At 39.4% G+C, this 209,206-nt stretch overlaps 2 protein-coding genes across 4 annotated transcripts; both read left to right on the top strand.

Moving 5' to 3' along the window:
* The first annotated feature begins 2,074 nt into the window (after positions 1-2,074).
* On the top strand, positions 2,075-188,245 carry LOC131968442 (membrane-associated guanylate kinase, WW and PDZ domain-containing protein 3). Its single transcript, XM_059329324.1, has 21 exons — positions 2,075-2,956; positions 122,633-122,749; positions 141,344-141,463; positions 146,656-146,862; positions 150,231-150,399; positions 152,995-153,074; positions 153,872-153,929; positions 155,971-156,077; positions 162,107-162,298; positions 164,298-164,939; positions 166,770-166,801; positions 168,023-168,188; positions 168,300-168,394; positions 169,258-169,465; positions 171,186-171,368; positions 175,548-175,733; positions 176,209-176,305; positions 178,306-178,411; positions 179,706-179,843; positions 182,619-182,757; positions 184,323-188,245. Exons 1-21 carry the CDS (start codon positions 2,650-2,652, stop codon positions 185,414-185,416), a joined length of 4,443 nt encoding a protein of 1,480 aa, XP_059185307.1. The 5' UTR covers positions 2,075-2,649; the 3' UTR covers positions 185,417-188,245.
* Positions 188,246-194,170: 5,925 nt separating this feature from the next.
* On the top strand, positions 194,171-205,825 carry im:7151449 (complement decay-accelerating factor). 3 transcript variants are annotated; one of them, XM_059327842.1, is made up of 13 exons: positions 194,171-194,424; positions 196,976-197,161; positions 197,271-197,370; positions 197,894-197,964; positions 198,187-198,369; positions 201,724-201,789; positions 201,889-201,987; positions 202,161-202,232; positions 203,773-203,811; positions 203,897-203,938; positions 204,037-204,088; positions 205,207-205,283; positions 205,501-205,825. In XM_059327842.1, exons 1-12 carry the CDS (start codon positions 194,343-194,345, stop codon positions 205,262-205,264), a joined length of 1,050 nt encoding a protein of 349 aa, XP_059183825.1. In that variant the 5' UTR covers positions 194,171-194,342; the 3' UTR covers positions 205,265-205,283; positions 205,501-205,825. The 3 variants fall into 3 exon arrangements, with proteins under 3 accessions (XP_059183825.1, XP_059183844.1, XP_059183834.1); XM_059327861.1 differs by lacking the exon at positions 201,724-201,789; XM_059327851.1 differs by lacking the exon at positions 205,207-205,283.
* The last annotated feature ends 3,381 nt before the right edge of the window (positions 205,826-209,206 follow it).

The raw sequence follows: 209,206 nt of genomic DNA, 5'->3' as shown, positions 1-209,206 counted from the left end.
GAATTAAATAATCATGATCAAAACATGCAAAGTTAATATGAACTGCTGGTTAAATAAAATGCATTGAGTGCTAGATGGGATAAAGGCTTTGAAAGTCTACAATAATTTGCTTTCAGTTGTGGCTCAAAAGTGCATGATTTTTTTTGATTAAAAAGCTGTATGAGCCCTGTATTGAATTTCCAATGTTCTCTAAAAGAGAAAAGCAGAAATTAGTCACATTTTTGAAGAGCTGAAAGAAGCAAATGTTTGGAATTTTTCCTTGTAAATTTGCCAAAATGTTTGATCAAAAACAGTTCATTCTCTGACTGTAATTAATTAAGTAATTTGTTTCAGGTTTCTGTGATGGTGTGTGTTTTTTTTACTGACGGTAGAAGGAATCAAAGGAAAATGAGAGAAAATGTCCTTGCAGGATTTTATTTAGGTTACATGTAATTCCAGGCACAGGGGTCTAAACCACAACATGATTTCTGGGCACAACATGGAACGATTTAAAAGGCCAAGCCATCTATAATCTGGATTTAGTCACGTCAGGCCAACACAAAGTCAGCTAATATGGTCCTTAAAAAACTGTTAGTCCATCATCGGTCTTGACGTTAAGAAAAAGACCTCATTTTTAAAAGTCCCTCCTACATAAATCCTGCAGAATCCCAGGAAACACTGAGTTGAATGTGACTGCATCAGCCTTTTAAAGGCCACAGTTTGTTTGGATCCCTGCTCCACTCCCCAGTCCCCATCAAAGACATGATAGCATTGTTAATCATCCTCTACAAGGCGATGAATTATTCAGCGCAACATCCAGGGTGGCAACTCTGTATTTAAACACAGACTTCTAATGCATCACACCCGGAGAACAGAAACTACTGCTGCTTCATAAATACTACAGAAGGTGTGTTCCCTGCTTCCAGTTATAAAGTTAATTAACTCGACTACATGACGCTGACATACGACCATCCAGTGAGTCAACACGCCCAAATTGTCAGAATCCATCCTGCTACATTGGGAGGTTTAGGGTTGGGCAAACACAAACTGTGCATCATTTATAACATGCTGTGAAACACCACTAGTAATCTCCAGAGATGAAGTGACATTTACAAAGTTTAATTAACTTCCAAAGCGACACTTAAAAACCACTTTGGTTTTTGCATCATCTTGCATTTTTCATCAAGCTTCCAGTAACATTTATTATAAAAACAGCATTACGTAAAGACAAGGGAGCTGTTATATTTCATAAATAGTTTGATACCAACATAAGTTTATGTAAATGTATGAAAAAAACTCAACCTGTGCTCTCAGGCCATGAAATGTGTAGGCTTTGCATGTAGGTGGGCTCCCCTTGAATAAAAGGTCATATTTTTCCGCACTAGGCCTACATAAATAATGATAATATATTCATGAACACACTACTAGCTGCATTTTCTGTATAAACAGTTTGAAAACAAAGGCAGAGATACAGCTCAAGAGATAATTAACGATTAAGTCAATTCAATCACTGTCTTATAGGTCATGCATGGAGAAATGCAGTTGTATGCAACCATGCATAATGATATGGAGGTATGTAAATCAAAGAGCTCAGGGAGGGATGAACTGGAGCAGTAAATTGTTTTGATCTCTGTTTGTGTCAGCAGGTGGCGCTGTGGAGACACTTATTAAAATCAAGCAGAATCCTCCCTGAGAACACTTACCTCACTCTGTACACATTAAGAGTCTTAATTAGGTGTAATTTGCTCTGCACGCTTAATATTAAGATTACATGCTCCATGTATTTTTAGTTAGTCTTTCGTTACACTTATTTGGCCTGATATCCAAGATATTGAATCTTTAAAAAATGCACACAAACAATACATATATATTTTAAACAGCGGCTAACATGACATTAAATTAAAGTGAGCATTACTGGACTCATATAGTGTGTTTTCCCCGTTTAGTACCACAGCACACCGGAGGATGGAGCCAGCATGAGCGTCTACAAAACACTTCTGCCGCTGAGCGTAAAAAGGGGCGTTTCTGAGCTTGGCAGCGTCTCTGTTGGCGGTGCCAGGTGTGTTCAAACCTGTAGCAGACCAAACGCTCGCAGATGTCTCACAGCTCAATCACAATGGGCTGGACCTCAACCGCATGAACCGCCAAACCGGCGCTCGCTGCCGCCCGTCTATTTTCAGCCTGCCCACAGGTATGAGGGATTTCTCGTTGACGCACTATATTTCAGCGACAGACACTCCACAATCCGCCGCCGAGTGAGTAACATACTCTCTGTTTACATTTTGTTTGTGACTACTTGGCGTCGAGAGGCTCCCCCGGAGACGAAGCAAAGCGCGGATATGGTTCAGGAGACGCCTTGGAGAGCATGAAACCAGAATTGTTCCCCTTTTAACCATCTTGCCGCTATCAACTCCTGTTTTACGCACACGGAGCGCTTGGATTTATTGCAACCCAGGCAACTGTGCGCACACCGGAGCACAAACCCAGTGGGATGACAAACCTCAGCGGCATATTCACGGGGTGAACATCAGCCTCCTAGATGTCAGGGAGATGAAATCCCCAGCAGCAGGTCTGGATATTAACTCAGGAGGGTTTATTAGGCCGCTCGTTTAACAACAGCAAACCGAGGCGACTGTGTTAGATCGTTACTTGTTCGATAAGGGAGTAACCATGTCCAGAACACTGAAGAAGAAGAAACACTGGTCCAGTAAGGTGGTGGAGTGCGCGGTGTCATGGGGGAACCTGGGGGACTTTGGCTCCGTGGTGGAGGTCCTCGGAGGAGCAGAGCTGGGACAGTTCCCCTACCTGGGCCAGATGAAGCTGGACGTGCTGGTGTGTCACGTCGGGAAGCTGCCCTACTACGGGGACGTTTTGCTGGAGGTGAACGGGACGCCAGTCAGTGGACTTACAAACCGTGACACCCTGGCTGTCATACGCCACTTTCGGGAGCCGATTCGCCTGAAGACGGTCAAACCAGGTGAGTCCTCTTTCCAAGCTTTCCCTTTCCAACCACCGCTGCTTCTGTTTCTGCTGTTGCTGTGTTACCTGAGCTCTGTTTGTAAGATGAGCGTTTTGATATATGTGGCATCCACCCAACACAACCACCCTCATGATTGTACACACCCAGTGATGTAGAGAGACAGTGGCACCCATCACTGCCAGACTGTGGCCATCTCTAATAATATTCATCCTTACAGACTCCCCCCTCATAAAACTTGCAACATATGTCTCCTTGTAAACATATCAGCTAAAGTTGACTACACCATTACATAATAGCAGGGCTGCCCCCTATTAGTGAATAGTGGTTCTCAACCAGGGGTCTGGGGATCCCCAAGGGTACCCAGAAAAATGGGGAATAGTGTGTTGTAACTGTTTAATTCACTATAGAAGTGATGTCAATGTGAATAAGATCCGAAGGAGTGACTATTCTGATCGTAGGATTAATTTCCTCCACAGTTCCCCCCTCAGCTGTAGAAGTTTGGTGCCAATCATATCTAACAACAAAAATCATTTTCAGATTGAAGTCCCTGAAGTGAAATTTTATCCATTGGGGATCAGTGGCCTAATTTAGGGGTCCTTGACATTAAAAGGGTGCAAAACTACTGGAGAAGTCAACTAATTGGTCATTTTAGCCGTCTCGACTAAGATTTCTTTAGCAGATAAGTCATTTTTAATGCTTTTTCATGTGGATTACATATTCCCAAGGAACCTATGAGCACATTGTTGGTATACACAAGATTTTAAGTGGTGCTTTTGCTAATTCTTTATGGAGAAACTTAGTTTTACAGGTCAACCAAACAATTAGTCGACAACTTGTCTGGGTGTGAGTCGACTAATTTCGTCTTCAGCCCTACAAAATGGAACAAAAAGGTGAATAAAGAGAGTTGAGCTGTGTCTATCCACCACTACATCCCTGCACACATCCCAAAGGACACTCCGGACTTCTACTGTAAACCTACTGTCCCATAACATCTAATCGTCCAATTCTCTCACCACTTTCTCAGGGAGATCGAATAGTGATAATGGTAATAATGGCATGTAGCCCAGATGGAGCCTTCTAGGCTAAGTGCACTTACATGCATAGAAATAAGGCCTAATTACATCCTCCATTATTCAGGCTCCTCTGCTGCCCATTGGCCACAGAAAGCCCTGAGTGGTTAGCTGTGTTGTACCCCGTTCTGCTATCATTCAACATCCAGCTCTCCAAGGATGCTGGCTGCAACATCCAAACACTCTGATAATGAGGTCTAATAGCTGGGATGGCTCGGTGACGCTGCTGCTGCACCGCGCCGGTTCTGACCTAAGCTGAGCTCCTCCGGTAGAAGGGTTTACTGGCTCAGGAGATACAGTTGTGTGTTTACCGGTGAGGGTGACGGCCTTACTTTATGTATGCTGAAGCTGGAATGTCTAAACAACTGAGACTGTTCAAAAGGTTACATCAGCAGCAGCAGCAGCAGCAGCTGAGTCCCAGGACCTCGGGCCAGGATCTCTAAAGATCAGCTGTATGTGTGCACATGACTACTTATGGTGCGTGTGAAGTCATTCCAATGAGTTTTCCTGTGTTTTTATTAATTTTTTATATCTTTTATAAGCAAACAAGAGATGAAAGGGAATGTGTGTGTGTGTGTGTGTGTGTGTGTGTGTGTGTGTGTGTGTGTGTGTGTGTGTGTGTGTGTGTGTGTGTGTGTGTGGTGTGTGTGTTCCGTGGCTCTACACTCCCCAGAGCTTCTAACACCACGCTCTCTGCCCCACTAACCAAGGATGATTAATAAAGGGCATGGAAGAACGAGGGAGAAAGACACACAAAGAAACAGAGGGAGAGAGAGAGAGACATAAAGAGAGATGGGGAGAAAATCGGCTCTGCCTTTGGCTCCAGGCTTAACTCCCACGCGAGGCCTTTTTTTCCCCTTCTTTAAAGCTCACAGGGAAGTAATAGTTGGCAAAAATGCCCGAATTCCTCATCACCTATTTCTTCACTGTCACTCTTACCAGTCTGGCCTCCGTAGTCATATGTGATGTAACAACCAGCATGGATCAGCTCTTGGATGTTCTGTTAAAAAAGGCCTCACAGATCCCCCCCCGGCGTCAGCATACAGATGGGCTTGTTACATTGTATGATTACATATTGTGCAAGTGTGTACGTCTGCACTGTGTGTATACATTCCTGTGTGGTAGCCTCATGTTTAATTCACACCTCTTGCATAATTGAGTTAGTGAGTGGATTTTCTCCACGCTGATGGAGGCGGCGGGCCTAGAGGATCAGCTGTCACCGGGAAGCCCGGGAATCTGCGATGACATGACGGCGGCCGGCAGCGACGGCTCTTTGGGGTCTACCAGATGTTCCCCCCTGTGCTCTGCCCGAGATCTCCTCGCTCCCTGGCTGCCCGTGCCCTCTGGAACTGGTGTGCTTCCTGTGCTGCGCCAGCTCCCGACATCTGGGGCGGAGCTACGAGGGAAGAGATGTGCAGAGATGCAAAAGCAGAAATGAGGATCTGAGGCGTGGATGTAGAGAGAGACAGGATGGGAGATGCAAGTCTCCATGGAGGCTATTATCTATCTCAACCATTGATCGAGAGCTATGTGAGAGTTGCACACAGCACTTCACTTACTTTTCTGCTGCTTCTGGCGCATCATATATATTCTCCAGGGACCGCCAAGAAGCTTCTCTCACATGCATACATCCTCACATATATACATTTTTTACTGTTTGAAATGAAGAAGTTAACACCAAGCCTACGCCGAGACTTGTACCGCGAGGTGAATGTGCTCATTTCCCTGGTATCTTTGATTAAGCTGGAGACGCCTCTATTAAAAGCTCTGTAGCTCTGCGCTCGGTGCAGGAATCTATTTCTGCCGGTACCCCCAGCTAAGGATCGGAAAAAGATGCCTGATGAAAAGGTTCATGAATGGTATCCCAGATTTCCTTTTTCCGCCGCTCGGTTATTTTCTGCTGCGCTTCCTATACGTTTGCAGCTTCAATCACTGAGCAATCAAAACATAGATACAACCTGTAGCCATTTATATGCAGCTGAATGGATGATGACTGACATCAAATGAATAGTCTCTGCGGTGGAGCTGGTGAGGCAAGCTTTCTTTGGTCTTTCTGACAATTAATATAAGCTATTGAATGTATGAAACACATGTAAACAAGTCCTCTCTGTAAAAGTGCTGCACCCTGCTTCTGCAGCTCTTTGATTTTCAGTCAGACAGCCAGAATTGGCTCCATGATATTTAATACAGTCATGAAATCTTAACAGCAGTCATCAGATTGCAGGTAAGCTCAAATAAAATGGTAATTAATGGAAATACTCAAACACCTTTGGGGCGTGAGGAACAACAGCGTTTTTATTGAGAGATGATAGTCATTTTATCTTTATTGATTTTAATGGTTGATAATTGTTGGTGTGATAATGAGACCATATTAAGTCTGCAGAATGGCATAATGCATCTGCTTCTGTAAGCTCCAGAGTTTCAGAAGTGAATTCTGTTCTTAATTACCTCTGAATTAGGAAGTCAAATTGAATAACAGAGTTTGTTTAAAGCGGCAAAGGATTCTGAAATTGATAACGATTTGTTGCCGACTCTAAATTATATTTTGAGTCGCCCGTTTCTGCTCACACGTCATTATATTTTTCTATTACCTGCTGATCATGCCAATAGAGAAGAATACAGAGTGACATGAGCCCCTAAGCCCCTGTATCAAACGGCAATAGTGTGTGTGGGTTAATCACATTAATGCACCTCTCATATCAGGAAGTGGCTCTCAATGGAATCATCCTCTTGACAGGCGATGCTTTGTCACTGCAAAGAGATTTGTAGTCGGCTGCACACAAAAAAAAAAAATGGGGGGATTGAGCGAGAGTGAGAGTGGGAATACAGCAGCCCAGAGAGCCTGGTCAGATAACTAGAGACAGCTGTTCCCGCCTCAGAGATGTTTCTGACGATCAGCTGAATGGAAGCAGGAGAGCTCAGAACTCATCACAAACTAATTTAAGCGGAATTATTTGAGTTAAAGTGATTACGAGTGTTTTTTATGCAGATTTAATAACACAGTGGCTATGTTTTGTTTTGCTAAATCTGTTTAGGCTCGGGCACTCACCCTGCTGCTCTGCTATTGGATTATTCACTGTTTGGAGCTACTTTTGCGCCTCTTTGTGATTTTAATTGCACCGTTGCCTCGTATGCATGTTGCTGTATGTCGTCTACAACTGTCTTGACAATGCTTTCTAGGCCAGGCGTCCCTTGGAAGAAAATTATTATTATAATGTCATCGGTGCCAACTGGCAAGCAAAAGGCTGAATGAAGAAATCGACACGTAGATAAAATTATTACTGTACACACAACAAATGGTAGGAAGTGAATTCTCGTGTGCCTCATTAATAATTTACAACGTAGGTAACACTGAGTATAAAAATGAAACTTGGCAAACCTCTACAGGACATTTATATGAAATATAAGCAAAATATTGCATCAGGCAGCTCTCCTCTGCTGCTGTATTTGTTGAAACGCCTCAGCTCTGATGTGCCTCTACAGCTTAAAGGACCATACTGCTGTTTTTGCATGTTTCAGCCCATTAACTGCACATATGTATATTACTTTTGAACATTTTCTAAAGCATGCTGTAGTGTTTTTAGATTGCTCAGTGTGTTTTCCTACCTTCCAGGCTTCTACTGTTTTCAGCTCATTTCACTGCAATAATGAAAATCAGTGAGTGAGGCAGATGTCAAATCTGCTTTTGTTGTTGTCATAGATATGATTGTGTGGCAATAAAGTATTGATTTTTGCACTCGCAGCTGCACTCCCACACAATGACAACGTCACTTTGATGAAAAAATAAAAGCAGACGTGATATTCAATCTGATGGATCAGTTAAAAGTGCAGTATGCGATTCTGGAGGAAGACAGTCGATTGTGGTGTCTCATTCACACGTTTGATTGGCAGAAGTGATGGCAGACCACTTAAAGCGTCAATATTTGATGTCTTTGGACTCAGAAGTCAACTATCTTCCTCCAGAATTGCAGCCTGCACCTTTTAACTCAAGTCTCTGCAAGATGATTTCTTATTAGAGACCTACTCATATGTTTTTTTTTTTTGCATTTGATACAGATTCTAGGGGGAAAATTCAATACTTTGATCACCGATTCACTGATATGGAAGCTGATATAGTACATTTTTGAACTGGAATGAAAATAGATGTCTTCTGTGGTCATTGTGCATCGATATGACTCTGCAAAGCAATAAGACAACTCAAAGTGCTCTACATAAAACATCAGTGCATCACAACATACAGGGTATGAAACTCAACCAATTCTAGAAATTAAAACTGAGAAATAAAGTGAGTAAAAATAAAATAAATTGCTAACATTTCTAAATCATCCCAATTATTGTTTTCTTCATTTTATATTTTGTAAAAAACATTTTCATATCAGCACATATTGGGCAACACATGCTGAGATAGATAAATGGATAGATACTCTATTCATCCCCATGGAAAAATTCAGATATCCAACAGCATCAGCTAACAGTACAGTGCAGACAGGCAACACAATTAACAGGAAATAAATAAAATATACAACAATAAAAAGTCAGTGCTGAATAATAAAAGTCATCAAAATTGATATTAGGGATGTCCTGATCTGATCATGTGATCGGAAATCGGGCCTGATCATGTGGTTTCAGACTCGATCGGAATCGGACATTATGTCCCGATCAGGGATCGGATATATGTATATTCAGCATGATATCATTTTACTGCAGGCTGCAAGTCAATAAGCAAAGCAGAAGTTCACACACTCCAACCTAGGTGGCGTTAATGCACCTTGAAGTTGGTGCCGCCGCCATTACAAGAAGAAGAAGAAGAAGAAGAAGAAAAAAAAACCAACAACACGGCAGCAGTTTAAACCGACGCGCGAGTATGTCTGCAGCCTGGAAGTATTTTAAAGTGAACGAAAATAACACTGCGATTGCAAACTGTGAGGTATGTAAACTGGGAATTTCAAGAGGTGGCAAGGAAAAGGCTGCATTGATTGTTCAAGCTACCTCAAAAAAGTGCTCAAAGTATGTGTGTTAAATGATAGAATAAAAAAGGCACATCCTGGATCTGTTTCTTCGCTCTTCTTCATTTTTTTAATGTATTATAGAAGTATCGGATCGGGACTCGGTATCGGCAGATACTCAAAATCAAATGACTTGGACTTGGACTCGGGGGCAAAAATCCTGATCGGGACATCCCTAATTGATATACCAACATATGAATAGATAAACCAATATTGGTTGACCAACAGATCCTTCAGTCTTATCCTGAAGGACTACCTGGAAACATAAGAGTAAAAGGTTAGATCTACCACATTCCTGTTCCTGATCCTCACCCCTTCTACTGTTTGACTTGAGATCAACAGCAGCGAGCTCTTGATCACACCCCCCATGTGTTTTGTTAACACCACCCGGCCACTGGCATGTCACCACGCTCATCAGCCAGCGTGGGTTTGTTTGTGCTGCACAGGGACACTTGAGCAAGACTGTCAAACTGCAAATGCAAGACGGTTGCCACAGCACCGGAGCATGACAATTAGCTGAAGTGTCTTTCTGTTACTGGATGTTCTCAGCCTGCTAACCTCGCCTCATTAATGTCTTACTAACTTTCATAGCTGTCTCTCTGCACGCTGCCTCCTCTGTTATCGTTGATAATAATGCTATGATGGTGATTAAGTTCTCCTATTGAATATTGTCACTTATGAAGACTGTGATGCATTTTGATTACATATTTATTGTACAGGAAAGTGTGAGACCCTTGGATCAAACCCAATTAAAAAACAATTGTCAGTAAAAACCTGGGCTACACAGTTTTTAAATACTTGTAATAAATTCTAATATGCAGAAAAGAGGATTTGTCTATTTTTCCGTCCTTTTTACTTGAGTCTTTGTAACCACGCTGTGCTTTATGTATCTGTTTGGCCTTTCGCTATATCATCCTACAAAGCATTTTGTTGATGTACAGCTTGTTTGTCCTCTGTGACTCCCATCAAGCATCTCCTGTGTGTGCCTGAGGCAGCTGTCAGGCTTGCACTGAAGTGCTGCTGCCTTACCACACACACACACACACACACACACACACACACACACACACACACACATCTGAAAGTACACTGTGCAAAATGTCCATCTTGACACATAATTTAAATGAAAAATGAAGCCTAAAAGAAGTTCCTAGAAGAAAAGTGTGACTACTAACTAGGGGCTGGGTGGGTCACTATTCTCAAAATCCACAATTTGGTTAGACTTTTGCTTTAAAGGTCAAAATTCAATTCTTTTTTTATTTGAAATGTTAGTTCAGCACTGAAGGCTATGTTACTTTTTGACTTTTGGATTTTTTGGTGGATTGATTTTATGCCCTGCAACTGTCATTTATATTTACATTTACATTTACGGGGCGGCTGTGGCTCAGTTGGTAGAGCGGGTTGCCAACCGATCGGAGGGTTGGTGGTTTGATCCCTGACCATGTCAGCCTACATGTCGAAGTATCCTTGAGTAAGATACTGAACCCCAAATTGCTCCCTATGCTGCGTTCATTGGTGTGAGAATGAATTCCCAATGGTGGCAGGTGGCACCGTTAGGGTCTCCTCTGCCACCAGTGTGAATGTGTGTGTGAATGGGTGAATGAGCGCAGTCTGTAGTGTAAAGCGCTTTGAGTGGTCGCAAAGCGACTAGAAAAGCGCTATATAAGTGCAGGTCCATTTACCATTTACGATTTACATACAATTCTTCTTTTAAAAGATATGGCAACATGGTTGCGATACCATGAGACCACACGAGAATTGTGGGATTACCTATCATGGAAATCCATCTAGTCAGGCTTAAAGTTTTGTGTCCGCACAACTAGTTGTTCGACCAATCAGCGCCCTGCGGACAGCTTCTGGCAGCTACAGAGAGGTGACTGTTCGTTCAGGGTCAAAGCAGCAGCGGCAGCTCCTTAAGAAGTAAGATGCTGCAAAAAGTCCTTAACTTCAAAACTGTAGAGTCATTACAGGGACAGAAAAGAACAGCACTGATTCATTAGCTCTTCTCCCGAGTGGTTTCAGCACCAACACGTCTTTGACGGTGTCCGACAGATGGTTCATCCAATCACCTGCCAGGTCTTTTTTGAAAGTGTCTGCCCTTTTCAAAACAGTTTCCATTTCCAATGACTGCTTCTCAGATGGTTCTTTGCAACAAACCATCTGGCAGCGTCAGACAACACTGAGGCCATATTGGTCAGATTTTCTGATTTGCATATCCAGCTTCTGATCTCAATAACTGAATGCTCCTTTTTTAGCATATAATTGAAATTGTGTCATTCCTACTGCTGCTGACTACGCCCCAAAAATTCCCACAACATTTCCTAGACAGGTAGGGTGAAAAAACTGATGACATTCTGGTGTTAGCAGAGTGATCTTCAATATAAATTGATTAGTAAAGGTGAAGGAGTCGATTTCATTGATTGAATTTCATCACGTAGTATATGCTGATCCTCATCAGAGGAAGATATCAAGACTCCATACCAGCATTAATTACTTTCTTTTTTTTCTGCGGTGCAATACTGCACCAGCTACCCATAATGCAATTGCAAAACAGAGCTGCCAACCTCCCGTAGCATCCTATGAGAGCCCGATCCCTCATGCCTTGCAGTGTGTTTATGGGAACAGGGGAGGAGGGGGAGTCGGTGGGAGGAGGCATAATGTAACTACAAAACAAACGAGCGTAAAGTTGCTCCCAACCCTACTCCAGGTCCTCAATAATTCATCTATACTAGAGCTGGATACTCTGATGGGATTGTGTTCTTTGCGTGATAACTGGTTATATTAGGAGTAAAGCAGTAGGCTACAGTCAAAAAGCATAACATGACTTCTGGTCCCCGGCACACTCATTATTCCCACTTTATCAAATTGGCGCCGCTCTCCATGCGCACTCCAGCAGCACCTGCGACGGGCGCAAGATAAACAGCATGCTTGATGAGATGGTTTCGAGTTGGAACCCCATATTTTGAAGTTGATTGTAAGTGTGTTTCATGATGATTGCCTTGTAGATGTGAAAATGTATGTGCCAGTTTTGCTTCACGGATGTCGGTTAGGCTTATATTCAGCGATGTAGAGGTGGGTAGAACCGCTGGCACACCATGCTTTCTAGTTGGTGTTTAGCACGTTCCAAAAGAACCATCTGAAGACACTATGAATTGCTTTTTCTGATAAGCATTAGCTTCTTTTTGTCATACATCGTGTCTTTCTGTAATCATGTCAGTTTGTGGCTGTTGAATGCTGCGAACAAACAGGAAAAAAGGGTGGTGAAAAACTGAGCGTAAATGGGTTTATCCTCCATACCCCTGTTTATATTCGCTGAACTGGAAAGAAATCCTTCATGTCATTTGTCCCGAGGCCACCTATAGGAAGAAGTGTTTTTTAGAATATAAAAATAAAAGAAAAAATGTGGAGCTTCTGCAACAGTATGAGGACTGAAGGTTGGGAGGCCTCTGGTCAGGACGTATTACGGTGATCACACACACAGGGAGCTGAGAGTGGTGGACACGGGTCATGGTGGCAGTGTTTAATGAGGTGTGTGTGTGTGTGTGAGAGAGGGGCACAGGGGGGAATGGTTAGGGGATGGAGGAATTCACACCAGCACAAGCAAACAACATAATCTCTCCAACTCAAATCCAGGCTACATGCCCCATTATGTTAAGTTAACATGGGAGAGTCTCTAATTGCATCGTCTATAGTGGCTTACAGTAGCATTGGTCATAAATCTGCAGAGCATACAAATAGCATTTGGGTGGTTACAGTATGTTGAATTTCCTCTGAGATATGTACTTTTTTTTTAATCAGTGGGAGGTTCTGGGGGATTTCAGCTACTCGATTGTCTTCAGTCGCTGTTCCAATTAAAGGCGGCGTTGTTGTCTTAAATGCCTGTTAGCGCTCATATCGCAATATAATGACTAATTCTAATCCTGTCCCAGTAAATATGTATTTATTAGGGGGTCATAAAATCTTTTTCTTTTCATTTAGAGTTGCAAATAGGGCTCTAGCAGTGGAGGCAAATTTGAGGTTGGGGGTGGGTTTCACTGCTGAAGAGTAATGGCTATAGAAAGTGGTTATTTTTGCTTTGACCTGCATCCTGTTTGCCCTCATTACCCACTGTTCTTTCTGCCTGCTTTGTGCAGATCTCTACCTTTTCTCTGCTCCTATCTGCCTGTAACTGTGTCCGTGAGATATCTGCCAAATTTTCTACCCCCTGGTACAAATTTGTCATTCATCACTCTTTTCTAAACGTGTTACATATCTACAATGCAGCAGTGTATCCGTAAAGTAGTTGTCCAGATACTGGGCGTACAACCCCTGTAGCTGGTAGAATCATAAAAATGGATTTAGCCTTATCACTTTATCCCCTGGAAACCACAGCAACCCCCTAAATATGTAATCGTGAAAAAAGGATCATAACAGGAGCTCAGAAATCCCCAAAAGATGTCTATATGTGATATCTGAACATGTTTACCCCAAATGTGATTTTTTGCTCTTTTCCTGCTGCTTCGCTTCAGAGTGCATCAGTCACATCCTGTAAATGTGAAACTGAATTGGGGAGAGGGTGTGAGTGTGTGTGGGGGTTTTGTGGGTCGTTTTTTTGGTCGAGCATTGTCTCTGTCAGTGTCTGAGCGGAGATTGGAGGGGACGGCTGGTGCGGAGTCACTCCTCAGTCTGAAAGCCTTGTTTATTTTACCACAGGCACAGCAGCCATACGGCGGCTGACTGACCCAGCGCTGTCATGAAGGACGTTATCTTTATGCAATGAGGATTGCTACACGCCAACATCCCCCCTACCCTCCTCCTCCTCAGCTGCGTTCAGTGATTGCACACTTGGCTGACGTGTCACTCCCCACTTTCCTATTATCCAGATGTGCATTATCCTCCAACTGGTGTTTATCACTGCAAGATAGGGGCTCAGGTCACCTCTAGACAGCTCACAGGTAATGGGCCTTGACATCTGAATTAGTCTGCTCTTTCAAAGGGTGATTAGCAAGCAGCTTAGGATTCTGGGGGGATGTTGATAGGCAGACATAAACAGGCAGGGGCGATGGGCAGGCGGGGGTGCTGCCTCTCTGTGGTTCATGATGGGAGGCTTGCCAGTAATACAGCTCATCATGAAGTGGTCACGGTGTGGTTTTGCAAATGACAGAGGGTGGGATGGAGGGGGTAACCGGGGCCAGTGCGATTATGCGTTTGCACTGATGATTTAGCCACTTGAAGTATATAATTTTCATTAGCTGATATTGCAGTATGCACAGTGAATCAAAGTGCAGCTCTCATAAACGTTATGAATAGCAGAGCTTTCAAATTTTACACCAAAATCTTTTTCCTGTGTCTGTGCGACTGGATGGCCCAGCTGTTCTGCTCATCCCTTCCCCAGCTCTTTTATTATTCCTTGGCTGTGTGATTCTCTGTGTGCTTGTGGCGGCAGGGGAACGGCTGGCTTTGTAGAATCTTAATAGCGGTGAGCTAGCGCCAAGCTTTCCATTCGCTGCTTGCTGCAGGCGTGTAACTGAATGCCAATGAGACATTAGGGGTTGAGGCAGGATGGATCGGGCCGGGGCTGTGGCAGGCGGGATCCGAGTGGCTGTAGAGCCCTTTACCAGGTGAGGAGCATGCACGTCTGCTCCCAGAGGCTGCACAGCGAGAGGCGCTCTGTGTCTCGGGGTTATCTCAGCGCACCTAATCGCCAGGATGCGCCCTCTCTTGTGCTTCTCTGTCAAGAGGCAGATAATCTAAGTGCATTCTGCACGACTTTGCGCCACTTCCCCTGTAACATACTGCCCCAGAATGTCAGGCTGTGAGATTAGACCTGTTAGATTCTGATTCAGTAATGACACAATGATATATGAGACTGAAGCAGCGGGAAATACAGATGTATTCTAGATGACCATATTTCTCTTCTCTTCTCTTCTCTTCTCTTCTCTTCTCTTCTCTTCTCTTCTCTTCTCTTCTCTTCTCTTCTCTTCTCTTCTCTTCTCTTCTCTTCTCTTCTCTTCTCTTCTCTTCTCTTCTCTTCTCTTCTCTTCTCTTCTCTTCTCTTCTCTTCTCTTCCCTTTGTACTCTTCCCTGCTAGGTCATGGTGGGTAATAAAACATGATATTTGTCATAATTTCCCCGTGTATAACAGCATCTAATAATAGTTGCCTTTTTGTATTGCAAATGCACGCTTCTGATGTTTTATTTAATTCTTCTTTCTCATAAAAAGCTGACACTGCAGCTTTTATTCAAAGGTAATCTCCTGTCATTTGGTCACCACCACAAATTATTTATTATTTCCTGTGTATAATTTGTATGACGACGGAATAAACACTTCATCAAAGAAAATGGTATTATGAAACCTAATAACCTTTTCATACCTTGTATCCAATATCGCCATGGTTTCCTGTTGCAGTGCAGTACCTTGTATCACCTGTATCAGGAGGTTAATGACTGTGTGTGTGTGTGTGTGTGTGTGTCATGTCACATCTTGAACATGCCGTCTCCTTAATTATTAAGGTGACACAGACAACACAGGCTGTTCACAACAACACAGGACCTATTGGTGTACTATAAATGGAGACACGCACACACACTGTCAGACACTAACACAAACACACACTCTCTCACACACACACACACACACGCACACACACACACACACATCAGCACATTAATCTGTCTCGCTCACCACATGCACATGGTTCTCCACATGACGCAGATGTTGCTAACAGTGGGATGGAGTGATGGGTGGATGCAGAAGCCCCAGTCACCCAGTCACTGCATAATCTGATTACAGACGGCTTCACACAGTCGTCCCGACTGATGAAGGGAGGGCATCAGGGAGCGGACAGATGGACGAGCCATGGTTCTTAACAGCTGTGGTTAACTGTTGTGTAATATACAGTTGTGGTGTTCAGGAAGAGGAAGGCATGTGACGGCATTCTGCTGATTATATTGAAACCAATTCCACTCCGAAACAGTCAGAGCTCATATCCTGGTGATATTTTTATGCCAACAGTTTGGAAGTATATACAACATATGCATATGCATCTGCGTGTCTGAGTGTGTTACATCCAAATATTTTATGACGTCTCAATTTTGCAGTAGTTCTCATGTATTATCAAACCTTTCTCTTAAAGGGACAGTTCACCACTAAATCATATTTTTCCTCCTTCCTTCCATTTATCAATCTAGATTTTTTTCGTGTGAGATTTTTGCCCTCTTTCTGACATAATAATGGAGCTTGATGGCACTTGACTGGTGGTACTCAAAGTGCCAAAAAAGAAAAGGGTAAAGTCTCCTTTGAGGACTCATGACCTGGTTGCTCAAGATAATCCATAGACCTTGTTGTCAGCAGTTTTTATGTAGGAACTATTTTCTTTCTATCTAATCACACCTGCAAACTGTATCCCTACTGCTAGCTTACCGTGCAACACTGAGCTAGCTCTAAAATAGATATCATCACATGCTGTCACAAGCTCGGGCTTCTTGTCAGATGGATAGATGGATTCAAATTCAAGCATCCAGTGGCAGCATTTAAACATACATTGACCATACACTATACATACATTAAAATTAAACTTAACCTTTAAATAATTAACTTATGATAAATCTGAATTCAAATTACAATATTGGATAAAATAGTAGATGCATGCTTCCTTTTTACGCAGTGATTTGGTTGGCAGGTTAGTTTGGTAGAGAGAAAATAGTTCCTACGATGAGACGGCTCACACCAATGTCAGTGGATTATTTCTAATAACAGGGTCATGATTTCTGGAAAGGAACATTGCTGTTAAGTTATGTATATATTGGTGCCATATACTCCCATTACATTCAAAAGTAAACAGACATTTCAAAGGCAGATTACTCAAACACTCTCACCAAAACAATCTAGATTGATAAATGGGACTGAAGGTGAGAGGAAAAACATGTTTTTTGATTTGGCTGTGAACTATCCCTTTTAATACTTCAAACTTGGCATTACTGAACCATATTTCCCATGATTCACCCATGCAGCATCAGGGTTTAGCCATCATTTGTGTTTCCAGTGGGAGATTGGCAATAGTTGATATAAACCATAATGATAACTTATAGTACAGACCGTGAAGTAGAGTGTTAATATCAGATTGCATATAGCACATGTTTCACCACTGATTAATTAAACTAAACAGAATCAAGAAGCGAAGTGGCTCACGCTGATTAACAGCACGTCCATTTTGAATCTTAGCCACCAAAATATGACTTCACAGCAGTGGGAACCAGAGCTGAGTGGTCACAGCTGCTGCTGGAGCAGCTCACTGTCAGAATGAAACTAGAATGGCATGAGAGCGAGGAACTCCGCCAGGGCCGGTGGTGCGTTCACATGCTCCTCAGATGGTGAAGTCGTTCTTCTGTATTCAATGTGTTCATGAACTTTAAGCTGTGGTGTGGAAACAACACAGACGCTACAAAAAAGTTGTGTGCTCAAACAACATGTTGAAAGCTGTTTCCAATATTTGGATGATAATGTAGAGCAAAGGAAAGGGATCAGGTGAGCCATGAAATGTGATTGGGAACTAATTTTTTCAATTTATAGTTTAACTACATGGATGCAGCACAAATGTCCTAACCTCTAACTAGTGGTCGACCGATACGGGTTTTTTAAGGCCGATACCGATACCGATTATTTTGACATCAGTCTTAACCGATCCCCGATATGTGCTGCCGATTTTTGGGGGCCGATTCTTGAAGCCAATCTTGCCTTTTCACCCTCCATTTACATGATAAAAATGACACAATGATAACAAATGTTATACAAGTCTCAATTTAAACAAAAAAAGAAACATTTATTAACATAACATAAGTTTGATAACAAACACAGTTTGATAGCAAACAATGCGTATGTTGTTCTAGGCCTCGAGATGGTGGCGCCTCAGATGATCCATATATTTTATGTTTTATGTGTTTTTCTTTTTTCCGGTATCAGCAGCAGCTCACCAGCGTATGGCAGATGTTGCACCGAGCCTTGCCTGGTGTTGGCTCAGTGAAATGGGCTAATTGATCGGCGAACGCACGCACGTATCGCCCGATGCCGACACAAGTAAAAAAAAAACCCAAATATCGGCCCGATGTATATTGGCCGGCCGATATATCGGTCTATCTCTACCTCAGACCTCACAATAGTGAAAAAAAGAAGTGAAGAATCATTTGTGTTTTGGTCCCATGATTCGGATCCACAGCAACATTTAAATTGTTCTTCCTTGGCCTGTGCTCCACCAAGTTACATGAAAATTGAGCCAGAAGTTTTTCATAATTCTGCCAACAGTCAGACAAATGGAACCAAATGCATAACTTATTTGGTGGAGGTAAAAACCAGCCACAAGCTGGTCCCAGGCCAGCGCAACCGCCCTGAAGCCCCTTTTCTCCATTTATAAGAAATCTCTAGAAATTCTGGACAAGAAGCCACAGCACGACTTACACTTATGTATAAATATACATACCAAATTCAATTGGTTCAGCCTGGAAAATTTCACATTTTTCCCTGATGTATATATGTCAGCTAGGGCAACAGTGTCATCAAAAATACAACTCCCTTTTGATCAAAACTTTCCGGGATTTGTATTCTTTTTTTATTGTGCTAAAAAGGTGTTTGAAGGAGAATGCAATCATCAATTTTCACTTTATGGAATGCTTTTAACTAAAAAACCTGCATCTTCTGACTGTATTCTGAGTTTTATTCTACAATGCTTGTACAATGTAAGAATGTTACAATTTCATTGAGCAGATATTTTATCCAGAACGACATACAACACAAGCAAAGATTTAGTCAGAAGACAAGGTTTCGGTTTGAGACCAATAGGAAGCTTCCTGTAGCTGCAACATATATCCAGCACAACCTTTTGCAATAAAACAGTATTTAAAAGCTATCGATGCTCTGCCTGCTGTAATCTGCTCCCTCTGTAACACCTGCTGCTACTGTTGCTGCTCCTGTAGTATTTCATGAGCAAACTCAACCTGCCAGCAGTCAAATCATCATGTTTTCAGGATTACTTTTTCTGATCAAATAAACCTGTTTGGCCCCAAAACTTGCACTTAAATCTGCAATCGGGAGCCTCCTGTACTGCTGCTGGCAGCTCAGAACCGCAGCGTCTCTCCCCAGAGGGTTCATTCCCCCGAGAGTACAGATGCCGGGAATTACTGCTTCACTTTATCAAATTAAAAAGATTCGCTGCGCGTGCTGATATCCATAATGTGAGTCGATGTGTTGGATTTGTTCCGTCATTGTTTGTGTGCTTGGCGATATCAGTTCGCTAACGTTGCGAGGTTGGTAGCTGGCTGTTTTATTGCTTTCTGGCAGATCATTGTGGGCGATGTCATTACTTCTTCATCTGCTAATTTCTGATATTTGCTGCTGCTAGCGATTGATATTAATTATGAATTAATTTCTTGTGATGGATTAGCTCAATTTTCATTTTTTACGTGATGTGCATTACGATGCTTTCGTGCTATTGGTTTATAGTGATGAGAGTTTAGGAGTGGAATTAGTTGGAAAATGTTTCTTTCCAGGTTGTTCTTCTTGTTTTAAGGATTTTTAATTCCCTTACTGAAAACTCCGCCACTAAAAAAGTGAATTAATACAACCCTGCTGTATTAAAACTGATTTCCATCTCTTTGATTTGCGAGTTTTCAATGTTGAGGTCAAATCCCTGCAGTCTATTTAAAATGCAGTGTTAAACTGTGATTCATTTCTTATGTATTAAGCATTCATTCTTTATTAGTTCATTATAACGGTGAGCTTTCTTTATTACATTTGTACTCTGTTGGGTGATTTTAAAATAAAGATTCCTCTGTGAAGTTCTTCAGTGACACTCATTTCTCAAATAAAAATGTTAAACAATAAATACAGAGAGGAAGTTACAGATGTGATATGACTGTTAGAAGCAAACAATCTCTAATTCTTATCTTCATTAGATGTGACAGTCGTGACCATTTCTCCGGGGATCATGAAAGCTTTCTTCCTGTGTTTAAGCTTTAAAGACGGGCAGCAACAATGAATCCGGGGACTCAGACTATCTTGAGCTCCACATTTCTGACTAATTCAGACTCATAAATATGAAGGATGCTTTCCCAAAGTGGCCTTTATAAATAATGATATAGCAGTGACTAAGCCTGCGCATGTCCGGAGATGCAGACCGGCCTGGGCATGCACGGTACAATGATGAGTCAGGTATTTACGATTTTCAAAAACATTGTCCCTCAAAGCGCCGAGATAAACAACGGCTGACATGTACAGAATCTGAGCCGATGCAAATTCTCAATCAAGTAAAGCACGTTTGACAAAAATGCAGTATTTATTTGCTTCTAGACTCAACATGAAAGCAAGCAACATAAAAGTTTGTTCCTGAGGTAAAACCCTACAATAAGCCTTTGAAAAAGTTTCCATAGTGTGGATTAGAAGAGAGACAGTCATCAATTAAAATCCAGTTTGACACCAGACTGCTGCTGCTGCTGCTTTGCTTTTGTGTGCTTACAATATGTGAGAGCTTTGAAGGTTTGTTTCTCACTCTGGAATACGACTTCTTTGATTCATCTGCATTTCAAATAAACTTTAGATCGCTGCTATAAATATAAAAATGTCATATATATGACATCAAATGTGTGCATTCAGTGTGAGTGCGGACAATACATGTCAGTATCACTAAATTAAAACGTATCATGTGCTCGCACACGCAGGCTTTTATCCTGTCAGACAGCAAAGTGGCCAATAAAACTCCACAATCAAACGCTCCCCTCTGTCAACTTTTCTTCCATTGTTCAAGGACTTGCTGTCCTCTGCTCTGTTGCACTTTGGTCCATGTCTGCAATTTCATACGCACCGCCAGTGATGCGTTCACAATGTGTGGTTTTACCTCTGAAATTTTGATACAGATCCGTTGACTCCGTCTGTGTTTCTTTTCTTTTGTCTGACCTCACGTCGTCTGTACAAGTTGAGGCCTGTTTTGTTGCAGAGGAATTTACTCAGGAGTTAAGTTGGTTCACATAACTCCTGTATTCATTTTGAGATCTGAACTCAGTTTTAGAGGCAACAAAGAACCTTATTGTGTAAACTGATGTACAGAACTTGGTGCCTACATGTTTTTCAGGGCTGCAATCAGCTGTTGTTTTCTTGATCGACAAATATGAGGACTTTTATATTGATTTAGTCATTGTAAAGTAGAAAAGGCTTAAAATTCCCCTAATTTACTAAAATGCAACCTTTCATCTTCAAATTGGTTATTTTTTCAATTGGCAAAAATCCAAAAGAGAAATAAGTCAGGTGACTTAGTATAAAGAGAGACGAAGTCCATGTAGGGAGGAGATAGATAGATGGATGGATGGATAGGTCTAACAAACAGAGGACTTTACCCCCTGAGAATGCTGTTTGTGTCCCATGTGAAACCAAACCATAATGCACTCAACTGATATTAAATATGTAAATGTACTTAACTTAGATAATAACTTAAGATACTTAACAAATGTACTTATTTTACCCCAAACCCGTTATGTCTTCTTAAATCTAACTAAATGGCTTTGGTGCATAAACCTAACCAAACTGCGACCGTGTTCTCCCCCCAAAAGAACAATCCCATATAGGTTGTTTGATTACAAGCAGCGTTTATTGCTAAGGTGACTTCTCGTGGCCATGGTAATTATGAAGGTAGTAAAAGAAGAAAGTTGTAGTATAAAGAGAGACAAAGTCTGTGTAGAGAGGAGGGTCTGGGTGGATGGATGGCTCAAACAGAGGACTCTGACACAAGAGATCGCTGTTTCTGCCCCCTTGCATCTGTTAGTTAACTTTTTATAACTCAATTAACTTACATCGAGAACATATGTACCTAACTAAGTACCTTAAGTTACTTAACAAGTGTACTTATTTTTTCCCCAAACCATGATCCTTTCCTAAGTCTAACCAAGTAGTTTAGGTTCATAAACAAAATTTTGACCGTTTCTTTCGGAATTTAAGAAACTTAAGAGACTGTCATCCCCCCCAAAATGATCTCATAAGTTATTCAAACAAGCAGCGTTTATTGGTAAGTGGCCTGTAGTGGACATTAAAAATTTTGACAGGAGTAAAAGAAGGAAGTTCAATGACGTAGTATAAACTGAGACAAAATCCACGTAGGGAGGAGGTTGGGGTGGATGGATGGGTCAAACGGGACTTTGACACAAGAGAGCACTGCTTTTGCCCCCTTATGTATGTTAGTTATCAACTTATCCAATGTACTTAACATTAATTAATGTTCCTAACATCGGTAAGTAACTTAACTTATTTAACAAATTCCCAAACCATGATCTTTTCCTAAATCTAACCAAATAGCTCTGGTGCTGTTTCTTTATGAACGTTATGAAAACTATAACATGGTTATCTACCATCTAATCAGATTTGTTAGTTTTCATACTGGGGCTTGGGGCTGTGTTTTGGCGCTTCAGGCCTGATGATGCGGCGTGGCATCATGATCTCGCCTCTGACTCATTACAGACTCAGACAGTTTATGTTTTGACGTGGCTGACTCTGACCCCGAGCCCCGGTCTGTCTGCATGACTGTTTTTATACCTGGCTGAGCAGCCCTGCCATTGGCATTCACCCACACATCAACATAACCCACAAACGGATCCAAAAAGACACACTCCGATGTGCACACACAGACACACAGGCACATACACAAAGCTGAGGTGAAGGTAGAAGTCGGTAAAAGGCGGTCCAGCTGTCCATCAAGCTGAGGTTTATTTCCAGGTAATTTGTGTAGGATGATAGGTGTTTTCACTTTGAAATTAGCATCAAAGTCTGACATTAGCAATATTAATTCTGTTATGATGGATGTGATTGTGGCTGTCTGCAGGTTGACATTTGAACAGTTAATAAAACAGTAAAGGCTAACTGTGAGTAGACTAATGCAGGGGCCAGCAGCGGCAGCGCTTCTGAAAGTTAATTTAAAATGTGGAATGAAAAATATGATGAAAATGACATTTTTAGCTCCCTCCAATATTATGCAATGGATGCTCATACCCATCCTTTTCTTGTTTGGTGCTGTCATTTTCAATAATGCATTGAATCACTTATGAGGATACATTTTTGCACGTTATTAAATTAAGCGAAATGTAATCTTGCATGCTAGTGAATCACGAATTACAGACTCTCCTCTCTATTGTATTTTACACTTCATATGATATCCAATTAACAAAAAAGAATGAGTTGGAAAGCTTATATTGTTTGCCGCTCTTCACAACACGGCAGCAGCCTTGCTTGAGGAGTCCCGCTCCCTATTGTCTTGACATTGTCGTTCTCATAAATGTACTTAAAATTACATCATTGTTGTCCGCGTCCCTGCAGACAAAATTAATTATGAAAGCTCTAAGTCACTTAACAAATGCAATTTGTATGTTGAATGTGTGAGGAGATGCAAATGTCCACTACAAGCCTAAAAAATCTGTGTTGTATTTTTTAAGCATATTATTTATATTTTTTGTTACTTTGAATATTTGAAGTACCAAAACTCCTCCACAAAACAAAACATTTTGCTTGCAGAGACATTTGTGAGGTGGAAAAACTAATTTTTATGTTGATAAAAATCCAATTTTCGGTCCGGCGTTGCAGATAGATATTCCTATTTTTGTGAGTGAGGTGCCCTGGAAAGACCTTTGCTGTTTGAATTTTTTTGATTGTATTAACAGAAAAAGGATGCCAGATTGAAAAAAAACAATACAGCCCAGGAAAATAGTCTGTTTGGCAAGCTTTCGCACACAATGTCCCAGGCTCACAGCCACGTACCAAACCAATTTTGTTACTCATGCACACAGAAATAAAAATTGATCTTTGTGAATAGACTGGATTGGAGGGGCGTAAGAGTGGAACACAGACAAATATATCCACTTATCCATCCATCCATCCGTCCATCTATCCATCTGTCCGTTCCCCCATCCAGCCAGATGTCGCTCTACCTGGCAGGGATGTTGCTCACCGTGACAGGCCTATTGACAGGCCAGAGAGGAGAGCGAGATTATGGGACTAGAGGACGACACAAGTGCTTGTCAGGCTGATGTGGAGAGTAAGGCTTCCACTCTGTCAGAGGGCTGAACACACCTCTGTGGCATGCATGGAATCCATGTGGCTACACCTCAACAGAGCGAGAGCTTTTTGACGGAAACCAGTCAAACCAGTAGCCGCTTTGGACATGCACAGCAGCTGCTCGCTTTTATTTATTTATTTATTTATCTATCTGTCTCGACCAGGACAGGGATAGATGTGTGTGAGTTGGTTTAATTGCATTGCTGACCTTTAAAAGGGAAAGAAAGCTATTAAATTAATTCATTTCATGGTCTAGCTGGTAAGCTACTGAGTTAAAAAAAGCTCCTTTGTACATAAAGTATCTGTTGTATATTCAGCCACAAAGCCTCATCAATAAAGATCTGCTTAAAATAACAACAAAAGAGCATTTTTTTTTCAGTATAAATTGAAGGAACGGAGATCAGAAGTTGTACAGTCGCTGTAGACCATTTCACAGTTTGAAACATAAAGGGGCATATTTTCTTTCCTTATGCGGTTATAGGATTTTAAGGAGGATAAGAAGGGATAAAGTACTGAAGGATAGACTCCTGACTGACAGTTCTTAGACAAACTCAAGATAAACTTCCCCATATTTTAGTTTTTTTGTTGTTTCCACCAAAGTTTTGGTATAACGTTTTTTCCTTGCAAGACACAACTTCATGTATCTACTTTCCTTCTCTTTTGTAATCTTAGCTGCAATTAGAGATGTTAATAATCAACAGTTCATTTACTGACTAACTGAATTGGTCAAGATTCATATTGTCACTGTCATGAAAAACAGAGGAATTAAAAAAGTTTGTTGCATATTTAAAGAAAGCTTGTGGGAAAAAACGTAAATCTCTAGCATGCAGTGATCAAGAATATTGTTCAATGGTAGTTGGAAAAGCTGCGCTTCAGCCAAACGGTACACAATTTATTTCCAGATAATGTTTAAGCAGACATAATTTATTTTTCCCTTGCCCTTTTAACCACAGCACCCATTCATGCAAGGCACTAATCTTGTCAGTTAACGGTTAATGATCGGTTAACAAGGTCTAAATGAAAATTGGGAAAGCAATTTAATACTATTTGCAGTGCTGCAGCTACCAATGATTTTCATTAGCAATTAAGCTGCAGATAATTTTCTGCATCAGGCGAAGATCATTTGCTTGATAAAATGTCAGAAAATTGAGAAACTGGGATGGATATTTTTCACACAGTCCAAGGTGATGTCTTTTAAATGTCCTGTTTTGTCAGTTCACGGACTAAAATGGGCTTCAAGGGCTAAAAAACTGAATTTTTAACAGCAAATGTACCTTAAGAATTATAAGGTAAAACAAAATTGTTTCCTAGTTGCAATATTTGCTCACAACTACTTTGAGGCCAACTCGAACCCAAGCTGTATTGCAATTATAATGAAATGTTCTGAATATACATGTGCAATATTTACTGTGCATATACTTTTTTAACTCCAGCAACAAGTTTTGTATCACATAGTCGGATTTCTGCACATATTCACAAAAATATGTCAGCTCTGACAAACATACCTTTTTATGAACTCAGACATTTTCTGCACGTTGTTGTCCAAAACATGGTTGAGTGGTCACATTACTTTTCATCTGCCCTGCAGGACATGAGCTCCAACCTGACACTACATATGACTTGCAACATTGAGGACAGAGTTAGCCCTCGGTTATTTGTCAATTCTCATATTCATATCTGCGAGGACACTTCTGCACATTCGTATGTAAGCGGGCAGCCGACAGGAACACGGCTGATGTCTGTCCATGCCTTCGGTGTTTTTCACACGATTTATGTCTTAATTCATGCTGCTAATTTGTGTAATTCTTGGGGAAACATTCTTTTTAAATGGGCAAGACGGAGCCGCAGGTGTGTGTAAATAGACTGCATTTGTTTGTGGACCGTTTATCATGATAGGTGAATTCCACTACGTGTCTGAACTACAGGTGTGGAGAGGAACAAGCTGTCTCTGCAAGGCCCTGCCTGCCTTTGTGCACAGACTGGCTTGAATCATCCTGTTTTGTAAAGCCAGTGATTAAGGCATTGGTATTCAGATCCACCCAGCCACACCAGTGATGTTCTCCAGCTTCATATTTGAACTGCACCCTCCCACAACAGCTTTAAATCCCTCCCGAATCATCTTCCCCTCAAACATAAACATGCTAAAAGCTCCTGAACAACAAAGTATCCCAAAACAACATCATTTTGATATATTTTGAGGGCCATTCAGGCGGATGTGCATACGTAAAGCTAATTCTACAGCCATATTATGGTCGTGGATTTCACACTGTGAGGCTTCCACTTTATGTCTGAAAAGCAATTGTAGCTTTGATAGAGCTGGATTTCATTTTCCAGCGGCAGCCAATGCCCTCTTATCACTCCTTTCACTTTGACGCCTATTATAATAGCTTTACACAGACATGGGAAGAATCCCAGCAGCCTATTACCCCTACCTGCATTACATTTACGTCAGCACTGCCTGAAACGCTAACCTCACCCTGCCTCACACTACTTGTTTTATCAGATGAAAGTGGGGATAAGTAGAAAAAAATTTAAAAAACAGGATGGAGTGTACACACACGAACGTATAAATTATATTCTGATATCTTAGACGGGACATTTAAAAGCTGCACATGGCACTTCTTGGAATATATAAATGTCCAATATTTCCAATTCCAAAGCCTTGGAGAGATTACAGTTTGAGACAATGAACGTGGGAAGAGCCACATTGCCTGCAGTACCTGTATTTTGACATTTTCAGGTTAAAACTGCACGTCATCGTCAGTATTTTGTTCATGCTGGAGATGAAAGCCAAAGAGAAGCTGTCCAAACCTCCCTGCCACAACATCCTCTTCACAGATAATACACACAATACTATACTAGTATCATAAATTATATTAAAGGGAACCAACCAGCCTGTGATGCAAGTTATCTTTTCTTAAAATAGTCTTAAAGTTGGGTAACATTAGGATATATTTTCCATCATAAGCTACTGATCATACCAGGGAAAGTTGTGCCAAAAAGGAAAAAAGCCTCAGTGCTTTGAATTGATCAAGCAATATTGTATTTCTAAGAAGACAATTGTGTTAGTTTTTCTTTGAAAAGACAGATTCTCGCTTCAAACCTTTTAAATTAGTTTTTCTTGGTGGAAATACACCAAGCATTTTAAGTCAGTGGAGAAGAGGACTGCTAGCAAGGACACATGGATGTAAACAAAACTGGTTTAAATATTTATTTTACAAATGTTTACTAAATGCACTCAACATGTTTGTTTGCCCCCCAAGCATACTCACAATGCAAACACTGACTTTTTTCAAGTTATTCTTGTACTTAGAGCTTCAATGATTAATCGTCTTATTGGTAAGTCAGAAATATTACAACAACTGTTTTAATAACTGATGTGGCAGATTTTTAATATGTTCCAGCAACTAAAGACAAACTTCTCTGTTTTCAGTGTATTGTAATCAGTTGCATGCTTGTAAAATGTTTCACCACTGCAAAGGTATTAATGCCTGGACATAAAGGCCATGTGGGCAGGATGTGTGCATGACACGATCCATAACATAACTAACTAACTGATTCTCAAATATACACTATAGTGATATATAGAGGGCCCTCGGAGAGCACTGACCTCCGTCAGTGAATATGTGAATATTTTGGATATTAGTAGTTAGAATGATTTTATTTCAGTAATACAGACAAGTAATAATCTGCTTCATGATACAATAAATCTTAGAGCAGACCTGGGCATTAGGGGGCCCAGGGGCCACATCCGGCCCTTTGACTGTTCCTGCCCGGCCCGTGTGAAGTTACCTAGAAATTAGGAAGCAATACAACCGCAGTGCTTTTACTTTGAAGGCGATTTACGTATGTCTGCGCATGCATCAGCACCTGCACAGAAATGCACATTTATCTTGTGAAAAACAGCTATTGCTTTTTGCATAAAGTTAATAAATTGCTGGTTTACTGCATAACATATGCCCTATATTGTTTTTTGGTTTGGATGTATGTTGTGTTTAAAATAAATGTGAGATAACGATTGGAGGTTTTACTATTTTTTTTTTACTGCTATATTTGACTTACTTTACATAAACATAGTTTTATCATAACATGTATTCTTACCAGTAGCAGCTTAAAACCATATAATCTACTAAATATTTTAAAACAATGAAATTAATATTGAGCAGAATTTAATTCAGAGTATTGGTCCGGCCCTCTACAACCTTCTCAGTATCTCATGTGGCCCCTCGGGAAATTAATTGCCCACCCCTGCCTTAGAGGGACAATATCCCCTTTACACCACTTGGTGTTAGGCCCTAATAATTAACTCTTAAATGGAATGAGTGATGTCCTTCTGAGGCCAGTGCTAACATGTTTGAAAACAGGCGTGCTGCAAACGTAGAAGAGGATGAGTAGCCCCACCCCCGAACAAAGTCACATACACACCCGTGTGTAGGACTGAACTGAACGGTCAACCGAAAACCTGAATGTATCCGCCCTGTGATTTGGAGCCACTCCAAAGTTCCAGGGTTCTTCTTTGTCCCATGCAGCTCCCTAACACCCTAACAAGTTTTAATGAAACTTGGGTCAGTAGTTTCTCAGTATTTCTTGCTGACAAACACACAAATAAACCGAAAAAATATAACCTATGAACGACCAGCACCCCGTGCCCAGCCTGTATATGTGATCAGATAAAAAATGAATACCATGACACACTGGAATTACTTTACTGAGATTTATTGAGCGCGGACAACGTGTTTCGCCTGAAGCTTCATTAGGATCAAAATTTCATAAGCATTCAAAGGTAGATCAATACATCACATGACCAAGTAACACATACATTTTGTACACATCATATTATCAAACATCACATATACTATACTATACTAAGTGTGCATACCAAAATACACTTTTCAAAATTCATTATCAAAATCCCTTACTAAACCAGCATGGCATAACAATGAAAGTTGAGCTATTTACATGACAAAGCATGAAAAGTAACTTCAGAGCTAAATCATTTTCTAAAGATTCTTTATCTTCAACAAAAAACATAACAAAATAAATATTAAATTGCATGTGGTGTGCATGGACATTCAGTATGAAAGGACTTGGGTCATTGGGTGCCTGAGCCCTTTGACTGTAAATTAAGAATTATTTGAAATAAATCAATTCATTATAGAATAATGAATAAATAGATGAATGGTCAAAGACATTTTGTTAATGTGACCTTTTCAGATTTTCTTATTTAAGAAACAATTTGTTTATGACCCTCGGCACTTGCATCCTATTTAGAAACAAAGCAGAAGCACAGTAAAAGAAATGGGGTAAATAGGTAAAATTAGTCATCTTGGATAAAAAAGTCCAGGCTCGAGTTTCCATGGTAACAGTATTGAAGCATGCTCTGTGAAAAGTTAACCAGTATACAAGATAAATCAGGCTCCATGCAGGTTTTTACTTTGTGTCTGTAGCAGCAAAGTGAGATGGGTAGCTGTCGTGGAGACGGCTGACCCCTGGCTTCCCCCGCCAGCCTTACGCATCAGCTCGCACGCACGAGCTCCTCCCCCTTCATCCGGGCGTTTATGCCCGAGCATTTCTATTACTGGGCTCTCCTGCATTCATCTGTCAGTGGATGCTCCGTGATACGAGGTGGCAGGCCGCAGAGGCACTGAAGCATTTCCGCTCCAAGTGCCCTCTCTCCCCATTTCACCTCTTCTTCTTCTCTTTTCTCTACTATCATCCTTTTGTATTTGGCTCTGTGTACTCTTCTGCCCATCTGGCCCATCCATAGACAAGTGCATGTACACACACATACTGTACACGAATGTATTGTCTCACACACACACATGCATTGCCATGGGGAGCTGTGCTAAGGCATGTGTCTGTGTCGAACCACTTGCCCTGGAGTCAAGGAGGAGATCACTCAAGCATTTCCTGTAAAAAGGAAAAGAGTATTTCTTTTTTCCACTCTTGGCTCTTAATGCATGCTTACATTGTGCTTACATAGATGGAATCAGGAGCTGTGCACATGTGTATGTGTGTGGGTGAGTGAACATGCCCACATGTGTCCTGGGAGCTGACAGAAAAAGAGGGTATAGAGATAAATGGTCCATTGTCTGCTGCAGAGCCGGATGGGAGTGCACTGCTCTTGTCGAAGGAATAGAAAGCCGAGGTGGATAACTGGATGTGCCTGCCCGACTGTTGATTTAGAGGGAGGCAGGGAGCCACCTCTGGCTACTTTCTGCTTCTCTCCGAGCCTGTATTTCCAGATCCGAGGTGTGTCATTTCCCAGAACATGTGAGCACACATGTGTTGTATTTGTTTACTTGGGAGCAGAGGGGGAAGAAGTATTCGGAGGTTTTTCTGTGTTTTTCAGCCTATTATTCGATGTTTTTGTGTCTAAGTGGCTGAAGGGAACAACACATTTTGAAATTGCTCCAGTATTGAGCGAGAGCATTGTAACTGGCAGCCAAGAATTAAGCTGCAAGGGCAACGGCAAGGCGTCAGCGGGTTCACGGAAAGTGCTTGTTTTTGTCACTAAGGGCTTGGATTGTTTTAATAAGTTTATTATTACAAACTCTTTCCAGCACTTTTCTTCCAACTTCCAACTTGCCCATCAGCGGCAAAAACAAGCACTTGAAGTGGATGTACATTGATTGTGCACAATTGCTCCGTATGATTACATTGCAGCCATTTTTGCAGCTGCAGAACTCACAATACTAGACACGTTTTAAAATTGTTATTTAACCTGGGCCCTACTTTCCGATGTTTTTTTTCGCTAAGTACCCTTTAAGTTAAAGTAGTAACTGACATATAAAAGTTTAAATAAAAACAATTAAAAGTCAGCAAGTATTTTCAGCAAAATACACAAAAATTGTTTTTGATCCAGTCAATTCCTTTCAAAATGTCCTAATATTTTGTGTGTTCTCTACAGGGTTGCAAAGGGGGTGGAAAATATCCGGTGAAATTCCAGAAACTTTCCATGGGAAGTTAATCTGGGAAATTTTGGAAGTAGTCCAAATTGGAAACTTTCCATGGGAATTGTGGGAATTAACTGGAAATTGGCGGTAATTTAAATGAACTGTATCCTATCCAAACATAAATCTAAACATTTTGTTTTATCATAAGCAGACATCCATGCAAAACAATACAATAATAATACACTTAAAAAATATTACATATCAAGATGTATTTGTTATTATTAATTCTTTGCATGAATGTTGAGTTAAATATTGCTTATGCCCCTCTGACCCATCCCATTCAAAAATTAAGTAAAATGTATATTTTAGAGGCTGATCATACGTTTTGTATGTAAAATCTTAATCTGCAATATAGCTATGTGTCAAAATGTACTTGAGTAAAAATCTACCATACTATAATTATTTTTTATAATATACTAGTGCAGTGCACGTAAGTATTTATTCGTTAGCATGCTAATCGTGAGATAGCACATTACGCAGTATGCTACACTAAAAGTAAATTAACATGAACCCAATTAGCTGATATACTATATTGCATGTAAGTATCTCATATCAAATGATTATGGGCATTACACTAAGCAACATGAATGTCATCCCTGAATTACATAGTAATGCAACATAAGAAGTGAATAAAGCTAAATCTCCGCTTAGCATGCTAATGGCAAATAACAGAATTTGCACATTACATGCAGACCACTACAACGTCTGCAACTCCATAAAACACTTTTTTTGGGGTGCCCCGGTAGCACACCTGGTAGAGCGCGTACCATAGAGGCTTTGACCTTGCAAGCGGGCGGCCCGGGTTCGAGTTCGACTCGGAGCCCTTTCCCGCATGTCTTCCCCTCTGTCTCCCCCTTTCACTCTCTCTCACACTATCAAATAAAGCTGAAAAATGGCCAAAAAATATCTTTAAAAAAAACCAAAAACACTTACTTTTCATAAGTTACGCTCACCATCCAGCACATACACATTGAACATTGATATTGGCTGGAAACTATTTGAATATTATTGTAAAATCGAATCTGGTAGTGCACTTTAAAACTCAGAATGACAGAGGCTAAATAGACTTACAGATGAGATGAGTCAGGTGTGGAAATCCAGAGTGAATTGTGTTACTGACCAGGTGTAGGCCCATCGCACAATGGGGCAAATAATAATAATAATTTTGAAAAATGAATTAAAAAATCTTCCAAATCGAGGATGCACACCTTAGTGTCACGGGCAAGCCACATACGAAATCTGAGGTCAGTCTGACAAACAGTCAGAGAGATATGCCCTAGACACACACACACACACACACACACACACACACACACACACACAGAAGCTTTTCCTAAATATTCTGTCCAGAAAAAAAGTAGCATACAATGGAAGTGCTTAAATCCCTTAAGGTTGTATTAGAGTACTAGAGTGGACCGATTGTCCTCACTGGGGTCAAGACATTTCTTGGAGCAGTATGCAGGTCAGGATTAGAATCACGTTACAATAAAGGATGAATGGATGTAGTCGGTTATATAACGCCGTGCGTATGTATGCATATTTAGATGTGTGTGTTGCCGCTGGCAGAGTGAGCTCTACCATCTGAAAGCTTTACGTGTTTCCTGATGGATGACAGAGAGGGAGACGACTCCATCACGTACTGTTCAGGTCAGTAGTCAGAGGTTGGGCCGCGCTTCTCTGAGCTTTTACATTAAATAATCAAAAACAGCTCAGTTGTTCAGGAATCCACGTTAACTAATGAGGCCTGAGTGAAATTGTGTTTGAAAATGCATGTAGCGTTTTATTTTTAGACTACTTTGTTGCTGGACTGAAGGTTTCCTATTATGAGGGAAAAATGTACAGAAGTGCATTTTCACTGTGCAGCAGAAAATGATCCAAGCACAATTTTAAACTGGTGTGATGTGAGAGATTGTGGCATTTTATCAAATCTGGATCCAGTGTCAAGTCAGATTATCTGAACCCTTTTAAATCTACTATCACTTTTTCAGATTAAGCTGTTTTTAAATGCCAAGTTTAATTCTAAAAGCTCACTTTTTTGACATTCAAAAAAGTTGAAAAGGAGAGAAATGAGATAAAAGATTTGTTAGAATTTTTTTTTTTAGCTTAATGAATCTGGGAATTTTACCAACTTGGAAATGGATCCAAGATTGAATCGACTATTTGAAGGAAACCCTGGAGATATTATTGTCAAACACCAACAGTGAGATGATGATATTTCTGGCATTGCAAAATTCCCCAACATAGTCACAGATTATATGCTCATTTAAAATTATAGTATTTTACAGTCTGAATTGTTCTGTGCTTGTATTCGAAATAAAACTGCTAAGAAACATTGAAAACATATGACCCATTTTTGACTCATGTATGAAATGCTATCTCAAATGTCAGCCTCAGCAGAGGTTTTTTTTTTATTTTTTACAGTGAATATATTTCTCACAAAGTTTGTTCGTTATCAGATATATCCTTCAGTGATGAAAAATCTCATTTCCATCTGCTCTGTCAGGCTGCTAAGATCCTGCTGTAGATTTCACGTCACGTACAATCAGCATGCTTTGAGCCACCGGCTTACATTCAGTCTTTGAAGTAGTCTGCTTTTCCCTTCCCTGGTCCCTTCTCCCCAGCCAATACTTTACCTCCCTCAAAGCTGTGTTCCCATCAGTTCCTGCCTATAACTGGGGCATGGCTGCAATTGTTGTGCAGCATTTTCTACTGAATAATGCTGAGTTTTGTAATAAATGCATACATAAGGATTTCCTCTTATGTGTGCAGTTTTGAATCCTGCCATGATGTGTCTGTGTGCAGCGAGGCCAAAGAGAGAACTTTACAAACACTGATGCACACACTGCTCTTACCAAAAAAGCCTTTGCATAACATTGGGCTGTGCTTGACAGACTCTCTGTGTCGGCGGTGAACATGTGAGATGGATCTTGAGAGGGGCTTCTCCTGTGAGGTGCTTCGACGCAGAATCGATCTGTTTACTTCGCCCTCAAATACAGAACTGGTTCAAGTGATGCTTGAGCTGATGGGAGATCTTGGAGTCAACTGCACTAAAATGAAAATCATTAACCAGCAGCTTCTCACTCTCTACGGATGATTGGATGAGCTCCGATGAAACTGATTTTAATGCTAAATAATTTCCCCTTCAGATCATTAAGAATTATATTGTATTTGCACTAGAGATAGACCGATATATCGGCCAGCCGATATATATCCGCCGATATTTGCGTTTTTTACTTGTATCTGCATTGGCCGATTCGTCAATTAGCCCATTTCACTGAGCCAAGGCAAGGCTCGGTGCAACATCTGCCATTTTTTGGTGAGCTGCTGCTGATACCCGAAAAAAGAAAAACGCATCAAATATGTGGATCATCTGAGGCGCCACCACCTCCCAGCCTAGAACAACATACACATTTTTTGCTATCCAACTGTTAATATGTTTTGTTTGTTTTGTTAATAAATGTTTCTTTTTTTGTTTAAATTGAGACTTCTGTAGCATTTGTTATCATTGTGTCATTTTTATAATGTAAATGGAGGGAGAAAAGGCAATATCGGCTTCAAGAATCGGCCCAAAAAAATCAGCAGCACATCAGGGATCGGTTAAGACTGATGTCAAAATAATCGATATCGGCATCGGCCTTAAAAATCCTGTATCGGTCGACCACAAATTTTCACCCAATCTGGACATTGATTGGGTGTTTATCAGCGCTTATCATCCCAATCATATCAATCCATTCAGTGGTCACTCGCAGTATTGCCATATTCAGCTACAAAACTTCTCTAAGGTTAGGGGAAAAGTTCCTTGTTCGGGGTTATAAAGTAAAATGAATACACGTAAGTGCCAAAAGTTAGGTAATTACGAGGACAATATTAATACTGGAAGTTCTGTGATGTTACTTAAAATAGCACTGTTCACTTTTGTCTCCTGGATGAAAGTCTTGGATTTCTGTGACCCACCTCTTTGAACAGTAACTTTTAGTGCTGCATACTTTGTTCCTTTAGTTTCCCCTTTTTTTTTCACACGGCATATCATCACTTCTGCCTTCATAATTGCTTTGGCAACTAGAGGGCGCTGCCAACAGTACACATTATTATAGCACCCCCATTAAATGAGCTAATAACAACCTGCTGTACCTACGAGAAGATTGAGAAGGCCCCTACTCGCCCATATTTATGGGATGATAGCTGCTGATGAATGTCCAATCATAGTCTGATCACAATTAAATCTGCTGGTTTTTGTTATTTTTTAAAAGCAGGAACATTTATTGAGCAGAAATGATTCGGGCTGTTCCCTCTCAGTCGACACATTGGTTGTCGTAGATTTGTTAGATTTTGTCAATTAGTCATTTTTAATGCTTTTTTTTTTCTTGTTGAATGACTTATCTCCAAAAGTCTGCTTAACACAAGATTTAAAGTGGTGCTTTTGCATGATTCTTTGTGGAGATATTCAGTTTTGCTGTTTTTCTAGTTGTGGAAGGCCCCTAAAAAAAATCATTTATTTCCTGCATCCAGCCACTGAAATGTGAGGATTGTCTGCTTTTCTGTTTTATATAAATGAGAATGAAAGTAAATTACCCTTTAGATTTAGAGTTTATAATTGGCATTTTTCAATATAAGAAATGCAATAGACAAAATCATAACTCAATTAATTAAAACAAAATAATAAACAGAACAATCAATAATGGAATTAATCTTTTAGTCGCAGCTCTAACTATTTCATTTGAAGGTAAATGAACATGCCTCCAGTCCATTGATTAGTCCAGCAGTAGATATAAATCTTTCTCCAATATGAGAGTAACACATTGACTGCATTTGGTAACACACAAAAGCCCAGCCTTAATCAGACCAGATTTAAGGTTTAAACTATTTTAATCCTGCCATCTAATCACAGCTGCCCCTGTATAGAACTGCTCATCTGTCCTGGCGGAGACTCTGCTTATTGACTTGTGAGACTCAGTACATGACTAGCATAGCATACGTGTCTAATAGATTTGCAAGGAATCATTTCCAGCTCCGGCCGAAATAATTAAGTTGACATTCTCTCCCCAATGCAATTAACAATGAGCGCTGTCCAATCTGTGACCTGTGAGATGTTTGATTTCATGGACTGCGTCTTACATTACAAGCCCGAGACGCAGAGCACTTTCTAACAGGAGGCAGCATGTGAGACTCATCAGGGATACATGGTGTTAAGAGGACACTGCCTGTGAGGCATATCTGGTTCACTTAGCTAATTTTCTTGAGGTGTTGTGAGCTCTGCTTGCTTGTGTACAAATTACTGTCACGTTGCTGCTGTGCTGTTGGTGTAACTAAGCAGGCTCGCACGACAGATTGTGCTTTTGAACGTGTTCGGGACGTGACTTGGAGTGAATGTCAACTTTTCTAATTATTGTCTGTAAATTATTGTAAAAATGTCAATGTATGAATGTTGCGTCTTTGTTGTTTTTGATCAGTGTGCATGTCTCTTTGTGCAGCTGTGACATTTTCCGTGCGTTTGCCTGTGTGTGCACCTTGATGTACAGTAGATCAAGCAGCTCCTCAGATCAGATTGAGCGGACTGAGAGCAGGATGCTGTGAAATTCAGATGCACCATGTGCTGGAAGGGAGGCAGCCTCTGATGTATTTTTAGAAGGGCTAAATAATGAATGCCTGAAAAGACTGCTAGGACCCCAGCTGCCAAACCTTCCCCCTTTCCTGTGTGCTCACCTGTTCTTCTCGTACGCGTCTTGAGAAGGAGGCAAGGAGAGAGGGCTCTCCACCTCCGCCAAAGCAACCTGCTGCCTCTGTCACCGGCTGTCACTGGAAATGGCAAAGATCACTTACATGTCTCATCTGGATTCAGTTTTCCACTATTACTGCTTAAAGCTGGGGTATGCACTTTTCTTTAAGATGCAAAAACAAAAAATACAGCCCCCTCCTGCAGCTCTCCCCTCTCTCTCTCTCTCTCTCTCTTCTCTCTCTCTCTCTCTCTCCTCTCCTCATCTCTCATCTTCTCTCTCTCTCTCTCTCGTCTCTCCTCTCTCTCTCTCTCTCTCTCTCCTCTCTCTCTCTCTCTCTCCTCTCTCTCTCTCTCTCTCTCTCTCTCTCTCTCTCTCTCTCTCTCTTAAATCCTCCTACCATACAGTAACCTGCACCAGACATTTCTGTTAATGATCAGGATTGTGATTGTGATCCTGATGCTGTTATATAGCAGCAGGTTTATGAAAATCATTGTTTTGATTTTTTGATTGATTGATTGATAATTTATTTGAACACGAAATAAAAGATGAACAATTAAAAACAAATGAACAACAATAAATACAACACAACAACACAAAATGAAACAACAACAAGACAACACTTATTTGTGTTCAAAAGGATTGGGAAGAAGCCAAAGCTTATTAAATCCCACCCCTTCTCCCTATGTTAATTTACTATATTCAGTTATATAACAACAATAATGTTTATATATATGTATGTATAACACATAGTGCTGTAGTATAATTATTATGTTATTATTACCATTATTAACATACATAACTTGTTATTACATACATAACTTCTAAGTTCTGTTTTCTTTGCAAACTTGTGGTCCTTTTAAAGCCCTTGAGGTGAAATACTGTGATCTGATGTTCTAGCTAGCTACAAACATGCCAAAAATAGTGACAAATTTCAGAGATGGAGAATAAACATTGGCTAGCTCTGCTGCAGCCACAAGCCTTTGGCTATTGTTAACAGAAGGCTCACCTATTCAAGCAATGGAGAGAGAATGTTGCTGAGAGTTTAGCCCTCTGCTAACCAAAGCCAAAGGCTCACAGCTACTGCTTCTTCTACATCTCTGAAATGCATAGCAGATACAAAATTAGCACCATCCAACAGCCAAAAGCTGAAATATGGTAATCTATTGAGTGGCTGGTGAAATTTGAAGTTTCACCAATTTTTTGGCCAGTGGACAAACAGTTACTTTTGCACCCTGGTCTTTGACACGTTATTGTGTTTACAATCTTTCTTTTCCTGGCTTCCTTTGCTGTGTAGGCAGTTGTTGCCAATACTGGAATAGCAACTTTTCCTGCAGGATCTTTCGTCATTAACTCAGTATTTCACCATCTGAAGCAACATGAAGGTGCATGTCCATTTGTAAAACTGCCAATAGGAACGCCCTCTCTCTGATATGACCTGTGATTGGCTAAAGTCTCCTGTGACTGGCTGGAAAAAACCCAAGAGGAGGTGCAAAGTTTAGTTTGAGGTTATGTTGTGTTGTCTGCTTTCAATGCATCTTTAACTCTTTTAGTTTTTTAATATATTGGGAATGTTTAATATTCGGCAAAAAAGGCAATTCAACCATCTTCTTAATCTTACTCCACCTAGATTCCTCATTTAAGTTCATTTTGTTTGGTAACAAGTGAAGTTGTCACCCAAACTTTAAAAAGGGGAAACACAAGATGAAAACATTTTAAGATGATAAGATTTACCTGCAAGATATAAAATATTATGATGATGATATCTGAGGGCATCTTGTTTAAAATTGGTGCCGAAGTTATTAGATGATGAACTGATAAATTAATTAACAAAAACATTGTTTTGTTTGACTATTTTGATAAATGAATCACAAAGATGCCAAACTTTGGTGGATTCCAGCTTCTCAAATGTGAAAATGTTCAGCTCCTCTCAGTTTTATTTATATCCTTGTAAAGGGAACATATATGTCTTTGGGCTATGAGATATTTTGATGGGTGCTTCTGTTGTTTTTTGACATTTTATACACTGAATGATTAATCAGTTAAGCAAAATATATTAAGGTCCATCAAAATGAAATCTAAGGGTTGCCCTATTTAAATTCATCCGACTGCAGTAAACTGCTCTCTGCATTTGTTATTGCACCATTTCTACCGTTCTGTTTTTCCAGCCTCCACTTGCAGCCCTGGAAGGGACATGCTTTTATTACTGAGTAATTGAGATGTTTTTTTTCTCCCTGACATGGATGTGACTCGTTTGTCTGTATCAGCGAAGCTATTTTTAATATTAAGTTAAGTAATTCCAATCAATCAAACTGCACCACGCCCTCGCTTATGGACCAGCCACGAGTGATGGAGGATCAGATTATAAAGATGGCGTCGGCCTCAGGGCATGGCGAGGGAAGATCCATGACAAGGGATGATTAAGGAAGAATGAATGGAAGAATGGGAGATACAATACAGATTGAATATGTGTGTGTGTGTGTGTGATGGAAAGTGGAAAAACTGGGCCCATAAAGAGGAACCCAGCTGAGCTTCTTCTAAATGTCTTAAATTCCACTCCATAAATGCTTTGGGCAGATTAAAGGGATGATTACACAGCGGCAGGACACTCATTAAAAAATACCACAGATAACAATGGAAGTGTCACCATCTATATTCAAACAGCTACATCACCACCACTTTACAGTTAAATATAGAACATGTGAACCTGCTGGCGTGTGAAAAATATCCTTAGCTGATATTATCTTTTTTATTTCTTCCATGACATCACCAGAAGACACTTTTCCTTTATTGGCCTCCTCATTAATGTGTGTATGGATGTTAAAAGCCTGGTTGGGGGGGCTCAACTCTGATTTCTCAGCTGCAGAAGACATTTGGTAAATCTCTCATCATGAGCTCATTAGTCAATGTTGGAGACGAAAGATCAGAGATAGTTGTACTGGCTCTGTGGGAGCCCTGGAGGTGTCTGTGTGTGTGTGTGTGTGTGTGTGTGGGTCGCTCCGCTGTCAATCATAGCAACTTCTCTTGTGCTGCTGTTCTGTGCTTAGTGTTTTGTGTCTCTGTTTTCTTCTGAAAGTATCAGAGCGTGATTTGATGGATTTGTCTTTGTTGCCCTGGTGCCAAGTGACCAAACGAGGTCAGTCAGGCAGGTTTGGTCTCTCCACACCTTCATGATTTAAGAGATGGGGGACAAAATCCACAGTCGTCATTCGCAAAACGCTCCATAAAGTTTGAGCAAAGCTGATACTGGGCTTCAAGAGTCGGACTTTTTACTCCCAAGGGGAAGTCTTTTTCGAGGGAGGGACAGTACAACACTGATTCCCAAAAAGTTGGGACAGCATCTTAAAAGAACAGGATATGGTAATTTGCTCATCCTTTTTGACATGTTTTCATTTAAAAGCTGTGCATGTCTTATGTTGTACCTAGGATTGCAAAAAGCCTAAATATAGTTGGGGAAAATACATTTTAGCATAATCTTGACTAAAACGTGCTTACTGCATGGCTGTTGAGGCCACGCCCCTACTGAGACCACGCCCCCCAGATCCATAGTCCATTCCTCCCTCACATGTTCAATTCAACATTTACATTTTTTTTGGAGGGAGAGGGGCTCTTTAATTTTTTCTCATTTTACTTAATTTTTGAATGGGTGGGGGCAGGGGGTGAGTAATATTTAACCCAACATTCATGTTTTTGTTGTTCAATGAAATAATTGATTGTTCAATAAAACATTTAAAACTTGATAAAGTTCTACTCTTGAAATGTCATGTTTTTTTATGTTGAATATTTCCAAAATTCCCCAGCATAATTTTCCATGGAAAGTTCCTGGAAATTTACTGGAAATGTTCCACCCCTTTGCAACCCTAGTTGTACCTCATTAACATTTTGGTTAATATACTCTGTTTTAGATACATTTTACACATTGTCCCAACTTTTTTGGACCCCGGGTTCTAACTAGATCTTTAATTCCCTACACAAACCGGATTGTTTCTGACCCAGCCTGCTGGGTTCGGGCAGGGCCAGACTGTAATTTCTCAAAATTTCTACAAATATCCCAGTATTTTTATGTATTTATTTATGTTTTATTTTATATTCAGTGTAATATCATAAATAATCTATGGCCTGTTTACTGCTGCATGTGACTGCAATCTTTTGGATATCTGGTCAACACATGAAATCAATGCATGTTGTTTTTGCTTTTTTAACTGAAAATTCGGGCCTGATTTTCTTTTGGTTCTGATCATACCTCAAGCAGTAACACACAGGGGAAATGTAGATGCAAAAACCACAGTACATTTGAAAGATACTCTGTTAATTTGCCGATGCATATATAAACATGTTTTTGGCCCCTCTTGCCTTGTCTATTGTGGACTATTTTTTTAAATTTAAGAATCTATTTAGAACCGAGATGTCACATTTTTCTTTCCCTCTGTTAATTATGACTGATGTGTAAAAAGTGCCTCTAATTAACGATTATCCTCCAAACTAATATCACCAGTGCAAAAACTCAACTCACACTTGTGTGCCTTTTCATCTCATGATGTAAATCGCTTAATTTCTTGCATTTATTTGAAAAACTTTAGTTAATTACTCCCCCAGTTTTTCCATGTCTTCCAAACACTGTTTTGAAATGTTTTTGAATATGTAACACCTGCCAAGGACTTCTTTTTATTCTGCAACCCTGAGGTCTGAAGTATCTATTTTTCACAATAAACAAGAAAACAAAAGTTGCATTAGTATAACAAATAAATATGATTATTCATATTTAATCATAGCATTTTCACACAACTCCCACACTGTTATTATATCCAAACGTAATGAAATAATTAGAGTATTACTCGAATAACGGATAAATAAATAGCCAGATGTTGCAGTGGTCGATCACTAGTTCAAACACAGGAAATTATAAAAACTAATATATAATATTGTGTAATTAGTCAGTCCATGCAAAGTACCTTCAAAGGCAACAATAGGTAGATTGTGTTGTTGTTGAGAAATGCTGCACATATTAACGCCGCAGCGTCTCTGAATCAATAGGTGCAGCTATTGTCATGTTTCTCTACTTCTAGCAAACCGAATCATCAGCTGCGGTTTCCTTGTTCCACTTTTATCAATATGACTCCTTTGATCTTTGTGTTTTTTGCAGATCCATATCTCTGAGGTCAGCCTTTCTCCTTATTATCTCTGCGTCAGCACTTCTCTTGATGCAGTCGAGGAGGCCCGTGTGTGTCCTGAGGGCTCTGTCCAACTTTCCAGCCTCACTAGTCAAAGCTAAACACCTGTCACTTCGACACTCCCTTTCCGTCCCCTTGTCACCGACAGAGCGGCGGGGGTTTAGATGGGCCTTGTCCCGCCTATTTAGTGTCAAAGTGTATGAAAAAGTAAAGACTTTCCCTTTAATACGAGAACACACAATAAGGCAGGCAATCTGGCTGTTTTTTTTTTCTTCCAGTGTCGAGTTGAATCACTTCAGAATCTGTTCAGTCAGGATGTCTGTGCTTCTCTAACTGATTTAAAGATTTTTCTTGTTGCATGATTTGTTTAATGGCGTAATCAGGAAACCTCGCTCTTTGCTAATAATCTTAAAGAAATTAGCTGTAAGTGAGCAGAATTTCTCCTCATCAGACCGCTGAGAGCTCTACAGCTGTGCCGCCGCAGTGATTGGTCTGATGACAGTTTTCCGCTGCAAGAAATTTCATCGTGGAAATAACCACCTTGTACGGTGCATGCTTTAAATGCACATAAGGATATTTGAGGCTATAATCTGCTTATCCCATGATAACATCCCAGAGCTGGCTACTAAGTTAACGTCTTAATACCATAAGAGGAGATTTGCTGGGCTTGGTTACTGTGTCCAGCTTTTAGCTCAGAAACCTCTTTACTCTGTATCTTAAGAGTGAGGAGGAAAAACATTTTTGTTTGTGCTAAATATTACTGCATGTCTCTGTGGTATTTGACTTAGTGCAGCAGAAATCCAGCGCTTGAAGCCAAAATATTGTACTCTGGGCAAATTTGAAAGGACAGAAGCAGAGAATTGTAAATCATGCGAGACCAAATTATTATTATGCAAGAACAAGAGCTTGCTTACATTCAACAAAGAGCACAAAAACAAACATCATTACATACTCAAGACGGGGGAAAACATCCTCATGTTACCAAAGGACATGTCATCAGACGGAGCAGGCAGGGCACGGACAAGTGTGATTGTCGTTTTGTTTTCAAGGCCGCATCTCCCTTAATGGTACCCCTAAATGAGCTAAAAACAGTGTTCTTGTCCCTGCTGCGGTTGCCATAGATACCCAACATGCCCTACAGGACGGAGACAACCCTCACAGAAATATTTAGACACCAGACTGGTTCCATAAGAGCAGAATAACAGCTATTCCAAACAAACGGCACACGGCTGTAAACACCAGAGCAGCAGTGATGTATGAAGAGAGCAACCATCTAAAGTGAGACGCTTTTAAACATTTATTACATCATATTTTACACATTCTTTTCATCCACAGCAGCTGAAAGAGTTGACAACTCAGCAAGCGTGAGAACCGTGTGAGGCTTCATTAGATCAGCAACAACCTGGATACAGGAGGCTGATCTCCCCCCAGAAACGACACTATAGGGCGTTTGTACAGGCAGAAAAATGACTCGTATTTATGTTTTAGACTGTCCTCCGCCTCCATCATTCTGACATAGTAGTAGTAACTTACATTTTTACCATAGACTGTATATAAATAATGGACGTAGTCAAGGTGATGTCACCCATTGGTTTGACTGTTTTGAAGCATCGAGTTCAGTGTTACGAATGTGAATAAATGAATAAAAATTCACTCTTCATGCTGAAACAAAATGTACAACGCAACGCTAAACAAGACATTTTTACATGAACAAAATGTTCAAATGAACTTTCATTAACTGAAAACACACTGTGAAATGTTAAAGTTCTGATATGGAAACATGACAAACAAGTTCATGGCGGTTTGGATGTACACGTTGCCGTGGATACACTTTGTTTTGCTTCTTTCCTGATGACAGCTTGCCATGTTAGCGACCTGTCAATCAAAGGTAACCATGCCGCAAATGACAAGCCTCTTCATCTATTTTCTACTAAATGAGACCATTATTTACACAATTAACATCATATTGTCCTGAAGAAGATTTGAAACTAGTGATTGAGACCATAATGTAGCCACGGAATGTTTTCTGAGGTAATAGATCAAGTAAGAAGTCGTCTCATTTTGTATTGAGATAGATAGGACCGGAGTTCCTTTGCAATCACTTGTTTTTAGGTAATTATCGTGGCTCATGTCACCCTCCTAACTACTTCACTTCCAGCATTTACGTACATTTATTTACTGTTTAAACTGTCTTTTACAAGGCCTTTTCAGGAAGTTTTTTGCCCTACACCTAGGTTAGTGGTTTTGTGGCCTAAATTCACAAAAACTGCAGCCTTTTTTTACAACTGTGAACCAAACGTTTATGTAATGGTTGGTTGTAAAGGTTTTTTCTCTTTTTGAGTCTTCTTTGGTCATTCTGTCTCATGACAAGATTTAAACCAAAACAGTAATTTTCTAATTTATTGTTAATATTTATTTAAAGGAACGTCAATATTTTTGTATTTGGAGATGCATCAGAAAGGCTCTTTTACACCTCCAGCCTGTGTGTGGGCACGCTGCACTATTTGATTGACAGCTGAGCTGGAAGGGACTCCAAGATGCAATGTCAACAAACCTCTGCTTGAAACTGGAGCTCATGAGCCAAAGAAAGATCAAAGAGCCAAACTAAGGTTTTGTTTGCAGTTGTACAAGCCAAGGAAACACATTATCAGTGGCTGATGTTCCCATACTAAGAACATAGCTGAATCTGAATATGTTATTGAGGAAAGCACAAATAATGTGAAGGAACCAGTCATTTTTTTTCTATATGAAGTTATTCAGGGAATAAAAGCCGGCACTGACATGTCTGTGCATCAGCCAAGTGTTGGCTTTTTCTGGTTTTAAAGGCTGCATTACAGTTTCGCTACACTGTTCCAGCTCTATTATGATTTGCTTTTTACTGACTAAGTCATACTATTCACACTACTGATGATTTTTATCAAAAAAATCTTATTGTGGAAATATTTTGTAAAAGCATCACTATTGATTTTTAGCAATTTGGTCGAAAATATTGTGATATCAGATTACCTCCACATTGCCAGCCCTCATATCAGTATTGATATTGAAGATTCTTCTCTGCCCTTAAATTACTTTAGTTAACAGTGTTATTTAACATTTAAATGAACCCGTGTTTGAGTACATTTGTATTACAGCTGTTAAGCTATATGCTCGACTTTAGTAAAGTGCTTTCCCCTGGTGGATATTCATGTGGTGGCTCATTCAGTGAGCCAAGGTGCAACATGAGACATGTTTGTAGATAAAAAGGGGACATTAGAAGCTCAAACTGTTATGCTGAAGGCTGCTGTCTAATTGTTTGCCACTACTGTAACCCTGTAAAATAGCGGTTACTGTGTTTATGCAAATCCTGTTAAAGTAAATTATTCTACTGTCTGTATTAATATAATTTGCATCTGTATATAGAAACAAAAGCATTTGGATTCAAAGGCAGAAAGCACATTGTTAAAGCAGATAAATATGGATTTTCTGCAACAGAATTTTTTCTTATTTTCAGTAAATGTAATATATAGAAATAAAATATAGTCCCACTGCAGTGTATTAGAAACCAGACGTTATTTTTAATACATGAATGCTATAAACAGAATTTTTATTCGCCTTTATCCCTGCCAGTCTCACTTTCTGGCAGTATCGGGGATGAATTCAGTCGACTCTGACTTTATTCATAATTCCGGCAGCTCTCTCCTCGTGTACGTCACAGAGGCAGCGGCGGCGGCTGTAGCAGTGGCGGTGTTGTGTCAGGCTATCTGTCTCTTCCAGACAGACTAGCCATGCATGCGGCTCAGAATAGAGCAGCTGGGCTGGCTCTTAGACTGGGGCAGTGAGTGCTGTCTGTGGTCAAAGAAGAGCAGGCAGAGATATGCCCTGTTAAGCTGAAGCCAGACACGGCCCTGCTGAGAGCCTGTATCAGCTATTCAGCAAAGCCATGGCTGTGAGCGGTGGAGAGGCACTGGAATAATGGGAGTCAGATAGAGAGACAGGCAAACTGGATGGGGAGCATGACTGGTACCAGCATGATTGGACACATGCCTTTAAATCTGCGGTAGGTGCTAAACAGTTGTATAATCAGGACACATACACGCCCTCCCCACATACTTGGACTCATCAAAAATACATTTTCTCTGAGACACGCACCAGCACACACTCATTCTGCACCCACTGTGTTTCTTTGATTTAGCGTCCATGCAGCGTCTCTCTCTCCGGAGGCTCCGGTTTGAGTTTGAAACGCAGCTGGAGTCTGGACATGCTCGCCGCACCGGAGCGCAGAGGCCACAGGTGTCCTGACAACCACACAGGCTGATCGATCAATTAAGGGGGAATAAATAATACTCCACAAACTCTGTCCTGGCTTATTTGCCGTATGATTGATTCTCCACACGCTACCGGTACTTAGAAGGGATTATCGGCTGATTATTTGAGGAGCCACAAACTTATGTTCCACAAATCTTCTAAAAGCTTTATCCAAAATAACATGTAGAAGAAGCGAGCGTATTGATCACTGGGCTGTAATTCAGTCTGACAGAGTTATTAAAGCGGAGTTGAGTTATGATGGAGCTGCCGGTGAATGGAGAGGAGTCTTCAGCGCTTCTCTCTGATCTGAAGCATCTTTATTCTCCTTGCGTCTCTCTCTTCCACAAATCCTGATGACTTTTGCACCCTCTGTCTTTCTGTTTTTCTTCCTCGTCTGTCACATCTATTTCTGTTTATAGTCATCTCTTTGTTTCAATTTGGTTACTCAACCTAACTGGAACTGATAAGCTCTGTAATGTTTTCTCTCAAAACACTTAAATACTGCAAATCGAGGCTTATTTGTGAGAAAGAGCCAAATGTGTCCTTGTCTCACAGAGAAAGGGACGGGGGACTTTTAAAACTTTTTCAATTTCAGAATTGATTGGCGCTATCAAAATGCTCAATGATTCACTAATTACCTTGAAACTCATGTGGTTCTTTTTGTCCAATCTTTATGTAAGAGGCACCGTCCTGGACAGAAGTCAAGCCAATTTATTTGAAGTTGGAAAGATGTGAAGAGGAAGCAGCTCGTGTGGGTGTGAAATGTGTATTGAAAAAGCTTCTGTAGACAAATGAAGAATGTGTTCAGTGGTTTTGCAACACACATAAAATCTCACACTCGAGAGGTTAAACACTCACAGAGCTAGTCAAAGATATTGATGCACCTATTGCACTTTTTCTCCCCAGTGCTAATTCTATTCCAATAGTCAATTTTCCAATTGTACACCCATCCCTGCAGTCTTTCCGTTTTCAATTTGAAACCTGTATAGCTCACTCTGTGTATTTTTTGTTTGGATTAGTTGTTTCACTGATAAGGCAACATGTGTGCAAAACCACTTAACCTCAACAGCAAAGTTCAATGGCGACTATTTCAATTATTATTAATTATCATCCTGCAATGCTGGCAACTAAAACTTGGTTTAGCTTAATTAAAGTGGTTGTGGTTAAAAAAATAAATAAGACCTGTATACTGTAGCTCCCTTAAATGCAATTTAATTCAATGTTTTAAACTACAATATGGTGATGGCAATAAACCAAGATGGTGACAGCCAAACTACAGAACTCAAGGCTTCAAAACTGGAGTCCACAAACAGTCTTCACATTGACTACTTGTATTATTTTATACAGTTTATGGTTTTAATCTGAGCTTCTTCATTCTCTATTGACACTAGGGTTGTCACGATACTAAAATTTTCAACTCGATACTCAATACCATTTTTGATACCACAAGGATAAAAACAAAGACCCCAAAAGTTAACAAATATTTTTATTAACAAGAAAAATGCACCATGTAAAAATTAACAGAACCACAGGTTAAATATTTATAATAAGAAACACTTGTGCAAAAAGAAACTGCAACTATGATAACAAGCTTCAGGTCTGAGGTAGTGCAAAAAATAAATAAATACAATAAACAATAACAATTAGAACAATATTTATTTTGCACAATATTAGGCAAGCTTGATAAAAAAATAACAATAATTTAAGTGTTCATTCCTTGGCTAGGTATCGATTCTTTTGAAAATTAGTATCGTATCCGGATACAATGTTTTAATATTACTTAGTAAGTAAGTATTGATACTTTTTTGAGTATCAATACTTTTGACAACCCTAATTGACACCAAACAACAACTAATTATTGTGGGAGCCAGTCTGGCCACACGTGCATGTGTGTCCCACTTGTTGCCTCATTTGGCAGCGACTGTGGCTCAGATGGCAGGTTGCACACTGATGAAGGTTCTGATCACAGCAGACTACATGTTGATGTATCCTTGGACAAGAACAGAAACCCCAAACTGAACCCCAAAATTTCTACCAATGCTAAAACATCTAGTGTGTGATTGGTAGTTACTTATGGTGGCAGGAGCATCACTAACAAAAGAGACATTGTTGGACAAAAAAAGAGATAATGTCGGAAAGTAGCCGCAAACCTTATTTTGAGCCTCACAATGAAGATGTAACAGCCTACTAAGTATAAATAAGCCTACCAACATTACTAATAAGTAATAATGAACATTTATTAATATGATTTTGTCAGAATGCAGCGAGGAGCGAAGTGCAAATGAGAGGCTGGACACCAAAGAAATATCTCAGGAGATTTGGAATTGAGAGCTAGTCTAGCTGTTGAAACTCAAAAACTAGACTTGAAGTTGGCAAATTGTAGATGTTAAGGTTCCGGCTGTCGACGTTTTAATACCGTTTACAGGGAAAACTGAAATAACTGTTTATGTCGTATGATTTTTTTTTCTCACAGCCACAGGGAGCCACTGCCAATGGCCTAAAAGAGCCACATGTGGCTCCGGAGCCACAGGTTGCCTACCCTTGGGCCAGTGTATGAATCTGTGAATGTGTCAAAGCACTTTAGTGGCCATTATGACTAGAAAAGTGCAGTCCATTTACCTTCGCCATTTATTGCTGATAACAACTTCCTAACCCATGCACAATAAAAGGTTTGTACATGCAGCAAAATATGACTCAGATGATTTTTAAAGTAACTTCTGGGGCTCACGTCACCCTCATAACTACTTCACTTCCGGTGTAGGTACCAGGTCAGCTCGGCTTCCAGATCAGCTCGGGGTTCTTGGTCTACTGATTATGTTACACAAAACGTTATCTACAGCAATGGCACTCGGACTAACTAAGTTGCAATCGACTGTGTGATTTACCTTTTATTGTGTATTTTATTGATGCCTTCCTGCTCTCTGGTTTAGGGCTAGTGGTAAACACTATTTTGTAGAAAATACTTAATTTCCTCATAAATGCTCTCCATAGCTGCTGCCGATCACCGAAACACCTCGAAAAAGGTCTCCGACGTACAGCATCTTGTTACATCGCCTTGCTATGACAACAGTTGGTTGCTATGACCACAACCAATAACAATGTACTCCAATTCAAGCGTACAGCCAATCATATTGTGTGACGTAATCAACAGACGAATGACCCCGAGCCGATCTGGAACCTACACCGGAAGTTATATACATTTATTTACTTTTTAAGCTGTCTTTTACAATGCCTGACCAGGAAGTCAGTGGTTTTGTAGCCTACATTCACAGAAACTGCCTTTTTACAACCATCTTCTTGGCCAGGTCATTCTTGAAAAAGAGATTTTAATCTCAATGAATTTTACCTGGTTAAATAAAGGATATTGATTGATTGATTGATTGATGAAATGCCAAGAAACGCTCATGTGTCGGTATGGGTGCCATTGACAAATTGTCCACCCTGTCGTTTAGGTTGGAGATCTTGTTGTGCAGTTTTAGCACTGGTCCCTGTGGCATTAGCATGTTAGCTGCTAGCCGCCAGTTAGGCCATGTTGGGGGGCAGTTTATGTGCTCTGACTTCCATGTACTGCCAGTTTAAGCAGATACTTTCAGTCTGTGGGTGATAGTGATTTCATGAGAATTTCACTATAACACATTGTACTTACATTTTCAACATCTCCTTTCTGAGTTATTTTTTCCTAACGACACAGATACTGGTTTGGTATTCAAGATATACTTGCATTAGAATAAATCCCTTGTTACAGACTTGTCAAGGCTGAACTGATAAAGTTCCTTTTAAAATGTGGCTGAACCGTTTAACACTGTGAATGCTCCACAGGACTGAAAACAGAGTTATTTCTCTGTATTTGGCTCATTCATCAGGTCAGGTTGAGTGCCCCCCCCCCCCCTCCGGATCAAACGGGGTCTGCTACTGTTTATTGCTCTCGACTCGACACAAGTGGAGCCTCTTTTATACAACATTTCATTACATCAACAGAAATGGGTCGCAGCTCTCTCTCCAGATAACCTTGACCACACTGACCAATCACATTGTAAACAAGCACTCCTCTTTTCTTTTTTTAAGGCCTGTTTGTTATTACTTTGGAGGCTGACACACTCAAGTAATAACATCAGAGCTATGTTGATTGTCTCTCTTTGGGGCAGACAGCAGACTAATTGGTCCCATCTCCTCTTGAGTAGATGTTCCAGGAGACGGGCATAATCTCATTAGGCAGAGGCGAGCAGTGACCGTCGGGCTGTGTGGGGAGAGGAAGTCCCCTAGTCCGTGCTGAGCCGGCCGGAGGCAAAAAATCCTCCTATGGAGACCGCTGGGCATATGGAAACTGTGTCAGCTAGGAATTGTCAGGCTGACAACTGCTTGTGTGTGTGTGTGTGTTTGTGTACATGTATTCGTGTGAATGCAAGGACCAGAAATAGATGTTGTTATTATTTTTGGGCAAACCATCTGCTTATGATTAACACAGGTGCAGCTGAGGTCTGCTGTTCCCCACAGGGACTATAGCTTTGCTATCAGCTGTAAGTATTTTCCCTCTCCGGTGAAACTACAGGTGCCAGGAGACTGAGCAATGCACAACATGTCTAAGAAATTATTTGTGAAAAGGCCATCCAAAGGCTATCCTCACAGCTTTGCCAAAATTCTCCTTACCATAATTGTACTTGAAAAACAACCTGCTAAAAGGCTCATTTACTTGGCAACATTTTAGCTGGAACGTTTCATTACAATTTAGATGGGACATCCTATTTTTGTCAGTGAGTTTAATTAAGGCAAAGAGTTTTTTGGGTTTTTTTTCAGGGGATATTAAAAAAAAAAAAGTTTAACTTTGGGTAAAAGATTCTGGGACTTAGTGCGAACTTCTAGATCAAGGATAATGTGGAAAAAGCAGCATTATAAATGCAGAAAGATCTTTTTTCACTCCGCTCTGACGCTCTCAGCGCGCCGAATGACAACTAAAGTTGACACCGCTCGTTTCTCATGCGTGTTAAAGTCATTCTGGACATGCATTACGTCCATACGAATTATAGAGGGGTGTTCGTGCTGTCATGTATGTCTTTGCTGTTTCTTCTGTGTGCGGGAGCGAAAGCAGAAATAGACTTGAGTGTCAAATACTTTCACCATTGAGACATCAGTGAGAAAAGACCCATCTGACACAACCGAATCTCGACAGTTCTTCAATGTAGAAAAGAGAAGCTGAGCCCAGGAACTGCTTTGCACAAATCTCTTTCCTAAGTACTTTATTTCCTCTAAAAATGCAAGAGTGTATTCACTGTTGGCTCTACCTCTACAAACACGCTCTTGGTTTTTCCATCAATTATTAATAAATGTGTTTTGCAAGGAGCATACTCCTCAATTTTCTGCCCCGAGTCCTGTCGCCACCAATCACTTAGAGATATGGTGTGATCTTCCATTCTTATTTCTAATAAAGCTCCTCTGCATCCCCCGACCCCTTACATCTAAAGTTATTGCAATGTCAGGGAAAGCAAACCATCATCATCACTAATCATTCTCTCAGCCAGCAGGTCTGGCTAAGTACTCGGTTGAAGCTATTAAGGTACTTGTCAACAGCACTTTCCAGAGTGTGCTGCCTTTGGCTTTCAATCTAATCAGTCCTGATAAGAGCCTGCTGACACCACGCAGGATATCTCCTCTTCACCTCCAGCTCATCATACGAGGGCATTAAATGTCTGTTTATCATCACCTACCCACACGATTAGGCATGACTCCAGTTTTCTTTTTCATCTCATTTTTAATTGATTGGGCTCTTACAGGAAGAGGTGCTAATAACCTGCTACCTGTGTAGATGCTCTGACGCCGAGGAGCTCCAGATCTTCAGCTTCATTATAGCGAGCGAAAGACTCCGCCAGTGAGTTATCTACCTCATTAGACTTCTATCCATCTGACGGCAAAGACGGACAGGTAGCTCTGCTCTATTTCAGACGAGATGAAAAGGCAACTAGCATCAGATTATAAACAGGATTTCCTGCAGTCCTTCTCTCCTGGTGTTCGCTTGGAGCTCCTGCCAAAGTGATGGCACCTTAATGCCTCTTATCAATCTCCAAGCAAACGATAGTCGAGTTCACAGTCGGATTCTTCTGCACCGCTGGTACCTCTTTAACTCCCTCGGTCTGTCTCTTTTACTGTCTCTTAATCCTCCTAAAACCATGGCATCATAATAAGCATAGTGATTCTCTAACAGTTATTTGAAATTGGAGAAGTTAGACATCTTTTCCAATTTTTTTTTGTCATATTTATGTAAGGGAATTGATAAAGAATTGTCAAGAATGGCCTCAAAACACTACATTAATACACAAAGACCTTGAAAAACACCATAGAAAAATTCATTTGTACTTAATGCAAAAACCTGCATGGGTTTTGAGACAGAGGTATAGAATAAAGAGGGTCTTTAAAGTGTAGACTTGTGGGTACCCAGAGAATCCATTTTCATTCATTCTTGAGGTCGGAGGTCAAAGAACCCCTTTGAAAATGGCCATGGCAGTTTTTCACCACTTTCCCCACAAGATAGCACGATACCAGTATCTTTAGTGAGACGTTAAAACTAAGCCCACTACAGCCTTTTAAAGCAACAGAATAGACCATGTTTCAATACCACCCATAACGACACATAGTTTGGAAGCTCATGGTGCAGCGGATGGTTCTAAAAATTGCCCACACTGATGTACCCAACAAGATCTCCAACCTAAACGAGATTTTTCAAAATGAGCGTTTCACAGCTCAAGGTACCGCAGATCTTTCTAAAATAGCACACAGGGCAGTATGTGTCCTAGCGGTTAGGAATCGGGCTTGTAACTGGAGAGTTGTCGGTCGCCGGTTCAAATCCCAGGACTGACTTCTTCTTCTTCTTCTTCTTCACACATCATTATACATACACCTACGGTTCATGGTTGTAAAAGAAAAGCTGCAGTTTCAGTGAATTTATGCTAAGTTTAGGGCAAAAAAAAGTCCTGGTTAGGCTTTTTAAAAGAGTTAGTTAGTTTAAACAGTAAATAAATGTACGTGAATGCCGGAAGTGAAGTAGTTATGAGGGTGACGTGAGCCATGGAAGTTACGTTAAAAATGGAAGTCACGTAAAAAGTTGTTTACTTTTGTTTTCACTGGGGACACAAACCCCGTTCACCGTGAGTGTGACATCCGCCGTTTAAACTCTGTATTACCGTCACTCATTGCTACTACGTCAGCAACATAGCAGCAAAGGACAGTCTAAACTGTAAATGAGTTGTATTTTGCTGCCTGTACAAACGCCCCATATTGACGTTTTTGAGGGGAGACCAGTCTCTCTTAAAGACAGAGCCTCTTTAACTCTCTTGGTCTGTCTCCTTTACCTACTTGAACGCCCTGATGCAGGCATACGCTACCTCACGACTGCTGCGGTCTTCGTTTAAGGCAATCCAAACTCTTTGCGTTTGTTGTTCCCCGTTGGTGGAACCAACCAGTTCCTACCAGAGCAGGGGCGTCCCTCTCTACCTTTAAAAAACTCCTGAAGACCCAGCTCTTCAGAAAGCACCTTCTCTCCTAGCATCACATGACAATTATACTCCTTAAAGGATCGTCAGTAGCACTAGTATGGCTCTTATCGCGCTATACCTGGATTGTTTCCCTTTTTCTATAAGTCCCTTTGGATAAAAGCGTCTGCTAAATGACTAAATGTAAATGTACTGTCTCGTAATCCTCCCAAAACCATGGCATCATAATAAGCCTACTGATCTAGGCAGCTAGGGTTTAACTTTTATTTGAAATTGGAGAAACATCTTTTTTTCCAATTTTTTTAATCATCTTTATTTCAGCCTTTTTGTCTACTAAACATACCAGAAATTAACATTTTTACAGCCAAGCTGTGTAATATAATCATTTATTGACTTAATTTAGCAATAACACTGGGTGGATAGACATGGGTGAGTGCAGTCTTGGTGGGAAAAGAAACAAAACACATTTAGGTAATGTTCATGAAACGAAGCAGGGTGCAAGACAGCGTGTTGCCAATGGTAACTGGCAGAGACCACTCAGCCAATTAGAGATGCTACACTAAAATGCCAACAGTGCTTTTTGCAAGATTTCAGCGCTTATAATAATAACAATAATAGTAATAATAACACACAAGGACTTTTACTTCTCTGCATAGTCAGATTTAAGTGTGTCATATTATTTTTGTCAGAAGCAAAAAAAAAACCTATTAAAGACACGAAGAGCTGCAGATGAGTTCTTCTGTGCCAATTATACACTCAAAAATATGGATAATAAAATGGAAAAATGACATTAAAATTGGCAAAATACTTACTTAAAACAATTGAGAAGCTTAATTGTATAGCACACTGTATATTTAATGGATAATATGCATATTCTTTTTCGGATTAATAACTCATAACATTTGCATTAAAGATGGGCATTGATTTAATACATGAGACTCAGTGTGAATCATCCCCACCATGAATAAAAACCATCTTTCAAATGAACATTTCAGTCACAGTTTTTGGTTAATGTGCCGGCTTTCTGCGCCTCACATTATCCACGCACATTAATCAACTCGTCAGTATTATTAGACCTCTATATTAGCCGTACTTCCTTTACCATAGGAGGTTACTATCATACACTGGGACGCGCCTCTCTTCCCCTCTGTTCCACATCTGAGGAAGTGTGTTGTTACCATGGTAACCAGAGCCTTATCACACTTACATGAGCATAATTTAAGCTGCCAACGTTTATTAGAAAAACTGCAGAGTTTAAAAGTGCAAGTGTAAGTCAGAGGAAACTTGTTGAGGCATCTTTATATATTTCTTAACTGGTAATTACTTTTTTTGCATAATTATGTGCGTGTACATCGACTGCTAATTATAAGACCACAGCTGAAGCGGTTACTATATACAAGTAAGAATGAATTAAAAGGGAGTATGCATCATGCAAGTTCAAATGTTTCAGATGTACAACCTGAAAAGAACCATATGAGAAGCTTCAACACATGCAACAGGAGGTAATATTTCATCAAAACAGCTCTGCAGGGGAATATATAATTCATACATTATATCTGTACTCTGCACATGCTGAATATCGTTAAAAAATAATGTACAAAAAGTGCAATGTGCAGAAGTTTGGATATCTGTATAAGAAAAATGTTTGATAGAAACAAACCAGTAACAGTTTGTGTAATTGCTTGCAGATTTAAATTAATGCATGCATGAAGCTGTGCAGGGGAGAGATAAGAGGTCACATAGAGGCGGTAAACATCATCTGAGATCTGTGAACCTGAGATGCAGCTCAGCACTGTATACTAAGTATTCCTACTCATAAATCTGTAATAAACTTTGTGTTTTCAGTGAGGGGTTTATTAAAAATGTCAAGTTTAGAGTGTATAAGAGCATGAAACATCAAATGAAAGTATATGATGACCATTCCCATGCTCAATTATGCCTCAAAGATTGTTTGAGATGGATAGCGTTGATATGACTTGTTACGCACTAAATCTAACCATTTTTACAACTTGAGAATTGATTAAAAATGGTCGAAAATGCTCCAAAATGCAGCATTAAAACACAAAAACCATGGGAACACCATAGAAAAATCCATTTGTACTAATGCAAAAAAAAACTGCCCCAACATACATAGAACTAGTATAAAGTACCAAGGAACCCCTTTGAAAATTGCCAAACAAAATGCTTAAAATGTTTGCCTAACTTGGACTAATTTAGCCTCTTCCCCGACAACATTACATGATACCAGAATCTTCACTGTGACATGAAAGTGCCTTTTAAATACTGTAGTGTCGGCTTGGATCTCTGGTGCTCCTTTATGTCTCCGGGGCTTATTAACAAATGTTTTGACATCATATATTTAGTCAAATGGTACAAAATTGTGGAAGCTGTTTGCTGAGGCTGGGACTGTTTGTTCAGCTCAGTAGTGAGCTGAAGGAGCTGCTTCAGTGGACTGTGGAGCCGGTGGAATGTGCTGTTCAGTTAAGTCCTCACCATCTACTCTGTTACTGCCTCCTGGGTGTTCAGACCAGGCCGCATGATATACTGTACTCATTCTCACTAGTTTATTTATCCTGCCAGCCTGCTGGCTCGGTCTTGGTGCTGCTTCTCTGCAACAGAGCAACAAATTGATCACACATACTGCTGTAAATGATGTAAGGCCTGAGCCGCCCAAAGAAGAATATTCAAGTTAATCTCTGATAGGAATTTGAGGTTTTTTGTGGATCTGCAACATCCCCACCTCCTCACCTGCTCGGTGACAGGTGTTGCTGGTTTTCTGCTCTGCAACAAATGCGGCAGCAGCTCTCTCGGCTTACTGAAACTCATTAAATTCTCTGCAAAAGCCAATAAAGGCCTCCTCTAGTCTCCTACACTCATTCCTCACTCCACCTCCCTAGCTCTGCCTTCTTTATTTGTATAACAGGCACACAGGCAATTGTCTTTAGGCACACACACTGGTATTGATTGAAAATTATGTAATTGTTCACCAGCATTACTGCAAGATTCTCACTGAGCAGATGAAGAATTACACTAAAATGATTATCACAGTGTTTCTTGGCTCAGATTAGCCCCATGGAGCAAATAAATCCTTAAATGCAACTTTTTTTTTGTCGCGTTGATGATGATAGCTCAGCAGTCTTTTGTGCCGCCCGCTTAGGAATTTACTGTAATCTAAATACTACCATTATTTGAGAGGGAATTATAGCTAACTATAATACATTACTCAGAAATGAAATTATTCATCCAGCGAGGTAATTCCTCCGGGAGCTCATACGATAATAAATAAGATGGCCCTTCTTGCTGGCGAGACAAGAGAGCCTGATGGTTATTATTGTCAGGATTAATAGACTTAATTATTACGTGCTAGAGCAGATCTTTTCCAGTTTATTGATTTAATTTCGAAGCACAAGAAAACACTTCAATTTTGCTGCACAACACACACAAGTAAAAACAAAGCATAACTACACCTGGTCAGTCAATAAATGGCTGGAGGTATGGATTCGGAGGTGATATGAACAGTTGACAGGAATGAACTTTACCGGCGCAGCGGTGAGTCAAATCAGCAGCACACAGACTTTATGATTAATTGCCAATTTAGGTTACAAGTTACTGAAAGCTCCGGCTTCAGAAAGTTATTAGATGGTATGTGAGGACGCTTGTGTGCACCCTGGGGACTCTGGGGTTTGATGTGTGATTCTGCAGGAGCCTTAGTCTTGACTGATTGGTTTGGAGGAGAGATCCTGACGGGGCCAAGTGGATTCATGTGAGTGGAGTCCACTTTTTGCTTTCTCGGATAACGAGTTTTTGTAATGATCTGGTTTTCGCTGCTGCAGACGATGTGTTTTGACCAATCATGAGCTTCGTAATGTTCTCTGGGCTGACTCACCCCCTCTACTGCCATTTGATTTCATATTTTGGAAGCAGAGTCTGGCTTGTCGAAAGCAAAATTAGCAGAAAACATTGAACTTTTAATTGGATTGTAATAGCACTGAGAACGAAGAATGAGTCTTCTTGGTTTGTGAGGCCAAACCGCATGTTTATTACGGTTCATTTTACTGAAAGTTGCTGTTGTTTGTGTGTCATCAGGGTATAGAATTTGCTGGATGCTGTCTTTCCTTGACTAATTGTTGCAGCACTGCATTCATGTGTCTGGTACCGACTTGTTTATGCCTGTGTCGCTTGTGCTTGTTTGTGTGATGATCCACATCGGCTCTCATCCAGTTTTTCGAATTCCGCTGAAACAGAAGTCAGCTAATGTTTGAATATTGGCACCAGCTGACTTGTGCGCTCAGCTTGATCTGTGGCGGTGGTGAGAGCAAATGTTGAGCAGGTGTTTAGCAGGTTACAGCAGGCTGATCAGCTCACAGTGTGAGGTGAATTGAATTGTTTAGGGTGTCTGGCTGATCGCTGGAGGAGGTCTGCACAGTCAGGACGGCTCCACCTGGTCACAGAGGTCGAGGGATGTTGACACTTGTTAGTGCGTGGACAAACAGACTCTTTATGTGCTTGTTCTGACTGTTGATTGAAGTACTAGTTGTGTCAAGATGTGTAAACTAGTTGTGTCAACATGTTAAAATTGCATGATTGAAGAAACTATATTTCACAAAACAAACCAGAAAGTGTGTCACAAATAAAAATGCTGAAAGTATTAAAAGTTAGTTTTAAAGGAGTCAGGAGCAGGTCAGAACAGCAGGCCAACAACAGCAGGTGCAGAAGAAGTTTGGGAAATTTCCAGATTCCAGTAAAACTAGCCAAAACCGGCCTGAACTTGTTCAGAGGGGAATTTTCAGGCTTGAGTGTGAACCTGTCCGGTTAGATCATGGGGGCATATGATGGCACCATTGTATCTGAGGAGAAATTGATCATTTTAGAAAGATAAGGTGGAGATCCACCAGAAAGTAGGAGGAAATATTTGGGTTGTATAACCAAGAGCAGGGATGGGCAACTGGAGGCCTGGGGGCCACATACGGCCCGCACCCTCATGTGAAGTGGTCCTCAGTGCAACTACATCCATTTGAGCATGAAATCTTAAAAGTGCTGTGTAAAAATGCACAAAATTACTCCTTGCAATTAATGTTTGTCTGCTGTTATTGCAGAGAAAAAAAAAGAAATCACAGTAAGTGGTTATTTTTTATTTGCTTCAAACCTTTTGTATTCCTTTTTATACTGTTAAACATGTATTTGAGCATGAAATATGTTAAGTTACTGCACTGTAAACATATTTAAAATTGCAGTTTCATCTTATCTGGTTAAGTACACGGTCCTATATGTGGCCCTGTGGAAGTGTTGATGAAAAATTGTGGCCCCCTCCAGCATTTAAGTTGCCCATCCCCGACCTAGAGCATGATGCTCAGAGTTCAGTTAAAATTCAACTCTTGTTTAACTCCTGTTTAAAAAACTCTTTTGCCTTCATCTCAACTGACGGGCTCCAGTGACGTTTTTGAGCTTTTTGGACACCAGTAGCAGATTATTTCAGTAGTTGGTTAAATGTTAGTGGAGAGGTCCAGACTCACCTACACTGGTTCTTATCTGGACATCTGACATCTTTTTTAAAAATAGAGTGACTCTGTAGTTGATGGCCAGGCTATGAATGTTAAAGATTCCCAGCTAAATATGTTATGCAAACTTGATGAGTCATAACGATACATCAGCAGGCCTACCTTATGCTGCTGAACAAAGTTGTGCAATGACAGTAAGTAACATAAACTGTACGCTCTGTATCATGTTGCATTTTTCTTTCTTTTTTTTTTCATAGGAACCTGTATGAGTGATGCAGAAAATATGCACAATCGTGTTGTTTTCTTTTATTTGCCAACTACACAATTATGTCCACCTGGCTCTAAAATAACCCTTCTAAAAAAGAACAGGATGCATACATTACTAGTTCCCAACATATTAATCAGTACGACTTTTATTCAAATAGCTTTATAATTTCTTCAAACACACTGCTGATTTATTACAGCTAAACGAACACAGATTAGACAAGTGATTAGTCTGAGTGTTTATCATAGATCATATCCAATCGATACGAATCAATTCACTTCAATTTGGCCAAAAATGTATCACATAGCCTTCATTATGGGACAGTGTCTGACCTAAATGTACGTTTAAAGTTTGTAACATTTAAATCTCTTGCATCAAGTTTAATGTCTGAGAGCTGTAAATGTGCAGCTAAGGGAAGACACTGACAGTAGTGAAATAAATGTACTAGCTTGTGAATTTAAACTAGAAATTTTGTGCAAGGCTTCCTCTCCTGCCTTTTTTGGCAGGTTGCTTTTTGCTAAAAACATTTTTCCATTTTCTTCATAGGTGGAAGTAGGCGGCTAGTATGCCCCTTTTTATGAGAGTGTGCACAGAGCCTCAGAAAGAAAGTCTGGGTTAACAAAGTAAGATGATAACCACCTGCGTCTCTGACGGGGGTTTCTCGCTGCGTTGTTAGCTGACGCACACTTGCATCGTACTACAGCCCACTGGAGGGAACCTCTCTAGCAAAGATCTCTGCCTACTATCGTCAGCTGAGATAATTTTCTCAATCTGTGAGTCTCTCAGTAAAAAAGCTAAAAGCACCCCCACTGAGCATATGCAGAGAATAAATTCAGATACACATGATAGATATCAAAATGTAGGTCCTTCTGGTGGAAAATCAATTAAATTAAACAGCTTGTTGTCTTTCCTCTGATCTTAAGCTGTCTGTGTCAGTATGGATGACTTCTGTCATATTGCTGCAGATACATATATCACTGTCAGGGCCGGGGGACAATTCAGAATTATCATTTCTCAACTTGTGGAATTGTATTATGATAGTGTTATTACTGCTGAATAACTGATATATTTTTGGTCAATTGACTAAATCAATCAAGTCATTCATCGAGGAAAAAATTTAACAGTGTCAAGCTGTTTCAAGATGTCACATCGATAGATTGATCATTTGTTGCAATCCTAGTCAGGATCATGTCATATCATCCATTATCCTTACCTGCTTATTTGAACTTGCACCAAATATACATGTACATTTGATTATTGGATATGTCATTTACAAAATGTACATGTTGTGATATCAATCAGAAAATTTCTTTGAATATAATGGAATCTCTAGTGCCCACAAGTACCACAATCATTAGGAAGGAAAATTGGGTCTCCACATGCAATGTAATACATATTGAAGTATTTGCATTTTTACAACCTGTACTTACAACCTCTCTTGTCCTCTCCCCTCTGCTCTGTGTAAACAGCCTGCAGTTCACATGACCTCTCATCCCTGCAGAATAAATCATGAGGCTAACAGGGAGCAGTTTGTAGTTTGTCGTGAGGAGTGCAGAATTTAATGTTTTTAGTTCCAAAAGATTTATTTTTGGCAATGTTTTTAAATGATCTATCTATCTATATATCTATATATCTCTCTCTCGTACAGAAATACAGAAAAACAAATATACAAATATAAAAAAAAACAGGAAAAAAAGACATAAAAAATAGGTACAAGGTCATGATGTTGAAAAAATATTTATATATTTAAATTTAGTGCAATGGAATTAAGTGAATAAAGTTAAACTATATAGTTAATAGAGTTATAGTTTCTTTCAACGATAAATAGCGTATTTTTGGCGATTTATTAAAGGAAGCCTATTCTTTCGGCTTTTTTTTTTTGCTTCAGAATGTCCTTTAAAACCCATTGGCGACATGGTTATTGTAAACTTCCAAGTCCTAATAACTGTATTCACAGTCCGTTCTAAATTTGACTCACTTTGGATTGAAGGTAGCACTCCTCACGGCACCACTTTCTACTTCACAACATAACTCAGCATTGGGTTTGAGAGGACATCCTGCAGTCTGTTCCTTAATGTTCCATCTCTCTGTATTAGCCTCGAGATCCTCTGGTCCCCCTCTGGGCCTGTACGCGTGCCTTGTCAGGCATCCGTTTTAGCTGCTTGTTGGACCAATTTGTGGCCAGCATTAGGCTTTCATTACAGGCCTCCCAGTGCACGCACACCTTGTAAGATGGGACTTAATTAAGTTTATGCTTTCCCTGGCAGACCCAGGGGCTGGCTGCTTGCTTCTGCTGCCGATTGTTGATTTATGTTGAGTCCTCAAGGACAATCTGCTTCCACTGCCACAGAGCAGGACACAAAACAAACGGTAGATCATTACCAGCTGTTTGGGGATCATATCTCCCAAATACTGTCTCAATATTCAATTTTCCATCTTGTCTTGTTTGAGCCCTTCCTGCTTTCAAGAGGGTTAACTAAAATCACAAACACTTGATCATCTGGTCGCTGTTAAGCGTTCCTTTTTCTCTCTCAAGTGTTTTTTAGACACTTGAGGAGATTCGTCTGTCTTTCAGTTCCTGACACTATTGATTACATTCTTCTTGTGTATCTGAGGTGAGGAGGTAGTACGCAAATGCAATTTATGTATCTCTGTGAAGTGTTAAGTGCATGTTATTGCTGCATGTTTTCAGCTCTTCCTGTAAACCTGGAGGCCATTGGAACTTAAAACAGGAAACCCAACCTGATCTCGGCCACAGTTGAATTTTCACACGTCGTAATTCTTGGTGTTGATGTCTTGGAAATATATACGCAATGCAATGATTGACAGAAAGTCTCACAAACAATGACATCCAAAGTCAAGGTGCAAAAGTGTTTGGTTTTCAAGTAGCTCTTCATGTTTCTTTCTCCGGCATTTGAAAGAAGAGAATATTAATCCATAAAATGCCTTTTAAGGTGATAAGGATTGATTTGTCTGCTTTTGTGAATGTGCCGTCTTTGCCCTATATCTGTTTGGCTTCAGCGTTCCCACAAGAGGACCTGCTTCTCGTTTATTATAGAGAAAAAGACATTTGTCTGTGCCGGGCTCCTCTTTGATGTGCACTTCCCTTGCTGTCAGCCACAATAAATGAGATTCATCTGAGAAGCCGAGCAAGACAAATAAATCCAATAAGGTTTTGTCACTCACTCTGTGTGTCCTTTAGTGACATCCTCTCCTCCTCTTTTCCCCAGCGTTCTTTGGGTTTCTCAATCTTTCTCTTTTCTCTTTATATCTGCTTCTTTTTATGCACTCCTTGCCACTCCCTAGTGAAGCAGCAATTGTTTACCTTTTCAGATGGAGAAAAAACGTTGCTCGGTTTAATAAACAAATGTAGCCCTCCACCGCCCCGCCACCTCGGGGGAGCCTTAAAGAGGCTGCTGAGCATTTTTGTGTGTTTTTTTTGTAAGGTGCAGATGCTTGTGCAGCGCAGAGCCCAAAAGAGTGACAGAGTAGCAGAGGATAAGGTCTGCCAGACGCCACATGCCTGAAACAACGGAGCATCCATCAGCTGCCTTCCTGACACGTCTGCCGTGCCCAGGCTCCTGCTCTGAAGTCTGGCAGGCTGCGAGCTCCTGTGCCTCATGATGCCGGGCACGGAGCACAAAAGACGGCTGCTGGCTTTTAAATGCGTAGCTGCATCCGATTCAACTGCGACATGCTCATGCTACATTCAAGCACAACCTTGGCATATGCTCAGGGAGCGGGAACAAACCTGTAGAGGAACCAGGGAAAAATAAGGAGAGATTTGGGTCCATGCCCAGAAGACTCTTTGTTCCTGTCACAGGGTCACTTGTGCAGCACGGTCTTGTACACACAAACTAGGGACTCAGAGGGAGAGGGGAGAGCGCGACAGTTTACAAGTATCAGTGTGCAAACTTTGAGCCCATCTGTGATTTAACTGCTTTTTTAAAAACACTAATTAGATGCATGATAACGCAGCTGGGATAAGACTTGAAGGAGCGGAGTTATCTGCTGCTGGTGCAGCTGAGAGGTGAGTCTTGTTGTCTCACAGTGCAACAGCATCCCCTGAACACATCTGCAGGAGCCTGGCTGGTCCGTGTCCTCCCCAGCAGAGATTTCATCTTACTAATTGGCTTTGATGCTGAGGCAAAGTGTCAGAGCTGCTTTTGAGCTGTTTGTAAGGGCTGGTGTTCGGTTTAAGGTTGGTGTTTGATGTCACTGAGGCTGGAATACAAAGATATTGCACACATTTTTGTTCTGAAAATGCTTTTTTCCCCTCCCGGCTCACTCATTTGTGACTAACCGGTGTCATAAGGGATTGACGATGAAAATGCTGCAACACTGGGGTATTCTATATGCTTAGTGAATACAGTTACTGCGGGAGTGCTTAAAAATCTTGAAAACAATACACCGGCATGTTGTAGACTCATTTAATTAAACTAATTACACCCTTTAATTAATCATTGTCTCAGGGATACTTTTAGGATAATTTTCACAATGTGATAGGGAGGCAGTTAGATATATCAGTTTACAGTATCAGCTCTCATTTAATCAGTTTAAAACCATTTTCAAAACATCATTTAGGTTTTTTCACAAGAAAATCACGGACAATAATCCAAACAAATCAAAAAGAAATATTGTGCATGAGCCATTAACTTGAGCAAACACTCAGTGTTGTGTAATCGCTGGGAGCTTTGCAAAATGTAGTGTAATGAGCCAAACAAGTTTTTCTTTGAGGTGAAATCACTGCAGGCTGTAATGATATTGGAATTATAAATAATCTCAACTGGAAAGGCAGAGTTCTTCGAGCAAGTGTGCACAGGAAAAGCACATTGATTTTGTGATTAGCTGCGAGTGTTGAATGTAGATTTAGCTTCCCTCCGCCGGCTCATTGAATAACCAGATGCACATCCTTGCATCTGGGTACAACGTTAAGAACGTCTCCGAACATATCAACAGAGACAACACCCACAGAATTTGGATCCATTAATCAGAGTGAATGAATATGCAACAGAGGCTGCTGGGATGCAGCCTGCTGCCTGTCTGGCTAACAAGGCTGGCATCCTGCAGCTTCCCTCTCAAAGAAAGATATATCTTTTTCAATGGGCTGAGCTCTGAGCAGCAGCCGTATGTGCTGTCACTCCCTGTTAACTGTCTCCCTCACTTCCTCCTGCCTGCATCTCTCATTCCTCCTCTTTATCCAATGCTGATGCTTGCACTTGCTCGTTCATTCACTCACTCCCACTCTCACTCACTCATCTACAGCATCACTGACAATCACCAGGGAATTATTCTTTGGTATTACAAAGCAGGGATTATGTTTGTGTTTACGTGCTCGGCTGTTCAAATGACTGGTTGCATGAGCTCAATAAAAAAAAAAGGGTTTTGAATGAAAATAACTGAGATCAGAGTGGATATTTTATGTTTTAGCCCATCTACTACACATCACACACATCACTGTACATTGAGACTGCATGGTCTCCACTCAACGTCAATTTAAGGCGTTTGACCGTGCAAATAAATACGACTCAAATTTATGTTTTAGACTGCCGCAGGATGTTGGGCGTAGTAGTAATGATTGACAGCGATGTGGAGTTTAAATGGTGGACTTTGACCCAGGAGAATGGGGGGAAACCGTGTGAAAACAAAAGTAAACGACTTTTCATCTATCTTACGTTTAAACCTAACCATAACCCTGTTTTTTTACGTGACTTCCTTGGTTCACCTCACCCTTGTAACTACTTAATTTCCAGCATTTACGTGCATTTATTTACAATCTTTTATAACGCCTTACTAGGAAGGTTTTTGCTCCAAACCTAGGTCAGTGGTATTATAGCCTAAATTCACAGAAACGGCAGCCTTTTTTATAACCATGAACGGTACATGTATGTATAATGACATGTGTGCTATGAAAATTTTGACAAACACTCATATGTGTCGTTATGGGTGCTAATGACAAACGGTCAATTTTGACGTTTATGTTGGAGATCTTATTAGGTACAGTGAAGAAAACCAATCTGCAGACCAGGCTGACATGTTTTTAAAAAAAATAATAATAATAATTTTAAAGCTTTTTTTCCCCCTCAGTCATTTTTTCCATTGATTTCCATACAACATGAAAATTAAGTAGCTTACTGTTAAAACTTGTTTGAGCTGCATCTTCCACCGCAGAGATAATCAATTCTGCTTATTTCCAACATTGCATTCTTGTGGTGTGGTGTGGTGCCTCTTGTTTTGAAAGGTATTTACTTGTATTACCTGGAAATAACACTAGCAAGTTTCAACAGCCTGTAACTGTAACTTTATTGAATAGGGAACTTTATGTGATAGGAAATAAATTCAGCTATCCATCTGAACAATAAGTTCATCATTAATTCAATGATCAATTAATTCAGCAGTTCCCAACTTCAAGGCTATAAACTACAAGATGTTGTGTCATGACAAAAAAACATTTTAATTAGTGAAAAGCTGAATAGCAGTAAATTATTTGACCTTATTGGTTATTTTTGCAGTAAAATCATGAACTTACTATGTTTCATTTTCCTCATCAGTTTAAAATATACCCCAACACCCAACACTATGGAGATTTTTTTATTGAAAGACATCATTAGTACTGGGGGGGCATGATGTTTATCAGACCAACAAATAATCACACTCTATGCTCTATGAAAGCTTTTTTGGGAAGCTTTTGGTGTATGAGAAAAAATAATGAACATTTAAAGAGTCAGAACTGTTCTTTTGTTTTTGTTGTTGTGTTAACAATAGTGATGTCAGTTAAATTTGTTAAGGTCAAAGCTTTGGAATATTAAATTATCCATCTTTACTTTTTACATTTAAGCCTTTCTGACCCTCAGGTGTGCATAAACTACAGGTTATGAAGTTGTTTTTCTAACTTCAAAACTGTTAAATTATCTTATTAAGGGGTGTCAAACTGATGCATGAAAGGGCTGCAGGTTTTTCATTCCAACCAAGCAGGAGCACACCTGACTCCACTCAATCCATCACCTGAACTGTCTTCACTCAGGTGATTTGTTGTTCTAGTGTGCTCTCGCTTGGTTTGAGCAAACACGTGCAGCCACATGGCTCTTTCATGGATCAGTTTGACACCCCTGATCCTATTGGTATCCCCCCTGAGAAGCAGGTAATTATTGGTTATCAGTATCGGCTCAGAAAGATCCATATCGGCATCCCTGTAACTGGCCCTCAGCACCTTTTAACATGCAAAAAAACCCTTGATTAGTTGTAAATACAGTTAACTTTTTCAGTCTTTTCTGACATGTTTCACTGGTTAAAAAAACAAAAAGATCATGAAACCTATTATTAGTTGCAACGCTTTGGTCCTTTAGGTGTTATATGTTCAACTCTTTCTTCTTCCCTCCCCTCCTTTATAAGTTTGTAACACTTTTTCTGTATTCCAAAAGCAATGACCCACTTAATATGTACTACAATCCAACTGTAGCTTAAATGAAATGAACTGAACAGAGCTTCAATACAAGACAATCAGGCTTCATACCAAAGCTCCGCGGCAGCCCTTCCTTCAGGCTACAGCGTGCAGATGATGCTTCTGCAGATGCCGGCGACCTTCCTGCCCTTAATGTGCTAGTTGTCCAGACAGATAACAGTCATTCTACATCAGTTACATCTATTGCAGCAATACTGAATCACAGATGCAACATGGAAAGGGCCAGGGAGAGGTCGCAGTGTGTAATAATAAATGGTAGATATGGCTTTAATTGCTGGCATCAGTCAAGGCAGTATTAACCTGGTTAGAGGGAACAGTTATAAAGCACATTCTGGGCTTTTTTCATGCACCAGCCAATAAGGACTGGGTCCCCCGGGTGCTCTGTGGAATGCTCTTCCTCAGCCGCAGGGCTTTTATGTGTTGAGGACTCCAAAACCTGTGTTATTGAAAATGCTATCATCTCCCTTCTGCCTCTGGAGCCGGAGTCACATGGTAACACATACTGTACTGTAAGCCTGGCTTTCCATGTAAATCACAGAGGATTACATTCAGAGCGACACAGAGGGACGATCAATATGCCTGTGTTGTTCTCCTCCGAACTGTCTCACAACATGTGAGCTCCTGTAAGTTCATCTCTTCATATTCTCCAGAAGTAAAAAAAAAAAAAAAAAAAAAAAAAAACTGACCTACTTAAAGTTGACTCTGTATTCTCTCGCTCTTTCTGTGAGGAAGAAGGGGGATCTGGGGGTGGGCAACTGCAGAGCTCATCTCCCATGCATTTGTGTTTCAAATGCAGTCTCAAACTTGTAACTGACACCATTTTTTTACACTCTGTGATGTGTGCATGCCTCCAAATGAAATGAATCACCGTTAAAACAGATGGTACTCTTTCTTTTTTTTTTTTACCTTCATACTGCAACGTCTTACTTTTAGTTAAAAAAAAAAATCAGCTTATTTACTATCACACGATGTTCATCTTTGACCACTTTGAAAATGTGCCAGGAGAACTTACTTCTCTCTCTCAGAACGGGATACGATAGTGGATGTGATTTTCTCTTTGTGGTAAACTGGAGCCAACTGATTTTGATCTATGCCGTCATTGTTTCATCACATGCGCCAGATGGGCAACCGCAGAGTAGAAACAGCAGCAGGCAGGTGACAGGAGCACCCATTAGTCCCCGATCCGCCTCGGCTGCCAAGATACGCTATGGCATGAGGGACAGCGCTGTCACTGGGGAGCAAGATCGTGTCATAATAGAGGAGCTTTTGCAAAAACAATGAGCTATCACACAGTCTGACATACAGCCTTTAGATGCAAGGTTGAAGCGTCATTTATTATAATGCTTAATGTCCAGCTTGTAAGGTTGTAAAGATGCTCTTGCAGACCTGCACTCCATACGGTCATATAGACCTGTTAACACTTCCATACAGTACACACACACAGGCACTCATCTCTACAGTAGATTCTATTTATTATGGCAGATGGAGCGACTCTCACTGTATCCATAGACATCTGCTATAGGGAGGAATTGTGTGCGCTGTGTGAAATCCGACGCACCCTCTGGCTGCGATGAATCAGACGGTGAAGAATGTGCTGGTCAGTGTAGAGACAACAGGTTTTAACCCTGCCCTGCATCACCACCACCACCACAGGGACCATGAGCCATCCATCTGCATTATGGTGCAACCACGAGAGCTAAGTGCCGCCTTAAGCTGCAGGTCCTCTGAAGATTGCCTCTCAGAAACAAGACCATTTTTAAAAGTTAGTGTTAAGCTCGCTTGTCGTATCCATGTTTTCGGGGGAAAGTTTAAAACTCTGGAGATTTTAAGTGTTGAAGGGATAGTCCAGGGGCGGGGTTGTATGAGGTGCTTATTAAAAGTCGGTTTATTAACCCTTTGATGCGCAACATGGATCTAAAGTGACCCGTCTAAGTTTTTATATTCTATATCTTTGCAATAAATTAATTTCATCATTCAGTATTGCTGGTTTTCCTCAAATAACTTGTTTTTGATTGACATACATCCTAATTTTTTGTTTTCATTTCTTACTTTTTTAATACATTTTTTTTTAAATCACTATGCTTCGAATGCACAAGGTAATTTTTTACTCATGTTGTGCATTAGAAGGTCACCAATTCACCAATCACCAATTTAAAACATGACAAAGAAGACACAAATATTAACTATCCTATTTTGTTAAATTGGTGTTTCCAATGGATATTATTATTTGGTGGCTCTAATAAGTCTCAAATGTTAAAATATGTAATTTTCAATGTAATCTGGTGGTTCTAACAACTCTTTTAAAGTTAAACCTTAAAAATAAGACAAACATAGTTACACATATACTCAAATTGTTAATTTAGTGTATCACTTTTTGTATCACTACGCCTTTAATGCACAAGGTCATTTTTGACCCATGTCTGTAAAGTTAATGTAATACAAAAACTATTTTTCTTCAAAAAATATGAAAGGAAAAATGGATATAATGATCTGTTATAAAAAAATAAATAAAAAAGATGTTCAAACACACAGCCAGCATGAAATAACATAGGAAATGAATGCCGGTCATTTTTGACCCATGTTGTGCATTAGAAGGTATTTATATGTTGTGCATCAAAGGGACAGTGGACGGGAGTTGGCAAGTAGTGGAGAAAGAAAGAAGAAGTCAAAGGTGTGATTAATAACTATCTCTATTCTGGTAGGAAAATAATTCTTTCTTCTAGGTGCAAAGTATCAAGCTGCTAATAAACAGACTGCACATTTGCAGCCACACACTTATAGTTCAACTCTCATCTGTCAAACAGAGCGGTCGGCCACAATGTTCTCTCTACATGCTGTACTGATTTTATGGTAATGTTTTTATAGCAGCACAGCTTGTTGCAGTGTAAGGATGCCGGGGTCTTTACATGCTCCAAACAGATTATGATAATGAGTTTTTATTTTTGCATACATAGTCAACAAAACTATTTGTCAGTTAACTCGTTTAATTAAATTGTAAGTTTTAATTTGGGTAACCACTTTGGCTGATGGTCCTTGATACAAAAGCACTTTTAAAATCCGTAAATTATCTATTGTTTGACACTCCATGGAAACAATTTGTTGAGTGAAACCACACAAGGTTCAGCATTAAAAAGAAATATTCTTTATAGCAATATATGCATCCTTTAAAACCCTGTAATGCAGCATTAACATATTATATTTAGTTTTTATTGGGACACTGGGATCTTGATTGTGTAGTGATACATTCTGTGGGGTTTCATTGTGCGTTAGTTCTGAGCCCATTATTGGGTTTAGGTTTGGGGAAAAAGAGGTTTATGGAGAATCTGACTGACAGATGTCTCAGCCAGTCACAGTCAGCCGAGGAGATCCTTCCACCTCTTTTTTGCAAACATTTGGATTTTCCTGGCTTTGAAATGGCAAAATCCAAATCCGGGCTTTTAAATATCTTTTAAAAGGGTGGTCACAGGTCGACCCTGACATCATCCACTAAGGCTGCCGCTGTCTCCACAGGGAACCCACACTTCTTTCTGATCTGCTCGCGCCCACCATACCTCATATCTGCTTTTGTCAGCCCCACAGCCAGAAGTCCACATTATTCCACCGCTGTGAAGGTTTGAGCTCGGAGGTTGTTCTGGGTCTAGTCAACAGGAATGACCACTGGCCAGATGTCAGTTGACCTTAACCTCTTTATGCAGCCGTTGTCATTCCCTCCGGCGGTGCTGCCATAACAATAAAAGTGCACGGAGACCCCCGCGAGTGTTTGGCGGCAAATTTGTGAATTTGCAGGGTTCATTGCTTGTTAGTTATGAGTGTGAAAGGTGCCGTTTTAGTTTAGTCAGCCATGACAGCATTCTCCTATTTCTTTTGCTTAGTACAAATAGACACCACACATTTTGTTCTTGTCATTTCTCCATTTGTAGGAGACATTCAGCAAAAAAGTAATGGAGTCCCCGTGGAGACAGGCAGCAGATATGGCTCTCCTGTGGGGAGAGTTGTACTGGATGGATAATGTCACGGACCACTGCTTAGAGAGAGGGAGGAGGGGGGTGGGGCTGTGGGGGTGGGAGAGTGAAAAGGAGATTGAGATAGAAGGAAATGAGAGGGTGCAGGAGTGTGGGACTGCAGGTAGCAATCGCAAAAAAAGAAGAGAGCCATACTGTACATTCACTCTATCTCTCTTTTACTTGTCATATACCCCACAGAGCTCACGGCGAGTATTAAATTCAGCAGAACTGTCAGTATAACATGCACAGAATGTGCTTATTAACCTTAACGTGCATTTAACGCCCTCTTCAAATAATTTTTCTGTCAAATCAGAGATGAGGGGATGTTTTTCCAATTAACCACCTACCCTAAATTAAAGAACTCGGTTGTCACGGTTAATGATGTTTTATATTACACACAACGTATACGGCTCCATACTGTACGCTTATGGACCCCGAGGTCAAAGACAAATATCCACTTTGTATTTCTCTCTTTTTATTCATTTTTTTTTGTCAGTCATAAGGAAGCCCTGAATTCATCATAATGATTTTTAGTGAGTGAAGAAAACCGTGGGTGACAGGCAAGCAAGAAAGCTTTGATGGCAGTATCTGGCGCTTGTTTTGCACCCTTCTGCGTGTGTGTGTGTGTGTGTTGTGTGGGTATATACCCTATGTGTGCATGTCTATTAGTCCCAGGAGAGGCCTTGCAGCAGCTACATACCTCCCAGGCAGTGCATAGAAACGGGGGCGGCATGCACGTACTTGTTCTCTATTTTCACAGATGGGAAAACGTCACTTTACAGGTGACGCACACACACACACACACACACACGCACGCGCACAGCAGTGCCTCTCCCTACTGTAGTGGCAGTTAGGGTGTCTGTGTGTGTGTGTGTGTGTGTGTGTGTGTGTGTGTGTTTGTGAATAAGTAGGTCATGCATCCAGAGTGAGAAAATAATAGATTCACATCAACTTAAGTCACAGAAAATGAGCTGGGATTCTATCCCCACTATGAGAAATGTTTTTCAATTACCACAAAGAGCGTGCTCCACGGCTCACTCATCATCAGGGTGGCTTTGAGGTGTGTTTGTATGCAGATGCATGCGGCCCTTTGCGTGTGTCTTTGCATGTACAAGTGTTGTTTTCTCATATGTTCGGTATTTGATTTGATGTCCTGACCAATGGTCGGAGCTTGTGTTTTTTTTTTTTTTTTTTTTTTGGTTTCCAGGCACAGATCCCTGAGGGGCGGAGGGAGGATGGGGTATGAAGCTCTGATTTGACAGGCTCCATTTTCACATAAAACGAGTTGCTGAAAATCACAGATATACAGGGCTGAGTAGAGGAGACATCATAGAGTAGGTATTACCTTTTAGGGCACTGTGGTGATGATGAGGACCAAAGCATACTGCAGCCTCACAGTGTGTGTGTGTGTGTGTGTCAGAAACAGAGGAAGAAAGGAAGTCAGATTTGGGCAACACAATAAAACTACCACATATTTTAATTAGCTTCTAGTGATGGATATGGGTCAATCAATGTTGCATAATATAGAGTTCAAACGGATGCTTGAAATCCTTGAAAATCCTTAAATTTTAATGTTGTATTTTCAAGGTTTAAAAAGTGCTTGGATTTTGGATGAAGTGCTTGAAAATGCTTGAAATTCTTACTGTATTTCTCTCTGTACTTTTGGTTTTTAACAGTGTAAAACCATCGCTGTCGGTATGGTTGAATGAAATTACCCCTTTTAGCGTGTAAGTACTCACCTAAAACATCTTACAACCGTTATAAGGGCCTGGAAAAGTTTGAAAATGGACCTTGAAAGTCCTTGAAAAGTGCTTGAATTTGACCACTGAAAAAGTGTATGACCCTTGATAATACTATGATATAGTCTGTTGTAATGTGTTTTTTATACATTGACCCAAATATTGTTTTATCTTCTTGGGACATTAAGGCAGAAAGTGTTCTTCCTTCGTGACATTAAAAGTCTGGACTATTCTGCGTTTTTGCAGTTTTATTGCTATTTGACATTTGAATAATGACACACCTGTGGATGTGTGTAAGGAGGAGAGGTCTACCGAAAGTGTTTTTTTAAAGGCTGATGTAATAACGATAGTTTGGCGCAAAAATCAGCTCTTCCCCTGTTGCTAGAATTATGTTTTGAAGGTTATCCATGTAGTGGAAAATTTTATTTTTTTGATGTTGATAAAAACACTGAGTTTTAGTATCGTCTCCATTGAAAACCATCTGTCGCACATTTATGGCTGCAACTTGCTGACTGCAGCGCTTCCTGTCTCAAAGTGAGTGTCATTACATTGGGTCTGAAAACAGTTGTTTAGATTATAAGAGGACTTTATTAAATGCACGCAGATATTTTAAGCAACAGTGGCCAGAGTCCTGCACTGGGTTCAGGGGGAGACCAGCAAAAAAAGTGATATTTTATATGGCAGGTGATATTTTGTCCTAATTTTATTTATTTTAGTTCCGTTCAGTGTAAAATAAAGAACATTTGGGTCAGATCAAAGGTTTTCCCATAATAAATATACATTTCACATAATGATATATTAAAATAATGAGAATAATAATTGAATTTAATGTTTTAATCCACTGACCTCTGCACTTTTGTGGCTCTTTTGATGCTGTGTGCGGCCTAAAAATTGCAGTGGCCGATGAAATAATGCATATAATATAATAATAGTCTTTATTTGTAGCATGTTTCAAAACATGTTATAAAGTGCTTTACAAAGACAAGTTAAACAGATATAAAATAACAGATAAAAGTAATGTTAGAAAATGAATCATTCAGGGAAAGACAGTTCAAGGAAAGTTCAGGTCAAATCAGGAATAATAAAATAAAAGTATGTTTATTAAGAGACTTCAAAGAAATCACTGGTTCAGGCGTACAGCCATATAGTTATTATAGGAATCTCTGACCTGTGCAGGGCTCTGACAGTGGCCTGCAAACTGATCAGATATGGCCCGTAGTTGTGCTCAAATTGCTCTAACAGCAAGCCAAATTCTAACGACCATGCTTTCTATAGTCAAACAGAAACAGCATGCATTCAGCAGAGCAGCAGTAATCTCCAGTCTAAAGCAATAATAATGCCAAATTATAAACAACAACCTTATCATGCTCGTAATCTACGAATAAAACTGTCAGAGCTCCGTTCCGCCAATAACAATGGTTTATAAAACGTCCTATCAGCACCAGTTAATTTGCCAAATCGACCTCTAGCCACCAATGTGAGACACTTTACACTCTGTTTCATCTCAGTTGTCCGTCGTACTATTAAACTGCAAAGCTCTTCTTAATGTTGTAAATGTCAGTCTTTTACTGTCTTCACATTTAACTTCCACACCTTTTAATGCACTAGATGAAGCTGCTATGCTGGTTGTTATAATGGAGCAAGGCTTGCTTCTGTCTCCCCCTGGTTTGTTTTGCTTAGCAGGGCTAACATAACTAACACATGTATTTCTGAAACATAATGATATTTTTTCCCATTATTTAAATGGATAAAAGTCTCATTGAGATTAAGAAAGGTCTTGTTAAGAAAGCAGCATACACATAAATGGGCTTAGTCACACACTGCACAAATTAATGAAAATAATCTGGATAAATGAGGAACAAAACAGTGACTAAGGCCTGACTTGATTGAGAGTAATAACCCTTAAAAGTAATTTAATACCTCAACTTCACTGCAGAAAGGTGAGATGTCGACTTTCTATTCATCAGTTCTATTCACAAGGAATAAAAGCCTAATAAACAGTTGGTGAACAGATTCTGACAGATAAAGATCTCATGGTTTCAAAACAGTATAACATCTATATCTTTTATAAATAGGTTAATGTAGGATTTTTTTTTATTATGCTGTTTGAGAAAAAAATTGAAATGATGAGAATAACGTCAACTTTATGAGTTCTTTAAAGTTGGAAAGATATTCACAGATTGTTTGTTCCTGTGTCAATACGTCATCAGAGGAACATTGTTTTCTATCCCAACAGTTAGTATAGACTGCAAGCTACAACCAGATTTTTATCAATGTCATATGATGAGCAATTACCACAATATTTAAGGATGTAGTAGAACTAAAATCCCTGATACATATATGAGCTGTTCTTGGTAGTAGCTACCACAACCATTGTTTTGGAAAAATCTGTTTTTATGCCATTTATTTGAATTTTTTAGACATATATGAGATTAGATAGTATTGAGGAAAATTAAACTAAAAGTAAACAAGTGCATGCAAAAAAAGATGCTGACTGTCCAAAAACATTCTTTCGTACTGGAAATGTATTGCTACATTTGTAAAATGTAATGAGAGAGCATGTTTCTTGTATCTGAGCATTACAGGTGAGGAAGAGCCAGCCAAAGAAGAAATTTACATACACAAATCATAAATAGTGATTGCCTCCAAGGTTATAATTTTTTCATTAGTTTTAGTTTTAATTTCGTTGTGAATGTTTGTTCTCAAATTCAGTTAGTCTTAGTTTAGTTTTTATTAGTTTTAGTGTTTATTTTTTTATTGTTGGGTGTGAGATTCAAAATGGTCACAATGAATGTCTTTATTTCCTTTGGCTTATCCATCTCAGCCCCAATAAGTTTATTAAGTCATAAAACCAGATAGATGAAATAGGTTTCATATGAACCAAAAAGGTTTATGATATGAGATAAAAACTAAGGACATTTTAGTTAGTTTTAGTTAGTTTTGTAACCACACAATACAGATTCAGTCTTCAGATTCATCTTTTTTTTTTTTTTAAACTCTCGTTTTTATTTTTATTTCAGTTAATGGAAATGTTTTTTCAATTCTAGTTAGTTTTCGTTAACTATAATACCCTTGATTGCCACTCCTCAAGCACACTACTGTTCATTATAAATGAACCAAACGATAAATGCACACCTTTAAAACAATCTACTGAGACTATTAAGTTTCCATCAGCAGACCTGACTGACACACACTCACTTCATACCAGGCGGCAATCTCCGTGCCTGAGCATGGAAGCCACCAGGAAGTGCATAAAGCCTGCAATTCACCGAAAATTCCAGTAGGGGGTGCTAAGTTTGGCTGCAAAAGAAGTCTGCCCATTCATTTCAGTGCTAAATTTGAAAACTTCTCACTTGATTTATTACCTCAGAAAAAATTTTCAGGGACAACATTATGGTCTCAATCGCTAGTAAAAAATCTTCTTCAAGACAATTTGATGTCAATAGTTCTAATAATGGCCCCATTTAGAAGAAAATAGAAGATAAAGAATCGTATGATTTGGGGCGTTTCTAGCTTTGATTGACAGGTCACTAACAAGGCGAGCCGTCTCCAGGAGAGAAGCAGAGCGTATCCACAGCAACGTGTCAATAAAGTTATATATAATGTTATATAGATAGAAAAGAGGACGTTTAGCGGTTTGGTCTCATAACTTTGACCCTTTCACACTGTATTTTCACTTAATGACAGTTTATTTGAACGTTTTGTTCAGTAAAATGTCTTGTTCAGTGTTTGGTTGGACTAACAGACACTCCAAGGAGTCGCTGCTCAGTTTTCTGAGGTAAGAAAGATACATTTTGTTCTTGTTTTTTTGCTAGCCAAAATTAACATCCCAGTTAATGCTCCAGTTAATGCTAACATGAATTAGCAGCAGCTTCTCTCAGTCGGGTTGCCGGTGTAGAGATGCGTGTAGTCAGTGTCGTCAGATCCCTCGCGCTCCGCCACAGTCCAATTATGGTCTGCTCCGCATATCGGAAACATGATGGCGACGCAAGATGGCGACGAGTGTAACGCTGAACTCGAGGCTTCCAACGGGCAGTCCACAAACCAATGGGTGACGTCACAGTGACTACGTCCATTATTTATATACAGTCTATGCTTCATACACTGAAAAAATTGGAGTGACATTTACTTTAAAAAAAAAAGCTAGTTTTTCCACACAGAAAGTGTTAATAATCTTTATTCAGGCTGTTTCTAAGTAATATTTATTTAATAGAACCACTTATTTTTTTAATGAAAATACACAAGTAAATTGCAGATTCACTGATTTCCCCCATAAGAATGTACTTGGAAATATCAGCTAATTAAGCCAATGAACTGGTTTAGTGAATATTACTTGGAACGAATGATTCAATTTACATACAAAACTGAGGACACATAATAACAAACAATCACTAAGTAATGCACTACATGAAAAACTGCTATTTTAAAGTAGAAGCATTGAATTCATATTTCTTTGTAGAATTTATAGATGATTGAAATAATAATTACAGGGCCAAAAGTGGTCACAAGACACTTTGCAACTTCTATGGTGGAGTTGCTCTGTAAGAGTCTCGTGTTCAGTTTCTGCACACTGATCCTCATCAACACCGTCGAGCTGCTCAGTTTAAGTCTCACTGAAGGAGACGGCTCTTAAGAGTTTCACACTGCAGAGGAGCCTGACAGGCCTGATATTCAGTGATCGGCTGGACGAGCCACCCAGCTGCGTACGAAGCCTAACATTTTCCATAAGTGGTTCTCATCTTTAACACTAGTTTCTCTTTCACTCAGCCGAAGTCCTCACTCTAGTTTTACAGGCACGGTGAAGAGTTTCATATTCATAAATATAGGCTGCTGTCCTTGTTCATTAGGGGATGCATTCTTAAATGGAGAAGAGTCCCTCATGTGAGAAGTGATGGAGTAAAAGACATGTCTCACAGAGTGACTGACAGTACACTTTTAAATAAGTTTTCAGAGTCACAACAGTTTGTAGTATTGTTAGAAAGTGCCTTAAGGCTCTGCTGAATAGATTCTGTGTTTTTATGCAGTTGTTTTGTCAAGTTTCACCCAGCAGCGATTCCACCTTAACAATACCCAGAGTGTGTTGACGAAACGTTCTCACCTTTTTTTTTAAGTGCAGAAGGATTTGACAAATAACTATTCATGTTTTTTTTTACAGTGTAGGAGGCGCAGATTTCAATTAAAATGCATCTAATAATTGTGTGTGTATGTCTGTGTGTGCGTAGCAGTAGTGGAAAATCAAAGGACTGAAAAGGGAAAGTGTGTGGGAGCCTGTTAAAAATTTCCTATAGTGGAGTATAAAAGCTTGGCTCCCGGAGCACCACTCCGGGATTGTTAAAAAATAAAAATAAAACATAACAGAAAGGGGAAGTTGAACAGTGGCATTCATTTTCCATCTGCTGCTGCAACTGCGGGTCTATGTTTCATAAATGTTATTGCTATTTTTCTTTTCACCAGAGATGAGAGGTTTCAAGGTTTTCAGGGCATAAATGTAATGCTGCATATTTGTGGCCATTTCCTTTCTCATAAAAAAATACTCCATGATGTTTGATGTGTAGTTAGAGAACGGTTAAATTCCAATGTTTTTTCAGACTGAAAGATTGTTTGTGTTTACAATTTTGTCTCCATACTGTTTTTATTGGCTCTTTTCACTGGAAATAGGCATGTTTAGGCAATTGTGGTGTGTTTATTGAGAGTACATTACATTCAACTCTTTAGATTAATAGTAATAACTCTATTAAACCCACAATGGGGAAATTCAACCTCTGCATTTTACTTTTTTTTTTTTTTTTTTTTACACACAATGCAAGGAGCAGTGGGCAGCACATTGCGTCTATCTTCTATCTGAATAGTTAGGTAGACTGCAAGCTGCAACCTGATTTTCATCAATAAAATTGGCAATAACCACAATATTTAACACATAAATGAGCTATTCTTGGTAGTAGGCTACCACAACTATTGTTTTGGGAAAATCTGCTTTTAAGTAATTTATGTGAATTTTTTAGACATATTTGTAGCTTGCAGTCTACTTTACCAAGCTCAAAAAGTTGACTTTATTCTCGACATCTGGTCTTTTTTCTTGAAGTATAATTTATTTATTTTTTCTCCTAACTGGCCCTAATCCTCTTCTGCATTAAGGAGTTAAGGCACTGGAGGTCAACAAAAACAAGATTCTTTCTCTCTATAAAATGTTTCAAAAGATGAAAAAGCCCATTTAACTGCTGTTTTTTTTTTTGCTTTTGTAATATTTTTGTTATTGTCATTATACATATTTTTTTTCTATTATCAGTTTATTACTTTCTTATAACTATGACATTTTAGGTAGAGGCTTTAAATTGGCCCGTTTGGGTTTTCTGCCTCTCCCTGCACTTTACACTATATGTTATCTTTGTCATTTTATGTCATTCTAACTGTGCAAATAAACCTAAATCTAAACAAGATTCTTTAACTATTGTTCTATTGTTTTTCTCACATTACTGTGCCCGAGGAGCTGTGTGTGGGGGGGATAAGGTGCCTTGCTCAAGGGCACTTCTTGACCTGTCAGTTTTGGGATTCAAACCTGCGACCCTCCGGTTACAAGCCTCATTCCTAACCTCTGGGCCACAGACCAGCCGATATCTCCCCAGAGTCCATTTAATTAGCAAGAAAAACACACTGTGTTACCGCTTCCCTTTGTTCAAGTTTGATTTTCTCTGAGTTATGATAAATGTTGTTTTGAGTGAGTCAATACCACGGCTGTGAGCCAGATCAGCTTGTTCTAGTGGAGCTGTTTTTGGGGAACAAAAAGATTTTCCTCTCCACTTTTATCCATACTGGCGTCTGTGTTGTTAGGCAGACAGGTGTAATTGATTGAGAGCTCAGTGTGCTCGGCAGAAACTGCATGTACAGTTCTCTAAAGACTACTTTAAAAGTTTTAGTCGCTTTGCAACGAAGTGACATTGCTCTGTCTAGACAGAGGCCATTCTAGTTTAATAGTGAGCTCCATATCTGCGACATTAAACTTGTACTTGTTGTTTTTGCTTCTTGCCATAAGCCACATAACTATTTTTGTCTTCTGTCGAAAGGCTGTTATTTTGTCCACCGGCAAAGAAAATGTCATGTGGAACGTGGAGGCCACGGGTCCTGGCCCATTTCAGCCGGTATCAGCCAGTTAACACCTTAGTCGTACTTAAAGGTCACCTCGCTTACAAATCTCCTCATACATATTCATCCCTGCTCCACTTCGAGACTTTGCTGAGCGAGAGCTTAAGCGTTTCTTTTATCCCCTCATTCCTCCCTCTTAACTGGAGGAAACCAGCCTCTAGTTCACATCCTCCTTCTTCTGGGCTCTCATCTCAGCTCCTCAGCCAGCCAGCTCCTCCGAGGAGGCTGAGTTAGCACCCTTGGATCGCAAAACGCCTGTTTGGCCTTCAGGAAGAGCGAAGTGAGGAGGACGCGGCTGAAAGTGGGCTGCTGAGCTCACTGGCAAAGCGATCTACTCTTCCTCTCCTCTCTCTGCCCTCAACATTACTTTAGCACCAGCAAACTATCCCCTAATTAGCAACTAATCTATTATGGATGAAGCTCTAATGCATCTGTAGAAATAACTACACGGCCGTGCCGACGTGGGTGTTTGCGGGTTTGTGTGCAGATACTCAATCATGCTGCATCAACCATGCATGCACTGGTGGTTGCGCGGCTACATGCGCGTGCCCGCCTGCACGCGTCCGTTATCATGTTTGCACGCATGTGGTTCCAAGCTGTTGGATATCGCCGTCAGCGTTCGTATCTGGTGCTGCCCAGCTCATTAAAAGCACCCTGCACTCAAACCACAGGCAAAGAACAGAACAGTAGTGGATAATCTCATGAAAAATGTAGGGGAGCAGCAGCCTTATCTCTCGGGCCCTGTGCTGGGGTGGTTTGTGTGCTGCTCCAGCCCTTTGATGTAGTCCATTGATCTCCCCTTGCTGACATGTTCTCCAGGCCCATGGCTACACCAGCCAGAGGGGTGATTAGCCTTATTAGTGTAATGGAGGGGAGTAAAGGGCTTTAGAGGTGGAAAGGATGGAGGAGAGAGGAGAAGAGGGAAGGAGGGCTGTTTGGCCATAGCAGAAGATGATGAACAAGCTCGAGCCCATAAGTTTCTCTGCCTGTAATCAACGCGAGGGAGCGTGAGAGGAAGGGAGGAGGCCAGCTGCAGCAGTGTGAGCTGCTTTGTGACTGGGTTGGGTTAAAGTGCAGCACTGCAGTCCTTTGTTGTACTGCATGCTCCACTGCCGTGATTTATCGTCTGTCTCAAAGGATGAGTGCTACTGTAGAATGCAAAATTGGTTTTGACTTTCAAGGAGGGGTCGAAGGGATTTGGCCACATTTATGCTGAAAACTATGATAAACACTGGAGCGCTGTGGGTTTGGCTTAGCTACCAGCTGGTGCTTGTGAGAACAGCGTGCTACAGCAGACATCATTTAATATGAGGAGATAGGTCAGCAGCAGGAAACCGAATGAATGACAGCAGAACACCGTGGGGGTTTGCTGGTGGACCCGTGGTGACGTCAGCGTTGCGTTGGCAGCGCTGAATTCTGTCTGATTCTGGCGAGGAGTAAATGTCAGGATATACTCTACATTCTGGCTTGACACTCGCTGAAAGCATCACACATCGCTGAGATAAGATGCTAACTGCCAATTTAGGAAGATTATTTTAGACAAGCCACTCTGAATGTGTGCTTTTGTCTCTCAAGCAAGAGCTCAGTTTGAACCGTATCATTTCCTCTGGGCCTCGACAAGGCTGACCACTCCTTCGCTATGACTTTCCCATCATTCACTGCATATAGTACATAGACAATGAATGTGATTTACTGCCATACATTATGCTGGCAATCCAGCCGGAGTAGCTGGTCTTAGTGAATCCCATTAAAGTACTTTGGTTACAGCGGGGAAGCTGAGTGGTTCAATATCCCTGCTTTCCAGGCGCTGCACTATCGCATAGAGACGCTCCAGCAGCTGCTAGGAAACGACACATCTGCCTTTTAGCGGAGAAGGTGGATGAGAGAGAAGGTCATGGTGCAGGGGAGGAGGAGAGGGTTCAAGAGAAGGGTGGTTGTTTGTGGTTGTGGTGGGAGTAAACAGTATGCTAAAGTTTGACAACGAGCCGTATCATCCTTCCCTCTGCTGTCATCTCTCTTCTTCACTGACATATCTTTGGGAGCTGCTCGGGGCTTGTGTGCATGCATGTCCTGCATGTGCTCTGGTTGAGTGGCCGCGAGCCGCTCGCAGGTTTACTCACTGGCATTGTTTCATTTATAAGGCCATTCTGGGTTTACTCCCCACATACCTGTGTGACTACATTATCAGGACCCATAGCACCTACAGTCTTCGTTCCAACGACACATACCGGTTGACTGTTCCAAAAGTCTGCGCCATACTTGGTAAACAGGCTTTTATGTATCGGGCTCCCTCATCCTGGAATCTGCTCCTGCAGTCTCAATCTGCAGGACCTTATTACGGTCACATCCTTTAAAAAACTCTTGAGAGATCTGGAAGCAGACTCGTATCGTCTTCGCACTTGTTTTTTATGATGTCATGATCTTGTACTGTCCATGCCTATCTTACTATGTTGTCTGGCTTGCTTGTATTTAACCAATTGAGGCCTGAAAAACCGCTGGGCGATTTTAAAATAAGCCTCTAATTTTCTGGAAATTCTAGAAAAATTCTGGAAAAAAAAGTGTTAACTCTTCTACTAAATAATAGATTTTTCAGCCTCTGTAGCAGATAGAAATGAAATTCAAAAAGTATTTGAGAGCTTATACAAATACTACAAAACGACGTATCCGCTTTCCAGGCTTCAATGGGTTAACTGTAGGTCCATGTTTTATTGTCTGTTCTTGTCATGATGCACTGTCTGTCTTATTGTTGCAACATTTAACCCTGCTGCTATCTTGGCCAGGCTTCCCCTGAAAAAGAGGTCTTTGTGTCTCAGTGGGACCGACCTGGTTAAATAAAGGTTAAATTAAAATTAAATAAAAAAAAATGGACATGGCTGTGCCACGCTGCAGAGAGGAGGAGGAGTGCAACAGGCTGCTGATGGACGGAGCTCATGCCTGTTAGAGTAAAGTAGCCTGTCGATCACACCTTCAGCTTCCTCACCAAAGCCAGCCTCAGGCTTTATCAACCTTACAGTGCAGATAAGCACGAACCTGGCACCTCTGTCCAGACATTTGACTCGCTGCGCAAGTGTGAAAAAAGCCTTCGCTGCTGGTAACATCAAAACCCTGGGATTAGCTATTGTTAGGGATGTCAGACTCGGTATCAAGGTCAATCAAGGCAAGTTATTTTTTTGTCCTTTTTTGGCTTTATTGGATAGTGGTGGAGATACAGAGTGAAAAGGGGAAGACATGTAGGGAAGAGTCAGATTCAAACCTGAATCTCCCGCTGCATTGCAAGTAGGGATGGGAATAATTAATCGATAGTCGTTAAGAATTTGGTCGATCATGTGGAATTTTTAATCAATCTGTGTATTTTTTTTAGTTTTAATTGTATCTATGACTGTGTACCAGTACTCACTGAACTGGAACACGGCTGAGCATTCAGTTCTAAGCGAGAATTAAGTTGGATAAAGTTACAGTTTGCAAACTGAAAGCTGCAATAACAATTATAAAACAGAGAAATACAAGAGTATCAATTTGAGCAAAACTAGCTTACTGTATCAAGCTAGCATGAATTACTGAGTTTAATTATTATAACACAAAACACACTTAAATATGCAAAATAACTGTCAAAACTAACCTCATGATCCAATTTAAGGTTGTCCACAGGTTGCATTACTCTAATGACAGTAGTTAGGGATGAGCTAAAGCTGTCCCGCTTCCACAAAAACGCCATTGCCTTTGCATCGTTACATGCCCGTCGTCTGATACTGCTGAACTGGAAGGGGAAGAACCCTCCTGCCTATGTTCATTGGATTAGAGAGGTAATGTTGGGATTGGCCCTGGAAAAAACTAGGTATGCAGTACGTGGATTGGAGGATAAATATGACAGAACCTGGTCACAGTTCATAACTCATGTCAGTAGCCTGCCTTTTGCCTGACTTCCGGTTTTTATCTAATAATTAATTAATTTTTATTCTTTCACTCTCTTATGGCTGCCGTCCTAGTCTTCACAATGCCCATGTTCACAACTTTTGTAAAAAATGCTTAACCAATGTTTTCAATATGAAAAAAAATCATAAATAAATAAATAAAAATAAATAAATAACCTCGTACCTCTTTGGGGTGGCGGCTAAACATAAAACATTGAACTCCTGGACGTTATCATTACAGTTTAATCTCATGTGAGTTAGTTTTACGATCGACAGGAAGTCTCTATACATCCTTTCAAAATAAAAGTCTTATCAAAACAGGCCTAAGACTTTTGTACAGTACTGTATGTATATATATATATATATATATATATATATGTATATATGTGTATATATATATGTGTATATATATATATGTATATATATGTGTATATATATATATGTATATATATATATGTATATATATGTGTATATATATATATGTATATATATATATGTATATATATATATATATATAGTATATATGTATATATATATATATATGTATATATATATGTATATATATATGTATATATGTATATATATATATATATATATATATATATGTATATATATATATGTATATATGTATATATATATATATATGTATATATATGTATATATGTATATATATGTATATATGTATATATATATGTATATATGTATATATATGTATATATGTATATATATATATATGTATATATGTATATATATATATATATATATATATATATGTATATATATATATGTATATATGTATATATATATATATATATGTATATATATGTATATATGTATATATATGTATATATGTATATATATATATGTATATATGTATATATATATATATATATGTATATATATATATATATATATGTATATATAATTTATTTTGCCCATGTATTCATGTTTTTATACATACTGGAGTATGTAAAAAAAACACAGCAATTAATCGATTAATTGACCATTAACGTTATAGTTAATGGTCAATTAACTATAATGAGTTGGTAGGTTTCTTCCAAACGCCCATCCCTACTTGTAAGGACTGAGCCTTAATGGTATGCACTCAACCAATGAGGCACCGGGACACCCAGATCAAGGCATTTGTTAACTATTCGGCATCAGCAATTGAGCCCAGTCTGATCCTTTGTTTTACACCAGCTGTCACACAGGTGTTTAAGCTTTCATGCGACAAGTGCAGCTATCATCAACTGTTCAACTCTCTGTCTCTTCTCCACTCGCTGAGCTGTGTGTGTGAAAGACCAGCACACTCCATAAACAACAGTGAAATGCAGCACTAGACTGTTAATTTATGGTGCATAATGTTTCACTGCAGGTTGGGCCCAGCCCCTGCTCAGAGGAGACTCAGACAGCACTGCTGACAATAACTGCAAGTGCAACAAAAGTAATTTTCTAAGTAATTCAATCCTCTCCAAAGACAGAACAGAAGGCAGCTCAAAAAGGCCAAAAATATTTCAGAAAAAGGTTTCTTGTTTTCTTCTTTACTTCATATTAAAAAAAGAAAAGGAGAGAATATTTTACAGTATATCACAAGCAGCAACTAACAAAACTTTTCATGTTTAAAAATAAAACCTATTTATCAATATATTAACAGCAATTAGTCCTAACTGGAGTGTTGTTTTAATTGATCATTCAAAAATGGATTAATTTGTTTATTACAAAAATGTTTTGTTGCTGTTAGCTGCGCAGATGTAGGGAGCCAACAAGATCTGCAACATAAATGACAGAATAAACTGTTGTCAGTACCACCCATAACCACACAAATAAGCCTTTTTTCAAAATGAGCGTTTTGCAGTTCACGGTACAGCGGAGTGTTCTAGATTAGCGCACACATCATTATATATTATATTTAGGCTAACAAAACACTGACCTAGTTTTAGGGCAAAAACCTTCCTGGTTAGGCATTATAAAAGACAGCCTAAACAGTAGATAAATGTACATAAGAACCGGAAGTTAAGTAGTTATGAAGGTGATGTGAGCCACGGAAGTTACGTAAAAAAAAGTAATTTACTTTTGTTTTCACACTGGACACAAACCCCATTCTCCTGGGTGAAGTCTGCCTTTTTATTTCATGTACAAATGCCTTATGACGTTTCACGTTACCACGTTTTTGCAGAGAGAGCAGTTTCAGGGAGCCCTACCTGATCACTACCTGTATGTACCCGGTGCCATACTAGGTCATGCATTTGATTCAATACACATTCCCGTCATTGTTGTGATGAAAACATACTTAAGTTAGTGTCTCATTTTCTTCGCACGTAACGAACTGCAGTGAACACATGCCTCAAGGATAGCAGTGAGCACAAGGGACTCCTTCTCAGTGTATAATGACAAATCAGTGTATCTATTAAAACGAAATGTTTCATTCTGTGAACACTTCATTCATTATCCTCCTTCGCTTATCCGCACCTGGGTCGCAGGGGGCTGGAGTCGATCCCAGTTGACATTGGATGAGAGGCGGGGTTCACACTGGACAGGTCTCCAGACTATCACAGGGCTGACACATAGAGACAGACAATCACACTCTCATTCACACCTATGGACAATTTAGAGTCACCAATTAAACCTAAGTGCATGTTTTTGGACTGTGGGAGGAAGCTGCAATACCCAGTGAGAACCCACTCTGACATGTGGAGAATGCAAATTCCACACGGAAGAGCTGCAGGCCGGAGTCGAACCGGCATCCCTCTTGCTGTGAGGCAATAGTGCTAACCACTAGACCACCGCGAAATAACCATCACCATCAACTACAAACTACAGCCACTTGGTATTTCTAATCTTTGCACCATCAAAGGGAATCAGCATTAAATGGTGCATTGAGCTGTTCAGTCATTTTCAAAGCTTTCGGGTCAATAACGCGTTTGGAGGCGTTTGTTTCTTCTTTCATTGCATTCTCACATATTCCTCTGTCCGTTTTGTGACCACAGAAAGACTTCAGACAGTCTTTTCAGACTTTTTTTGCCTCATCGTCTTTTAACATTTTCATCTGCTTCTCAGACGATTCTGTAATGATCCATTTATGTGGTATAGAAGTTGGGATGTGCTTTCATCTTATGAGAAAAACACACCAGCAGATTACTTTTTCTACCTCTTGTATATTATACACACTGTGGACGGACAGTTTGGACATTAATTCTACAAAAGCATTTTTAGCTCATATCAACGACTCTCAGGCTCACTCTGTAACAGAAGAGCTGATGCATGCAACATTCAAAGAGGACATCTGCTGTTTTGTTGTCATTAAATGCAATATGATCACCACTTTTTTCCAAATATAATTTTTTTAGAGAGAAAAATAAACTATGGCCAACGCATCATGATCTGTTCAAATGCTCTTTTTCTCTCTCTGTCAGTTTCTGTCTGCCTCTTTCTCACAACCACACATTCACAGATGATGACACAGTGTGAGAATAAACAAGTCCTCTTCTCTCACTTGTTTTCACTCTTTCTCTTTGCCCAGTCACCCCCCCCCAACACACATACACATACACACACATACATCTTGTCGACCATGTTTCCTTTTTTTTTCTTTAATGAACACAGTAAACACTAACAGGACGACAATCTGTCTCTGCTGGGGACCTTTTCCTTTTTCCAGCAGGCTGTCAACCCCTTGCTGCATCACACCTCAATAATCTCAGGTCAATTGCTTTGACCAGAGCACCTGCTGGCTGCAAGATTGCCTGCTATCATTTTAATGGATCGCCACTCTAGATACACTTTAATTATGCCTCACTACTGACACGTTGCGCAGAATGTCAGTCTTTCTAAATGGTTAAAGTGCAAGGTAAGCAGGAAGTTGAAAAGAAGAAGCCCCTTGTTCTTTCTTTTTCCTCTTTAAATCTGCATCTGACCGATAGAGTGCATGGAGTAAATATTAGCTAAACCATGACATCTTGTTTCTTCTCCCCCAGTAATTTTCTCAGGGCGGCTGAGCTCTTGCTGTGACAAGCTGACAAGCTGTGTCATGGCCCTGTAGCAGGCCATAACGTACACGCACCCTGATGAGGACATGCAAAGGCCACATGTTAAAACACACACACACACACACACACACACACACACACACACAACATAGGAGCAGAAATTGCGGTGCAAAATGCACAAACACAGATAAACAGACACAAGTAGTGACCCAAATATTTGTGCGTGTGTGTGTGTGTGTGTGGCTCTGCAGCCCCCGAGCTGTAGACCAGCATCACATACCAGCTTCCAATACCACACAACCGCAAGTGTTGGTGACACACATCGGGCTCCGTGGCAAACCCATCTGTCTGGCAGCATCAGCACCACAGTGGGCAAAACACGGGTGGTCTTTTGCTCTGAACTGGACTGGCCTGTTCCTCCTCCTACTCCCCTCTTGTCCCTGCTGCAAGAGTGCCGGGAGACACTTCAGTCCGACAAAGTACACCATCTCCACTCAGGAACACTGACTCATTTGGTTTTATTGTATGCTGGGATGTGTTTGTTGCTGGAACCACAACAGGGAAACATAAGTTCAAGTGCCAATAATCTGTTTTATTTATAAGCTTGACAAAAACACAGGAAGAAGGTCTGCATATTTGATTTATACAGTAATTCCATTGTGTTCAATAACTGCTACCACTTTCCCCTTTTAGTTTTATTTTTATAAGGAGGTTTACTGGATGTTTTTAATGCCTCACCATCAATGGTAAGTCAACTGTAAAAAGACAGAGATGTGGTTTTATGAGACACGATGTGTAATGAATCCTGAAGCCATTTACATGCTGTCGGGTGCTGAACAGAACGGGCAGAGAAGAAGAGCTCTGAAGGGTCTCCGAGGAAATTTACTGTTATAACATCGAAGACAAAACACTGAAGGGGCAGGATGTCTGGATAACAACAGATCATCACTACACCCTGAACAACACTTGGAAATCATTCAGCCATAACCGAGCGACAGCGTCATTTACATGTTAGTGGTGGTGCTGAATAATGAGTGAATAATGCCAAAGTTGGGTTTTGTGTGCAGAGGAAGAGTTGACATAAGGGAACGGTCTGTGTTGTGGTGATATGCTCTCATATCGTATTCTGCCTGTGCAAACGGCTGTCATCCAAGGCAGATCAGGAAGACTAATTCAAAGGGCTTATGCATGCTTAACAGCACTCTGCTTGGTTTGTAGCAGTTTATTTACACACTGTATCTGTGGGCAAAAAAAACTCTCTTTTTACTTTATTGAGCCGACCTTCAGGCTGGAAGTGGGGACTGTTTTTTTTTTTTTTTACAAAGTCGTTCACTTATCCACTTTATTTTGCTTTAGGAAATTTTTTTCTTATAGGCATTGGGTTGAAAAAGGACATTTACGTCTTCAATGTATACATTTGGGTCTTTATGTAAAGCTATGACTGAGCTGTTGAAGGGCTAGTTTGGATTTATTGAAGTGGGGTTGTATGAGGAACTTCTCCATAGTCAGTAGTATAGTAGATGGCGGTCGGCACATACCCAGTTTGTAGAAGCAGGCAGGAATACCAACACAGAAGCTAAACAATGTACGGCTGTGGACGGGGGCAGCAGCAAAACATATTTTATCCACCAAAAAACAACCTGCCTAAAAATGACAATATCAATTTAAGCGAATACTACATCAAGATTATTTTCATGAAATTACCTTGTTTTGCTGTTAAGGTTTACAGATGAGGAACTTCTGTGCTCTCCTCTAATCTACCAGACTCCATTGACAAAAACATTCATTTTACCTTGCAGAACAAGGAAGTTGCTGGTCTCCGCTGCTTCAGTTGTTTAATTTAACACTGAAAAAGCCAAAGTCACACAATAACACTAACAAACTGAACTAAATTAAGGCCGCGATAGAGCAGCAACAGCAGTGTTCTGTGAGGTAAAATTACTGTTTTTGTCAATGTAGTCTGGGGTTTTTGACAAGGGCATACAACAGCTTCAGTTCCCCTCATGTTAACTTAAACAGGGCTGTCTGACAGCATGGTAAAGTGGTGAAACACATCCTGAAGTGTACATTTAAACTGATTTTTTTTTTTGGTGGCTAAAACATGTTTTGCTGCAATCCTTGTACAAAGCAGTAGATTCCTTAACTTCTCGTCACTGCTACTTGATTTTCCCAACTGGGGTCAAACTGGCTGCCATCACTGTAGGTAATACACTGACTATTGATACGTTCCTCACACAACCACACTTCAAAAAACCCAGACTATCCCTTTGAGTTCATCAGGACCTCAAGGACACTTATATCAAACACATTGTCCTTGCTGGAGATCAACATTGCGCCTGTTTTTATGAGCTGGTCCCTGCTGAGTACTTTTGAACAGCAGCTACGTCTTCACTAATGCTGCCAGTAGAGTCAAACAGATTTCTTTAGTAAAAATAAAATATGTGAGGAGCATACTGAGTAGCATTCAGTCTCTTTTATTAACACAACATGCTGCCTCCTCAGTCGCTCTACAAGATGCAAATCACACACTCCCCCACCTTGGTTTGCCAGATCACAGCGCAGTGCTCGTTAAAGCTAAAACAAAACAAAAAAATCTGCATTACTCTCCATCTTAATCCTGTTCTTTAGTATTCACCAGTGGCTGTAAGAAAACCTCCAGATGACTTTCCTTTTGGATTGAGTCTTGTCTGCTTGGAGTTTTGCCTGGCTGGGCTTGAGATTCTGAGCGTTACGTCTGCCATTGCCACTCTTTCTTCTTGTCTAAAAAATGGTCACTAAAAGCTGAAACGAACAGTTGAGATTTAAAGTTTGAGTCATATCCGTAATGAAAATGTTGCGTTCTTGCATCCCACACACCCTAAATACCAATATGGAGGCTGAATTGGAAGCGCAATTTAAATCTCTTCTTCGTGACTGTGTAACCTTGAAAATGTACGGCCTTCGAAGCCTTCACAGTGAGTATAATAGATCCTGAAGGTGTGAATTGGACTTTTAAAGCGATGCTACACGGGAAGTGATAAATGAGGCTGTATGACATGCACCACCCCGGGGACAATCAGTTCTTTAATTGTGGAGAGGCAGAGCAGTGCTGGCATGCTAAAACCAGAGTGGTGTTGATTACACAATACACCGCATGCAATCATGTGACACGGAGATCATTATCTTATCGTATTATAATTAATAACAACCAGCAGAATTCATTACAAAAAATATATCTTCAATGTATTTCCTTCCTGGGCTGTATTCACTCCTTTGTGACCCTTGTTGACTCTTTAATTCTTTGTGTAGTGATGTCCTCCACTTGTCATTTCCCTTGAAATTGAAAGAAGCTGTGCTAAAGCTGTGCTAAAGCTCTGCTGGATGGACAGAAAGAGAAAGCAGTAGATGGAAGGGGAGGGGCTGTGGCCGGAGAGTGCCCTGGCATGGGAGGACGGCGTTTTGGCATCATCGGCGTTGAGCTGCGTCCCTCTGATCCCCTCTCTCTAATTCTGTCTTCCCACGACAGAGAGCACCCAGCCCCAGTCTCCCATCCATTATGCATGGATGAGCTTTATTGCATTATGTTTTTTTAGGCTAACACACTTAGCAAGCTTGTAGCATGCACAACCCTTCTCCACCAACTCGGTGAATAATTCAAGGCCAGGGCATTAGGCTTGGAATAGAGGAGCTTAATCAAAGGCTACAGCTTTCAGTGCGGCTCAGCGCCGCCCCGTTGGCAGTTGTAACCTCAAGCTTGGCGCAACATAGATTTTAAATAGGAAGTTGAATTATCGGGCCAGAGGCGGACTTTGGAGAGGTTTGTGAACTTTGGGGCACTCTTGGAATGTAATTCGATTCAGAAATCTCACATTCAGCAAACCTCTTTAGCTTTTATTGTGAGGACACCTTGTGCTATACGAGCTGCTGAAGCTGCCGTAAAGCTCTCTCTGTTTCAACTTTAATCCACTATTCTGATTCATGCTGCATTTCTTTTAAAGATCATTTGCCTATAAGCACTCTGTGGGAATATTTGCCTACTATTGTGGATTTTTTTGAACATTATTTAATATGGCTTCATTTCATCGCTTTCTGGGCCGGGGAACATAATGTTGCTCCGAGATGAAAAACAAAAATGTCAGCTTTTCAGGAATTTCCAAGAACTGCCTGCTTTTCAGTTTGTGAAGCGTTCTTTAAGAATGTTTCCACCAGCTCCCGGGACATGAAAATCTCACCACCTAGATGGAAAAACTTCTCAAGATCGAGTCATAACACGCCCAAACACAAAACTGCATTTAAGACACATTTTCCAGAACAGCAGGCGTATAAATCCTTCTTGTCTGTCATGCATCTGACCCTAGCTGACCCTTACTACAGCTTATATATATATATATATATATATATATATATATATATATATATATATATATATATATATATATATATATATATATATATATATATATCCAACAAGCAGACAGAGCTAACAGGCAGCAACACATTTACACAGCTGACCAGTACTTTTGCTGTGGGAAAGTGAATCCAGTTCGGATTGAGGTGAAGTTCAGATATGACCTAATGTCTTCATCCTACATTACAACTTTTAATGCACATGTAACATTGTTTCTGCCAACGTCCACCCTTTCATTCTCCATTTTCCATGTCTTTTACCATAAATCGACCCTTTATAAGCTAAAACTTATCTATCTTGATACCATATTTCCACTCTGTGTATCTTATCCTCTCTTTTCTGCCTCTCTCCCTGTGCATCTCCACCTGTCTGTTCCACTGTTTCTCCTCACTGCATCTCCCTCTCTCTGTCTTCCTTTCTCTCTATATTTCCTTTCTCTCTCTCTTGCTTTCTCTGCCTCTCTCTCTCTCTCTTTCTCTCTCTCTCTCTCTCTCTCCTGTAAAACGCATCCAGGCTTCCCTCGGGGGCTAATCCTGTTGGAAACGTTTCAGGGAAAGCGGATTATCTGTCGGAGCGGCATGATTTTTGGAGAAAGTTCACTCACACTTGATTAAATTAATCATTGTCCTCCAAAACCCCTTATGGTCTTTCCTTGTGGATATTGGTAGAGATAAATAACCGTCCTCAAACAGCATAACTCAGCTCTAATTGATTCGGGGTGGCGTGCTGTCTCTTTAGGTGGAGGGGTGGGTCGTGTGGTCGGTGCAGAGCTGTTGAACCATAGAGAGTGGGTGGCAGAGCTGTCTATAGGCAAAGCTTTTGTAGGCACACGGACTATTTTAATCTGGCAGGTTTGCAGGTCGATGCAAAAATCTTTGACAGCTTGATTTATCTTTGCTTTTTAATTCACCATTGGATTGCTTGAAGGTGGCCCCAGTGTGCTTTTGTTAGAGCTAGACAGAGACTAATGCCTGATTTGGTCTTTGCTTTCATAATTTATATAGAGGTGTCAGCATGCGTCATGCTGCCACCGCGGAGATTTGCTGCAGAACGCATTAGAGGGAAGAATTAGTGTATAAATACAGGTGTGTGTATGTGTGTGTGGCCAGCAGGCAATTGTTAGTTTGTTGTTTATAGCCCATGAAGAGCGATGTGGTCAATGAAGCTTCACAGGTGGATAGGATACACCGCAACCTTGAAATGACGATAAACTTTACACTTCCTTGCCTGCAGCCATCCCTCCCACCCTCCCATAATCTCCCCCTCTTTCTCTTTCTCTTTCTCTTTCTCTTTCTCTCTCTCTTTCAAAACAATACCAGCCTTTCAAAGGAAAGCCTGCCGAGGCTCCATTTAACTAGAATATCCCCTCATTACACAACTGCAAAACCTTAAAAGTTACCATCCGCTAAGTGGTTTCATTTAAGGCAATGAAAAATTCCCTTTCAAAGGAAATAATTACAGCTGGTTCTTCAGGGGGGCATGCAGCAACAGTGTTTATGGAGGATAATTACTATGCAGAGCAATTACTCTACAGCAACAATTGGTAGCTTTACCCCACATGAGTATGGGGATTAGAGCTGTGATCATCCTGGGTGTCGAGCACTCGTCTGGATGTGATTATTGGAAAGGTCTAAGGTTCGGAGTGAATCAGGAGCGAGGATTTTCTGTCTGCCCTCTGAGGAAGGTGTGTGGGTGTGTGTGTGGTTGTGTGTAGAGTAGAATAGCCTTTATTGTCATTGTACATGCGCAACGAAATCAGAGTGCAACTCCCGTAGTGCATAAAACAAATTACAACAACAGACAAACACTTAAGGACAATAAGGTTTTGAAGAATAAAAAGTATAAAATATCACAGCAAGAATAAATAATTGAATGGCAAAAGATACTAAATATGGAATAAATAGCTATGTATGTAAAGGAGACGAATGAGGATGAGCCGTAGCATGTAGAGGTAGTATTTTAGAGTGTGTGTGTGTGTGTGTGTGTGTGTGTGTGTGTGTGTTGATTGTTGCTGAAGATGTCTGCAGGTATAGCAGCTTTATTTTATTAGTCTTTCAGTATCGTATTTTATTCCAAATATTTGTCCAGTTGTGGATGTAGAGCTTACAAATCTGTCACTTAAATATGTTATTTTCTGCTGCAAAGAGTCTCTCAGTCAAAGCAATAATTAAAGATGGAGCACTTTGCTCCAGTTAGAATTCCTTCAGTGATTATTGTTCAGGAGGTTTCTACTAGGAGCCAAACTATCCACAGAGGTCTCCTCCTCTCCAAAACAAACAGACGAGGTGATTATAACCGGTAAAAACACTGAATGAAGCAGTTTCACTTTAAAAAACAGTGTTTCTTCAATGCAGTTTGGCACATCGGCTGAGGGACTGCAAGCTGAACTGCTGCCAGCTTTTGCTCAGCTTGTTTCTCTGATAACTTCAGATCCAACAACTAAAATCCTTCATGCTGGTAAAATATAAGAGTATGGTAACATACGGCTTAAAACTGTATAAAAACTTGCATGTGCAAAGGGGATATGTAACGTCATGCACAGGCTATAAAATGAAACGCATACTATCCATGCCAAGTGCATCCTTGATTTAAAATAACAGATTTCTCTGGTTTGAGTACAAAACTCAACAATACATATAAAAATAGGTCTGGTAGTTTTTAGACTTTTTTAATGCAGAGATGTCACATATTATACCTTTAATAATATTAATGATAATATGACAATATTATAATATGATCAGTAGTTTTGTATTTAAAATTTTAGATCTTAGACATTTTTTTATTTAGTTTGAAGTCATACTGTTAAACAGGTTTATATCATTGATGCAAGTGTATTATTGAGCTTTATTTATACTGTAAATATTTGTTTATTATAGTTTATTCTTATATCTCAATGGAATGATTGAAGTAACAACTAATGAGATCCAAATACACAGTGATTCATTACAAAATCAATAAAAAACAATAGAAGAGAGGTATGTTTAAAATATGTTGGAAAAAAAATATTATATCAGCCTCAACAAATGTCGTTTGTGTATTCATAAGATTTGCATGTTGTTTCTTGTGTGCGTGTGTGTGTGTGTGTGTGTGTGTGTGTGTGTGTGTGTGTGTGCAGCGTCTGTCATGCCTCCCTGCTGCTGTACAGGTTGCTGTCTGAAAAGCAGCAGCCCCTAACATCCTTTACTCCGCGTCTCCCTGAAGATTCATCACGTTACATCATGATCCACTTGCTCAGCAGTCATCTTGCCTGAGATGCCTTTCAGGTTTGACTCCTCGGGTCTGGATACCATAGTCTGTCTGTTACATAATTTGTCTGCAGGAAAGTGTGGTCCCCCCACAACCCCCCACTGCCACCACCTCCCCCCGCTGCTTTCAACTACATACCTGGGGTTATCTGTCTTCCAGAATCGATGCATCCATTGCAAATTTGACTGTAGACTGCGGAGACGTGATTCAGACTGCGATGGATTTGCATGCTTTTTGAACTGGGCCATGTGCAAATGGGAGAGAGAAAAAATAGATTCTGGTGCACAGCCAATGGTTTACAGAGGTTATGAAAACAAATTGTTTCTACCTCACAGACCGCTACTGCATGCTGCCACATTGGTGGTTCATCTATACGTTTTGTGCACATATGTATGGACTGATGCTTGAATAAACTTGCATATTAGAGAAGAACAAATATATCAGCAGGAGTGATATCATAATGATTTGATGATTCATTAAATAGTTAATTAACAGAAAAATATCTATTTTGAAAATTGATTCAGGACCCAATTATGTTCCACAAAAAAAAATGAATGGTGGATTTCTGCTACAAAATGCATTCATTCCCCAAATAAAAATGATTAGATTAAGATTTCCTTTATTAGTCCCACAGCGAGGAAATTTCGAGAATTACAGCAGCAAAGTGGATAGCAAAAACAAAAAATAGTAAACAGCTGTATAAACTAGAAATATAAGAGGTATTGGCAAATAAACAAGTAAAAAATATAAAGTATTAACAATTTACAGTATAAACAAGTAGAAATATAAAAGTATTAACCGTTACAACAAAAATAAAATAAAAAGGTTTTAACATTATACAATGTTGACAGAGTCAGCAGTTGGATGTGGACCATAGAATATTGCACATATATTAAAATTATTATATTATACTAAAATATATATATTTCTTTCAGTTTTAATGAACAGACAATCTCAATGATAGAAACCACCCAATGGTAAACCGCCCTTGTTTCAACAGAAGCATCCATCAAATACATTTGTGCATTTGGTTGGAATCAGGTGAACGTAATCATAAATATAGACATCCAAGTTATGTCCATTGGAATCACAGACTGAATGTAAATATGGATGGGGGAATGGCTCCAGCTGCTTTTCTGTGTTTGTTTTTTTAAATTCTTGAACATTAAATTGGACTATTGATTGGACAAAACAAGCAATTTAAAAACAGACATGGGTATTTTCATTATATTTACAGATCAATTGGTTTATTAATTCTAAGTCTTAGAAATGATCAACAGATTAAGCACTGATGAAAATATTCATATTGGATTTATTGTAGCAGTGCAGATTTGCCAAAGGAATTTGCAGGGCAGTAAAATACAGCAATAAATATTTTATGACTTATATATTTCTAAGTTTACTATTCACTATTTATTATCCTCTATTTCCTGTTATTGTCATCTTTAATACTAAAGTTTACTGATGCAGTGTTAAAACACTGTAAAACATTTTTATCACAGCGCTTTGAGAGCTTTTTTCCCCCCGAAATTTAAACACTCCTCGCCTCCAAAAATGCTTATGATTTATTTGAGTTAGACACGGTTGTTTGCGTCTTTGCTGCTCCGGCTCATGTAGAGTCTCTCACGCTTTGTAGTGAACAACCTATGTGGGATTATTAACGGGTCAGGGCACGCACCTGGGCCAGGTTGTCATGGGGGTCTTCATGGGGGACTGTTGACATCCCCGGCCACCACTAAAAGCTTCTCCTCACGTGTTACCTCCTCTTCCATTCAACTCCAGGCTGCGCTGACTCATTCTCCCTTCTCTCCTGACAGCATGTGTGTCTGTGTCTGAGAGCTAACTTTCCCCTAAGCCATGGACATGTCAAAGCTTACCCTCCATGCTTGTCTCCATTGACTTCTCGCCCAGTAAGTGTCAACACAACTGGCAGAAATCCCTCGGCCTCTGCAGCAGGCACTCTCCTTCTTCGGCCACTCTCCCTCGGAGCACATGTCTGATTTCCCCGTGCTCCTCGTCACAAAGTCTCTCCCGTGTCACATGAGTTGAGAGTCAGCCGCAGAACCTACATATAGTGCAGGCATCAAAACAGTGTGTGTGTGTGTGTGTGTGTGCGTGCGCGCGTTCTTGTACTTCCTACATAGTGAGGACCGGAACATGTTTTTAACCAACAGAGTGAGGACATTTTGCAAAGTGAGGACATTTCGGCTGGTCCTCACTTCTTTAAAGGCTTTTTGAGATTTCAGACTTTGTTTTAAGTGTAAAGGTTACAATTACGTTCATGTTAGGGTTAGGGCTGGGTATTTAGTGGTGATGGTAAAGGTGAGGTTAAGGGTTAGGGTAAGGAGCTAGGGAACAAGGTTATTATAGTTAACGAAAACAAAACAAAATAACGAAAACTAGAATTGAAACATTTTCGCTAACTGAAATAAAAATAAAAATGAGAGTTTATAAAAAAAACGATAACTAACTGAAACTGCATTGTGTGGTTACAAAACTAATTAAAATCATTGTGAAAATGTCCTTCGTTTTCGTCTTCGTCAACTTTTTTCATACATAATGAAGGTGGAGAAAACAAAGGAAATAAAGGCAACATTTACTGGGACCTCTTTTAATCTCCCACGAACAAATACCCCATTTCAAAAAAATTAAAACTAATAAAAGCTAAACTAAAATTAAAGCATTTCAAAAACTAAATACTAAACTAAAACTTGCAAACTCACTCTAAAAACTAATTAAAACTAACTGAATTTGAAAACAAAAATTCACAACAAAATTAAAACAAAACTAGTGAAAAATCCAAAACTATTATAAACTTGGTAGGGAATTCACTGTTACAATGACGGACCTCACAAAGATAGGTGTGTAGGTGTGTGTGTGTGTGCGCGCTGCAGGTTAACTCGATTTCTGAGAGCTTTGTCCTTCTTCCCTCGCCTTTTTTTTGTTTCCTCTCTTCCTCCCTCTGGTTCTTCTCTTCTCTTGCTATTATTATAATAGTATCCATCCATGCTAAGGGTAGTTGATTAAAACAAGTCTCAAGAGTTAGTTCACCCAGATTCCTAAAAAAACATTTGTCAACTTACCTCTAGAGGTATCTGGCTATGCAGATAGTTTGGCTTGTAATAGTATCTGTTCTGGGCTAATAGTTTGAGTTATTTTCTGCTTTTTAAATGTGATTATTTTCTGCGTTTGTTTAATAGTAAAGTGAATATATTTTGGAACATTTTCAGCTTTTGGGTAATTCTAATTTCATAAGCAGAAGTATGAACTGGTAAATCAATAAAACATTTGGCTGATTAATTGATAATGCATTGAAGTTGATTATAATTTTATGGAACATCTCTCTCCTTTTTAAATGTCTATTTTGCTCAGGATGTTCCACAAACCTCACATCAACAATTTAATAGAGGATTTTTTCCTGTTCCTCTTTTTTGTTCTGCAGAAAGTAGTTCTGAAAACTGCCCTCAGCGAGATCTTTTGATTATCCAAAACAACACTGAAAGTGAAAAACTCAGTAAAAACAAGATGTTATTCTTATTCTTTAAAATGTACTTTTTTAGAGTTACATGACATGTTGGTCAGCGACAGCTTAACGAAGGCAGAGGATCACTTAAAATGTTCTGTGCTGGTATGATCTTTGACTTTTGGTATGAATACCAAAAGCACTTTCATTCTGTCCTTACATTACATGCATGGCTCCTTTTTCTCAACACAAACTTGGCTGTCAGTCAGATTTTTCATTTTATTTTAATTAACAAAGTATAAAGCTGCCAGGAACCGAAAATACAAACAAAAGACACAGGTGTCTATGGAAATGTACCATTATTTTTTTTTTTTTTTTTTTTTACCATTTATACAAACAAAAACAGCAGAAAAAAATAATAAATCTACAAAACAATCTATTTGCATAAAAAACAGTAATAGTTTTCATTGTAGAAATAAATTTCACATTTTAAAAATGGTCTAGAAACATAAATTGCACACTGTGAAAGCTCCTATGATTGAACTTTAACTGGCTTTCTCAGCTTGTCTACATATCATATATAAATAACGTTATTACTATAAATAAAACTTAAGTTTAGGTAAAAAGTAGCAGCACAACAGAGAGGTTAATGAAAATGCAACTGCAGTGATAAGGACTGGCGGGTTAAATCTGCCTTCCTACTCACACAGAGTTTGCCAAGCAGACACACACTTGTCGATGACAATGCATACAACTTCGTGGCTGCACCACCAATATTGCAGGAAATATTTCTGGGTCTCCTGGGCAGATGAACTGGGACTCAGTTGCCTCCATCTCTGTTAACGGTTGATGGGAAAAGATCAATTAAGGCCCAGCTATTGGTCAGGAAAAAAAAGTCTCAAATATGATCTCTAATTTTTCCTCAAGTTTTTCATTTAACAAAGAAGAATAAAAATTCAGACAAGATCTTTGCCTAAAGCCTTCCGCAGTTGTTGAAACTCTTCGCTACAAACGGTGCCAACAAAGTATTGAGGTTTGACACAGAAACCGACCCTCACCTATCTGAGAAGCCTCTTAAACCAAAGCTTTACTCATGTCTGCACAGCCACTGGGGACTGCAGCTAAACGGTGTCCCTACCTGAATACATACATAAATACATACATTATACAGCAACATCTCTGTCTGACGGACTCGAGGTAGTGTGGCAGTCCCCGCTGTCTGCTCGAAGAAACAATTTTTCAGAGAGCCACCAACAGAGCCTCTATCCCTCAGCACCCAAATCCTGCAATCCCTCAAACTCCCTCAGCCTTTTGCCAATTAGGAGTGCAGCACATTCTGTTTCCCACTGTTTCCCTGCAGACTCCCCAGCTGTAAACGGTAGTTATAGCCAATATGGCTTCATGATGGGGGTGAGCAGTTAATCCCCGACTGCAGAAACACAAACACACCTCCACAGTCTAATCAGCAGGAGCTGCTTTCACCTGTGACTGAGTTTCTCTGTCACTCTTCTCGCTCCGTCTCTGTAACGTCCTGGGAGGATGCAGACACATGATGTGAGGAAGGAATCGGACTAAAATAGTTTGACGGCTTTGTATATAAATATACATGAAGCAGACTTAATGGCAGCTTATAACTTAAAGCAACAGGGCCAGGCATATAGCTGTGTTGTACTTTAGTTATTTTCTCCGTGTCAGAGCTGATGTAATCTGAGAGTCCTGTCATAAACACTGCAGGGAGGTATTTTGTGCTGTCTTCTTTATTACTTGCATTGTTATAAATGGCTCTCTGGGTCCTCTCAGTCAGCAGGATTAGAGCCCAGGATTAAGATTCTGCACTGTGAGCGAGTGGGTGTGCAGTAAGCGAAAAGAGTTATTGGAATTGCCATCATTATCCTCTGGATATCTCATCATGAACTTCCCACCTCAGTGCTCCTTCAGCTGCACATTACGCTGCATTTTGCTGAATGCACACAGCTGCAGAACATCAAATGTACAGATGTTCCACTTTTGACTGTTTGCTGGACTACTTTTGACTGTTTGCTGTTTTGTGTTTTTCCTTCATCTTCTGCAAAGCTTTCAGTTAAATGTTTAACATGTCATTTTCTGCAACATGGTAGCCAATCTCAATAACAATACAAGATGGAGCAATACCGTCATTCCAGTCAGTTTCTCCCGGTTAACCCTCTGGAGTTTCCAAAAGCACCAAATCCTGACTTCTTCATCACGTCCAGACTAGAAAACAAATCAGCGTTGAGCCCTACTGTAAATTTTCCTCTTAAGTTCTGGCTGTAAACTCCATGAGGCCAGTTTCAGTTTGATGATGATATACCAAGTAAAACTGGAGACAAGGTCAAATATATTTAGTATTAAATGATAGAACTGGATGTAAACCTCTTATATGTTATATTTGCAACCTTTGTTCACATTTGAAACATTTAATATTCTTTATTGAGCATGATAGTGTTTTGAAAGTAAAAAAAGATTCAAAATCACATTTTATGTTGGACTAAAGGACTAAAAAAGACACAAAATGACATGAAAAGGATTCAAAAATGGACAAAATAACCCAAGACTCAATAGAGTTAAAGATTACTTTAGTGTTCATTGCTCAGGAAGTTTTCACCAGGAGCCAAATTATTCACAGAAGTCTCATCCTCTCTAAAACAAATGGACCTGGTAATTAAAACTGGTAAAAACACAGAATGAAGCAGTTTCACATTAAAAGTCAGTGTTTTTCCAAGGCTGTTTGGTGAGACAGTTGCCGCTAATGTTTGCTCAGCTTGTTTCTCTGATAACTGAAGATTCAGATGTTTAGGAGGTTTTTACTGCGAGACGAATTATCCACAGAGGTATTTAAACCGGTAAAAACACTGAATAAAGCAGCTTCACATTAAAAGTCAGTGTTTGGCGGCAGTTGGCGCTAATGTTTGCTCAGCTTGTTTCTCAGATAATTGAAGATTTAAACGTTCGGGTTGTTTTTACTGGCATTTTAACCGGTAAAAACACTAAATGGAGCACTTTCGTGTTTAAGATGTTTTTTTCTCCGACGCTGTGCTGCATGTCGGAGCTGAGCTGCTGCTGACATTTACATTTACATAACTGATGACGAAAATCATTCATCCAGTACTACATAGAGTTAAAATGACAAAGATTTCAAAGTTTATAATAAAAACGTGGGTTTAAACTAGATGAGTAAGTAAATTTGTGTGTCTCCCAGATAAAAAAAAACTCTCAGCCAGAGCTCTTACAGGGAACCTGCTTTTTTAACATTAGGGTAGTGGAGTTAATACGATCAAGAACATTAAGTAAACCTTCAAATGCCTTAAACTTCACTCACTCACTCTGAAATTGATCAAAGATGAAAGAGCAGATTGTCTAAACTGTCATATTTCTACAGACCTACATAACATATGTTAGCAAGTGTTGTAAGTGATAGCTATAATCACAGGGAAGAACTGTTGAGTAACTGGATGCTGCAGCTGAGTGGAGTTTGTGCGTAAGAGTTTGAAACGTATGTGTGTCGTCGTGCTCTCTTAGCACAATGTTCTTTCATGAGATGCCCCGCTGCCCCGGGATGCTCTTTGCTCACTCAACAATAAAATGCATGGTGTTGGAGGCGATGGACTGGCATTTCAGGCGGCACGAAAATGACGACCTTCGCCTTCCACAAGGAGCCACGATGATAAAAGAAGAGAGTCTTAGCCTGGAGAGCCGAATTAGCCACTGAGCTGCACCTTTTGTTCACCATGAGTCTTTTTGTATGACGACAAACACATCGGGATCGACTTGTCCTTCACTCCGGACCTTGGGAAGTTACTTTTAATGATAGCACACTGTAATGATCGGGAGAATAGAGGAGACGAGAGTGCTAAGTGACACACAAATCCTTCCTCTCTCTCTCTCTCTCTCTCTCTCTGCTCTGGCAGACACACACACCGTCTTGCTCTCTTTCGCTTTCTTCCTCTGCAAAATCTGGCGAGGCGGCTGCTGTCTGAAAACAACGAGGCTAGCACATCTCATCACCACAGCAACAATTACGGTTCTATTTCAAGCTTATCTTTGCTTGGGTGTGCGTGTCGTTGAATTAATAATATGATCCTCCTCTGTCAATCTGTCAGTCACTTAAACGCCTCACAGAGAGAGAGACACAGTGAGCCAGAGATTTTTCCTCTGCTCTGCGATGGCCTGCATTAACAGCACTTTGTAGTTCGACTCCTATCTGCCGCCATTGAGGAAGATGCCTGCGATAGCCCACATTTCTCTCATCATTCCCTGACGGCTGGCAGGATTAGTAGCAAAGCTGCAGACGACGGCACTCGACAGCCATCTTGGGTTAAGGATGACTCAGCCCTTTTCTTGCCCATTGTAGACTCATTAAACATCAAAAGAAATGCCTGATGAGCTCTGTAGCTGAAATAATGTACAGAATTTGTTACGCGGGGTTGAGTAAACAGAATCCAAAGCGGTCCTCAGTGCCTACTTAAGGTCTTGCCAGTGCATTTCCCACTTAGAGTGTCTTCTTGCATGTTCCCCTGCACAAGATACTTGTGTTTACGGTGCCTCGGTGTGACATGTTGAAGAGAAAAGCAGACTGTGCCATTAGGTCTGAGGCAGATGTAAGGGAGATTAGGATCCAGGTTTTATTCTCTGAGCATGTTGGTCTGCTTCCACCTCATTTCAGCGACTAATACATTCTCTTCCTTACTGTTTTCTCCCGCTCTCAATAATTGAATACGTCTGGCCGAGTTCTTGCTCCACAAAAAAAACATGACTTCACTTTTATGGAGACATGAATTGACAACAAGCTTGGGATTAGACAGACCCTCCCACAAGCGGAGAACAACACAGCTCACTTGAGTCACAATTGTTTTGGGGTTTTTTTTAGATATAACTTGCAAACTCGTTTCTCTCTGGCAGAAACAGTGTTTGCATGCATTTGTGCCAGATGTAGTTTTGCATGAAACAGGTTGGAGCGGAGAGAGAAAGAGGAGGCGGATAAGAAATGCGCGTCGGTTACACCAGGGGTTTCCAAACTGAGTGGCGTAGAGCCGAGAAGAATGTGCATGGATTGGAATAAGAGCTGATTGAATCTGATTCATATGGGAACAATAAATAAACAAGAATGTTCTGATGCTAGCGGGGCAGATAGGATTCAGTTTAGCAAGATTATTCAGAAATCAAAACATGTACAGTAAAAGAGGGAAATCTTTCTTTGACTGGAAAAAAAAAATCTGGTGATGCTTATCGATCAAATATGCCAGTAAGATCCAAGATATGAAAACAGTCATCTTAGCTGCTGCCAGTATCACAGCAGAAGTCTGTGTATTGTCTGAAACTGCCATGCTAGCAACAGAAACATCTTAACTATCAGATGGATTTCTAGCCCAAACACGAAGTTGACATTTGGGGTTTTGAGTGAAATATCTCAACTACTATTGGATGGATTCTAATGGGATTTGGTACATGCATTCATGTCTCCATCAGGGGGAATTGTTGACTGATTACTTTGATGATTTCTGAGTTTTAATCCAGTCCCACCAGCAGATCAACATTTTCATTTAAAAAAAAAAAAAAGTTTTTTGACCTGCAGAACTAAAGACATCCCCATCAGCACAACTTTATGTTTCGTGCTGTTTTAGCTCATGTTAGTATGCTGACAAACCAGTCTATGATGGTGAAGATAAACATGACATCTGGTAAGAATCATGCCAATATTAGCATTTAGCTCAATTAACAATTTGAGCTAAATGCTAACATGCGGCAATAAGACTCTAACGATGTGTTCAAATCTTGATATTTCCATCAATAAACTTTCATGTAGTACACTGTGCACACTATATGACGTAGCATGCCAATTTTGACACGGTAGCCTACTGTTGCATTGTTGTTGCACATGGCTATTGTGCATTCATTGGAATCTCGGCCAGATTTCCAGAAACTCATTTCAGACTGATAAATTATCCCAATAATGACTTCTAGACTACAGTTTTTGTGGTATTTAGTCATCAAAAACACATCTATAATGTAAACTTGTGCTGTTCCAATAGCCACTCCTGCAGCTTCCTTCCCTACTTTTACTACATAGAGCGTTTTGAGTGCACCACCAGGGAGCTCATGGAGCACTGCATTTTGTCACACTTGTCAGTGTGAATGCAGTTCATTCACTCAAAATAGAAAGTGTTAGTGTGTGAATTGATCCTTGTGTATCTGAAAAACGGAAAAAGAAACATGTGAAAATGTTATTTGGCTGTTTTCCCAATAATGTCACCAGTTAACACTGTGTGTAACTGTTAACTCACACCACACGCACAGGGAAAGGGAGAGCAAAGTTCAGTTTTTACTGTCAATGTGGTGCAAACTTTGGTTGGATGGATAAATGCTTTCTTATTATGAGGTTTTGCAGACATGTTGTCTGAGCCAGATGCTAAGTGAGGACCCACATGGGATGTAAAGTGTGTTTGTGTGCCTGTGTCTGCGAGTTCATTCTGCAGCTGTCTCATTCTGCACAGACCACATTAATGATAGAACAGAGGCATGGGCCATAGACTGCTCATTAAAGAGAGAGGAGAAGAAGGAATGTTAAAGGGGAGAAGAGCCACGTTGTAGAGGAGTATGAGACAGCAAAAAGAGGGAGCTGCAATCTGAAGATTTAAGAAACTAAAATGTGGAGATACGCAAAAACAGCGCCAAATAGAGCAACGGCATGACTCAGCACCTGCAGGGCAACACTCTCACCACCTCTTCTCGCACTTTCGTACTGTTTCCTCGCCCCCGTCCTCACCCCTCTGTCTCTCTGGGACCAGGACTTCTTCTTTTACCCTCACATTATCACAGCAGCTCTGCCACTCCTGCTGTTGATGCTGTTAATTCACGCAGCCTGGCTCGCCCCCCTCTCTCTGCAGTTCTGCTGAGTTGGACTGATCTCGCCTTTACCTTACATGAGGAAGGTCATCCCTCCATCTCCTGAGCGGTGATGGACAGAGGGGGAGGGGGCAGTGGAGGAGCAGAGGAGAGGAGAGCATATGGTTAGTTAACTTTAATGCGGAGGCAGATGTCTCTCTGTGTACTTGTGAGATCAGTGAGCTGGAAATGTGTCATGCTATGATCATACGAGGGGAAATTTGTAGTCTTTATCGTCGGGGGGATGTGGCTCTGACCTGACTGGCTGGCAGTGTGGTGGAAAGGGATTTCAGCATTTTGCACTGCTGCCTTTATCATGCTGAAAGACAATAGATACTTATTGCGTAATACAAATATCTGACTTTACAAAAAACAGTTACATAATCTTATTCATATCAGATTATTACCAATGCAAAATGTTATTATATATGAGGTTTGTGGACGCTTTTGCACTCATCGTAATTAACCTCTTCCTCGCTAGATATTTCTTGGAAAAAAAGCCTTAAAATAAGGCATCATTTGTATTTTAACAATTGGTTTACAGATTCTGAAAGCTGATAAGTAGATGATTATAATGATTTTTTAATGGATGATGGGTGCTTTGTATTAAGAGGTTAAAGGTGCAACAGTAGGTTTGATTCAGAAAGAAAATCTAATTGTTGAATATTTTGACTAATATTGCAATTGTGATAATTCATGATGTTGAAGGGAATTAAAATTATTGCATCATTGTTCTCATTTTTCACAAAAAAAATCAAATAATTACGTTGTCATTTTTTCTTCTTTTTTTGATGAGGACCTCTACGAAACACTTTTTTTTTCTCCGTTCATATTGAATATTTAAAAAAAAAAAATTCCAATTAATGTGCAGCCCTAAGAGTAACAAGCACTTTCTGTCAGGGATTTTATTATCAAACAATACCAATAATGGATGAGAAATAATTTCACATTTCTTCAAGTTCATGATCTGCAAATTCTGCAGACCTGAAGATAAGAAATGCTAAGAATATAATGAGCAAAGATGGATGATTTAGTATTCCACAGCTGTGATCGAACCAAATCTAACTGACATCACTATTGTCAACACAACAAAAACTGGAAACAGTTCTTGTTGTGACTGGCACAGAGCATTTCGCCTCAGAAATCAAATTACTTTGACATAATCTGTCAAATCAAACATGTCAGTGTATTAAATACTCAATAACACCACCACACACTGTATTGGAGTGTGTAGCTGCTTCACTTCTATGTCTATGAAATCACTTAGACTTTGTACTATCAGCCAATAATTATAAGGCTAAAATGTCTTTATCACAATAATGCATATGCACATAAATGTCCAATTATTGTTCGATAATTTATCATTACAGATATAAATCTTGCATCCACGTTATAAACTACACGCTGCCTTTGTTTGTGTGTATCTCTCTCGAAGACACACAGTCAGAAATAATCAAACATGAAATCTAATCACCTCACTGGAGTTATATTTTGTTTTGTTGTTTTATTTTTCTCCCCCTATTCGTTCATCCTTTTAAGCCGCTTATGTCAGACCTCTGTCCTGCTGCTGAAATGAAGTGAAATGACAGAGTGTGTGTCTAGAGATAGATAGAGAGAGAGAGAGAGAGAGAGAGAGAGAGAGAGAGAGAGAGAGAGAGGTTTGGGCATGTGAGCCCACTGCCTGTCTAACTTTGCATACCTTCTGTAGCCAGCCAGCCAAGCAGACGGACTAGAAACACAGCTACACAGCGGCTCATCAGGCGAGCCGCTCCACTCCTCTAATGCAGAATACTTCAGCCATTGTAACACTCCACATGCCCGTTATATAAGTGAAGAGAGTTCAACTGATGCTACTACATGAGGTGTGAGATTATAAACCAGGCTTATAGCACACCACTCAGTCTTTGCTTCTGTTAGCAGAGTCAGCGAGCCGCCCCGTGATCCCACTCTCACCTACAGCTGAACGGAAAAAATTGAGCGGAGATTTTGCTGTAAACTCGTCACTCAGAGGTGCCCTGAGGCTATTTTGTTCCCTAAAATGGCCACAGGAAACTGCAAGGTTAGCGCAGGATGGAGGATGGAGGGCTGAGGGAGCGAGGTGTCGTTGCTGTCATGGCCAGAAGAGTGATGAGAGGAGCCGAGGCAGAGATCTCGCAGGTGTTGGGGGCCTTAGTGGGTCCCCGTTTGACTGAGTGCCACAGGGGGAGAAGGAGAGCCTGATGAAGAGGATGTTGGTGACCTGTCATACACACACATGATGGATGGAGAGGGAGGCAGAGATTGGGGCGGCCTACAGTAGCATCTGCCTGCTTGGCTGCGAGTATGAGTGAAGCGGAGCATTACAGAGAGGGATTTAAAAGCACAGAGTGTAAGAAGCACCTCAGGGTAAAATCTCTGAATGTAGAGAAACATACAGAGAGGCAGAAGAGGACCAAACTAAAAGTATCACAGCCCTGTTGTTTTGTGTAATGCTTTACGGTGTTCAGAAATGTATCTCTGTGATAAATATTCACATAATGCAATGGATTCTCACTTCTTATAGTTTGTTTTGTTTTGTTTGTTTTCATTAGAAACATTTTATAATATACACTTCATTTATTCTCATTGTTATTTCTTAAGTAGTGAACGTTAACACACACACGCACACACACGCACACACACGCACACACACACACACACACACACACACACACACACACACAGAGCAGTAGTAGTGGGTCTTAAACAGCAGTGGAATGTAACTAAGTACAGCTACTAAAGTACTGCACTTAAGTACAAAATTGTACTTAAGTGCAGTACTTTAGTAGCTGTACTTAGTTACATTCCACTGCTGTTTAAGACCCACTTAAGTACAATTTTGTACAATTTTGTACTTAAGTACTTGAGTATTTCCATTTTCTGTAACTTTATACTTCGACTTCACTACATTTTGAACTTTTTACTCCACTACATTTAGCTGCCAGCTTTAGTTTCCTTTAGGTTGAGATTTAACATAAAGAAGATGATAGATTTAAAGTGACTTATGATACTTTAAGTACATTTTGATGCTGATACTTTTATACTTTTACTTCAGTAAGTTTTTAGTAATTTCACAGCGTGGTATTAGTACTTTTACTTAAATAAGGGATCTGAATACTTCTTCCACCACTGATGATAACTTAAGAAAATAAAGAATGAATAAGAATAAAATAAAAAGCTAAATAAATATAATTGCTGTTCAGTTTCAGTCAGTTGCTGACTTTAAAAAAAAATAAAAATCAATATCTAACACTATTTTCTTAATCATGCATCTAACTTTTTCTACATTATATATTATATTATATGACATTATATACAGAACATATCGGACAGCATATAGAAAGATACTGACTGGCCTTTGGTCAACAGATATATCGGTCTGCCTCTAATAAAATAACTCTAAAAGTGTTGAAAATGGCATTTTTTTAATAAAATAAATAAAACTACATCGAACATCAATTAAAAATGTAAGTTTTGAAAGCAGGATATTAACTTGTAGTGGAGTCATTTCACAGTGTGGTGTTATTTGTGATCTAAATGCTTTTTCCACCACTGGTCTTAAAGCAGCATCTGACCCAAACGATGGAGTTCACAACTACTGATTTGTACTAACTGCCAAGTATTTCATGAGAACGGTCGACTCATTATGTAAGATGCAGAGAGGGGCATTCTAGGTGAAATAAAACTTTTACAAAAGAAGAACAAAGTAACCAGTTTTCATCAAAGGAGTCAGGTTGCCCAGCACACACACACACACACACACACACACACATACAGAGTACTGTGGTATATCATTAGTATAAATAGAATATAAATGACTCACACTTTTCTCTCTGAGTGGCTTTATTGACTGTCAGACAGTCTCTTATATATTTAGACATTTCCTCCAATTTACAATGGAGGCAGAAGCTGGGCGATATAAATAAAACCTCGATCACCTAATTATAATGTAATTATATATCACAATGTTGTGACAGCCCTCTGGACATGCTGCTCCTGCAGAGGATTGATGCAGTTTGGTCGTCAGTCACAATCACCTCACTGACTGACCGCTCTACATCAGCAGGTGTTGGCCACTATTTCTCTCTCCCCGGGCTTCACTCTGTTTGAATTTATTTAGTTCTTTTCTCTATTATTTATATGCTACCTGTATGTATATATTATACAGTAACCGTCTCTGCACAACGAACTGCACCTTCACCTTGTTCACCTACAGCGCACATATTGTTGATGAACATAGTGTATCACCTTCATTTCCACTATATAGTATATATACTTGCACTACTGTACAGTTAGATCTGCGTTTTTTATATAATCCATACCTGTATATACTGCATTTTTAAAAATATATAATTAATTCCTGTATATATTGCACTATGATTCACTTAATTACTGCTGAAGCACTTCTGGTTAGATGCTATCTGCATTTTGTTGCTTTGTACTTGTGACATGTGCAATGACAATAAAGTTGAATCTAATCTAATATATATTACAGAAAAACACTTTTCTGGAACACATTTTTTTGGATTTACTTACATTATCATAATTTTGCTTTGGAAGCACATGTCAAATATCATGCCAACAAAGCCTATCAATTCACATTGAAATAGGCTTTGTTGAAAATGTAATTGTAATAAAATAATCAGAAATACATTTTCCAATCATATCATTGATCAATTCATCTCTCTGATTTGCAAATTTGATACATAAAAGGAGATAATAAAGGAAGACTACAGCTGTATAAACAGTAGAAATTCATAACAAATAAATAAATCTGTGAAAAACTTATGTAGTTTTTAATTAGTCTAATTAAAGCTATATTATGTCAGATTTTAAAACCCACGAGATTCCCATGTTACCATAATTTTATACACATTTCCCCACCATTCAGATGGACATATTTGGTGTCTTTGGAAGCTGTGAGATCTCTACTAAACATTAAAGTACATTTCTGTGGGTTTAAACAAAATATTCAGAGAATGGCCCCCAGCCCCCCAAAAATGACTGCATCAGCCCCAAAAACCAACATATGCTTGTATTTAAGTGACAAAGCCCTCTAGTGGCCGTATGAGTTATGACTTGTTCCCAACGGAAGCAAAGCAAGAAGAAGCACTGAGAAGTTGTCATGGAGCCACAAAGTCTGCAGAGGCCTGAGGAAGGGCTGGTTGGATGGGTAAACAAAACATCAAACAGAGACCGCTGTTTATTTCTCATTTCCTGCTCACAGTCAGCAGTCGGTGGTTTCTTTTAACTGTGACCACAATTAAAGTTATGTAACCCAAACCATGATCTTTGAGTTATAAAATCCTAACATGTGTCAGTCTGCAGGGCATTTATAAAGAGTGTATTTTGTTGTTTGATATGGATGACTTTTGATATTTAGCAGCACAGCAGACTGTCATTTTCTAACAGCTGACTCATTAAGAGGCCAGTGACCGTTCCAGGTTTTAAAATTTTTTTTTTTTTTAAACTTATTTCTTTTAACAAAGTAAATTCTGATAGATCTTCTCATTATACTTAAAAATGATCCACTCGTTACACAGCAGCGACCCTTAGATTGAAGCATACGATATGTTGCATTACAGCAAATGTCTTGAAGTCCCATAGGTATCAATTAGAAAGAGGTGTTCAGTCTAGCAAATGTGAGACAGACATACCAAGCATATGTAACCCCGTGACTTTTCAAATGTCTTTGAGCAAAATGCGTAGAATTCCTGTGTTTGTTCTCTCTATAAGATGACCTAGTGCAGTGAGGAAGGTGTCGAGGAACAGCTCCAGACCTGACGACATATTCCCTATTCAGAAGTCTGTTAATTAAGTGACAGCCAGACAACAGAGATAATGACCTCCCCGTGGACACCCCACATGCCTCGGGGAGGATGCCTCAGAATGAAAATGTCGCAATAGAAACCAGGCGTTTGCTCACTTTTCACTGTGTTCGGAAAAAGACCAATCACGAGGGTGGAAAAAATTTCCATGCACAGCCACGCTCCTTACAGGAATATTTAAACACATTTCTGCGACATCTGCTCCTTCTGTGAAATTTAGATTAGAAGATTGATACCACTGTCATGTCCGTACAGTGTGAATCTACAGCCATCAGCCTAATTTGTAATCTTTAAAGCATGAAGACTGGAAATGGTGAAAGCAACTGCCCAAGAAAAAGGCTAGCCCAGCACGTCCTCTTTACACTTGATTATTTAAACAAATTGAACAAACCAAATACAATATTTAAAAAAGGAAATTGTAGATGGTTCTATCTTCTCATTTAACCCTCAGCAATAAATCTAAAAACTTATTTCTCAAATAAGGTAATCAATAATGAATCAGACTGACAAGCAGATTCAATAATGGCAGGGGGATCAATTAAATCTTACTGTATCAATTCCCAATGTGTGCACACATATTTGGGTATCTGGGCTGCCTACCAACCCACAAACTGTGAAATAAGACAAAACAGTCCAATTTTTGTGAGCTGCCAAGATCACAAAACTCCCCTTCCCTCGTCACATACAGGCTCATTACAGCACCATGATACCAAGTATCTCCTCCCACGGATTGCACCATAAGAGACAGTATGAGAAAAATATTGAAAAATATAGTGTTTTCAACATTAAAGCATGTAAACATGTTTAAGTGGAAATGAGTATGAACAAGTAGAACCCTGAAAATGGACATATTATGTCCCATTTAACTAAGAAATAGTTGTCAATTAGTAAATACCCATATTTGCTTTTCTTACTGATTAGACAAGACGATTGATACCACTGTGATGTACAGCCAGCAGGTCATTATAGTCAGGGCGCCAATTCTGAAAAGGGCCTCAGTTAAGACTTTTGCAGACATGTTTTGGTTCAAGTTGCTTATTTTTTAGTTAGAAGACACCCATAGGTAAGTTATTAGGGTGGCTGTCAAGTTGAAAAGATATTTTTGTGTCTTATACAAGCAATTTCAGGCCAATTGTCAGGTTTTCTGCTTAACGTGACATGTCCACAGTAAATGTTGAATATCTCCACAACCACAAGGACCATATATAAAACAACAACAACAACAACAATGATAATAATAATAATAATAATAATATTACATTTTATTTATAGAGCACTTTACATGGTACTCAAAGACGCTTTAAAATAAAAACTGTGAAAATGCAGTTACAGATAGAAAGAAACAATTAAAATCAGCAGCATTGGTCATACATTAAAAGCAGTTCTGAAGAGTTTTGACAAGTTTTTTGAAGGTGGGTGGATCTGAGCAGTCTCTGATGTTTTTAAGGAGAGAGTTCCTGAGGGAGGGGCGACTATTGAGAAAGCTCTGTCGCCCCAGGTTCGGTGCTTGGTCCTGATGGGAGGGAACAGGAGATTAGCCTCATGGGATCAAATGAAAGCTAACGCTCATGGGATGTCTGCTGAATCAGATTTTTACCACTTTTAAGAATATAGTGTTAAAATGGACAAAAAAACACAACATTTTCTAAGCTGACAACCTAACAACATATATTAAGGGGTTAAATGTTAATACTGGATAGCTAGTCTGTCTGACAAAGTTTTAATATCAGTTTTGGCCCCCTGACTATTAGCTTAGCTTAGCATAAAGACTGAAAACAGGGGGAAAGTCATTGCTCCTGGCCAATAAATAGTCCAGTAGAGGTGGGCGGATAGATCTAAAATATTGATATTCAGACAGTCATATAATATTCATTCATTGAAATAAATCTAAATTAATGACTTTAATGTAACTGAAAAATACATACCTATGTAAAGATATAGACCTTAAATCTGAAATATAAATAAGGCTGAATATAATAACCCCTTTGTGTTAACTGTTAAAGGAACATTAGTATTCCTATATTCTTTTTCTAATTAAAAAAGTATCAGTATCGATATTGACAATACTGGCCCTGTATTTACTGGATATCTGATTAATACTATATGTTGCAGTATCGCCCACCGCTATAGTCCAGTATCTCACCCCCCATTATACAAACAAGATGTACTGTGTAAATAAGTGAAGTTTAGAAGTCGTTTAGAATCTAAACAACCTCTAAAGTTCACTTATTACCATCTAAACTTCAGATGGTTTCAGTGACCTTCAGTCAGACGTGCTAGTTGGTCCCCCCACTTTCCAGAAATCTTTTCATCGAACTCTCAGCAAGAAAGCAAAACAGCGAATTTCTCAAGATGTTTAACTATTCCTTTTAAACTTGTGTTTCTTGGTGGTTTATGCTAGAAAGCCTGCTGTGTGGGTCTATATATACTTTATTTCAGTTCTGTGTGATCAGAAAACCTCAAACTTGCAGTCCAACGATTACATCAGAAATAAATAATTGGTTCCAATATGCAGTTGAGATGAATAAGATCAAAATTGATTTGTTTGAAGTATAAAAAGTTATATTAAAAATGTAATTGACGGACACAAACTGAGGGAAAGATGGAGCAAAAAATAAAACCACAACACTTCATCAGTCATGTGAGTGATGTTCATTTTATTCTATAAATTAATTCATTTCCTTTGCCTTCGTTTACCACTTACAGTGCACCACTTCAGTTAAGAATGTCATGATTTGTTTCCAGTCTTTTGATCTTGCATAATCATTTTAGCAAAGTGAATAAGTGCAATTTTTAATAACCTTGGCAGAACAACTCAAACAGATGCTTGACATGTGCTTGTGTGCGCGAGAGAGTTACGTCTTGAGCTCGGAGTGTTAATCTAATTCTGTGGCTTGTGAGCGAGGTGTTGTTCTAAGTGACGATGTTAGCAGTCTGTCGCTCCACCGTCGTGCCAGGCGCTGCTTCCGTGGCTGCAGATATTCTCTCTGAGCCTCAGAGTTTTGAGAAGAGGCGTACTGCTGATGCCAGGTGAAATGGCACCACGCTGCCGAAGGATTCCCGTGGGTAACCTTGCTCTTTTCTGACACATCCCCTAATGCAAAACTGACAAGGCAGCGGAGGAGAGCAGAGGATCTTTGCATGAGCGTAAAGCAACAACTTCATTTAAAGGGAACTCATTTGATTAGTCTAATCTCATCCAATTTGGAGGAAGCAGAGAATATAACTCATGGTATAACTGACAGGAAATAAATGAGGATAATTTTCTGCCATCACATTGATTACAGTCTAAGTGGAAGAAAATTAAAGTGGAAACAGACAATTTTTCAAGCATTTTTTTTATTTATTTAGATTCTCTGTTGGACTCTATTGTTAAGTACATCTGATTGGATAAACAAGCTGCCAGCTGGGCAATCCCTGCTCCTCTAAACTTTCTTTTTTATTCCATCGAATCGAAACCATCGACCAGAAATCTATTTCTGAAAACATCTGAGACAGAAAATGCCACCGCTGAATCTTGTTTAATTTTAGAATTACATCTCCTACAGTCTGACAGCTTGGCCCAACTCTGCTGAGCCAGGCGCTCTGCACTGGATAGACTCATTTGCATAAAGTTGAGGTCTAGTCTACTTGATGCAAATACAGAACGGCAAACCCACCCCCAAACCAACCCCCTTCAAACTTGCCGCAATCCATCATGCGCTGTGCAACTGTTTCTTCTGCTCTAATAAATCATCTAACCTTCTACGTTAATATTGGAAGTTATAGAGTTTAGATGGTTACATGCTGTGTTGAAGTAAAGTGAGTTCAGATGTAATTATTTACATTTGGTTTCACGAATGCCGGCCTCATGGGTGTTGGGTTTGTTTGACCCATCCACCAACTCTCCTTCCTTATCTAGAAGCAACTTTTCATGCTTTATACTTTTTCTTTTCATCCCCCTTTACTTTCATACTCCGTCACTTCTGCTTTCATAATTACAACAACTCATTGAATGAACTGATAACCTACTGGACCTACTAGAACAGGAGTAGGCAACCTGAGGCTCCGGAGACACATGTGGCTCTTCAGGCCGTCTGCAGTGGCTCCATGTGGCTGTGATGAAAAAATTATCCAAAGTGAAATGTTTATTTCTTTACATTTTAAATTGTATTTTCTATTGGTGTAGGCCAAAAGTGATTTGTATTTTTCAATTGTGAAAATGTGTAGATTATACATAGCTGTAAAAAGACTTTAAAAAGATTTTAATCAACTAAAATGTGCATTATAGCTTATGAAAGTCTACCGGTCGGCACTTTAAACTCTAAATTTTGCCAACTTCAAGTCTAGTTTTGAGTTTTCCTTGCTAGGCTAGCTTTTGATTCCAAATCTCCTGGCATATTTCTTCAGTTTCCAGCCTCTGATTTGCCCTTGGGTCCTCGTTGCATTCTGACAAAATCATAAAAATAAATGCTCATTATGACCTATTATTAATGTTGGTAGGCTAATTTAGACCTAGATGGTCGTTTTATCTTCATTCTATAAGGCTTAAAATAGGCTCCATTTCGACTGTTTTTCTCTTATTTTGGCCAACAATGGCTCTTTTGTTAGTCAAGGTTGCCGACCCCTGTACTAGAAGGTAGAGCAGGCCCCCTACTCCACCATACTTATGGGATGATTCACATCAGTAGTGCGTAACGACCAAATCGGCTGGTTTTGTGCCATAAATGTGCAACCAAAACAATCTCCTGAAAAAAGACCTAACTAACTTATCTACAAATAGTGTTTAGAAATAAATACATGTGTGGCACCAACCAATAACCCTAGTGTTTCTAACAGAAATGCTCTAAGTCAGGGATGGGCAACTGGAGGCCTGGGGGCCGCATACGCAAGTGGCCCTCCATACAACTACATGCATTTGAGCATGAAATCTTAAAAGTGCAGTGTAAAAATGCACAAAATTACTTCTTGCAATTAATGTTGGTCTGCTGTTCTTGCACTGAAAACAAAAGAAATCACAGTGAGTGGTTATTTTTTATTTGCTCCAAGCCTTTTGTATTCCTATTTATACTGTTATACATGCATTTGAGCATGAAATATGTTAAGTTACTGCACTGTATTATTAACATGCATATTAAAATTGCAGTTTCATCATATCTGGTTAAGTGCATGGTCCTATATGTGGCCCTTTGCTAGTGTCCATGAAAAATTGTGGCCCCCTCCAGCATTTAAGTTACCCATCCCTGCTCTAAGTGGTGCAATGTAGGGTACCCAACTTACCTACGCCCCAACCTCACCACCACAAAATTGCACTAACAAATCGAATCTAAGGTTCACAGCACACAAAACACAAACAATAGAAAACTAGCATTATATAAAGGAAAGGTCTGTGGCAGAATTAGATCAGATTTCCCCTTTATGATTCCTATAATAAATAGACAGTTACTGTACTGCATATTCATCTTCCTGGCTTACTGAAGAGAAGTAACCTACGAGTGAGTGAATGGCCAATGGGACACAATAGAGCCCATTGAGTCCCCGCCACAGAGAAATGAGGCCCGCTACAATAGCTGTGTTATCTGTGCGAAGGACGAATGAGGAGCTCTGATGTGACAGCCTCACTAACAGTCTCTGACAGGACCCAGAGCGCCACAAAGGCTGCACTGTAGCACTGTACTCGTACGCCGACGAACAGATCGGACCAATGTGTGTGTCGGAATGTGTGCGTGTGCTTATTTTCTTCTATTTATCCGGTGAAGTGAGATGCATGCTCTGTGCATGCTCTGCTGTCTCACAGTCACCTGGTAGCTGTAACGGACAGCCACAGACCTGTGCTGCAGAGAGCTGCTGGCTACTGACGGTTGAGGCGTCATGTGTGTGAGTTACAGAGCGCCCTCGACTACTGTAAGAAGATGTTACCAGCCTTTCATCATCAAAGGGAGAGTTTCATCATCACAAATGCAACGTTTTTAGCCTACAATTAGGGGTTCAATGTGTAGAGTAATATTTGATGTGATTGGCTCGTGCTCAGGGAGATTTCAAGAACAAGAGAAGATCAAAAACCAGTAAAAGTCAAATTTATTTGCAAAGCCCAATAATACATGAGTCTCAATGGGCTTTGCAGGCCCACAACATCAATAATTCCCTGACCCAGCCCGAGCTCTCAAAGAAGACAAAGAAAAAACAGCGAAAAAAGAAAAAGTATAATTTGAAAAGCACCTCAGGGAGGGAATTCAAAGACGAAGAACCGAAATGGAAAAGACATAACAAAAATTAGCCGAGCTATTCAAAGGATACTGTTTCAAAAAGTTATCAGCTAGAATGGCAGGTGTTCATTTCTAGGCAGGTGTTAATTTCTCATATCTGAGGCTCAAGTATCTGCATCCAAGCAGAAATTTGAGAAAATTGAAGAAAAAGGCAGCTTTCACTCGTGTTTTTACAAATGTTATCTTCACTGCGCTTATCTTTCTTGCTGTTGTTTCTATTGATTATAATAGTTGCTTTATTGACAGCAGATACTATGCCTCGATACATTCTGAACATCACAGATAAAGTGTTTGTATTTGGGTAAACAAGGAATAATCAGCAGGTTGTTGTTGTTGGTAACACTTTATATTCAGCTCCTTGTAATAAGCGTTTATGTGTTTTGTACTTGCAAACCACACTGTGTCTGTTAGTGAATTATAGAGCATTTTTAAAATATGTTTTGTTTGTTTGTTTTGGAGGAAATTAACTCCACAGAGCTGTCATAAAGTGTGTTTTTGTGCTTCATTGCTAAAACATTATTGTTGTATTAATATGTAATTTGTAATTCTCAATTTATCAACACTGGCAACATGTCTCGCTCCTTTCAGCTGTTTAACTGTTGATAAGTGCATAATAAAGGATTTATGTACATGTTATATGTAATAATTGTATGTAATAAGTAAGTTAAACTCAATATATAACTTTAAATAAACTCATTAGGCATTTATTAATGCTCTTCAGCGTCTATAAACTGTGAACAAGTTTTTAGTGCTTATGAACAAGTGCTTATAAATGTCTCATCATCTAACAATAAATATGTTTATGATGATATAACTAACCCTATTAGTCTTATTAACACACACCAATGCTAATAAAGGCCTTATAATATATAAATCCCCTGTAATATGCATATTACAGGGACTTTATAGAGAACACTACATTATTGTTGTATTAATATGTAATTTGTAATTCACAATTTATCAACCCTGACAACATATCATGCTCATTTCAGCTGGCCAACTCTTGATAAGTGCATAATAAAGGATTTATTTACCTTAATAAAGCATTGCTCTCGCTTTAGATCCTGTAGCTGCAAAAAGCATTGTTAACTGTGCATCAGTAAGTGTGCATTAATCTTAATGAAGCAATAAAAAGAAGCTTTGGAAAGATGAAACAATGACATTAAACTGAGATTATTCCAAAGAAGATATAACACTATTTTATCTATTATAAACATCAGCCCAACTCTTTTGAAAAAAGGTTATAATAAGTAAGTAAAATATCAATAAATTACTTGAAATAAACTAATTTGGCGTTTAATAATGCTCTTTAGCGTCTATGCACTGTGCGTCTATTCACCTAAGTGCTTATCTAACAATAAATATGTTTATGATGCTATTACTAACTCTTTATTAGTCTTATTAACACTCACTAAAGCTGATAAAGGCCTTATAATACATAAATCCCCTGTAATATGCATATCACAGGGACTTTAATAGAGAACACTACCATGACATTAAATGTGTTTTGTGTTTAACTGCCATTAAGAAGGCATTTCATGGCTTCAAGACAAGGTTTCTTTTTGTTTTTGGTGCTAACTTTGGAGAATCCTCCGCTGACTGCTGTGTAATTAGCTTTCAGAAAGCATATGGAGCACATGTAGTTTGTTGAAACGGCCATGTTTCCCTATTAGCTCCCCTGTGTGTGAGCTGAATTTGAACAAAAAGGATATTCTGGGACAGTTTTGAGATGGAGTTGCCAGATTGGGCCTTGGTTTCCCCCAGTCTCAGTCTGTTTGTCTGCTAGACCAGCTGTGATGCAGCCCTCTTTGGAGAGGCAGGCGGAGAACGTGCAACCTTTATTCAGAAAAAGGCAGGCCCGCCGGGATGACTGCTCCTAAAACAGCGTCAGATGGCAGCGAGGCCTGTGGACATGATGGGCATTTTGATGTGAGTCAACAACGGCCTCCAAAACTTTGAGTGAGAGTAAGTTTGGAACACAAAAGTAATAGCAGCTCTGTGGTGTCACAGTAATGGCCCCTGTTGGTTTCTGACACGAATGGAGCAGGAAAAAGAGGAGTTTTAAGATTGGGAACGCTTGCCGAAATATTCCCAGAGCTCATCATTATTCTACCACCCCTTCGTACTCAAGTACATCTCCCCTCTCTATTAGCTCATACAGTACGGCTACAGTAGCAAGATCCCATCTTTAGTCCTGCTGATTGGTATTCATAGCAATGCAGAGAGGAGTCATGCTGAGCAGTTTGGTCTGTGTGTGCAACAGAGAGGGAGAGAGAGAGACGGAGAGAGAATAGGGGAGAGAAATGGGAAAAAAGTGATTACTTCTCAGTAGTCAGACTGTTTCAAAGCCGACTCTCCCCCGTCTGTCAAGAGATGAGGCTCACGCTGAAGCTGAGGGCAGGCAGACACCGAAGATCTCTTCCTGTTTTCCAAACTCCTCATCATGTTCTTTCAGAGAAAAACTTTTTTCCCTGCCTGTGTATGACGACTCTGAAGTCTTCCCTCTGCCTCAAACTTTGCATGAACTTGCTTTGTTTTTACAAAGGCTTCTGGGAGTTGAGAGCAAAGGCGAAATCTTTTCAGATTTTTCTTATGAAAATCTCTGGCGCCTCACTTTTGAGGTTGTGGCATTGCGCATCTTTGGTGAAAAGTTTTTTGTGGCGTGTGAGAGATTGTTGAAACTGTAAAGACGCCCGGGCGTATGGCATCCATCATCCGTCACTTAGCAGTTTGGATTCCAGATTTGTTGCCTCAGATGCATGCGTGCAGTGATGACAATGAATCGGTCCGGTTTGTTCTTGGTATTTTTAACAAGCCGACTTCACTCAGTATGCAAAATAATCAGAAAAGCATTCCAGTAAAGCATTGTGCCTCGTCTTCCACGGCATGTTTTAGTAGTGTTTCCAGGCCAGATAGCCCTGTGTAACCCCTCACATACCCTAAATCTGCATTTAGCCTTAATGATTGAAGTGGATTTCACTGAAGAGTTTAAAAATCTCTTTAACCTTCATCCTCCCCCTCAGCTACAATCTCCCCTCAGTGATCAAACTGGAATTAAAAGGTGAATCAACAAGGATTTAAGCTCTCGGTTGACAGAACAGGTGGTCATATGTACATATTGTACTGTACATAGAGGAGCAGGCTGTGTGCATCATGATCAAGACAACAATGCAACTTTGAGTTTAAACTTGATTGCCAAAAAATATATTGTGATTACTGTAAGTTTTGAGTTTATCCGAAGGGCTTTGAGAGAGTTTTGTTAATTCAGTCTCATCCAATCAGGAACACAAGCTTAAAAAATGCACCTATGGCAACAATGTGATGCTTTTAACACTGAATGACTGACCTACTAACACCGACCTAAGCTGGGAGATATGAACAAAAGCTTCTGTCCTGAATATAATTATTTCATATCTCAATAGGGATAGACATCATATTATAGCACTTTTATGGTGATTGAATAAAAAAAAAAGTCTGAAATATCAGAAATAACCACACAGCAAAGTCTTTTCTTAATGTCTGTGTGATTGAAATACTTGACATTTGTTAAATGTATTTAATTAAGAGCATGAGTGCAAGAGAAACATTTCAACTGAAATCACACACACACACACACACACACACATATTGCTATACACTAGGTTTACTAGGGATATACCTGAATTTGAACACATTTATCAGAAAGCATAAATAATGTGACAATTTTTCAATCAGGAGAAGCTTGATAATATTTGGGGGAATAAAAGCTATCACTGACACATATGTTTGTCAGCCATTGTGTTCCTTAAAATGATGAAAAGTACCAAAATATACATTAAAATTTATCAATTGAGTCATGCAAATGTTATATCTTCTTACCTAATACTCATTTCAAATGCAATTTCCTTCAATTCAATGTGATTTTTTTGTCCTAATATTGTCCAAAAACTACATACACAGATTATACCCAGGCTATATACAGATACAAATAATGCCATTCCTATACACCTCTATTGTTCATTCATGCATGCACACAAATACAAGGTATTCAGATGAAGACAATAGTTTGATTTAACTACACTGGGGTATTCCCATTAGCAGATGCCTGAAGGCATGCAGGAGCTGAACACTAAAGCTGAACAAATTAATAAATGAAGAAAATCCTGCTGTTGAAAACACTACTCACATTTTCACAGTGGACCTTTACACATTATTATAATACAGACAGAACCACATTATTATAACCCCAACCCTACTGAGCTGTATGAACTATTGAAGATTCATTTGAAAAAAACATTTATTTTTCTTTATTTTGCTGGTGCAGTCCTGAGAGTATCCTTCAAAAAAAATCCTAAACCATGTATTTTTTCCTGTGCATTCAAGTGAAAAACCAGTCAAAATGGTTTTAGTTCTATATTTTAAAGAGCACTGCAAACTCCTCAACTGTATTCTGCATAATGGAGCTTAAAGGTTGGAGAAACATGTGAGTTGAAGGTTTATCTTTGTCTGCATATTGATTTAGCCTGCAATGCCTTTAATATGCCCTCACGGAATAAATAAAATTGTACTGAATTGAATTTAACTTCAAGTATTTATTGTGGAACTAGGTCAAAATTCAGTTAAATCCCTCAGAAAGGAATATGTTTTATGATATCAAGCACTTGAAAGTTGAACACCTGTGCTATAAAAGGGTAACCGTTTTGTCTGGAAGAAAAACAGTTTGATTGAGTTCTGTGGTATTGATCACTTTGTGAGGGTACATGTCACTTGGATGGATTTCCTTTGAGACGTAAACCCTCCAGAGAGAAAGAGCAGCGCCATGTTTTTATTGACCCTTCCTCTGCCTTTGTTTCTTGCAGGAAAAGTATTGAACACAGACCTGCGCCACTACCTCAGTCTGCAGTTTCAGAAGGGCTCACTGGACCACAAGCTCCAGCAGATCATACGAGACAACCTCTACCTACGCACCATCCCCTGTGAGTACGACAAACATAAGTCCCCGACTGCTTTCCCCTCAAAAACGACAACGACATGACAATAATGCGTTTGTACAGGCAGCAAAATAGACTGTCGTCTGACTTTCTCCCAGGAGAACGGTGTTCATGTCCCATGTGAAAACTAAAGTAAACGACTTGTTAGGTTACTTACGTTTTATGTAGCTTCTGATGCTCACAGTTTGGGAATACTTTTTTTTTTTTAACGTAACTTCTGTTTCTTACGTAACTTGTGTTTTGTCATGTAACTTTATGTAACTTTTTTTTTATTTTTTTACATAAATTGTGTTTCTTACGTAACCTGTGTTTTGTCATGTAACTTTTTTATTTATTTTTACGTAACTTGTGGTCCTTACGTAACTTGTGTTTGTTATATTTACGAAACTTTTTTAAAAAAATATTTTCTTAACCTTTTTATGTTACTTCCTTGGCTCAAGGTTTGTGAATTACATTTTTTTATGTGACTTTTCTACGTAACTTCCGTGGCTGAATCACCCTCGTAACTACTTCACTTCTGGCATTTTCCTAAATGTATTATCTGTTTAAACTGTCTTTTTTAACTTCTAACCAGAAAGTTTTTTGCCCTAAACCTACACTAGCACTCCAAAGTTTGGGGTCACCCAGGAAATGTCTGTTGTTTTCCATGAAAACAAACTGGTTTATTCATGAAATGAGTAACAAAATTAATCGATTATACATTGACAAGGGCAGAAATAATATTGTTTACAAATTTACCTGTACAAATCTCTAACTTTACCTCTAGATACTCAACCAGCCCGAGGAAGGATAATTTTATTGCTTCTCAAATCAGCACAGAACAGTTTTCAGCTGTGCTAACATAATGCTCAGGTGTTTTAATGATCAATGACTATAAACGTGGATTAACACAATGTCCCACTGGAACACAGGAGTGATGGTTGCTGACATTATATAATAGATATTTCATAAGAAAATCAGCCGTTTCCAGCTTTAATAGTCACTTACCACATTAACAATGTCTAGACTGCATTAATGTTATTTTAATTGTTTTAAAAATGTGCTTTTCTTTCAAAAATGAGATAATAATTTCTATGTGACCCCAAACTTTTAAGCGTTAGTGTATGTCAGTTGTTTTTTAGCCAAATTTCACAGAAACTGCAGCCTTTTTTACAACCACGAACCATAATACATTATTCTATAGTCATTTCATTTTACTTAATATATTTGATCAAAATGTATTAAATATAAATGCGTCCTTGATTTTGAGGCAGTTGTTTAAGTAACTTTAATATAAAAATGTTTGAGATAGAATCTGCTTATTTTGATCACATTAAATATAATCTTTATATGTATTTAATTCTAAATCAAGAGAATTTTGAAAGAATCCAACACAATAGAATTAGTCCATCTTTAATTGACAGGCACTTCCTGTTAAGTTGTTATTAACTCAACTTGTAACGTAGTTGGGTTTAATTGATAAAATTGCGTGCAATCTGTTGCCTCAATTTTATTGAGTAGCTATTGTTTATAATTTTTTTACAGTGTATGTATGATGACGTGTGTGCTATTTTGAGAATGCTCCGCTATGTACCTTGAGCCACGTAACGCTCGAATGGGTCGTTTTGACAAACACTCACATATGTTGTTATGGGTGGTATTGATAATAGTCTATTATGTCGTTAAGGTCGGAGATCTTCTTGCAACTCTCATTCAGTCCGCTCAAAAGATGCTCCAAGAGCAAAGCAAACCAGGAATGATGTACTTTTAGCACATATTTGTTTTTATCTGAAGCACCTTATTATGGGAACAAAGATGAAATCCAGTGTTTCTTCCAATCCAATGAGTTGGATAAAACCCACTAGAAGCAGCGTTAATGTGTTCTCTTTCTCTCACGCTGCACAGGACCATATACACTCATATGCTCACCACACTCACACGTTTCATCCTCTCACAGCTCTCTGTCACACAAAACACACACACACACACACACACACACACACACACACACACACACTTCAATGTCACCATAGCAACCCAACCAAGGACATCTCTCTAACCCCTATGTAACTTATTTACTTCTGCACCGTATCATCACAGTGATCAAAGCCATATTCTCTCCGTAAATAACCCTGTGTTTTCCCTCTGCTGCTCCACTCTCCCTCGCTGACATCCTGCTCAGCGGGGCCATCACCAACTATTATTCTTTGCTGAAATCAGTAATGGAGTGGTAAATAAAAAGGCGGTGTGGACTGCCAAGAACAACTACAAAGAACAGCAGCTATTTACGTTTTCAGAGTAACAGTTACTCATACCTAATGGGAATGCCCATTGATTGCAGAACATAAACATATGCATCTTATTTCACAGCTGTTGATCTGCTAATTGCTGCATGAAATGTATTTGGAGTTTAGAGCCCTTTAAGGGGCAGGATGAGAGTTTTTTGGAGGACTTCTTCACCTCACAAATGTTTTGTGTTACCTTGCATTATTCTTCTTCCCTTCTGGGCCAGATGTTTGTTTTATGTTTAAGATGTAAAAAGTTTAATACTCTCGTCATGGAATTGAAACAAGTCGTAATAACCTGCTGTACAAACTACACTGGGGGTCGTGTTTGGAGAGGAGAGTCTCCATTGAATATGTGACAGAAAGGGTTGTTGCCGTCATTGCATTAGTCCCAGAACTAATATTCTCTGTAGTATCACTTCATCAATAGTTGTTGATGGACTCATGCCAGTAAAAAGAGCAGAAAACAGGTTCTTGAGTCCCTTAAAACGTTTATTTTCATTTCTGCTTTGTCTCTAGATGTCAATAATGATAACTTTGAACGCATTATAGCAGCCCTGTGAGAGACATCTGTTCATAGCATATTTTTGATCCATAATGAGGATAATGTTGGTGGCATTAAATGTGGTGTCTAATAAAACATAATTAAGTTGGATGGAATCGTTATTTTGAATTCTAATTAGACTATGATTTTCAGCACAAGTCTAGTGAAGGATATATAGTATATTTTGGGTTTAATAGAGCATTATATGCCATTTCTAATACAGCATAACTTATGGTGTCTAATTTGTTGTTTGTTTACTGTCTAAATAGTCTAATAGTTTTGTCTAATTTGATACAAAATGCCACTTATTACATCTTATTAATATACCCTTGTGCGGAGAGCAGCTGAGCTGAAATACATATATGGCACAGAAAGGATGCAAGAGGAAAAGTATTGTGACAGAAAAGCAAAACTTATAGTGAGGAAATGCACAAATATTCCTCAAAAAATATCACCTTGACCCTAAAAGGGCTCTGTATTGTAGTAAATACTTCAGTGGTGTACACTTTGCTTTTACCATGGTGATGAAAACCTTCCATTCAGTCCCAAGCACGTTTAAAATCTGAGCCTGATGCTCCTGTATTTTCTCGGGGTTGGGTCTTATGAGCTTGAATATTGTAATCTTTTAAATGAAAGCATGAAAATTACCAAAATTAGAGTGACACGGCTGTTGGTACAGTACGGGTGCAAATGAATATCCTGATTAGGGTTTGTGTGGGTTGCAGAAATGCAGGTTATTTGCCACAACACAAATGCCTCCAAATTAAATTTTCAAGGAATTTTCTTTTCGAGTAAACAGCATCTGTTTGCTGCTACTGTAATTTACTCTCCATTTGTACACAAAGATGATTATCCGCTTAGAAAGGCTAGGTAAATCATATTTAATTTATTATAAGGGGCTTTAAGCCGTCTCCTCTCTGATGTTTAGGGAGATATTTGTTAAGCACCAGATGAAGTGTGGAAGTGAAATTGCATCAACAGGAGACGTGATATGATGCGGTATCTCTGATCCTGAAACTGTGATGATGCTCACACAGATATATTGGCCTAAATATTTCCCATGTCCTGTTGAAGACTGACTCTGCTCAGAGGAGCGCCATAATTGAGTGTAGTCAAGGTTTTAGTCACATGCAGAGCGCCTGCTCCTGAGGCGATGACAGACTCTTAGGCACAGCACTGTCACAAACAAGCAGCATCTCTGCTCTCTGCTCCCCAGGGGCTGCAAGTTGCTCTCTGTCTTGTTCAGAGAGGACTCGGATGCACAAGTGTGAAATTTTTTAGGAAGTAAGCTGCTTACCTTTCATGTATATTTAATTTCTTTGGTTTTTCCGTCTTGGGGAAGAAGAGGAGGAATATATTTCTTAGAGCCCCTCCAACACCACATTTACTGTCCTTCTTCACTCACTCTCTTTATTTTATATACACTAATGCTCAAAAGTTTGGGGTCAAGCAGAAAATGTCTGTTGTTTTCCATTGAAACATACTGTTTTATTCATGGAATGAGTTACAAAATGAATCGGAAATATAGTAAAGACATTGACAAGGGTAGAAATAATCAGTTTAACCTGTACAAATAACCAACTTTACTTCTAGATTACCAACGAGCCTAAAGCCCTTTACATACTCTGCAAGAACAAAGAAATTTGTTCTTGTTTTCGAGGTGGCAAGAACAAGAAAAAAAGTTATTTCTGGCCAGGACATTTTATGCTTCACAAGAAACTCCACTGCACAAGTTCTCACAGGGCCCTCCCACTGCAGCACACGCCTCATTCGAATTCAAATTTCTGAACAATCACACAGTAATTTTTGGACACAACAGAAAGTTCTGCCCAGATGATGTGTATAGAACAGAGAAATTTGTTCTCTCTCCCAGGGCTGCAAGAACAGAATGATGTCATTTTGTTCTTGCAGCCCTGGGAGAGAGAAATGTATGTGTGTGGAGAAATGTGTATGTATTATTCTGAGGAAGGATAATTTTGTTGCGTCTCAAATAAGCACAAAACAGTTGTCAGCTGTGCTAACATAATGCTCGGGTGTTTTAATGATCAATCAGCCTTTCAACAATATAAATGTGGATTAACAAAAAAAAAGTGCCATTGGAACACAGGAGTGATGGTTGCTGACAATATGTAATAGATATTTCATAAGAAAATCAGCCGTTTCCAGCTTTAATTGTCATTTACCACATTAACAATGTCTAGACCAGGGATGGGCAACTGGAGGCCCGGGGGCCGCATAAGGTCCGCACCCTCACATGAAGTGGCCCTCAGTACAACTACATGCATTTGAGCATGAAATCTTAAAAGTGCAGTGTAAAAATGCACAAAATTACTTCTTGCAATTAATGTTGGTCTGCTGTTCTTGCACTGAAAAAGAAATCACAGTAAGTGGTTATTTTTTATTTGCTTCAAACCTTTTATATTCCTATTTATACTGTTATATTTCATGCTCAAATGCATGTATGTTAAGTAACTGCACTATACACATATTTAAAATTGCAGTTTCATTATATCTGGTTAAGTGCAGGGTCCAGGGTATATGTGGCCCTGTGGTAGTGTCGATGAAAAATTGTGGCCCCCTCCAGCATTTAAGTTGCCCATGCCTGGTCTAGACTGTTTGTCTGTTATTTTAATTCTAAAAAAATAATTCTTTCAAAAATAGGGACATTTCTAAGTAGAGGTGGGGGAAAAAATTGAGATAGCATAGTATCGCGATAGTTTGTGTGGCAATATTATATCGATTCATGGCCACCAACTATCGATATTTAGCGTTCTGACAGTAGGCAGGCTGGCAGTATTTTCGCCTTTTTTGTTTTTTTCTCTCTAACTTTTAGAAATATACTGTAGATACTGGTATACTTTACTGAAATACTTCTTGGCCAGTCTGTGGGTTTGACTCTTAGGTGTCAAGTGCCTTAAGCTGCATTCTACCAAAAATTCCAGCAGGGGGCGCTAAGTTTGGCTTCAAAAAAATTCTGTCCATTTATTTCAGTGCAAAATGAGGCCAAAACTATGGTCTCAATCGCTAGTAAAAAATCTTCTTCAAGACAATTTGATGTAATAGTTCTAATAATGGCCCCATTTAGAAGAAAATAGAAGATAAAGAATTGTATGATTTGGGGCGTGGCTACCTTTGATTGACAGGTCACTAACAAGGTGAGCCGTCATCAGGAGAGAAGCAGAACAATGCGTATCCACGGCAACGTGTCAATATAGTTATATATCACGTTATATAGATATAAAAAAGACGTTTAGCGGTTTGGTCTCATAACTTTGACCCTTTCACTGTATTTTCACTTAATGACAGTTTATTTGGACGTTTTGTTCAGCAAAAATGTCTTGTTCAGCATTTGGTTGGACTAACAGACACTCCAAGGAGTCACTGTTCATTTTTCTGAGGTAAGTAACGTACATTTTGTTTTTGTTTTTTGCTAGCCAAAACTAACATCCCAGTTAATGCTCCAGTAAATGCTAACATGAATTAGCAGCAGCTTCTCTCAGTCAGGTTGAGGTGTAGAGAGGCTGTAGTCAGTGATCAGATCCCTCTTGCTCCTCCACAGTCCAGATATGGTCTGCTCCCCATATTGGAAACAAGATGGTGACGAGTGTAATGATGAACTCGATGCTTCAAACAGGCCACAAACCAATGGGTGACGTCACGGTGACTACGTCCATTATTTATATACCGTCTATGTTCACACCTCTAGTCTATGTGACTAACCAACTTTTGAGCTATAGTGTAGCTGTCACGTTCTGAGCTTTGCTGTTTCCTGAGTTCAACTTGAATTGTAATTGAATTTCTCTCTTCAAAGATCCGCTCCACCGGGTCAGTACAATGGTTGGAGAAAAGATGATTACAGAGATTTACAAAAGTCATCAGTGTTTTCTCTTCGCCTGTCTCCACACACACACACACACACACACACACACACACACACACACACACACACACACACATGCCCTTCTGTCACCTGCATTGAACACACACACACACCACAATATTAACCACCACTGCAAACATGCCTTCTCTTTTTTCATGTACAATAGTGGCAGTCGTTGAGGTTTTACAGCCTGTAACAACCATTCATCATCAGCAGCCAGTGGGCTCGCTGCATGAGTCTGACTCTCTAATCCCCGGCTTGAATTACTGTCTTAATGAGCAAGAGACCAGGACTCGCACAGTGACGGCACCTCCATCATTCACTTGCTCGCTCTCAGTCTCCCATCCTTCACCCTCTCTGTTTCACTTTCACTCTTTCTCTGTTTCAATTACCCTTGCCTGCCTGTTTTATTATATATTTTTTTAAACTTGGTTTGCTGGGTTTTTTTCTTTCCCTTTGCAGATTTCTTCATCAGTTGCATCCCCAGAAATTTGACATAGGGAAGGCCAGCTGGTGCCACTGAAAAAGTAAACAAACAAATACAAAAGCCATAACTGAATTTTAGAAATGCTGTCATGCTGTTGTCATATATAGGCTAGGGGGAAATTATAACATCAGAGATAAGGAATCACAATAAATGTGGTGCCTCTCGCACATTCTAATGCCACTATTCCATCTCATATTGCATTTTTTAATGAATTATTGTAAAGGAGAATAAGGGTTCTGTTTTATTTATTTAAAAATGTTATCATATTTTGACAGTTTTCTTGTAAATTCTGTGATGGACTCTGCTAACACATCCATGTGCTCTTATTTTTGAAAGCTATATGTGTGTACTTTTATTTTGAAGGTGGGTCTAACACATTCCTACGGTAACGTCTAATAGTGTGTTTAATTTACACTGAAAGTCAGAACTTGAAAGTCGGAACTTGGAGCTCAGAACAACGATGAAACGACATTTGTGTAGACCTTGAACGCACCATTAGCTGTGGCACACAAATGCCAGACTCTCTCTGTGTGCTACAATGTAAATAAGTCTAACTAATGGGCATTAATCCTCTGTTTTACGCGATGATCCCTCCCGTGCTTAGTGCCATCCGCACGCATGATCTATGACTGCTGTGACACAAACCAGTGGTCTAAGACATTTGTTAAGTACTGTATAAAAAATCTAAGCAACAATGTTCAGTATTCACATCTTGTGCATGAAAAAGGTCCGTATGTAGATGTAGACTGATTCAGAGCCGCTGTGTCTCAGATTGAGCCCTACCATTAATTACATTAACATGCAGTCAGGCGATTTCAGAGGGGAATGCCATCCACCTTGTTAGCAAAATTACCAAAATGCATCCACCTTGTTAACCCGCCGCCCTCCTCTCCATCCCCTGCAGCAGAGTAAGTGCAGGGCGGAGGGGTTGTTTGGTTGAATATGTTAGTCTAAAGCCCAGGAGCCAGAACAAAATGCTGGTTTTGTGCAAACCACAGATATGTTGATATAAAATGTATTTGGCACCCTTTAGCATCCAGCTTTCAACTAAATCCAATGTAAAACCATGCGAGCCAATAACAGATATTACCAGGGCTGCACGATTTGCAAAAAAATATCTCATCGCTTTGATTTTTTAATGATGTTGCAATTGTGATATGATTCACAACACTGGAGGGAATGATAATTTCTGCATCTGTTTTCTTATTTTCATTAAAAATCATATTAAAATGACCATGGTGAGATTTTTGTGGGAATCGTACCAAAAAAAATATTTTTCTAAAGCCTGTTGAATACGTATTGTTGGACATTTCTGCAGCACCACAATGCTAAATGCACAATTCTATTTATGACACATAATTTGCCTTCAATAAATAGTTTGATTTGAGTCTATATTCCCTCGCAATAAATTTTATAAAATTTCAATTGAAAGTGCAGAGGAAGGAGATGGGGGTGAGTGGTTTGATCAAAAAGACATTGGACTTAAGGAGACAGCTGTTTGTGTCCCGTGTGAAAATGAAAGTGGAACTAAAGTTACATCACAAATCTTCTTATTTTAACACAAAACCCAATCGTTTACGGAACATAACATATTCTTTTTGGTTTCCGGACTAGTTTTAGTTTTTAATTCACTACGTTAACTGCTTTAAGATGTGATCCAGTGTGTCAAAAATTGATGCCAAAGGGTCCTGACAAAGTGTTGTGATTAGAAGGAAAAGGTTGCAGCAGTTCAGAAACATCGAGATCCAGATCATTTGTGTTTTTTTTCTGGAAACTTTGTTGGTTAGTCGAGTCTACCTGAACCATTCATCCTTTATCTGACTGAGGTTTGTGTTCCGATCATGTGAAATATCAGCAGCCTAACTTCATTCAGAGCATTGTGCTGAAGCAGAAGATGGATTTGTAACTGCTGTTCCTTTTTCTCTTCCTTCTTTCCATTAATGGGTCAGCCAGTCGTAAACAAAAAAAAAACGCGTCCATAATCCCCTGTTAAAACTTAACAATTCCCCTACCCAGTCTACACATATTTCCTACAAAATTTTAAGGATATTTATTAAACACAAAGTTTGGAATTCAAACATCGGCTCAATTTGTGAGCGCCTTGCTTGAAAATTGCCCATAAAAAACTACACTGCAAAAAAGATGTGTCTAAAAACAAGATAAAAACTCTAAATTTGAGGTAAATTATCTGGCTGCATGGACAGATAATTTCACCTGACAAGATTTCTTAAATTAAATCTAGAAATAAGCATGTTGAACGCTTAAAATAAGAAATGAACTCTTAAAACAAGATAAATATCTAACACTTCTAAATCTAAAGTTTTTTTTATATTGGTAAGAAACAAATAATTTGCAGTGCACTCTGCTCTGGCCAGTTCATCACTGCTTGCAGCTTTAATTTATCTTGTTTTAAGAGTTAATTCATTATTTTAAGCATACAACATGCTTATTTCTAGATTTAATAATCTTAATTTAAGAAATCTTGTGAAGTGAAATTATCTGTCCATGCAGCAAGATAATTTCCCTCAGATTTAGTATTTGTATCTTGTTTTTAGAGCCCCTTTCTTGCAGTGTAATCTCTTCATGTATTTCCAGCTCTGTTTTGTATTGTACTTCTGCAGACAACCGGCCAAACTGACATTAACCACAGTGGACCTCAGTGCAATGCAGGTGCTCTTTGAGTAATGAGCTTGTCTGTTGCTTTTTCTCAACTCCCAAAACTCTCCATCTCCTTCTCTTACTGCAGTCATTCTGCTCTCGCTGCTTCACCCTCTAACCGTGCTGTACACGCTTGACTCCTCATCTTTTTGGCACTGAAACTTGAGAAATCATTTTGTCATTGTCGGAAATCAATACTCCGGGTGAGAGTGTGTACGGCAGGATGAGGGAGTAGTGGTGCACCGTAAAATGACAAATTACAACACAAAACTGTTTTTGAATGTGTTGAACATTAGAAATTGGTGATAAATAAGCATATCAGAGGGTGGATTTATACCCAGAATGTGTGTGACAATCAGGCAGACAGCGGGAGGATTAGCAGAGGCGGCTCGTGTCACTGTGCCAGTGGTCCACTTCACTTAACTAGCAGCCACACTGCTGTACTCTCAGACAACTGCAGCTGATCTGTGCTGTCCTGTTTGTGTGTCTGACCCAGCCACTGGGTCAGTTCTGCTGAGCCACAGCACTCTCAGGCCAAGTATTAGTTTCTACTTTTAGGCCAGTTATAAAACCTAAAACAGGGATGCTCAAATTAAAATGAAAGAAGAAAGACGGGCAGTGAGTGTGGTCTGTAATGGAGGAATGGGGGAGAAAAGTGTGGAGCAGAGAGACAAAGAGAGCAAGCTCTTTACTGTCTGTGCGTGGTAAATCCCTCCGTCTCCTTCACTGGGTCTCGGGACGGGCTTCGTCTCATTTGGACACTCACGAGAAACGCTGGAGGAGGCTCTCAAGAGCTCTGGAGAGGACAAAAGCAGGAGGATTTTTCTAAGAGGACAGAGCGCTCAGGGTCACATGCAGTCTCTCGGCTCCCCGCTGAGATCAGAGTTGGGCTGAAAGAGTTTGATCTCACACAAACTGTCCTCGCTCACACACACACACACACACACACACACACACACACACACACACACACACACACACATTCTTGTACTTCTATCTTTGTAAGGGCCGTCATTGGAACAGTGAATTCCCTTGCAAGGTTATAATAGTTTTGGATTTTTCATTAGTTTTAGTTTTAATTTTGTTGTGATTTTTTTGTTTTCAACTTCAGCTAGTTTAAATGAGTTTGCTAGTTTTAGTTTAGTATTTATTTTTTGAAAAGCTTTAGTTTTGGTTTAGTATTTATTATTTTTAGTGTTAGTTTTAGTTTTTTGTAATGGGGTATCTGTTGGGTGGGAGATTAAAAGAGGTCACAGTAAATTGTAAAGTGCCTTTTTTTCCTTTGTCTTATCCATCTTCATTATGTATGAAAAAAGTTGACAAAGACGAAAATGAAGGACATTTTCACTATAATTTTAGTTTGTTTTGTAACCACACAATACAGTTTCAGTTAATTAGCATTATGATGTAACCTTATCCCCTAAAACAAAGCCTGAAATCTTAAAAAAGCCTTTAAAGAAGTGAAGCCGAAATGTCCTCACTTTGCAAAAATGTCCTCACTCTGTTGGTTAAAAACGTGTTCTGGTCCTCACTATGTGGGAAGTACAAGAACATACACACACACACACACACACACACACACACAGTGCCCTGGTGTAGATACACTTGCAGAGACATGCAGGGACGATTTGGTATATGTCATGGACACATTCAGCTGTGACCTTTCCGCCTGCTTCGTCGCAACCATTTTAGGAAAGGATTTCCTCTTCTCCTCACGCTCCTCCTCCTCCTCCCTCTGCTCCTCAGTTCATTATTGTTATACTTGAGCTTAAAAAAATAATGGTAGAAGATTGATGCATAAGTAGTTTTGCATTTATCATTTAATGTTAATACTTATCCTCATCTACAACACAACAACAGCACAGTAAGCCATATGACACAGCTTGCCTTAGTATCTTAAAAGTGAACACTTTTAAAAAAAAAAAGACCAATAGACAAGACTTTGTAATGATCCGCTTTCCTCTCTCGCTTCCTCTTTCTTTTCTCGCCATTTTAACAGCAAAGCCCAAAGCCAACTTTTTTTTTTTGAAGTAGCAACATAAAACTATGCACAAAATCACCATGTTAAATTTATGACCTGCCTGCCATTTCTGACTGACTACCTCTGATGTTCCCATCGTGACACCCTCTCAGTCCAGACGGTTTAAAAAAATAGGTCTCAGCAGTGCACAGCAGTGAGACCTTGCAAGACTAAAGTGACAATTTGTTTCAGTCTAGGATGGACGGACAGACACACACAGACACATGGAAACATGTGGCTTTGACCATGGCCATGAAATTAAAGTAATAGTTTGACTTTTTGAAAAGTATTCTTATTAGATTTATTGCTAAAAGTTAGATGAAGGGATCAAAACTAAATGTCTGGTTAATTCAAAGCTTTAATTTTAGGATGAAGACTGGAAACAGAAGAACTGACTTTGTCTCAAATCTGCATAACACCTCCTTTTAATATCTGCAAAACTGGAGTTTTGAGCATATTTTGGCTTATGTGTCATGCTTTTCCTGTGAACCTCAACCTGTGAGTTGTCCTATTTACACTTTGACACTATGACAGTAGCTCTATATAATCAGAAACATGTATAAAAAAGGTCTGGCATGTATATATTTTCCTGTCATTTCCTGTCTGAAGGTAGTATTTACATAATTTGGACAACATTTTACAGTTTTATCTTTTCACATGGGAAAACACAGAGGCGCTGTTTTGCTAATATGAGAATGACGAGTGTACAAAAATAAGCTTTACCATATTGCTATTTTATATTATATATTTATATATTGCTGCTATTTATTTATTGAATTACCAGGAACTTTACTATTGTTATATATACCATTATCGAGATGATAATACACTCACTGGTCACTTTATTAGGTACACATGTTCATTCACACGCTTATTGCAAATATCTAATCAGCCAATCATAGGGCAGCAGCTCAATGCATTTAGACATGTGGACATGGTGAAGACGAGCTGCTGAAGTTCAAACTGAGCATCAGAATGAGGAAGAAAGGTGATATAAGTGACTTCGAAAGTGGCATGGTTGTTGGTCTGAGTGTTTCACAAACTGCTGATCTCACAACCAACTCTAGGGTTTACAGAGAACGGTCTGAAACAGAGAAAATATCCAGTGAGTGGCAGTTCTCTGGGGGAAAAGGCCTTGTTGATGCCAGGGTCAGAGAATGGTCAGACTGGTTCAACAGTAACTCAAATAACCTCGTTACAACCAAGGTCTGCAGAAGACGATCTCTGAACGCACAACAAGTCCAACCTTGAAGCAGACGGGTTACAGCTGCAGAGCCACTTTATTAGGTACACCTTGTTAGCTAATAAACTGGCCACTGAGTGTCTATTAGGATAGAAGATGTTGGCTACATGGCCCAGCCCTAATATAGTCTAACTTGTTCATTAGTGAGCGTCAGGGGTGCTGGCAGGTACATTTTGTCCTGTTTATGCAAAGCTAAGCACACCAGATGCTGCAGCTTCTTATTCACTGTTAAGACATGACGGTACTATCGATCCTCTAAACCAACTCTAACAAGAAAGTGATTAAGTGTATTTCCCAAAATGTTGAAATATCTCTAATACTGTAAAAGCTCTCCTTTCCCAGCACTGCACAATACAAATCCATTCCTAGCTGTATTATTTTGTATTCTGCCAGAAAGTCTTTGTCATATTTGATACCCACACCCCTCTCTTGTCTGGTTTAATTAAGTGAATCGACTGCAGTTTTTTCAGCAGACACTGAACATTTTGTTTGAAGGACCAGGTCTCCAGTTTATTTCACAGTTTATTTGAAGGGATATCCAAAGTGTTAATGCCTCTGTTGAAGAAGAAAGCACTCCAGGATGTTTCAAAGTTCTGCTATAAAAGATTTGCTGCTTTCAGTCAGATGTACCCTCAAAGCTCAGCAAGCCCTCATTATATTGTCAGCGACTGATCCCCAATAGGGGGCTCATGGTATATATCGCTGTGACATCCAGGATGATGGCCCAGGGAGATACTTGGCAGGTACATAACTGTGGCTCAAGTAATTGGGCTACAGGGGACATTTTTGAGCGACCAAAGCCAGTGCGGGCGAGCAAACAAGTTGGTAATGAGAAGCAGCAGAGGCTGGCATTCTCACACACGATGCAATGTCAACTGCTCTTGGTAACACAAAGTGTGGTATCAAGGCCCACGGTGGAAGGAAGTTTCTCTGATGGTATTTTGTTTTTCTTTCTCAAACTGTGTTTTTACTCCTCTGCTCGGGTGCAGAGAAGCTGTCACAGTCCAATTAGCGAGGAAATATAAGAGCAGAAAAAAAACAGAAGGCAACTGCAACATAAAGTGACTTAATAGGCCATTGGGCCGCGGCAATTTGTGCAGCAGCTTCACTGTTAATTGGTTCAGACGCTACAAGTGTCAATGAATACACTGCAAAAAAGGGGTGTCTAAAAACAAAATAGAAACACTAAATCTAAGGGAAATTATCTTGCTACATGGACAGATCATTTCACTTGACAAGATTTCTTAAATTAAGATTGTTAAATCTAGAAATAAGCATGTTGTATGCTTAACATAAGATACATTAAAGCTGCAAGCGACGAACTGGCCCGAGCAGAGTGCGCTGCAAATTATTTGTTTCTTACCAAGATAAAAAAAAAAACTTTAGATTTAGAAGTGTTAGATAATTTATCTTGTTTTAAGAGTTAATTTCTTATTTTAAGTGATCAACATGCTTATTTCTAGATTCAACAATATTAATGTAAGAAATCTTATCAACTGAAATGATCTGTCCATGCAGCAAGATACGTTTTTAGACACCCCTTTTTGCAGTGTATACTTAGGAGATGCAACAACATATTTCAATGAGATCTAATCATAGTTGTCCCTGAATATGCATATATGAATATATTTAAGTGTCAATGCAATCAGATGGATTAGCAAATGTCCTCAATACCAGTGGTGGAAGAAGTATTTTGATCCCTTACTTAAGTAAAAGAACTAATACCACACTGTGAAATTACTCCAAGTAATATCCTGCATTCAAACTTAAGTGTAAAAGTATAAAATTGTCAGCATCAAAATATACTTTAAGTATCAAAAGTAAAAGTACTTGTTATGCAGAATGGACCCATTTAGATTGTTATTCTAAATATATTATTGGATTGGTGGAAAGTACATGTACTCAAGTACTGTACTTAAGTACAATTTTGAGGTGCTTGTACTTTACTTGAGTATTTCCATTTTATGCAACATATTATTCATAATTTAAATGAGACCTATGTTGAGAAAATTAAAACACTGCTGACATAAATGCATCACTAGTAATAATCCAATAATATATTAAAATATATAAAACAATCTGAGTGGGTCTATTCTGCATATTTGACTTTTGATATTTAAGTACATTTTGATGCTGATACTTTTACTGAAGTAGTAGTTTTGAATGCAGGACTTTTACTTGAAGTGGAGTAATTTTCACTGTGTGACATTAGTACTTTTACTTAAGTAAAGGATCTGAATACTTCTTCCAGCACTGTTAAGCATCATTTTAATTTTCCCCAAGGTAGAGCTCATTTTAATGTCTAATCACTTTAAATAGATCATGCTTTTATGTTAAATCTCGACCTGAAAAGTAACTAAAGCTGTCAGCTGAATGTAAAATGCACAATGTTTGCCTCAAAATGTAGTGAAGTAGAAGTATAAAGTTCCATAAAATGGAAAAACTCAAGTACCTCTAATAAGTATAAATGTACTTAGTTACATTCCACCACTGATCAACACAAAACGCGGCTACTGTTTGTTGCTGTGTACACTGAAGGTCACATTAAGATGTGAAAGAAACTGTGATCTTGATACATCTGCCTGTGCCTCCCCTCCTGCCTTCATTTGATAACCTTTCTGTGTAGAGTTGGTATCTTCTCTCATCTCCTCTCCGTGCCGCTGCAGGGATCCTCGCTGTGCTCTGATTTCCTCTGACACTGAAGTCAGGTTGATTTGAAATTTTAAAATTGCCTGTTTTTCAGAATGTAAATGACCGTCTGTGTAAGCCTTCGCGATCGCCTGGTGGCCTGCGGGGGCCTCTTGTCTCTCACGCTCACACCACTGTCCTCCCCGCGACCCTGGAAACGGATTCACTCGGCCCAATAGAAGAATGAATCTGCTCAGTAACCAAGAGCGACAGTAAATTTAGGTGACAGAGATTGCCGTGGAATGTAGCACTGATGATTGGTTCATGCTGCGTGCTTTGTTCATCCTCCCATGCAGTAAATAACTGCTGTCCTGCCTCCCGTTCAGCTGAGGTTATTTCTATGGACTTTACAAGTTTGGTGACATGCCACCTAATTAGCTGTGAGTGCAATAGTAGCACAGTGCTATTTATTTATTCATGGAATATGGTTTACATAATCCTCATGCTAATGTAATCATTTGCTGTCCATGTGTGCCTTGTGGATATTCATCCTGGAAGGAAAAAAAACTCCCATCAGTATTGAAATAGACTGTGGCTTCACCACGGGAGCAGAATCTGCACTCAGAATGGCCTTGCGTCATTTGCATTGATGCTGCCCTCTGTGGGACTGAGCGAACCTAAACCTCTCCAGGAGGTTACACAATCCATTGCTTCCATCATATTTCAAATCCACACATTTACCCCGGCCGCGTTCTTCGTTTCAGCTGTAGCCAGTACATACATCAAGCACATCCCAATAATAACTTGTTAGCAGAAGCTGCAGTTACTCATAGAGGATTAAATGAATACCGCCTCAGGCCCTCATCAATTATCCATCTTTCACAGGATGGCACCAAGGTCTTTTTGGGTTTTTTCGTTCTAAAATGAGATATCCACCCTTTAGAGAAATGTGCTGCAGTCTTGTACAGAGATGGATCACAAAAACATTCTTGCAAACAGGATTCTCTGTATCTTGTGAATCGTGATTTGTGAGCAAAGTATGTCTGTTGATTTTGAAGATTTTCTCAAAAAGGTGTAATGGAATAAAACTTTTTATGTACAGGCTGCAACCAAACTCATTATGTACACACGTCTTGGTGTTATGCTGGATGAATATGCTTTGAGAAAGAACTGGTGCTGAATGAAAATTTTTCCAGTTCACTTTCAAGGCTTTAACTCAACAAAAGCAATATACAACCAAACTTTAAAAACTTATTTTAAAAAAGCATTGCACAATGTAACTAAAAAATATGTTTTGTATGTTTATGGCCCCTTAAATGTCTGACCTTGACTGTGCTGACTTTGTAAAGAATCTGTGCAAAGTTTGCCATCAGAGAGGTACTTTCAAATTCTTCTAGTGAAGTAGGAGATGCCTGTGCACTTGAAATCTAAAATCTGAGATTCAACCGGTGAAGTTAGATTAGATATATCACAATTTCAAAAGTCAATCAGAAGCCAAAAAAGCCTCAAATCTCCAGTGCAGAGTAGACAGATCTATACTAGAAACCAGACGAATCAGCTGAGCTAATTTGTATTTGCTCTGGCAGATCAGTCTGGTCACTCTCCCGTTCAGACGGATATCCAGCTGCTCTGACCCCCGCTGGGCCAATTAGCCGGTTTGATATAATGACTGACGTCCAGCACAACTCATGAAACTCAGATCAAACTGTCAAACTAGGCAACGCTGATCAAATATGAATCAAGATTCTTTTACTACGTTGCCTATTTCTCACCTCAGATGTTTTCAGAAACACATTTTAGTGACTTAGTATCCTACTTCAAAAGAGACCAAGCACTGCCTCAACATACATGTGTCACTCAACGATATGTCACACAGTTTGTTGCTGTGATTGGTTGGGGGTCACATTTCATGCTCTCATTGGTTGTAGGTCTTCTCAGATACATTTTGGCCTGTACCTGTTGAGAAAACACCTTGGAAATTTGAAAATGAACTGAGAGGTTCCAGATTAATATAGCCTAAGGCATGAGTGTGAAAACACAATGTTCTCTGTATGTTTCACAAGCACTAATGCTGTGTCAGACACTGCAAGTTACAAGCTACCCAACAAATATAAAGATTTTAAGTTAAATTAACTATTTGATGTCTATTAGTTCTTGATTCTGTTGCACAGATGTCGAAACCATCACTGCAGTCTACACATTGTGGGTTTGCACTACTTTTTCACCGGTCAACCTAGCATGACCAGCGTTGATGGGCAGATCTAAAATTTCTAAATAAGGGAGAACAGCCTGTTCAAACAAACTGCAGACATCACCCAGGATAGCGGGTTCTTTTCCCATGTGAAAACAAAAGTAAACAATTTTAACTTATGTTACGTTGTTCATGTAAGTTACGTGAATCCCTTTTTTTTGTAACTTCCGTTTTTTACGTGACTTACGGTAGTCACGAGACCCTTGTAACTACTTCACTTCTGCCATTTACGTACATTTATTTACTGTTTAAATTGTCTTTTATAACGCCTTACCAAGACGTTTTTTGCCCTAGACCTAGCTCAGTGATTTTATAAGTGTTGTGAAACGCCAGCTGTGATATGTACATAAGTGTCATAATGGGTGGTATACCAACACGCGACCTCCTCTGGCGTTTAGGTTGGAGAACTTGTTGGGGAGAAGGAGTAGATGTGCTTCTCGTCCCTTCTCAAAATACTACAAACCATGCTAAACAAAATATGAATCATGGCAGATTATTTGTACATACTTAAAAACATGTTTTGAAAGGGACTTTAACTAAAAGCGCTTAAGTCTCTTACCCAAAACATTTATGCATTAATCTTTTCTTTTTATTGTTTTTCCAGGCACCACACGGCTTCCTCGAGAGGCAGAGGTGCCAGGAGTTGACTACAACTTCATCAGTGTTGGAGACTTCAGGATCCTGGAGGAGAGTGGACTCCTACTGGAGAGTGGAACCTACGATGGTAGGTGTCACCGCAGTGTTTAAAATCTGAGAAACCCGCATGTGTGGGTGCATGCGTTTATGTACACGATTCACAGTGACAGCTTTCTATAATGGAGAGAGAGTAAGCTCGATATTCACAGTCATTATGACTTACAGCTTGCCTTAGTGAAATGTGACAAGCGAGACGAAATGTATTGATCAGTGAAACATGATTAAAGACTTGTAGGAAGTGACAGTCAGATTAGCAGCTGATACTTACAGCCCTTCACATGAACTCCACTGTTATGCTCCTCCACACTGTGTATAGAGCGGGCCACTGGAAAATGAAGTTTGCAGACTTTTTTATTAAGATTTAAATTGGAAATACTGCAGAAATCAGGACAAGGGTGTAACTTTTTGTCAGCAGGGATTAAAATTATCCTCATTTTACATAGAGTACATTTTGACAGTTTTTTAGAACTAGAAATAACCAGAAGATAATGACATTTGCAGCAGCTGAATGCTCATTTTATTCTCTGTATCTTATGAATTGTGGACATTCTGTACATCTACATACATGCAAAGAAACAGGCTTCACTTGTTGCCTTTGTATTAAATCTCTTGAAACCCTTCAGGGTGTTAACGATGAGCAAAAATTCAATCATTTATAAACTGAGCACCTGTAGGGCTGTATAAATCTTCAGCATTATTATTATCATGATATTAATTAATGAGCATCAGGTGGTTCAAGCTCTGCCTTTGAAATTTCTTGATGCTCGCCCTATAAATTCAATTCAAATGGCTGTTTGTGATGTTTGTCTGAGATTGAGATTTCTTTAATGTGTGCATACATGTGTGCAATGCAAGCATGCATCCTTTATTTATGAGCACATAGGATGTACTTCCCTGTGTGTGTTTATGCTCCTGTGCAAGCATGTCTTTGTCACAAAATTGAGTCTGAGCAAACAAGTCACTGAATCACCTGATGGTGACCTTTTGTAAGCCTGTTAAATACACCAGGATCCTCCTTTTCAATCCTTTTTCATCTCACAGATAAAACCAGTAAGCTTAAGCTCGTCACAAGCATCCAGAACTTTTTTAACGAGCTATTTAAAGGACCCGCTCACTTCACTCTTCACTTATAAAAACAACTTTTATACATGTTCATTTGAACTGCACCTGGCTGCAGTAAACATGTCAGTGGCGACAGATATTTTACAACAAGCAGACATGCCCAGTCATGTTCCTTCCAGTAAGATGTTTACACAAGGAGGGGATATTTCAGCTTGATGAGCAGCTGAATGGCCAAGTATTTCCCATTTCTAACACCTTACACTACAGTGGAGTATAAGCACTCACCCTGCATTGAAAAGGTCTTGGAAAGTCAGACGGTCGCAGTGTATTTGTGTCATGAGGGGATTGGAACGGAGGATTTCTCTCACATTGCGCAATGATTATAGCAATAACATGATAATCTTCCTCTCTCTTTAAGCTCATTCTTTCTTACCGCAAATCCGGGCGGCTGTGAAATGGGAGGGGATTTCTCTAAATGCTTGAGGGACAACCTCTGGTCTCGTGAATTGGACCTTCTCCGCGCCATTCTCTCGTTCTCATTCAGCTGCTTCTCGTGTTTCCTATAGGATGGAGAATTAAAAGATAAAGTCAAATCCTCATCCAGTGAGAAAGCGCCTTAAGTCTGAGAGTAGCTTTTTCTCCGGGTGTGCACAAGTGTGTTTGCAGAAGTTTCTGTGTGTGCATGTACGGATAGAGAAGTGCATATTCGATAGGCCTGTTGATGCAGGTTCTTGCAGCAGTCTCTGATCCTTGTGATAAGGTGTCAGTCCCCTTCTCCCATCCTTGTCCTTGTTGCACCGTGGCAACATGACATTTGATATATACAGTATGAGCACAAACATTCACATCTTTGTACACAGAGCAAAATCCTGTCCCTCCTTGTGCCGGAATAGACCATCTAAGAACTCTGAGATCAGGTTTCAGGAGCTTCCAAGTCGCCCACGAGCTGTCCTTCATCTGTGAGCTGAAGCCAGGCGGGATTTACACCTTCATAAAGAGGTTGACCAAGGGTGGAGAGGGAGAGACGGAGAGCAAAATGAGAAACAGCACATAATAGAGAGAGAGAGAGAGAGAGAGTTGATATACAGGCATGCTGAGCTCCTCAGCTCCCAATGGAAAAACACCTCCTTGCAGCGGAAGCAGCGCTGCCTTGGCTGCGTGCAGATGTGTGGATTAGCTTCTCAAAAGTTGGAAGGTTTGAGTCTCTGTGAAAGAACTGAGCACAGGGATAGTGACTGCCCCCCCGCCCCCGCCTCTTCTCTGCCTCTAAAACCCAGTAAGCACAAGTGCTGCATGGCTGTGTGGTGAGTGTTGATCTCTCACAGCATAGTGAACTCAAAGAGAAGCTGGATGTAATTGGATCGAGGAATAGGATTTACTCCATTTGGATGTGGTTGAAGTGCAGCCTTTCTTTGAAAAGAGGAAAAAATAAACAAGGTCAGGTGTCCTCTTGTACGGGTCACATTCCTTCAGTGGAGACCTCATGAATTGCTTTCAGGTTAAAGGCGAACATTAAACGTTCAAGGTACTGAGCTAATGGGATTCTTGGTTAATCATAATGGTCCCACTAATGGTCCCAAATGAATGTTCATTATGTCAGTGATTCAAGTGTAACGTTTTTCTCTACCTAGAAAATATTTTATGGGACTCATTTACGCATAATTTCAACTTAAACAGCCTCTCCTCGACTCTTTTTATCAATCATTTTGCCATCCACGACCACGTTGATCCCCCACACTCTCAAGAAAGGATGAACAGAGGTCAGGACACAACTTGGATGCATACTATCCAGGGTAAGACTGTTTCTGTGGGTCCAGGCTGCTCTGTGATTGGTAGGGTACAAGCTGGCTGCTCCATGTTGGTCCGGAGGGTCCCAGGTTGCCTGCCAAGCAGACACATCCGCCATCTGCGCCAGTCGCTGAGAGCAAGTCTTTCTGGGCTCTGGGTCCCTCCTCAGTCTGGGCGCCTCTGAGGTTCAGGTTGGGTCATTCTCTCAAAGCAAAACAGAGCAGCCGGACAAGAACTGAATGGTCCAGTGCAGTGAAGTGCAACACTAGAGGGACAGCTGCCAAAGAAATAACATTTAACACGTAGAGTGTGTTTTTTCTCTACTAAATGACATCTCTAATCTCTGCAAAATTCTGCCAAATACAGATCCACGTCAAATCTGTTGTTTTGGGATCCCCATTGTGATAATGAGTCAGATTTTAACGAGGAAGGAAAACAGACCTGGAGATTAAATTGGATGCGAATGAGAGTGCAGAACTCATGCATTAGTAGCAATGTGGCTGTGTAGCTGTCTGTCCATGATCTGGTGAGATGAAAGTGTGCCCATGACCTTGTGTAGCTTGTGCGTAGTGCCCTTGACAACAGGAGTCTTTTCATTACTGGCAGCTGATTCCACCACCATGAAATTGCTTGCACGCACTTTGAAAGAGGAGGCCCGCTCTTCCCGGCTCATCAACCCTATGACACGAGGATCACAAGTAACGTCGGACAAGCTCCCCTGCTCATCAGCTTATGAGGCTTCCCTCCATTTATAATAGCAAATGGTGCCACAAATCTTCACTGACGCTCCGCTTTCACACACCTCTATATCTGCGACACACATTTATCAGGGGCCAAGAGACATGTTTGTAAGTAATTAATCACACACGTAGCGTCTGGCTGATGAATGTCAGCGTGCGGCAGGAGACAGGCGGGGATTAGCCAGCAGACCCAATCTCTCCTTGCTATCAATGTGCCACCCCTGTTAATGAAGCCATCTTTGACAAATGCGGATGAGTGTCGCTTAGTAAACACAGAGAGTCGAGCGACAAGGGGGGAGGGGCGGGCTTTCATCCAGCCTCCTTCTCCTCCTCAACCTTCCCACTGCTTTGAGGAAGATGAGCATAGCGGCATTAACCCAGTTTGCTGTGTATTATAGTTGGCACGCCTGAGGAGATGATGCTGCACCGGAGATGGGCTCACTTATCAAAAAAGCTGTTGTGGTGTTACTGTATCGTGCTGTAAAGCTGCAGAAATGACTGTGATGTGTTCCTCAGAGCCCTCTGTTCTCCCTGGCATGCACGCCAGTGTCAGCATCTGCTATAAAAAGATCTGGAGTTGATAAATGTTGCTGTTATTGTAGCACAGCAATTGTGATCTCTGCATGTTCATGCTTAAGCACATCAAAGGTTCGTAATACCATGGTCCAACTGAAAATAAGATTGAGTTTATGAAGGCTAATTAAATTGCTGAAAATCCCTTTTTCCCAGCGGTATCTCTGCCTATTCTTTAATTAATCTAATTATAGATCATGATTTAGCTGAGTAGGCTCAATCTGATGATCGCTTATTGTAAGAGCCCAGCAAATATTTGACCTGACAAATGGATTGCCAAAAAATTAATTTGATATCATTGCATAAACACATCTGACGGAGCAGCATTTAGCAAACAAATAATCGTAATAAATGGTCGGTATATAAATTAGTATGCACATTATTTATAATCCTAATGGAGGTTGAATAATTACTTCTTCTTCGCCTAGATTGAGTTCCACATACTGCTCACCAGGCATACATAGATGGATCACCCCATGAGCTAAATGAGCAAATAATTTAACAAAGTTTTGCACTCTATCCCCCTCTCTTTACGGAGCGCTGTTCTCCCACTGAATATTTATAATCCGTAACACAAGGTTTTTCTTCATTAGAAAAAAAAAGCAAGCTGAGAGATAGATAATTGCTGTATTCAATGATCAGTGTAATTAGTTGCTGGCAAATTCCAAGTGAAGTGATTTTAATGTTACATGAGTCATGACAGCCCTGTGGTGCAGTTATCGAGGGAAAACAAAGCAGGGGGTTAAGAGACGTGAAAGTCATGCAGAGGAAGCAGGCCTATGAAACTTGTACAAAGTCAACCTTGAGTGCTGATGTGTGACATTTAAAGAATTAATGTTTAAACCTGATTTAAATCAGATAAATTGGAGTGATGTTTGACATGGCGGGTGATCTCTCTCACTCATACTAACGTAGAAATTGCACAGTTTAAGGCACAATACTGTTTCATGTTTCTGTCCACTGCAGTTGCCTTTTTGTGGCTCCTTATCCGTTTGTATTTTTATTATTTTATGACTTCTCATTCCTCTCTCTGCTCCTCTTTTCTTTACTTTGACAGGTAACTACTACGGGACCCCGAAGCCTCCAGCGGAACCCAACCTGGTGCAGCCCGACCTGGTGGATCAGGTGCTGTTTGATGAAGACTATGGTGGAGATGTCCCCAGGAAACGCACCACTTCAGTCAGCAAGATGGACAGGAAGGACAGCGCGGTCCCCGAGGAGGAAGATGATGATGAGAGGCCACCGCTGGTCAATGGATTGCCTGGTCAGTAAATGTCACAACGCAGAATGTCATGTTAAATTTCCGAGATTCTGCCGTGCTCTGTTTCTCTTTTGGCTGTGCAATTGCCACATCAGGTCACTGTCGCTTGTAAGACATAAAGACTTGGCTTGTTGCAGATTGTATATCCTTTGATGGGCCCAATGGGTGTTTAAGGACACTACAGGACTGAGCATTCCTCAATCCGTCTCATAAAATGGCATTAAAAGATTGTCAGACTACATCCTCCTGAGCAGCTTGATCATCTGTCTTAAGCTCTTATCCCACCCGCTTCTCATTCATTTGTCACTAGAGGTTGTAGTATTTTCCACCGGATCAAATTGTATTTACGTTGTTTTTTTTCAATTCATAATTAGGTTCCAGGGAAAGGAGATTTGTTATACAGTAAATGTAACTACTGGTGCAAACCGTTTTTGTTTTTAAGAATATAAAACTGAAATGATTTGATCTTCAAAAACTGCCAGAAAATATTACTGAAACTTACTTAGATTTAGCTTTGTTTGTCCAGGTTTTTAGATATCTTTTTTGTCCCTTAGATGTCTGCCAACCCCACAAAACAAAACAGAGGGTGTGCAGAATTTTCTTAGTGCTGCCATCAGTAAGGAGGATACAAATTTTGGACCTGATCTGAAACAAAAACCATGGAAAAGCTACCTCAAGCCAAATGAGTTGCAAAAGAAAGAAGGGGACCCAAGGACAGTCAGAACCAATTCCAAGTTTAATTAGATCCAATCTAAGTGCAGCTGACCGAAACACCCAAATAGAGAAAAAACAATGGCTCTGACTCTTTCCTCAGTTTTTGCCATTTGGATATTGGATCTATTCATATTATAGACACATTGGCACACAGGCCTGCAGCAACAGAACGCTCTCTGATCCAAATTGACTGAATATAATTAGGCCCCTGGCCTGATATGTGTCCCCATGTTCGGGTCTCAGGTGGACCCAAATTGACCTTATGGTCACAGCTTTAAGAAATTACAAAAGTTCAACAGAAACAGTTTCTCCCTTTTACTGGATGAGAGCTTAAATGATTAATCTACTTGATCAACAACAAATGATCTGCATGAATTATGATAGTCATTAATTTGGTTTTATTTTCAAGCAATCACACCAGTTATTTGATGGTTTCGGCCTATTAAATGTGAGGGTTTTTGCTTTTTTTTGTCTTACATTGTTGTAGGGTATCTTAGGCCATTTCATATATCAATAACAATATATATATATCACGACATAGCATGTTTTCTGATGATTCAGTAAATAAGTACTCTACATGAAATAACCATAAACCAGTAAAGCATATTTTGTATATTATTTTTAAGCTTTGCTCCCATGTGCAACAATCCGAATGTAAAACATATTCCAAAGCCACTGGCTTTTTGATATTGTGATAGAAACAATATATAAAATCATCATATCACCCTACATTATGGAAAATAATACTAATCTCTTTTTGGTTTTGACTGTCATTAAAAATAAGACATTTATAAAAGGCATATTGGATTCCGGAAACTTGTGATGGACATTTGTCTGATGTTTTATTGACTATATGATTAATAGATTAATGGAGAAAATAGTCAGCAGATGAGACAGTTTTTGCAGCTTTTCTGTGTATAATCCACAGACTTTACTGTTATATCTCTGAGCAAATAAAACCAAAACCCACCTGTCTGCCTTTATGCTACAAAAGCTAAGTGAGAAAATATGTTTTTTTGTAATTTGGATAAACAAATGATATATTACTGATCTGCTTTTAAGCAACATTTAGTGACTAAACGAGGCTGACATGCTGTCTCCAAAGTGACCGTATTCTCACACATATTCAAATGTGCTGGTTACACTGTCAATAAATCTTCCACTGGCAGCTCTGTTACTGTTACCTCCTAATACTGTAGCAGAGGTCACCTTGAGAAAGTCTCATCCAGAGAAGAGTACACTGTGTATGCGATCAATCAGGAAACTCCTCGGCTCTCTGAGGAACAAACCTGTCCTTAAAGCTCACAAGGAGAACAGCTCTGCAACAGAAATGGGTTACATACTGTGCACCATACCTGGGTTTTTATAGTGAGGGAATTGGGGTTAACACTGAGGCAAGTCCAAGCTGAAAATGGTATTTTTCTTTACAGAATGAAACATTGTTTTGACAGTCACGGCTCAAACACTGCTTGCTCAGCTGTACAAAGGATTCACCGAAATCCAAAGTCTGTTTACCCAACCGCTCTGTCATATTGAAATCAAACACAAAACGATGCCCAGACATCCAGGAGTTCTTTTTATGGAAAGAAACCAGTCACAAATGACTGCTCTGTTACAGCCCACAGCTGTGGCAGCGAAGTCTCAGACCAGCCATAGATGGGCAGAGTTATGGTCGAATGAAAAAAGAGGTTAATGGAAAATGTGAGCTCTAAGTCTCTAAACTCTTGACTGCAGCTTTCACCCATCTTTGCTAAGGCTGTCCTTATCACCCCCCTGTTGAGTGGACGCTCACCCTGCGGCGAACCTGATGACCTCAACTCTCCTTCAGGCGCTGCCCTCAGGCTGCTTCTCTTAGTGTTTACATGGCTCTTCAAACACATGTGCATTCAATCTCTTTGTGCCTTGAAATATGGAGCACATTTTGATCAAAGAGGCAAAAAAAGAAAGTGTTTTAGATGCTGCAAATAGCTAAAATGTTGAGGCTGCTGAGAGGAGCTGGATTTTTTTTTTTTGCAATTATGTATTAAATCCAAACTTCACGTGGGAGGATCTTTAGGAAAAACATCACCCCGAAATGTGGTCCGTGCAACATCTTTAGGCGTCACCCTGGGTTGTGAGAAGGTTAGCTGCACATAAAACGAAAGGGATGAAAAGCACTTGTGTTTCATCCCTTTCTAACCGTCTTCTGAGGGAAGGTATGAAATGCTAAGTGAAATAGGCCTTTGTTGTATGTTTCATGTTCATTGTGGGGCAGTCTCTCATTAATGGGTGTCTGTGGATGCAGTAGGTGAAGAGCAGCGGTAAAGTATTATCATACAGAAACCGCCTTGGGCTCAAATGGTTCTTTCTAAAGTGAATACCTGCCTCATCACGGCAGCCCACAGGGGATGTACATATCCACGTATTCATACGCTTTAACACTGTGTGCACATGCAAATGCAAAACAGCGCTTTGGGCAAGCACACACACACACACACACACACACTCACACACTCACACACATCAGCTCTCACATGCAAATCCCATGAGCGACATCAGCCTTCGCTCCTCAGCAGCACGTAGGAAAACAGGAGGGCAGAGGTGTTCCTGCAGGCTAACCATCCACTCTGTGCTCTGTCTTCTCCCTGTTTCTTTCCCCTGTTTCTCTCTCTCCACAGAGCACAAAGAGGGGGCAGACTGGAGGAAAGCGGTGCCCAGCTACACCCAGTCCAGCAGCACCATGGACTTCCGCACATGGAGTTCTCTCCCTCGCGATGACAGCCTGGAGCCCCTGCCCCTTAACTGGGAGATGGCTTACACTGAGACCGGCATGGTCTACTTCATAGAGTAAGTAAAGACACAACCCACCAGGTCATGAGACCATTTAGTGCTGAATAAATAGGTCAATAGTTCAATATTTTTAGTGAGCAATTTATTAACATTTATACATTTCATTGTCTTCCAATATGGTGATTTGCATATTTTCTGTATCTTTTTATTATAAACTTTTACAATAATTCAGAAGCAGTACAAACTGCATCCTCCAAATTAATATTAAGTTTCAATATTATGTATTGCATAAGTTCTACTTCAAGGTATCAGGTTTTTCAACTGAACTGGCAACTGAGGGAAAAGTATTATGTCTGACAATAATTGTTGTTTTTCAGACTGCAAACAAATGGTGAATTGACTGTACAGCGCTTTTCTAGTCATAGGGACCAATCAACAGTTAACCCGTTCACACAGACTGTACATGCATACACTGGTGGCGGAGGCTACCAAGGTGCCAGTTGTTCATCAGTAAGTTAAACCATTCACACTCAGTCATTGGACAGCCCTCGTGAGCAATCTGGGGTTCAGCATCTTGCGTAAGGATACTTCAACATGCAGACTGCTATGGCCAGGGATTGAATCAATGGGTGGCATCAAAAATAATAATAATAATAATACATTCCATTTATATAGTGCTTTTCTAAACGCACTAAGACGCTTAACAGGCAATCGGGCTGGACAGGACAGGAAGACAGGGATGAAAGAATTAGCCATCAACCCGTCCGTACATATACATAAACATACATACAATAAACTTCGGATGGAGTCAGAAAATGAATTGATTCTATGAACAAGAAATGTCTGCAAGACCAAAGCCTGTCAGCCTGTTGCCAAAAACTATTGAAAAGTTCCTTCACCACCATGAACATGTCAGTCCTAGATACCTGCCATGAATTACTGTTAGGGCAACGCATATTATTAATCTGCTGCTGAAAATATAGATCCAAGACTAAACTTATAAGGTGAAAGGGTGAAAGTCGTGATTAGTCGTGATCTTGAAATAAGCATGTTGAACGCTTAAAATAAGAAATTAACTCTTAAAACAAGATAAACTAAAGCTGCAAGCAGCGATGAACTGGCCCGAGCAGAGTGCGAGAGATAATTTCCCTCAGATTTAGTGTTTTTATCTTGTTTTTGGACACCCCTTTTTTGCAGTGTGTCTGCTGCTTCAGCAACAACGACAGCAACACCATGGACTTATCAATACACAGCACAGTTGGGCTACTGATATCTCAGAGCCATGGTCGGGGGCCATAGATTGTAGCACAAACCTCATTCATATAAAGGGTCAATGGCTCAAGCAGACTAGACTAACGTATAAAACTAAACAATCCCCTGCCCCCTTCATTTTGGGTATTTTGCTAACAAATCACCTACTTGTCTCTGGGGCTTTTTTTTACAATAAGAAAAATAATAACAGTAAGATGAGGCTACAGGTAAATATTATATTAAAACATGGTTTCAGCTTTTGTGAACTCTGCATGCTGTACGATGATGGATAGAATTTACAACTTGAATGTTGTTGCTTATGTCAATTATGTCATCTTACAACTGCAGGGGTGTGTGCTGCAAGATGTGATGTTGATGTCTGAAAGTGTTGTTTGTACATCTGATTTATTTTGTTTACTACTGTCTATTTAATGGAATATGAAACACAGCTGAATGTGTCTGGTATTATCAAATCAGTATCTAATCAGCTCAACAATAGGGTTAGGTTTGATCCCGTGTGTTTAATGATGGGTTTGTTATCTGCATGTGGCATCATCTCATCACTGAATGACAAATGAATGAAAAAAAAAAAATCAGCTCAACAACAGCATGTTCAAATACAAAGAAAAGACAGAGTGAAATGGGCAAAAATATACACACACTGATCCTTCCATAATTACTTGACTGACATTGGAGACACCCCCCACCACACACATACACACACACACACACACACACAAAAAAACACACATACACACAGCTTCAGTATAAATGCACCAATTGACTGTCAAAGTTGTTTTCTTTTTCCGAACATAAAGACAGATGTGAAGCTTTTCACTAAACCAATCAATACTTGATTTTTGAACAATCAAGTAAACAAGCCTTTCTCAGAGGTCTATTTTTGTGTGTGGGTGTATATCCTGTACAGTATATACAGGCGTGTGTGTTTGTGTGTGTGTGTGTGTGTGTGTGTGTGTGTGTGTGTGTGTGCAAGCGTGTCTGTTTTATTCATATTGGGCTCTAAGCCACTTGTCTCTAAAGATATCAGAAGACCATTGTGATTTTCCTCCTGATTACACACCCCAGTTGTTTAACACACTTGAGGATAAACGAGTTTGTCGGGTTTCACATTCGGAGGGTTTTTTCCCCTCCCCTCTGAAAATGCCACCTCGCCATAAACACGGTAATGTGACAGCTGAACGTAAACCAACGGATCAAATGTTTGTTGATGAATCCCGGTGACTCTTATTCACGAAAGCATATTACACAGGAGAATACGGCTGTCGCCTTTTGCAGCCCGGGCGCATCGCTTTATTGGCTACTTGTGCCTCTGCAGCGGTTTCTCTGCTGTCACAGGTCTTTATAGCTGATATTTACTGGCTGCTCCTTGTGCTCCTGCAGTCACAATACCAAGACGACCACGTGGTTGGACCCCCGCTTGGCGAAGAAGGCGAAGCCCCCTGAGAAGTGTGAAGATGGAGGTATGTAGGCTGCACTACTCAGCGGGTGTACTCAAGCATGCAGTCATTCCATTAACTACTGCACATGTATTTACACAAGGGCATACCTCTATTGTATAAGCCCCGCATTACACGAACCATCACTTTACACACCTTTAATCAAATAACCAGGCTAAAGTATGACTCCATAACTTGTCCGTGAATTGACATGACATCTAAGAGTAACCCTCAGTCACGTGACCTAATTTACCTAAAGGACTACTTTAAGGAATTCCAGACTTGCCTTTGTATCCCCAGGATGCTAATGTGGGCTTAAGTGCAGGCAGAAACAGAGAGTGGCCACGGCTGAAAGAGTGGGACCCTTCCAGCCGGGTTTTAATGGATTTTTACAGGCGGACAGAAAGCTAGTTGGTGTGTTGTTTCTGAAAAGCTACTCCAAAGCTCTCTCTTGCGTGAAGAGCTCTTTTTTCTCTCTCTCTCTCTCTCTTTCTCTCTTTTCTCTCCCTCTGCCTGATATGCTCATCAGGGCATGACGTACAACAGCCATTCCAGCCGGCCTGCTTGTTGAAACCACACAAATGTTCACTAAATCATTGTAGGCTATTTTCATGGCTACTTTCTTATGCTAAACGTCCCAGTCAGGTGGAAAAAGAAACACACTGGTAACTACCTCACCGCAATGCTGAATGGGTTACAACTCCCAGATGACTGTGTGCTAAACATTGTGCCTGCTCTTCCTCCGCTCCCTTCCATTCTGCTATCTTTATGCCTGCTCCCTATTTGCATCTTTGCACAACACAATGGTTTTCTGTTTGCAGAGTTGCCTTACGGCTGGGAGGAAATCGACGACCCACAGTACGGCACATACTATGTCGAGTAAGTTCTACTGATTTATTATTATATGTAATTTCCAGCCCATTATCCAAACGGTGAAGATTGATTTATCACACTTGTTCCTCACATAACACACAGATGCATTTCACCAGAAGGATCAGAGCACAAGTGCATATTATACAGCTTTGTGTATATTAGCAGTGGGCCAGCATGAATCAATACCGCCTAAAAATAAACAAATGGATTCAACACATGGCTCGTTTTGTTTATCTCCGGTCAGGAGAAGAGTTGAAGATTCTGATCAGGATTTTCCCATTGTTTATCAGTGGGTGGCAAAATGAAACTCTGCAGGAAGCATTGCTGTGACCTGTGTGTGAGCACAACTCTGATCTCCTTGTGTTGTGCCGCTGTTTGTGTACTAAGCGTGTGTGCAGAATGTGCATACGTCTCTGCATATTGTTGGTATATTTGTGTCTGTGTGCAAAATGTGTTCTTTCTGCTCAGCGCCCCAGCAGGAAATCGGTGAAACATAGCCATTGTAAACAGCAGTCGAGAGAAGTGGGGAGACTTTCAACTAGAATGCATGGAGGGAGGAAAGAGGGGGCTGAAAGGAGAGGTAGCAATCTGTTGTGATGAAAGGAAAATGGGAACGCTCACGTTGTTTTATTGCTCAGACTGCAGATGCATCTCTCCTAGGTAGAAGTGACACGAGAGAGAAGCTCTTACTGTTTGGACAAGGAGAGTCAATGGCATATAGATGGAGCTTATAGCTGCCAGTGCTTTAGCTTGAAATGAGCTCACTATGATACAATGGCTGTGGTTTGTATGCCAGGGGGACAACAGGCTGTTTACCTTGTTGTAGAGGAACAGGATGTTGTTGGCAGTCGGGGGGTTCATTTCCTACAATATTAAATTGCTATAAGCCCCGGTAGTTTCCCCACATAAAAGAGGAGGTGAACAAGCCTTTACTGTAGTGTGCTGTGTTTATGAATGCATTAATAATGGCACCACTATAGTATCCCTGTATTAGAAAATCACGGTTGCTTTATAGGGAAGGTGCATTCATAATTAATTGCAGAAAAGTAGCACAGTAAGCACAGAAGGTCAGAGGTGTGTGTATGTGTGTGTTTGTGTATATTACTCACGTTGTGGGGACATAAATCTGTTCATACAGTCATGCTGTGGGGACTTGCCTTTCTTAGGGGGACAAAATGCAAATCCCCATAAGGTAAATCATTACATATAAGACTGAAGTCTTGGTTTAAGATATGAGAAATAAATCTAAATAAATGTGATTTCTGTTAAAAACTTTTTTTTTTTTTTACATTTTTGGGATGTTTGGACATTTTGGAAGGTCCTCACTTCGTCAAAGGCCTGTTTGAGAGTTAAGACCAGTGTTGAATATAACTAATTACATTTATTCAAGTACTGTACTTAAGTGCAATTTTGAGGTATTTGTACTTTACTTGAGTATTTCCATTTTATTTTTTACTTATTACCCCACTACATTTATCTGACAGCTTTAGTTACTTTTCAGGTCGAGTTTAACATCCTCACCCCCGCAACAGTTTATTAGGTAGTTAAAATGAGCCCTACCTTGAGAAAATTAAAATGCTGCTTACATAATGCTTCAATAATTATGTTAATCAAATTATATATTTGGAACATAAGAAACTGAGTGGGTCCATTCTGCATAACGAGTACTTTTACTTTGAAATTTACATTAGTACATTTTGATGCTGATACTTTTGTACTTTAACTTCAGTAAGTTTTGAATGCAGCACTTTTACTTGTAGTGGAGTAATTTCACAGTGTGGTATTAGTACTTTCACTTAAGTAAGGGGTCTAAATACTTTTTCCACCACTGGTTAAGATTTGGTTTTAAGGTTGCAGTTAGGTCTAGGTTAGGGTAATGGTTGAGATTAAACATTTATTTGATGTGGTTAGAAGGAGGCTAGGGAATGCATTGTGTCAATGAAGCGTCCTTACAAAGATAGAAGTACAAGCGTGTATGTGTGTGTGTTCATATTGAGTGTGTTTTTGTATATTTCTTCCCTTAAATCCGAGCCTGTTTATGTTACAGCCACATCAACCAGAAAACCCAGTTTGAGAACCCGGTCCTGGAGGCAAAAAAGAAGCTGAGCCAAGAGACGGCTGCGATCCAACAAGCCGCAGCAGCACCTTCCCAAGGTAACAGCAGCACTGCAGAACACTGTGCCCCTCTTCAACTTCCTCTCCATTTGGAGTGTTGGCACAGAAAACAAAAAATCCTGCATTTCATACAGGAGTTGAGTAAAGGACACACTGAATTAGATTTTGCACACATGGAACAGTTCTGCTCCAACACATGTGACAGTGACCTTTAAAGCATCATGAGATACTGCACCTTGCCTGTAGGGATTTGACATCTCCTTCAGGTTTATAAGACATGTGAGTACATGCATAGCTATAATTACTTCCAGCAGCTTTCTGACTGTCACCCTCGTCATTGTCTGTCTGGGTATGAACAACGGCACAAGTATATTCCAGTAAAAACTCAGTCATCTAAAATGAAAATCTCTTTGTTACATCGGTCTGATTTCTGTATTGTGTTGTTTATTTTTTACCTTTTTTTCTCCATTTTTTTGTGTATGATATATAGGACCAAAACGAGTCTTTACTGGAGCCTTGTAACAAATTTTCACTGAGCTTATTCTATTTCTGTACTCGCTTTAAATCACTCTGGACATGAACATCAGCTAATTGTCTAAAACATAATTGTAGTTTAATTACTTTGGCTTACGCTCTGTACTAAGGCCAACCTTTCCACCCCAGCGCTGTGATAAATATGTTTTCTGGGAATAGAACGCAGTAGGAATTTCATCATTTCATGCAAGGTCAGCTGAACGTGTCAACCTTCAAGTAGCCTCAAACAATAATAGATTGTCAAAAATGAGCGTGCTCTTCCCTGCTTCACACGTATAGCACCGGTCTTTGTCAGCGCAGCGTTAATGGTTTGTTCTTTAGGTTGACAGGCCATTTTTCTTCTGCAATAAACATTATGAATTAAGCATGTTTTCATTACAATGGATGTATAATAGATTACAGTGCTGCAGCGTTGGAGATAGACGGGCTGGTAGCGCTGGCAGGGTTTCAGGGAGCGTGAGGGGGGATGCAGGGGAGGAGGGCGGCTTTTAGCGGTGCATGTGGCAACAGCTGGTGGAACAGCACGTCAGAGAGGCCAAGCATAATCAGACGTTTCTCTGCTCAGGTGTGCGGGGACTGAGGAAACCGCCATCTCGCCCCTGATTACCGATTACACAACCTAGTGAGCTGTCAGACAGTTGCTGTGATGAAACCGAGGCGTCAGGCGGCGGTTACACCCCGGGCTAGAGTTCTGATTTGTACAGATTCCCAGGGAGTTTTATATCATGTAAATTATTACTGTTAAAACATAAGAAGGTGTATTATTACATGCAAATCTTCACACAGAAAAGTAGCAGAATAAATTAAATTCTTATCATATAAAATTTTTATTTGATGTTTGATGTAGTGTCTTTATTAAAAAATGCCCCTTTCAACACTTTTAGAGTTATTTTATTAGAGGCAGACAGATATATCTGTTGACCAAAGGCCTGTCAGTATCTTTCTATATGCTGCCCGATATGTTCTGTATATAATGTCATATAATATAGTATATAATGTAGAAAATGTTAGATGCATGATTAAGAAAATGGTGTTAGATATTGATTTTTCATTTTTTTAAAGTATTTTTTGAACAGTAATTATATTTATTTATCTTTTTATTTTATTCTTATTTATTCTTTATTTTCTTAAGTTATCATCAGTGGTGGAAGAAGTATTCAGATCCCTTATTTAAGTAAAAGTACTAATACCACACTGCAATTACTAAAACTTACTGAAGTAAAAGTACAAGTATCAGCATCAAAATGTACTTAAAGCATCAAAAGTAAAAGTACTCGTTATGCAGATATTGCATAACGATATTGAAATACTCAAGTAAAGTACACGTACCTCAAAATTGTACTTAAGTACAGTATTTGAGTAAATGTACTTAGTTACATTCAAACACTGGTTATCATTTATAGAATTGGCTGACAATGTAATACATTGTCTGTATGATGTATAGTAATCAAAGTTTTATGTTTGAGAAAGTAGCTCTCTGGGAACATTCGCAGAGTGGTAAAAAAAATCGGTGCACAATCCACATAAAAAAGGTTTATTTTCATTCCAGCTCATTCCACCATATCGATTATAGATTCATTTTTTTGGCATCTGTCTCAATAACGTCACATCGGCCGGGCTCTCATTGTTATTTCATGGACTACTGCAGTCTTTATCTATTGAATGTTTTTAGGTCCATGTTGCTGCAGCTAAACTTGTAAAGGGAATTATACTGTGGTGTTTGTCAGCCTGCCAACATACCAGGCTTTGTGCCCAAATGCGTTGCTTTGCTCTGATTGGTTGTCTACATTGTGCACATGGTATTTGACCTGCTCATCAACCCTAGTTTTTACATTCTGATGTTCAAGGTGCACTCCTGGAAAACAGCAGCCTCTGTTGCTCACTTGATGTAGTAAGAGAGATGTCTTCCCAATTATGCAAAATAAAGTCGCTGGAGATTTACAACGAAATTGAGTCACACACGAGAAATCAAAAACCACGGCTGTTTGATGCGCCGGATCTGATGGTTTTGTCTGCCTCTGGCTTTCAAAGTCTGCCCACAAACATTGGCACAGAGACCTTTCTTGGACTCTCCCACACAAGTACAGGCTCGCACACGCCGCACTCACTTCCTCCCTCTCCGTTTCATTCTTCCTCCATTACCTCTGTCTGTTTCTTCACACACAAAACATTCAGTCAATTTGTTATTTCTGCACTCACTGGCGGGAAGAAGAAAAAACATCCCATGTTGAGTTTATCAAGCAATTTGAATATGATTATGTAAATGAGCTTTGCTTGATCCATGCAAAAGTGTGGACATCTGGAGTCCACACTGACTGTGATAAGTTACACACACTCCCAACCGTTCACTTCAGCACTGGATGTTTATGTCTGCTGAACCATTTCATAGAACGAGACTGCCTGCATATAAATTCCTCACACACACCGCTGAAAGTTATAGAGTGTTTTTAAACTGAAGGCAAATATGCAGTTGTTACTTTCTAGCCTATAGAATGCTGCTGCTGCGATACTGAAAATTAGATGTGGAAATTGGCATGTGCAACAGAGAGAGATAAAAGAGATGGAATTGGAAGAAGATATGCAAGTTTAGATTTGCATAGGCAGAGCAGACGTTTCCAGGTGAGACATTGATGCAGTCGGCTCATTTTAGCTGCAGCTCTCACAAGTGACATTAAATTGGCAAGTGCAAATTAACCCGAGGTGTTTATTTTAGGCATAATTCACAACCTGTGACACGTGTTACATGCTTTCACCCTTTTATTATAAGTTGAACCACCACTGGTGATATTCTAGGATTTTCTTATTGTCAACAAATGTCATTAAAAAGACCAAAAACAACAATGAATAGATCCTCATGTGTGTTGTTTCTCCAGTCTAATAATCCTTAATTCTTGTCCAAAAACAACAAATTAGCAAACCACATTTGTACACTGCATGGCATTTCCCTTATCATCATGAAAACACTCTCTCACATGAAATTTATACTCACTGAAGCAACATTTGTTGTTGTAAATAGTCTCCAAACAAGGCACTACCGTCTCCTGTTCAGGATTTTATTCTCTCCTGTTTGATCGATAAAACTATGGCAGTTTTTCACTGGATTACAGTGTTTGTTTTAGTGTTTTGATACGATTTGTTGACAGTAAGAAAATGACAATATAACCGAGCAAGTATTACCTCCTTGGTGGAGGATAAGGCTTTATTTGTTGTTTGTCAGCAGGATTATGGAAAATCTACCAGCCTGATTTTCATGAAACTTGTTGGAAGGGTGTAGCATGGACCAAAGAAGAATCCATTAAGTTTTGTAGTGGATCTGAATCACAGAGCACATACACACATTGTTTTTCTTTTACATTGCAAGATTGGCCATGGCCTTTGCAGAGGTAGTTGGTAAATATTTACTCAAATTGAATAAGTAGTCTGACTACATATTTGAACTTCCATGGTGGCAATGAACTACTGTTTTTAGTTGTGTCATAGTTTCTTTGGAGAAACAAGCTCTTTTTGTTGGATTTTTATTTCTTTTTTACCAGAATTTAATGGTTAAAAAAATAATGAATTAAACACAAAAACAACATTTTGAGCATTTTTATGCAGCCACATTTTTTCAAATTTGGAACAAATCTTACAAATCCACTGAGACTCATGGATGATCTGTTTAGAGTTTGGAGGTCAAAGGTCACTGTGACAATATGTCTGTCCCTTTCTTGTGACATGGGGCATATCTGGATGCTTTCAGGAAATTTTATTACATCTGGCACAAACATTGACTTGAACTTATGGATGAACTAATCATCATCTTCGCTGTCAACATCGCTGTGACCTCACATGTCCTCAATTTGGCTATAATTTAAGAAGTCATATGCTAATTATTACAAGATTTCACACTAATTTAACATTTTTATCCAAAAAGTCAAAGGGTAACTTCACTGTGACATCATAACGTTCTGCAAAAATTGACATTTTCTGGCCATTATGCAACGCCATAACTCAGGGAGGATTGAAGGGCAGATTGTGAACATCATTCAAAATTGGTCAGATAATGAATTGATGACACTAATCTTGAAACTGTTGTGATTGTATCGATCTTCTGTGCTGCTGGTAAAAGATGCAGAACCATCCATGTTTCATGAAAAAATAAACCTAATACTGGTTTACATTACATTTACATTTAGTCATTTAGCAGACGCTTTTATCCAAAGCGACTTACAGGAAGAGTAAAAAGCAAACAATCAAGGTATAGTGCAATAAGAGCTATTAGTGCTAGTGACAATTCTTTGAGGAGTAGACTTATCATGTGGTCTAGGAGAGAAGATGCTCTCTGAAGAGATGGGTCTTCAGGAGTTTTTTAAAGGTAGAGAGGGACGCCCCTGCTCTGGTAGGAACTGGTAGTGTGTTCCACCAGCGGGGAACAAGAAGTGCAAAGGTTATTAAATTCCACTCTGGAAAGCCATGCATGTAAACTGCAACTTGACTGGTTTGCAGAAGCATGCAACCTTGAGCCGGTTGTTCTAGTTTTTAAATAAATACATTATTGGTATTGTTGACACACCATACTTTGTCAATTATTTCTGTATTTGTCTTTCAGGTATATGCTTGCTCTCTGCAGTTCATTGGTTTGTATATTAAGAAACTACTTTTTAAAAATGACAGACCGTAGAATGATATTTCCGTAAACAGACAGCCACAACACATTCTCTCAGTATGAAGCACAGCTGCTGGAGTGTGCATCATTTATCAACAGCTGGCTTCAGTTTTAGTGTTTTTGAGCCGAAGCTATAACGCGGTCCAGAGACCATCAGGCATCGAGGGGAAAAAATGGTGTGTCCATGATCTAAAGTGCTGATACCTCAGTAATGCAAGATAGGAAAGCTGTTCAGTTTAATTCAGTGTGACCCTGACAGTTGGTTATCTAGTGTATAGCATATGCCACAGCCAGGCAGCTGGTCCATATTGATGTTGCCACTGACCTTAAGTTGTTCCTTACTCAAGTTATAAAAAGTCTCCACTGACAAACCTCTTTTTTTCTGAGTCACTGACTGCAGAAGGAAGGGGATAGGAGAGGACACTGTGCTAAATTGGACACTGTCAGATGTGTTATATCACAGTTCTGCTCCATAGTTCTCTAATAGGTGGAAGCACATAGCAGTTAACAAGCAAATTGGCATGTAAAGAGAACATTTTCTATAATTTCATCTGTGTGTTTGTGTTCCTCTCTGCGGGGTTGCACAAAAAGGTCTCTGTTGATGGGTTTATCTACTTGAGGCGTGTACATCATGCCTGTTAATTAGAAATGACTAATTACTATGTTGATCCCAGGCACATAATGCGTGTCATCGACGCTCAATGCAGACATGGATGGATTTTGCTGTCTTTCAAGAGGGATATGAAATTATTAATCTGTGTTGTTGCGTTTGATGTCGGGCTCTGTTTGGAGACTTGTGTGTGATAAAAGCTTGTCATTCAGGCTTTCTCTGTACAGTACAGTACCCCTCCCTCTGTTTACACACATGACAATTTCTTTTTGTTTGCAGGTAAGGGCGGTGCGTTTGGCTTCACTTCAGACCCCAGCGAGCTGAAGGGTGAGATGTACCATACGGCGCTGAAGAAGAGTGCCCAGGGATTCGGATTCACCATCATCGGAGGCGACCGCACGGATGAGTTCCTGCAGGTGAAGAACGTTCTCGGTGATGGCCCCGCTGCCCACGACAACAAGATGGCCTCTGGTGAGCAAAACCTTTGGAAATGTACACACAATTAAAGGTGTTCCTGTTCAAATAAACACTGGAAAGTCTATGAGAGAGAGTCTGTAGCAGAGGTGTGGAGACTTGAGTCATGAATTTGATGACTTTTGACTCGACCTGACAAAATGTAAAGAGAATTGCAACTCGACTTTGACTAATAACTTAAAAAGTATGTTACTAAGGACCGCTTTGTCTCTCTTTGTGTAAATGTGTGCGTCTCTCACTGTGTCTGTCTGTGTGTGTCTGACTTGTGCTGTCGGCACACACATCCAATCAAATTCGATCCACGTTATTTTGATCTGACAGCATCCATCCAATCAAATTACAGGACAACCAATGAAGAAGAAATGTCAAAAAACGCCGCCAGTTGGCTAAAATGATACCAAAGATAGTTTTGTTCATATAAATTCACATACTCACATGTACACACACACCACAGACACACACACACACACACACCACAGACACACACACACACACACACACACACACACACACACACACAATATGAGATGAGACAAGACAGGACAGAAAATGCTGTGGAACTAGTTATGGTGCAATTTGCTCTTGTTTTTTGTTTGTTTTTTTCAAATGTGTTTGAAGAACGTTCTTGCAAAAAAAAGTAACAGATTTTAAAAGCAAACATGATCTGTGTAAATATTATTACTTTGTTGTTAAAAGGACTCGAAAGGGCTCTAAACTCAAACTGTAGGATTTGGGGCTTGACTTGAGATTTGTCAGTCTTGACTCAGGACTTGCGGAGACTTACTTGTGATTTGCAAAATATTGACTTGGTCCCACCTCTGGTCTATAGCTTCTCATTTCTGTGATATTACAAATAAAATAGGTGGGATATTGATGCAGCCGTCACATTAGATAAGTGACATGAAATTGGCAAGTGCAGATTAACCCGAGGTGTTTATTTCAGGCATAATTCACAACCTGTGACACATTTTACATGCTTTCACCCTTTTATTCTAAGTTGAATCACCACTGGTGATATTCTAGGATTTTCTAATTGTCTACAAATGTCATTAAAAAGACCAAAAAAAACAATGAATAGATCCTCATGTGTGTTGTTTCTCCAGTCTAATAATCCTTCGTTTTTGGCCAAAAACAACCAATTAGCAAGCCACATTTGTACACTGTGTGCCATTTCCCTTATCCTCATGAACACACTCTCTCACATGGAATGAATACTCACTAATGCAACATTTGTTGTAAATAGTCCCCAACTAAGGCACTACTTCCTCCTGTTCAGGATTTTCAAATATACATTGGAAGCTCTATGAGTCTATATGTCCTAATTTCTGTGATATTATAAATAAAATACATTTTATATCCAGCAACCGTGCTACCATGATGCACCTGGAGATATTAATTTTACCTTCCGTGGTGTTCACTTAACCTAACAGTGTCCCATGAGTTCAACGAGGCAATAACAACAACTCGAGCTGCTCTGTCAAGGGTATAGTTTCCTAGCAGACAGTCTTATTATGGTGGGTGTGAAGCCATGTACCGCCTTTGTTGTTTGGTTTCTGATCTTGCCATTGCCTTGCGGCTGCCTGCAAAAACCAACAGCTGTGAGGTCTGTGTGTGTAAGTGTGTGCATCTGCGTGTGTGATGGTTACAATAGTGCGATGTGACGGAAATCTACACCTGTCTCGCTTCCGTGTAGTTGTGGCAGAGAGTGCTGTTCAGGGCTGTTCAACAATGGAGCGTGTGAAGGAGGGACAGGAATAAAGCAGGAATGAATGCTATAGTGAAGATAAAAGGAGAGGGAAGAGGTACAGGGAACTGCCAACGTGAAAATATGAGAGAGCGGTGAAGAGGAAAGGGACATTTTGGAAGAAAGAACCATCCGACAAAGGAAGGAATAAATGCTCACCAAAGAAATGAAGAGACGTGATGTCTAGATTAAATACCAGAGGAGAGTTTCCCCTGTCACTTTCTTTCTTTTCTTTTTCTCCCTCTGTTTTAGGTGATGTGATCGTTGAGATTAACGGGATGTCTGTTCTGGGGAAAACCCATCCAGAGGTGGTGCAGATGTTCCAATCCATTCCCATCAACCAGTATGTGGATATGGTCCTTTGCCGTGGCTACCCGCTTCCTCCAGATGTGGATCTAGACAGCGACGACCCTCTCCCGCCGCCTCCTCCCCCGCCGGCCACGCAGCCCCAGCAGGCCCTGCACGGCGGGGAGGTGGTGACGGCCGTGCCGCTCATCAACGGACAGCCGCTTCTGGTGAAGGGCGACGTCCTCCACGGCTCCTCTCAGGAGCTCCACTACGTCACTACGGACGCCAGCGGGCGGCCCGTGGTGGCGGCCATGCCCAACGGGAGGCAGGGAGGGGAGCTGACCGCGGGGTTGCTGCAGCCGGAGCTGGTGAGCGTGCCGCTGGTTAAAGGCCCCGGAGGGTTCGGGTTTGCCATTGCTGACTGCCCGCTGGGTCAGAAGGTGAAGATGATCCTGGACGCCCAGTGGTGCCGCGGCCTGCAGAAAGGAGACGTCATCAAGGAGATCAACAGGCAAAACGTGCAAACGCTGAGCCACGCCCAAGTGGTGGACATCCTCAAAGACTTACCAGTGGGCAGCGAGGTCAACGTGCTGGTGCTGCGAGGAGGTGAGAGAGAACTCTTTGTGTCCATCCAGTTATCTGCCAGACTGAGTGGTTGGATGACCCATGTTGTTGCTTTTCTTTCTGCCTGAGTGTCTACCTCCTATTTTTCTCTCCATCCTTCATTCTCACGCTTTAATGCCCTCTCGTGTGTGACAGAATTTGCTATTGCTGTCAATACAACTTCAACAATGCCCATGGGAGGTGAGGTCAGCGTGCTGATACTGACAGGAGGTGAGGTGGTGCTGTGTGGCTTGTTGGGGGGCATTGGCTGACCACACACTGCTGATCTGTGTTGCCACTGTGTCTGCCGTCTGTATAAGGTCACCACAATAGAGACTTCAGCCTTTTTCTATTTTTCTAGCTGAATAGATCCACCTGCACCTCCGTAGCTGTTGCATACAAACCCGACTCGACTATTTCTTCCTGTCATACGCAGCTTTTCTTGCGTTTACAGTGTGTAGCATTCCTCAAGCATTCTTCCTTGTGTTTCTCCGCTCAAACCGGCTCTGTTTATGACGACTCGCATTGAAGCGTAATGCAGTCTGTTACAAGTCTGGGAGCAGGAATTACATAAGTGTTGGGCTGTGCTTGATTCCAAAGGAGAGAGGGAGGAGGGTGGGCACCCTTCAAATGTCTCCTACATCATCTCCAGCCGCCGCAGGGATTCACTGCGCAAGTCGATGAACCCCGGATTGGCTTTGATCATCAGCGGAGCGTAGGGGACTTGTGCATGCCTCTATATCCATGGCCCCTTAAAGAGCCATGGCTAAATGTCTATAGAGGGAAGGTCCTCGGGGGTCTCCTCCCCGTAGCCGCGCCCAAACCCTCCTCTCTCTTCTCCCCAACACCCACACTACTCACCCTCACTGCTCAGCCACCATCACTACTCCACTAATGCACTGCATGGCCCCACAGTCTGGGCTCAGCCTCACCCAGCCTGCCCAATTGATGAGCTAATGCCAGCTTTAACCCTCATTAGACAACAGCCTTTGGCTTGGTAGAGGATCCCTGTGTGTGTTTCTGTGTGTGTGTGTGTGTGTGTGTGTGTGTGTGTGTGTGTGTGTGTGTGTGTGTGTGTGTGGTGGGCATCGTTGAACAGAAGAAGAGCAGAGCTTACAGAAGGGATAGATGGAAAACAGTTCCAGGTGTGTGCATGGCGCGCTCGTGTTTTTCATATGCGTTTGATGACTCTGATGTTGGATTGGGAATTCTGCAGTGAAGCGGAAAAATGCTGCTGCCGTCTCTCCTTTTACATCAGGCTCCATTAACCCCTCATCAAGCCAAGTGTTGGTCCGGCCCCACAGGGCTGTGGGCTCCAGAGGAGTGTTTGTTAATCCAGTTAATGCGGGGAGTTGATGGGAGGAGGAGGAGGTGGAGGATGGGGGGGGGGGTGTAAGAGATGATCTGTAGGGAACAATCTGAACGCTTGAGATGGAGCGTGTGGGTGTACTGTACAGCGAACACAGAGAGAGGGGAAGAGAATTATCGGTCATTGAATTATATGCATGAATCTCTAATGCTCTCACCCGCTTCCTGAGCCCTCCAGTTCAGGCTTCCACTATGTAGCCAGCACTCCAGCACATGTACTACCTTTATATTCACTATGTATCTTTAATCGCACATGGATGCATATTCCCTAATGGAGCACTCTTTAGTGAGTACACCTCTTGAGTTTCCAGCAGCTCACTGGTTTATTTTTATGCTCACTGCTGGTTGTTTCTCAGTCAGAGAGGCAGTGCCATCTGGTGGACGGCGGCTCGGTAATATTTGTTGTTCTGAATCATATTTGCATTTCTCACCATATTCCTGTTGTCTGTCTCTGTGTCTCCATAGGTCAAACATCCCCTGTGAAGAGTCTAAAGCCTGTGAGTAAAAAAACATATCTTTTCCCATTTCCCAACTATTGTTTCCCCTCAGGGTCTTATCCCTCAATTTAATTTTCAAAGCTTTTTGTCCTTCAGCTTAACCAGTAAAGCCTCTGTTGCATCGAATTAAATGATAGCAATAAATTTGAATATTGATTATGTTTCTGGGCGCCTCCTTTTGTTTGCTCTGAAAAACGGTCTTAATTACTTCCTTTCAGTATTCGTATTCTTAGGGCTATTGTCAGGGGATTGCAATGGTAATGAAGCATGGATGAGCCTCTTTAGATATGGTGGTATTATTAATACAACAGTTTTTAGATAAAGAAGTTGCCCTTTCTGGCTGAATAGGCCTGTCACAGCCACAGGAAAATCTTTAGTTTCTCCAATGGATTTTAAATTACATTAAAATTTCATTGCGTTAGCCTTGAAAACAATTCCAGGAATAAGAAGCTGGGGAAAAAAGAGCCAGTGAAGTGACCTTTATTGCTGTTGATGATATATAACCATGAGATGCTCGGCCACTTGTCTGGGATAACGAGCTATAGATTATATCAATAAATGTGCTGTCATTCACAGGTGAATACCAAATGATGTGGGAATCTAATAAAAAATCTAAAACTGGAACCTGGTCTCACAGGAATCCGTGAAATAGCCATGGATTCGCTTAACTCAAAATCCATGGAATAGCCACGGAATCACTCAAATTTCCGTGAAACTGACACGGATTTCGCTACAAAGCAAGTTAATGACTTAATGAGTTAATGAATTCATATCCCGTGGCTATTCCATGTATATTTTTTCCTATTGGTTTGTTCCAAGTCACGTGACTTTCAAGGTCCCGGCGGTCAGAACAGGAAACATGGCGGACACTTCTCTCATTTTTAGTGAAAAAAATCAATATTTTGACTTAGTTTCTGAATAAAAATGGATTTTGATCACATTTCTAGCAAGAAATATATGTTTTATTTTCTAAATGTTCACTCATTGAATGTTCATGATCACTTTGTATGTTGGAATAGCCACGAGATATGACTGTCATTAACTTGCATTGTAGCGAAATCTGTGTCAGTTTCACGGAAATTTGAGTGATTCCGTGGCTATTCCACGGATTTTGAGTTAAGCGAATCCGTGGCTATTTCACGGATTTCTGTGAGACCATGTTGAAAACTGAATTATGTTCAGCAAACATGTTATATTGATTGGCCCTGTATGTGTATTCAGAGACAGGAAATGACAGCCAGCACCGAGACTTTGGACGCGATCACAGACTCCGCCCCCCAGGCCCTGCCTTACCACTCCAACACGAGCACCCTGCGCTCCGCCGACTCCCCAAAACGAGACGCCACAGAGCTGTACCTGAAGTCAAAAGCCCTGCTGGAGAGCAGACGTAAGTGGAGACCAACACACCATCAGTTATTGTAAAATAATGTTTTTTTTAGCTTATGTCTAACTGTTCAAATCTAAACTGTGATACTCACTCCGTGTTCCTCATCCACAGAGCCTCACACCAAAGACATAGATGTTTTTCTGAAGAGAGACATTGAAACGGGCTTTGGCTTCCGTGTTCTGGGAGGAGAAGGTCCGCAGCAGCCAGTAAGTATATATCACATGTATCACTCTCAGGGTTCTGGAGTAACAGGATACAAACAGGATTACGTATTTCAAATACAAATTATGAGCAGCATAGTAAGAACAGCTAAAATGTTGGTTATTTTAAATACAGTTACTGTCTTTATAAAGGTTATGTTGGGTTATGTTTTTGTTTGAGTTTGTCTGTTGGTTTGTTTGTATGTCAACAGGATTATGGTTTTAAAAATAATAATTTAAAACTACTGGCTCGATTTTCATAAAACTTGGTAGAAGGGTGCAGCACGGGCCAAGGAAAAATCCATTCAACTTTGAAGTGGATCCAAATCACAGCACAGATACATGAATCATTTTTTACTTTTATTTGACATTGCAGGAGTGCATGGTCTTGGTAAAGGTCGGTTCGAATTTATTCTTTATTTTATTTGCTGTAAAATTCATATGAGACATGCACAAATAGAGTTTAAAAAACAGCTCAATTATTCCTCTGTGTGTGTGTGTGTGTGTGTGTGTGTGTGTGTGTGTGTGTGTGTGTGTGTGTGTGTGTGTGTGTGTGTGTGTTCGTGTGTGTGTATTTCTAAAGATAAATAAGAACAACATAAAAATTTGTATTCCAAATGTAATCTAATGTATTGAGAATATGTGACTACATTTGAACAATCTCATGAATTTGTATCTGTAAACCTCCCAACACTGGATACTTATGTATGCATATTTTAAGTATTTTAATCTGTATTATATAAAGGTGATACTATAAAGGAAGTTGCTGATGTAGAACTCCAAAATTAGCAAATTTATATGCCTTAATAGTCATTAAAATGATGTGTTTCTTCTAAAGCCAGTTCTCCATGGTACTAACCCTCTATCAGAATGTTTTCCCCCAGGTGTACATCGGGGCCATTGTGCCCAACGGAGCCGCAGAGAAAGACGGTCGGCTGAGAGCAGGAGACGAGCTCATCGGCATCGACGGCGTGATGGTTAAAGGTCGTTCACACAAGCAGGTGCTGGATCTGATGACAAACGCCGCTCGTAACGGTCAAGTCATGTTGACTGTGCGCAGAAAGGTCATCTACAGAGGTGAGGAACAAGCAGAGCAGCATCTGACACCATTTATTAATATGTGTATTAGGGTTGTCACGATACTAAAATTTTCAACTCGATACCGATACTCAGGAAAATATTCGATACTCGATACCATTTTCGATACCACAAGGATATAAACAAAGTTTAACAGAAATATTTTTTCTTAACAAGAAAAATGCAACATGTAAAAATTAACAGAACCACAGGTTAAATCCTAATAATAAAAAACAGTTGTGCAAAAAGAAACTGCAACTATGATAACAAGCTTCAGGTGTGAGGTAGTGCAAAAAATTAATAAATACAATAAACAATAACAATTAGAACAGTATTTTCAGCTGTGTGTGTTGCTGTTTGGTTGCGGGTCGACTTTTCTCTGCTTCATTCTGGGAAAATAACACTTTTCAGTCACCAACATTTATGTAAACTTATTAACTCTATCCTTATGTATACTGACACTGTGTATACTGTGGGTATCGATACTTAAAATGAGTATTGTATCTGGATAAAACGTTTTAGTATCGATACTTTTTTGAGTATCGATACTTTTGACAACTTGAATATGTATGTACTTAAATAACAATCTGACACTCTTATATTAACCCTCTGGAGTCCATGAAAGCACCTGCACAGGACTTCTTCATGATGTGAAGACATAAAAATGAAGCAACATTGAGTCTTGCCATCAGCTTCCCTCTAAAGTTCTGGCTTGAAACTACATCCTAGATTTTTTTTGATGATATTCAGCCAAGTAAAACCGGAGATATTGTCAAATATATTTAGTATAAAATATTGAACTAGATATTATCCTCATGTTACCTGTTATATGTTATATATACAACCTGTATTCATATTTGCAATATTTAAAATTATGTGTTTTGAAACATCATTTTCAAGATCAGATTTTATGTTTCCTTAGTTTCTAGTAAGTCAAAGTTAAAAATTAATTATCAGGACATATAGGTGAGGTTGCGCTGAAAAAACTGGCAACAACATGGCGTGGTGTACATTATTTAACAGATTTTTTTAACGGACATAATAGCCGAAGATTTCAGAGAGTTAACAAGTGGAATCTGTGTTTTGCTGTTTTTTAATAGAATAAACATAACTCCATCCTACATTGTGTTGAGATCACGGGAACTTCTAAACACTTAATGTCTCATAGGACTTCCCTGAGAATAATCCACACAAGAAGCGATGCATTTTAAATTTTGACAGGGAAAAAAACAACAGCTGCTTGATGGTGAAAAATACATGTATGTGGTTAAAAATAGATGATGAGCTCAGTGCTTAGCCTAAGCAAACAGCTGGTGTAAGTGACCAGAGAAAAGAGCACAGACTCACAGAAACTCACAGGTAATCAGGGGAAGATCCAGAGAAATTGCTAGACATGCTGTGAGTGATCACAGCCTCCGTTAAAGATTCAGGGAACAGAGACCTTGTACTGAATGTTTGAGTAGTTATCCCTCCACCAACACAGTCACCAATGGCAACCACTTTCAACATCCACAATCTGTACATCACACTGCTGCACCGTGACTTTATTTATAATATTCGGTTACAAGGCGGCACTTTTATTTGCATATTTCTTGTACATGAACACAATAAACTGTGTAAAATCCCCTCAGGAATGCACACACCCACACACACAAATACAAACAGAGCCGTGCCAAACACAAACACATTACCGTCTGTGTCCTTTTATTTTTTATTTCAGATGCGACAGAGGAGGAGGCTCAGGAAATGACTCCAGTGCTGGTGAACGGCTCTCCCAAGCTACCTCGCCTGCCGATGCCCAGCGCCCTGGACCACGAGTCCTTCGACATCACGCTGCACCGCAAAGACTCCGAGGGCTTCGGCTTCGTCATCCTCACCTCCAAAAGCAAACCGCCGCACGGAGGTGAGATTCGAGTCTCTTTAATCCTGAATCAATATTTAAAGATTTTCATCATCTGGGTGATTCTCATGAAGCCAGTCTAAGTTATGTCTGTGAAGATTATAAGGACATACTTTATTAAACCAAATATTTTTCACTTTTATATGAATTAACAATATAGCCATGATGAGTCACAATTGTGAATATTTTCTATATTTTTTAACATATTTTTGATTCAGAAATTCATTACCGTAATGAGTCCAGATAAAAATGTCATGGTTTCCCCTCACTTATATACAATAAATATTTAATAGACTTCATAAAAATAAATATGCATTTGTTTAAAAATGTATAATTTAACAGAATATAATCAAAAATAATGTTTTTTTAACAATGTATAAAGAACTAAATCTGAATGAAAATTGATGAGAAAAAATAGTTAAATGTTACGGTAATGACAGAATTGTTTGAATTAAAATATGTGTATATTTTAATAAAATACATTTTGGTGATACCAGCTACCCTTGAGCATATTTTAGTGCTTGCCAAAAATACTTTCATTGTTGTGTTACGGTAATGATTTTTTTTCTCAGTGTCTTTAAAAATGTCAGAAAATACCTAATTTTTCAAATAGATTATAAATTCATATTAAACAGTGCCTTTAGATTGTATGTGTTATAAAGGCTCAAAGAAAATATGTATTCAGTGCTCTTGGATTTTTGTTATGAGCTGTACCATGTTCATGAGAATCACCCATCTACGTTTCAAACTTGGCACAGTATATTTATAAATAGGGGGAAAAAAGGTGTAGAGGGAAGGTTCACCCCCAAATCTTCTTATCTTTAGTGCTTTATTGCACTTAAATCCACTTAAAGTGCTTTTGCCACTGACAGGCCTGACAACTATATGACAAAGCTGTTGTCCTGCCATGCTTTCATGTGCACTGATGCCAGATCAAAGCAGTGACCCTTCCTCTGCTCCGTCTGCAACAGGTGTCTGCATTCTTGGAGCAGCATTCTGTTGAACCAGAGCTTTGTTGCTCCAGAGAAGGTTGTGCCCACAATCCTACAATGTATTGGCCCCCTTTCCTCTCCCGTCCACCCCCACTTGCGTTACTTAGGGGTAATATTTGATAAAATATTGTCGTTTGACACCCATGTTAAGCAGCTGACTAGTTCTTGCTTTTTCCACTTGCGAAATATCAGCAAATCAGTAGTTTCAATGCTGAACTTGAGATGCTTATACATGCCTTTATCTCATCCCGTATTGACTGTCCGCTTTATACCGTCTACAGTCAATCAAATCAAGGCTACTGACTAGGGCAAACAGGCAATCACCCCTGTACTCAAATCTCTTCACTGGTAAATGGAGTGCACTTATATAGCGCTTTCATCCAAAGCGCTTTACACTAAACACTGCGCTCATTCACCCGTTCACACACACATTCATACTGATTGCCGAGGCTACAAGGGCACACTGGTGCCACCTGCCACCATTGGGAATTAATTCTCACACCGATGAACACTAGCCTGGCTAACACCAGACTATTCTCAAATGAGGTCTAGTCTGGCAACGAGCAATGCATTTCTCCGTAGAGGAGGTGTGGTTTACGATCCTCCAGAGCCGGTTATTGGGCGCTTAGAATGTCTATCAAAAGCATCTGTAGGTAGCTCTTAGCCAATCAGATCAGTTATACCAGATGACATAGTAGAGCAACAGAAATGGATGTTTGTTGTGTGTGTGTCTGTGAGAGAGTGTTGTTTGCTGCGTTGCTTCTCCAGTTCTCGCTTTCTGCAAGATTATTTATTTTCACGCTTTATTCCCCCTCATGTCATTCAGCCACACACATCCACTGATTTTATTTACATTTACATTTACATTTAGTCATTTAGCAGACGCTTTTATCCAAAGCGACTTACAGGAAGAGTAAAAGCAAACAATCAAGGTATAGTGTAATAAGAGCTATTAGTGCTAGTGACAATTCTTTGAGGAGTAGACTTATCATGTGGTCTAGGAGAGAAGATGCTCTCTGAAGAGCTGGGTCTTCAGGAGTTTTTTAAAGGTAGAGAGGGACGCCCCTGCTCTGGTAGGAACTGGTAGTGTGTTCCACCAGCGGGGAACAAGAAGTGCAAAGAGTCTAGATTGCCTTGGACCAACGGGGGGCAGAGCCAGGCGCCGTTCATTGGAAGAGCGCAGCGGTCGTGAGGTAGCATATGTCTGAATCAGGGCGTTCAGGTAGGTAGGAGCAGTACCGGAGACAACTTTGTAGGCCAGCATTAGAGATTTGAATTTGATGCGGGCTGCAACAGGTAGCCAGTGGAGCTCAATGAGCAGCGGAGTGACATGTGACCTTTTAGGCTGGTTGTAGACCAGACGCGCCGCCGCGTTCTGGATCATCTGAAGCGGTTTTACTGAGCAGGCTGGCAGGCCTGTCAGGAGGGCAATATACAAGCTGTTGCGGGCCTCTCGGCGGCTCCGCTGTCCCCCGGCTCGTAGCGAGATCACCGGCGGTGACCGGCGGTCTCGCCGGCTCGGCGCTACGAGCCGGCGCTACCGGTTTCCAGACCCTTTCGCAGTTTGAAATTAAATTGAGCGCGCAAGGCAGTCTGGGTATACCCAGGCTAGATGAACACAGCATCGGGAGCAATTTGGGGTTCAGTATCTTGCTCAAGGATACTTCGACATGGTCTGGGATCGAACCACCGACCTTCCGTTTCAGTAGGCGACCGCTCCACCAGCTGAGCCACAGCCGCCCCTGGCTCCATGTTGCATACAGGACCCAGTTTAAGATTCTCACTCTTACCTACAGAGCATTGGACGATCTGGCATCAGCATATGTGACTGAGCTACTTCACCCATATCCCTCTGCTCGTCCCTCAGATCAAACACGTTACATTTATTGTCTATCCCACTCAGCCACATTAAGACTTGGTGTCTGTGGATTCTTTTATATGTCATATTAAGACATATCTGTTTAGACAGGAATTTAGTTGACGGTATGTACCTAGTCAACTCGACGTCTGGGTTTTAATTGTGTTTTTGTGTGTCTTGTAAAGCTCTTTGTGACTTTTGCCTGTGAAAGCGCTTTATAAATGACATTTACTTACTTACTTACATTTCTCCTAAGGAAATGTGCTTAAGTGTAGCTTTTCTTCTCCTATTTGGCTGGCAGTATTCTTCCTAGTCAAAATAGCTGGTGTAGGTCTACAAGGTGAAGGTTGTGGTGAGAGTGAGCATCCGTTTTAGCAATACTAGACACACTTTCAGCCTATCCAGCAAAGAAAGTCTATGAAAGCTGAACGTTTTTTGTGGGCACATTTCAGAATACTGCAAACACAAACTATTGTTGTTATTGAAACTATTTGACATAACACCAGTGAGATTGTAAAACCAAACTTCACCTTCTCCATCTCTCCATATAACAACAATCTGAGCTTGTTAGTGGCAAAAACCAGTTATATTGACAGTGGGAAGTTTCCCCGTGTGATTACATTGTAGCTCGTTGTACAGCTGTGGTTAGTATCTGTATTTTCAAATGAACTCTTGAGTAATTTTCATAAATTCATTAGAAAAATGCAACTATATATACACTACCAGTCAAAAGTCTGGACACACCTTTTCATTCATGGTTATTTTTTAATTATTATTATTTTCAACATTGTAGATTATTACTGAAGACATACTATGAAAGAACACATAAAGAATTATGTAGTAAAATGTCTTGACTTATTAATGTGTTTGAGACCATCAAAACAAAAGGTGTGTCCAAACTTTTGACTGGTAGTGTACATGTCAAAGACAATATGAGGAACTCTTTTATTTATCATTCTTATTCCGCTGTCATGGCGAAATATAATGTATTACAGTGTAATACATGTACATAATGTAAATTAGACATTCACAAGTAGATTTGAACACTGTTAAGCATCACTAAAGAAGGAGATCATTTAAAGATGCATGTGTTACTGTGATGATAAGGGACAAATAGTTGTTTCATTTTTAATTTTATCAGACAAATATTCTCATTACTTGCATCAAAAATTCAGACGTTAACCAGATTTCAATTAAACCAGAGCAAAGCGATTTTCCTTTGACTTTGGAGTCGACCATTATGTTAGCTCTCTAGATATATTTCAGGGTTTTCACAATAGTCGCTCCGTCTGGGTCCTAATGTCTTATTTCTGCTCATATCTACCGTTTCAGTCATTCCACACAAAATTGGCCGAATCATTGAAGGCAGTCCCACCGACCGCTGCGGCCTGCTGCACGTCGGAGATCGTATCTCGGCGGTCAACGGGCGCTCCATCATCGAGCTCTCCCACAATGACATTGTTCAGCTTATCAAGGAGGCCGGCAACGTCGTCACCCTCACTGTGGTTCCTGAGGACGGTGAGCGTCTCTGTGTGCCCACATATGCAGGATTTATAGAGCCATGGCGGTCTTGTGATCAATTTGGTTCAGTTCAATTTTTAAACTTTATTGTCTGCAAGGGGGAAATTCATTCCACCGCCAGGTAATCAAAGTAATAAACCATACACATAATAAGAACACATGAATATTTTAGTATCGGTATTAAAAATTTAGCTCTAAATTGAAGTATTCCAAAGTTGAAAAAGGGGACCCCTGTTCCTCTGAAAGGATAAAATGAATGAAAATAAAATATTTATGTCACTGTAATGCTCCTGCATTTAGACGGATATCTAAGTCTGATAATAATAATTGTTTTGCAGGCTATATGTCCTGGAAAAAGGAACTTTTTTATAGCTTAAAATGAAGATGAAACATATTGTAGGAGGATTCTGTGTATGGGCATTTTTACAATGATTGCTTTAATTGCTGTAACATTTTTTTTATTTTATTTTAGAATACAAGGGCCCTCCATCTGGAGCCAGTTCAGCTAAACAGAGTCCAGCTCTTCAGCACAGAGCCATGGGGCAAAGGTCTGCACTACAGGATGAACGGTAAGAATCTACTCTCATTCAGAGGAAACAAGTGAAAGCAAAAGCAAAGAGGGAGCAGATAAAAGGGGCCTTTTGAAAATGTCCAAACATCCTGCTAGTAGATTTAAACTCCAAATACACTCCAACTACAACAGCCCACCTACTGCTATATACTGGGTTGTCTTGCTTTTTCTGAGTCACCATTTGCACCGTAAAAGTACAGAATATGACCAAAACTTCTTCAGATTCACACGAGACAACATTGATTAAATGGTAAATGGACTGCACTTATATACAGAAAACATACAAACTGTGTTCGTGTGTCCTACTTTTGTTTGTGAACGAAGCTTTTCCTTCATATTTTATAAATTTTAAATAACTTTCAGGTGAAGATCTCATGTTTAAAAAGGACCTGGGAATAAAGACAGAGTTGGAAACTAAAATACAGGAAACCACGACCCAAGTTTACCTTTTAAAATGAAATTAGACAACCAACAGTCTAAAAATAATAATATAAATAATAATAATCACAAAAATATTTTAGAAGGAGCTGAAGTCTGATAATTAAATATTATTATTAATATCGAGCTCATTTGATAAGATTACATTTCTCAATTAATACTGGTACATTTTTTAAGTTACACATATAGCGCTATTTTCCAAAGCGCTTTACACTACAGACTGCACACATTCACCCGTTCACACACACATTCATACTGGTGGCCGAGGCTACCAGGGCTACCAGGGGTATTTTTGTTGTGCCGTGTCTTCATGTATTCTGTGTCTATGTGTGTATGTTTGAAGTACATGTACAAGCTGCGACAATAAAGTATCTATCTATCTATCTTCGACATGAAGGCTGCAATGGTCAGGGATAAAACTACCGACCTTCCGATGAATGGGCTCTACCAACTTGTGATGCCATAATTTTTCTCTTTCATACATAGTTCCCAGTAAATAACGAGGATAACCTTTTGGTCATATTTCAGTAATTTTAAGTTCTGACACAGTCAGTTCTGGCATTGCCATGGCATGTGCGAAAATACTTTTCAGCTTAAGACTTGGGTTTTCTGCCACGGTCACATAAAGTCCCTGTTATTTTGTCCTCCACTACATCATCTCTAACTGTCCCAGACTGCTGCCAATCAATTTCACCCTCTGTGTGAAAAGAAAAAAGCTCCCTTTTTGTACTGAATCTGTCCAGTTTCCAGCCATTCTTCAAAAAAAGAAAAAGGGAGGTCATGTTTGCAAATGAAAGAACTTGCATTGCTTGTCAGATATCAAATAACCCGCAAAGGATTTTTTTTTTTATGCAAAAGAAGTCATGGATTCAAATACACCATCAGCAGAGTCTTGTGACTGGATTATTTGCTTCAAAGTGTCTTTCATCAGGCGGATGTAACCCTTTACATGTTTGTCCCTGCAGTGTTTGCTGCATTCGATCCCAACATGCTCTTACTGGCATTTTCCCTGGAATATTACGAGGTCTTGAAGTGGGAAATAGGCAAATTCACACATGACCCCATGCTGGAAATGTTCCTGACATGTTCATTGGTGCCAACTCCTTCTTCGCTGTTGGTGCTCTGACTTACTGCTACCTCCCCCACTTATGGCCTGAGGAGTTTGTACAAAGAAGTAGATGGAAAATGCAACGAGAACCTCTATGGTAGTGATTATGGTAATATTAATAGAATTATATTCCTACCTGCCCTTACAAATTCTCCTGAAACCATAAAAAACAACCCCTAAAGTATGTATAGGTAGAAGAGGGAGGGTTGCCCTCAGAGGAAACAACTGGAGGAATTTATCTCAACAAAGACTTTATAACAAGCATAAAAGTGTGTAGAATATAGAACATATACAGCATGCAAATTAAAATATCCATGAAAAAGCACTCTGCTTTTTAATATCCAGCATTGAATAAATAACTTCTGCATAATGACTTTTTGTGTTTGTGGCCCCGTAGCGTGCTGTTTACTGCATGTGTTTACTGAAGAAATACATCTGTTTGTTTGTTTTAGTTACAACCTGGACCTGGAGGAGAAGAGGGAGGGAGTCAACTGGTCCGACCACAAAAGTCTTTCACTGAGTGAGCAGGGAACGCTGTGTGTGACAGGACCCAACCAGGTAAAATAATCCTCTTATTCCTTCCACCGTATGTTGTCTTAGCAACTATGTGAAGGTTAAAGCTGCTAAAGGCTCATGTTTTTACATAATAGCTCCATAAGCTTCAGTCTTGACAGGATGAAAAGAACTATACCAGTTTATTGTTTGCAATATAAAGCATCACATAAAGCTCTTTCTGTTCCATGCAGATACATTGACATACTTCTTTCATTGAGTTTCAATGCTGGTAGCATTCAAAATCTGTCCTCTTCTTTATTATTATTTAAAAGCTTCTTTTTTTATCATTCAACTCAAACATCAGAATGTTTCGTTCAACGAGGAAGTGATTGCTCTTACTTATTTTATTCATGCCTTTCACACTTTCAGAAATATTTAACGTTTTCCACCATTTTCAAATGAATGAATGTTCAGAATTTAAATTCTCACACTTTTTCATGTATTTTGAACTCTTATCTGCCTATTTGAACTCCATTCAAACTTTAAAATGTTCCACATCTTGAGCTTTTCAATCCCATTAAAACCTTTTTAAAATATCCAACCTTCTGTGAACGTTATTACAACTGACTTCTCAGATTTTATATGAGTGTGTATTGGACAAACCATTCAGAGCCAGAGTGGGTGACATCATAGCTAGACTGTAGAGGAGCTTTTAAAAATATCAACAATTCCACAATGTTGGAAAATATGTGCTCTTTCATACAATGTAGCTGAAGTGGGAAAGGGATTTACTGCAAGTCTGAAAATGAAAGAAGTGCAGAGTAGCTGCAGCATTGACTCCCATGGAAAATGAGATCAGAAACTTCTGGTGCAAGTTTTAAAACCTGCTCCTATTCTTACATTTTTACACCACAAGCATGGGACACAATGATATTTTGTTAATTGGACTCACTGTTTTTTTCTGAGAAGAAGCCGTTTGAGAAGAGCAGAGTAATATTCAACTATTAAAGCCAGCAATCCAGTTCAGCATTCAAACCAAAGTTTCTTTCGAATTGCTTTCTCTAATTATAGTTTCACATAATGTTACTTTCTGATCAATACAAACAAACAACGACGCCATTTAGAGAAGAGCGGGGAGCATTAATGACTTCTCTAATCAATAGAAGTTTTTACACAAGCGGCTTCATTAATGTAAGAAAAACTGCCCCTCGAGCTGAAATGTTTCCACACAGGAATTATCTACGAAGTCGAGCATGTTTATTTATTTTTAAGTATATGTTTTGTGCATGTGTGCATAAATGTAACGGCACTTTCTGTGTGTCTGTGTCTGGCTGACTTTGGTCTTTATGCTCTGCAGGGTTGTCTGACAGTGGAGTTGGAGAGGGGTCCCAGGGGGTTTGGCTTTAGTCTGCGAGGGGGAACTGAGTACAACATGGGCCTGTACATCCTGAGACTGGCCGAGGACGGACCTGCTCAGCTGGATGGAAGGATCCATGTGAGTGCTCTTTTTTTATTATAATTCCTGTATGTACAGTGCTGTGCAAAAGTGTTCAAGTGGTCAATTCAAGTCAAGTCAATTTTATTTATATAGCCCAAAATCACAAATCACAGATTTGCCTCAAAGGGCTTTACAGACTGTACATGTTACGACACCCTCTGTCCTTAGACCCTCACATCGGCCAGGGAAAAACTCCTCAAAAAACCCTTTTAACAGGGGAAAAATAAGAAGAAACCTCAGGGAGCGACGAGGAGGGATCCAACTCCCAGGACTGACAGACGTGCAATAGATGTGGTTGTAGAGGGCAGATCAACAAAGTAGTCACAGAAAATATTGATTTGATTTAGATTTCTCTTCTGTTCACTCACTTTACATTTTGTGAATTGATAAAAATTAAACTAACTTAACATTTCTATTTTTGAAAGCATTCATTTCACAGCATTTTTTCACACCTGCCTAAAACTTTTGCACAGTACTGTATATTAGTGCTGGGGGGAAATATTGATAAAGCATAGTATCGTGATATTTTGCGTGGCAATATTATATCGATTCATGGCTGCTAAGTATCGAGATTTAGCGGCGGGCTGTCAGTATTTTTGCCGTTGTTGAAATAATGCTGCAAAGTTAGGCTTTTTCATGATTCATTCAAAAAAAATTCAGAGCAGTGAAGCTTAAAGTTGAGGAAAGTTTGATAAAATGCTGCAGTTGTTGTCGTCCATGGCCATGTTTGATATCAGTTCAGTTTGATTGAATACTTTGTTGGTCAGTCTGTGGGTTTGAATCATTGTGGAGAAATAAAAAAACTGAAGTGAGATGAATACACTGAGAATTTTCTCTGATTTGACAAAACAATTCTTGATTGAATTGAATTTTTTGGACACAAAATGCAGTTAAATCACAATATATTGTATCGCAATACTCACCATATCGCAAAATGCAAAATTAATAAAATCACAATAATATTGTATCGTGACTCAAGTATCAGAATAAAATCGTATTGTGGGGCCTCTGCTGATTCCCACCTCTAGTACTGTATATATAAAGGCCTTAATACCAACTCTGAACTGGGGAAGACTGTTTTTTGGTACTTATTGTTGGGAAAAAAATGAAAAAATCACATATACACACTAAAAGTTCCCCTCAACCTGTGGAGAGTTTGAGTTGCTGCTGTGGCCAGGTGATATTGACATAACATCTAAAGCACTTCTGGTTGCACAGAGATGCTGCATTATTAGTTACTGCCTCCAATACTCGGTGCTGGATGGAGAGAACAACATACTCTTCTCTTTTCTTAGAACAGTGTTGGAGCTAAAAGCATGAAGTTTGGCCTCAGGGAGGTGCCACAAAAAAGGTCATTGGGTCATTAATATTTGAATTCATTATTCCCAAGGGTTAATGAATGTGCATAGAGTTTTCTATGTAAATTAGCACATCAAATTATGATAAAGTTTCTGTGCACAGTTGAGCTAGAGGAAAGAAAATGCATATTGAAATTGTGGTGGGGGCTTCAAGAAAGGTCACGGGGGTCACCAGAATCATTAAGATTTATTCTCTTGGGACAATGACGAGCTGCACCAATTGTCATTCATATTGAGATGTCTCGCTCTGGACCAAAGTTTTGGACGGACATAAAATGAGCGACAGGCAGACATCACAATCCTTCAGCTGACAAGAGCACTGCATCTCAAAATAAACCTTATACTTGATCAAATAAAAGCCAATGTATTCCAGGGAAGCTTTTTTTCTTACCGTTTAGTGTGCCATTATATAGAGCATTACATTGCTGAAATCTAATTTTGCACATTTACTAGTTTATGGAGGGTAAATCATAAAAAAAGATTATGTTGCCGAGTGCTGAATGCAGCAGAGATTGAACTAATGAATTGTGTTTCAATAGTTGACAGTTACAGTGCTGAGGGTATTATGCTGCTTAAAGCCAAGATTTGTTTGCTGGTTATTTTCTTTTGCTTCCATTTAGCAGAATAATTCAAGCTCTCTGCACAAGTAGAGAGTGGGGACAAGTCGCTTTTTTCAAATTTGATTCGATTTTGTTCTCATTTGTTCTTATTTTTAGATTAGATTTTTTTTCTTTCTTACTGGCTGTGCATCCTTGAGTTTCTATCATCTATCTATCTGAAGTATCTATCCAGCTGCCATCTATTCATCCAGTCAATCCATCCATGTCAACAAGCATCCATCCTTCTTGAGTGCCCTTGTGAATGACACTGACCACTTCCAGGAAGGTCACACTGTAACTGACCCTGTGCTTTTTTTCTGTCTATGGAAGATGCCAAGTTAGAGTTTGCCCATGGGGATGAAATAATCACACTATTATTATTATTTTTATTATTATTATTCGGATTAGAGAGGAGATGGTGCAGTGAGGGAACAGAACAGAACAGAAGCTCCGAGCGGGAATCAATCTTCAGCTTGTGATCTCCAGGCATAGCTTTGCCTATCCATGGGTGGAGAAAAATGTCAACACTGATTAGATCCTAACAGACTGACATGTTTACACGCTTTATCATGAGTTATTTTGTCATCTCCAATAATAGCGGCTACCTCTGGGGTATTACAAGGCTGTGTGTGTGTGTGTGTGTGTGTGTGTGTGTGTGTGTGTTGCATACAGTTTAGATACTTTGATGTGTATGTGTGTGACAGCATACTACTTCTGCATGTTTGAGTAAAAAAGTGTGAATGCTTCCCCAGCTTTGATAAGCTTTGATCCTGTTTTTTCCTGTTTAATAATTATATTTTCTGTACGACTGACAGGTGGGAGATGAGATAGTGGAGATCAACGGGGAGCCGGCGCGCGGCATTTCCCACACACGGGCTATTGAACTGATCCAGGCTGGAGGAAGCAAAGTGGTACTGCTGCTGAGACCTGGGGCAGGTCTGGCTCAAGATGGCAGTAAGTGCTGTAAACGCACAATTTATTCATTGGTTGTTTCAGCATACAGTACACAGACCAATGCAAGATTTCCTCTATGTGTTTAGTTTACCATTTGATATGGCTTTTGTGCCTAGAAAGTTATTGTTAGTGCTCGATTTAAAACCTATTTTGGTACACTGTGAAGTGAACAGTAGTATAATAGGCCACATTAGTACTTAATTGACACATTTGCATTTAAATTAATTTAATGTGTAAATGACATATAATAATTTATTTTCAGTTTTCATTATAACTCCTCAGAGCTAGAGTGCAGAACTTCTGTCTCCCTCTACTGGCAGGGACAGTGATTACACAAACAAATGCTTCTTCAAATTGTTGGTTGACTCCATTTCACATACTGCTCATATAACAATTTTGTTGTGGAGTCATTAAATTATTTTTTGGAGTACAAAAAAGCTGTATTCTGTGAGTCAGAGCAGAAAAAGTCAGACACCATAAATCTGGTACACTGAGACACATAGAGAGCGTTCCCTGGTGGTGCTAGGCCTCATTAGCATTGTGCTAACTTGTTTAGCAAGGGCTTGAATGTAACGGTTGTTAATTTATACTTAAAGGTCTGCACTCCAGCTTTGAAGGAATAGCCTGGGAAAAAAACATATTCCCTTTTTGCAGAGAGTTAAGCAAGAGGTTTGATATCACTCTAATGTCTGTCTGTTAAATATATAAACTATAGCCAGCGGCCTATTAGCTTAGCTTAGCTTAGCTTAGCTTAGCTTAGCTTAGCATAAAGACTGACAGCAGTAGGAAACAGCTAGCCTGGCTGTGGTAACCAGAGGTCACAGGCCAAGCCAAGAAAAACTTGTCAAATTTTGATATTTATGATCTTTAAAACAAGATACAACATGTATTTTTTTTAGCTTTATAGATAGCCTACTTTTTCCTTTCTTCATGCTAGGCTAAAGTAACCTTTTCCTGGCTGAGGCTTCATATTAGAGCACTTAGTTTATTCTACAGCATATTATGAACAATGAGTTTTAACTAATAGCATATATTTTCCTACTGTTTACAATAAAGCTTAAGTTAGCTATTGGATTGGATTTATTTACTGAGTGTGTTTACAGGGAGGGGACACTGACAGCAGTTAAATAAATGCTGAAAACATAAATTCACCCAACGTTTAGCTAATGATAATGTCTCAATCCGTTCGTTAATTGCTTGAGCTTAATTTGGAGAGCCTCGGGTATTGATTTGAATGTACTTTCTTTATTGACTTTTTTATTTATTCATTAAATCTCTAACCATCTGCTTCCTTGTGGCTCTGTTTTCTCTTGCCCCTGATGCAGGTAGTACAGCTTCTTCTACTGTGTGCTACTACACTGAGCACCAACACTAACATCCTCACTGCTTTTACTGGCCTCTTCTCTTTTACCTTGGTAATTTTTCACATATCTTCCCTCTGTTAACATCTCAGTTTTATACATTTTTCTTCCTTTTCTCTCTTGAAATTTCAGTATATTTTGCGTATATTAGTATATCTTATCCCACACTGTGTCTCCATGTAAAATATGTGCTTTTCTTTGCAGGTCAACATGATCAAAAACTCATTTCACCCACAAGCTATTCCGGAGAGTTGTTTTACTCTGACACATCACCCCTGTCCTCTCCATATCCCACTGGGGCTTCCATCTTTGTTCCCTCTCCCTTCTCCAGCAAACTGAAACATTCCCACAGCTGGAGCAGCATCTCCCCACAAGGTCTCAAGCCCCGCAGCAGGGGTTTAAGCTCAGTGGAAGAGAACGTTGAGTGGGCAGACAAAGAGGTTGGAAGGCTCTCTCCCGCCTCCCCTGAGCAGATGAACTTCTACAAGAGGACCAGGCCCGCAAAACTCCCTCTCAACTCCAGAGAGCTAAGCAGCCCAAAGAAAACAGGGGAGACATTTCCTAAAGCCAAAGAGCAACATCACGGTCCCAAAAAGACAGAGAGTAAGGCACAGGAAGAACAAGCGAGCAGGAGCAGGATGTCTCAGACACAGACAAAAACACGATCCACAAGCCCTCGCAAGGCTCCTCAAGCTGGACAGCAAGTGGCTGCGACCCTGCATCAACAAGCCCCTCAGAGGAGATTAAAAGACTCTTCTAGCAGGGAGAGCTTGGATCATGAAAAGAAAAACGGCAAAGGGGGGACACTCGAGATCAGAAGATACTCACAAAGACAGGAGATGGAAGGGAGAGGAGAAAGGACCAAGCCTAGCCGTGAGCAACAAAGTTTCATAAGAAGGGTGGGAGAGCCGCACCACCACAGGACGTCTCCTCATACAGTCAGAGAGAGCGAGAAAGGTACAGGCAAAGACTCAGGGCAGAGAGATGCTAATGGGAAGTACAAACCCACCGACGTCAGGAATCCAAGCAAAGAAACTATCAAGAGAGAATCGCTTTTGTCTTTTAAAGATAAGTGGATCAGAAAAGGTTCGGTCATTTCACCACGAGAGGCAAAAGGAAAAGAAGACACATTTTCTCACTCCAAAGACGTCAGTAGTAAAGAAGACTTTGTGGCCTCTATAAACAGTTCTCCAGGGCCCTTGCAGAGCCCAAAGGGACCTATTAGCCCTGGCCCTTGGAAAGTGCCCAGCTCAGCCAAAATCCTCTCCCAGGCGGAGGTCCTTCGCGGCCCCTTGTGATAGAATATTGAATCACCCAGACTTGAGAAATATTTAACCCTCAGTGGATTGTTTTTCTGAGTTCTTCCATAAAAAACAGAGAAGGGCAACATGTTGCCACTTTTATTACCTTGGGATCATGTCCAGATTTGTCTTTTCAACTAGGTCTTTTTTGGGAGTCCTGTGACATCACGTGTTGGCATGTAGCAGCTCCCCCTCTGCCTTGTCCGCTGCTTCAGCATCTTTGATGTGGGACTCAAGCATGTGCGGCGTGCTCGGGGCCTTGCCAGTCGAGACATTTTGAAATGTGAATATGTGCCAATCCTGGGAGCCTCCTGTGGAACAACGACTACCAACAGCGCTTCACCCATTACAATGCAATGACCCATATGCAAAGAAAGGAGATAGGCCCTCGCCTCTCGCCTGTAGTATACACCAAGTGTGACTGTCATCTAGTGTTTAATTTTGCTCTCGGCCTCATTGTGGGATATTTTGACTGTCTTTTTCTTAAGCGTTTGCTCAACTGCATGCAGTCGGTCCTTCTGTTTGTTTTACTGCACGTGTTCTGCACATCACTGAGGATGATCCTGTCTCTTGTTTATAATTCTCATTCTCAACACCAGGCAGATTTCTAATACAATCCAGCAAGCGTTCACTTTACCGGGGACTCTAGACTGTTCTATGATAATAGACATGACTCTCCTCCATACAAAACAGTATCATTAAAAAGACCAGAAACTTGTGGTTTGAGATCTTGTTTACCATGTGTATGATAACCAACCAGTGTGTAATTTATTGAGATGATAGATTAATATGTGTATATGTAGCTGTACCAAGCCATTCCACATTTTGATATAGACTTCAAAGATTTGTCCCATGTTATTTGAACTCTCACCATCCCGCCAATGTACTTCAGTGGTAGGAATCGCCATGGATCTCGTAGTTCATGAAAATGTATAGGTAACGTGCAAACCGCTGTACCAAATGTTTGCAATCGCTCAAAACGTGTCTCATTGTGAAATATAATATAATATATATATTTGAATGTGTCATGTTTTGCAGATTCTAACTTTTAAATATCTATTGAATTCCATTGCACTGCATCTGCCCTTGTAGCATAACAGAATGAACATGAGTTGTATTTAATTTGTGATGTTGACTTGCTACCAATGCCATTTTAATATTGTTATTATTATTATTTTGTAAAGGCGATTTCATTTTTTCTAAAAGATTCACTGTTTAAGGCCAAAAAGGCAATTTGTATAATAATGTGCAAGTTCTGAGTCATGTCCCTGATGGTTTTACCTTTGCCTACTGATAGAGGGAAAATGAGGGTTTTAAAATGTATGTTTTTTTTGTTTTTTTTGGTCAATCCTGCTGTGTAATTATCTGCCAGGGTAGCTTGAAGGATAATGGAGCTTAGAAAGGGATGTGGTGGTTTACTGAGATATAGAGCATGCTGCTGATGTAAGACAGGTATACAGAGAGCCCATTTCTTACAGAACTTAAAGGGGACGTATTATGCAAATTTTCAGTTTAAGGCTTTTCTACAAGAACATGTTTACACGCTTAAATGTAAAAAGAAACCAACATATTTTTCTTTAATTATTTGTCTGAATATAGCTGTATCCACCCTCTGTCTGAAATGCTCCCTTTTAGCGCCTGTCTCTTTAAGCCCCCCCTCAAAAGGCCCAGTCTGCTCTGATTGGCTTGTGAAAAGAACATGGTGCAAGTTTACAACAGTAGCAATTCTTTCAGCTCCGACAAAACCTAGCGGAACATTTATTTGGATGGAAATGGGGTTGTGTGAAACACCCTGTTGCCCTTTCTGCCTGTTTTGAAAGGCGACCATGTCATCAAAACTTACTGGAAAAAATTAGCTGGAAAATACATTTATAAATGAAATGCTTTGAACAGTTTGCAGTGGATAAAAGTTTAAATACAAGTTGCTCTGACACACCTACCGAACGAGAGACAAAGTACCTCAAAGTCCAAATCTTTTCAAACCCTGTTGACATTGAATGTGGGTGGCTAAGTACATTTACTCAAGTACTGTACTTAAGTACAATTTTGAGGTACTTGTCCTATACTTGAGTATTTCCATTTATGCAACTTTATACTTCTACTCCACTACATTTTAGAGGCAACTTTTGTACTTTTACTCCACTACATTTTGCTGACAGCTTTACAGGGGATTCCTTTAATATGAAAAACATGATTCATTTGAAACAATTATGCTCTGTTAGAAATTTAACCACATAACAGCATTTTAAAATCAACCAATAAAATGCTGCTTGCGTAATTATAATACTAATAAAATAATACATTTGGAATATGTCTAACGACCTAAGCAGGGCCCCTGTGAATAACAAGTACTTTTACTTTTGATACTTTAAGTACATTTTGATGCTGGCACTTTTGTATTTTTACTTAAGTAAGGTTTTGAATGCTTCTAGCCTGTGACATAGGAATGGGAGCAAATTCTGAATGGCTTGTTGGATGTTTTAGGATCTAAGCAGCCCACAAACAACTGACTGGTTGTCTTACTTCACAGCTTGCAGGTTGGTCGGCATAAGCACTGGAAAGTGATTTCTTTTCATAATATGTCCCCTTTAAGGTTTGTTTAGCTGGTGGCTTTAAGATAAACGATTGGTTTCATACATGGGGTCGGTGCAAATGACATAGTCTAAAGAAAATATCGTCAGCATACCTGCTAATACAACGTGTGAGACATTAAGACATGTTCAGATGAGCTCAGGGAACACAGTATAGTAGCAAATGTGTGATAAAGTCAGTGATGGTTCAGGTCTGTGCTTGACTGTGATAAGAGCCTGTGATTGTATAAGGGAGTTTCAGGTTAAAAAAAAAAAAAATCACTTGATGACGTGCTTTGAGCCAATCAGTGGTAGGTTATTGTGCAATAGTAATAGTGTTGGTTGAAAGAGTAAATTCAACCTTGAGTGTCAGGTACAGGCAGTTCACTCTGCTAAGTCGGATAATTCCCTTTTTATTCTGTGTCCCCTGCACTTCTTTTTAGCTTTTACGTTGACTTTTTTTTTTCTTTTAATCTCATCTCTGTATCATACTGTGGCCTTGCATTGCTTCATTAGAAAAACAATCCTTGTGGTTTCTTCTACATTCTGTAGGAACAGTAGATGTAAATGTTTGTACATTGTACAGCACCTTTATAAATACTTGCTGAGTGCTCTTTCGGGGAATACAAAAAAGAAAAAGAAAAATAGAGGTATATTAAAATCGCTCCATTATTTTTTTATGTAAAAAAAAGAGAAAATATTTAAAAATGAATTGAAAAGGATAGACTATGACCTTGACATGGTGTTCCGTTCATGCACTGAAAAATAAAGTTTTACTGAAAATGCCTTCTGGATTTCTTGTGATGAAAAATGCTTTATAGAAACCATGCTACGCTTCTATTTCTGTCATCATCCTTCAGGTGTCATATTTAGATTGATTTGTTTCTGGCTGCAGTCCACCGGTGCTACCCGTGCATATGACAAAACAGCATAAGCCACTGTTTCTATGGCAGATTTCCAGTTGTCATGGTAGCCGACTGCTTTTCTCGGCAGCGCGGAGAGAGCCTCTCTGCACCAAGTAGATGCTTTTTTCAATTACAAGAGAAAGCTCAGAGGCGTCATGTCACGTATGCGTCGTGTCCATTAAATATCCACATTTCAATAGCTGCCATGAATCATGGGGCTTTATTTGAAATGAGAACACAGATGGAGCTGAAATATATGAATGAATGGCACATACTGAATCAGAAATAACTGCAGCGTATTAATTGAAAGCTTTCCCACAGTACATCTTGTGTTTTATTGTGTCAGTTTCTTTTGTGCAGGATCTTACATGTTTTTGTAAATCAGCTACTTCTATAAATCAAGGTCCGTGACTGCTGCATTTTACTTTGAAATTATAAACATTTAGACAGGATATGATTCTTAACCCTCCGAACCTTGGGCTGTTTCAGGGAGTTTCTTGCTTTTATTTTTATTTATTTTTATTTTTTATTACAATTTTACTCACTGTGGCCTTGTATTTCACTGCAATATATATAATATGTCCTGCAGCTCTATGGCATCAGCACAATCATAGCTAGAAGTGTAAACAACTTCAAAAATGTCTTTTGTGCAGAATAACACAGGAAAGAAGGAAAGAAAGAAGGACAGGCAGGCAGGCAGGCAGGCAGACAGACAGTCACAGGTTGAATTTCTCCGACATTTTGTTTTTATTGGAATAAAATGCAATTTATACACCTATATACAACAATTTCCAAGTGCCCCCAAGTGTCATGAATATATTGGAAACAATAATACCTATTTAACTATCTGCAGTTTAAATTCACACAGTTAGAAATTTCCCGCAAACTGCCTGTCGCACCAAAGGTATGTGTAGCAGTACACTTGTTTTAAATGCTTCATTGACACACAAGTATAATGTTTCTGTGAATGACTGCTGAGACTCTCAGTTCTTCCATTTCATAAGCGACTTTAACCCTGGGTTGGATGAGAGCTGCTCAGTCATTCAGGACTTCATAAAGCCATGGAAAAGGAGCCCTAATCGCTGCAGAACGGTAATTGCATGTGGTGTGATAATTGACTTAAATTGCTATAAGATGATGAGAATTTTATGTTCTATTTCAGGTATGGAAATTAAATGGTGTGTGGTACTGGATTGTACTGACTATTTCACAGCGAAGGTAAATGTTCTGCAAGGAGCTATTATCTTTTCTTTACTTTTTTTTTTAATTATGAAGCTTTACACTGTGTTTTTCAGAAATACACCTTTAGAAGAAAATCTGAATATTAAAGGGACAGTACACCCCCAAATCGAAAATATTTTTTTCCTCCTACCCATGGTTCCATTTATAAATGTAGATTTTTTTTGGCTAGATATCTCCCATAGAGATGTCTACCTTTTTTCAAATATAATATAACAAGATTTTAATAACCCAACAGCAATATCTTTTTTTAATTGATTTGATTTGATCTCTTTCTAGGAATCACAATTTACTCAAGATAATCCACAGACTTTGTTATGAGCACTTTGGTGTGGAAATATTTTATTTCTAGTATGAAACTGCTCACAACAAGGCCTGTGATTATCTTGAGTTACCAGGTCGCGATTTCTGGAAAAAAAAAAACATTTTTTTAAACACATTTTTTTTTTAGCACCACAAGCTGAGGGCCCTTTAGCTCCATTATCAACACCTCCAGCACTCTGCAACTCACACCAAAGCAAGATTAGAGTCATAAATAGCACTATTAGGTGGAGGAAAAGAGTATTTTTGACTTTGTGGGGGAACTGTGCCTTAAAGCTTCTCTAAACCAAATGTTGTGTATTTCATGCCTTTTTTTCCGTCTGAAGACATTCTGTTGCATTAATGTACAACAAAAGATTCATTTAAAGGTATGTTTCTATTTTTCTGGTCAGTGCAACCAACAATGTAAGAAGCAGTAGCTGATATCTAGAGCTTAGATTCACTTAGGTTTTCTCTTTTTCAAATTTTTACCATTACCTTCACCCAGGCCTTGTTCCATAAAGCACGTTTATCAAATACACCAGGCTTATTTTGGCTAGTCTGACTCATTTTCAGTTAATTTGACTTGTTTCCAAGCATAAGCTGCCATAATAACCCTGCATATGGAACAGCCCCCTGGTCATGTCTGTTTAAATATAGAATGAAAGTGCTGCAGTGATTCATGTTTCACACGGGAAGAAAACATCACAATTAAATTATTTCTTCCTTCATGAGTCAAAGCTTTTAGGTGTTGATGCAGTTCATGTTTCTTGCCACTAGGTGTCACCAAGTTACAGTGAAGTGTTCATGGTTGGAGAAGGGAACATCAATTCAGATGTGGAATAAATGTCTCAGTTAATCATTTTGTTGTTTGTTATAATAATAATGCACACTGTGAACCATTTCATATTTTTCTACAAGAAAACATATTTGTGGCAGCAGGAAAAGTGTTTTTATGACTCATATGAAAGCTTTCAGTCATGCAGTTTCCTGAAATGTGAGTATCTGGGAAAGTAGAAGTTTTCCTTGTGTAGTAGCATGTTATGTGGCAGAGATATACATGAAGACATAAATTCTAAGTGGAGTAAAAAGTTACGGCCCTGCCACTCTTTACATCATGTCCTTGGTATGTCTGAGCATGAGAAAAGCAGGTGAACTTCCCAGCAGCGGGTAGATATTAACGTTTGGGTGGCACTCTCTTTTCCCCACTATCAGCCGTGAGGAGAAGCAGATGCATTCTTCTTGCTTGGTTGTTGAAAAGGGAGGTGTCTTAATCATTCACTCAGACAGGGTGTTTGGAGAGATAAGGACAGCAGGCTATGGAGGCTTTGAACATGAGAAGCTGCTCAGAGGAGTAGCATTTGTTATTCACTAATACTAGTTTCCTGAATTCCTTAAAAGGGCCGTGAGGTGCAGGTCATATTTTATTGGCTTTACATCAGGTTAACTGTGCTGGGGTATGCCCCTCCAAACAATGGAGACCTCAAGCTACTTTAAATATCCAACTTTTTACTGATGTAATGTGCATAATCAAAAACATCCAGTCCTGGTGTTTCCTCGCTGGTTTACTAAAGTGCACAGATGCAAGCCACTGAAAGTCATTAACGTTTTTGTTGCCAGGTTTCTTTGTAATCTGCACGTTTCTTAGGCAACTCTGGGTGGAGGACGGAGACGGCTCCTGTCAACAAATTCATGCGGTTTAGAAACTGGGTGGTGGAGTGAACTCCTTGGAATTCACCCCAGTGAGTGTGTGTAAGAGGCAGTGAGGCACAGCCCCCTTGTTGAATAAAACTGTGGAATATATCCATGACAATAACCCAAACCCCAGAAAGTGACTCAGGCTCTGTAATGTAATGTAAAACACGACAAAGAAATGACCAAAATCTCCACTTTCACCAGCCTGACTCATTTATTATTTGTATTAGTAGTTATAGTAGCATCAGTCTTCCCTCCACAATAAGGGAATGTCCCACTTACTCTTCTTTTGAAGGAAATTTAAAACAGTGGCTCAAATCACATCAAAAGTGTGACCACTAACTGGTCTTGAGACAACTTGAACATTACTTTTTATTGCATAGTTATATCCTGTCTGGGTCTGGTATTTGTTGTGTTGTGTGTGTGTGTTGTCTCCTGTATTTGTATCTTACCTATGTACTTGCTGTCTTTTATATTTGTATTTATTTGTATTTTTTAGGGACTACAGATGCAAACTAGTAGCTTTGCTATAATCCGGCATATTTACAAAGATGTTTTTCGACATTCATTAATGTGCACTGTCCCTATCCAAAAATAAAGTATTTAAGTAAAGTCAATTATTAGGCTCCTATTTACCAAGGCCACATGTAACTATTCTGATTTATAATGCTATTTTGGGGAGGCTTGACAAACTTGTCCATATCACTATAGAATAGAATAAAATAGAACAGAACAGAACAGAACACAATAGAACAGAATATACTAGACTAGAGGCGGCCAAGGCTTCCCCCTTGGAGGACCCACAGAGGGAATACCCTCTTTTTTCCAGGACACACCCATAATATTTCCACTTTTTTTTTTTTTTTTTTTGCTGTTGCAACACTTGGGGAGACGTCTACACTTCTTGCAGCAGGCGGGACTACTGGGCTTCTGTTTTAATGGGCATGCTGTGTTTATCTTCTCCTCATTAGAAGAACATACGTTTGTTTAAATGAACTGTTTAAATATCTTATCGATTTTATTCGCAGGTCTTTGTTTTCTCTGGGACCACTGTCCTTGCCTGATGGGGTCTATCCTGACTGTGGAAAAACATAAAAGTGAAGACAGGCAGTTGTGAAAGCTACACTTCCTGTCTGCCTTTCAAAATAAGACTTATTTGCGCTATCTAGAGCTATAAAGACTCAAAAAGAAGTCATAAGAAAAAAGTAATTATAAAAGCATGAAACTACATATGTAACCATTCAGTAGGATGGCCTAAATTTACATCACTGCAAAAAAAGTGAGAGGAGTTTACAGAATTTTTTTTCCTGTTCATCTTTTACAGATTTGTCCTGTTGTTGAAATTGCAGATGCTTGACTCAATGAAGACAATTGAGACAATGAAAACTAGAAGACACACAGAGAAAGACAGCAGGCTGTGATGTCAGAGTAAAGAGGACCATAATATGCAATATAATATATATTCATCCCCAAGCTCTACCACATTTCCTGCATTTTGAAAACATGCAAAACATTAATATAACAAGAAACTGCATTGTTATGCCCAATGTAAATTAAAAATGAAGAAGTTGAAGAACCATAAAAAATAAATTACATTTGCATAAAAAGAAATTAATTAAACAACAAATAGTAGTTTTATATTTATTTAATGAAACTATTAGATTCAAGTTTAACACTGTAAATTCATAATGTTAGATGCATTAGTGACTATAAGCTTGAACTTTCTTTGAACTGGCTTTTAATTGCACAGAATGTTTTCTTTTTTTTCATTAGACTGCTTTGGTTTTTAAACACTAAAATTAAAAGTCTGTTTTTAATTTGCCTTTGTAAAGCACTTTGTTACCTGTGTTTTGAAAAGTGCTCTATAAAAAAAGACGATTATTATGATTATTATTATTATTATTATTAGGTTTTAAGTATTTTGTAGAGAATCCCAAATAATTATTTGTAAGTATTTTTGATTAAAACAAATCAACCAATGGTTTTTGCGGTGAATATATCTGCTTTTATTATGAAGGCACTTCCTTTCTCACTTCCTGTCATGATTTGCAGTAAACTTGACTTCAGACAACATGGATAGTAGTTGTGCGTCCAGGGGGAGGATCACTGTGGACCGGCAGCGGAGCGGCTCGCGTCTCACCGCCTCTCTGGAGAACCTGGACTAAAGGGGACAGAACCTGGATCCGGATCTTTAGCGTCCCTCTGCAGCCCGGCATGGAAGTTTTCCTGGACACGTGTGGACGGCGAAGAGTCAAGTCTCTGTTCTTACTTTACCTCTTCGTCGTGAAGGCAGCAGGTCAGTGTACCACCAGCCCGCAGACTGCTTAATGAGATAATATTTATCAACGACGCAAGTCACATGAGAGTTTGAGTGAGAACACAGCAGATTCTGTCACTCCTCAGAAATATTAACATGGAAACTTTATTTAATTATATTGTGAAGAAAAAAATACCTACATAGTCTACAATAAAGTCCGGTATACTAACTGAACATAAACCATGTAAGATTTTCTGAGATCAGTCATTAAATAAAAGTAAATATTAACAATAGGCTATAATATAAATATACACTCAGTTTCCATTTAATAAGGCACACTTTTACTATATTTTGCAAATTTTACATTGTCTACAATATTCAGTTTTTGTTGACATTATCATAAAAGTGTAAATAATTATGCTTTGCATTGGGCTCAAAATAAGTAGTTTTATAATAAATGAGTAGGACAAAAAGTTAATCTTCCTCTATAATAATCCAGTACAACATCATGTTTAACTGCTAGGATACATAATGCCCATTTAGTATAGTTTAAACCTTTTCAACAATATCAACAAAAAGTGGAAACACTTTATTTGTAAAGATAGATGTTATAGGAGGTTTGTGTACCTGTGAAAGTGGCCACTCACTGCTTAAGACTGTATATTAAACATTGTTATACATTCTTGTTTCTGTTGGAATACACTAGGACTAGTTTTGTGAGATGAACTGTCAAGACAAGAGACACATTTGCCCTCCTCTGAATATTTTAGAAAAACTTTAGTTCAGTCAGAGATGAGACAATCTCATTAAGTATTAAGATGCCCAAACTTTAGACTTTACAGAAAGTTGACAAAAACACAGATTCACCTGTTGTGTGTTACTGGGAGAGAAGCTATATGACTATTTTATTTTCTACCTACTTTGCAAAGGCTTTATTATTTTTAAGGTTGCTTTACTATTTATTTATAAGTTATGCTTTATAGATCAGTTATAATCATTAAAAGACACTTCTTAATTGTGAGGTTATAGAGAACCTCTTGGACCAAATTCCATGTATTAACAGCTGTAGTTATAACATTTATTACCTCAATCTTGATCAGTTAAACAGCCTTTATTACTAACTTATTACACTTATAACTGCACCTGACATGATGTATTTAAGACCCTTTATTAATGATTTATTAACATTTATAACAGCATACTTGATGATTCTTATTAGAAAGTGAGAAACTGAGTATTTATTAGAGGTATGGGAAAAAATCGATACAGCATAGTATTGATATTTTGCGTGGCAATATTATATCGATTCATGGCCGCCAGTAAGTCGGTATTTAGGAATATACTGTAGATATATTATAGTACCATATGACACTAGAACATGGGTCTCAAACTCGCGGCTCGCAGGTCAATTGCGGCCATCGTGACAATATTTTGTGGCCCCCATCTTCATATGAAAGTTTACCCGGCTGTGTGGAAGGTCCCTTTAATTAAAATTTTTTGTAATTTTGTATCTTTTTTTAATAATGTTATGTCTTTTTTATTATTTTTTTTGTCTTTTTTAATAATTTTTTGTCTTTTTTTAATAATGTTGTGTCTTTTATGGTAATTTTGTGTCTTTTTTTGGTAATTTTGTGTGTTTTTTGGGTCATTTTGTGTCTATTTAAAATCATTTTGTGTCTTTTTTGGTAATTGTGTGTCTATTTGGTCATTTTGTGCCTTTTTTTCCATTTTGTGTCTTTTTTTGGTCATTTTGTGACTTTTTTTTTTGGTAATTTTGTGTCCTTTTTTTTGTAATTTTGTGTCTTTTTTTAGTAATTTTGTCTTTTTTTTGGTCATTTTAATACTGCCTCCAGCGGCCCCCAGGTAATTTGTTGTTTGAGACTCCTGCACTAGAAGATCTAAGGAATCTATAGGCATCATGGGCCAGCTTATCATGTCGGGGAGTTGCCGAAATAATGCTGCAAAGTTAGGCTTTTTTTATGTTTCATTTAAACAAAAATTCAAAGCAGCGAAGCTTAAAGTTTTTGAAAGTTTGATAAAATGCTGCAGTTGTTGTCATCCATACATGTTTGATATCAGTTCAGTTCAGTTTGACTGAATACTTTGTTGGTCAGTCTGTGGGTTTGACTCTCATTGTGGAGAAATAAAAAGACTGAAGTGAGATGAATAGACTGAGAATTTTCTCTTATTTGACAAAACAATTTTTTGGACACAAAATGCTGTAAAACAGTTAAATCACATTATATTGTATCGCAATACTCACCAGATCGCAAAATGCTTAACATCGAAATAATATCGTGAAATCGTGTCGTGGGGCCGATACGCTGATTCACACCTCTATTTATTAATGGATTATCAACATTTACTGCACTATTACACTTGGCAAGACATTTTGTTGCATACATGTCACATAATCTCCATAAATGACTGTATGATAAGTCTGTTATTAACTCTATTTATGGACTTTATTCATGGAATTACAGGATTTCAGTTTTACTGATTAATTTACTGTTTGTTTGTTTTTTTTTGTTTTTTTTAAACAAAACGAAGTTGCTGTTAAAGTTGCATTTTCATCTTTTTTCCCCCTCAGCTGACTGTCCTAAACCTCAGGGAAAGGTGAATATCGTCCTAACTGACGAAGCTCTTCTAAAGAATGATTTTCCAAAAGGTTCTGAAGTCACTTTGGAGTGTGCTAATGGATATGTTAAAGAAAGTGGCTCTGGAGTTATGAGCTGCATTGATGACAAATGGGGCGAACCAGATCTCATCTGCCAAAGTGAGTCCTGTCTACTTTGACACTTTTATCAAACAGTCTTGAGCTTGATTCTTGCTGTGTAGTGGTTAACATCCTGACCTATTTTCTGTTGTTTGTGTTTATATTACAGAAAAGGACTGTGGTCCCCCTAAACCTCAGCCCAATATGAACTTTAACACCAGCGCTGGTACACGGTTTGGTGATACTATAAGAGTCACTTGTAATAAAGGGTGAGTACTAATACAAACAGTTAGAAATATCTATTATATGTGGTTGAACTGGATCTGAAATGATATTCAGAAAACGAGTGTCGGCATGCAGCAGCTCAGTGAGAACACAAAGGGCCCTCAGCAGACAGTCGTGTTAATTTACATACATACAAAGTATCTCTTCTTGCTCTACTGTCAACACTTGTCGACCGCAAAGTGCTGCTTGCCAACAGACCGCGATGACTCAAGTAAAGGTGGATTTGCTAGTGGAAACAGCCTCTTAAAGAAAACAAAAAGGTTTATGAAAGACAAATAGAGCTGTTCCCAGAAAGTGCTACGTTCTAGTTTCACTGATTAGGAACTTGGCTCTCCTTTTTGCCAACTCTGAAATAGCTGTTGATACATAGTTTCTGACTTAACACGTTAAGAATTTAGTTTCAAAGCCGGAATTACCTTTTCATTGCATTACAACATCATGGCTCGGCAGTATCAACTCCTCCTTTAAATAAACAGTCCGGCTTTAATTTCCTCCATCTTTCTACAGCTACAGACTCAGTGGATCAAGCTACAAACAGTGCTATGCATCAGGGTGGACTGGAAGACCCAAGTGTCAAAGTAAGCGACTCTTATTTTGCATTTCATGAAACCATAACCAGAAGAAATGAAAGAAATTGTTCAGTACTTTCCTACAATAAAATCCTTTAAAAAAACAACCTTCTTCCCTCCCGCAAGAGTCATTTTAATCCGTTTTTGTTAAGTTCTTCTTCCTTTTTTGTGCTTTTGATATGAGTTTTATATGACAACATATGGATTATTTGCGTTTTTCTGACTCCTCAGTTGTAACATGTCGTAAACCTGATGAAGTGGCCAATGGCAGACACTCATGGGTTTCACAAGAAGTCCCAAAATATGGAGAAAGCATCCAGTTCTTCTGTAACGAAGGATACACCCTCGTTGGGAAAGACAGCATTCTGTGCAGGGAAACTGGTGAATACGACTCCCAGCTTCCTGCGTGTGAAGGTAAGCTCGCTCCATCATGTGTTCTACTTCTTACTGTTTACTTTGATAACAGGCAGGCTGAGGTGGACAAAGCTTCACGCATAACAAGCATTGTTTAAATGATTTAAGGACCGCACAGGTCGTTATGCATGTTTTAACCCACTAATCACAAATTCTCTTCACGTTGCTGCAGAACATTTTCAAACCGTACAATAAGTTTGTAGATAGGACTCCAGTTTGTTGTTGTCGTTCCCATTCATTTTAATACAAAATGAAACTGACTTGAGATTGTTTCCATATTTTTTGTTATGTAAACACTGCATGATAAAGCAATTGCGAAAAAGCTGTTCCTAACTGTCGAGGTTGGTGCATTCAAGGCATGGAGGTGAGGCTCAGGGGTCACTCTGGTTTTATAGAACGGCTATAAAGACACACGAAAAAAGACATAGAATTACCAAAAAAGACACAAAATGACCTTGGAAAGAAACAAAACGACAAAAAGACACATTCTGACTACAAAGGGACAGAAAAGGACCTAAAGAGACACAAAATTATTAAAAAGGGACACAATACAACTGCAAAGAGACATGAAATGTCAAAAAAAAAAAAATGAACTTAAAGAGACACAAAACAACCAAAAACGACAAAAAATGAAAAGAAAAAACAACAACAAAGAGACACAATATGACCTCAAGATACACAAAAAAAGACACATAATACAACTGCAAAGTGACACAAAATGACCTAAAAACTTACCAGATCACTACAAAGACACATGAAATGTCCAAAAAATACACAAAATGAACTCAAAGAGAAGATAAAATAAAATAAAAGACACAAAATGACCAAAAAAACTACTACAAAGAGACAAAATTACCTCAAAAAGACATTACAACTACAAAGAGACAAAAAAAAAAGAAAATTATCTCAAAAAGACATGAAGTGCCTGCAAAGATTGTGGTGAAATGCATCAAATTCAAAGTAAATTGTCTGAAAATGAAACCAAAAACAAGAGCTAATATGGACATATTTCATTATTTCTGCGTTTGAAAACATTTCTGCTATGCTGCTCACTCCCAAGTCTCAGATATCAGAGTGTTGTGAACGCCCTGACCAGTCTTAAACCATTAAAAGCTCTCCATGGTGATTTTCACAGTGTAGTCAAATACATAACAAATGGTGGCTGCCTTGACTGTAATAAATCAGTCAGAAAAAAAACCTTCTGCTTTGACATGTAATCTTTGAATGACTTGTAGTTAATGAGCCAAATCCTGCAGAACCACAGGCATGGTCATAACTTTCTGATCCTTAATGGGCATTAACTGGGGTTTGCAAGATCAGCAGGCAGTTTGTAGTGAAACAAAGTGTTAATCTGTCATATACAGTATTAAATTATATACAGTCTTAGCCAGTCTTTTTTCTGCATTGAATACAAAAAATAATCACTGAAACGACTCTAGACACTCTTATCTTGCCTCTTTTATGAAGCTGTATTCAAGCGTTTTCTATTCACCATTCATGTCTCTCTGTGCTCTTTGTTTACTAACTGCCAACACTCACACTCTCTTTAACACACAGAGCTTACTAGAGTATCGACTGATGAGCAACCTTTCTCGAAAGAGTGGTCCTTGGTCACAGTTGTCCTTCACCTAACACAATTTCTAAAAGCGGATTAAATACAATTAGATTAGATTCAACTTTATTGTCATTGCACAGAGTACAGGTACTTAGAGAACGAAATGCAGTTTAGCATCTAACCAGGAGTGCAAAAAAGCAGTAAAGTGCAAAGTATGTACAGGACTATATAAATGAATACAATAGGTTTAGCTAGGGCTGCATGATTATGGCCAAAATGATAATCACGATTATTTTCATCAGTATTGTAATCACGAATATTAATCACGATTATTCATCATGTTAGCGAATACATCTGTATTGTTATTGCACTACTTTTAAACAAACAATAGGAACAGTTTATAGTGTGTGCACGGTGTCCGGTGCTTGTTGTAAACAAACAGAGATCGCTAAGTGAACACCTCCTGCAGCAGCACATACACACTGTACTGCTACAGAGCTAACTGTTAGCCTATTAGCAATTTGCAGACTGGACGCTAAGGGGTTAACATCACCTCCGACTCTGCATCTTGGAGAGACTGCTGCAGGAGGACTGTGCCGCTCGTTCAACTCGTTCTTACTCTTCTTAACGAGCCCCCAGCCCCCGCGGCTCGTTAAGTAGAGTAAGAACGAGTTTCCAAAAGTCTCCAATAACACCAGAAAAAGTCGCTGTGTTTGTCGCCACTCGTTTTTTAAAAAAAATAGTCGCTAAGTGGGTCTGAAAAGTCGCTAAATATAGCAACAAAGTTGCTAAGTTGGCAACACTGCTTCGCTTTTACAAATGGCGTGTTGTTGTTGTGGCGTCGAGTACTACATCACATCCTGCTTAGCGTTCTATCCAATCAGCAACCAGGCTTTTTTCAGGGGAGAAAAATGGCCCTGCCCCCTGGTGGTTGGTGGGCTACAGGTGTAGAAAGTGCTTGATTAGATGTGCGGGAGAGCCCTGTAGTCTGAATCCGTTGAAAATATATAAGAAGAAATTAATGCATGATTGCATGCCTGGCACAAGTTAGGATTTTAGTTTTTATGGGAAAGGAAAAACTCATTAGACAAATCAGCCTAGCTTATCATAAATGGATGTTCTGGTTGATAACATGAGATAATGATATCAAAAGTGGAACATAACAGGAAATGACAGGACATTAAACTTTAGTTAATCAGAAATAATGACGCACGAACCTGCAAAATAAAAAGAGACACAGGGTGTTGTCTCTTTCAGTGTTGTTCTACCATTTGGATTTGTCTGTCACTTTTGACATCTGTATCTGTTTTCGATACATAAAATAAATCCAGCACAAGGCTGCAATTCGAATCTACCTGGTCGTCAAGTGTTTTTCTTTAAAGATTTTCTACGACAGCCCGCATTTTAAAATGAAAATATCGCTGATTATCAAGTTAATTTAATCGTGGCAGCCAAAATCGTGATCACAATTAAAATTTGATGAATTGTGCAGCCCTAGATTTATCAGCAAATAGCAGTAGGTAGTGCAAGTATAAGTGATATAAGTGATGGAAACAATAAATACACTATGAATGAGATATATATAGATATAGGATGCTGAAACATTGCATGGCACAAGAGAAAATTAGATTTCCTCTGTTGAGATATGGAGCATAAAACTTAACGAGAAGCATGTAACTGATGCACGGCATGACACATTCTGCATGTAAACTAAATCTATATGCATGCTCCTCCACCAGTCTCATAAATGGTTGATGATTACATTTATTTGATAAATTGAGTAGTCTTCTTATTCATAGGTGCAATAACAGAAGATGCATTTACAACAAAAACAGTTGCACCAACATCTACACCTCCAGCACAAGGTATATAAATATATAAAGAGATAAAGATGAAAGATATTTTTGCTCCCTACGAGGAATCCAGTGTGAAAGTATTTTGACAATGATGATTATTTTTCACAGAAGCATCTACTGCTACAGATTCTCCAACCACACCCTCACCTCACAGAGATAAATCTGTCACAACCAGTGCAACACCTACAGTCTCACCTTCAGTACGAGGTACAGAAAAACGTCTCCAAACAAGCCGATCAGCTTGTAATTAAGTTTTATGCACAGCATGAATGGATTATGTGCATGCTGCTCAGAGATTGCTTCTCAGCTTGACGAATCGTTTTTTTATCCTGTCCGAGCTCGGGAGGAACTAAGAATCACTCTGATCGTTCTGTTCAAAGGTGGCAGTTTGACAGCTGAGGGTAAAGCTACTACACCCAGTGTAACGTCAGTGACTTCGTCTTCATTTCAAGGTATTGAACCGTCTTTAGAAGCAGCTTGTCAAGTTTGAAGCTTGATTTCTTTTTTTACCGTGCCTCCCATGAGCAGATGCTTCCCAAGAAATCCTCAGAGGGCGACAGTTTGATTCAACAACTGCAGACTTTCTAAACCTTCCTACTTCTAAATGTTAGCTGGCAGTTGAGAAAAGAGAGATTTTTTTGGTCATCACTGTGCACTGTCAAAAATATCTGTAGATTTTACAGTGAAAAACTGCTAAACCATGACAGTAAAAGACCGTAAAATGATAAATGGGTTAATTCAGTTTTAGAAACAATAAAACATTGTAAATGTATATATCAGCCAAAACAGTTTAAAAAAAATACATTATTCCACTGTAAAATACACTGGCAATATACTGTAATATATATACAAGCCATCACTGTAATTTTTGCATTTATTTTTCACTGTTAAATGTACTAAACACCATATCTCTAACAAAAATATACTGTAATATTTAATGGTACAATCTTTAATTTATGCAGCATTTATAAAGTGTTTTCTGGTCAATTATATGGCAGAACAGCCTTTCTTTTGATGGAAAATTATTTCCATGATTATTTTTATGGTAAAATGTGGAATAAAATGACAATCTTAAACGTGTGTATTGTATTGTATTGTATTTCTATATACAAAACCATTAACAAAAACATTAACAATGTGGACAGCTGACCCTGAATCATCAGACCGGTCAGCTAGAGCTTACATGTGCTTATAGCTTATAGTTTAGGAAATTCTTTGCTATTTTGTATTTCCCGAAACGCTTGAACTTACAAATTAAACCTAATGGATAATTAGACATTTTGGGAAATATGCTTATCCTGCTTTCTGGCAGAGATTTAAATGAACTGAAGTGTAAAAACAGCAATTCAACATTTTATAGTGAGGTAATGCAACTCCAGGGCATAACCCCCATAAAGTGGGGAAATTGTGTTTTTACCCTTTGCACGTATATTAAACAAATTGGATGATAATTAGTGAGTTTTAAAGAGACTGCTAAGGAGATTTTGTCAGACTAGCTGTTTCCCTCTGTTTCCAGTCTTTATGCTAAGCTAAGCTAACCAACTGTTTGTTATACCTTCATGTTTAATATATGAGAGTGGCATCAATCTTCTCATTCAACTCTCCACCTGAAAGAGCTTTTTTTTTTAATGTCCCCAATGTCAAACTATTAATCTAACACTCTACATTTGCTGCTCTGAGTTTGCCTTTTTATTAAAGCTGTTTGCAAAATGATTTTAATTTACTGAGCAAAGAGAAACTGTAATTTAATATTTGCAGTCATGTCTCCTTCCCTCAGTCACTGTGGCAATAACTGTACTAATGAGTTGGTCTTTTATTACTCTCACTGATCCGACATGCAGACAATGAGAGAAATGAGCTGAAAGCAACAACATGCAACTCACACATACAAAAACATATTTAAGCTAAGAATAATAAGAAAATAAAAGCTGTTTGTAACTGACCTTATTTTATGCATTGATGCATACTTATTATACTGTTTTATGCTTGCAGGAAAGCACGATGAGACTGTAGATACTAACAAGGATATTGGTGAGTTATTAAAGGCCTGTACCATGGAGAGGTTAACATGGGTCATTATTTATACTTTGCATTTAATTTTGCATTTCTCTTTCAGGATACATGCCAGTTATAGTCAGTGTGATATGCGTTGTATTAGGTAATGTGACTTTTTTTCTCTCTTTGGATGTCACACTTATACTAAATTATATATTATATAAAATGCAATAAATCTTTAACTTGTGACTCTCTCTCCAGCTGTCTGTATAATAGCAATCTTTATACACAAGTATCTTCTGAAGAGAAAAGGGTAAGCTCCAGTATTTAACTTTTAACTCTTTAATGCATGACTCAAACTTGATTACGCTTTTTATCCTCTTTGCACTTTCTGCTCTTTTATCTTTTAAGGTTTAGATAATATTTGTACTCTCAAAAACGTAAATGCACAGTAGCCCACAGGTCAATATTGACACATATTTCTGTGCAGTATTATGCAGCTAACTCTGCAGCAGGTTCAGATTCTTCGCAGCTTTTAACTGTTTGAGGAAATCTTGTTGTCTTTGTTTTCCGGACCTGTGCTGAGGAATGAGGGAAGTCAACAGGAAATCCTTTCATAAAACCGGCTGTTACATAGAAATCAGCATAAGAAGGAAAATTCCCCCTTGGGCCCAAATGAATCAACATGTCTTTCATAATCAAGTTTAATAAAGTGTACAGGAAACAGGCTGACATAGTTTGTGACTTATCTCACAATATCGTCAAACATTCATGTGCCCTGACCAAAAAACAAATATCCAGAGACAAAAGTATTTAAAGACCTTACCGCAAAACAACAGCTTGATATTTATCTTGTGAAGTCGTAATCCAGATAAACCCAACAGCTCAGACTCAGCCAGAGAGACTTTCCTTTATCATGAATCTCTCATAGGATCATATGCATGCTTCACATATTGCATTAAGCCAAAGTTAAAGGCATACTATGCAGGAATTGTCGCTTACTGTTTGTAAACATTCAAACTTGGTCCCTCCTCCATTAAAGTGATAACAAATCCCAGATTCACTCTTATTTTGGAACCACTTCGTCCACTTGGCATTTCATCTCACTTTCTTTTTTTGGGGGTGTTATTTTCGTAGCTTCGTGAAAATAGAGAAGACAGAGAGAGAGAAGAGAAAATACAGGCAAAGGCAGAAACAGACACATTTCTAGTGGCTCCTAAGGGTTTTTTTTTTTTTTTTTTTAAATCCTGCATAGTATACCTTTAAAGACTATTTAAAAAAATCTATATATTTAAAAAAACAAAATCTTTAAAGTTGTAATGACTAACACTAACATTTTGGAATACTAATTAAGTTTGTAATTAAACTAATATAATTTTAACATTAAAATAACAACAATTCTGACAAACTCCTTATCTGATGATACCATAGCTCATATGACACCAGAGAAGACCTGAAGCCGGAGTTATTACAGTTCCAAAATCTTTAGATTGCCTGCCTGACTAAAGGTACCTGTCAATTCTACTGTTGCCATAAAACAACCCAAAAAAAATGTTAACCTGTTAATTTTATCATTTATTTAAAAAAAGCTAACATACAATTTTTGAGTTGGAACATGAAGTAGATTTTACAAATGAAGCCAAAAAAGCATGAATGAAGTTTTGTTTACCATTTTTTTGCACTGAATGAAGCTCAAACTAAAACATTTTTTTCTTCCAACACCAGCGTTGCGAATGGAACGTATATCTAAAAAGCATCTGAGGCCCAGCAGGGACGTGCCAAAAGCTGTAGCAGTGCCTCTCTGAGTCCACGAGGAAGAAACACAGCTCACTTCAACACTTTATTGCACTTCAAATGGCAGATTATCAAATCTGTAAAAGTTTCATAATTTAAATCAGCATCCACTGAAGAAAAAGCACTTTTTTGATGATTTTTTTTTTTTTACTGCCACATTATTTTAACTGTTGTAAATATTTCATGCCACTATAGTATTGCTATTTTGTACATTATTTATGTTATAAACTGGAATAAACTCTTTAACATTGCCTCATGCCAAGTGTCATGAAGTAGATTTTTTAAATTATTTTTTGCAAAAACATTTTGCAGAAACATTTTTGAGTCTTCTGAGTCTTTTCGTGAGTTCATGAGTTATTGATGTTCTATTTTGATAGAACAGACTCATGAAAAGGTGATTCAAGACGCATACAATGCGTTTTATTCAGTTTGCAGACTGCAATGGCGGCTGATAAAGATACAATCAGCTGCATTCTTCGCCTCCCCTGGCTTTCTTTTTCTCATTGTCTATTGTTCTGAGAATCTTTTTCACAAGCTGTGCAAACTACTGAGAAACTTTCTTTCATAAGAAAGGAACCCAATAGAGCACCTACCATCAGTGAACCATATAATCTAACTGCCATATTACCATTCAGTTAAACATCCAGTCGTTTTAATCACTTTTCCTGAAAAGTTCCCCTCACGTGGCTCATTGTGCCAGTGGAGCATAAAACCTAAAGCTTGTCAATCATTCTTTTAATATGTGGAGAAGGCTGATTTGTAAATGCAGCCATTGCTTAAAAAACAGGTACTTAATCTTTAGATTGCCCTCCTGACTAAAGGTACCTGTGTGTCTACTGTTGCCACAAAACAACCAAAATACCTCTAAAATAATATTTAAAAAATGTTTACCTGTTACAACGGAGTATTATGCCCACATTTAGAAAAAAAAAATTGAATCTGAATTAATTACGAATATAAAGTTGAAAATATTTAATTCATTACGAGAATAAAGTCGTAAATATTTAATAAATAAGAGGAGGAGAGTTGTTAAAATGAGGGCAGTAGAGCATTTCATAGAAATGTATTTTAGGATAGGTTTCATGAACAAGGAGATACTAAATATTTTGGCACATCGACATCACATTATCATAAGTATAAGGACTTTCAAAAGAATATACAAGAAATTGCATCTTTTCCGCAAAAGGAACCGGACTTGGAGGAAATCGCTGCTTTGGTGGAAGGGGAAATGGCTGGAAGTAAAGTAAATTGTTTCGACTTTATTCTCATAATTAATTAAATATTTTTCAACTTTTTTCTCATAATTAATTAAATATTTACAACTTTATTCCCGTAATTAATTCAATATTTACAACTTTCTTTTAATGTGGCCCTAATACTCCTTCCTAACCTGTTCATTTAACTTCTCAGTAAAATAGCTAACATCCAGTTTTTGACTTGGAACATGAAGTAGATTTTCACAAAAGAAGCCAAAAAAGCATGCTTGAAGTTTTGTTTTCCATCTTTTTTGCACTGCTGTGTTGAAGAAGCTCAAACTAAAGGATGTCAGAATGCATTCCAAGGCCCAACATATTATATAAAAGGGTAAAATATTCTGTATTAAAAAATAAACCCTGAAGAACACGTTTAAGCATTGTTCACTTACAAAGGAGCAGTTTTTCTGTGCCTTAAAGGAGAAACTCAGTGGTTGCATTCACAGCCATGGCAGCAGTGAAGGACCAAGCTATTATCCTGGCAGGGGTGTGGACCAGTACAGAGAAAAGCCCCATAATGAAATGTGGTTACACTGTTTCATTGTACCCTGGTCTGTTGTAGTGCCAGAGGCTCCCAGTCTGCCTCTCTGGGATCAAAAGAGAGAATTTCTTGTGTCTACTTCAAAAGAACTAAATCATTTTTACAGTTTACTTCAGTGTATATCATTGAGCTTTAGCTGGATTGAATCGATGCTTTGATGGATCTCTGGGTCCCCTAGAAAAGAAAAGCAGGGCCATCAACAGGATATGCACTCATCATTGTAGTTATTCATCTTAGTTATGTGGACAGACAGTGTATTATCTCAGAGGAGTGTCTTCGCCGTTTCTCTCACAGTGGTGATCTTTGTAGAAGTCACCAACCATCCTCCAAACCCAGCCTCCTTAAAAAAAGAAGAAAAAAGGCTTTTATGGTGCTCACTGTTCTTATGATTGTCTGTGGACCTTTTAAACAATTCTTTTGATTTAAAAGTCTGATGATATTCTTTATTTTTCTCCAATGAAAAGACCAAAACCATGAACTGATCCTACTAACAATTGTTAGTAGGATCAGTATAAATACTTAAGTATTTTCTGTGAAGCCATTTATAGCCTAAAAACTTTTTAAACACTTCTTGGGCCATAATTATTTTTTTTTGTAAAGCTAAAATACAGTCTTGTTGTCGTAAATACTCATTATCGTGACAAGTCCACTGCTTAAAGTAATTCCCCACAAATATGCAATAGAGTTTTGATTTCACAAACAAACCGAATCTATGGAACGGCTCTTTAACATGATGCAAGCCGTTCCTTTTTTTTTTTTTGCAAACACACAGAATGCACACACAGGGGCCTCCTTTGCTACTCCTCTGAGAGAGATGGAGAACATGCACAAGGGCTGGAGTGCAGCAGAGTACACATGGTGCTTATTTGATATGCAAATATCGCATGACGTGACCTGAGTTGTCCACACTGCCTTGCCTCAGTAGTCAGTACCGCAGCGGTCTAAGACAAAATAAGCTAAAGAAAACACAGCAGCTTCAGGATGCATCTTTTCTGAGGTAAGAAGAGGACCAACTGGTAATGATAGTGATTACAGTCATGGAAAAAATTATTAGACCACACTTGTTTTCTTCCATTTATTGTTCATTTTAATGCCTGGCACCAATTTCCATGGTTTTCTTGATAATAACCAAAATCATTATCAAGAAAACCATGGAAAATGGCTAGATATCAGCTCTTAAATTAAACTCTTATGAACTATTTTTGTTGTTATCATTATATTTCTCCAAACAAATGTACCTTTAGTTGTACCAGGCATTTAAATGAACAATAAATTGAAGAAAACAATGGTGGTCTAATATTTTTTTCCATGCCTGTATTTCCCAGATAAAAATTAGTTTTACCCTGAGGCTGGATTCTTAAAAACATATTATAATAAACATGAGCCAGTCGTTTGAACGGAACAGCTCCACAAGATCCAGCTCCCTTCAAAGAGCTATAAATCCCTAATCTAATATCAAAATCTAATATCCAGTTTATTCCAGTTTGACTTAACAATCGCTAAAAACCACTGTCCAGCATTGTCTTTTTTAAATCACAAAATTCCAAACTTTTTTACCCGTTTGGGGGATTTAGTAAGCGAATGTTTGGGCTTGAAGCTCTGACTCAGCCAGAGAGACTTTCCTTAAACATGAATCTCTCATAGGATCATATGCATGCTTCACATATTGCATTAAGCCAAAGTTAAAGGCATACTATGCAGGAATTGTCGCTTATTGTTTGTACATTCAAAGTTGGCCCCTCCTCAACAGAAAAGATAGCTAATCCCACAATCACTCTCATTTAGGAACAAGCTTTGTCCACTTGCCATTTCTTCTCACTATATTTGCGGGTTTCAATTTTTA

This window comes from Centropristis striata, chromosome 3 (assembly GCF_030273125.1).
Source record: "Centropristis striata isolate RG_2023a ecotype Rhode Island chromosome 3, C.striata_1.0, whole genome shotgun sequence".
Taxonomy (NCBI): domain Eukaryota; kingdom Metazoa; phylum Chordata; class Actinopteri; order Perciformes; family Serranidae; genus Centropristis; species Centropristis striata.
Note: the sequence above shows the minus strand (reverse complement) of the source record. Positions and strands in the feature narration are given on the sequence as shown.

What these genes read in the sequence shown, in the direction of transcription:
- LOC131968442 (XM_059329324.1), top strand. Translation starts at nt 2,650, where the DNA reads ATGTCCAGAACACTGAAGAAGAAGAAACACTGGTCCAGTAAGGTGGTG. An exon ending in CTACCTACGCACCATCCCCT is followed by an intron (nt 122,750 to 141,343) that starts GTGAGTACGACA and finishes TTGTTTTTCCAG; the next exon opens with GCACCACACGGCTTCCTCGA. An exon ending in GGAGAGTGGAACCTACGATG is followed by an intron (nt 141,464 to 146,655) that starts GTAGGTGTCACC and finishes TTACTTTGACAG; the next exon opens with GTAACTACTACGGGACCCCG.
- im:7151449 (XM_059327842.1), top strand. Translation starts at nt 194,343, where the DNA reads ATGGAAGTTTTCCTGGACACGTGTGGACGGCGAAGAGTCAAGTCTCTG. An exon ending in TGGAAGACCCAAGTGTCAAA is followed by an intron (nt 197,965 to 198,186) that starts GTAAGCGACTCT and finishes CTGACTCCTCAG; the next exon opens with TTGTAACATGTCGTAAACCT. An exon ending in ATCTACACCTCCAGCACAAG is followed by an intron (nt 201,790 to 201,888) that starts GTATATAAATAT and finishes TATTTTTCACAG; the next exon opens with AAGCATCTACTGCTACAGAT.